This window comes from Thamnophis sirtalis, unplaced genomic scaffold, assembly GCF_051295495.1.
Source record: "Thamnophis sirtalis isolate CommonGarterSnake01/CBP01778 unplaced genomic scaffold, rThaSir2_p1.2 scaffold_2, whole genome shotgun sequence".
NCBI classification, from domain to species: domain Eukaryota; kingdom Metazoa; phylum Chordata; class Lepidosauria; order Squamata; family Natricidae; genus Thamnophis; species Thamnophis sirtalis.
The window spans coordinates 70304287-70580669 of record NW_028261382.1 but is presented as its reverse complement, the minus strand read 5'-3'; the positions used below and the strand labels follow the sequence as shown (position 1 = coordinate 70580669).

Here is a 276383-nt window from a genome sequence, read left to right as displayed (position 1 = left end):
CATCTCCCCTCATGATGTAGTTGCAATCTGAGAAGAGATTTCTTCTATGCCTTTCCGAGAAGAAACCACCACCTCTCTGATTCTCTGACTTCTCAACGGGGTTTTGTGGGGAGCTTGGAGGAGGAAATAGCAAGCTATGAATGTCAACTCCATGAAGACACCATAAGCTCTGGACTTCATTTCGGGATCAGCCTCAGCCCCGGCTGCTGCAAGTGAGAAAGCCCAACCCCTCTCAAAGTCCAGGAGAAGGAAAGAGGACCATTCGGGGTGCAGTTTCAAGGTCAAACCTGCAACTTTCTGATGTTCCCGAGAGCCAAATGATTTCCTATGAGGTCAAGGGTCCTCCTCTGGAGCTAGGAAAGGCCCCTGCAGCTGCTTCCCCTGCCTTGTGGCTACCTGTGAGGACAAGTCCCAAGGGGGCTTTTCATGCAGACTCATTTGCCTTTCCAAATCGGGGTTTGGGACTTTCCTCCCCAGTCACCAAGCTGGGCACCTGGGTGGGATGAGAAGGGAGCCCAGCATCCCTTCCCCTTCTCAAAGTGACCCATTGGCACCACCAGGTCCCCTGTTCTGAAATGGACATTAGATGTTCATCCCTTGGCTTGTTCAATCACAAGAATGAAATAAATTGCTTAAAATTGCCAATCAACTCGCACCTTTAAGAAACTGAACCTCCTGCCAATTGTCTTATCCCCTCTATCATTCACTGCTTTTAACATAAGAATGAAGAATGGAAGACTTCCATAAATTCTCCTGGAAAAGAAGGAAGTGCAAAAGGCAACATCCTTGTCAGGGCTGCCTCTGTTCCATCCCAGGGAGAGAAAAGTCCTGGGTTTAGAGAAAAAGTACTTTGACTAGGAAAGAATTGAATGCAGCAGAAGTCAGGCAAGATCTCAAGCAAAGACCCTCGAAGCATCACATTGAAGTAAACCCTAGAACCCCACCCCCACCCCATAGCTAGGCAACCAGAGGTCAAACATCGGCCAGGAAATCTTTTGGGAAACTCTGTGATTCAGCTTCTCCCTTCCGCAGACCAAAGCCGAAAGAGAGAAGCAAAGTCCAGGGGAGCAGTTGCAAAGCTTCACGAAAAATCTCCAGTCTCCTCCTGCATGCTTCCCCCTCCCCCCAGTGTCCATCGCAAAAGATACCGGTAGATAAAACAAAGCAGCACCTCTCCAAAGAAAACAGTGATTTCTTCAGGGTTTGTCAGAGGATTTTCTGTGAAAAGTTTGGAGGAGTTTAGGTGCCTGGACCTGTTTAGCATCCAACCATTCGGATTGCAAAGGGGGAAAGTGTTTCCATGCAATGTGGTATTGGGCACACTCTACATTTCCTCGAATCTTGGATTTCTTTAATTTCTAAATGCTGCTCTCCTTCCATTAAAATGGGCACTGGTAATAATGAATATGATAAGAGATGTAGTTAATGATATATATATACTGTTTAACATAAGGAATTTGGATATAAATTGCAAACAGTGATTTGGGAAAAAAGGTTTAGAAATTTTGTTAATTCTTATTTTGAATATGTTATCAAGGTGTAATGTTATTGGATATATGGAAGTTGATAACAAAAAATTAACTAAGTTTTATCATTAGTAAGTAGTAATTTAGTAACTTTTAGATTGTTATTTTAAATCGATTATCGATAAAGGCAATAAGGTACACATATGTGTTGGATTGATGAGAAGAAAATGGATATAAACAGTAAAGGATCTTCTGTTAACCAATATTAATTATAACAACTAATAATGGAATGATAAGGATAAGGGATACAGTTAATGATATATATATATATATATATATATGTACTACCATAACAAAAGGAATCTGGACACAAATTGTAAACAGTGACTTGGGGGGAAAAAGGCTTAGAAATTTTGTCAACTAATCTTTATTTAGAATATGTTATAAAGGCTTAAGGCTATTGGATGATTTTGTAATAATTAATGAAATGCCATCAGGTGGTTGTGTTTTTAACTATGGATTATTTTAGGCAAAAGGACACTAAAACAATTTCAGTCAAATGAGAACTATGCTATGTTGATAGTAAGACCCATTAAGAATCTTTGACATTTGATATGAATATAAGTAATGACTGTGGAAGAGATGCACGAAAGCTAATCGTAACCAATTGACTTTCCACAAGATGTAATATAAGATGATGATTTTTTTGTGCTGTTTGTTTAATAAAAATAATTTTTTCTTGCAAAAAAAAAGGACACCGATGGGCTGTCAGGTGCAGGGTGAAGAGGGGACACAGTTTTGGGTTTCAATAAGCTGTAATGAAAGAGAGGGTGGATACGTCTAAGATCTTTAGGCAACTCCAATTGTAGAGTGACTGGCTTAATTACTTTAGCAATGGGGAATGTACCCACGTCAGGAGTGACATCCAGCAGGTTCTGACAGGTTCTGGAGAACCGGTAGTGGAAATGTTGAGTAGTTTGGAGAACTGGCAAATGCCACCTCTGGCTGGCCCCAGGAGTGGGGAGGGAATGGGGATTTTACAGTATCCTTCCCCTGCCACGCTCACTACAGAATCGGTAGTAAAAAAAATTGAATTTCACCACTGGCCCATGTATTTAGGACCTGGCTTCTTTGGCTGTTGAGTGGACTGTAAATATTTTGTGGAGAGTAAACTCCCATCACCTGCTTTAAATCTTTTGGCCTCATGCGCTTTTGTTGACTTCTTTCTTATGTGCCCGATGCGCCTCCTCCAGTGCCTCACGGGCTACCGGCCAAGTGCTCTGGAGTTGTGCTAAGAAGGGCATTTGAGGGATCTCGTGAGGCAGCTCTGGCATACCTACAAAATCCTGACTGGAGACCACCTTAAATGGGCTCAACCCTGCTCTATAATGCACAGAATCGTTCTAGGCAACCTGTTCAGCAAGCTGCTTGACAGCCCCGTTTACTTATTTATTTATTCAGCCTCACCCGCTGCTCATTTCAGGACTGAACAGCCCAGCTTGCCAAATTTTAAAATTGTTTGTAGTAGTTTATTATCATCTTAATGTTTTATATTTAGGACTGTGCTATAAAACTATTATTATTATACAATTGTATCACAGCAGCCAGTTGTTTTGCCAGATTTGGCATTGGTTACTAGTTGGTCCCCACCCAGGGGCCTAGGACGTCGTAACGTATTTTCGTAATATGTGTGCGGATCCAAGCAGTGTGGCTTTTTGCATTTGACTGATGGTGATTTAGTCAATTTTTACTGTTTTAAATGTAATTCCAGGGCTTTTGGAATAGCACCCAGTGTGCCGATTACAACTGGAATTACCACTGCTGGTTTGTGCCATAATCATTGAATTACAATTTTTAAGTCCTGGTATTTCGCGATTTCTTCATGTTCCTTCTCGGCGACCCTGCTATCACCTGGTATTGTGATGTCTATGATTGCAACCTTTTTTTTCTCAACCAGTGTGATGTCTGGTGTATTATGCGCCAGTATTTTGTCCGTTTGTATACGGAAATCCCACAAGATCTTGACCATCTGATTTTCGGTGACTTTTTCAGGCTGATGTTCCCACCAGTTTGTTGCTGTTTTAATATTATAATTTTTGCACAAATTCCAATGGATCATTTGGGCTACTGAATTGTGCTGAATAATAATAATAATAATAATAATAATAATAATAATAATAATAATAATAATAATAACAACAACAACAACAACAACAACAACAACAACAACAACTCCGCCGTTGCCGGTCCCAAGCCCGGATGAGAAAGGAGGAGGGTTGGGGTCAGGTTGGCATCTGGTCCCGTAAAAAAAACCCTCCAACCCATACAATATGGTGAAAAAAACAAATAAGAATTCCATACCGCATCGGTCGTCGCGCGGGTTAACAAGGGCCGCGGCGGATGTTGGGGTCCCTGGACATCCGTCGACAAGTGGGCTACAAGTGGACCAGCCAACAAAACGACAAAAATATAGTGCAGATGAAAACCGTGCCATAATGGCCTGTTACTACAACTCAGAGCCAGAAAAAAGAGGCTATTTAAAGCGAATGTATGAATTATGGAAACAACAATATCCAGATTCAAATGTTAGTGAACAACAACTAGCAGATCAAAGGCGATTTATTATACGGAATAAAGTGTTTAGTAAAGTTGAACATGAAGAAATTCAGGCAAATTGCAAAACCCAAAAAACAATATCACAAGCGGAAATAACTGATATTCAAGACACAACTAAAGACATTATAGTAGAACTCCCAGAAGAAGCTCTCGGGGAGGAAATAACACCACCACCACTAGAACCAGTTATCACTGAACCAACTGATGAACTAACTCACAAACAAAAAGAATTGAAGGATAAGATCATGGAGCATTTTCTGCTTAATTAGGAAAGGCAACGTTTACCATCACTAAAAACTGTGCCTAAGAAAATTTTGGCCCCTATCATGAAAATGGTTAATGCAGTGTTTTCAACAATTGAACCGGGATCCATCTTGGAAACAAACCAGTTAATGTACAGCGCAGCTGTAATAGTCACTAATGAACTAGGCATTAAAATTAAAATACCTAGTCACACAACAGAAAAAGCGTCAAAGCCAAAGTGGAAAATCCGTTTAGAACAAAAAATCAAAAAATTAAGGGCAGATGCTAGTAACTTAAAGAACATGCATGAGCAACTGCTTAAAAAACTGCTTAAAAACAACAAAAGTCACACAACAGAAAAAGCGTCAAAGCCAAAGTGGAAAATCCGTTTAGAACAAAAAATCAAAAAATTAAGGGCAGATGCTAGTAACTTAAAGAACATGCATGAGCAACTGCTTAAAAACAACAAAATCATAGATCGGCTAATCAGAAGATATAGATTGGATACAAGAAACATCAATGAAGCTGTAGAGATTGTAAAACAGCAGATAACAGCAACAGCTAGAAAAATTGAAAGATATGAGGCACGAATCATCCAATATAAACAAAATCAGCAATTTCGATCAGACCAACGGCGTTTTTATCAAAGTCTTAATGTGAATGGTGACACCAAAAGTGAAAAACCAGAAAAACAGGCCACAGTTGAATTCTGGAAAGAATTGTGGGAAAATGCAAAGGACTACAACAAGGAAGCAAAGTGGATACATGATTTTGAGAAAAGCATTGGCAACAAACAAATGCAAGTATTAGAAATAACAACTGAGATGGTCAAAAATCAAGTTAAAAAGGTAAAGAATTGGACATCACCTGGAAAGGACCAATTACATGGTTTCTGGCTCAAATATCTGACCAGTTTACATACAATATTGGCCAGGCAACTGAATGAAATTTTACAAAAGGGCCAAATTGATGAATGGTTGACAACTGGAAAAACATACTTGATTCAGAAAGATGCAACTAAGGGAACAACACCTGAAAACTACAGACCAATAACATGCTTGCCAACAACCTTCAAATTACTCACAGGCATTATTGCAGATAACATGATGGATTATTTGGAAACAAACAACATCTTGCCAGTAGAGCAAAAAGGCAACAAAAGAAGGAGCAGGGGCACAAAAGATCAGCTTCTAATTGATAAAATGATATTAGAAAATTGTAAGAACAGAAAAACGAACTTGAATATGGTCTGGATTGATTACAAAAAGGCATTTGACTCACTGCCACATAGTTGGATCATAAAATGCTTAGAAACAACTGGCATCAGCAAAAATATTACATCCTTTACTGAAAAGGCGAGGAAACAATGGAAAACTGAGTTGGCAGTAGGGAATGAGATCTACGGAATGGTTAATATCAAGCGAGGAATTTTCCAGGGTGATTCACTTTCACCTCTTCTCTTCATCATCGCAATGATCCCACTATCAGTAATCTTAAAAAAAATGAAATTAGGCTACCAAACAGCCAAAGAAGCTGAAAAAATTTCGCATTTACTATATATGGATGATTTGAAACTCTATGGAAAGTCAGAAATAGAAATCCAATCATTGACAAACACAGTCCGAGTATTCAGCACCGATATTTCAATGCAGTTTGGCATGGAAAAATGCGCCACTGTATCCATAAAAAGGGGCAAAATCACTGCATGTGAGGGAATTGAAATGCCCAATGGCCAATTAACTAAATGCAAAGAAAATGAAGCCTACAAATACTTAGGCATTCTGCAGTTGGATAACATCAAGCATGGAGAAGTAAAAACTATTGTCAGGCGAGAGTACACCAACAGAGTTAGGAAAATTTTGAAATCTAAATTGAATGGTGGAAATACAATCAAGGCCATAAATACCTGGGCAATACCAGTTATAAGATACATAGCTGGTATAGTTAACTGGACACAAGCTGATTTGGACCTTTTGGACCGAAAAACCAGGAAACTAATGACAATGCACTACAGTTTACATCCACGTGGTGATACTGATAGACTATATCTGCCCTGAAAATCAGGTGGCAGAGGATTATTACAAGTGAAGCAAACAGTTGAAGAAGAAAAACATGCACTGGCTGATTATTTAAAAGAAAGTCAAGAACATCTATTAATCGAAGTAAAGAAAAAAAATCTACTGAAGGCCCAACAGACGAAACAAGAATACAGAAAAGATGTGATAAAATCAAGAATGGAGAGTTGGCAGAACAAAGCACTGCATGGCCAATTTCTGGAAAATATAAAAGATAAAGTGGACAGTGAACAAACTTGGTTATGGTTAACAACAAGTACATTAAAGAAAGAAACAGAGTCACTAATCCCGGCTGCGCAAGAACAAGCTATCCGCACAAATGCCATTAAGGCCAAAATCGAAAAATCCTCTGATGATGCCAAATGCAGACTTTGCAAAGAAGCTGATGAAACTGTTGATCACATACTCAGCTGCTGTAAAAAAATCGCGCAGACTGATTATAAATTGCGGCACAATTCAGTAGCACAAATGATCCATTGGAATTTGTGCAAAAATTATAATATTAAAACAGCAACAAACTGGTGGGAACATCAGCCTGAAAAAGTCACCGAAAATCAGATGGTCAAGATCTTGTGGGATTTCCGTATACAAACGGACAAAATACTGGCGCATAATACACCAGACATCACACTGGTTGAGAAAAATAAGGTCACAATCATAGACATCGCAATACCAGGTGATAGCAGGGTTGCCAAGAAGGAACATGAAAAAATCGCAAGATACCAGGACTTAAAAATCGAAATTCAACGACTATGGCACAAACCAGCAGTGGTAATTCCAGTGGTAATTGGCACATTGGGTGCTATACCAAAAGCACTGGAATTACATTTAAAACAGTTAAAAATTGACAAAATCACCATCAGTCAAATGCAAAAAGCCGCACTGCTTGGATCTGCACGCATATTACGAAAATACGTTACGACGTCGTAGGCCCCTGGGTGGGGCCCGACTAGTAACCAATGCCAAATCCAGCTAAACAACTGGCCGCTGTGATACAATTGTATAATAATAATAATAATAATATATAATAATTATTAAATAATAATTATTATTTTATGGGGTCATGTGTAGCCCAAGCTATCCAAGGGAAGCACCACTAAAATCAATGAGGAATTGTAATTATAACCACTGCTACTTCTAATAGATACTACGGGCCTTTACCAAAGCATGAAATAGATTTAAAGAAAAACACAATAATTACAAAATACTATCCAATATTTCATAACAAAGTAAACAACCAGAGAACCAATCAGTAGAAAGAAAACAAATGGAAGATAACTGTCAATCCTGTCCCAGCTAGGTCCCTAGGAAAGAAAAACCCTTGACTCCATTTGGCTGAACTGAAATGATAGGTATTCCCCTTAAAGCACCTTGAGTCCAGTATCTCCTTGCTCTCCTCATGTTTCTCCATCCCCACCAGCACGGAAGGCGGAGGCTTCCCTTCAACTGGCCTTAACTTAGAGCCTCAGAAGGCTTTCAATAAGCTACAGTGGAGCACTAGGTGCGCTCAACTAAACACCTTCAGTAAGTGTCCGCTGGCAATCACTTCAGGGATGTGCAGCTGGTTTTGGTAGGGTCTTTTCTAAGGAGTTTGGTCTTCTCGTTTGATGGCAAAGCATTTGAACTGCAGCTTCAGTCTCTGTCCTTCCGAAGGAGGGTCAGGGTTGGTTTCCTTGAGGATGGACTGACTGGGTCACCCTTCAGTCCAAGGTACACTCCTTCCAACAGTTCGAAAACATCTGTTCTTCAGCACTCAGCTTTCCTTATGGTCCAACTCTCACAGCTGAACATTACCACTGGGAGAACCATACCTTTGACTAAAATAAGAGCACATTTTCTCTTTATGGTGAATTAGTTTTTTTGCAATAATTCTATTAAGAATTATATTAAACATAAAACTAACAACCCTAATAGAAGAATTATTTCACACACCTCAACATTATAACTTCCTAGATTCGTGGGAAGAATGTGATGAGTAACAAGGCCAACTCCCCCCCACCCCACTAAATAACTGGCAATTATGACTTCAGGTTTTTGTGAACAAATCTTCATCATCCCCGTCATCATCGTCCTCCTCCCCTCCAAAGGAACCTTGTGACGGGGGAGGACCCTGAGTGCTCACTGATGTCTCCCTCCCTCCATTCTCACATCCCCCTTTGGAAGTCTCCAACTGCTCTCCACAATGAGCCTCCCTCTCTGCCAATTGGCAGAGCTTGGCATCTGGGCTCTGGCATCCAGCTGGTGCCAGGAGACAGTTGCAAATTTATCCAGGTCATATTTGGGTTGCGTGTAATCTCATTGTAGCATAATAGAGATAGTCACTGCTCAAAAATGGCAGCCTGCATTAATTATACACTACTAGACCTAAACACCAGATTTGTTTACTGATATTAAATTCAGCAGATTTTTTCCATCTTGTTAAAACTTAAATCAAAAGCAATCCAAATATGCCCAAATAGATTATAATCAATTAATTTCAACTGAAAGCAAAACTATCAGCCAAGAGGAGAAAAAAATGCAAAACTTGAGGTGTGTTTGGAAGCAGCTGGAAAGGATTAGTCCTAAGAAATTACTCAGGAAAAAGTCAAAAAAAGCGCAAAATTGTGCATGCACTGAATCGGCAGTAATGCCAACAACGACCCACCTCTGCTTCCAGGTCTCTTTTCATTCTGGTATTTTTCCCCCTCCTGGATAGGCTCTAGTTTGCCAATGCATTTTCTGAAATGTGAAGCCCAAAACTGAATGCATTACTATTGGCAGCTCCTTACAAGGGTGGGGAGGGAGAGGAGGTTGCATGCATCAAATTCAACAAGAGGGCTAACAGATCATCAGAATGCAAGGCTCACTCTTTTAAGGGGGGCGGGGAGAATCCTTTAATCATTCTGCTTATTGTGACACATGCACAGGCAATCCACCAAGAATAGGTGTGGTTTGTGAAAAATAAAGGAGAACTCTGACTTCTGGAGAATTTGGCCTTTCTCTTTCCTTCCAGCCCCACATCCATCCCTTCCATTCAGCTGGTTCACAAAAGTGATAAGACTTTCCTACCTTTCCTGTTATTTATAGGAGAATTTTTAAGGAGTATATTGGGGGAGGAATTGTGCTACAAATTCCTTGTGTGTCCAAACACACTTGGCCAATAAAGAATACGCTATTCTAATATAATATGTCATTTTAAATGAGCTATTCCAATCACTTTGCCCATGTTTTAAAATTCTAAGCCAGCAACTTGATTTACTGAGTCTATAAAATTAATTCCAAGAGGCCTTTTCCCACTCATTCCAATAAACTTAATCCCCTTTGCGTAAAATTGTGCAAGGAATGCAGAAGATGCCATTAGATAAGTGTTGATTTCAGCTGCTTACAACTTGCAGGATGTCAAAGTGATGGGTTATTTGTTTCAGCTCTCAGAAGCTAATCCGGATTCATACTCTCATAATATTTCATCCCTTGAATGTGAAGTGGAGAGAGAATACAGGGAGACACAGAACACAGCCGCCTGAGACAACTACACCAAGCCCTGGCCAGAATTGCGGCTGCAATCCAGGGCTCTTCCCAGCCCAAGGCTGCAGAGGAAGGCTTTGCCAAGGCATCCACGCCAAGAAGTCCTCTAGCATGGATGAGTCACTTGCAAAGCCCAACAGTAAACAAAGTGCTTTGAAAGAAGCATGGTATCCCAGCAACCAGATTTCTCATTTAATCCTTCCTTTGAGATGCAATTCCTTCAGCATCAACCAATTCTGCCTTTTTCTCCAAGGCACAAGAAGGGCCTCTCTCTCTCTCATTTTCTTTGCCCTTGTTGGTAAGACTGATCTTCTTAGGTAAGGTGACCAGATTTTCAGATTGGTAAAGAGGGACACCATTGACCGGGGGGGGGGGGGGCTGTCTTGATTAAAAATTTTATATTTTGTCAAAAGGTCACCCCAGGACACTGAAACCAGCATAAATACGAATCTGTTGCCAAACAAAATTGTGATCACGTGACCATGAGGATGCTGCAACGGTCACTAAGTGTGAAAAATGGTCGCAACCACTGACTTATAAATAGACTAATGTTCTGAAAACCTGACCTAAATTACTATATATTTTAAATAGCTGTAAAGCGATGCTGAAAAAGTTGTTCTCATGGTATTGTGATAAATTCAATAAAAAGAAGGGAATTCTTCATGAACTTAAGGAGAAATGAAAGTATTGGATAGTAAATGGGCAAATAAAATTACCAATCAAAGAGAATATTTGCACCTCAGGGTTGAAATGAGATGTTCTCTCCTACTCTTTCCTCTTCCTCTCTTCTCTCTCTGTCTCTCTCATCCTCTTTCTCTTTGTCTCTCTTCTCTTTCTCCTTCTTTTCCATTCTTCCTTCACTTATTCTTTCTTTCTCCCTTCTCTCTCCTTTTTGTCTTTTTCTGTCTCTCATCCTCTTTCTCTTTGTCTCTCTTCTCTTTCTCTCTCCTTCTTTTCCATTCTTCTGTCAGTTTCTCTCTCCTTCTCCCTTCTCTCTCCTTTGTCTCTTTCTCTCTCTCACCCTTTCTCTTTGTCTCTCCTCACTTTCTCCTCCTTTTCCATTCTTCTATCACTTTCTCTCTCCTTCTCCCTTCTCTCTCCTCTTTGTCTCTCTCTCTCTCTTACCCTCTTTCTCTTTTTCTTTCTTTCTCTCTCCTTCTTTCCCACTCTTCTGTCACTTTCTCTCTCCTTCTCTGTCTCTTTCTGTCTCTCTCCCCTCTTTTTTCTTCCTCTCTCCCACTCTTTTATCACTTTCTCTCTACCACCCAACCTGTCCCCATACTTATCTTCGACTGATCATGTTTGCAATAATTTACCTTTTCTAAATAGGCGCAGTTCCCTTACCGGATCCCTCGCTCAATCAAACACACACACACACAACCATTTTTCTCCAAACTTTGGTCACAGCATGGTTCTGACTTCGGCTGGTGGGAACAGCTTTCTCCTTTCCCCGTCCAGTTTGGCAGCGAGTCTAGCGGAGAGCTGTCCCCATCCACGGTGACTGGGGCGGAGCGAGGGTAGCGAGAAGGCAGGCCCGGCTCTTCTTGGCTTCTGACTCTCCTTGCAGCATACAAGAAACGGCTCGTGGTCACAAATAAAAAGAGGAGATCGCGACGGAGAAAGAGCATCCTCCATTAGCGCTGCGCTCCCTCCCTTCCCTACTTCTGCGCCCGGACTAGTTTCCCCTCCCGCCTCAGTGGCGCCCCGCTCACCATCTGCTGGTGGGCGTCTCCGGCGACAGCGGAAAAAAAGCCCAACACCACGCGGAGGGCGGAGAAGAGCAGCGCCTTCCTTCGCGCCCTGCGGAGTTTCTCGCACACAGGATGGGTGCAATCTGGCAGACACAGGGAAAACTCCGCAGGGCGCAAAGGAACCAGCGTGGCAGTGGCGGAGCTGGGAAGGTGCTGCCCCCGGAGCCCAAGGATGAGCGGGCTGGCACGGGCTGGTGAGCGGGCGCCTTTCTCACACACAGGACGGGCGCAACCTGGGAGACAAAGGCGCCCGCTCGCCAGTCCGCCCGCCCACCCTTGGGCTCCGGGGGCAGCACCTCCCCAGCACCTTCCTTCGCACCCTGCGGAGTTTCTCGCACACAGGACGGGTGCGACCTGGGAGACACAGGGAAAACTCCGCAGGGTGCGAAGGAAGCAGCGCGGCAGCGGCGGAGTTGGGAAGGTGCTGCCCCTGGAGCCCAAGGGTGAGCGGGCTGGCGCGGGCTGGCGAGTGGGCGCCTTTCTCGCACACAGGGAAAGGGAGGAGGGCGGCGGCGGCTGTTTCACTAACCCTGTGCAGGTTACTAAAGGTCCTCAGCAGCGGCAGCAGCAGCCACCGACGACAACGACGACCTCGTGTGACGGTCCTTGGGGGCGCTGCGGAAGCCCTGCCAAAGCGCCCCTTTCCTAGCTCAGAGTGGGATGAGCAGCGAGCGGAGCCTCGTTTAAAACAATGGCCGTGGCCGCTCGTTCGCTCCGCCGCTCTTGCGTGGAGGTTTGAGGAGGCAGAGGGGTGGGAGGGGCGCGAAGGAACCAGCGCGGCGGCACTTGGCAAGCGGGCGCCTTTCTCGCACAAAGGGGGGGGAGGAGGGTGGCGGCAGCTGTTTCACTAACCCCGCGTAGGTTACTAATTCCTGGTTTACTCACCAGTGAAGCAGCAAAACAAAGCAAACGGCTGCGAAGGCGAAATGAAATGGAGACTCCTGCGACTCATGCGGCGTGCTAAGCGGACTCCAGCCAATCAGTGAGCTGGCTGGGATGAAAAACTTTAAGCACGCTGCGTTTTCCATCCCAGCCAGCTCACTGATTGGCTGGGGGAACTAATGAGCGAGCCAGCGGCAGCTGATGGGCGGGAGAGCCAGCGAGCCCCAAAATAAAGCGGGGTTTTTTGAGAACCGGGCAGGACGGTGGAAAAATAATGAAAAGTCATGCCTGTCCCGCCATATGCGGGACATCTGGTCACCCTATTCTTAGGGCACAGCCAGACAGCCACAGGAAATGCAGCCCGCCAGCCTCATTCCTTAGCCTGCCCTTCCTTCCTTCCTTTCCTTCCATCCTTCCTTCCCCTTTTCCCTATCCCCAAAGACAGAATACTCAGAAATGTAGGGTTTTCCATCAGCATTCTTTGCATTTTAACTTTTTAAAAATCAATTTGTCCTTTGAGATCTCAAGTATTTATTTCTACTCCTAATCATTTGATTCTACCAATACCTATCTTCTACTAATCTGGCATATTTTGACCTCTTCTCTTGAAGGCAATTAATCAATCATTCAATCAACAAAAAGGAGTGCAAGCAATTCACATAAATGGCAGAATGGTGAGATAATTCCAAAAACATCCAACATGGGGATAGGATCGGGATTCAGACAACTGAATGGTGCTGAATTTGAAGTGTGGCCCCTCAGAAGGGACATATTGGTCTGTTGTGTGGATGCTTAGGTGGTTTAGGGGCAAGGAATTTTGGTGTGGGGGGTTATTTGAGGATTGTCATGTGTGTTGGGCCTGGTCTCTGGGGGTTATGTGAATTTCATTGAATCGGTATACTGTGCATATACGTACAATTACAATAAATTTTAAAAAAATTAAAAAATATTTATGAGCATTTGGTGAATACGGTACATCCATTTTTGAGTATGAGAAATGCTGAAAGGAAACAGTTTCTAGAAAATGCACTAGCTTGACATTTAAGAGGGGATTCTGTTTAAAGCAATTTTAATGCTAAATAACTTCCCAGAATATTCTGAAACTTCTGAGAACACTAAAAATGAGGAATGCAACAAATCTGCAATTTCTGAGAAATCCGTTAGATGATTTTAATATCTGCCAATACGCCAAGAAACTGTCGGGAGGGGGGGAGGGCCAGCCTTGGAGTCCCAACGGAGGAAGGAAGATGACCTCAGGAGCAGATGCACTCAAGTGCACAGACAGAAAAAGATGAGAAGCAGACCAGGCACATTCCAGATGAAATAACTCACCAAGAGACAACAAAGATGAGGCATGAGATATTTTTGGAACTGTATTGACTCTGAAAAGCATTATGAAGGGATCCATTTGGAGTTTGGTGCAACCGTTAGCTTAATCAAAGAAAGAGACAGATTTGCTGAATTGGTCATGGATTGTAACCCCTCTGCCTTTATTAGTCGATGGAAGGAAGGACAAAGACTTTCCTGAAGGCAGAGGAAGTCAAGACTCCATTGCGGAGGGAGAGAAAGAACAATTAAAGCCATGTTTTGTTTGGATGCCTGTTTTATGTCAGTGAAAGAAAAGTTAAAGGAGAGCATTGTTCAACCACAGATGGAGATGGCTTGCACTCGAGGGAAGAAACTCAAAAGTGGCCCCTTTTACATAATCTTGGAAGTCTTCCAGTCCCAACCCCACCCAAGGCAGGATTTCCAAAGCATCCCAAACAAATGACTGTCCAGTCTTTGCTTGAAGCCCCCAGTTCTGTCCCAAGGTCAGGAAATAATTGCTCCTTAGGATGAACGTGGATCCCTAAAACGTTTGTTCCTGCCCTGCCCTCAGGCAGCATGGAGGATAAAGCCCCACCTCCTTATTTGAGATGACTCTACCCAAAACATGATCATGCCTGGCCTGAGCTTGTTCTTCTTTAGGCTAAACAGAACTACTTCCTCTAATAATTTTAATAGGATGGTGGAAACCCTCCCACTGTCCTTGTTGCTCTCCCCAGCACACTTCCTTCTTCCTTCACATTGTTTCACATGGTGGCAACCAGAACTGGACCTTGCATTCCAGGTGCAGCTTCACCAGTGCAGCCTTCAGGAGATCTTCCTGCAATCTGACCAGATCATACCTCTGTCAAAGCAATTTTTTGGACACTCTTGCTGTCTACTAGTTCATGTTTAATCTGTGGTCTCACAGAATACAGAGATCTTTCTTACAGGGGCTACTATAGGGCCAAGTGTCATGGCCCCCTCAGAGCCCAGGGAGGAGGGGAGAGGAGGAATTGAGACTATCAACTTTCTCTGTAGGAGCTGTGTTTGGGAGATGGAGGGTGCAAGTAAGCAAGGCATTTGACAAAGTAGTCCACAACCAACATCTTGGTAATATAGGATAGACAATATCACTACCAGATGGATTTGCAATTGACCTACCAACTGCCCTTAGCGTATAGTTCCCCAATGGAACTACGTTAGATGATTGGCGAACTGGGCTGCTTGGATCCAAGTACTGTGCAGTCTCCCTATGGATTCCTGGCTCCCCCTGGGTGCCCCATGCCGGGTTCTCTTCCCCAGCCTGCTCAGGCGTCTGGTTTTCTATTTATGATGCCTTTTCAGACATGTGGTTTGGATTAACAAATGGAATTCTGATAGCGATCTAAGAGACTTTTCCCTTTACCATTTTGTACACTGGCAGTTCTCTGGGCTTGCATGAAAAGAAATGCATCTGTTTTAATTTTTCAATTCTTGGGAATCGAAGGCTGTCATTTTTTTCTCCTAGCCCACAGGGATGCAAGTGTGACAGAAGTCACGGCATCAGCTGCAGCTTACCTGAAACGTGGGACCTGCTGCACATACTGGAGACAGCCACACATGTCCACTGCTAACACAAAGTAGATCCAAGGCTGAGACAGCAGAAACTAATAATTAGGTGAAACGTAGGTCTCAAAGGGGCCTAACCAGTGAACTGCACAGCTGTGGAGGTTTGGGGTATTTCTAATACCCACTGAGGACTCCAGAGTCACCTTTGGTGAGCTCAGGGGTGGGGGTGGGGCTAAATCGGATGAATAAACCAATCCCACTTCCACCCTTAGGGCTGCGGTCACCTTCCAGTAAAGGGCCCCAGTGGCAAAGCAGTTTGGACCGGACCTTTCTTGCCATTTCTACGGCTGGGAGTTTCTTTTCCTGTTCTGACCAGGGAGGCCTTCTCAGCCTTTGGCAAGAGGAGCAGGTCCCAGGAATGGCTGCTTAAGCCCACCAAACAGGTCGAGGGGGCAAACCAGGCTCCTCCCAGCATGTCAGCCTTGCCCCTTGCCCACTATGTGCCAGCACAACTTCACTGCAATCAAGAGAGAGCCGGTCAGAGCCTGCCCTTCAGGCTTCTGTCCCGTCTCCTCTCCTTGGTTGGATTTCCTAGCCTGGAGAAGGCTAGATTTCAAAAGGCGAAGATGAACAGAGGCCAGAGAGATTCAAAGAGCTCCTCTATTGGGATAGGAGACTCCCTCAGCTCACCTCCCCCCCACCCCTGAGCTGTCCCCACTCAGCTCCACCAGAGCCCTCTGCCCCCGCCCCCCCCCCCACAAAGGATGCCACCTGCGGCTGGAGCCTTCACTCTGCCCGGAGGGCCAGGGAACACCACAGGACACCTGGTTGCTTTCTCAAGAAGCGTTTATTGAGATATCTCTTGGGGTCCAATCCTTCAGTGGCCAAAGCAGGGGTGAAATCTAGCAGGTTCTGACAGGTTCTGGAGAACCGATAGCGGAAATTTTGAGTAGTTCGGAGAACTGGCAAATACCACCTCTGGCTGGCCATGCCCCCATCTATTCTCTGCCTCCCAAGTCCCAGCTGATCTGGAGGGAATGGGGATTTTGCAGTATCCTTCCCCTGCCACGCACACCAAGCCACGGCCACAGATCTGGTAGTAAAAAATGTTGAATTTTACCTCTGGGCCGCAGGGTTGCTCAGGGCTCGCTGCTCTAGTTAAGCTTTAGAAAACTAAACTTTATCATATTCATAGTTTCTCTTTTGTTCCTATTTTTAGACATTTTTGGAAAAACAGCAACATGAAAGGAAGCAGGAGAAAACAACAATAGATACATGGGGTGGGATCTTGGCTGTCCTCTCCGAGGTGGCAGGACAGTTGTCCCAAAGGACACTACACCAGGGTAATCTTTCAACAGAGATGGGGATCATTTAACCGGAGATTAAAAACCTAGAAAAGAGGATGGAGAGATGGAGAATCAGAAGAATCAGGGGAGCAAGAAACTCCACTGGACCTGTGGACCACCGTATGCCTTGTTCCATGAGGCCCAGCTCTGCACCCACTCCAGCCAGCCAGTCCCAGCCTTTCAAGGCTTCGGCCTATGGGAGGCTACTACCAGCTTTAGAAACATCTCATCCACTTCCCATTTTCCTAAGATGAAGTTCAGGCACTTCTGAGAATCCTCTGAGCCGAATGGAAACCAGGCCTGTTTTAGAACTTTTTCAAGCAGCCCAAATGATCTGGGTGGTGACCTGGGGGTGGGGAATAGCTGCCCCTTTGCCCTGTGGAGTAAAAGCAAAGCCTCTCCACAAGGCCTCCAGCTCCACTGAATTGTCCAGATGAACATCTTGGATCCCTTTTAAACACTGGTGGTAAACTGGTGGAACTCCAGCCTGTGTTTGGGATCCTTGGGAAGGCCTGCATTCCCAGTCCAGATGCCTTTACTCAGGGCCTCATCCTGGCAATTCCTACACAATGAAGACAGCCTTGCAGAAGCCCCCACAAGAGCTGAGGGGTCTCCTTGGCAGCAGCTCTGCAGAAGGAGGGAGAGTCCTGGATGGCCTGCAGGGGGAGGGGGGTTTGCACGGCCCTCTCCATCCCATCTCACGGCAAGTCTTGTTCCAGGCTCCTCCTACATGGCCATGTTCACAAGGAAGACGAGGAGGGCAGAGATGGTTCCCGTGAAGGAAAGTTGGTTGCCTGATCCTTTGGAGTCCATTAAAGTCCTCTGCTGCTCCGGCATGAGAGCTGTGGTCAGGGACTTCTGCAAGATAAAAGAAAACGAGCTTCAACCCCAGGACCAGCTTCCTTCCAGCCATGGAGGCTGTGCCCTTCAGAGGATGGATTGGCATTTGTGCTTTTTCTGCAATCCTGGCATGGGAGGGAGGGGGAAACGATCCTAAACCATGAATTCACAGAGCATCCTCTGCTCTGCCATTTTCCTATCTTTTAGGAAAGACCATTTATTTATTTATGTATTATTGCCGTTATTATTTGTTTAAATAACTCAAGGTGTACAAATACATCTAATTGCAGAAGGAATGGCAGAACTGAGGGTGGAGTAACAAGGGGGAATCAGCCGAGAATCCCTACATAGCCACAAGCAAACTAGGCCCAACTCCCCTTGAATGCCCTGGACCCTTATCGGACTCTGACCATGGGCTGACTGTTGAGAAGATTCCTGTGCAGGGGCTTTTAGCAATAAATCAGTTGAATTGACCCTTCCAGTTTAAACTCTGTCTTTCGCATCTGATACTAAGGCTCTTTCCTTCTCCTACTTTCCCCACAACAACAACTCCGTGAGGTTCAAGATACTCAAGATACATGCAGAGGCTTTCTTGTACCTGGAGCCAGGTTCAATTTCTGCCAGGGTCACCTGCTAAAAGAACCAGTTTCTACTAGTCAGAATCTAGCAATCAGAAGACCCTGGATGGAGGGTGTTGAAGGAAGTTAGCACCCACCCTTCTCCTAGAAAAAAATGAAATATCCTGAGAAATATTGAAAAGGCAGAACATTATATTTCCCTGGATCAAAAATGGAGAAACATGTTTTTAGGCAGGCTCACTCTTAATAGCCCCCACCTTTGTCAATGGGTCATTAAAAGCCCTGAGCCAGTCTATTCTACATAACAAATATCTCCCCCATTCAGCTCCAGAGTCATGGGATTAAGGCATGATAGTATTAGCCCTTTACCTATCTCACCACAGGGCACCTGGGAAGAGGAAATGCTCAACCAAACTTGGACTCAAAGCACAGCCTACAGAGTTGCCCTTGTATGGCCCCATGGGAGTCTGACAACCAATCAAAATACAAGATCAAGATCAAAGCCCAGAGAGGGCATAAAACCAGGGACTTTCAGCATCTCGCTCTCTTTTTTCTTCTTCACCCAACATCTGGAAGCATCTGATCCCCCTTTTCTGTTCAGGAGCTCAAGCCACGTGGTCCATCATTAAACCATCTTTCCAAGCAGCCTCTGTGTTTCCAGGGTCTTTCCCCCCCCCCACGTGGAGCTGAACCCAGAAGGACATTTCTTCCAACAGTGTCTAAGGCTGCGTCCATGCAACCAGCAGAAGGACATAACTGTGGTATCTGGCATGCTTGTGATGCGGCCACCTCTGATCGTCATCAGGCAAGATCCACTTTCAATTGTGCCTCTCTTTTCCACAGCATTTGGGAGTCCTCCCCTCAAGGATGCTAGTCAAGGTCTTCTAGGGATCTGGCATCAGTTTCCATGGATGTCTCCACTTACCTTTGAGAAGCAAAGGTCCTGCTCTTTGGACTGGTTAACCCTTGCGCCAGTCTCCTATGGAGACAGGTTTGAGGTTTATTCGATTTATATGCCACCCTTCTCCCAAGGACTCAGGGAGGCGTACAACATTAAAAGAAACACATACTACAAAAGTCAAAAAGAAATTAAATAGGATAGCCCCAAACCCAATTAAAATTAACAATGACACATTTTTAAAAAATAATTCAAATTCAAATTAACAATAATCAATACTTTGATTTGTTTTGTTCAGGCCAGGCTGGCTTGCTGGAAAAGCCAACTTTGTAGGGAGCGTCGTAAGGACCGAAGGTCGGGGATTATACGAAGCTCCGGGGGCAGCTCATTCCAGAGGGAAGGAGCTCCCACAGAGAAGGCTCTCCCCCTGGGGGTCCCCAGTCGACACTGTCTGGCCGACGGCACCCTGAGGAGGCAACTCTGTGGGATTGCACTGGACGGTGGGAGGCTACCGGTGGCAGTAGGTGGTCTTGCTGGTATGCTGGGCCTAAGCCATGGAGCGCTTTAAAGGTCATAATTAGTACCTTGAATCGCACCCGGAAGACAACCAGCAACCAGTGCAGGCCGTCTAAAAGGGGTGTAACATGGGAGCACCTGGGTGCCCCCATGATAACCTGCGTAGCCGCATTCTGGACCAGTTGAAGCTTCCGGGTGCTCTTAGTTGTAGTAGTTGTAGTTTTTTCAATTTGTATGCCGCCCTATTCCCGAGAGACTCAGGGCGGCTAACAACTAAGGAGGAAAGGGGCAGCCCCATGTAGAGAGCATTACAGTAGTCCAGGCGAGAAAGGACGAGGGCATGGGTGACTGTGCACAGAGCATCCTGATCCAGAAAGGGGCGCAACTGACGTACCAGGCGAACCTGGTAAAAGGCCCCCCTGGTCACGGCCATCAGGTGTTGTTCTAAACTAAGCCGCGTATCCAGGAGGACACCCAGATTGCGGGCCCTCTCTGAGGGGGCTAAAATTTCTCCCCCTATCATCAAAGATGGAACAAGATGCACAAATTGGGATGACAGAAACCACAGCCACTCAGTCTTGGAGGGATTGAGCTTGAGCCTGTTCCTCCCCATCCAGATCCGCACAGCCTCCAGGCATCGGGACATCACGTCGAGGGCATCGTTTGGGTGGTTTGGGGTAGAGATGAAAAGTTGGGTATCATCAGCATATTGATGATACCATACCCCAAAACCACGGATGATCTCACCCAGTGGTTTCATATATATGTTGAACAGGAGGGGTGAGAGAACCGACCCCTGGGGCACCCCACAAGTGATGCGCCTCGGGGACGATCCCTGCCCTCCAGTCAACACAAACTGCGACCGATCCGACAGGTAGGAGGAGAACCACCGTAAAACGGTGCCCCCCACTCCCAACCCCTTGAGTCGTCGCAATAGGATACCATGGTCGATGGTATCGAAAGCCGCTGAGAGGTCTAATAGGACCAGGACAGAGGAACAGTCCCTATCCCGGGCCCGCGAGATCATCGACCAATGCGACCAATGCCATTTCCGTGCTGTATCTGGGCCTGAAACCCGACTGAAACGGATCCAGGTAGACAGCTTCATCCAGGGACTGGGGAAGCTGACGTGCTACTGCATTCTCAACAACCTTCGCTACAAAGCGAAGGTTGGAGACCGGACGATAGTTGGCTAAAGAAGCTGGGTCGAGGGAAGGCTTCTTAAGGAGGGGCCTCACCACCGCCTCCTTCAAGGTGGTGGGAAAGAACCCCTCTCTCAAAGAAGTGTTGGTAATCGCCTGGAGCCAGCCTCGAGTCACCTCCCGGGAAGCCGAGACTAACCAAGAGAGACACGGGTCCAGCACACAAGTGGCAGCACTGAGTCTCCCCATAATCCTGTCCATGCCCTCGAGGTCACAGGATCAAACTCATCCCAGATGGTCTCCACAAGATTCATCCCCGTCGACTCGCATGAATCTACCCAGTCAGAGTCCAGGCCCGTCCAGATCTGAGCGATTTTATCCTGCAGATACTGAACAAATTCTTCAGCCCTACCCTGCAAGGGGTCTTTCCCAGCTCCTCGGCTAAGTAAGGAGCGGGTCACTCTAAACAGGGCAGCTGGACAGTTATCTGCGGATGCGATAAGAGCGGAATAATGTTGCCGTTTTGCCGCTTTTATCACCACTAAGTAGAATTTAATATGAATCCTTACTAGTGTTCGATCAGATTTGGACTGGCTGGCCCTGCAACTACTCTCTAGGCGCCTTTTCCGGCATTTCATCTCCCGGAGCTCCTCGGTAAACCAGGGAGATACCCGCGCTCGACACCGGCTCAGAGGCCGCAAAGGGACAACACGATCCAAAGCCCCAGTGGCCGCCCTATCCCAGGCTTCCACTAGGGCTTCGGTTGAGTTGTGAGCAAGGGATTCAGGAAAAGTCCCAAGCTCCATCAGGAACCTTTCAGGGTCCATCAGGCACCTGGGGCGGAAGCATCTAGTCGGTTCCGCTCCCTGCGGTGAGGGGTAGCAGTATGGAAGTCAAGCCTGATGAGGAAATGATCCGACCATGACAAGGGTTGGATAGAAATATCCCCTAAATATAGATCATTCATCCACTGCCCAGAGACAAAAATCAGGTCAAGCGTGCGTCCCGCATTATTGGTGGGGTCTTGAATTAACGGAGTTAGGTCCATAGCCGTCATGGAAGCCATGAACTCTCAAGCTGACTCAGATGTCTCGCCAATGGAAGGCAGATTGAAATCCCCCAGGATCATAAGCCTGGGGAAATCAACCGCCAATCCAGCTAACACATCCAGCAGCTCCGGAAGGGCCAATGAAACGTAGCAGGGAGACAGGTACGTAACAAAAATGCCCACCTGAACTCCAAGGCTCCATTTCACACCCACATATCTGAGGCACAGTGACCTCCTGAGGTCTGAGACTTTCCCTAATAACCACCGCCACCCTCCCACCTGTGCGCTGGGCTCTCGGCTGGTGAAATGCCCAGAAGCCTGGTGGGCATAATTCACTAAGGGGAACACCTCCCTCATGGCCCAACCAGGTCTCCGTAATGCACGCCAGGTCCGCTCCACCCTCTTGTATGAGGTCGTAAATGTGGGGAGCCTTATGTACCAAGGACCTGGTGTTAAGCGACACCAGCCGGAGACCAGGGTCCTCCGAGCAACCAGGGGTGTGAGAAGGGTGATGAGGGTCGGAACGCGCGATCGCTCTTAAACAGTGGACCCGCGTCCCCCGAACATAATTTGGCCCTCGGCCCCCACCATATCTGCCTCTTCCACAAAAGAAGAAGACCTACATTTACTTGTTTGTTTAAATAGTAACAGAGTCAGTGAAGGAGACCTCACTCATCCTCCTCCTTCTGCTCCTATGGCATCATGTGTGTCTGTAGGCATGCGTTATTCTCCTTCCGGCTCACACAAAAGGAACAAAGCCTCCCATTCTTCCTCTGCTTCTGAGCAAGATCTTCACCATGAATTCATCGTGGATACCCGGAATGAGGCTTATGTCCAGGCCATGGAAATTGGCCTTACAAACCCAGATTGTTCTGCGTAAAAATCCCCCTGCCTCCCATGGATGATTGCCTATCCAACATCAGGGGGAAATCCCAGCGCCTTACCTCGGTGGAGATGCAGGTGATGCTCAAGCTTGTGTTATCAACAGGGCTGCTGTCATTGACACTGTATGGCAAAGACGAAGTCCTTCCTACGGAGGGAGGCATGGTGAGGAGCGGCTGCGGAAGGGCCTTGGAGGAGGAGGTCAGGTCAGTGCCATTGCCAAAGGCCTGGATTGCATTTCCTGAGCAGGAGAAGGAGGAGGAAGAGGAGGAGGAGGAGGAGGAGGAGGAGGAGGAGGAGGAGGAGGAGGAGGAGGAGGAGGAGGAGGAGGAGGAGGAGGGAAAAGAGTTAGGAAATAACCCTTCTTAGAGGCACCCTCCCCCATCCTTCGGCAAACCGGACCCAGCCTTGTTTCTCCCACCGCTAGCATCGCTTGCCAATGCACTCAAGCCCACCCCTGGCCCAGGCACACGATCCTCTGATCATGCCCTTCTGCCCTGCAGTGGGCACTGGGGAATGGAGTTGTGTGTCTTCCTCAGGCATGAAGAGCAGTTTTGCCAGGTCAACAGATCTGCCAAGTCCCTCAAAGAAGAGAAGCCCAGGGGTGGCTGGCAATATGCAGGGCACCCACAACCCCAGGAACTGGTGCCAGCCTCGGAACCATAATGTGCCCAGGGTCTTCTGGCTTGTCAGCTCATTTTTATACAAACAGAAGCAGCTCCCCCAGCCTTCTCTTGCAAAGCCCTGGGAACACTGGCCGCCTGCAAGGGGAGAGAATCAGGCTGCCCCCCTCACTCCGGCAGGGTCACACTGAGCTCCCCAGGGCTCCTAATGCAGCCAAGCACCTGCCTGCTTTGAGGGGACAGGAATGCTCACTAAGGATCACGGCCGCCGGCAAAGGCTGCATTAATGGCTCCGAGACCCCCTCTCCCCCCTTCCTCTCATGGCAAGGCGATCCCAGCTCTGCCCCCCTCTTCTCTGCTTCTTGCAACAGAAAAGCTCCTTCATGCCATTGATTTCATTAGGGCACAGAGAAACGTGTGTGTGTGTGTGTGTGTGTGTGTGTGTGTGTGTGTGTGTGTGTGTTAATCAGCTGTGCAAACCCAGGCAATTTACTCTGAGAATTTTGGCCCTCCTGGACCTGGCTCTGCTTAGCGCAACCTCTGGTTTTCTCCACGTCTGATTCTCAGGGCCTGCCTGGACAAGCCTAGTGGACAACCAGAGGCCCAACCAGGAGGAACTGGGTTAAGAACTAAGAGTAGAACGGTTGGCCTCCCAGAGTTGTGGGTGCTCCATCACTGGAGGTCCTCCAGAAAAGATGGGATAGCCATTTGTCTGAAATGGTCTAGGGTCTTCTGCTTGAGGAGGGGGGTTGGACTAGAAGACCTCCAAGGTCCCTTCCAATTCTGTAATTCTGTGATGATTATGAGTGCAGTTTCCTGGGCAAGGTTTTCTCCAGGGCTTTGCCGTTGCCTCCTTCCCAGGACTGAGAGGAAGTGACTGGCCCAGGATCCCCCAGCTGGCTTCTGCCCAAGGCGGGATTAGAACTCACCATCTCTAGCCCGTTGCCTTCACCAGGCAGCACCAAAGTGGCTCTCTGTGTTCTAGGTTTGCAGAGTGTTTTTATAGTAAAAAAGCGAAAGAGCTTTGATGAAGACCAAGCCTGGAAAGGGCAACCGGTTGAGATAAAACTGGCTCCCCTCGTGAAAGCCTCGGGAGGGGGCTTAAAACTGGGATCAAGGCAGAAGAACAGGCTGGACTCCTCCTCTCTCTGCTCCGCCACCCCCGCATGCAATCCCCACACAGGGGGAGGGGAGGGAATATTCCTCCGAAAGCCAAGGAAACTTGGCTGACCCACAGGAAGACCAGGAATGGCTCAAAGGACGGAGGCCCCCTCCCCTTTCCCACCAGAGAAGGGCCCGGAGGAAGCCCTGCTTCGGGTGGGCCCCGAAATCCCCAGGAGGCTTACGGAGACAAGCGTTTTCAGTGAAGTCCTTCAGGAATTTCTCACATTCCTCCTCCATGTTGCCACTCCCTTGGCAGGAGCACCACAAGGAGAGCACTGGGTTGCTAAAGCTTTCATCCACGTAGTTGGGGGTCAGGTCCAAACCTGTCGCAAAGGAGGAATGAGGGTCTCCAGGGCACCCAAGAGGATCCCCTGCACAGGGAGGCGCTCTGCACCCAACTCATCCCCTCCCCCCAAGTCTCTGCCCCCCCTCCTTTCGCCATTTCGCCTCCTCTCTTCATTGCCACTCAGGTGAACCCCAAGCTTTGGAATCTGTACTGAAAATTCCGAAATAACCTGTGGTTGCTAAATTCACTTTTAGTTAAAATATTTAATGAAAGATAAGCAATAAGCAGTTTTATCATTCCTATTCTTCTCCTGCTCCTTCTTACTTTAAATAATAAGTGGCTAAAGGCTGCACCCACACATTTATATTACTAACATCTTTATTTTTAGTGTGGAACAAAAATCTTATTTTGCCGAGGTAGGCGGCATTATAGCAGACATTATATATGATTCCAATGTTCACATAATTTATTTTAATGCCTAGCTCTTAATTCATACGCCAGTATTGCTGGTTCTTCGTTCTCTGTTTATATCTTTTTGTGCTGGTGAAAGACTGCAGTGAAGAGAAAAAGGAGAAGGAAGGGAAAATAAAAGGGACTCAGGCAGGACATTTAAGCTGGACATGTTCATCACGGAAGTGAATCAGGAAATATCTGCAGAAAGTTAAGAGCGGCTGAGCCCCACTCAGACCTTTTGCACCTGAGAGGCCTTGGATGACTCGGCCAGCAAGAGAAGACAAAAAAGTGGGGGGCTCTGAGAGACGCTGGCCAGCGATGGGGAGAAGAAAGAGTCCCTTGCTTTGTTCCAGACTCCTCCATGACAGAGACCGGACCCCCAATGGAAGTAGGGGGAGGAGAACCACTGCAAACAGCGCTCCCACTCCCAGTCCTCCACAATGGCCCAAGGATCCCAGAAGGGATGGCTCTGAAGGCCTCCAAGAGACCGGAGGGCCAGGATGGACTCTCTGATAAGCGAAACCAGAGGTGCTTCAGAATTGTGTCTCAGTCGGACTCCGGCTGCTCCAGGCCCCCCTGAAGCTGGAGGCTGACTGTTTTCTCAGAAACCTTCCCTTCAAGGGGGAGATTGGTGATGGGATGCCAGTGGTCCAGACTGGCTGGATCCAAGGATGGGCACAGGAGTAACGTCCTTACTTGACCCTCTCCTGGTCTGTGTGACTCACCTATCAGGCCAGTGTAGGAGTCCAGGCACGCCCGGTAGCTGTCCCTGGAGCAGCTGGAGAGGAAGGCTTGGCAATTGGTGTGGAAATCTGCCAGTCTTGACCTGTTTACAGAAGAAGAGCCCGTGAGAATGGCCCAAAAGGGGGCAGTGACAGCATCCGCCTGTTTGGGAAGAAGTTGGGGTCTTGGAAAATCCCTACCTGCTTCATTACACTTAAAACCTGATTTCCTTCTTTCCACCTGGAAGGGGGAACTGAGATCTCAAGGGCTCCTTCCTTTTTTCTGAGGAGCTCCAGGAAATGAAACATCAGAAAAGACACTTGAAACATTCTGTTATCTGGGGAGAATGTCTGACCTTATAACTCCTAGGAAAGTGGACCGGATCCCTGGAACTATTAATCTGTCTACCTGCCTTTAGATTTACATCCTTCCCAGGTAGTTAAGACCTCCCAGCTGAGGGTTGAGCCCAAATGGTGTTGAATTCATTTTTTGAGTGACCAGATGGTTTTGCCTGCCTCAAAGGAACTAATGTGTGGCCCCACTCAAGAAGCCCCTCCTTCCATCGTTTTTGTCATCTCCAAGCTTCCCTTTTTGGAAAAAGCGGCTCAACTGACAGTTTCAGAGTGGAAGCGGATGACCAAGTCATCCCAAGATACAAGCGACTGTCCTCCTGGACCTCTCAGGGGCTTTTGCTCTGTCGTCCAGCCTTCTGCCCTAACTGCAGGGAGCTTTGCAATGGTCAAGGTTAGATTGAGCCCAAGACTCCACCAGAGCTCGACTTGGGAGTCCTTTTTCTGCCCATTTCTCTTTCCTTGTTCCTCATGTCTTTTTTATTTAAAAAAACCAATCTACTTTTTGAAAGTGAAAAGTAAAAAAGAAATGAAAAATACAGAGAAAGAAATAGAGAATAGAAATGTTTTTTCGCATATAAAAATCTTGCAGCCAGTGGTTAAGAAGAGGCCGGACTTCTTGGCTGGACTGTTGGCAGCCCAGGTTCAAGACCCAGGCTCCATGCGACAGAGGGAGCTCTCGTTCTCACCCCAGCAGCTCCTGCCAACCTAGCAGTTTGAAAGCGTGCAAACTCCTTGCTCAACCCCAACTCTGCAGGGTAATTGAACCGCAGAGTCCTTTCCGTAATTGAATGCATCTTCTTAGGATGCTTAAAGGCAGCTTTTGGCAACCAAGGCAAGGAGTCTCTAGAGATGGAGAGAGCTTGGAGGGTGGCCACCTCCATTCAGCTGATGCTCTGGGAAACAAACTTCTCCTCCGCTTCAAGTAACTATCTGCCTTCGTTCAAATGCAGCTCAAAACTGACCTAATTTTCCTTCCAACAATTTCCAAAGTTTAAAAAAAACAACTCTGGAATTTGCCACCGCAGCGGCCACCCACCTGGAAGAGTGAAAGTGACATTCAGCAAATTTATCAGAATATGGACCCAGTAACCAGCCGTCCTACGGGCTGGGCCTTCCCTATTCCACTGGAGGAATAGCTCCTGGCAGGGGAGAAGAAGGAGGGCTGGGGCGTTTTGCCAAAGAAAGAGCCAAAGCGGCTGGTTTGCAAGTCTCTAAGCTGAGATGCAAAAGACTTTGAGAACCTGGGTTGGTTTTAGGCCAAGGTGGATAGAATGTTTATTAGCTTGATTGATGTGGAATTTAAGTTCTAGTCATTATTTTTATATAAGCTGAATGTAAGCATCGGTGCATGTGTGTTTCATACAGATACATATAAATCTAGTCTTTGTGGGGGCAAACCTGGGGAGAAAAGCCCCATGGAGCCAAGCGAGGAAGGGGCACCTGGCTGCCACACATTTAAAGCCCCAGCTGGGACCTGGGAGGCAGTGCGAGGCCCACAAATGCCACCTCTACCCCACTGCATAGACCAGCTCACCAGGAGGCTCCACAAATGCACAATATATGAAAACAGACAACGGAGGTTGCCCACTCACTGCCTGGCAATCTTTGCGCCTCCCTTGGAGGCGTCCAAAGGAATTGATCTTCCACCAAAATTGGTGGTGGGAATGCGAATGAAATCCCCTTCTTGAATGCCACCAAGGCTACCTCCAAGTGGCGTTGGGAGCCCCCAGAAGGCATTTTTGGGGTTACAAGGGAGTCTGGTTTGTGTGAGGTAGCAGCACAGGAAATTCAACATCACCCACCCAAAAAAACCTGGATTATTACAAAAAAGTGGGTCAAGTTCTGACTTTGGACAACTCTAGATAAATCCCACTTAGAATTATCTGCCCTCATGCCTGAGTTCCAAAACAGGGTATTTTGCCAAGTTTCCAACAGGAAGATGGATTAAATTATAAATGATTATTTGCTTAAAACCACAGGCCATCACAAACTGAAGGATGTATGGAATAAATCAATGAGATTCCAGATGGAGCGAGGAATCCTCTGCTACCAATCATAGAATCCAATGCAGGAGACCTATCCATTCAATTCATCTGACAGGCAGGTGGTTAAATACCAGCAGTCTCTGCTTCCCCACCTCCACAGCAGTGATTGGGGGGGGGGGAGTCTCAAGGACCTGCCAGCTGCAATGACCCTCCAAGGCTGGCGCTCTTCTTGTCATCCTATCCAAGCCACGTGTTGCTTTTCCACTGGGCCCCACAAAGGCAAACCTTTGGCTGCCAGGCACATCACCCTCTGCAGCTCTCTGGGAGTTGTGGAGGGGGCAGAGCAAATGGGGGGAGCGAGGCATTTAAAGGGGGCTGCCAAGCGCTCCAGAAGACGGGATGGAGGCCAGCAAGGCTGAAGGGGAGAGGGGAAGTTAGGGTTAGTTGTGAAGGGGAACTTGGACTGCATTCATTTCATGCACATGAATAGAAACAGATGCAGGGAACCCCCTCATGAAGGGCACCATTTCAGAAACAAATGGGCACGTTTTCCTCTTTGATGAAATACTCTTGTCCTTTGAAGACTTCAACCCCCTGGTTTGCCTCAGACTCTCAGCCATTCTGTTCCGCATGTGAAGAGCATAAGTCTGCAAAGCTTCATCTGCAGGAACACACACACACAAACACACACACACACACACTCAAATCACCCCACATCTGGCTAAGATGGGGATGCAACGTTGCCTGGGTTGCAGAATCTAAGCAGAACACGGAGGGAGAGGCCATCAGCTCTTGCAACCAAGGATGGAAAAGCCCAGAAGGGCGACTGAAAGCCTGAGAAAATAAGTCACAGGGTGTATGTTAGAATTTAATGCAGGTTAAGTGTTGTTCAATGCCTGCTCTGGGATTAAAAATGGACAAACACTATATTACTATGTGATTTGTTTTGCTAGCTATTAGTATATTAGTCTATCTATTTGCCTCACTTCTTTTAAGTTTCAGTGGTCATTGACTGAATAAATCTTATTTTATTCTTGATGGGTGTGTGATTCAAGAGGATAAGGAAGCTGAGTCCTGCTTGAAGCATGGCTGGTTCCTGACCTCCCCAAATTTGAAAATTCCTGCCTGATCGGCACTGCTACAATTTGTTGCTTTTTTATCATTGTTGGGGGGAAAAAGATACACTGAGGCATCCTGACGATTGCTTTGATATATCTAATTTGGAAGGAATAATTCAATCATTATTGCTAAATCTGGTCGTTGATTTAATTAGGTAGTATATCTGGACTGTATGGAATTAGCAGCCAGCAAATTACTCAAACTGGACTCCATCCAGCCCCCCCCCCTGCTGCCCTACCCAGGCTCTCCGCAGAGAGAATCCATGTTTTGATTGATTTAGAGGGGGCCCCACCCAGAGTTTCAGAAAGCAAGAAACAGCAACAGCAGGTGAGCCCTACCCAAGAAAGGAAGCCTCCTTGGGGGGTGCACAGGCATTGTCCCTCCCCCACGAGGCAGACCTTCAGAGGCTTTCCAGAGGGCATCTCCCTGGGGGAGCCAGTTCCCGGGATTGGCCCGCTGCTTCCCAAGTCCCAAGAGCGGCTCCTGCTCAACTGAAGACCAAGGGAGGAGATCTGGATTTCCCTCAAGAGTGGCAGCTGGAGGAGGACCTGGCCATCTCCTGGCTGAGCCCCCAGGAGGGACATGTCCTTCTACGTCAGGAGCAGTGAAGGCAAAACCCAAGCAGAACCTCGGAAGCTGACCCTTAAACCCCTCAGCCATATGACAAACCCTAAATGACGCACCCAAACTTCCTGATGCCACATAGCAACCTTACAGAGTGAGAAAGACCCACATTCCTCAGGCCTGCGAGCAGCTGCTTTCAGATTTAAGCATGACCTGAGCCTCCAGTCTCATCAAGCCTTGTTTAAGGGACCCAGTCCAAAATCTGCCCCTCTCTGCCCCATGTGGGATTAATCGCTTTTGGGTCCCCCCAGATGGAGAGTCACGGAATGTGGAATTTCCTAAAGCGTGAAATCAGTGGAACAAATGCTCGGCCCTCTTCTGATTGATTTGATTGATTGATTGATTCGGTTTGTATGCCGCCCTATTCCCGAGAGACTCAGGGCGGCTAACAATCAAAAAGGGAAGGGGAATACAAAAGAAAAAAGAAAAAGAAAAACACATAGTAAAAAACAACAACAGTCATACCCTTAAGTGGGGCTAAGAGATTCAGAGGCCCCAGGCCTGCCGGAACAGCCAGGTCTTAATGGCTTTGCGGAAAGCCGGAAGGGTGGTGAGGGTCTGGATCTCAACAGGGAGATCGTTCCAGAGGGCCGGAGCAACCACAGAGAAGGCCCTCCCCCGGGGAGTTGCCAGCCGACACTGGCCGGCAGATGGAATTCGGAGGAGGCCTAATCTGTGGGATCTAATAGGTCTTAGGGAGGTAATTCTGTACCAACCAGTGGTGGATGAAGGCTCCCTGGTGCCCTGAGCACTGACAAATCTTGGTGCCCCCTTCCTTTGTACATCCTGTACAAACCTTCATTGGGTTTTTTTTCTTTCTCAACTTTGTGGTGCCCCCTTTGGGCCTGGTGCCCTCAGCACGGGCTTAGTCTGTTTAAGGGTTCATACACCACTGGGACCAACCCATTTCCCAGGCAGGATTCATCCCTCTATCGGGCTCTGAGTATAATGCTGAGAAGGGGAATTTGACAAACGCAAGGAAGCAACGCAACCTGTGGGGCAATTAAGCCACTTCCTGTGACACATACAGGGTTTTCTAGCTTAGAGTGAAGCAGTGGGATCACAGGTGGTAAGGAAAGTAGGCAGATTCAGGCTGACACAAGGAACATTTTGACACAAGGCAAAGTTAGTCATCAAGCCAGCCATGTCTAAAGGAAGACAAGGCCGCTCTGGGGAGGACTGGGCTGAGGCAACCCCAGTCTTGATGGGGGTTCAAGCTCCTGCCTCAGAGGCAGCTGCCAGAATAGCCACCTTTAGGGGGCAGCTGGAGACCTTCCAAAACTTCCTACAATCTTCAGTCGCTCTGGGTGCCAAGCTAGGGGGCCACTGGCCCAATCTCCCTTCAGGAAGATACCCATAAAGGGCAGGGGGTTTGTGGCCTGATCGGAGCAGTATAAAAGTGCTAATTTAAGGCCATTTGGAAACTAAACTTTTAAAATGCAACCTAAAATTACATTTGTTTATTTCACAGCCATGCTGAATGCAAGATGAGGAGTTGGCATTAGGCTTTCATTTTTTAACAGGAAAGCTGCAGAGATCCTGAATAATTAATAAGTAATTAATAAATCACCATAAACAGATCAGAGCAGTCGCGCCCCACCCCACCCTATTCCTAGCAGGCGGCCAAATAAATCCCTCCTGGACAACCAATGGTTTAGCTCAGGACCTGTTGTGGCCCTTTCAAAGCCAAGAGACAACCCTCAACCAGAGCATCCTCTACCTGGGTGGGCTGAGAGGTCAGTTTCTCATGTTCAGGGAGGGGGCGTAAGGGGAGGGTCCCTCACAGCAAATGCCTCAACCTGCCATAGCCCCCTACAAGAGTGCCCCGCCTGCATCCCCCCCCTTCCCAGAAGCCAGCAGGCCTTACCGACAGAACGTGTCCGCTCGGCACTGGCTCCGTAGAGCCAGGCAATTGGGCTTCTCCCTCTCCTGGTAGGAGCAGTGGGGGACGATGGTTTGCCGGCGGCGCTCCGCACAGGCCTGGTTCTTGCAGGGGCAGAAGAGCAGCTGGTAGCTGTATGTGCTGGGCACCCGGTCAAAGAAATGGCGCAGGGCTTTGCGGCACTTCCGCCGGCTGCAGAGCTCAGTGGCCGACACCTCTTTGTTGCAGGTGGAGATGTAGGCCGAGCGCAGCTTCCTGCAGTTGTTGTTCAGGTTGCAGGCTTTGGCCGCATCCAGGCAGGGGTTGCTCCTGGAGGTGGCCGCGGAGTCTGTCCCTGCTGGGGAAGGAGGAGAGTCACGGAGGGCAGAGGGGATGAACTGGGACAGGAGCCCGGACAGCCCTTCTCTAGCTAACAGGGGGCTTGGGGGGTAGGGAGGATGTTGACTCTGCCTAAATGAAGGTGATCCTGCCTGGATCAGGCCACCCAGAGACCGGACTTTATCGCTTCCTATACATTTCATAACAATGACAATGAATTATGGGGGGAAATTAAAAATATCTTGATATGTGAGCTTGTCTAGCAGCCCTGGTTCAAGACCCAAGTGCCTTGCAATAGGGTGAGCTCCGGTTCCTCACACCAGCTTCTGCCCATCTAGCAGTTCAAAAGCATGCAAATTTGAGTAGATAAATAGGTACCACTTCATTGGGAAGGTGACAGCGTTCTGTGCACTTTGGGGTTTACCCAGGCTGGGTACTTGACTGTGGGGAATGTCTTCGGACAACGCTTTCTCCCTTGGCCAAAAAACAGAGATGAGAACCACAAGCGTGTCCAGAGTCGGACACGACTGGCCAGAGGAAACTTTTACCTTTGACTGCAAGAGTATAAATGAATCCCATGCCCGAGATGAACTTTGCATGTCAAAGGGCACCAATTCCAATTTCAAACCAAACATTGCAGGATTGGCAAAAGCAGGCAACTAATTCATGTGGAATGGGGCGGGGGGAATGAGAGGAAGCTTTAAAATGTTGTGAGATTTTTTAAAAAATCAATCTTGCATTTTCTAAACTCTAGTTGCTTGATAATTCTGCTTGCCTTGGATAAGAGAATAGATAAAATCCCCAAACAACAGAATATAAATCATAAAAGGAGTCAGTTTAGTCACTGGACATCATAGGTATTTTTGGTATAAAGTAGCAAAAGAAAAAATAATTTGAAAGGATACATTATTAGACAAACCTGGATTAAAATGTGGAATCTTTTAGAAACAAGGCTGTCCAGAAATTTCTGCATTAGCTTTGACATCAAATGACTTTTACTCTAAGGACAACTATAATAAGAATGTTTAATCACGTATGCCAGTGCATCCAGACTTTAAAAAAGACTAAATATTCAGCAAGAACTGCTCAGCTAACACGGTGAATGTCTTGCTATAAGAATAAGAAGTGATCTCAAGAAAAAAGGAGGAACTTTGAGAACAGAATTTGTAACATTTATACAGAACCGAGACAGACAGATAGGTAATTAGATCTCACATTAAAATATGACACAGAAATAGTATAAATGAAAAAATGAGTAACAATAAAGTGCATGCAGAATTTCAAGGAAATCATCACAATAGAATTTACTACAAGTTACAGTTGTAGTATAAGATTGATATTAAATGTTTAACAGATGGGATATAACTCTGTCAATAACTACCAAATCATATAGCAATAAGTTTTGGAAATGCCATAACAAAGAAGGAAAGCTATTTATACATTGTGGTTGTTTTTAAAAAACCCTCAAATGATTTGGAAAGAAATACATCAAAATATTCAAAAATGTCTAAAAATAAAATTTGAACAGTAAGAAATTCTTATTAGTTATAATTATTAGTTGTGAAATTATATTACTTATTATTATTCCAGAAAACATAAATGAAAAATATCACAATTTATTAAGATATATGCCGTGAGCTGTCAGAACAAACTGCTTAGCTCATTATTTGCATCTGCCTTCGCGCAAAAGGAAAAATAGTCCAACCGATCCAAAAGCGGATTGTAGGAGACAGAATACAATAATACAATACAATAGCAGAATTGGAAGGGACCTTGGAGGTCTTCTAGTCCACCCCCCGGCCTAGGCAGGAAACCCTATACCGTTTCAGACATTTCAGACTATTTCAGAATAGTCAAGTCAAAATAAGCAACAATACGATAACACCTGTCCACTTTAGCGCTAGGACCACCTGGGTTATATACCATAGCCCAGAGTTCTGAAGGAGCTAGTAGACCCGATCTCTTTCAAAGCTCTTGAAGCACGGAGGGGCAGGGGGATACCAGAAAAGATCTGATGTAGATCCCATCTTCAAAAAACAGCAGGGGGAGGGGACTGGATTTAGGAAACTACAGATCTTTTAAACCTGACATCAGTACCTGAGAAAACCCCGAAAAAGATGGAAAGATGATCAAGTGGCAAATCTGCAAATACCTAGAAATGAACAAAGCTATCACTAGAAGCCCACTTGGGTTCGTTAAAAACAGATAATGTCAGACAACTCTATTGCCTTTTCTGACAAAGTGACTAAATGCTGTGGACATACATTGGTCTGATTGGACTTCAGGGTGGCATTTGACTAAACATACCACAACCTACTTCTAGGCAAGATAGAAAAATGTGAGACGGAGAGCATCACCACCAGATGGATTTACACCTGCCTGACCTAGTAACAAAAGTAGTGTCTTTAAAAAAGAAAGAGATATTGAGGATGTATTGAATAGAAGTTAATAAATGTAGCTGGAAGAAAAGACATTTGGTGTGGTGGAATGCAATCTGGATTCCCAGGAGGGAGGGCTGCTTACTGGAGGGCAAAGCAGTGGAGCATGGAACGTCTGGCAGGCAGAAAGAGGATTAAAAATGGGGCTCCTCGCTAGCATTTCACAGCGAATGTCCATAGTTATGCAAATAATTCCTTTAATTTAGCTAGATTCTGATAGGTGAAGAACAGTAAAGAAAATTACTTATAATTAAATCCATGTTTTGTTCTTGGGACCTGACATTTCACAATGATTTTAAACTAGTTTAGTTTCCAAATATTGACTATAATTAGCCCCAATCTGGGATGTGGTGGCTCAGTGGCTAAGACGCTGAGGTTGTCGATCAGAGAGATCAGCAGTTCAGTGGTTCAAATTTTTAGCACCATGTAATGGAGTGAGCTCCCGTTACTTGTTCCAGCTTCTGCCAACCTAGATGTTCGAAAGCTCATAAAAATGCAAGTAGAAAAATAGGGACCACCTTTGGTGGGAAGGGAACAGCGTTCCATTCACCTTCGCCGTTGAGTCATGCTGGGCACATGACCATGGAGACTTCTTTGGACAGCTCCGTTCTTCAGCTTTGAAACGGAGATGAGCACTGCCCCTTAGAGTCAGGAACGACTAGCACATATGTGTGAGGGGAACCTTTGCCTTTATCTCTAGCCCCAATCTGTTCAATATTGATTCAATCCAGTCTCAAATGCTGAAGTGACTTCTGGGCACCTCCAGGATTCAGAGAACTGCAAAGGGCCACAAGAAGAATCCAAAGATTAGAGCCAAAGTGGTCCAGTCACCAAAAGAGAAGACCTTAACTCAAGGAGCAGAGACTGTGCTGGGCTGCACGAAACAGAATATGAAAATAGAATATGGCGAATGAAGGCAAATAGACAGACTTCAGTTCGATAAAGGTCATTTCCCATTGAATGTTTCTTTGTTTTTAAATATTTCCCTTCATTAAAGTTCAATGGTTTAGCTCAGGACCTGACAGCCTTCAAAAATTGGATGGAGTGGTTGCAGAAGAACTTGTAAGACCTGTCATTGGGATTTCAGAAGACAAAAACCAGGTTCAAAATTATTTGGATGTTGAGAAGAGGACTGAATAACAAAATGAAAAACAAGAGAAGTAAAATGTAACAGGTTAAAAGAAATGCAAAAATTTTCACTTTAGGAAAAACAAATTAGATACACAATGGATTCAGTCATAATATTTGTGAACAAGAATATAGAGCAAAATTAATTGTGAGTCAGCAGTGAGATCATGTTACTAAAAATACTATCATGCCCTCCACCAACAGAAATATAATTTCCAAATGATAGGAATTATGAAATCATTCCACTTTTTTCTGCATTGTTCAAACCCCACTGAGCACTGTATTCATTTCTAAGCAAAACACTTCCAAAGGGATTTAGATGAGCTGGAACAAATTCAGAAAAGGAAGAAGGATGACTAGAATTGAAGGCCTATGAGGAGAGAGCAAAGAAATTGGAAATGTTCTTCAAATACCCCAAAAGGGGAGACATAGAAGTCCAAGGCCTGAACAAGAATCCTCTTCTTCAGAGAATAGGGCATGGAATAAGCTACAGGAAGGAAGGAAGGCACCTCCCAGCCGAACTACTTCCCAACAGTAAGATCAGAGGAATGGTAGAGTTGATGGTCTCCAAGAGATTGTAGGCTTCCCTTCACTGCGTGTCCTGATACAGAAGTTGGGCAACAACCCATTGAGGATGATCTAATTTGGATTCCCTGCACTGAAACCTTCTTGGCCTCAATGGCTCCTGGGATCATCCTAGTATTAACTTCTCCTGAATCTTTCTGCAGTGGTCTTTGTTGATGTTTGGACCATACAAACGTCTAGCATCCTTTGGTAGAGTCGGTTGTAATTTTGTGCAATTCCAGCCTCTTTGGAATCCCAGGACTCTCCCACGACTTCTCAGGATGAATATCATCTAATCTGTACCCAGTTAGCATTAAAATAAAAAACATAAAGGAAAATTCCAGGTATGTTCCCATGAAAAAGGAAACCTATCAGATTAGCAAATGTAAAGAAGCTAAAAAAAAAAGAGCAAGAAACCGCCATCCCCAAAACTTCCAAGAACTGATGTGCCATGTCCCTCTTCCCATCCAGCCCTAGAATCTCCTGCTTCCCCTTGATGGATGAGTCATCCTGATGCCACACAAAGAGGTCACTCCTTTCTTTGCCATCTGCCTCACCAGGGCTGAGACCAATGCATGCTTTCCAGCAATCAGCAAAGGGTCTCTTAGATTCTCTTTCAAATATTGGGAGAAAACCAAGCAGTATCTCTAACCTGCCCTGGAGTCAGACTTAGCACTCGGACAACTGCTGGAGCAGGGGAGGGGGAATTTTTGAGATGTAAATAACTCGCTTTCCACATCTCCTCTGCATCCAACCTGGCTAATCTATTACATCCCAATGAAGCTGGAAAAGTGACACTCCCCGTTAGCATTTAGTATTGTTTCCTCCCAGAGGAAACCCCCACATTCTCAGCCCCCCATTCCTGAAAACATGTTACTGTTAAGCCCAGAATCCAAGAGCTAAAGGCTTCTCAGTATGGCACCCGTCCTATTTTCCACCAGCTAAATAGCTTAAGGATGGTGATTTAATTCAAAGTGGAAAAAGAAATCTATTGTCAACTGGAATCTAAGCCTAGCATTTCTTGGACCAGACTTCTGCAAATCAGTCTTCTAACCTCAAGCCAGATGTCCTCCTGTCCATAGAATTGCCACCCAGGGACTCCCATCGATGCCCCCAGGATGACCAGCAGCACTTCCAACCTGAAGCACCATCCAGTGTTTCAAAATCAGAGAATAATTGTACGATTTATTTCCAATTAAAAATATTTATCTCCCACTGTTGAACTAAGACTTGTATAATGTACTTTTAAAACAATGAAGCAATTTGATACAATAAAGTGCAGAGTCGCCTTCTAGGTGAGAGCATATAAATTTCATAAATTAAAAAATTAAAAACAAAACAAATTATACCAAGGGTTACATAAATAAATAAAAAGTCTCATGCCAATGAACCATAAAAGTGCCCCCAAAGATGGAAAAGTGCCTATTAAACTTTCAACTACCTAAAGCCTTTCCAAAATAAAAGCTTTACACCCGAGTAACAGCAGTTTGAAAACTCTCCCTGCAATGGGCCCCGGTTATGCCAGGGCTGAGCAGACCCAGACCCAGCCTCCCCACCCCATCTATTCTGCTTTGGGATCAGATGGAGCCACGCTGTAGCCAGCCTTCACCTCGGGTGCCATTTCCGCTCAGAATAATCTCCCAATCAAATCAACACCAACTGTAATCCGCCCTCCACCACCCCCACGAGAAAGGATAGGCCATAAAATGGTGCCCCCAACCCATGGAGCTGGCTCAGAAGGATGCTGTGCTTGATGGCATTGAAACAGTGGTGGGATTCAATTTTTTTTATTACTGGTTCTGTGGGCGTGGCTTGGTGGGCATGGCAGGGGAAAGTTCCTGCAAAATCCCCATTTCCTTCCAATCAGCTGGGACTCGGGAGGCAGAGAATCGATGGGGCAGGGCCAGCCAGAGGGGGCATCTGCCGGTTCTCCGAACTACTCAAAATTTCTGCTACCGATTCTCCAGAACCTTCTGGATTTCACCCCTGCACTGAAAGTGTCCAAGAGATTAAGAAGCCCAGAATGAAGGCTCCCCCACAGGCCCTTGTCAAGCCCAACTAAAGCTGTCTCAATACTGAATCCCAAGCTGAGGCGCAAATGGATCCAGTTAATCCATTTTCTCCCGGGTCCTCATCAACTGCAGACTGAATGCCCTCTGAACAACCTTTCCTGAAGTGGGAAGGTTGGAAACTGCTGAATGGTTATTGAAAATGGGCCTTGAGGAGGGGACTCCCCACTATCTCTTCCAAACTGGGGACCCCCTCCACCAAAGCAGCTCCCTTCCTTGGCTGCTTTCCCTACCCAGATGGGCTCCAGGCAGCCATGTTGACAGCATGATGGTTTCCTCAGCAGTCACAAACTCAAACTCATGCCAGATCCCTCCACCTGGTTGTAACCCAGGTACATCAGCTGCTCTGTCCAGTCAAGAATAAATCCAAGCAACTTTATCCACCGGATCGCCTGATTAATCTTCCCTATCTAACAGTGACCAGATCACCTCAAGAGGTGGGATTCAGCTAGTTCTGATCAGTTCTGGAGAACTATTAGCAAAAATTTTGAGTAGTTTGGAGAACTGGTAAATACCACCTCTGCCTCCTGAGTCCCAGGTGATCAGGAGGAAATGGGGATTTTTCAGTATCCTTCCCCTGCCATGCCCACCAAGCCACACCCACAGAACTGGTAGTAAAAAAATTTGAATCCCACCACTGGACAGGACTGCTGGACAGCCGTCAGCAGATGCAATAAAATCAGAAGCAAATGGGGGGGGGGTGTCACAAGTTTCCCCTTGAATGAGGTCTCCTATCACTGAATGAAGCGTTCAGAGGACACAGGGGGCACCTAGTTTTTTAGGGTTCTGCGGTGGTGTGAATTGGAGGGGGGAGAAACCGGTGGGTGAGGAAGCACCTGCTCCCATTCTTTTTCTGAAGTACCTGAGACAATGGAAGCAAGTCTAGAGGCATCCGAGAGAGGAGAGTGGATGGGCTCGTAAGGCGAAACTTCGTAAAATTCTTCTCCTGGAGGCAGAGAAGGGAAAAATTAACACCTGGAGTAAAGGCAGGAGGCCAGTGGGCAGGTAGGGATGGGCTCCTCTGAAGTGGGGAGCTGAGGCAGCCTGGGGTGCCCTGTTCCTTCAGCTGCACTGCCCACTGAGGCCAGGGCTGTGGGACTGGGCCTGTAGCCCCAGGAGCTTTAGGAGCCATGGGTGGGGCCTTGCCTGGATGGAGCCTCAAAACCCGCATTTCCCTACCAGAAAGAAGCCCCCACCTAGGTGCTCCCCCCTCTTCAGACCTTTGAGAGTACAGACCCCATCATCCCCAACAACCCTTGTCAATGGAAAGCTTACGGCTGCCCTTGGGGACTGAGTAGCAGAAAATCAAGCTGGGTGAGGCCAGCACACTTTTTGCCCAGGGCTACTGGCTGCTCCTGCCAGGTGTTTTTCCTACCCCAAAAGGGGTGGGGAGTTTCCATCCTGCATTTTGACATTTTGACATTTTATTAAGATTTATAGGCCGCCCTTTTCCCTGAGGGGACTCAGGGCGGCTTACAATCACAGGGAAGGGGGTGCAATATCAAAGACAAACAATATGTGAACAAAAGAAAAGAAAAAGAATCCTGCAGTCCCTGTGGCTGGGCTTGTCATGGCCACAGCAGCAGAGGGAGGGGGGGCCAAAGACCTGGGCAAAGAGACAGGAGACGCTGTCTTGTAGGCTGCGTGGGGCGGGCAGGGGGAAGCTTGGACTTTGCTGGCCCTCAGAGGGAGGTCTGGCTCCATGAGGAAGGCTGGGGGGGGGGGAGCTTGAAGAGGAAGGCTGTCTGGGGGCACATGAGAAGGAAGAAGTAACCTGGGGGCCCACCCTTCCGCATTCCAAGGTGGGCTGACTTGTGGGACAGACCTTCCCCTTCATCATGCCCAGATCCAGCTTCCAAGGCAGCCCCACACCCCCACTTTGAAGCCAGTCTTCCAGGAGCAGCTGCTGTCCCAACAGGGCAGTGAGGGTTTTTTTGGGGGGGTCTTTCTCATGCAACTCTAGTGAAATCAGAACGAAAAGAGGAGCCTCTGCCAGTCAGGGCCAGGGCTTCCCAAGTGCCAAAGAGCATCCAGGACCAGCCACTCCATCTTCTCAGCAATGACTTTGCCGAGCCAACTGATCCTGGGGTGTGAGGTGTGGGGGGAAGAGGGGGACAGGAATGGAGCTTGACCTGCCTTGACTCCATCAAGCAGCAGGTAGGAAGGAGCCCCAGGTGCCACCTGGGCAGGAGGGTCCAGAGGCCATGGCTGGCAGGAGGGGAAGTGCTAAGAGGCTTGGATGGGCCTCCTCCCAGCTCAGCAGTGGCACCAGCCCCAGATCTGGCCTTGTCTTCGGGTCATGGCCATTCCACAACTGCAGGGCGCATCCTCCAGCTCAGAACTGGGGCAAAGGCCCCCGGCCCGCCGGTTTGGGGGTCTGCATAGCTCACATGTTGTCTTTCCCCCTCCCCCCCCTGCTGCCAGCCCCCAGGAGACCCCAGCTCTGGGCTCACCCCCAGCCAAGCCCAGGTGGAGGCTCCAGTAGATCTGCAAGCAGGAGAGCTCCTTCTTCATCCTACGCCTGCAGCGGCAGCCGTGCAGAGCACTTCCCTGCAGCACCTCCAGGGCCAGCCGGCACTCCTTGTTGCCCAGCAGGGTGTTGTGGTCTCGGCCAGCCAGGCATTGGCGCAAAGTGCGAAAACTTGAGCTGCAGCCGGGCTCAGCAGCACAAAGCTCGTTGGCGCGGATACAGTCCATGGGGCTCTGCCAACTGTGCCCATCCAGGGTGGCTGGAGGGGGCAGCTCAGCCCAGGTCTGGAGCACTCGGCCTGGAGACAGAGAATCAGCAGGTCAGGATCAGGGCAGTTGGGCCCATCCCCTCCCCTCCTCCCCCAGCATCCAACACGCTCCAGGACCCTCCCTCTGACCCTGGTCCACAGCCTGGCAGGAAGGAGCAGATCAGGACTCCTGCAGGCCCCTCCCCTCTTCCCCCAAGTTCACCTCAACCTCTTCCCTTTAGCTCAGGGGCTCCTGGAGCAACTAAGAGCCCCCCACCCCACCCAGAAAGCCCATCCTTATCCCAGGGAAAAAGCTTTCCTCTGCCTTCCTCCAGTCCTCTTTGGCCGCCTTCCCAGGCTGGGGCTGCCGCAGTCAGCCAGAAAATGGCTCCTTCTCGGCAGCCTTGAGAATGGCCTGCCCTGGCGTAAGCAGGCAACCCCAGCAGGTGGTTGGAGAGAGGGTTCCCGACTCAACCCTCCCAGCCAGGCTGCTCCGTGGGCATCAGGAAGTCTGGCAGCCGAGGGCACACTGCGATGGCCTCGAGAGGTGCAGTTTCCTCTACCGGTGGCATCCGAGGCAGATTGAATTCTCTGGCCAAGCCCCCAGTAATAATTGTGAAATTATTCATTTCAAAAATGCATGTGAGCACCTGTCCTCAGGAGCACAATGGTGGGTGGCTCCCAACAGCAGTGAAAGCCACAGGAGCCCAAACCAGCCCCTCGGCCGCTGCATCCCAAGCGGAAGCCACACAAGATCCGGTCTCCTTCAGAGTTCCAAAGCTGCCCACGGAGCCACTCTGGCTGGGATGTAGAGCCTGGAAGCGCCGCCCCGAAGGCCACATCCAAGGGCCAATCTGAGAGGGGGACCCCAAAGGGGCCAAAGTGGCAACCCAGTGTGTGTGGGGGGGGGCTCTGGAGGCCAGCCAGGGGGAGCAAGAGGCAACCAGGCAGCCAAGCCACAGGGGTCGCGGGATGCTTCCTGGGGACAGTGTCTTCCCAGCCCCACAAGTGGGAGGGCAGAAGCACCGTGAGCGCTTGATGGACCTTTGGCGGTGGCAGAAGAAGATCCCAGTGCCACTGAAAGCACAAAACCCCCTGAAAAGGTCCCCCAACTGCAGCATCATTACCCACAAGTACAGGATGGGTCGACTGTCCCAATCCTGGCCCAGAGCAGGAACCCAGGGCCCACAGTTGCTCTTTACCAGTTGCCCCCCAACGCCTCCTCCTCTTCCCCTTCCAATATTTGCCTGATGTCCAGCAGAGACCTCTTGCCCATATATTAAATCCTACATTTTCCCTCCTGGAGCAAATTTGAAAAATGTTCTCCCCTTCTAGAGGACCAGGTTTCCAGGTGCTTGAAGAGAGCTGCCGCAGCTTCTTTCTCCCAGAAGCTCCAATGTCTACCCCTCAGTTTCCTTTCCAAGCCTTTAGCATCCTGGTTTTCCTTCCTCAGGCGATCTCCAGCCTCCCAATGTCTCTTTTACAACACGGGGCTGGAGCTGGAGGCAGCAGCCCAGGGCAAAAGATAGAGGGAGAGCAACCTGCGGAGGGAGCCATACGGAGCAATCCCAAATCTTTCCTACCGTTCAGTGACTGGCGACCACAGCAGCTGAACGAAAGCCCTGCAGAGAGAATGGAGACCAGAAGACGCGGGACATGTCCTACCAGGAACGGCCTTTCTGCCCTCCTGCTGCAGCCGATGGGCGGAGAGGCGACTTGTAGCCGCCATGCAGCTCTGAGGTTCAAATGGCCGGAGCCATTTAGTGTCCTTAGAGCACTTGTGGGTTTCCTACACAAAAGGACCCCACAAAAGGGGAGGGGGGTCCAAGGCAGCTGCTCTCCCCTTTCCCAGCCCCTCCGAGGGCTTTGGGGGGCCAGCAGGATGCGGCAATATTTCCAGACAAATGACCTCCTGCTTCAGCACCAGGGTGGTTGAAAGACACTTTGGTGACTCTGTTGTCACTTGCACACCCAAAGCAGGGATAGAGCAAAGTCCCTCTGCAGGCCCTCTTAATGCCTCAGCATTCCCAGCTCAGGGGCTGCTCAGAGGCTCCAGCAGGCCTGGCCAAGTCTGCCTCCCACTTCTCCTCCAAGGGCAACACCTACCTCTCCAGCAGGAGCCTCTCCGGGCTGCCCCCTCTTGCCCCAAAGCCAAGGGCTGCTCTGACTTGGCTCCCAGCACAGAACCTGCCCAGCCTGGCCACTGCCAGGAAGCAAAGCTGCTGATGCGGGGTGGGGGATGGGGGAGCTAGTCGCCTAGTGCCCACCTGCTCCCCAAGGAGAGAAGCCCCTGGGGGGGATTAGACTGGAGCACAAACTTCCATATCTGAAACTGCACAGGCAGGTTCTGCCTTGGGCCCTCCACCACCACCTGCCAGTCAGAGAAAGGGGCCAGGCAGCTGGGCATCGGAGGTCTCCTCGGCCAGGGAGAGCTGAAGAGGGCCCCAAGAGCATCTCCCCCTTTCCCTGCTGAACTTGAGCGGGAAGCTGCATTCCCCTTACCTACCCTCCGCAACCCCCCACCCCCGCCATCCTCCAAGTTGCGGATCCTGCTCACCCCCAAAGACCTCGGAGGGGCTGGGAAAGGGGAGAGCATCTGCCTTAGACAGCGGAGCGGAGTTCCTTCGCCTCCCTCCGGGATTCAGCCTCGGATCCCCTGGCGGTCCAGCCTGCCGCCCTTGGCCGGGTCTCGTTCAGCGCTGAAAGCACCTCGGGACCCTTCCTGCAAGGCGGCCGATTTGAGCCCGGGGCTCTTCGGGGCTGCCGGCCGGGGCTTTTCCCTCCTCTCCTCCTTCCTTCCTTCCTTCCTTCCTTCCTTGCCTTCCCTTCGGGGGGGGGAGTGGGAGGCTGGTCCCGCGCCCCCGCCTCGCCCGCCCCCTGCCCGCCCTGCCAGAGGGAGCCGCCGCAGGACGAGCCTCCCTCGGGGGTCCTTGGCGCGATCCTCTTCCTCCCCGGCCCAAAGCCGCCAGCTGCTCCCCCCACCCAACTCCCAGGAAAGTTTCGGCTGGGCGCTCCAAGGTCCGGCCGGCCGCTCACCCAGGGCCAGGAGGAGGCGGAGGAGGCCGGCGCGGGCCATGGCGGAGGGTCTCTCGGCGGGGCGTCGGAGGAGCCTTGGTCTCGCTCAGCCGCTGCCAGGCGGAGGCGGCGCCCTCCAGGGCTGCCCGGGCAGCATCGCGGCGATGGGGGCGGACCGAAGGACGGGCGGCTCCGGCGAAGAGGCGCCTGACTGCCGTCCCGAAGAGCGGCGGCAAGGGCGGGACAGCCTGGCAGCCCCCGGGCGGCTCCTGCGGGGCTCCGGCTCGGCCCCTCGGCAGGGCGGGCGGGGCGGCCCTTTTGTGGCGGGGGGGGGGAGGCGGCCCTTCTCGAGGGAGGAGCGGGGCCGGAGGGGGGTGCGCGCCGTCCAAAGCCGCACGCTCCCTGCGCCCTCTGCCGCCCAGGCTCTCGCTCCCAGGGCGGCGGGCGGGGCCAGCGAGAGCCCCGCCCCCGCCCCTCAGCCGACGCCGCTGCCCCCCCCGCCCAGCCGCTCCGAGGTGGCGGGGGGACTGCCCTGAGCCTGGCTGAGCGGTCGTGGGGTCGCGCGAGTAGTGGAATCCCTGGGCGCCTCCGGAGAAAGGCAGGGCGCTCCGTTCCCCGCCCGCCTTCTCCTCCTCCCCGCGACTCAAGGCTGGCCAGGGGCAGCTCTCCCCGCCGCCCGGTGTGAGCTGCCGTCTAGGAGGCAGGAGTTGGGATCCTAGACTCCGAGGGCTAGAAGGGACTTCCAAGATCCTCTAGTCCAGCCCCCTGCTCAAGCAGGAGACCCCACCCAATTCCCCACAAATGGCTGCCTTCTCTCTTCTTGGAAACCTCCAGGGATGGAGACCCCGCAACTTCTGGAGGGAAGCTGGTGAATTGTTCTCCCTGTCAGGAAAGTCCTCCGTAGTTCTAGGCTGCTTCTTCCCTGGATTGGCTTCTCTCCATTGCTTCTTGTCCTGCTTTCGGGCGCTTTGGTTAGGTCCCTCTTCTTTGTGGCAGCCCCTCAAATTCGGGAGAGAGCTCTTGTGTCAATCAGGAAAGGAGAAGTATAAATTTCAACCTCCGTATAGTTAAAGAATAAATGTAAAGATTTTTTAAAAACCGTGTTTAAGCAATAAAGGAATGATAGCAAGGTTGTTTATATGTGTACAGGTACACTTAAGCTCCCAACTGCAACAAGGGAATATAGGTCTCTATCTACCACACTCTGCATAAGCAGCCCCAGGATAAAGTCAGCAAACATCAGGCTCCTGAAAGTCCTTCTCACTTCTAAACTAGCCAGCAACTAATCTGTCCTAACACTTTTGCATATACAGCTCAGAGTTTGACCGGATATTATTCCTTTGCAATATTTTACAAACAGAATATTTAAATGCTGCCCATGGCCTCAGCGACTTTGAGCAGCTCGCCAAAAAGTGATAGATGAAAGCAAAAAAATATAGAAAACAAACCTTAAAATAGCGAACGGCTCTAACATTAAAACAACCCACCATTTTAAAAGGCAATAAACATTAACTTATTTCATATTCTAAGATTCCGTTCTATGTGTCTTTATTAAATGTAAGGGCTGCCCAACTCCAGAGGATTCTGGGAGGTTCATATATTGACAGTAAGAACAATAAAATAAAAAGGAAGTCTTTCGGAGGAAAAATCACAACGCCACAAAAAAAATCTGCCAGGAGCCCAGCATCCGCCCTCCTCTCAGGCCTGAACACAGTCAAATTTCCAGAGACTTTCGGAACATCCTCAGAGTGGCAACTCTGCAGACCCCTGGGAGAAGGCTCCTCTGAGGAGAAGGCCTGGGTCCCAAGCGGCTGCATTGTGGAGCTGGCTGTAGTCCCCCCACCCTCACTGAACATGCGGGTGTCCAGTGGAGCTGGGTTAGCATCAGTTGTTCTCTACTAGCCATGCAGACAGAGGTCCAACCAGGAGCTTGCCAGAAATATAGATATATAGTTGAATATCAGTATATTGATGATAATTAGCTTCTAAAAGTAAAGGTCTTTCCAAACAACTTCTCACCCGAAAAAGTTGAAATATTATTGGAATTTAATTCAATCCATTTCAAATCAATGCTGCTAAACTGGCCAGGCTTTGTACAGTATGTGCTGCTGTTTGTGGGGATTGGCATGATTCCTTCCTTCCTTCCTTCCTTCCTTCCTTCCTTCCTTCCTTCCTTCCTTCCTTCCTTCCTTCCTTCCTTCCTTCCTAAAATCAGGGTGGGGAAGGGAAAGATGCTATTCCACAGGGCAGGCACAGCTGCAGAGATCCTATAGGATTTCAGGGCTTAGCAGCTGGAAGATGAAATGAACCAACTGAATTATTTCCCGTTCCTTGTCTGCAAGTAGAAGGGTAACAAGGGGTTGGGCTAGAAGACCTCCAAGGACCCTTCCAACCATACGAGTCTATCATTCAGGCTCAGTTTCACAGTTGACTGAAGAAGGCAAGTCCCATCCCTTGCCAGGCTGCGACTCTCCTCCAGACAGTCCCCTAGATGGGATCGGGCACATCCTCTCCACCACCACCCCCATCGTCAGCAGCTGAGAGCAAGGGAGAATGTGTGCAGACTTTTCAACCCATGTGCAAACACATGTTCCCAAGGGAATCCACAGCTTTGGCCACTGTCATTTTGTTAGTCGGGTGTTAATTGCTTTCTTAATCATACTCAGCTTAATCATACTTAGTTCTCACTAAGGAGGATTAATACTCATGGCTGGGTTTTTTTTAATTTGCATTCTTACATATGCTATATAAATACTAAAACATGCTATTAAGCCAAACGTTCACATAAAAAAAACATAAAATATGCAAAACACTAAAACATGAATATAAACAAAACATTAAAAAGGTTGCAGGAGAATAAAATGACCTGACATCATGCAATCCTCTTACAGTCCCTGACATGGCTGGAAAAACCACCTTTCCAGACAGCTAATGGGATGGGGCTAAAGGGAGCTCAGGTGTCATCAAGTTGTACCTGGAGATAGCAGAAGAGAAAGGAAAGAACTGGAGAAGATAACAAAATAGAAAGGCCCACAAATAGCAATAGAACCACTGTGGCAAAAGGTGGGGCCAATAGTCGCAGGGGCCTTGAGTAGAATCCCATCACTTGAGCACTGTTGGCATTGACAAAATCTCCAACAGTGATAGACCTCAGCTCCCCCTCATCTTCATCCAAAGGCTCTTGATTCGACCTCTGGCACTTCAATTCCTGGCCCTCCATTCATGACTATTCTTCCTCCACAGGTAAGAGAAGCTCATCTTATGGAAACCTTTGGAAAAAGAGGAGGTTTTTTTTAGTTGCCCTCCCCATGGCTGGCTAAGTCATTCTTTATATTCCGAAACAATCAACCCCTGGGTGGGCTGAGTGAGTCTGCAGAAGAACAGCTGGGAACAAGTTCCGTCTTAGGCCCAGGACTCTTCAATATCTTCATAAGTGACAGATGGGGGAATAGAAGGGGAACTTATCAAATTTGCAGATGATACTAAGCTGGCAGGAATCACCTATACCCCAGAAGATAGGCTGAAGATCCAGATGGATCTTGAGAGACTTGAACCCTGGGCCCTACCTAACAAAACGAAGTTTAATGTAGAGAAAAGTCTTACACCTAGGCAAGGAAAAACAAATGTACAGGTACAGGTGAAACCGGCTTAAGAGCAGTTTTGTGTAGCCAGGCCCTCCCCTTTAATTTTGCATCTCCTTCTTCAGGACTGGCATGCAGATTCTCATGCCAGGGATTCTTTGCTAGCATGGCTCTTAGTTTATTACAACTTTGATTGGTGGGTGTTGAAGATCAGTGTGTGTGTGTGTGTGTGTGTGTTGCTCAGTTTTATTGTTTCTTTTTTCAGCTCTGACCTGACTCAGGCAAATCTAAGGATCCGGCCCTGATAGGGAGCAATGAAGGCAAACAATCCTTTCTCTCCAGTGAAGGGAGTCCAGGGCTTCATGGGGCTGCAACACCCCGCAGGGATTGAGAGCAAAAGAGCAACGTGGCAGTTTGAAAGAAGGAGCTTCCTTTGAAAGGGCCAGTTAGAAAAGCATATAACTAAAAACGGCCACACATAAAACATGTTTCCTGACATTTGAGGAAAAGCAGTTGAAGGAAATTTCATTTGTTGTTCTACTAAATGTCAGTTTCATATGGAATCCAAACGTTAATTGGAGACATGAGGCTCCCATTAGCTAGGATAAAGCCATGTCTCCTGTTGCCTCTGATGCCACAACTGATAAAATTACTCTTTATGGCTCTCTAATTAATCAGAATATCACTCTGTCTGCTGGAATTTGTTCCCGGGTCCTTGTTGCTGCAAGATTTCCCACAGCAGCCACCACGGTTCCACCACAAAACCGCGGTAGACTAAAGCGCGCTCGACGAAAGCGCGTAACTGACGTCATCACAGCGCGACGAAAACATCACACTGTGAGCGGTAAAGTTAAAATTAACGCGAAAACCTTAACCTAACCCCCCCAAACCTAACCCTAAACCTAACCCTAAACCTAACCCTTAACCTAACGCTAAACCTAACGCTAACCCTTAACCTAACCCTAAACCTAACCCTAACGCTTAACGTAACCCTAAACCTAACCCTAACCCTTAACCTAACCCTAACCCTAACCCTAACCCTAACCCTAACCCTAACCCTAACCCTAACCCTAACCCTAACCCTAACCCTAACCCTAACCCTAACCCTAACCCTAACCCTAACCCTAACCCTAACCCTAACCCTAACCCTAACCCTAACCCTAACCCTAACCCTTACCTTTACGTGAATCGGCTTGCTGTAAAAGCGCTTTTTAAAGCACCCTTTTTTCTCCGCGGTCGTATTTGTCACGCTGCTGATGACGTCAGATACGTGCTTTAATCGGGTGCGCTTTAGTGGACCGCGCTTTTGTCATGCCACGGCCACCACAACCCAGTTCTGAGACCAGCACACCATGAAGCTCAAGAGCCTAAAGGGAGGACGGCATTGCAGGAAAGGCTCCTTATGAGCAAACCGGATTTCATTCCTCTTCTGTATCAAAGCATCCCTTTCCAGACGGGTAGCAGAGGATGGGCAGGCACCCTTTGAGGAGATAGTTGTGGGAATGAAAAGGACCTGATCTGCCACCTGATCCTCTCTTGGCCTTGGTCTCAAAACCTGGGTGGGCATATATCTAGAGAGGATGACATATCCTTGTCCACCCATGTCTCAGTAATGTGCGGTGACTCTGTCTGCTTGTCCACCACCAAATCATGCATGAACATGGTCTTTGGTCCTCCAACAATACCTCCTTCCTCCACTTAAAACTCTAACCCACTCTCTACTTGCTCCTTCTTTCATCAGCTGTTCTGGCTAGAGTGATGGGATGTAATTCTCCTTCAACTAAAACTCTAAGGCAGGAAGTCTGCAAGAGAATATTTAGTTGCATCTGCACAAATCCTGAAGAGGAACAGCACCATGGAGAAAGAGGATAGTACTGTGGTGTTTGCACTCCATGGAGGACTCAAATTTTACCTGCACCGAATGCAAACCGATTGGATTTCTGGAGGAGGAAGTAGAAAGTCTAGAAACCCAACCTTCTGGGTGCTAGGGATTGGTTCCATGGAGGGCAGTTTTCCCATGGCCCGGTGGGTGGCGGCATGGTTTTGCATGTTGTCTGGAACCTGCACATCCACAGATGGGCCTTTGCACACTTGTGTGGCCCAGGTCCTGGCAGGCCAAGGGCCAATGCCAGTCCGCAGCCCGGGGATTGGGGACTCCTGGTCTAGAGGCAGGTCTACCCACCCTGGGCCTCATCCATGAAAATGAGGAATTCCTCAGAAAGGAAAAAGTCCGTATTCATACCAAATGCAGGAAGGAAGAAACAACTGCAAGGAAAAATGAAGACTGGTGGTGGCATGTCACTCAAAGGAAAGAAATACCCAAAAGAGGATCTCTGCCACATTGGGACCTAAATGAGCCTGAAAAACATATCCAGGGACTAGTTAAGAAGATGCTGCTGAGGGTTTCCTCCGCGTCCTTCAGTTGCTTCTGGAGATTGAAAGAGGAGCTAAGAGATTCCCCAAAGATCTGATGGCATCCCTCCACTTTGGGCCCAAACAGGGCGACCCTGGGAGGTGAACTCTGGACTGGGGAAGATGACAGCAAAGTGGCCCCTCACTGGACAGACCCCAAAGCAGAGGGACCGAAGGCAGCCCTCCGTTTTCTGGCCGCAAGGGAAACGCTTCCTCTCCCTTCCTCCCTTGCTGCTCCTCTCGAGCAGACGGGATGCTACGTGGGGATGCAGGAAATACGTGGGGATGCAGGTGTGAGCATGGAAGGGAAGAGGGGCCGATCCCCAGGGGTTCAATCTGCAAGGATCCGCCCAGAGTTTCTCGCGCAAGAAGAAAAGGGCTCGGGGGGGGGGGGTGAAAGCGGGCAGGATTAGGTGCAAAGGGCCGGCGGTCGCCAGCTGTCGCTGCTCCGGAGCGCAAGGGAGCCGAGGGCCTTTGTCATGCAGGGCACGGCAGGTAGCTCTGGCCGGGAAAGGACGCATCAGTTCAATCCGCGGCACGCCGGACTCGAGCTGCCCATTCCGGCCCCCGCGCAGAGGCGGCGGTCAGCGGCGTCCTCGGGGAGGCAGCCAGCCGGGCCCGCGCGGAGCTCTCCAAGGTCCTTGCGCTTCTTGCCTCCGGCTGCGCTTGGATCTATTTTTAAAAAATAGTATATTTCATGGCAGTTTGGCATCAACACCGATCCTGTTTTGTAGCTCCCATAATCTGTGGATCAATGGAGAAAGGCTTCAAATCATTTATAAACCAAGTAGAAGCCCTTTAAATCCTCTGGAATGAAGAGTCACCTCCTGTTTCTTCAAAGTACAGATTATACCTGGTTTTTTCCCCAAGTAAAATTATTGAGCACATTGTCCCAAATGTGCTCTTTCAGGAGGCAACTGGACTTTCTTGTTTTTTATTTTGAAGACGTTTTGCTTCTCCTGCAATAAGCTTCTTCAGTTCTGACTAGCTGGTGGGGAATGGAAGGATTTATATTTCTTGCCGACAGCTCGTCATTTGCATCCTTCTAGAGGGTTATTGAAGGATGCAAATGACCAGCTGTCTGCAAGGAATCTAAATCTTTCCATTCCCCACATCCAGTCAGAACTGAAGAAGCTTCTTGGATGAGAAGCAAAATGTCTTCCAAAGAAAAAAACAAGAAAGTCCAATTGCCTCCTGAAAAAGCTCCTTTGAGGTAACCGTGACCTGAATGACTGAGAATCTCTATAGACTATTGACCACATTATATTATGCTATCTTTTTCCCATTGATATATGGAAGTATCCACACTATTTCCAAAGTTGAGCAATTCACAGTTTGGCAGGTCAGATTTAATGGATCTAAGTGGGTTTTCCCCCACTTTCACCTCACACAAATGATTTCTTATATGAATCTCAAATAACTAAATTATTGTTTAGAAATTCTGGGAACTTTAGGGAAGATATGGATTAAGGCTAAGACGATGGCAGACTGGGATGGTCAGCCCATCCTTTGGTTTGGACACTACAAACGCATGGCGGACTTTATGGGCAGCCCGTTCAGTGCCCCAGCTGTGAATTAGAACCCTCCGCCATGGGCAATTATACAAATAGGCTTCCCCTTGATTTCCGAATCAGAGGTGACGGTCCAAAGGCCTTCCCAAGGCTGGCTTTGTTGCAGGACCCCCGGCAGATGCCTATCCCACCCCTGAAGATCCTTGTTAAAGTTACCACTTGGTGTCAGCTCCTGCCATCCAAAGTATTCCCCCAACCTTTGTTATCCTTATCAACTCCGCCTTGAGAAATTGACAACTGCTATTAGCCCTCCATTTAATTATGCTTGCTGGGCTAAACATACTCAGGGCCTTTTAATTCTTCCTTGTAGGCTTTGGTCTCCAAACCCTTCAGCCTTTCAGTCGTCTCCCTCCTCTCCCACCTGTCCCAATCTGCTATGCTCCTTTGCAAAATGCAATGGCCAGAACTGTTATTAACAAATTAAGAGAGTTGGAAGGGACCTTGAAGGTCATCTAGTCCAGCCCCCCCCTGCCCAAGCAGGAGACCCCTACACCATTTCTAACCGATGGCAGCCCAGTCTCTTCTTGAAAGCCTCCAGGGATGAAGCTTCCACAACCTCCGAAGGCAACGTCTGTTCCATGGATTGATTGTTCTCACTGTCAGAAAATTCCTCCTTATTTCCAGGTTGAATCTCTCCTTGATTAGTTTCCATCCATGATTCCTTGACTGGACAGAGCCTGGGGTCACTGAGGATCCGGATCAGCTCCTCCGGTCTGGACTGTACATTAATGGCCCCAAGAGAGGGTTCCCCTTTTAACATCTGGCTCATGGTTAACTTGTGAGTGACAAATGCAGCCAGGTCCCTTCCACACATTCTGCTGCAGGTCAGATCTTAACTTCCTCCTGGACTTTCATTATTTATTATTATTATTGTTTTTTATTATTTATTGGTTTTGTATGCCGCCCACTCTCAGAAGATTTGACACAGAGAACTTTCCCCCCTTTCCCCTCTGATTCATTTCAGCTTTGCTGAAGCCTCTCTGGATTTTGGTGACCCCCCCCCCTCTCTCTCTCCCTCCCTCCCTCCCTTCTCCCTCCCTCTCCTCAAAATGTTCACTGCCCCTCCCAGCTTTGTGCTATTTGCAAGCTTAATAAGTGCCCTGTCAATTCCCTGATGCAAGGTTGACAAAAATGCTGTGCTTAGCTGTGTTGAAAGATTGTTTTGACCCACTCTGGTGGAAAGGATGGGGCTTGCAATTCTTCCTCACAGGAGTGCCAGTCAGATGCTGCAGCTGCTAAAGCTGGGAAGGAGGAGGTGGGAGGGGGACTCTGCCCTGGGGGTGGGGCTGCTCTGAAGGGTTCAAGTTCAAGGGGGGAGTGTTAAGTATATCTCCTTTTGGAGACTAGAGTTGAGTAGCAGAAGGTAGCAAGGAATGTGCCGCTGAATAATCACACTATCAATCACAGCCCTCACATCTCACTTGAGCATTTAAAGTGACAGATACGTTAGTTCAATCATGGCGCGCGCGCACACACACACACACACACAGACACACACATACAGACACACACACACACACATACAGACACACACACACACACACAGACACACACATACAGACACACACACACACACATATATATACATATACATATACATATACATATACATATACATATACATATACATATACATATACATATACATATACATATACATATACATATACATATACATATACATATACATATACATATACATATACATATACATATACATATACATATACATATACATATACATATACATATATATATATGGGAGAACATCTCTTCACGCACAGAGGTCCCAGCTTCTGAATTCCTGCTTTGAGGTGTTGCTGGCCTTGGGGCTGCCTTCTCACCAGGTACCCTCACAAGGCCCAACAGCGCTGCTGCTTGACAGATAGAATAACGAAGTTGGAAGGGGCCTTGGAGGTCTTCTAGTCCAACCCTGTGCTCAAGCAACAGAGGCTGTACTATTTCAGACAAATGGCTGTTCAGTCTCTTCCTAAAAGCCTCCAATGATGGAGCTTCTTTGGGATGGAAGTGGTGGCAAACTGAGGAACATGGAAATGGCAAGTCGTAGCCAGCAAGCAAGAAGTACCAAATTCCATCCAGCCAACCTGGCATCTTGCTGCAAGAACGTGTGTGCCTGCTCTGGCTAGAACGAGGAGGCTCCAAAGGGAGCTTCCTCCTCCCCTTGTTTGTGAAAGGAAGGAGCTCCAGGCAGTCTCTGGTCCAGGCATGGTTCTGATTGCTGAGAGTCCAAAGATGGGAGCGTAGCTGCACGGAGGCTCTGCTTTCCACCAGGGCTGAAAGATGGCTTCCGTTTGCTGCTGCATGGCAGAAGGGCGAAGGCTGCGGTCAGGCCTGGAATGAAGCTGTGGCTGGGGAAGAAACAACCTGGTTGTGCTGCAGTGACACACATTACTCATTCCCACTGCATCTGGATCAGATTGCTCTCAACGCCACACTGCACTGTGGAGGATCATTAGCACAAAGCATATGTTATGTGTGAAATTAATAATCATTTTCCTTCTCCCCAGCTGCTAGTAATTGACTTCCTTTGCACAAAGAAAACTGAGAGCAGCAGGGTGGAAAGCCAATCACACGTTGGCGAGTGGGATGCTCCGGTGCTCCTCCAGACTGAGGTGCAGATGCAGACCCACCATGATGGCAGCCCTCACGGAGCTACAATCCAGGTTGCGACGATTAGGAGGGAAAGTAAAATCTGTTGACCCAGACAAGCATCAGGGCTATTGGCTGCTGTCAGGTCCAGTACAAGGCTACTGCAGAAAGCAAGCAGCAGCCAGAAATCACACACACACCCCCCAAAATCTGGCCATCACACTTTTCTTGACTGGGCAGAGAGTTAATCCCCATGTGGGCTTCAACTGCCAAGTGATGAAACTGTCTGGATCAGGATTCCGTTGGTGGGCTCTTTCTGGCTGTGTCCTTCCAGCCTGGAAGAGGCACTCCCTGGTCTGGCCTCTTGTGACATTTGGGAACCTCCGATGATCATCCATCAGAAACCGGCTGAGGTTGCTACCAAACTCTTAGCACAGTAAATACATCCTGGAAGTCAGGAACATTTTTCTGGTTAAGTCTGATGTGCTATCTAGATACTATTAAATTCAATCAGGCCAGGAAAACGGGGGTGAGTGAGAAGCCCACTTTGCTCTACCGGTCAGGTTTTTATCAGCTTTACTTAATGGCTTTTGGAAGTCTGAATGTCCAAGCATCATTTTAAAAGCCTGCTAATGATCCCATCAATGTATTAAAAAGCTAGATAAAAATGGAAATCCATAGGCCATAGACTCGTAGAGCCATAATGTGTAAAGGTTGGAAGGGACCCTGACAAATGCAACTCTGGCGTGGGAGACTCTTAAGGAAATCTGTCCTATTCACAAACCTCTCATATCATTACAAATTAAATTCCTCATATTGCTTCTTGTTCTGCCTTCTGGATCAACTCTGCATGGATCTTAAGGTCCCCTTCAGATGCCTGAAAGTATATTCTCCTCTCCCTTGGCTGCAGACTGCAATATAAAGCATGTCCAGGCCTCCCAGGTTTTTCCTTGGGGGCTTCTTGGTTGCTGCCCTCTGGCCATACTCTAGTTAGTATCCAGAACTGGATGCAAAATTCTAGATGTCAGTGTGAAACTGGACAACTGGAATGGAAGCTCATGCTAAGCTATGAGGCAGGGAAGTAGGTAGCCTGGCCTTGCAGATCCAGAAAGAGCCTGCTGGCTCTTTTGCAGGAGAAGCCTTGTCACTTCCTGAAAGGTGGCAGAGGGTCAGCAAACACCCCCCACTCTCCACCAGAGAAATCAAGACAGGAGGCTCCCATTGGGGCTCCTGCGTCTTCCAAGGAGGTTGGGCCCTGAGAAGAAAGCCGGAATGGCCCTGGAAAGTGGCAGCCTCGGACTTCAGCCAGCTCCACTTCAGCTCCTAGGTGTTGTTCCCTGAGGACAGGTGGTGCAGTAGACAAGCACACATCAGATTTTAGGACAACCTGCATGGAGTGACCTACATGAGCAGGAGGCTGCGTGGATGATGCAAGCCACCTTGAAGCAACCGGCATTGCTGCTTATAGCTGTTTCATCCAGAAGTTCAAGGGCTTCCAAGCAAAAGCCAAAGATCCCCAGCATCGGCTTCGTCTCGGGTTGGAGCCTCTCACCAGCCCCACAATCAAGGAGGACCAGAGAGAAAATGGCTTGGGTGGAAAATGACCCCTCGACCCCAGGACCAGGCAGGCAGGGCTAGTGTTTGGCTGAGGAGTAGGCTTACATGCACGTCCAACCCAAGAGGCTCACTGGCTGAATTTGGAGTAATCCAACTGCACCCCGCCAAAGGGGACGTCTCTCAAGGGAAGAGCCCAGCTGCCCACCTGTGGAGCAAAGGGAGGGGACTTCTCCCGCCCACCCCCGCCCTCCTTGAGCTGGCCTCCTGGAGTGGGCATTTTCAGCTGCTCTTGGATTTCTCTCTCTGCTCCATTAAGGTCAGACTGATATCGTTAATGGCATTCCCATAACTGAGCAAGGAGCATGGCTGTGCAATATCTTGAGCGCTGAAATGCTCTCCAGGGCTCCATCAGCCTGGCTTTAATGCAGTTTATAGTTATTTTAGACTCCATCAAACATTCAGCAGCAGCTGGAGGAAAAAAAAGCCCCCAGGCTAACAGGCAGTGAAATTCAGGACCTCTTATCTGAAGGAAGCGCATTTGTGCTCAGCAAAAGGCAGTCCCAGCCACACTCCAAAAGGAGCCCAGGACCATTGGTTGCTTCCAAGGACCCCAACCTGTAAAACCCCAAATGGACCTGGTGCCAGTATTCCCAGTTCAAGGACAGGAGCCATTCCACACACACCCTCCTCTGTGCCCAGAACCTGCCAGTCAGGGTACTTCTGACACAGATCTCGCCCTCTCACAAATAGCACAGCTGGCAGATTGGAGGCACCTTGAGGCCTGCATCTCTGACGGGTGTCTAACCACTCCAGCCCCCCTCCTGCTCTCCCCCAACCCTGCTCCGCGTGCCCTTAAGGAGAGGGATCGGTCCAGGGGAAGCTTTCGCTTGCCCATGCTGTAAACTGGCAGGGTGGCACAGATGGCCAGCCTTGTGGCTATGGCACAATAGGGGGTAGTCCTGGTGCAGCCAGTCGCAAGGCAGCAGCCCAGGGGTTCCAGTGGCTGAAAGGCAGAGGCTGGGGCTGCGGCTGGGCCAAAAAGCCTGGACTTTTTTTTTTTATACACATAAGCACATTAACAGAAACAAACACATAACTTAAAAACAACATAGGAACAATAAGTTCCATCGTATATCATACCGCAGTTCCAAATCGATTTCTTTGCAGTTAGTATTTTCCCTACTATACATTTCTATCTTACGTTCATAATCTCCTTGTTCGTTATCCATTTTTATATACAATTCTTTATTTATTTATACTTAGCTACTTATGACCAAATATTATTTACCTATATTATGCTTTATATTTTTACTGTCATTTATTCTCTTACATACAATTATAGATATACATTCACATAGTTATTCTTTTTCTTTGCCATTCTTATATTATTATTATTATTCCATTTAAGAGGTTATAAGGTAGAGTTTGGAATGTTTTGTTTACCATCCTTCGCACCTGCTATGACACCACCTTGTTTTCTCTTTCTTTTCTTTTCTCCCTCCCTTCCTTGTCTACTTCCTTCCTTCCTCCTTTCCAAACCCTTCTTCCTTCCCTTACCTCTCCCCTACTCCTACCCTCTTTCTTCTCTTTCCTACCCTCTCTCCTTCTCTTTCTTTCTCTTCCACCCACCTCTCCTTACCTCTTTCTTCTTCCCTTACCTCTCCTCCATACTTCTTCTTCCTCTCCTACTGTCTCTCCTTCTCTTTCTCTCTCTTCCACCCTCCACTCCTTTCCATTCCTTCGTCTCGCCATTCTCTACTTCCTTCCTCCCCTCCTTTCCTTCCTTCTTCCCTTCCTTTCTTTTTCTATTGTTATAGGTGTCTCTTTCAAATCCCAGTTTATGTTTTCTTGAGGATGGTATTTCCACAAACCCATTTTTGTTTCATATTATTTCCTTTTTTCTCTAGCACTCTATACTCTATATGCCAGCTATTGTCCTGATTTGATTTCACCAATCATGACCCCCTTGTTTTACTCATAACTATTATTTTTGAGTGTTATTCTATTCTTTCATTGCTTTTTATTTCTTTGTTCCATCCATCTATACCAATTATCCCATATCTGGTAGAATTATGATTCTTTCTTTCCCTGTATTTATTTCGTTAATTTATCCATTTTGGCACAGTCCATAATTTTTCTTATTATTTCATCTTCATTTGGGGTTAGTTTGTTTTTCCACTTCTGGGTGAAAACAATCCTTGCTGCTGTAAGTATATGTAGTATTAGATATTGTATTTCTTTTTTGTGTTTCACCGACATAATTCCTAATAGAAAGAGTTCAAGTTTCCAATCTAATTTAACCCTTGTTATTTCTTCCAGCCAATTTTTGATCCTTTTCCAGAATTTTTTTGCCTCTTCACAGGTCCACCATAAATGATAATATGTGCCATGTACCGAATCACATTTCCAGCAATTTGGGGAGGTATTTGTTGAAATTTTGGCCAACCTTGATGGTGCCAGATGCCATCTATAAAGCATTTTGTACTGGTTTTCCTTGTATGGGACTGATAATGTTATTCTTAAATTTATTCCCCCAAATTTTTCCCATTTGTCTAGTTCAATGTTATAGCCAAAGTTCTGTGCCCATTTTATCATTTGTTCTTTCACAATTTCCTCTTCCATTTGGTACTTCAGGAGGAATTTGTATATTTTCCCTATCATCTTTCTGTCCAGACTTTGAATAATGTTATCTAATTCGTGTGATTCTGTTTCAATGCCATATATTTTAGTATCTTTATTGTATTTAGTTTTAATTTGGAGGTAAGTTAGCCAATCAACTTTCATATGCTGATCTGCCAATTCTTCACTTGTTTTTAAGTTTCCCTGTCTGTCAATTAAGTCTCTGTATCTTAGGATTTTGTTCCAATCTGTAAAATTTGGGTGCGTCATCCTTTCTGTTGGTGATAGCCAATTCGGGATTTTCACATAGTGGATTTTTTTGATTTTGAGCCATTGTTGCAGTAAGGTTCTTCTAATTAAATGATTTTGAAAGTATTTGTGCGTTTTATGTTTGTCATCCCATAAGAAAATATGCCAGCCTGCCTGCAGGTCATGGCTTTCTAAAATCAGAATTCTTTTATTCTTCAACTCTATCCAGTCCTTCACCATTGTCATTGTTACTGCAGTTGCATATAAATCCCAATTTGGTAGTGCTAAGCCTCCCCTCTCCTTGCTGTCTTACATTGACTTTAATTTAATCCTCAGTTTGTGTCCCTGCCAAATGAATCTAGTGATTAATTTCTTTAATTCTTGAAAGAATTTTTTTACCTGGATTAATAGGAGTGGTTTGCAACAGGAAAAGTATTCTTGGTAAGATATTCATTTTAATTGTTGCTATACGTCCCATAAGTGATAACTGAATGTTCTTCCAATTTTCTAAATCTTTCTTTATTTGTATCACTAATTTATTATAATTATCCACTTTGATTGTGGAACATTTTGCTGACAACCAGATCCCCAAATATTTTACTTTCTTAGTTAACTGCAATCCGGTTGCTGCTTCCAGTTCCTCTTCTTGCTTTTTTGTCATATTCTTAGTTATCATTTTTGTTTTGTCTTTATTGATCTTTACTCCTGCCACTTCGCCGTATTCTACTAATTTTTGGATTAATTTCAAACTAGATTCTAATGGATCCTCTAAAGCAAATACTAAGTCATCAGCATAGGCTTGGACCTTATATTCTTCATTTTTGAGTCGTAGACCTTTTATTCCCTGGTCATTCCGAATTTCATTTAGTAAAGTTTCCAAAGTCAGTATAAATAGCAGAGGAGAGAGGGGGCATCCCTGTCTGACTCCTTTTTTTATTTCAATCTTTTCTGTTAGATCTCCATTCATCAGAACTTTGGCTGTCTGAGTGTTATAAAATCTTTCTATCATTTTTATAAAATTTTCTCCGAATTTCATCTCATCCAATAGTATTGTTATAAATTTCCAAATTACGTTATCGAATGTTTTTTCTGCATCAAGGAAAACCAGTACCATTTGCTTGAAAAGCCTGGACTTCTATATTCCCAGCAGAGCAAGAGAGAAGGCAGCAATTGGTTCGTTTTGTTTGGTTTCCGCCAGATGAATAAAGCAGAACTATAAACATTCAACAATATGATTTAAAAGGTAAAAGGGAGAAAACGCCATTAGGTCTCAGTCTAGGAAAAGGTCTTTCCTTCCTAAGCTCCGGCTCCCTTTCAACTCGGCTGGAGGGCCGTTTCCTCTAACTGGTCTTTGGCTTCTTTTCTCGGTTTCTTAAACGGGGGATTGGCGCGGCGGGCAGGACGGGGGGGAGGGGGCTTGCGCTCTCGGGGACGGCGGCGCCTGGGGCCCAGGGAGCGCCCCGCAGCCCTGGGAAGGCCGCCGCCGGAGGGGGGCAGGCAGAAGGCGGCCAGCCAGGGCCGAGCTTTCGCGGCTGGCAAAGTCTCCGGGCGAGTCGGGCGCAGGCAGAGCGGCAGCGAGGGCCAAGCGGCGGGAGCGCGGCTGGCGGGCGGCCCGTCTGGCAGAGCCGTGCCCGGGGGCTCCGCCTGCATCAAGCGGCGTCGGGCGAGCAGGAGCAGCCGCGGGCGCAGCTGTTGAGGCCAGGGGCGTCGGGCGGCGTTGGGAGCCCCGTGATCGACCCTTCGTCTCCCTCACCCACCAGCGGCTCCTTTGGGGCAGGCAGACAAAGCGGGGCCGCCCGCCCTCTGCCGCCGGGAGCAGCCGCCCACGGAGCAGGGATGCTGGAGCTGAAGCAGCAGGTTGAACCCGGCAGCTCAAGTGCCGTCCCCGCCTCGCCCCCCCCCCTTGCGGGAACGGGGCTGCTGGGAACCGCATCCCCAGCCGCAGGACCTGTTGGTCTAGGCCAGTGTTTCTCAACCTTGGCAACTTGAAGACGTCTGGACTTCAACTCCCAGAATTCCCCAGCCAGCGAATGCTGGCTGGGGAATTCTGGGAGTTGCAGTCCAGACGTCTTCAAGTTGCCAAGGTTGAGAAACACTGGTCTAGGCGACCCCCCCCCCCCCGTTAGGCCAGGGAAACGGGTAGAGGTCCAGCCAAAGGCAGCCCCCCCATCAGTCCCCCCCGAACTCTAGCCCCGCCTGGGGAGGGGCTGCCTTGAGTCCCTCTGCTGCTGCCGGGCGAAGGGCGGGACGCCGCTCCCTCAGGCGCGAATGTGCTTGGCAGCTGCGCCCGTTGGCGCCTGAGATGCGCCGGCGGCCGCCGAGATGGTGTGGGAAAGGAGGGGAAGCGTAATCTGACATGACAGCAAGGGGGGGGGGGAGAGGGCTAGGTTCAGACGGGCGGAGACGGGTCTTCCTCCCCCCACCTCCTGCCTCGGTGCAGCATCTCCCGAGAGGTGCCCCCCTCCCCCCAGGAGCAGCCCTGGTTCCCTTTGGCCACAGAGGGGACTTTCACAGAGGAAGGTCCTGGGGCAGGCAGGGCCACCTCGGGCCAGCAGAAGGGTGGTGAGTGCCGGCATTGTGCCAAGAGCAAGTGTGCAAGGAGCTGCATCCAGTATGTCCAGTTGAAGGACAGGAGCCATTCCACCCTTCCTCCTCTGTGCCCAGGACCCACCAGTCGGGGTACTTCTGAACACAGAGCTTGCCCAGCCGAGATGGCGCAGTGGTTAAATGCAGCACTGCAGGCTACTTCAGCTGACTGCAGTTCTGCAGTTCGGCTGTTCAAATCTCACCGGCTCAGGGTTGACTCAGCCTTCCATCCTTCCGAGGTGGGTAAAATGAGGACCCGGATTGTTGTTGGGGGCAATATGCTGACTCTGTAAACCGCTTAGAGAGGGCTGTAAAAGCACTATGAAGCGGTATATAAGTCTAACTGCTATTGCCCACTTCTGAAACAGCACTAAGCTCATGCCCACAAACAGCGCAGCTATTGGAGGCACCATCAGGCCTGCATCTCTGACAGGCATCTAACCACTCCACCTTGTTTTCCTTCGCCCCCCTTCTGGAGCAAATGCTTCAGCTGCAAATTGTCCAGAGGGGCTGGGGCCCTCCTAGTCCCCCTCTCCTTTCCTGAGGCAGCTGCTGCTACCTTCTCCTGAGAAGCAGCCATGATTAGCCCCAAATACATTACTCAGCATAACCCAATCGAGGCAGCCCAAATCTCTAATCGGATTTCCTCCCTTTGCTGAGGGCAGCTGGTGCCTCTGTGGAGCCGTTTCACGGCCAGACTGGCGCGTATCCAGCAGCGGATGTCAAACAGCCGAAATTGGGAAAGAAGGTTGCATTGTGACAAGTCTGTGGGATTCTTTCTTCAGAGAAGAACTTCCATGTCCTCTGCAAAGGGAAGTGGAACGTAGGAGACTGGGATCCCTCCAGCCATGTGCCAGTTTCTATGGCATGGGAGGCCCTCACAGAAAACGGAAAACACCCCCCCTCCAATTAACAGCCCAGGCTGGTGGCTGCAAAAATCCTGGCAACTACACTTGGCATGAATTCAAAGCCCCAACCCACCTGACTGCCTGATTTTGGGACCTTGGCAATGCATTTATGGCTGTTTCCAGCTTCCCCTGGTCACACAACGGCAATTTAATGCAATGTTTTTTGCTAGAACATTTACTTCTGGGGGCTGGCAAAAAATTATCATTGCAGATAATGGGAATCATGGTGCTTCACTTAATGACCACCTGTCAGATCTGCCCCAATCTGATCCCTTAGGAAAGAAAGACCCTAGACTCCCTTTGGTGGAAGCAAAAGGTTCCTTTACTAAGAGGATGTTGGCTGCAGTAAAGTCAGAGTAGCTCTGGGCTTCCCACACTCAAAAGACACAGAAAGCTTTCCCCTTCTCCCCCTGTGACCAATCCATCTTCAGCCAATCGGAACTCACCAAAGTGTTTTGAGATCTTTTCTTTCTGAGGGTGGCTGTCCTTGGATGCCGGGTTCGGAGCTTCTCTGGTCTTCATCATCTGTCATTCCCCCCTCCCTATTTCCCATCATGTACACACACAGCTTTATTACCCATCTATCCTCCCCACTCCTCCAGCCTTGGATGGCAGGATGCCTCTCAGGCGCCAAGCCGAGCCTGGCAGACCTAACACCACCACACACACACAAAAGATTTCATAAAATCAGGTCTGTCCTGTGATGATCCACTTAACAATTGGCAAGATCTACAACCATAATTCTGCTCTCAGTTCTGGTTATAATTCAAGGACTACCTGTGTTAGCAACCAATTTTGCAAAGCGATCCTTTTCTGCCCTCTAGTGTTTATGTGGAGTTTTGCACCAAGGTAGTGTAGCCATGATGGGAGAAGACTCCAGATCAGGCAGGCTTCCACAGCACTGTAGGGTTTTGTGGGTCACCTAAGAAGATGAGTTGTTTTGAAAAAAGAAGACTGAGTGGGCCCATGTGGACTCCAGGCAGGGCCACGGATTGCACACATGTGTGAGTGGAGGGGCAAGTGAGAGTCTGCCAGGGAGACAGCAGGTATGTGAGGAAGGCACAGAGCATTTGGCTGTTTTTAGATTCTCATGTGTGAGCAAGCTTTTTCTTTCTTCACAAGCATCAGACGCAAAGGCAGAAATTGCTGTGATTGGGCTGGAGATGAAATCCATGTGTGCGTCGCTCAAATCCGTCTGGAATTGAGTACTTGTGCAACAAAAGACAAGCTTATGTGCTCCAGGGAAGCTGCAAGACTGCCCTGTATAAAATCCGTATACAGGACAGACTCAAATACTGGAATTCCTAATTTCCATTTTAAGAAAAGAACCTTTTTAGTTTAGGTATTAAATTAAATGCTATTTCATCACGGCATCTACCTATTCCATATCTGTTGGATATTTTTAATACAATGAATCAGGTTCTCGGAAGAAAGTTAAGACTGAAAGGTGATTAACCACTCCAAATTTCTGATTTCTTCCTAAAGATTTCCAAAGGGAGGCTGGCTGTCATCCATCAGAGATGCTATAGGGGCTTGTGCATTGAGCACGGGATTAAATTAGACTGTCTGTAAAGGCCCTTCCAGTGGGACGATTTTGTGCAGAAGATCATTTCAGATCCTGGGATATAATCCATATGGCCTTGGAGACTTGTATTAAATTGAAGCAGTTCATTTAGTCTCTCCTATGATGCAGTTCCCTCCGTCTTTCATTGAGAGTTACAGCCCAATTTTCCTTCTGAAATAAGGCAGACAAATCAGAATTAAAAGCTTCTGTCTCCTGTCAAGCCTTACGAGATGGGCAAACTCTGAAAGAAGAACTACTTTATTCTTTTAATGTAACCAAATCTTGAAAGCTTGCTAAAGCAATTTTTGCAGATTAACTTATACCTAGCATAATGAAGGTGGGATTGTTTAGCGGTTGCTTTGTATCAGAGTTTCCCCGAGACTGCTTGTATTCCTCTTTGGTGAAGAATTTCCTACACATGTAGACCTTTACATTCTGTCATTTAAAAACTTTCCCCCCAAATATATCAATTTTAGCATATCACAGAAGTATGGTTCTAATGATGGGTTAGTCTTATTGCATCTCGCAAAATAGTTTTGTGAAGTTGGAGTTGCATGGAATTTCAAAATGTGTATAAAGAGAAAGAAATGTACAATGCTTTGAGAAATTCAGAAATTCACCCCCCAGCTCTTCCTGCTCTTCTCTGACAGCTTCTTTTCTTTTCAGTTGTCTGTTTCAGTTTGCTTGCATCTCTTCTCAGCTTGCTGATTTCATTTTCCTGGCTGTTTTTTCTTCTTTGTTGGTTTTGCATCCCAGCTGTGCTGTGCATTGGTTGGTTGGTTTCTTGCAGTAAGCTGGTGCTTATATTTAATACTACAAGATTGACGTCGATTAATGTTGGATACATGGGAAAAGATATGGGTAAGAAATGTAAAATTTACACAAGCCCAGAATTTGAGAGAGAACTTTTATAAGATGTTTTATAGCGTAGCACGACAAAACCGCGCTACGCAAAATAGCGGAGATTAAATCGCGTCGCTAAAGCTGCGACGTCATCACCGCCGCGACAACAGCGCGGCGACAGAAGGGCATTCTACATGCTTCGTTTTTTGCTTCCAAAGGTAGCCCTCCTCCTCCAGCTGACAGCGGCAGTGGGCACGGGGCAAAGCAGGCTGCCCAGCAGCAGCAGCCCGCGGGAAGGGTCCAGCACAGCCGCGGGGGGCAGCAGGAAGCCTGCGGGGGGGCTGAGTGGGGCCGCCGACGCCGGTGGCGGAGGAGGATGCAGCAGCGGCGGCGGCTGAGGCTCTCTTCTTCCTCAACAACATCTCCTTGGACGGGTGGCAGCCGCTGCTGGGCAAGCCCGCTTCGCCAGCCCCGGGAGAGCCTCAGCCGCCGCCGCTGCTGCGTCCTCCTCCGCCACCGGCGTCGGCGGCCCCACTCAGCCCCCCCGCAGGCTTCCTGCTGCCCCCCGCGGCTGTGCTGGACCCTTCCCGCGGGCTGCTGCTGCTGGGCAGCCCGCTTTGCCCCGTGCCCACTGCCGCTGTCAGCTGGAGGAGGAGGGCTACCTTTGGAGGCAAAGAACGAAGCATGTAGAACGCCCTTCTGTCGCCGTGCTGTTGTTGCGGCGGTAGGGTCGTTTTTTTCGTAGCGCTTCAGACGCCGCGGATTTGCCTCCACGCTTATGTCGGCGCGGATAAGGGCATCGCGGTTTTGTGGTGGAACCGTTTTATAGATGGCACTTAGAGCCTAAAAAACTGGCCTGTATGTATCCGAATTTACAACCTAAATGCTGGAGATGTGATTGTCTCGATGCTACATATTACCATATATGGTGGACTTGTAAAAAGGTAAAAGCATTCTGGATAAAAATATGGTGGATTATGCAAAATGTTCTTAAAGAAAGGATAAAGTTTACCCCTTAGTTATTCTTGTTAGGTATAACTACTGATTGTACTGTTATAGAGACTAACTTGATTTTGTACTTAATAACGGCAGCAAGACTGTTGGTGGCACAATACTGGAAGAAGGAAGATTTGCCTACTATTCAAGAATGGACATTAAAAGTAACAAACCTAGCAGAGATGGCTAAAATATCAGCATATCTCAAAGACCACTCAAATGAGAAATATAAACTGGAGTGCAGAAGATGGATTGACTATATTCAAAATAAATATGGGACTAAGAAATTCCAGATAGTTTATGACTGAAGAAACAAGGAATGATATAATCTGTTTAGAGTTAGCCTAACAAAAGAGGAGTTAAAGCTCAAATGAAAGACGATACTAACTTTCTTTAAGTTTATTTTAGAACATCTTTGTTAAAGATTTATACTCTGTATTTGTTCTGGGAAGTCGGGGGGGGGAGGTTGGGGGGGAGGGCAGGGGGGAGGTAAACATTTGCAAAAGTTTTTTTTTCTAAAAATTTTCAATAAAAAAAAAGATTGATGTCTTTTAATAGCTGCGCTGTTTTTTGGAACAAGCTTCAATGCCGGCTACTTAATGCTGTTAGTTTTGTGTTGTTCTGTGATTCTTGTTTTCAATTCTTCTGCTTCTTTAGTTGGAAGGCTTTTTATCTCTCTGAGACAGGGGAGGTGGGTTCCGAATGAAGACAATCCTATAACTGTACTGGCTTCGTCTGCCAGATGGGCTGACGCATCATGGCCAACTGTACTGCGTCACTTTACAAGGAAAAAAGAAGGGCATCTCTATAACATATATCATAGACCGCCCAGCCAAGCAGAAGAAACAGATGGATGTTTCGCTAATCAATTAACAAATGTATGTAGGAAACACACCCCATACTAATGGGGGACTTCAATTATCCTGATAGCAACTGGGAGACAAACTCCACCAATACCTGCTCGAGTGCAAGATCTCCACTGTGCTGGGCGGTATGGAAAGTCACTGACATCAGGATGACAATAAAGCAAAATGGGCCATTAATAATTTAGAAGCACCTGGAAATGGTTTTTCAAAAATAGCTGAGCTTCTCAAAATGATGCCTCTCCACACGAATGAGGCTCTCCAGTAACAGGGCTTTGGCCCCGGCTCTCTGAAGTGGGCAGCTCTGGTGGGCCTGATCTCAGCCTTGCCTGAGAAGCAGCCTAAAAATAAGGAGAGATTTCCTGTCAAAGAGATCAATTAATCAGGGGGACGGCTTTCCCTGCAGAAGTTCTGGGTGCTCCATCACTGGAGGCTGGATAACCATTTATCTGGTGTAGGGTTTTCTGCCTAAGCAGGGGGTTGAAGACCTCCAAGGTCCCTTCAAACTGTATTCTGACTGATTGATTAAAATGGGTATAGCAAATATAAATTTAAGAAATAAGTATAAGAGTTTTGTAGGCAATCTTTACTTTGCCTGACCCTTTCAAGAGAGTACTATAGTCTGGGTAGAGTCTGGGTAACATGGCTGTAACATGCCTGTGGTTCCCAGTCCCAAACTGCTGACACATTAATTACATTATAATGTGATAATCACGTTATTTTTAATATGTAGAAGCGCAAACAACTTACTCCCTTACAATCCCTTCCTCTCCAATCCCTCCACTCTGCAGACGGGTGGGGAGGGCCAGGCAAAAAAGAGGTTACCTGTAGACATTGCTTGTTTTCTTCCCCTGATAACACCCGCCCCCCACAGAGCAGAGCAGACTGGAGAAGGGATTTCAAGAGAGCGAGCCCTTTGCATAAGGTGACCAGACGTCCCAATTTCAGTGGGACAGTCACGTTTTATAACAATTTGTCCCGTGTCCCGGGCATTTTTAAAAAGTCCCGATTTTCTGGCTTCATGTTGAAAGCCCAGTGGATTTGCTTAAGAACTCCTAACCGGGGCAAGACAAAAGACACCCTGTCTAACCTCTCTCTCTGTCTCAGTACTTTCATTGAAGATATTAAAATGTTAAAGCAACAAAACGGACCTCCCCCGCACCCCTTTTACCTCATTTTATAAGAAAAAATGACCAAGTACCATAGAGCTGCAGGAAATACTTGGCTAGAGAGGTTGCGAGTGTTACTTCCTGGATTTTCTGGAGGGGAGGGGCACGGAGGTTGGAGGTCGGCTCGTGTGATAAAAATGGTGGCAAAGTTTCTTTGAAAAATATTTCCCTGACTAATTTCACCATTTCAATTTGCTCAGTTCTTTGTATTAACATCTACATCATTCTGGGTTGACATGGAGTGCTCACTTGTGCCTGCTGGTAAGTGAACTGGGTTTTTTTTCTTTTATTTTTTAATATATTTAAAAAATATATATATTTTATTATTTGTGCATAGGATTTTTTTAAAGTTTTATTCTGTGTGGATTCTTTTTTTAAATTGTCTTAGAGTTAGACTATTTAAAAAAAGATTCTATCCAAAATACAAAATACCAGCTGCAGTTTTTCACTTAAGAACTGTGGCAAGAAAGGTGGTATAGTGACCAAAGTTACAATGGCATTGAAAAAAGTGACTGATGACCATTTTTTACACTTAGTGACCATTTTCACACCTAGTGACCGTTGCAGCATCCTCATGGTCACGTGATCAAAATGTTGATGTTTGGCAAGAGTTACAGTTTATATTTGTAAATTGTAGTTATGTTGAAATAAAAAAAAATTACAATACTATTTTTGCATTATATGAAAATTTTTGTTGCTCCGTATAAAATTTTTAATCAAGCCCCCCCCCCTGGTCAAAGGTGTCCCTCTTTACCAATCTGAAAATCTGATCACCTTACCTTTGCACTATGTGCTCGCACTGCTGTCAATGCAATGCAAGCAGGCACTTCCGAAGGGCAGAAGAGTGATCAGGAGACAACAAAAGCTGGAGATGTGAAAGTGATTAGTCATCATCTCTTTCCAGTTGGAAGCCATGGCCATAGTCAAAACGTTTCCCATTTAGCACAGCCGAGGCACCAGCTCCAGTAAGGGTCATGAAGCAAGTCAAGGAAGTGATCTACCCTGGGTGGGCAACCAACTGGCTCCTGGAGATTGTCAGGCTGAAACTGACCAGCTGCTACCCCCCTTTTGAGGGCGGGGGGCTTTGCATATGATAATATGGAGAGCCTAATAAGTGTAAGCCCTAGGCAGCCCTGCCTCTCCTACGCTCCCCTCTTAAGCCTGCCAAGAAGCTTCTTTTGAGAAGGAAGTTGTGGTGGTGGGGACAGCTAATAAAGAGCCATGGCTATGTCTGTGGGGGGAGGCTGGCAAAGAATAAGACGAGGAGCTGGAGCTCATCACCCCTCATCCTCAAAGGAGTCAAAGTAACAGGTTAACACATCTTCATGGGAAACCGTTGAGTTAATGACGATTTACAACTGCCCTTCTTGAAAGAGGAGGAGGAAGAGGAGGAGGAAAGGGTGCTGGGAGGAGCAAGTGCAGGAGGGCACAAAGTCACAGGGCCAGGAGAAAAAAGGGCTATAATGTTTTCTGTGACCATTAATGCAACGTGATAAGCAAGATCTTTGGAATGTATGTAATCATCAGACAGCATTAAAACCACCAGGCTCTAAAGTCTCTGGGGGAGGGCACAGGCAGTCCCAGGTTTGCAGCTGGGTAGCTCCAAGGGAGAGCATCCTTTGGCTCAGGGCCTCTTAAGGCAGCTGTGGTTAATGCTGGCCTCACTCTGGACTCAGGAGTGAACTTGAGAGCGGGATGGCCTGTCTCCCATCGCGTGGAAGGCATTTGTTTCCAATCAGCAAGTGGCGTCTTCTAATGAGAAGCCTGCTTCCAAATGTTTCTTGAAGCTCAAAAATGAAGACCCCACAGCAACACTAACAATGCTGGTCCCCCCACAAGGCGCTCTTAGATTCCGTTGAGCTAAATGGTGACCGTATGCTTATCAAAAGACCCCCCAACACCCTCCTTTCAAGGCTCTGCTACTGAATACAGCCCACCCTCCATCCCTAAGACAAAAACACAGCTGGGCTAATCCAGTATCTGACTCTTGGAGCCCAAGGCCAAGCTGAGACCTTGGCATTGCGAGTCCTTTTAGCCCACCCTCTCCACTCATGATGTGTCCTGGGTGGAAAATATCCCAGGGTCACAGGAAAAACAGCCACTGTCCCTGGCTTGTGATGGGAGGAAGCCTATGCTCCGTTATGAGAGTCTCCTTTTTTTCCTGTTGGAGGTCCAGAATCAAAAATAACAGAACAGAGGATAGCATATTAACATCAATTTATAATGCAAAATAAAGCATCCACAGAAGCAGAATTGGAAGAACTGCTAAGGTTTACCAAGAAATCAAAAGTTTTGCCAAACATAGCTCAGACTGTAAAGGCAAACCAGATGGAGTCCCCCATAGAGGAAGCAAGCAAAGCTATTGTGTCATTTTCATTTGATTCAAAATCAGGGGCCCTTGTGGGATTTGTTCTATCAATGGTTAGATTAAAAAACATGGAAATGAAAAAATTTGGAGACGTATTTCATATTGTAATAATAGAATGAGACAGGTGATACCATAAAGACATATTATTATTAAATAGGTTTATAATGATGCAATGGAATATTGGTATATATATGAATCGAATATTTAGAATATCTTGTTTAAAATGAAGGAATAACAATTGTAGTTGAACATATGATGCACAATGATAACAACATATCTATGTATACTTGATGGACAATCAGTGATTTTATATATAATTGAAAGCGATGATGCACAAATGCGTGTAACCAAACAGCATGCTATATGTATATGTAATTGATGATGGTTTTATGTTTCATGTTTTGTTTGTCTTTGTTTGTCTAAAAATAAAAAACTTTTAAAAAAATTAGGGGGGGGCTCTCTGCCTTTTCCTCAGAAAGAACAAAGCCTTCTAACTAGAAGAAGAAGAAAAGTAGAAACAAAGAAAAGAGCATCCAGAACATCATGAAAGAAAATAAGGTGGTCTGTACTGAAGCTTGTTCCAAAGAAATAGCACAAATATTTAAAAATGCCAATACTATAATATCAAATAAAAGCACTAGCTCACTGAAAGAAATGACCTAATTAATGTACAGGATATCTGCATTATAACTGAATACTTGGGATGCAAAATTAACAAATGAGGGGGTCATGCCAAAAATGCAGCAATCAAATTGAAGATTAGGCTGGAAAATAGGGTCAGAATGATAAGAGAACAACTATCCAACCCAGGAGAGTTTGAATTGATGAGGAAATTAGAATCATAGAATTATAAGGCTGGAAGAGATCTTGGAGGTCTTCTAGTCCAACCCCCTGCTGAAGCAGGAAACCCTATGCCATTCCAGACAAAGTACTTCCTTGAAAACCCCCAGTGGTGGGTCATCCAGAATTCTGGGAGGCAACTTCTGTTCTGCTGATTAATTGTTCTCTCTGTCAGGAAATACCTCCTTAGTTCCAGGTTGTATCTCCCTCTGAGGAGCTTCCATCTTCTTGTCCTCAGGGGCTTTGGAGAAAAAGTCAACATCCTCTTCCTTGTTGATGGCCTTTCAAGAATTGGAAGACTGCTATCATGACTCTCCCGAACTTAGGCTAAACATATTTTGTTCCCTTAGCCGTTCACCAGAAGGCAAGACAAAGAGTAACATATGGAAGATTATTAGAGAAAGAACCAACCTACTTGAGAGACCGCCTCCTGCCAATCACCTCCCTGCAACCAATTAGATCACACAGATTGGGCCTCCTCCGTATTCCATCGGCCAGCCAGTGTCGGCTGGCAACTACAAGGAGGAGGGCCTTCTCAGTAGTAGCCCCGACCCTTTGGAACGAACTCCCCGTGGAGATTCGTACCCTCACCACCGTCCAGGCCTTCCGCACAGCCCTCAAGAACTGGCTAGCCCGTCAGGCCTGGGGACAAGGATAGTTGCCCCTCCCGAATGATGAATGTATGTTGCTTATTATTTTTATTATATGTGTTTATGTCACTGTTTGTACTTCCCCTCCCCCCTGATTTTATGTGAGCCGCCCTGAGTCCCCTCAGGGAAAAGGGCGGCCTACAAATGTTAATAAAATCTAAATCTAAATCTAAAAGAAAGGAGAAATTTCCTGACAGTGAGAAAAATTAACCAGTGGGATGGCTTGCCTCCAGAAATTGTGGGTGCTCCATCGTTGGAGGTTTGAAAGAAAGGACTGAATAGTCCTTTGTCCAAAATGGTCTATTGGTCTAGGGCAAAAGTTTTCAAACTTGGCAACTTTAAGATTTGTGGACCTCAACTCCCGGAATTCTCCAGCCAGCTGGCTGGAGAATTCCAGGAGTTGAGGTCCACAAGTCTTAAAATTGCCAAGTTTGGGGGCCCCTGGCCTAGGATGTCCAGCTTAAGTAGGGGGCTTGGAGTGGAAAACCTATACAGTCCCTTGCAATTCTGTAATTGTGAATTGTATAGAAAATTGGAATGTAGGAAAGGGCACAAAATGTTAGATAGGACACCAAGGGGCACAGATTCTCTAAAAACATGTCTTGTTGAAAGATGTTTTTCAACATTTAGCCCAGTTTGTTTGTGACAAGAGAAGCCCTTGGCTCCGCTGAGCAGCCCTGGCAGCGATTCTGGATGGCGGAGTGTTCCTGCAACCTTCAGGGAGGAGTGGAGGGAACCACACAGCATCAGGGTAGGCTAGCAAAGCAAAGGGAAACCAGAAGTTGACCAGAGAGCAGGCATTGTGTCCAAGGGCCCAGAGAGACGGACCAACAGGGCATTGCCATAGAGGGTCCTTTGCCCCTGAGAAAAGTGTCACAACCTGATCCTAACCTTGCATTTCTTCTGATCCTGACCCCTGGCAGAATCACTCCACATAAAGATTTGGGTGTGTGTGAGAAACTCCTATTAAGGCCACCCATTCCAGAGTTCCAGTTCTGGCAACAGCTCTTCCTGCAGGCTCAGCCATTTCTGTTGCCCAACAGTGAGCAAAGGGCGCTATCTGGTGGCAGAGAGTGCCTGTGACTTCATTTCATTCATTTTCATTTTGCTTTATTTGTATGCCGCCCTTTTCCCTGAAAGGGACTCAGGGCGGCTCACAACTCAAGGGAGGGGAAAAACAGACAAGTTACAAAACATAAAGACCATACACAATTAAAAAGCACAATCATACCATTCGAAGTGGGGCTGCAAGTCTTTAGCCCCAGGCCTGTTGGAACAGCCAGGTTTTAAGGGCTATGCGGAAGGCCTGGAGGGTGGTGAGGGTATCTCCACGGGGAGTTCGTTCCAAAGGGTCGGAGCAGCCACAGAGAAGGCCCTCCTCCGGGTAGTCGCCAGTCGACACTGGCCAGCTGAAGGAATTCGGAGGAGGCCTAGTCTGTGGGATCTTATTGGTCTAGTGGAGGTAGACTTCCTGTCTATGGAGCTTCTCCATCCTCCAAGTCCTGGTTGTCCTGAAGGGGATTTTTCAAGAGGCAACTGGGCTGTTTTTAGAATAGAATAATAGAGTTGGAAGGGACCTTGGAGGTCTTTTAGTCCAACTCTCTGCCTAGACAGGAAACCCTACACCAATTCAGACAAATGACAATCCAACCTCTTCTTTAAAACTTCCAGTGTTGGAGCATTCACAACTTCTGGACGCAAGCTATTCTACTGATTAATTGTTCTGTTAGGAAATTTATCTTTAGTTCTAGGTTTCTTCTCTCCTTGATTAGTTTCCACCCATTGCTTCCTGTTCTACCCTCAGGTGCCTTGGAGAATAGCTTGACTCCCTCTTCTTTGGAGCAGCCCCTGAGATATTGGAAGACTGCTATCATGTCTTCCCTGATCCTTCTTTTCATTAAACTAGACATACCCAGTTCCTGCAACCGTTCTTCATATGTTTTAGCCTCCAGTCCCCTAATCCTCTTTGTTGCTCTTCTCTGCATGTTTTCTCTGAAGACGTTTCACTTCTCATCCAAGAAGCTTCTTCAGCTGAGTGAATATCCCACCATCCTGTCAGAGCTGAAGCAGCTTCTTGGATGAGAAGCGAAAGGTTTTCAGAAAAAAAGCAGACAGCCCAGTTTCCCTTGGGCACCTTTGGGACTGTGACTTCCTGGCTCTTCCGTACTCTGCTCCTTCTAAGAATCCAAATGAGAAGCTGCTGGACTGGGGGTGGCGGTCATGGGGGCCCCTACACGCAAGCAGCTTGCTCACTCATTTCTTCAGTACGCCCTTGACCCCAACAGAATCCAGGAGGCCTATCCTGTTTGCCCTGCTGACTGCCTGTTTATAAACCCCTCCTGAATTGTTCCCAATTTTACCAACTTCTGGCTTTGGGAAAGTCTTCAGTAATCCCAGGAGCAGAAAGTAAGAAGAGCTGCTTCCTCCTCTGGTGTGCAGGAGCTCCGAACATTGGAAATCTTCCAGGCTCAGGATTAGCAGCTACCTGATCAAGCCAGAGCCTCACAGGTGACATTAAGGTAGCTGAAGGGCAAAAAAGGAGATAAATTGCCATTTATAATCCCAAACTGGGCATCTATATGAAGGAGCTCTGGATTGTTAAGTAGTCCTTGATTTACAACAATTGGGAGTAGAATTTCCATTGCTGAGGTCATTAAGCATCACATGACTTCATCTGATTTTATGACTTTTGCCACAGTTGTTAATCAAACACTGTGGTCATTACATGACTTGCAAGTGAGCCTTGCAGATTGCTTCCATTGTTAAGTGAACTGGCCTGGTCATTCAGTGAAACAAGATGCGGTACTGGGGAACAGGGTTGAGGGAATAATCAGTATATGTCTAATTTTTATTACTGTACTCTAATGCAAAGGATTCCAGATTTTCTTGGTTTATGGCATTCTGGGAACTGATGTGAGTCCACATCAAAGAAACTATTCTGTTGATGTTATATAAATATACATTGTGCTGCTGTACTGTCATTTTTTAGTGTGCATGTTTTTCCTAGACCCTTAAGTTTTTGCAAGAGATAAATAAAACACCCACATCCAGAATGATCCCAAGGAATCTTTTTCTCTCGTTTTAGTATACAGAAATTATTTTCTAGAGTCAATGTGATGCCCAAACAGGACACAAACAGCATCTGCATGGACTTAGCCCATCCTTGAATTAAGCAAAACTTGTGAGTCATTCCGACAATATAGTGAGGACAGTGCCTAACTACAGCAAGAGGGCAGTGGCACATAATACTAGGGAATATAATGCACTGAGCCCAGTCAGAGACGCTCAGTTTGACAGGTTCAGAAACAGAAGTAATAACTTTGATTTCCATGGAGGAAATGAACAACAGGAAAATGAGCAAGTCCATAAGGAGGATGACTTGTGTTGTAATATAGTTCCTTGTGCAGGTGTGTGTCCTCCATGGCCTAGTCCATACTAGGGCCTGCAGAGTCACGCTGAATCACACAGGAGAAAACAAACTCCTAGAAAGCCATAACATCATGATAGTGAATAACATAACATTCCGATATGTGCCCTACCATTGACGTCCAGGATTTGACCATATATAGAAAGAACTTTCCTGAAGCAGTAAATTAGAAATTGTACTTTTACAGGCTGTTTTTAAGCACATGCTATTGCTCCTCCTGCCTTTGTCCTATCTCAATAAAAGGGGCTCTCAGACTCTCATCTGGGTCGTTCGTGACCTGTCTTTTCTCAACATTGGCCTCATGGTCGACCCACGGGAATTTCACAGACTTGTCTCAAAAGTTAAACAGCACAATTGTATTAAATTCTGTGGTTGCACTGCAGGCAATGGCGGCAGTCCTGGGTCAGCGCAAGGAGCAGAATCCATTAATGGCTGGAAGACTTCTCTGCGGGGATGGAGAAAGCTAACTATTTCTCCGCTTAAGCGGTAATCAATGTTGCTCTTTGAAGAACTGTACATTTTTAACATTATAAAATGTCTTTAATAACAATGCTTTAATAACATAGCAATGCTTAAGTATTATAGGCATATTGAAAAATAAAGATAAAAGTGCAAAAATCACATCTTACAAGAGGATCAATATAGTATATTGCTCTTTTGCAATATTGGATATGCTGGCTAGAGTCTTTGATAATGAAATGGGCAACATGTAAATTTAATAATAAATAATAGGAGCAGTGTGGTGGCCTAGAGGTGAAGACGCTCGCCTCCCAGTCTGAAGATTGAGAGTTCAATCCTAGACCACGACAGATGTTTATCAGGGTGCAAAGAGAAAATATTTGCTGCAAACTCCACGTAGGTGTCAGGAAGGGCATCTGGCCAGTAAATGCTGAACTCCATTCAGTTGCCCCGACCACAGCAAGGAATTACAGGATTGTAAAAATACTAAATAAATAAATAAATAGATGGTTGATGGCTAAGAATTATCTGGGTTTCCTGTTCCTGTGGGTGAATATTTCTTCTTCTTCATATATTTCAAAATATTTTAAAATATCATCTATATCTTGACTTACTTTTCCAAATGTTGCACATTTATGATGCCATAAATGACAAAATGTCCTGATTTATTTCATGCAAATCTTTGTCATGGTCAAATCCTTCAAAATTATTCACAAGAGCAGCACATTTTTCAAAACAGTTTTTCAGAATTTCTTGCCTGAATTTTGCAGCAACATTCTATCATGCTGCTGCAACATTATTGATAAAATGAGGATCTTGCAGCCTTCCAAAAGCCACACAATGTTAGTGCTTCATTCTTCATTGCAGTTGCAGCTTCAGCAAATGTAGCAATAGCTTCCTGGATCATAAGTTGAAAGAGAGGGGCAAAGTTGAAAATCAGGAATTTATAGAATAGAGAACGCATACTGCTGCACCCGCATTTTATCCTCAGGTTGGGTCTCTGCCTTCTGCATGATCCGGAGGGAGGGAGGAAGCCTTATTCAAGCTGCTTAATTTTTTTCTGGAATCAGCTATTTGAAAAAAGTTAAAATACAATAAAAATAAATTTTCCTAGATTGACAACAGCCACTAAGACTATATAGCAAGCTAAAATAGCCATCCTGTTTAAATAGTATCATCCAGGCCAGGATTTAATAAGCTACATCTACTTAATTCGACCATATGCCTTGTAATTTCCTGTATTTGGTTATCCTGTTCATAATGGAAAACGCATAAAAAGCAGGTAAGAATGCCCTGAAGGCTCCTAACATGATTTTGCCCCATCACTTTTCATCTTTTAAAGAGAATCCAAACTTCTTCTCTATTGGAAAACAGGCACCTCCTTCATTCTGCCCACAAGGGAGATCCTAGCTGGGGGGATCCAAGGGGGCCTTTTCAGGAGGCATCTTTCGGACTCCCATGTTTTTTCTCTGAAGAGGTTTCGCTTCTCCTCCCAGGAGCTTCTTCGGCTCTGACTGGAGGGTGGAAGTCCTTCCATTCTCCCCCCTCCTCCCCCTCCAGTCAGAGCCGAGGAAGCTCCTGGGAGGAGAAGCGAAACCTCTTCAGAGAAAAAAACATGGGAGTCCGAAAGAAAAAGTTCCTTCGGGGTAACCAGGACCCGGAGGGCCGAGGGGCTCCAGAGAGGGATCTCCGGGGAAACGGGCGTCGGTGGCTCCCAGGCGACTCGGAGCTCTCGGGGCCCCCAGGGCCGAACCCCGCTCAGAGCTCCGGGGGTCGGTCTCGCTCTGGAGCCGCTGCTTGCAGTGACCTGCTCTTGCAGCCTTTGGAGCCCCAGAGACCGGAGGCGGCAGGAGGGAAGCCGCGGACTCCGGGAGACGCTCCTCTGTCCCGGCGGCTGTCCCCTTTCCTGGCACCGCCGCATGCCGCTCGCGGGGCTCCTCTCGTCCGGCGGTCCGCCCAGAAGGCCCGGCGGAGGGCGGCGGTGCGGCCGAGGCCTCCTTCCCGCCAGGCACCGGAGGCGTCCCCGACGCTCCGCTCCGGAGGGCCGGGTGAGCCGAGGCGGCGGCACCCCGCTTCGGTTCCCTCAGAAGCCGCCAACGACCTTCCTCCGCCCGCTTCTCAGTCTGGGCCGCGCAGGCGCGTTCGGGGGGCCCAACCGTCGCGCGGGCCCTTTAAGAAGCAGGTAAACACACAGCGGCTCCTCCCCCTCCCCTCCCCCTGTGCGTCACTCGACGTCGCTGCCGCGCGACCGGCCCTCTTACGCCGCTGCACTCCAGCCGCGTTATTCTCCAAACGCACGCGCCGCACCGCGGCCGCTGGGGTTGGGGGATCCCTTACGCCGAATGCGTGGGGAGGCCGCCGGACGCGCGCAGGCGCAGGAACCTTGCCTGGGTCGCCTGCGGGAGGGGGAGGCGGCGGCGGCAGCGGCGGCGGCGGCGGAGCAGAACATGAATGGAGCAAAATGGCGGATCATGTGCAGGTGAGGCGGAGGGGCCGGCGGCGCTCCCCCCCCCGCCTTCCCTCCGCAGCCCCGGGGCCTCAGCGGCCGGATGGAAGGCCGGCGCGGCGCCCGCTGTAGGGCCGCGGCGGCGATGCCGTCCCTTCCGAAACCGGGCGGGCGCCGGTCCCCCGCGGGAGGCAGGCACGGGCACCGGGGGCGCGCGCGGAGCAGGCCCGGGGCGGCTGTAGCGGGCGCGGGGGCCGATGTCTGGGCCGGGATCCGCCGGGGAGGAGCGGAGGCAGCGCTGGCCGCCTTCCTTTGCCGAGCCCGCCGCCTCCTCCGGAAAGTGGTCCCGGCCTCTCCGAGTCCCGAGCCCGCCTCGCTCCGTCCCATCGCTGCCAGTCGGGAGATCCCGCCCGGGGTCGGTCTCGCCGGCAGCCCCGGCCTCGGCCTCCCGGCTTCGGACGAGGGCATGTGGGCCTGGCCGGTGCCCGGGCTCCCCTGACAGACCGTCGGCCTCCCTGCCTCCCCCCACGTGGCCCCGGCTGGCCAGGCGAAGGCAGGGAGCGGAAGGCGGCGGGGTCCCCCCCCTCCTGGCTGCCCTTCCGGAGTAAACGTTGCATGGGGAGCGCTGGGGAGGCACCCAGAGGGCATCTGTCCGTCTCTTGCCCTGTCAAGGCTGAAGAGGCAGCTGGTGGCCCTGAAAGCTCCTGCCCTTGTCCGTAGGAGGGCCGAGTCTTGAATGAAGCCTTGGGGAAGCCAGGTTTGTTTAACAACCGCACTAGCAAGAGAGGTCATAAAATGAGGCAAAATTCACTTAACAAATGCCTTGCTTAGCAGCCGAGCCTTTGGGGTCCATTGTAGCCGTAAGTCAAGGACCTCCTGTACTGGAGCCCACTGCCTCCCCAAGGGGCCCTTTCAAACCCTCTGGCTCTCCTGTTGGCCGCCTGTCCTTGGGCTGGAAAGGTGGAGGGTCTCCCAGGCCAGGAAACTCCTCCGCCTGCGATAGTGTCCCTGGGGCCCAGAGGCCCTGGGTGAAAATGCCATCCCCATCCCCCCTCTGGGTCTTTGTGCCGGCGGCTCAAGCGACTTGCTGGGCTCAGCAACAGCCGTGTTGTTCTCTGGGGAAGAGGATTTATTGGAAGGCTTCAGACTTTGGAAGCTCTGAAAACTCTCTTATGTCCAGTTTCTTCCTTAAAAATGTCCCTGGAGATTCTCTGTCCTCCAGGTTCCGGTTGTCCCAAAGGTGCTTTTTCAGGAGGCAACTGGACTTTCTTGTTTTTTTCATTGAAAATGTTTCGCTTCTTATCCAAGAAGCAGCTAAGTTTACTGGGTTAGAAAGCTATGCTAGCAGACATCACATTTATTTTCTGTGTAAAACTATTTTCTCAGTCATTTTCTCTTAATTTCATTATATTGAAGCAAGTAGCGTCTACTCCAGTTTAGGAAGGAAGACTTTGCAGGACATCTGTCAGTGAAAATTGCTTGACGCATTGCTGGATCCTGAATGAAACCGTTCTGACTAAGCCATGGAACTGAAACACTACTTGTCATAGTTTGCGATGACTTCTAGCAGGAGCATCGTTATCCCGTCTCTTCTTGATGGAGCATCCACAGTTTCTGAAGGCAAGCTCTTCCCTTGATTAATTGTTCTCACACTGAGGACATTTCTCCTTAGTTCTAGGTTGGATCCTTTCTTGATAAGTTTCTATTTGTTACTTCTTGGTCTGCCTTCAGTTGCTTTGGAGACTGCTATCATGTCACCCTAAGTCCTTCTCTTTGTTGCACTAGACATACCCAATTCCTGCACCTGTTCATCATATGTTTTATCCTCCAGCCCCCTAATTATCTTTCTTGCTCTTCTCTGCACTCTTTCGTGAGTCTCAACATCTTTTTTTGTATTGTGGTGACCAAAACTGGATGCAAGATTCCAAGTGTGGTCTTACCAAACTATAGAACAGAATGGAATAGGAATAGGATACTTTATCTGTCCAAGTGTGATTAGACACACAAGGAATTTGTTTCTGCTGCAGAAACTTTCAGTGTACGTGCAAAGTGACATTTTTATCATTTTTATCATAATGCCAATAAAGGGGGGAAAGTAACGAAGATAAACAGGATAAATGATAATACTGCAGCTATACTATATGAGGAAATATACATAGACATTAGATAGCACTGTGAGAGTTAGGTGTTCAGCAGATTGATGGCAGGAGGGAAGAAAACTCACTGTGTCTAGTTGTTTTGCCATGCAGTGCCCTGTAGCGCCATCCCAAGGGGAGGAATTGAAACAGTTTATATCCAGGATGAGGGGGGTCCTGTAGATATGAGTCACCTTATAGGGGAGATGGGTGCATTAAACTGTAATAAATGAATAAACTAAGCGTGGTATCACTTCACGTGATCTTGAAGCTAACTTTGTTGATGCAGCTTAGAACTGCATTGGCTATTTTGGCAGCTGCAGCCCCACTGCTGGCTCATTCTAAACTGGTGGTTATTAGGATACCTAGATCCTTCTCACAGTTACTACAGTTGAGCCAGGTACCACCTAGTCTATATCTCTGCATTTGTTTTTTCTTGCCTAATTGTAAAACCTTATTTTTGTCATATTATTTTGTTGGATAGGGCCAAGTATTCAAGTCTCCCGAAATCCTTCTGTATCTTCTGAAGTGTTCCCCACTCCCCCATTTTCTGTTGTTGGTAAATTTGATGAGTGCCCCTTCTGTTCCCTCAGCTAAATCATTTATAAAGATGTTGAAGGCAAGCCTAAGGCAGAATCTTAAGGTAGCCCAGTGCATGCTTCACTCCACTTAGATGTAGTTCCATTGAGTTCAACAGGTTGAGGGTAGTTGTTCAGCCAGTTTCAAATCCATCTGATGGTGATGCTGTCTATCCCACATTTTTCAATTTTTCCAAGAGGTAGGTTGTGGTCTACTTTGTCAAATGCTTTACTGAATTCTAAATAAATAATATCCACAGCATTTCGCTGGTCCATTAATTTTGTCACTTTGTCAAAGAAGGCAATAAGATTTGTCTGGCATGATCTATTTTTGACAAACCCCTGTTGACTTCTGGTTATGACTTTGTTTGCCTCTAGGTGTTCACAGATTCATTGCTTGATTGTCTTTTCCAGAATCTTTACAGGTATTGATGTATGGCTGATAGGTCTAGAGTTTTCTGGATCCATTTTTTCCCCTTGTTTAAAGATGGGAATTATAATAGCCATTTTCCAGTCCTCTGGTAGTCCCCCCTCCCCCGATGCTCCAAGCTCTTTGAAAGACATGGTTCAGTGGTTCGAAGGTTAGACTTGCCAGCTCCTTCAGAATTCTGAGATGCCTTCCCTCTGGTCGCTTAGAGAGGGCTATAAAGCACTGTGAAGCACTATATAAGTCTAAGTTCTATGCTATGGTCCTGGCGATTAAAACTCATCTAGGGTGGGCAAGTGTTTTCATGCCATATTCTTGGCTATTTTGATTTGTATTCCTAATCTGTCTCCTGTACGGTGCTGTTTTTGATAAATTGTATTATATTTTCTTTTGCATAAAGCCAGAATTAAATACTTCTGCTTTCTCCCTGCTAGACGTCACCTCCTTGCCATCTTCGCCCATTAGTGGATTGATTGTTTATACACTTTTTTCTTGTTTCTTACATGCTGAAAAAAATTATTATTATTTATTTATTTATTTATTTATTTATTTATTTATTTATTTATTTATTTAACTAACTAACTAACTTGTATGCTGCCCACTCTCGGAAGACTCAGGGCGGCTTACAAATAAGAAGGGAAAGGGGGATATAAAAATAAAAAAACAACAGTTAAAAATTCAACAATATTCATAACATAAGATGGGGCTGGATAATTCAACAGCCCCAGGCCTGCCGGAACAGCCAGGTCTTGGTCGCTTTGCGGAAGGCCGGAAGGGTAGTGAGGGTCCGGATTTCAACGGGGAGATCGTTCCATAGGGCCGGAGCAGCAACAGAAAAGGCCCTCCCCTGGGGGATCGCCAGCCGACATTGGCCGGCAGATGGAATCCGGAGGAGGCCTAGTCTGTGCAATCTAATAGGTCTCTGGGAGGTAACTGGCAGGAGGCGGTCTCTCAGGTAGCCAGGTCCGATACCATGTAGGGCTTTAAAAGTAATGACTAGCACCTTGAAGCACGTCCGGAGACCAATAGGAAGCCAGTGCAGCTCGTGGAGGATAGGTGTAACCTGGGTGTACCTAGGTGCACCCACAATCGCTCGCGCGGCTGCATTCTGAACTAGCTGAAGTCTTCGAACATTCTTTAGGGGCAGCCCCATGTAGAGCGCATTACAGTAATCCAGTCTTGAGGTGACGAGAGCATGAGAGACTATCCGAAGGGCCTCCCGATCCAGATAGGGTCGCAATTGGTGCACCAGGCGAACCTGGGCAAAGGCCCCCCTGGTCATAGCCGACAGATGATGTTCTAGTGTCAGCTGCGGATCCAGGAGGACTCCCAAATTGCAAACCCTCTCTGAGGGGCGTATAATTTCACCCCCCAGGCTAAGAATGAAATAGCTGGACCATCCTTGGGAGGGAGCATCAATAGCCACTCAGTCTTGTCGGGATTGAGTGCAAGCTTGTTCGCTCCCATCCAGACCCTGACAGCCTCCAGGCACTGGCACATCACTTCTACCGCTTCACTGAGTTGGCATGGGGCGGACAGATACAATTGTGTATCGTCTGCATATTGATGATATTTAATCCCGTGCCAGCGTATGATCTCACCCAGCGGCTTCATGTAGATGTTAAATAGGGGGGGGGACAGGACCGAACCCTGCGGCACCCCATAATTGAGGGGACTAGGGGTCGATCTCTGCCCTCCGACCAACACCGACTGCGACCTGTCCAAGAGGTAGGAGGAGAACCACCGAAGAACGGTTCCTCCCACTTCCACCTCCTGCAACTGTTGCAGCAGGATACCATGGTCGATGGTATCGAAGGCTGCTGAGAGGTCAAGAAGCACTAGGATAGAGGAGTGACCCCTATCCCTGGCTCGCCAGAGTTCATCGATCAGCGCGACCAAAGCAGTTTCTGTGCTGTAACCAGGCCTGAAACCGGACTGAAAGGAATCCAGATAATCGGTTTCATCCAAGGACCGCCGGAGTTGAAATGCCACCACTTTCTCAACAACCTTCCCTACAAAGGGGAGGTTGGAGACCGGACGATAGTTACTCAAAATGGCTGGATCCAGAGAAGTCTTCTTCAGGAGGGGTCTCACCACCGCATCCTTTAGGAGGTTTGGGAAGGATCCCTCCCGGAGAGAGGTGTTAACTATCGTCTGGATCCAGTCGCGTGTCACCCCCCTGCTGGTCGAGACCAGCCAGGAGGGGCACGGGTCCAGTATACAGGTGGAGGCACTCACCGCTCCCATGGCCTTGTCCACTTCCTCAGGAGCGACAAGTTGAAACTCGCTCCAAGAAATCCACTCAAGATCTTACCCCGGTACCTCGGCTGGTACCGTGCAATTGGAGTACAGATCTGTCCGAATCCGAGCGACTTTATCCGTTAGAAACTGAACAAATTCCTCAGCTCTACCCTGTAAAGGGTCGTCCGCGTCCCTCCCTTTCAAGAGGGAGCGGGCTATTCTAAACAAGGCGGCTGGGCGCGATTCAGCAGATGCAATAAGAGCGGCAAAATGCGCACATTTCGCCACCCGTATTGCCACGAGATAGGTTCTGATAAAGGCTCTCATCAGTGCTCGGTGTGATTCAGAGTTACTGGCCCTCCAGCGGCGCTCTAGGCGTCTCTTTTGGCACTTCATCTCCCGGAGTTCCTCGGAGAACCAAGGAGCCCTTCTGGATCCACTACCTTGGAGAGGCCGTAAAGGCGCAAGGTCTGCCCCCTCGTCTAATATTAGGTCCCGGACGAGGGGAGCCTTGTGAACCACAGACCTGGCATTTAGCAACATTTGGCATTTGTTGCAAGTCTTAGTTTATTCTGAACCTTCCCTTTCCTGAATTTGTTCTTGCAGATTTGGGCTATTTGCTGATCTTCTGTTTTCGTTAGGTGTCTCCGTTTTTTTAATACTTGTCCTTTTTCTCTCTCAGTTTATTAGAGAATTCTTTATTCTCTTATTCAAAACCATGCTAGTTTTGTTTCAGGTATTTTATTCTTCTTTCTTAGTGGTATTGTGTTAGACTGTGCTTTAATAATCTCATTTTTCAGAATTTCCAAGGATCTTGAGCTGCTTCCCCTTTAGAATTTCATCCATGGAATCCTTCCTAAGACTCTAGTTTGATTTTGTTCTACTGCTTGAGCTTCCATTATGTTGACTTCCAATATAACATGGTCTCTCACTCCCCAAGTTCCCCCACTTCAACCCCTTCTATCATTTCATCTCTGTTAGTGATAATTATGTCCAATATAGCTGACCTTCTAGTTCCCTCCTCTACCTTTTGGGAGACAAAGTTCTCTGCTAGGTTCATCAGGAACCTGTTTGATCTCCCACTAGGTGCAGAGTTTGTCTCCCAATTGATATCAGGGTAGTTAAAGTTCTCGATTACTCCTGTGTGTGGCATGCTCCCTGCACACCCCAACTAACTGATTAGCAAACAGAGCATCTATTTCCTACACTTGGTTGGGTAGTGCGTAATATATGCCTATGGCAATGTCATTCTTTTTCCTTTTCTATTAACCCAAATGCGTTCCGAGTCTCGGTATAAACTCTTGGTGCCTGCCTGGAGCCTGCAGTTTTCTTGGCAAGAATTCAGAAGTGCCAGCTCCCTAGGACTGAGGAAGAATGACTGGTCCAAAGTAGCACAGCTGGGTTTTTTCCCTCAGAATCATTGAATCATAAGGCTAAAGGGGACCTTTAAGGTTTCCTAAGTCCATCTCCCTGCCCAAGGCAGGAGTCCTTATACTATACTAGACAAATGGTGGTCCAATCTTTTCTTGAAAATCTCCAGCAATGATTTGCCAACTTATGTAGTATGTGAGATTGCAGTATTTTTAGTACTTCTACAGTGCTAGAACTCACAGTCTCCTAGTTTCTTGCCCGATGCCTTTGCCTACAGGTAGCCTTCACAGAACCACAATTGAGACCTGGGACTCCGTTGCTAAACAGCCGGATTATTAAGTGATTGCGACTTGTGATTTTATTCCCAGCATCTCTATTGACTCTGCTTATCAATGGGAAGTTGGCTGTGGCAGTCACATGACCACAGGACCCAGCGATGGCCCCTAGTTATAAAATTCCTGATCTTGGTTGTGTGTATGCAGGGGCACTAAAATTGTTATAAGTAGGAGGCTTGTCATACTTTTTCAGCACTGTGATAACTTTGAATTGTCACCAAACAGGATAGTTATTAAGTGAGGACTACCTGTACAAAAAGTTGGGTCTTATGTTTACCATAATTGTATATAAATTCACACTATGAGGGCATTTCTTAAAATGGACAGAACACCTCAGGGCAAGTATTACAATTACATTAGACTGTGCCAATTTAAGAGCATAAAGCAAGCAACCTGCCCACCAGGTTCCTTATCCCATTAACTCAGTTGTTTTAAAAATGGTGCCCACTGAAACAAGATACAGAAAAACAGATAAAGTATGTATTTATTTATACTTCTTTTCAATCTGGTAGCCTTCTGAGCTACTACCTTCCCATCAAAATAGTTTGGCGGAACAATTTGATTTTTCTTTTCCTAACTCCTGCTGTAACAAATCTGACTCCATTTTATTCCACGCTCACGGACTAACATATAATTTCTTTCTACCATTTTTTTTTGCATTGTAAAGTGCCAACATTCCATTAGTGAGACAAAGCTCAGTTCCAGAGACTTAAGGTATATTCTGTACTAGATTATCCTTACTCATTTTTCAACTAATTGCTCTTTATATGGCAATGATTTCCACAACCCTGGTCACTGAATCAGTGTTGATCTAGCTTTGTGCTAAATTGCTGCTGTTTTCTGTTCATGCTTGGGAAATCAGCAAACACTATTTAGCTGAAAGATGGACGCATCCACGTACTTCCAAAAATTGGAAACTCTTTGCCAGTAATTTGCCAAAGGTATCTGTCCATGATCAGGTAGATGATGTAAAAGCAGAGAAAACACAATGGCTCGTCGTCCTAATGATTGATCATCAAGGAAAAATCCACTCGAAGCACACAATATTTGAGAGGATCTGATTCAGCCATGCCACGGACGACAGCTAGGCATAATGGAACTCATGGTTTGAACAACCCAAGCAGCTACTATACACTTGGACTTCACCAAATGGAAACATTGAAACCAAATTGACTACATATTATTCCCAAAGAAGCGGAAGAGTTCCATCCTTGCCATGAAAATGTTTCCTGGAGCAGATTGTGGATCAGATCATCAACTGCTAGCTGTCAAGGTAAAGTTCCAATGGGTCAGTTTTCAAACAGCCACCCATGATTCAGAAATTTGACGTCGAGAAGATTCCCCAGGCATATGCAGTTGAAGTTAAGGATAGATTTCAACCCTGGCTGAAGTAGCCCAAGAACCTATTGAGCAAAAGCCATTGAGGACAGGGAAGAAAGGCGAAGACTCAACGGAAGGTTCCAGAGAGGCAAGAAAAGGCAAAGCAAAGTCCTGGCTGAGCAACGTAAGAAACTGGAGGAAGCAGCCAGGAGAGTCATACAGGAGACTTGCGTCGCTTGATAAGGAGAAGGCCAGAAGGAAAGGCAGACTGTGGTCAGAGGACATGATGGGCAGGAACTGCATGACCAACAAGCCATCAGAGAATCTCAGACCAAAGTTATTTGTATTTGTATTTGTATTTGGTTTATTTGTATGCCGCCCTTCTCCAGGAGGGACTCAGGGCGGCGAACAACTCAAAGGGGAAAGGGAACATAAACAACAGTACACATAATTAAAATACACGAAAATCACACAGTCATACCAGTCGAGAGGGGAGGGGAACTCATCAACCCCAGGCCTGCCAGCACAGCCAGGTTTTGACGGCTTTCCGGAAGGCCTGGAGAGAGGTGAGGGTCCGGATCTCCGCGGGAAGTTCATTCCAAAGTTGCCACGTTCAGCCTTTGGAGATGCTTTTGACCTGGATGTTTGAATTTTCCTTTACGCAGAGCAGTTAGAGAAAGATGGCAGGAATATGCAGAAGAGCTTTGCACGAACAAGGACAAGCCATAAGAGGAGAAGCTGACCTACCAGAAATGGAACCAGATATTCTGGAGGAGGAGGAAGAGGCAGTGGGCACTCAACTGGTTGCCTAACCCCAAAGTCCCAGCCATTCCTGCAGAGTTGCTGAGGCCAGTGCCGACAAAAGCACTGGACACGCTTGGCCAAAGTGTATGGAGGGCTGGTCAGTGGGCAAAAGGGCAGAGAAGGTTGGTATTTGTCCCAATACCAAAGAAAGATGATACAAAGACCACGATACGTGGTCTTCCAAGGCATTTTAAAGTGGCATCAACACTTCATGTGATCTTGATTCTAGCACTCTCTTCCTGCAGCCTACATTGGGGTTTGGGGGCTGCTTCTGCCCACGGCTGGTTCATCCTTAAGTGATGGTGCACTAGGACTCCAAAATCCCCCTCGCAGTTACTGCTGTTGAGCCAGGAATCTTTTTTTTAGCAGGGCATCTGTCTGTCTTCCTGCATCCTGATGTATTTATTATTTACAGCGTGTTTGAAGATGTTATTAAAGTTTAAGTGATTTGGACTGTGTGTCATTAGTTGAGAAATCAGTATTTCCAATAGAAGCAACTCACAGGATGCTCAAGGTGTAATTCATGCTTTACTCAACAATTCAGTTGGAGGTTAAAATAAAATGCCTCTGGATATGCCCTTATTTGATATTGGTATTAAGCCTTACATTTCAGTACTCTTGGTAGCATCTGCCCTGCTTAAAGGGTTTATGCTTGATATCAGAAGGATACATTTGACATCTTTGCGCCAGGCAGAAGAGAAGGGCCTGCCTTCCTTCGTCTGTTCCTGTGAGGTCCGGTGTGGGAGGTGTGTCCCCTGTGGGGCAGAGGCAGGTGGAGGTCTTGGACCTAGAGATCAAAGCCACTCGGGTCCCCACTTAGCGCTGTAGTTCACTGCTTGCTGTGTCCCTAGGAGGTTGGTTGTGAAGTTAAAAGGGGGGGGGGGGTGGATGAAAGTTGCAGCTCCAGAGAGCAGAGTGAGCATTGGGGGACTCACTCTACCTCAAAACTGTTTTTGTTTTAAGAACTATCTCCCCCCCCACCCCAGTTGCTGAAGGTGGCCTCTTCTGCTGTTGTGAGGTGGGAGATGCACAAAAGGCATAAAACAGACTTCAAAGTAACGGTTCTTAGAACCCATTTCGGAAAAATCCCAGCCCATAGCCATCATCCAAAAGCTGCCTGCCTGCAATTGTTTGTCATTTTTTAACGTATACATGTTTTTTAAAAATAATAAAATCCTGAACAAAGAGAGACGGTACTTGGTACATTTTGCAGAGATGTTCCATTCAGTGCATTCCGGCTGTTTCATGCCTGCGCCCTTATCTCTCCTGTACAGGACTTCTTTGCCCAGTCCTACCATTATCATGGCTCCAGGAACGGCTCTTGTCCAACTACATTGAAGGATAATTCCAAGTCCAATCCCTTGTCTTCATTGGTTGACAATTGGGAAATAATAAGCGTACAAACTAATTGGGTGTTTGCTCAAAATTATCTGCATCGCTCTGGCCAAGAGGAAGATGCAGAGGCACAAAAAAGTTGAATATTCATATTTGGCTATCTCTCAAAGCCATCTTAAAAACATATTTGAATTGTGAAAGTTAAAAAAAATGTTGGAAGTCAATCTCTTTGCATATCCATATATTGAATCTAGCTCACACATGGTCTAATAGACTTCACATTAATATATTCCTAAAAACATATCAACATATTTTGCTGTTTACCTCTATTTGTTTGATCAGCTTACATTTCCCCCTTTCCTTCAGGACTTGGAGATTAAATGCTTGACACTCTCTCCTCCGTGCAGGCTTAAATAGTGTCCATATTTGTTTGCTCCTGGGCTTTTGGGATGCGGCTTCCCTGAACTTTTCCAATGTGGAATAGCTCTGTTACATTGTCAAAGAGCTTGTCAGTTGCACGTAAAAATTGCAGTTTGTTAAACTTGGCAGTGCAGGCAGTCCTTGGATTAGAAACGACCAACTTAAAGACAATCTGATGTAAGATAGGAACAGACTGCCTACTGCTGAAAATGGCCGAGTCTGGAAGCTGCTCATTTTTAGTGTACAGCCTCTTTTCAGGGGTTCCTGAAACGGTGCAGCTTCATCGGCTGACGGAAGGACAATGCTCCCCACCACTTCTAGTAATGGGCAGTCCGTTTGTAAGCCCATGTTTTGACTAAAACACCAATTTGGGTTAAAGACAGAGTTGGGGAATGGAACTACATTTTAATTCAGGGGTAAAAGTCTCTATTAGAGGTTACCAGAATTACATTTTAGTAGGATTTCAGTAGTGATAACACAAAAGCAGAGACTATAATAGGCTGTTTTGAAGTGACTGTTTCTGTCATGATGTTGTATTCCAGAATGGCAGAGCCACCAAACCTGAACTTGATCCTCTTTGGTTTCTTCCAGAGTCTAGCCCAGCTAGAGAATCTGTGCAAGCAACTCTATGAGACGACGGACACCACTACACGGCTCCAGGCAGAGAAAGCCCTGGTGGAATTTACTAATAGCCCGGATTGCTTGAACAAGTGCCAGCTTCTCCTTGAAAGAGGGAGTGTACGTAGACGAGGTCGCTTTTGAAGTGGCTGGATCCTCTTTTACAAGTTTAGGGATACATCTTGATGCACCTGATGTAGGAAAGCATTGGCAACTGGCAGGTGGCAGTTCTTCAAAATGTGGCTATGCTAAATACGTCTGTGGAGATTCCTGTATTGGGTCACCTGATCTAGGATTTAAAATATTCCATGAAAGATACTTTTATTATTTTATTTATTTATTACATTTATATGCCACCAATCTTCGGGTTCAAGATTAAATATTGGTACCCTGCCATCTTGCCAATATAAGAGCCTTCATTCAGCAGAATCACAGAATTTATCCATCCATATGAATGATTTGTTTTCTTTATGTTTGTTTTGCAGTCGTCGTATTCCCAATTATTGGCAGCTACATGCCTTACAAAACTGGTGTCACGCACAAGCAACCCTTTGCCCTTGGAACAACGCATCGACATACGTAAGTACCGCAGAGCTGGATGGCTCAGCCCCAAAGTCCCACTTGCCTAGGATCATATTGGCTGTTTGAGAAGTTTAAGAACATTTGCTGGGATACAAAGTGAACATTCATAGCATTTTCTCTTTTCAGTTACCTACAGTGTGAGAAAAGGTATGGATTTGCCTTGCGTGTCTTTCTTGTACCTGCGTGCTTTCCTGTTCCTTGGCAACACGTTAAAATTACAATTTGATAAGCTGAGAACTTTTTGTCATCTACTATACCATAAAGTGCCCTTTAAAACATCTCCAAAGTATGAAACACCTGTTTTGGCTGTTCTTGGAACATTGTGAGGGCATGTCAAGAGCTGAAGGAAATGCTTAGGCATCCCCCTCTCAAAAACCCCTTCCTCCCAGACCTGCCTCCAAGGCAGCTTCACTCTAGGTGGGCAAGAGCAGTCAACTTTTCAGAGGTCTCCCCAGGGACTTCTGCTGACCAGTAGCAGCGGCTCTGGGGTAGGAAATACAGCTGTTCTTCTGTGCGCTGCTTGGGGAATCCAAGCATGGGTTAACTTTGTCATTAGCCTAGAGACTGAGTATGTAAATGTTGACCACGCCTCCTCTGACTGGATGGGTCAGTTTTTTTACTCAGTCCAACCTAAAGAGACGTATCTCAATTTTCTCTAGACTAATCGACAAAATTCTCATCTTCTTGGATTCAACGATCGCTAATAAGGTTACAGATTGACTCCTTGTTAACAGAAGGTAGAGGCGGCAGTTCGCTGTCAGCCCAAACCCTTTTCAGAGTTGGATTTATCAACTGGGATCGGAGGCTGTGAAGTCCACAGGCTCGTTGCACCTGGAAGCAGCAGCAGCACTCCCAAGAGTGGAGTCGGGTTGCCGTCCCCTTCATTTAATGGTTGCGCACGTCCTGGGCTGGTTCGCCGCCCTGCGCTGTCTCACGCCGGGAGTGACCCGCCTATGCAGCGCGGTCTATTCCCAGGCTTTCCTTACCACCGCTGTTATCTATCTTTGGACGGAGCTGCAGCCGGTCTCGCCACGGTGCTTGCGAGCTTGCACGACTCCTGGGCGTTTAATCAGTGGCTTGGCGATTTGAATTTTGCGCCTTCTGAAGTGGTCGCCATTTTGGATCGAGGCTCTGCCCGTGCACCAGAAACGGCTGGAGGAGGCGTGGCGTGTAATTTCCCGCCCAGGCAGCGGCACTGTTCCAAGGGCCCTCCTCTTTCCCTCACTTGCGGCTTGCTGGCTTAGTGAGGAGGTCGTCTCAACACAGCTACTGTCTCACGTGGTGCCTTGTGCAGTGGTGCGAATTCGTGGCGCTTGCAATATTAAGTGAGGTTGAGCCCTTTCAAATCTTCCCTATTTTGCAATGGCTGATCAGTCCGTCTGCGAAGGTACTGTAGAGCCCGTGTGTGAGCCCCGTTCCCCCCGGTGAGGGAGGAACTAGCCCAAGGCCCAGCAGGGCTGTTACCAGGGCTTCCAGCAATAGGCCTCGGGCCTCATCCGCCGTTTGGGATGAGTCCCAAAACGCAAGGATAAGACCAAGGCAGCATCTAAAGCCTCTGAGGCACCTAGCAGCTCACCCCCGGTCCTGATTCCGCAACGAGCTTCCCCAGTACGCCCTACAGAACAGAGTTGGTCTCCTGATATACAATTGCCCCGGGCATCCATTTCTACGGAGAGGGTATTGGGCCCCCAATCTCCCCCAGTCCTATCGGAAGCTAGTGTGGCTTTGGCCTGCTCGCCCCTGCGTGCAGGGCCCTCTGCTACATTCACTCCTACTGCTGCAGGCCTCAGGCCGATGGAAAACCAGAATTTGGGCCTTCCTCCTGATCTTTACCAGATGATATCTGCGGCTATTTCTAGGGGTGTGGATGCGGAACTGCATCATAGAGCCCGGGTTCCTAGGGCCACTGGGGCCCAGACTGGTCCTGATCCCCAGGCAGTGCAGGGGGATTCATCTATTCCTCAGACAGACCCACCTTCGCCTCTGCCCTCAGTTTATAGTGAGGATTCAGCCTTAGTGGAGGAAGGTGAGGTTATAGACAGGGATTTTTCTGATGATGAAGGCTTGGCTCTGGATCAGCCTAATTCTTCTGGGTTATTTTGCCACACTTTATTTAAGTCCTTATTGTATAAGGCTAAGACCACCACCCACATGGGGGAGGCAGCCTCTAAGGATAGCATAGCAGTGGGCCTGGATGCAACTGAACACCTCTTTGCTGAGCAGGTGGTTTTGCAGGAGGTTATTCCCTCGCCCAAACTATTTCTAGATCTGATTCAAAAGCAGTGGGATCAACCGACTGCGGTTACCCCACCCAGCAATGGGGATAGGAAATTGTACACTTCCACTCCAGAATTGGAAGGTATTCTACAGTTTCCAACTGTAGATACTCCTATTGCTGCCCTCGCTTCCCCAGCTTTAATTCCATCAGAGATCTCTGAGGGCTTGAAGGCATAGGACCGAAAGGCCAAGACAGTCATTCATAAGACCCATCAGGCTGCGGCCTGGGCCCTACGCGCAGCTACTGCGGCATCCTTTAATAGGACCTCCTTGGTCTGGCTTAGAGAGTTGCAGGGTAGGCTTGCCCCCGAGGACATGCGCCTTCACCAAGACATCACCAAATTGATGGCAGCATTGGAATTTTCTGCGGATGCCACTCTTAATGCAGCGAAATTTGCCTCTCGAGCCTTAGTTTCTAATGTGGCATCCCAGCGTTTGCTGTGGCTTCACCATTGGCAAGCTGACGTCAAGTCCAAGTGGCGCCTTGCGTCCACACCTTTCAAGGGTGGGGCCTTGTTCGGATCTGTCCTAGATCCCATCCTCATTGAGACCAGGGATAAGCATAAGGTTCTCCCTTCCACCAGTGGTCGCACCAACAGGAGACAGCAGCCTTACAATAGGCGCCAGTCCTTTCGGGCCGGGGATTCAGGGTTCGCTGCCGCCCCCTATGTTCCCCACTATAACAGGCCCTTTACCCAGTCGCAGGACCACGGCCAGGATCGCACAGGAGCCAGGGATAGGGGTCGCCAGCCATCCCAGGTGCAATCCCAGGCTAGAAGGCCATTTCGTGGAGCTGGCAACTGGTCCTTTCGGAGATACCGGTGACTCACGGGGGGAGGAACCCATTGGAGAGTGGCTCCTGGCCTTCGCTCATCAGTGGGTGGAGACCACGTCCAACGCCTGGGTCCTTCAGGTCGTGAGGCTGGGCCTCACTCTAGAATTTCTCTCCATTCCCCCAAGGCGGTTCATCAAGTACCCCGTACCCAGGTGCCCGACGAAAAGGTGTATCATAGACACCGAAATACAACACCTTATCACCATCAGGGCTATAGAGCAAGTGCCAATGGGTCAAGAGGGGCTAGGATTTTACTCCATCTTGTTCCTTGTGCCCAAGAGCTCGGGGGGGATGGTGGGCCATCCTAGACTTGAAAAGGCTCAATCGGTACATCAAGTACCAAAAATTCAAAATGCAATCTCTCAAAAGCATATTGGCTTCCATCCGCCAAGGCAACATGATGACATCAGTCGACATCAAGGAGGCGTACCTCCACGTGCCCATTCATCCGGCACATCGGAGGTTTCTACGCTTCCAGTTCAATGGCCACCACTTTCAGTACCGGGCCTTACCTTTCGGCCTGTCATCGGCCCCTCGAACATTTACCAAACTCCTGGCAGTCGTAGCGGCATCACTTCGCTTGGTTCCAATACGAGTGAATTGTTATTTGGACGACATCTTGGTTCTGTCTCCATCTCGGGACCAGGCCCTACGGGATCTGCAGGCAACAATGGACTCACTGCAATGTCACGGGTTCGTCCTCAACCTCCCCAAGAGTCACCTGCAGCCGACCACATCACTGCTCCACCTGGGGACCATCATCAATTCAGTAACATGCGAAGTTTCCCTGTCTCCAGAGAGGCGACAGAGCATCCAGCACCTGGCGAATCAGGTTCTATCTCAGAGACTCTTGCCACTGGCAACGCTGTCCAAATTACTGGGGGAAATGATTTCCTGTATCAATGTTGTTCCCTGGGCCAGGTTCCATGTGCGCCCACTTCAATGGTTCCTGCTCCCCTTCCAGAGGGCACACACCCAAATCAAGGTTCGGCTCCCACCCAAACCTCTCAGATCTCTCCGGTGGTGGACGTCCTCCAAACTCCTCAAGGGATGTGCCTTCAAGGAACTGGACCGCATCCAAATTACAACGGATGCCAGCCTGTTTGGGTGGGGGGCCCATGCCCTGGACCGCGTCGCACAGGGCCGATGGTCGGGTCAGGAGCTGAGAAACAGCATCAATTGGCTGGAGCTCCGTGCCATCCGCCTAGCCCTCCAAGAGTTTCGGGACATAGTATCACACAACCACGTGTTGGTCTTGACCGACAACGTAGCCTCCAAGGCCCATGTCAACCGCCAAGGGGGCACCCACTCCAAGACCCTGATGCTGGAGGCGGAGAAGCTACATCACTGGGCGGAGAACAGACTGTTATCAATTCAGGCGGAGCACATCTCGGGCATTTCCAACACACAAGCGGACTGGCTGAGCAGAGCCACCGTGGATCAAGCGGAGTGGCAACTTCACCCCAACATCTTCCAGGAACTCTCTCGCCGGTTCAGCCATCCTGAGGTGGATCTGTTTGCGCAGCCTCACAACACACAATTACCGCGATTTTACACCAGGTACCAGACTCCAGGGGCGGAGAGGGTGGATGCTCTACGCAGCCCGTGGCTGGCCGGCCTCCTTTACGCCTTCCCTCCCCTTCCAATCCTCCCGTCGGTCATTCAAAAGATCCTGACGGAACAGGCGGAGGTGCTGTTGGTTGCCCCAATGTGGTCCAGATGACCCTGGTACGCAGACCTTGTATATCTGTCAGTCTCACGTCCGTGAAGGATTCCGGACGACCAGATCCAGCTCAACCAGGGGGCTCTCATCCATCCGAACCCCCAGCTACTGCAGTTAGCCGTGTGGCACGTGAGCGGGCTATTATTATTATTATTATTATTCAATTGTATCACAGCAGCCAGTTGTTTTGCCGGATTTGGCATTGGTTACTAGTCGGGCCCCACCCAGGGGCCTAGGACGTCGTATTATTATTATTATTATTATTATTAATAATAATAATAATAATAATAATAATAATTTTATTTTATACACATAAGCACATCAACAGAACACATAAACACATTAACAAAAATAACCACATGACTTAAAAACAACATAGGAACAATAAGTTCCATCGTATATCATACAGTAGTTCCGAATCGGTTTCTTTGCAGTTAGTGTTTTCCTTTCTATACATTTCTATCTTGCATTTGTAATCTCGTTACTCATTATCCATTTTTATATACATTTCTTTATTTATTTATACTTAGCTACTTATGATCAAGTATTATTTACCTATATTGTACTTTATATTTTTACTGTCATCTATTCTCTTACATGCAGTTATAGGTATACATTCACATAGTTATTCTTTTTCTTTGCCATTCTTATATTATTATTATTCCATTTAAAAGGGTATAAGGTATAATTTGGAATGTATTATTTACCATCCTTCACACCTGTTATGACACCACCTTATTTTCTCTCTTTTCTTTTCTCCCTCCCTTCCTTCTCTACTTCCTCCCTTCCTCCTCTCCTTCCCCTTCTTCTTTCCCTTACTTCTCCCCTACTTCTCCCCTCTTTCTTCTCCTTCCTACCCTCTCTCCTACTCTTTTTCTCTCTTCCTCCCTTCTCTCCTTCTCTTTCTCTCCCTTCCACCCACCTCTCCATACTTCTTTCTTCTTCCCCTACCTCTCCTCCACATTTCTTCTTCCTCTCCTACTGTCTCTCCTTCTCTCTCTCTCTCTCTCCCACCCTCCACTTCTTTCCCTTCCTTCGTCCCTCCATTCTCTACTTCCTTCCTCCCCTCCTTTCCTTCCTTCTTCCCTTCCTTTCTTTTTCTATTGTTATAGGTGTGTCTTTCAAATCCAGTTTATGTTTTCTTGAGGGTGTTATTTCTACAAGTCCATTTTTTTTCCATATCATTTCCTTTTTTCTCTATCATTCTACAGTCTATATGCCAGCTATCATCCTGATTTGATTTCACCAATCATGACCCCCTTGTTTTACTCATAATTATTATTTTTGGGAGTTGTTCTATTCTTTCAATGCTTTTTATTTCTTTGTTCCATTTATCGGGCTATTCTGACCGGCCTTCACTACTCAAGTAAGGTTATTGACACTATTCAGGCGGCCCGACGACCATCTACTACATGTATATATGAGGCCACCTGGCAGGCCTTCTGCAGGTGGTGCCGCCGCACCGGAGCTGACCCCATCAAGACTTCGGTGCCCCAAGTCTTGGACTTTTTGCATACGGGACTTGACAAGGGCTTAGCGCCCAACACACTTCGCCAGCAGGTCACAGCATTATCCATGGTGATTGAGGGCGGTCAGGGCCACCCATTGTCTCAGCTCTCACGGGTCAAGTATTTCCTAAAGGGTGCAGCTAATCTGTGGCCCCAGACGGTGCACCGTTACCCTACCTGGGACTTGACCTTGGTTCTCAGGACGCTCACATCTGCCCCATTCGAGCCCATTCAATCCATCAGGATCCGGTTACTGACACTTAAAACTGTGTTCCTGGTGGCCATTACATCGGCCAGGAGGGTGTCGGAGTTGGCTGCGCTCTCTGTTCATGCGGACCTCTGCATATTTCATCCCAATAGAGTCGTCCTCTGTTTGGACCCGGCCTTCCTTCCGAAGGTCAACACGCTGTTGCACAGGGCTCAGGAACTCATCCTCCCGGACTTCTGCCCGCGCCCTTCCCATCCACAGAAATGCCAGTTGCATCATTTGGATGTTCGCAGGACTCCTCGACGTTATGTGAAACGCATGGCGTCGTTCAGGAGGTTGGAGGCCCTGTTTGTTTCATTCCAGCCGTCGTCCATGGGACAGAAGGTGTCTTCCCATACCATCGGCCGATGGTTAAAGGCGTGCATCACTCTGGCGTACGACAGCCATTCCCGACCGGTTCCTAGGCGCATTACTCCTCATTCTACCAGGAGTGCGGCCACCACGGCGGCCTGGGCTACGCAAGCCTCAGTGGAAGAGATTTGCAGGGCAGCTACCTGGTCGTCGCCTTCACCATTTATTAGACATTACAAGGTTGACGTGTATGCCTCGGCGGAGGCCTCCTTTGGGCGGAGAGTGCTGCAAAGGGTTCTGTCTTCTCCGGAGGATCCTGACCAGCCTAGCTCCCGCCCTGGAACTTAATTGCTTTGGCATGTTCCATGCTTGGATTCCCCAAGCAGCACACAGGAGAACGACTGTTGACTTACCTGAACGGTCCTTCTCTATGCGCTGCGAGGGGAATCCAAACCCGCCCGCGGTTTCGGCTGGCCAGGGCTATTCCTTGACTCTGACTCAATGACTGACCTTGCTCTGTTTCCTGACTGGACTACTCTGGACGTGACTCTTATTACCTGTTTTGGCTACGGCCATAAGTGACATTGCCATACATCTTTCAACGGCTGCCTTCGTACAAAACTGACCCATCCAGTCAGAGGAGGCATGGTCAACATTTACATACTCAGTCTCTAGGCTAATGGATAAAGTTAACCCATGCTTGGATTCCCCTCGCAGCGCACAAAGAAGGACCGTTCAGGTAAGTCAACGGTTGTTTCCCAGAAGCTCCGTGGAACCTTGCTTGAGCTGTGCTGTTGTCTGTCATGTTGTCAGGCAATCTGGATAGGGCCCAATGGAAGCACCTTTGCCAGATCTTGCCTGATGAGGCTGGATGCCCAGTGCTCACAACGGAGCCACCCCTCTGCCTCCCCCCCTCCTTGTTTTCTTCCTCCCCACGCAGGGCAGGAGGTGGGTCTTCCATGCAATAAGTCGCAGGTGCTGTTTGCAGCTTAGTCCCAGTTGTGCATGTGTTCACTTCAGGGATGGTGAACTTTTCCCAACTCAACCTTTCCTAAACACTTGTCTTCATTTGATGCTTTGTTTGTTTCAGGGAATTATGTGCTTAATTACCTTGCTACCAGACCTAAGCTGGCCACGTTTGTTACACAAGCACTAATTCAGCTGTATGCCAGGATCACAAAGCTGGGATGGTTTGACTGTCAGAAGGATGAATATGTTTTCAGAAATGTCATCACTGATGTCACAAGATTTTTGCAGGTCAGTGTGCTACCTCCACTAGTTTTCACAGAAGGACTTTGGCTGGTGATTTCTACTCTTTTTTCCTTGATGGTAGGCTTGTTTCTCACAACCAGTGTTCAAGGGTACTACAGGTCAACAAAAAGAAAACTGCAGAGCCAAATGCTGAAATTCTTATCTGCCCCAATCACTAGATCAAAGGTCTCCGCCATCTAGCTTCCTGGTTGTCAGAGTGCTCAACCAAAAGCTTCCAGGAAGAGGAACTAGAAGTTGCTAAAGTTTAGGTGAGGACCAGTAGCTGTTGCTTGACTTCAAAGCCACCTAATTCAATATCCAGCACCATCAACCCCCAGGCTTCCTAAAATAGCCTCCTTCTGTGACTGGAATGTTTTTTCTGATGCTTAGCTAAAATTTGTCCTCCTGACTTGGCGTTCCTTTGGGCTGCCTGTTGGAGTGACAGTATTGAAGAGCACAGATTAAGAGGAAGGGGCATGGCGGAATCCTATTCTGCCTTGAATTGTATAACAAGCTTTTAGCATATTTCACATGTATAAGGAAAATAAAAATAAAAAAGACAGCACAGCATCTGCTGGGCACATAGCTGGATTTTGTTCTAGACCTACTTACTATCAAACAGTTACAGGAAAGTCAGTCCTACAAGGGGCACATAATTAGCGATAATTGCAAGTGAACCTCAGTTGCCTGCAAAATGTGGTTGGTGGCCTTCCTGAAGCCCACCAAAGAAAATACTAGTGGTATCCCATTTTGGAGAAGGGACACACTTGGGACTTGTGGAGGAGGATTGTCAGGCAGCATTATATAACTAATAAATGTAAGCAATAAACTACAACAATAGAGAACGCTCTGCCAGAGGGACCTTTTCTGCTTTTTCCTTCTCTAGGACAGTGTTGAGCACTGCATCATAGGAGTGACAATCTTGTCTCAGCTAACAAATGAAATTAATCAAGTAAGTGCTTCAGCCTTCCTCAGTGAAGTAAGTGTCAACTTTATTCATTCATTTTGCCTCGTGCTGCTTTGTGCCTGTGTGCTGCTTAGTTTGTACAGATGTGCTGCTCTAGTCAGAAACTGACACTCCACCGGAGTTTGAAGTTCACCCTCTCTGGCACAATCCCTGAGAAATATAGAAGTAGAGGTTTGGAGGAAGCAGCGATCTCTTCTGTTCAACAATGAGCTTTCCATTTTTGTAGCTCCTCCTTTGGAGAAGTCTTTCCTAACAGCTACTTGCTTCTGTCCTGCATGGTAACCATCAGAGTTCTGGTGAAGCTCAAAGGCTGGCATGTTCCCCGTGCCACAGGGTGTGGCCTTATCTTCTTCTAAAGGACAGATGGCAACCCCTGTTCTCCAAATTTTGATAGGTCCTTCAGCAGTCCTAGCCTTCCACTGTGCTATCTCTACAGAGAAGCTTGAAGGATCTTGACTGAGAAGTCCCTCCAGAGGGACCAGGGAGATTGATTTGGATTCTCCGCTTCATCTGAAACTGCAGCTCTCTAGTTATGCCCAGGAACACAGAGAACCTCTCCTTTGGTTGGAAGTCCGCTTTTCCAGTGTATTGCGGGAAAGTACAGTAGAGTAAAGAGAGTCTTCAATTCTCCCCCCCCCCCTTAATGGGACAAGAATGTGGCTTTGCCGTAAACCTGGCTGTATCTTTTTTTCCTAATCCCAAGGCAGGCTGGCTGACTTCTACTAATAAGCATGCAGGTATTTGAAAAGCCTGGCCTGAAAGTGGTAAAACTGAACGGAGCTCCAGGGGGAGACCTTGGATGGTCTCTGTTGTTGGTTGAAACTGAGAGGAGGCTGAGGGCCTAGGGCTTGGGAGCATTTCTGTTTTCACCTGGTAGCAGGCAGTCCAGTGTGATAGAATCAGGTCAAAGGTCCCCAGGGCTCCCTCTGAGCTAGGGGGTGGAGGTCAGAAGGGAGTTCCATTTCCTCATCATATGGAATATCAGCTAAGTGCCTTAGTGGCCTTTGGAGAGGTTGGCATAAATGAGGAGTGAGTAAGAGAGGCAGAATTTCCTTCTTCTAATAAGCAAGTTCTAAAAAATGTGTTTTGGAGCAAATGAGTGGCAAAGGTAAGGTTTTCTTTATGCTCCCCAAAGAGAGAGCGAGACCAAACCAAGAGATCATTTTCAACACAGAGCAGTCATTTTTGCCATGGCCAGAAACCCCATTATACCCAGAAGATAATAAATGGTGATGTTCCTGAGTAATTGGACTCTTTTTCTACATGTTTGACTTGTCAGTAAGTCTTACATAGTTCAGATTTCTAGTGCGCAGGGGGCGGGGGACTTAAGAGTCCATTTTTGCAGTAGAAGGTGGCATAATTTAGTCAGCAGAGGGAATAATTGACTGCAGATATATTTAGTCATCCATAATGGCTGTGCAGAATTTCCAGATAAAATATACCGTTTTCATTGATTTGTCATGGAATGGCCCAGGTGTAATTATGTATGCTCACCTACAGTTCAGACCATAAATGCGTTTTAAAAGGTTTCTTTTTAAAAAAGCACTTCTGTTTTCACCTGCAGCAGGTGGTCCAGTGTGATAGAATCAGGTCAAAGGTCTCCAGGGCTCCCTCTGAGCTAGGGGGTGGGCAGGTGGAAGTCAGAAGGGAGGGAAAGGGATGCCTGGCAAAGGGCTGGCCCATCTCCTCTTTCTAGGGAAGGTGCCTGTTGCTCCTCCGCTGCTGATTCTCCACAGTCATCGTAGCTGGAGCTGACATGGGCAGCAGGGCTGAAAAGGGTGATGGACGGCTGTAGTCCAGGAAGATGACAGACCCCCAACTGGTGTAGCGAGGAGATAAAATTCAGGCACCGATCCTGGTGTAACCCGTTGATTGGATGGGTTGATTTGACAGGTTTTGTGTGCCCCCCCAATTCCCAGTTACTACTATGGGTGGCTCATAAGTAAAAACACCTTTAAAAATACAGTGAAAAAATAAAAGAAGAAGTTGGCCAACATGGCAAGAATCAGAGGGAAATGCCAAGGGAGGAAGAAACCCACACAATCCTTTGCTCCCTCTCACCAAAGGCCTGGGAGAAGAGCTGGAATTTGAACCCCTTTCAGAAGCACCTGGATCTTGGGGGGAGCCTCATTCCAGTGAACAGGCCCTGCTGCCCAGAAGGTGCATTTCTGGGATTCTGGTGGATGGCATCGTGCACCAACCCAGCCAGATTGATTGGGTCCAGCAGAGGCCAAAGTCTGCTGCTTAAACCAGTGTTTCTCAACCTTGGCAACTTGATGTCTGGACTTCAAGTTCCAGAATTCCCCAGCCAGCATTCGCTGGCTGGGGAATTCTGGGACTTGAAGTCCAGACATCTTCAAGTTGCCAAGGTTGAGAAACACTGGCTTAAACAACAATATATTCTTTACTTTCTATTTAACATAGTTCAATCTTGAGTGATCTTTGCTGTGTCTGTGTAGACTGATATACCATGATTATATACACTACAGTGCTAAGCAATTCTTTGGTGTTACTGGGCATTTTAGATTCTGTACAGATAAAATCGGTCATATCGTTTATCCTTTTCTTCAAAAGAAAAATGGAAGCAAATGCTGAAAGCTGAATGGGGAAACGGGATGTTTTCAGGCAGTAGAGAATATACTCTATAATCAGCCCATGGCGGTTCTACCTTTCTGAGATCTCCATTTTCATCAGTATGATTGTCTTAAAATTATAAGGATTCTCTCTTGGACAATCAGGAGAAAGGCACCTATGGGATGCTCTTACTATCACAGTCTTGCTAGCTTCCAAACTCCCAGAGAAGAGGAGGGAAGGATTAAAAAGTGCATAGGGGAAAAAAGACAGGTATAATAAAAAGACAGATTTAATAACTTTTCACCCCCTAAAAGATTACAAACATATCTTTTTTCATAACCCATCCCTTTATCTATATGCAGATTCTTAAATCATCCAGCTTTCAACCCTGGTATTGGTAAAGGAATATCAGAAATTTATAGAAACATATTTCTGCTTCTGATATTTCTTCAGTAGGCAAAATTTGTTGCACATCTGCCATCCCTTCATTAACATTTTTTGGAAATATTTTATCCATAGAAGCGGACATCACTACTGACAGCATTGATCTTATAACTACCGGCACTAATTTTTGGTCTCATTCTTAGAAAATTTCTGAGGGTATTTCAAATTGCAAATGTTATGTTGTTTTGTAAATCTCCACACTAAAAAAACCAAAAAACACAAAGATACTGCCTAGAGTCTTTAGTCCTCTCAGGGTCCAATTTTGGATACCATAAAGTCTCAAATTTCTATCATTATTAAAGCGAGACAAAACAATTTGCTTCTCTTGAAAAGCTGTTTATTTATATAATTCTTTCCCAAATCTTTTAGTAAAACTCTCAAAATTCTAAATTTGTCTGGTCCCTTAATTTGTTTATATCTTTCTTAGATCAAACGCTTATTTAGCTTTTTACCATTTATTTACAATTCTTTCCATTCTTAAACCTAAGTTTAATTTTTTTTTTACTTGAATGAAAGTAAACTCACCAGATGGCTCTTCAAACTTGTTCCAAAAGTCTCTAATGGCCTTAAGGTAGTCAAATAGGCAATTTCCAAAAGTGAGGTTAGCCAAAGGCCCACCACAGTTGTGAGCATGAAGGCTGTTGATGAGAACATCTTCTTAGGAGGAAGAGCCATCTGGAGCACATCTAGAAAGTGTCAGGGCCATCATGCCTCCACCAGAAATCCTTGGTCTTGTTTTCTATATAAGCATTTAAAGTCTAATGGTAACTTGCTTTCTTTTACTTCCTTTTTCAATCTCCAGGCAGACACTACACATCCTTTGACCAAGCACAGGAAAATTGCTTCTTCATTCCGAGACTCATCATTATTTGATATTTTCACACTCTCCTGCAATTTATTGAAACAGGTAAGAAAACTTGAAACCTTGGTGCTCAGTCTCAACAACTGAGTAAAACGATTAAGGTAAAATGATTAAGCTTTCCCTCAGAGGTTGTGGGTTCTTCATCACTGGAGGTTTTTAAGAAGAGACTGGACAATCACTTGTCTGAAATGCTATAGGGTCTCCTGCTTGAGCAGGGAGGGGGTTGGACTAGAAGACCTCCAAGGTCCCATCCAGCTCTAAACTGATTGATTGAAAATGTTCAGGCTGTGGATTTAGAGCTCTGAAAATCTCTAACTTGAGTCTAGTATGGCAGCTTCTGTGTATGATAAGTAGGATTGTTAGGCTTTGCTGGCAAGAAGCTGGGCTAATGTCTTAAAAATTGTGCCCATTTTGCTTTTTTTTTTTTTAGGCTTCAGGAAAAAACCTGAATTTGAATGACGAAAGTCAGCATGGTCTTCTTATGCAGCTTCTCAAGCTCACACACAATTGTTTGAACTTTGACTTCATTGGTACATCAACAGATGAGTCCTCTGACGACCTCTGCACAGTGCAGATCCCCACCAGCTGGAGATCAGGTAGAGGGCCAAGTTGCTCTGGTTTTTTAAGTTGCATTAAAGGGATTGCCATCGTGTGCCTCTCTTGATCATTACAGACATAGCTTGAGTCACATTGTGCAGGCCTTCACCAGTCTTGGGCCTTGGGAGGCCTTTGCCTTTGGGTTGGCAAGCCTATGGAAGGTCTTCTTAGAAACCTACTCCAATTTGGCCAGTTTTGTAAACTGCCTAAGTGGGTCCACAGAAATAATCATCACAATACCTGCAAGACAGAGAAAATATGTACCCGTATATTAGAGAATTGCTGTGATCAGTACAGAGAGAAAATAATGTCCTTCAACTACTGAGAAGCATTTCTCAGTAGCCAGATTAGACTCTTTAGATAACTGCTCGTCCCAGTGAGGCGAGAGGTCCTGGATCTGGCCTGATCAGCTTTTGGGAGAAAAAGAAAACCTGATCCTGCATATTACTTTCATTTGGCCATTAGTCACTAAATATTATAAGATTCCCGTCCTGTTTTTATTATACTTAACACTTTGTTTCCTGTGCCAATAGACAATTGGGGGGAAAAAACAGCAGTATTATGCATGCTTACTCTTAGTTCCATTTCCTCATCATATGGAATGGAATATCAGCTAAGTGCCTTAGTGACCTTTGGAGAGGTTGGCATAAATGGGGAGTGAGTAAGAGAGGCAGAATTTCCTTCTTCTAATAAGCAAGTTCTAAAAAATGCATTTTGGAGCAAATGAGTGGCAAAGGTAAGGTTTTCTTTATGCTCCCCAAAGAGAGATCGAGACCAAACAAAGAGATCAATTTCAACACAGAGCAGTCATTTTTGCCATGGCCAGAAACCCCATTATACCCAGAAGATAATAAATGGTGATGTTCTTGAATAATTGGACTCTTTTTCTAATGTTTGACTTGTCAGTAAGTCTTACATATTTCAGCGGGGGGGGGGGACACTTAAGAGTCCATTTTTGCAGTAGAAGGTGGTATAATTCAGTCAGCAGAGAGAATAATTGGCTGCAGATATATTTAGTCATCCATAATGGCTGTGCAGAATTTCCAGATAAAATATACCATTTTCATTGATTTGTCATGGAATGGTCCAGGTGTAATTATGTATGCTCACCTACAGTTCAAACCATAAATGTGTTTTAAAAGGTTTCTGCTGATTGAAAATGCAATAATATTTTCAAGCATACTCCTCCACATCTGTATGCAGTTAATGGATGTAGGAGCCTTTTCTGAAACACCTCTTGAAAAGGACTTCTCGGCATCTCATTTCCCCACCACTTTTCAGCATAATTGCCTTGTGATTTAAACTCAGCCAAAAGCCTTCTGCCACTGGATAAGGGCCAAACTCATTGCAATGGCCATCCCAAAGATGGCAGTTGTAGTGGGGGGAAAGGGCCGTAGCATAAAAGAAGTTCCAAACAATACACAGAACCCCTGGTTTTAAAAGCCATCTGGGGAGGACAGGGGATAGGCAGTGAGGTAGTCGAGAGAAGCATGGAACAATGCAGGCAGACAGGATGAGGATAAGCCCGGACAGAGTATGCTTGGATTTCAGTAAGGCTTTTGACAAAGTAGACCACAACCTTCTTCTTGGAAGCTAGAAATATGTGCTATAGACAGCATCACCCCTCGACGGATGTGTAATTGGATGACAAAGTCCACACATGTAATCCTTAATGTAGCCTGGCTGGGGAATTCTGGGAGTTGAAGTCCACAAGTCTTAAAGTTGCCAAGTTTGGACACCCCTGTCTTAATGGAACTACATCTATATGGAGGGAAGGAAGCAGTGAGGTGCCCCAAAGTTCTGCTTTAGGCTCAGTACTCTTTAACATCTTCCTAAACAATTTAGAAGAGGGAATAGAAAGGGAACTCGTGAAATTTACAGACGACACTAAACTGGCAGGAATAGCCAAGACCCCGGAAGATCCAGGGGCATCTCGGCATTGGCCTGGAGGACGTTTGCAATATGCGGTCTCAAGCCTGCCCTGAAATGATGACCCTCCCTCTTTCTTTCAGCCTTTCTAGATTCCTCCACCCTACAGTTGTTTTTCGATCTGTACCATTCCATTCCTCCCACTTTTTCACCCCTGGTAAGTATGTCCCTGTCTCATAGAGTTCCCCTGGAAAATGATCAGGGGGTGGGTGGGACCCCATCTGGGCCTAGCTACATCCAAAGTCAGGAAAAAAGTGCTTTGCTCTTTCTCCTTCCACCAGAGGAGGACTGTTGATGCTTCTCTGTTCAGGGCCTTCAGGTGTCTTTTGTGCAGAGTTTTTGCTCGGGGATTCTCTCATTCAAACAACTCATGTTTTTATTTTACCCCCTTGGCTTAGGTCTTGTCGTGTCTAGTGCAAATTGCTTCTGTCCGGCGGTCCCTATTTAATAATGCCGAAAGAGCCAAGTTCCTGTCACACCTGGTGGATGGGGTCAAGCGCATACTGGAGAATCCCCAAGTAAGTCAGAATGTGAACGTATGAATTCATTTTGTGCAAACATTGCCTTAGATTGTCCTTTGAAGCTTCAAATGGGTGTCTGGAAGCTCATCCCAGGGGCTCTCTGTCCAACAAAGCCCAGGGAATAAGGAGGAGCCATTCAGAGGACAAGCGAGCAGAATCCTTAAGCTGGGCTCTTGGCATAATAGCCTCTGGTACTATTATGTGGAGGCAGTGGGGAGAGTGCAAAATTGACTTTGAATTGGCCTAGATGGCCACCGTACTCACTGACTCCAGTAGATGATGACCCTTTACTGCACTGCTGCCCTCCAGGGGCTGTGGCATCCTACCTCTACTCAGATGGCTGGGTGGCTTCTGCAAACAGAGGCAGCTGTGATTTGTGACAGACTGCTCTGGGTAAGTCAGGCGTTTGGGTGGCCAAAAGGGTATTTCATCCATATAGATCACACAGTGGCTTCTTGCAGTGCCAAGATCTGGTGGAACTGCAGCCATCTTAGAATCCCATGACTGGAAGGGACCTCAGAGGTCTTCTAGTCAAACCCCCTAGGCAGGAGTCCTTACACCATCCCAGTCAAATGGTTCTGTTCTTGAAAACCTCCAGTGATGGAGCACCACTCCAGGAGGCAAGCTGTTCCACTGCCTTCATAGTTCTCACGTTGGGGGAAATCTCTCTCTCACACACACTAGCTTCCACCCATTGCTTTCTTGCCCTGCCCTCAGTTGCTATGCAGAATAGATTGACCCTCTCTTCCCCCCGACAGCCCTTCAAGAGCTGGAAGAAAGTGGTCCGGCCTCCCCTAACCCTCTCTTGGATAGGCCACTTCTCTCTGCCTTTCCTCGTGCATTGTAGCCCCCAGACCCCCTAAACATTTTTGCTGCTCCTCTCTGCATTCCTTTTAGGGCTCCAGCTTCTTCTGGGCATTGTGGTCCAGAACTGGGCCAGGCCGTCCCAGGATAGCCAAATGCTGGATGCTTTGAGTTTGGTGTAAGGGGATGGTCTCTGTCAATTTCAAGGTGCCTGAAAGGCTTCATGGAACAGCTCCAGCGTTCTCGTTGAGGGAGATGCCCAACTGGTGATTCTCATTCTTCTCTTTTTCTTTCCCAGAGCTTGTCAGACCCAAACAACTACCATGAATTTTGCCGGCTTTTAGCTCGCCTGAAAAGCAATTATCAGCTGGGGGAGCTGGTAAAGGTGGAAAACTACCCTGAGGTCATCCGACTCATCGCCAACTTCACGGTTACCAGCTTGCAGGTGGGACCCCCTGTGGCTTCTTGTGGCTGGAGCGAATCTGCGGATGGGAGGGGGGGGCCCAGACGCAGCACCCGTCCCTTTATGTCTTCCAGCCACTGTTTCCTCACCATGGGAGGCATTTGGAAGTCACATGGACCGGGAAGGGCATGGCTTCTCTTAAGACACTAGCCTTTAGAACAGGGCTCTCCAACCTTGGCAACTTTAAGATTTGTGGACTTCAACTTCCAGAATTCCTCATCCAGCAATTCTGGGAGTTGAAGTCCACAAGTCGTCAAGTTGCCAAGTTTGAAGACCTCTGATCTAAGTGGGGAGATTGCAGAGGAAGGGATTACAAGAGAGTAAATTATGTTGGCTGGGGAATTCTGGGAGTTGAAGTCCACAAGTCTTCAAGTTGCCAAGGTTGGAGAGGAGGAGCCAATGTTGCAACGATATGGACGTATGGTCTCGATGCTCCAAGACCGCAGCTGATACTTTTGCCGCTGAGTAGTCCAATCGGATCTAAACCATCCCGCAGAGACGGTGAACAGGAAGAATGTGTTTTGCTGATCTCAGGGACATTGCAAAGTCCCTGATGGATCCAAGAGAAGTTCTTCTTAATGTCTTTTCTTAAGTATACAACTATACCATTTTTCTTTTCCGTAGCAGAGGTCACAAAATATTGACCAAGTTCGGGGTTGAACAAATATTTTTGATCAGTTGATTTAATATAAATTTCTTGCAGGCAAATTATATCGTTCTTAAACTGTTTGAGATAGTGAAATATTTTCTTTCTCTTCTGTAAAGAGTTTGGACCACAACTCCTTGGTCAATGGCTGGTGGTTATTGATGTTGTTGCAATGTACCTTGTTCTCCCATTCGTCTGGTAGTCATACGGCTAGATATTTGTTCCCTGACCCCTTGCCCTTCCGGAAGGAGGAAATGGTGCTTTTTGTCTGGTAGTTGTGTGATTTGCTGTTTATCTTGTCCTTCTCGTGGTCTTTCTCCAGATCCAGATGATTCAGGGTGTCCCACCTTCAGGATCTTGTGATAGAAATCTCGGGCTTCCCATACAGAGTTGAGACAATATTTTTGCTTAACAAATGTAATTATAATACCGAATGGCACATCCCATCTATACTGTATCTGACGGTTTCTTAGTTCTTCCACTAGAAAAGCATAATCTCTCCTGGCTCTTAGCATTTGGGGTGGTATTTCTTTCAAGACAATCAAGTCCTGTCCACCAATTTGAAGCCTGGTATTATAAGACTCTTGTAGTATCATGTTTCTGAACTCTCTTGTAGCGAAGTATATAATTACATCTCGGGGAAGTTGCTTCTGTTTTGCCACCCAGGAGTTAGCGCGATAAATTTTTTCAATCTGCCAGTCAAAGTTGGACCCCGGTCTTTCCACCAGACGGTCAAAAGCCTCTGAGAAAATCTGCTTCAAGTTCTCCTGTTTATCCTCACACAGCCCCCTGACTCTTAATGCAAGCTCCATCTGTGTGTACTGCATCATAACAATTTGTTTTTCAGCGTTTTCAACTCTTTGTTGCACCACTTCAGTTTTGGAAGTCAAGTTAGTGTTGGCTTCTTCAAGAACCTCTAGCTTATCTTCCATTCCAGAAACATATTCTGTCAGTACAGTTACAAGTCCCAGCATATCATCATTTGTTTTGGCAATCTTAGTATCAAGCTTATCATGTAAATCTGCTTTAAGTTTCTTTATCTCCTCTCTGAATTCTCTGAAAGCTTTTGAATTCTGCTCTCTAAATTCTCTAAGAGTTTCAAAAAAAAGTTCTTTTGTTAGCAAATCTCCAGTAGGGGGCGTAGAGGGTGGAAGCTGCGACTTTGTGCCAAGTGTGTGAGATGTACTCTTAAGAAAAGGTCTCCGAATTTAATTTGGATGCCATTATATCTTTTCTTCAAACAATTATTCAACCTCTACTGGCCCACTGTGTAGCTTATGAGGAAAGAAAGTATTAAGTCCCCCCTTTATTTGTTCTTAGAGTTTTTTCAAAAAGTTTCAGAAAAGAGCATTGTAACAAAGCAGGTTTCAAAAGATTAGCATTGTAACGAAACAGTTCAGCATATTCATCTCTGTTTGGAATGTCTTTATATTAACAAGGAGTCTTTTAAAACTTTTAAAAGTTGATAAGAAAAAAGAAAGTCTTGTAAGCTCTTCAGAGAAATGAAGCTAATTAAGAGACTGCAGGCTGGCTGTTCCTTTGATCTTTTTTATCACTGCTCATTGCCGGATAGTTAGGAATGTGGGACAATTGCCATTTTAGGAGCTTATTTCTTAAGAAAAAAAAAAACCCATGTACGAAGGAAGCTCTTGTAAAAAGAAGCTAGGATTTTTTTATTTTTTTTTAAAGACAGATAAGGTTCTCAGGTACGGACTCTGCTTGTATTAATCTCAAATAAATATATCAAAAGTTGTGCTAAGTGGGGGGATCCTTACTTTGCGCCGTAATAAATACAGCCGTGGTTCTGGCACGGAGATGTGATTCAGCTTTAGGTCGGCCCCCCCTTCCATTCGCAGCAAAAAAAAAAGCTGCAAACTTCAAAGAAAAGCTCTTACCAGCTGGATCTCTCTCTCACTCTTCTTTGCCTGAAGAATGAGGTATCTACCAGGTATTTAGGCAGATAACGCCACCAGAAACCTGGGGGCAGCTCGTTAAGCTGCTGCCATCAGCAAGGTCCCGCCCCGGAACGGATCCAAGAGAAGTTCTTCAAGCCGGCGACAAAAAATCCAGCCATTAGGCTGATGAAGTCGGGGCGGCTCCAAAACGGAAGGATACGGAAAGAGAAAGTGTTTCCAGCTGGTGAGGAATTTTTGCTGTTTTAAAAGAGATTGCCTATAAAAAACTTAAAGTTAATTTAAATTTGAGAACAGAAGAAATAAGCGGCAGAATTAAGCTTTGAATGGTTTTGGACAGTGGGTTATCTTGCTTTTTAAATGCTATGTTCATGGATGGAATTTATGCAAGCCTTTTAAAAGGAGTGGATTAAGTTTTCTTCTATTTTGTTTTCTTTTATTATTATTCTTTGTAACCTATGGACTAAAATTCTACTTCGTCACTACTGTGGGTGTTTTCCCCCTTTTCTTCTCTTAACTCATTCAAGAATTTGACTTTTATTTAACTTGGAATATAAAAAAGATACAAAAGGAAACCAAGAAAATTGTTACAACAAAGGGAAAGAAAAACGCTGTTGTTTGGAGGCTGGAGGTTTGTGTATTGGAAACAAAACACTCTTACTTTCCTGATTATTCTGGCTTGGCACTTCAAGGTCTCACTGTTTGTTTATAGAGAGTGATAAGAAGAAAAGCATACAGATGTTCCTTTGAAGTATATCTTTAACCAGAGAAAAGTGAAAATAAGACCTTATTGTGAATTTATGCTTAACCTTGTAAAAACCTTCCAAGCCAGAGCAGCAATGTTTGTCAGCTGGAGATAATGGCACAACTTCAACAGCAGAAAGAAATTTTAAGCCTACAAAAGATATTGTTAGAAATTCAGAAATTATCAAATACATTTGAGAGAATGGAGAAGTTGGAAAACCTAGAGCATCTAACAGTAAAATATGATGAAGAAGTTGGAGATGTTTATCAAGTGGAAAAAGTGAAGGTTAGAGTCCTAAAAACCAAAGAGGAAAGTGACCGTAAAGAAATTAAATCTGCTGATATCTATGGTGATTGGTTTGTGTCTGGAAATGGAAAGAATGGAACACTGAAAGAGGAATTAAATGGAGGGGAACTCTATCCCAGATGGCAAGATACAGAAGAAGAAAAAACAAAAGAATTTATGGATTTAAAGAGAGAAATTTGATTAGCAACATCATTGATAACATTACTGACAATTAAAGATAAGCTGATTAAAGATACAGAAGAAGGGCAGCGAAATTACATGAGAGACTTAATAAGCAATGAGTTGCTAAGAGGGGTCCATACAAATTTGATTAAGAAGATGATTAGAGGACTGATACCACAAATGGCAGAAGATATGAGACTGTTTTGCTACTGGAAAGATGCAGGTTGATAGATGGAAGTGCATAATTTAAAACTAGTTAAACTTAGTGAAATTTAGTGACAATAGATATAGTCAAATAAATAATTGATAATGATAATATATACATATGTATTGTTATGATAAGTAATAATTGGATATGAATATTTGAATGGTACCCATGAAAGGAAGATTAGAAATCTTTTTGGTTATATATAAAGGCTAATAAAAAAGAACTGTTACTTTAGTTAAATTTTGATTATTAGGAAAGAAAATGTTATGATACAGGATACAGTTAAATAAAGGAAAGATAATGATACAAAGGAAAATATATATGTATGGGTACAACATAAGGAAACTGGATATAAATTGTAAACAGTGATTTGGTAAGGAGGATTAGAAATTTTTGTTACTAGATATTATGGATGTTTAGCTAGAATAGGCCATAAGGATTCAGTGTTATTGGAGGATTTTAGAAATAGCAAATGAAATGCCAGTATGTGGTTATGTTTTAAATCTTGATATATTTTATGATGAAGGACGTTTAAACAATTGTAGTCAAATGAAAATGGAGGTATGATGATGGTAATATGTATAAATATCTGAGTTAAAATACTTGAGTTAATATGAATTATGATTGATGACTGTGGAAGAGATGCATGAAAGTACACTTTCTACAGTATGCAAAAAAGGAGGATTCTTTGTGCTGTGTTTGTTTTGATATGTATGTATGTATGTATGTATGTATGTATGTATGTATGTATGTATGTATATATATGTATGTATGTATTGTGTCACAACCCCCGGTATGCCCAAATATAGGAAGAAGCATACTGCTTCCTTTCTCTGTCTATTGGCTCATCACAAGAGACCATCACGACAGAAAGCCATTATTTTTACTGTTGTCTTTGTTACATTTGTGTTGCATTTGTGCTGATAAATAATTATTTATTTATCAGCACAAATGCAACATATATATATATATAAAGGCAACAGTAAAAATGTATGTATGTATGTATGTATATATGTATGTATGTGTATATATGTATATGTATATGTATATATGTATGTGTGTGTGTGTATGTATGTATGTATGTATGTATGTATGTATGTATGTATGTATGTATGTATGTGGGTCTCTTCCCCTCTGCAGAAAGAGCTGGCAGGCAGGCTGGCTAATTGCATTCACCGTCTTCCTTCCTTTCGGCAGCACTGGGAGTTTGCGCCAAACAGCGTGCACTATCTCCTCAGTCTGTGGCAGCGGCTGGCCGCCTCTGTCCCCTACGTAAAAGCCACTGAGCCGCACATGCTGGAGACATACACACCAGAGGTTACCAAAGCATACATCACCTCCAGGCTGGAGTCCGTCCACATCATATTGAGGTAAGATGCTGTGGGGGCGGCTGGTCCTCCCAATCTTTGCCAGGGAACGTCTGAAACTTATACGGCCGCAGGAGAAGGACCCTTCCCCTCACACCGACTGCAGCTGGGAGGGAAGCGAACCCGTCTGCCTTCACGTTTCTCACCGTAAATCCGCAGGCCTCCTCAGCGGATCCCCCAGGGCCCTCCTGTGCTTAGAGAGGAGCGTCTGGCGGAGGCGTCTTCCCAATTGGTCACTTTGTCTGCCCACAGAGATGGCCTAGAAGACCCGCTGGATGACACAGGTTTGGTGCAGCAGCAGCTCGACCAGCTCTCCACGATTGGGCGCTGCGAATACGAGAAGACCTGTGCCCTCCTGGTGCAGCTCTTTGACCAATCCGCCCAGTCCTACCAGGAACTACTGCAGAGCGCCACGGCCATCCCCATGGATGTGGCCGTCCAAGAAGGTGAGCGAGCAGGAGACTCCTGGCTTGGCTTTGCTGGCTTCATAGGGCAGGGGTCTCAAACTCAGGACCCAGGGACCGAATCCAGCCCTTGGGGTGCTCAAATCTGGCCTGCAGGGCCGGCCTGGAAATGGCAAAGGAGTGGCCCGCGATGCCTCTGGCAGCCAAAACTGTTGGGGAACTGCTCTCCATTTTCAGTCTGGACAGCCTCCTGCGGCATCCTGCTGGCCAAAATGGGGTGCTGTTTCTGCTGGCAGGATGCTACAGGAGACATCCGTCTTCTCTCCCCCCTGGCTGGCTATGGAGCAGAACTCCAATGCCTCGAATGGTCCTCAAAAGAATCCAGTTTGACACCCCTGTCTTAGGGGAAAGCTTGGGATGCCGGAGCTCCTTTGCGAAGGGGATTTCCCTTGCAGCATTTCCCTCGCACAGCTGTGCCTGGTTGGGGATTGTGATTCTTGGAAACAATACAGGACTGACTGCAGGTGTTTTAATGCAGAGATGAAGTTAAGTAACAGTTGAGAGTCAGCCTTAGTTCCTGCCTGATGAAAAGGAGGTCTCTCATATCTTCCTTTGGAACTCTGCTTGCTTCTAAGCACCAGAGGGCCTTTGCACATGCGCGCCCGCGCACACACACACACACACAGACACACACACGGAAAGCTAAAAATGTTTAAACATTCCTGCCTAGGATTTTGGGTGAGAATAAAAATAAATGTATTGTTCAAGATAAACTTATTTCAAGTGGGACCAATCAAGTGGTCCCAGAGAAACAACTCAGCAAAGAACAATTCATAGATTTATGTGATTTTTTTTTGGGGGGGGGGGGAGTGGACAAGACTAGGGATTCAAGATCTAAGACATTTAAGAGAGGTGGACCAGTTTTCCAGTTTTACCTGCTGGCTGCCCAGGGTGGCATGGTAAGAGGGGCAGCCTTCTCCGTCTAACTAAAAAGAAGGTGTGTGGGGAAAAGACAGGTTTGCGCATTCGCTCTGTTCCTTTTTCCGGCTTCAGGACGCCTCACCTGGCTTGTCTACATCATTGGGGCCGTGATTGGCGGGCGAGTATCCTTTGCTAGTACAGACGAGCAAGATGCCATGGATGGTGAACTGGTCTGTCGGTAAGAGCCCAGCACTAATAAGAACAACCATGGCCCCATACCTCTAACCCTATCCAAGAGAATACCCAAACATTTCCCTGCTATTCTGTGATCAGCCTCTGCCCACCTCGGGGCCTTGAGAAGCACTCAACAGGTGGATTAAAATGCCAGATCCAGTCTGAGCATCTGGCTGACTGCTATTGCTATAATAATAATAATAGTAGCAGTAGTAATAACTGAGCGTTCGTGGGGAGATGCCGCTTTTCACCTTGACATCATTCACAAGCTGAATGCAAGTTTGATGGGTCAGCTGGGTGTGACCTTCATTGCAACCTCCGCAGAACAAACTCTGCAGAACACAGAACTAAATATTGAAAATTGGCGGATTGCTGGGCTTTGAAATGGAAAAGTGGGTCTTTCAACGTTTGTTGTCAAAGTACAGCAGATTTCTTCCCAAGGGGAAAGGCTAAAAGAGGGAAAGGAAATGCAAGGTGGCCATTAATTGAGTTTGCTGTTTTTTTCTTTTAACCTTCTCCAAAATGCAATCTTCTTGTCAAGTAATTCTAAGATTAAAACAGATTGAAAGGATCCTTTTTCTGATCGTTCTTATGCAAACAGTTTTTCATCGGTCAGATATTCCTGAGTCTTTAAGGTCTCCCTGACAACCCTGCATGAAATTCTGGGTGGAGGGAAATGAGCAGAGTGGTTTTCAATGTACCAGAAGCGCCCCTCCCCCCATACACACACTTTGGGCCCCAGCCATGTGACAGTGGTTATCTCTGGAGGTGCACCTGACTTCCCAAGCAGCTCACAGGTGCTTTCAGAGGAGCCCCTGGGGTTGGTCTTCTGTGGACCCTCTTTACAAGGGCGACAGATTGAAACAGATGTGGGAAGTCAGCAGCCCCCCCCCCCAAATTTCTGAATAAAATTTCACCCTCTTGAATAAATGGCTGGAGGAGCCATTTGGAGTGGGGCCTTCTTCATCCCTTCCCTTCCTGCCTTTCCAGGGTTCTTCAGCTCATGAACTTGACGGATTCCCGTCTTGCTCAGGCAGGCAATGAGAAGCTGGAGCTGGCCATGCTGAGCTTCTTTGAGCAGTTCCGAAAGATTTACATAGGAGACCAGGTGCAGAAATCCTCTAAGGTAAAAAACGCTTGTGGTGGCTCTCTTCTCATTACAGAACTTTTCATAATGTTTTCACGACCGGCTTTATCTAAACTCTCCACCTGCAGATGATTCTTGGTCAGTGTGGGGCTTCAGGGTTTAGTGACCATGGTCTGCAGAACAGACTTCCTAACGTTTTGCCGGCCGCTCTGACTGCCCCCTTCAGAAGCAAAGTGGCACTGGGATCCTTATAGAAACCTAGCTCAGGGCTGAAAGTGAACTCACAAGAGCCACCTGAGCTGAAATCGGTTTTCCACTCCTAGCTGTATCGCCGGCTCTCAGAAGTCTTGGGGCTGAACGATGAGACCATGGTGCTGAGCGTCTTCATAGGAAAAATGTAAGTCCTCCTGCTGTCCCCGGAGCATTGGCCGCAGCCTGCAGCCTGGGTCTGTGTGGAAGGTTTCTGCCTGGGATGGTTTGCTCTGCGGGAAGACCCCGCTGTGGGCTGGCAGTCTGCTCTGGCTGCAAGTAGTTGGTCCTAGAGGCAGCTCCCCCTCCAAACCCTGGACCCCGCAGCTTCAGGACAGCAGAGATGAGTGGTTCCACCCCAGCCTCTCTTTCTGCTGACGGGGACTCTGGGAGGACGAAAGGCCTGAGGAGGAGGAAGCAGCAGCCACTGGATGGTGTGCATTTCCTCTCCCTGCAGAATCACTAACTTGAAGTACTGGGGACGGTGTGAACCCATCACCTCTAAGACGTTGCAGCTTCTCAATGATCTCTCCATTGGATATCCTTTTCTGCCGGCCTCCCTGGTCTCGGACGGGCGCTCCAGGCACCCTGGGTTCTCCCCCTGGTGAGGCCAGAACTGGGCGGAAGCCGATCGCTCCCCTCAAAAGCTCTTCTGCTGCCCCATCACTCCTGTTTCTCATAGGGCTATTCCGTTCCTTTACCAAATTATTAACTGGTCCTCTCCAGTAGTCTCAGCAGTGATGACCACAATTAGGGAACCCTATATGATAGTCAGTAGTCCTCATTCAGCGACCACTGGCAGGCACCGCAATGACCTAGGAGACAGCAGGAAGAACCCAGCCGGGTCAGAGAAAAGGCTTCAGCTCTTCCTAGTTTCATGGGCTGTAAAGGTGACAGGGCAGAAATCAGACCAGCAAGAATCTGTTCCTGGAACCTCCCAGTAAAGTGGAATTCCTTGGTCTGGGCCAGCTTCCTGCTGGACCATCTCGCAAGGTGGATGGTAACGATGGTGCTGCAGGAGGGGACTTAAGATGGTTCTTGTGGTTGTGGCCATTGCTGTGTCCAGTTACCATTGTTAAGGGAAGGCTACCTGTCCAAGCAGATAGTTGCAGACAAACATTTGCAGCATTAGCCATCTCTGGTCAAACTATGTTTCAGTAGATTCCTTAGTAAACAGAAACTGCAAGTTAAAAGTGAGCTCCACCTGCCAATTTGCATGCCTGTGTATTGTTTATGTACCAAGTGTTTACAGATTCAGAATTAAGAAAAGAGTAGTGGATGCAATTCCACCAGGGATGCCTAAACTTTTTCATACACCTACACCTGGAGGAAGGGAGAGATCAGGCGATATCCTTCTGATATTTTGGTTCCCCACTACACCGTTTGGCTGATCCAGTGGCAGTCTGTTGGAGGGCTTGTTGACCTAACATCTGTACCCACCGCTGCATGATAGGTTTCTTAGCTGTCGTGGGAGGGGAAATATGATTTAGTGTGAGAACTACCTTCGTGTTATGCCTATGACATTTTCTAACCAGGCCAATGTCTTGTTGTTTCCTTAACCTCACTTTTACCTACAGCAGTGTTAGGAAACTGGTGAAACTGAGCGCTGTGCAGTTCATGCTGAACAATCACACGGTTAGTTGTCAAAGTCTTTTTGTCAATCCTTATCGGCGGTGTGCCTTCCAAATACTATCAGCAGAGGGTCTCCTGTGAAGGATTCCTCTTTTCAGACTATGACTCAGAAGTAGCCAAAGAAATAACATCCACACTAATTGGCATCGCATAAACAGGTATTTAAAGGCCAGTGCTCTGACAGACGAGCACAATTCAAAGTGCACTGACGAGATCTCCTCGAATGGTGACGAAATGTTTGCAGCCAAGTTCCCAAGCTTGGAGCTCAGACCAAGAGCCCGATTCCTCTTTTCTTAAAGAGGAGACAAGGACTGAAGCTCCAGCTACATTGGGAAGCAGATTGAAATGGAATGAGCTACCCCCAGAGATCCGGACCCTACCCACTCTCATGGCCTTCCGTAAAGCTATTAAAACCTGGCTTTTCCGGCAGGCCTGGGGCTGTTGACCTCTTGATTGAGGTCCAGCCCTGCTTAGACTGGATGTATGTTGTGTTGTTTCTTAATCTTGTTGTGTCTTATTGTTTTAACCCCTTTTCTATATTTCTCATTTCTGTAAGCCGCCCGGAGTCCTATGGGATTGGGCGGCCTATAAATTCAATAAATGAAATGAAATGAAACGCAGATTTTGCTATGCAAATTATCCCAGAGAATAGTCCTACCAATCCTGCCCTTCTTGGACAAAACAAAGCCTTGTGTCTTCTAGCAAGGCTTTCCCGCAGCGGTCTGGCCACGGAGCAGAAGGCTCTGACAAGTTGAAAGTTTTCTTGATGGACCTTAGCAAGAAGGACACATGATGCTACCCTGTTGACATTCTGCCCATTCCATTGTAGTTGACCGTGTGCCATTCATACTCTAGTTGTTAAAGCTTTCCAGCATGGAAAGGTCATTTGACCAACTCCCTGCTTGAGAAGGAGACTCTGTATCATCTCAGGCAAATGATCTGCCGGTCTCTTTGAAAGCCTCCAGTGACAGAGCACTCACAGCCACTGAAGGCCACTTCTGTTCCATGGGTTGACTGCCCTAACTCCTTAGTTCCAGATTGCTTCCTTCCTTGGTTAGTTTCCATCCATTGTGAAACATGAAAGAACTTAGTTGTTTCAGAGCAGATTCAGTGACCTGCATTGGATTGGATTCTACCCAGAGGAGGGAAAACGCCCCAGTTTGCAATGATGGTAGTTTCTTGGCAAATACAAGGGCAAGGAAGGAAGGCCCTTGCGACCGGCCTTTCCATGGTGCCCATATGCCAAGGATGCATCTTGTTTCTGTGCCTGAACAATTAGACCTCATTAATAATATGATTTTTGTTCTTCAACAGAGTGAGCACTTTTCCTTCCTGGGTATTAACAATCAATCCAACCTGAGTGATATGAGATGTCGGACTACTTTCTATACGGCACTTGGGCGCCTCCTCATGGTGGACCTCGGTACTGCAACCCATTCCTGTGCTCCCGAACGCATCTCCCCACCCCTGAGTTCTTTGTCATTCTAATCCTAATTAACTAGACTGGAACAGTTTAATCCACCCACTCTCTATAAAGCGTAATTATTCAGAAAGAAAACTGTTCACCTGGTTACCTTGCTCCAAATATTGTCCATTGCAAGTGTAGCTCTGGATCTCCTGGAGGATCAAAGCATCCAAAGGTTTACCATATGGATCTAAAAATAATCTAGGTGTTTAGTCTGGATCCCAAAGCAGAGGATTGTTGAAAGTGACTGTTTTTCCGTCTTTCTTCCAGGGGAGGATGAAGATCAGTATGAGCAATTCATGTTACCCCTCACTGCTGCCTTTGAAACGGTGGCCCAGATGTTCAGCACCAACACCTTCAATGAGCCGGAGGCAAAGGTAGGGCAGAAAGCTTCCCTTTTGGATCAACCTCTTTGTGGGTCAGATGAAGGCCACCTGGAACCTTCCAGACTCAAAAGAGGACAGTTCCCCTCTTCTGTTAGGCTTGAAGTCCAAAATGTTTGGGCCAGGGTCTCCCTAAACGCCCACAGGGCAGGAGCGGTCTGGATATCTGGTTCTTCCTCCCAGTCCATATGGCAGTCCAGAAGGCCACCCCCATGATCCCCGAGGAAGCCATTCTTTGAAATAAGTGGGATGGGGAGGGTTCTCCTTGGATCAGCCAACAGTGTGGGCTTGGAGGGAGATTGTGACGCAGAGGAGATGAAGCAGGGCCTCTTTACCCTCCTCCAGAGGACGCTGGTGGGCCTTGTGAGGGACCTGAGGGGCATTGCCTTTGCCTTCAATGCCAAGACTAGTTTCATGATGCTCTTCGAGTGGATGTATCCTTGACTCTTGTGCCTGTCGGCTTCCTGGAATGGGGATAAGGCTGAGGACCGGATTCTGGAATAGCTCCGTTCTCTCGGAGGACCAAGGGACGACAGTACCTCGCCTGCCAATGCTATGCTGGGATTTCCCAGGGCTGGTCAAAAAGGCAGCCTGTCCAACATAGCTGGCACCTGATCCGTAGAATTCTGCTTCTAGCATTTATGAGCAGGTGGCAGAAATAATGTAGATTTGGCAGGAGGAGGCTTAGCACATATTGACGCTTATCTGAAGTGACCCAGTAGATCATTTGTCTTTTCTTCAAGTCCTTTATCTGCCAACTGAGTCCGTGGTGGTCAGCTTTGCAGTGATCAGGCAATCTTGGCTATTCTGCCCTGAAGAATGAATGTCTGAGTTGATTCTGGAAGTAGTCAGGTGGTCCTTAGCTTCAGCCTTACAGCTACCCGGCCTACATGCCAATCTTGCAGCGGGCCGTTGAGCTCTGGTACCATGACCCGGCCTGCACCACCCCTGTGCTCAAACTGATGGCTGAGCTGGTGCACAACAGGTAAGTGGACTCCAAGCGGCCTCCTTGGGCGCCTGAAGGAAAGCTGCCCTACAGGGAGGGCCAGGAGAGGAGAGAGGTGGGATGAGGAGCAAAAGCTGTAATTATTCACTCTAGAAAACATAAATATTGATCTTACTTGAAAGGGCTGGGATGCATTTCCAGCACCTTTAGACAGTTTCTAAAGAACTACTAGGCTTCTACCAGGTAGTAAAACTACTTTGGAGCCCATAAAGACAGGAGTGCAGACAGGAGCAGCCCAAACGGGGGCAAGGCTGGGGCCTACGAGGCCTGGGCCTCAGGCAGGTTCCATGGCAGAGTCTACAAAGGCAGTGACCTTTCCTGAACCCTTCCTCCGTGGTGAGGGGAAGGCAGCCGGAGACCTTCCTTTGTTTACAGCATTCAGTAAGGGAGGTGGGAACAGCCACTAAAGGCGATGGAAGGCTGTTCAAAAGAATGCTAAAAGTCCGCCGAGGCCTGAAGCTTCTCCACAAGGAGCCCTTGTTCAGAATTCGGGGCTCGGGCTGCCTGCTCAGAGGGTGCATCTCAGCCAAGGCCCCCCTCTCCCTCCCTTGCTTTCAGGTCCCAGAGGCTGCAGTTTGATGTCTCCTCCCCCAACGGCATCCTGCTCTTCCGGGAAACAAGTAAAATGATAACTACCTACGGTGGGTATCTTTCCCTTCAGGGCCGTTGGGCTGGGTCAGATTGGAAGGAAGCTTCGCCCAGGCCCGCTTGCTGCCAGGGCTCTGGATGGGCAGGGGGGCAGTCTGCGCAATTCTCTTCCCAAAGCGCACCTGTTTTGGAAAGGTCTCCAACAGCAAAGGGGAAAGGCAGCTAAGCCTTTCCTAGTTTAGTAGAACTGGGCCTTTGCTTTGCTGAGGTGCTACAAGGCTTAGAAGGCAGCATTGACTCTGCCCACCGCCAGGAGTTCAATCCTGACGGGCTCAAGGTTGGCTCAGCCTTCCATCCTTCCAAGGTCAGTCAAATGACGACTCAGATTGTTGCGGGGAACATGCTGGCATTTGTAAACTACTGAGTTGTAAAGTCTAAGCACTATTGCTATTTGCCCCTGTGCCTCGGCGACGTGGCTTTGATGACACTCGACCAAATGCAGCTATTTTGTGGCTCCAGCCACGTTCCCTGAAGACCGGCCCTTGGCTTTTCAACCTCCATTTTTTCCAGGAGCCGCACAAGGAAGCTCTCTGTGGAGAGAGGAATGTTTTTGAGGTACCTGCGCTTGTTTTTTTGCAGGAAACCGTATCCTGACTTTGGGGGAAGTTCCGAAAGATCAGGTCTATGCCTTGAAGCTCAAAGGGGTTTCCATCTGCTTCTCCATGCTAAAAGCCGCCCTGAGTGGCAGCTACGTCAATTTCGGTGTCTTCCGCCTCTATGGGGATGATGCCCTCGACAATGCCTTGCAGACTTTCATCAAGCTGCTGCTCTCCATCCCACACAGCGACTTGCTGGTAAGACTGCAGAGCGGCTCCTGTCCCCACCCAAACCCTCCTCCTCTTCCACCTTTGACCTTTCTGGGATTGTTCAGCTCTGAGGCTGCTCCAAGTGGCCTTCACAGCTGAGAACGTGTACATGCGTGTGTGTATTGAACTCCGAACTCTTACCTGATTATGGCATCATAATTTGGCCTCACTCATAATGGGATGACAGCTGGGCCACACAGGGATCTTTACCTATTCTGGCATGAGGTTGCTGTTCGTGAAAGTAGCTGCTTGCCTGGCTGAGGGATGGAGCCTGATTCCATCCCATTCGCCCTTTGCCCTGATGATGGACCACTCGGGGTATAAGATCAAAGGCAAGGCAGAGGGTTGGTTTCTCATCCTCCCTTCTTCCAAAAAATGGTTTGCAAGAAAGAGCCATGGTGGCACAGGGATTAGAGTGCAATATTGCAGGATACTTCTGCTGACTGCCGTTTGGCAGTTTAAGTCTCACCAGGCTCCAGGTTGACTCAGCCTCCCAGCCTTCCGAGGTCAGTAAAAAGAACCAAGACTGACCGAGCCTGAGTGACTGAGCGCAGGAATTCATGGTCCAGGAAAGGGCACAACTGGCATACAACACGAAATTGCACAAAGGCTCCCCTAGCCACAACTGCTACTTTAGCTGTCCAAACTATTGTCAAAACCTTTAATAATGAGATTGACAGAGTTCTGCATTGAACAGTCACGTGATATAAAGCCACAGGAATATGCAGTATATAAAATAGCACTGAGTAGTCAGATGAGGGTCTGGCACCATAACAGCTCTGCCTCTCTGGTCTAGGCATTCATCTAAAGAATGGTTACACTATCTACAGATAATTGGCCAATAAATTGGAAGCTGTATCTTCACTGGTCATAAAAGTAAAAAAGTTTTGAAAATCACTGCTTCCGAAACAGAGATTGCTTGGAGGTGGGGGGGTGGGGTAATATGTCTGAATGGTCTCCAAACCTAAGTCACACATTCTGGGCCCACAAAACTCCTTTGAAAGCTCCCCTGATTTCTTTGTTTAATTTATCTTTTTTCAGGATTACCCTAAACTCAGCCAGTCCTACTATTCGTTACTGGAAGTTCTTACTCAAGATCACATGAATTTTATAGCTAGCCTGGAGCCACATGTAATCATGTATATTCTGTCTTCCATTTCAGAAGGTCTCACAGCACTAGGTGAGTGCAGCAACTGTTATGGGGAAGTTTGAGGGCTGCTCTTGAGAGCTGAGGAAGGGCTGCGAAAATCTCTCAGCGTTCCCTGTGGTTTTGTTGTTTTCCAGCAGCATCAAAGCGATGTAGATGCCAACTCTACCCGGCTTAGATACAATACCTAGTAGAACATCTAAATCTTTCCTTAATTCCCTCGTAGTTCCTGCTTTGGTGCCTCATTTTGGCATAAAGATCGGCCTTCGGGAAAGACAGCCATTTCTTTAATCTCTCGTGAGCAAAGTGGGTGACTGAGCGATCCCAAGCGATTGGATCTTTAGTATAATCTTTATTATCATTGTACAAAATAAATACAATGAAATTGGCTCCCTACATTCGCTTTCTCAGGAGGATTTAGCAGCCTCAAATGGCTGATCATCAGCCCTTCAGGAGTAGGGCTTTACCCTGATCATCTGGGTGGGTTTTCAGCTGGTAGAGCCATCCCTGATTCTGCATGATGGCCTTGCCAGATTTGATCATAGAAACGTTTTAATGAGAATTCCACAACAACCGAGACCAATTCACTTCTGGGTTGCTCTCAAAGAGTCATATATATCTATATCTATCTATCTATCTATCTATCTATCTATCTATCTATCTATCTATCTATCTATCTATCATCTATCTATCTATCTATCTATCTATATCTAGATAGAGATAGATAGATAGATAGATAGATAGATAGATAGATAGATAGATAGATAGATAGATAGATAGATATAGATAGATATAGATAGATATAGATAGATATATAGATAGATAGATAGATAGATAGATATAGATATATATCTCTTGACAAATGTATCTGTGTGTACGATGAAATTCAAGACAAGGAATGCTTTGCCTTAAGTTATGAGCAAAGCATCCGATCCATCCCACGACTGGAAGGCTTTGAGAAATTCTGCCAAGAGAAGAAGATGGTCACAGCTTGCGTGGTCGGCCTGAGGCTGCTTTTGCTGGCCAAGGAGATAATGCAGCTCATTGAACAGGAAGTTTTGACCTGATCTAACTCTGGCTTCATTCCTCTTTGCCCCTTCTTTTTTCCTGGCAGATACCATGGTTTGCACTGGATGCTGCTCCTGCTTAGACCACATTGTCACTTATCTCTTCAAGCAGCTGTCGCGCAGCACCAAAAAAAGGCCTGCCCCATTGACCCAGGAAAGCGACCGGTTCCTCCACATCATGCAGCAGCACCCTGAGATGATTCAACAGGTCAGGACAAGGAGGGCAGGACTAAGGGGGTGTTTCTGAAGTCGGCTCCAGGGTCCTAGCCCTTTAGTTGAGTAAGCCTAAAACCCTTGGCCGGAATATTTACACACACGGGTCACAAGAAGCGATTCTTCTGCCCCAGGAAACGACTGCAGAACTCTTCATCTCCTCATTTTCAATATTGTTTGAGAAAAGGCTGAGTTGCCTTTGACTCTTCCGGCCCAGAGGCCAACAGGTCGCCTGTCACTAACTGCTTGCAAGCACATGTCCCTGGTCTCAATGACAGTGCCCAGCAATCAGTGTCTCCTTTCAGGATGACCTTCATTGGAGGCGCCAACCTCCGCGTTCCAAGGGTTTTTAATGTTTCCAGTGGGTTGTGTGGCTTTATTCCAACTATTTGTTCTTCTGGCAGTTCAAGACACTCCCCTTTCTTCAGTTCAAAGGGCTCAATTCTTCTCTGTTCATCCTATCAGTAGCCCAACTTCCACAACCATCTGTTGTGATCGGGAGATTCCTCGCACCTTGCAACATTCCTCAGAATATTTCTTCCAACAATCTTAATTTCATTTTTTTTTCCTTTCAATCTAGCTTTTCTCAAAATACATTTCACATATCTGTGGAATAGGTAGCAGAATGCACTCTTTTCCTGTGCGCTGCTTGGGGAATCCAAGCATGGGTTAACTTTGTCCATTAGCCTTGAGACTGAGTTATGCAAATTGCTGGCCACACCTCCTCTGACTGCACTGGTTCACTTTTTTAACTCAGTCCAGCCTAAAGAGATGCAAAATTATTCTCTCTGGGTTACTAGACAACTTCATCATTATTATTATTCAGCTTGGATTCTCTTCACCAGCTTGAGCTCCTTTCGCGGAGCGGTAAATATCTCTACAAATAGGTTCGTTTTCTCTTCATTTGAAGTGGCATTTTAGCATTCCCGGAGCCTTTGGGGCCAGGGAACCTCTTTATTGGAGGCGACGGCGTGCCGTTGTTCTTTGTGGGAAGGTCGGTTCGCCGCCTTCGTTTTGTCTTGCCGCGGTTGGGGATCAGTTCGCTGCCCCCGCGCCGCCCGCTCTAGCCGCTGTCCATCTCCCCGCGAGGTTGCCTGGTGACACGCGGAGCCCCATCACCATATGGCTGGGTTCTCTGTATTACCTCAACCTCGAGAGCCTCTGGAAGCTGCAGCTGCGGTCGCTGGCAAGATACGAAGCAGACGTTCTCCATTCTGGTGGCAGTCTTTGTACCTCACCGATCTGAATCTCCTTCCCTCCACTGTTGGTCAGTGAACGTGAGCTTGAGCCCTTTCAACCTAGTTTACATGGCGGATCATTCTATTACTGGGGGCAGAGCTAGGGCTTCCACCTCTCCTCAGTTGTCCTCTGATGCCACTGGGGCCTCATCTAGAGTGGGTAGGACGAGATCCCATGCCACCTCAGTGGCTCCTGCCAGGGCCGCTAAGCGCACCAGTAAGACCAAGAATGGGTCTAGGGGTCCCTCAGCCCCCAGGCCACCTCCCATCCTGCTGCCTGAAGGGCCTTCTACCTTCAGCCTAACTGGAATTCAAGATCGGTCCCGAGACCTCCCTCTCCCTCAGAATCTCACAACTGCAGGACCTGACTCAGGCCTTCAAGGCTCGCCTGATCTTCTGAGCCCAGCCCAGGCCCGGCCTCCTCCTGTTCAGGGGCCTCAGCCACCTTTACTCCCACGGCTGCTGGCAGCAGACCAGAGGATACTTCAGAATTTGACCTCTCCCCTTGGCTCAGGACATATTGCCACTGCCATATCTAGGGGAGTGGATGCAGAATTACAGCTTAGGAGTCAACACTCTAGGAATTTGATTTCTGCCAGAGATTTATCCACCTCTGAGGCTGATCCCCCTTCTCCCTTGCCTTCCAGCTACAGCGAGGGGTCTGTTTTAGGGGAGGAAGGTGAGATTTTGGATTTGGAATTATCGGGTGATGAAGATCTGGTTCAGGATAAAGTTCCTTCTCAGGCCTTTTCAAACAAGCCCTATTCAAATCTCTTCTTTACAAAGCCAAGGCCACCTCCAATTTGCGGGGAGAAACCACCCAGGCCAGTATTGAGGTGGGCCTTGATCCCACGAAGCACTTGTTCACTGAACAAATACAAGCACAAGAGGCTATTCCATCACCCAAATTGTTTCTGGACGTAATCCAAAAACAATGGTCCCAGCCCACTGCAGTCTCGCCCACTAGCAATGGTGATAGGAAGCTTTATGCTTCCACTCCGGAATTGGACACCATTTTGCAGTTTCCCACTGTTTCCCACCCGCTGATAGCGGCCTTGGCTTCCCCGGCCCTCATTCCATCTGAGATTTCGGAGGGATTGAAGGCTGAGGACTGCAAGCCGGAGCTCGTTATTTGCAAAATGCTCCAGGCGGCTCCCTGGGCATTGGGTGCCGCTACGGTGGCCTCGTTCTTCAATAGAACTTCCTTAGTTTGGTTAAGACAACTACAGGAAAGGTTTGGTCCAGAGTACTTGCGCCTTTATCAGGATGTGGTCAAACTGGTGGCGACCTTAGAATTCTCTTCGGATGCCACGCTCAATGCGGCCAAGTTTGCGTCCTGAGCTGTGGCATCCAACATAGCTTCTCGTCGCCTGTTATGGCTATGCTATTGGCAGGCGGACATACGATCCAAATGGCGCCTTGTCTCCACCCCCTTCAAGGACGGTTCCCTATTCGGAGGAGCGCTGGATCCTATACTGATTGAAATGAGGGACAAGCGAAAGGTACTTCCTTCGACCGCTAGGCGCACGGATCGGAGGCAACACAGGCAGCCCTTTCGTATTGGGGAGTCAGGGTACTCCTCCCGCCCCTACACCCCTCTATCTAATAGATTCTTTTCTCAGTCCCAGGACAGGTTTCAGGACAGAGCCAATACTAGGGACAGAAGTAGGAACCAGCAACAGGCCCAGACTCGGCGGCCCTTTCATGGCGCCAAAAACTGGTCCTTTTGTAGGTACCAGTGACTCGCTCGAGGTTGGCCCTATTGGCGGGCGCTTAACCACCTTCATCCGCCAATGGAAAACCACAACCTCAGACCCCTGGGCTCTTCAGACTGTGAGGCTGGGCCTCACTCTGGAGTTCCTGGCCATTCCCATGAGACGTTTCATCAAATGCCCAGTGCCCAGGTGCCAAGTAAAGCGGCGCCTGATGGACATGGAAATCCAGCATCTCATTTCCATCAGAGCAATAGAACAGGTGCCAAGGGGGCAGGAGGGTCTAGGTTTCTACTCAATATTCTTCCTAGTTCCCAAGGCCTCGGGAGGATGGCGGGCTCAATTTCTACCTCAAGTACCAAAAATTCAAAATGCAATCAAGAGTATTCTAGTGAGCATTCACCAAGGCAATCTCCTCACCTCCATCGACATCAAGGAGGCATACTTACATGTGCCAATACATCCGGCCCATCGAAGATTTCTGCGCTTCCACTTCACGGGGCGTCATTTCCAGTACCGTGCCTTACCATTCGGCCTATCATCGGCCCCGTGGATCTTCACCAAACTGCTAGCAGTGATCGCAGCCTCCCTGAGGTCAGTTCCCGTAAGAGTCAATTGTTATCTAGAATTGTTATCTAGACAACATCTTAGTCTTATCGTCTTCCCGGGCCCAGGCTTGTCGCGATCTACAGCTGACGATCGACACCCTGCAGGATCACGGATTTGTACTGAACTTTCCAAACAGCCACCTGCACCCGACCACGTCTCTTCTGCATCTCGGGGCGGTCATCACTTCGGAGACTTGGATGGTGTCTCTCTCAAGAGAGAGACAGCAGAGCCTGTGGTCCCTGGTGAGTCAAGTGCTCAATCAGAGGTCACCTTCCCTCGTGACATTGTCCCAACTTCTAGGGAAGATATCTTGCATAGATGTTGTTCCTTGGGCAAGGTTTCATGCACGACCACTGCAGTGGTATCTCCTCCCATTCCAAAGGGCTCACACCGGTCACTCTCAGGCCAGGGGTCGCTTACCGACCAAGGTGTCTCTGTCGCTCCGTTGGTGGATGTCGTCCCGCACCCTCAAGGGATGCCTCTTCAAGGAACTGGAGCAGATTGTTGTTACAACAGATGTGAGCCAATTCGGGTTGGGGGGCCATGCCCTGAACTGATTGATGCAGGGTCGTTGGACTGTCCAGGAGCTGAGCAACAGCATCAATTGGCTGGAGCTATGGGCTATCTGCCTAGCCCTCCGAGAGTTTCGAGACCTGGTCACATCCAACCATGTGTTGATACTCACCAACAACGTGGCCTCCAAGGTGCATGTCAACTGCCAAGGGGGCATGAGGTCCAAATTCCTGATGATAGAAGCAGAACATCTGCACTACTGGGCGGAGAACCATCTGTTGTCAGTCTGAGCGGAACACTTATCGGGCACTGCGAACGTCCAAGCAGACTGGTTGAGCAGGGCCACGGTGGATCAGGCGAAGTGGCGCTTGCACCCAGCCTGTTCCGAGAACTGTCCCACTGTTTCGGTCACCCGCAGGTGGACCTGTTCACTCAACCCGACAACACACACCTGCTGTGATTTTACTCCAGGTACCAGGGGCGGAAGACACCGACGCCCTCCGCAACCCTTGGCTGGAGAGCCTTCTTTATGCCTTCCCGCCTCTGCCAATTGTGCAGCTGGTCATCCAGAAGATTCTGGCAGAATGGGTGGAGGTGCTGCTGGTCGCACTGATGTGGCCACAGCGCCCCTGGTATGCGGGCGTCTGTCCATCTCACGCCCATGGAGAATTTCAGACTCCCAAGAAGCTCTCGTCCACCTGAATCTTCAGTTGTTACAGTTAGCCATCTAGCACGTGAGCGGGCAATCCTGAGTCAGCAGCATTTTTCTGATAAGGTCATCTCCATGATCCAGGCGGCTCACCACCCATCAACAACCCACATCTACAAGACTACCTGCCATGCCTTCTGCAGATGGTATTGAGCAACAGGTGCGGACCCAACAGGGGCAACCATACCACAGGTATTGGACTTCCTACAGATGGGCATGGACAAAGGGCTAACACCTAACACGCTCCCCCGTCAAATTGGAGCTGTCTACCGTAAGTGGCAGTGGGCGGGGCCACCCGCTATCTCAATACCCGAGGGTGCGGGCCTTCCTGAAGGAGCAGCGAACCTTAGTCAGCCTATCGTTCATCCCTACCCCACCTGGGACCGCTCCCTAGTACTCAATGCCCTTACAGCGGTTCCATTCGAGCCTATTTGGACCATCTCCCTCAGGTTACTGACTCTTAAGATTATCTTTTTAGTAGCCATCACATGGGCCAGGTGTGTGTCCGAGTTAGCAGCACACTCCGTCCAGGATGACCTCTGCATTTTCCATCCGAGCAGGGTTGTACTACGTTTGGACCCAACCTTTCTTCCAAAAGTCAACTCGTAGTTCCACAGGTCACAAGAGATCACTCTCCCAGATTTCTGTCTATGGCCATCTCACCCCCGAGAACGGCGTTGGCATCATCTTGATGTTCGTCGTTCACTTCGCCACTATGTGTGACACACAGCGTCGTTCAGAAGGACGGAGGCCCTGTTCGTGTCTTTCTAACCTGCCACCATGGGCCAAAAGGCATCATCGCATACCATTGGCCGCTGGTTGAAGGCGTGTATTGCCCTCGCCTACGACTGTCAGTCCCGGCTGGTTCTCAGTCACATCACTCCCCATTGTACCAGGAGTGCTGCCACGACGGCGGCCTGGATCTGCAGGGCAGCGACCTGGTCATCGCTGTCACCCTTTATCAGCCACTACAAGGTGGACATTTATGCCTCGGCTGAGGCATCCTTCGGACGGCGCGTGCTGCAAAGGGTAGATTCTTCGGCTACGGCACCAGACCAGCCTCGCTCCCTCCCATGAAATCTATTGCTTTGGCATGTCCCATGCTTGGATTCCCCAAGCAGCGCACAGGGGAACAACCGTTGACTTACCTGAACGGTCCTTCTATGTGCGCTGGGAGGGGACTCCAAACCCGCCCTTGGTTTCAGCTGTTCTCGGCCTGGACTTCCATGTTTTCCTATGACATCCTGACACCTTGACTTCTAGACTTCCTTTTGCTTCTCTCGAATCAGCTGATCCTTCCTACAAAACTGAACCAGTCCAGTCAGAGGAGGCGTGGCCATCAATTTGCATAACTCAGTCTCTAGGCTAATGGACAAAGTTAACCCATGCTTGGATTACCCTCGCAGCGCAACGATCGTTCTTCGTTTGAAGCAGTTACTCTATAGTCTGTTGTAGCCATTGCTTCCTGGTCAGCATACAAATTCTCTAGTTTGCAAATGAGGTGATCCAGTGCACCCATCATTTTAAGACCTGTAGCCCATGTGGTCTACATAGAGTGAAAAGTCATAGAATAATCACAATCAGTGGAACTCTTGCTATTTACTTACTAAGTACTTACTAATATTGACTCAGCCTTCCATTCTTCCAAGGTCAGTAAAACGAGGAGCCAGACTGTTGGGGGCCATAGGCTGACCATGTAAACAGCTTAGAGAGGGGTGTAGAGTGGTATATAAGTGCTCTTGCTATTTTCTTATCCGTTGGACCTGTGGAGAAAGTGACCTTGGTGCGTCTTTCTCTGGAAACCACTCAGATATTGGAAGACTGCTCCCATGTTGCCCCTAGCCCTTCTCTTAGTTAGATGAGGCATTCTCAGTCCCTGCTCCCAATTTCTCACACTTATTTGTAGGGATTAAATGCTTCTTTGAATATTTTGAATTGCTTCCCCACAAACCTCTTCCCACCTGACCCAACTGTTGTTCATTAGATTAGCTGTCCTGTGTCTCGCCCACTTTTCCTTCCCCGTTTCCCCATAATCCCCAGCAGTGCCTCAGCTCGGTAGACCTGTGCAGTTGACTGGATTGTGCTTGTTCCTTCTAGATGCTCTCCACAGTGTTGAATATCATCATATTTGAAGACTGCAGGAACCAGTGGTCCATGTCCCGGCCTCTGCTTGGCTTGATACTTCTCAATGAAAAGGTAAGGCGTAGTAGATTGGGGCGTAGTGTTACTTGTGGGCTGGCACATTATCCTGGGTAGCTTACAGTGTGAACTTTTCCTTTGCAGTATTTTTCAGATTTAAGGAATAGCATAGTAAACAGCCAGCCCCCCGAGAAGCAACAGGCTATGCACCTCTGCTTTGAAAATCTCATGGAAGGCATTGAGCGCAATTTGCTGACAAAGAATCGTGATAGGTCAGTATCTTCACAAAATGCAGCCAGCAGACCAGCCGAAGCCCAACGTTCTTATTAGTTTCATTCTGAAGACATACCACCGTGGGATCGCTTAGCACCCAAACTCCAGGAGAGAGAGGGGGGTTGCCCAGTAGGACCAGGACCAGGCGCAGCCTGTCAGGGTGGCTCCACCATCTCTTCTGACCCACTGCGAGAAATACTGTGCCGAGGGTGCAGATCCTCTCTCAAAAGGATAAAAGGCCGCCACCCAAATATGGTTCTCTGGCTCAGAGGATCATCCTCTCCTTTGAGTAGCCCACCCAGCCTGGTGCAGCCATTCCCCATAACTTTTCCCACTCAGAAGAAGACAAGAAATGTCACTGCCCCCCAGTTGAATCCTGCAGGAGAGTTATCCTTTCAGAAGCCTTCGCTCTCTGGGGCGAAGAAAACCATTTGGTTTCTTTCCAAAGTTATAAAAGTAGCTTACCACGTTGCTTGTGTTCAAAACCCATTTCCAAGAAAACAGAAAAATGGGGAGCAGCTGAAGGAATATCAGGTTTGCCCCTCATTTGCAGCCATGTTTTCAAAGCTGTAATTCAGAGCCTGAGAAAACTCAGCTTTTGCCCAAAGTTGGATTGGGCCGATTCTCATGCGATTCCCCCCGAGAATGAGCACAGCTCCGTCCGATGCCATCCAGCTGTTGGGCCAAAAGGCCAGTCTGTCTGCCCCCATCCTAACACCGGTTTCTTTTGCCAGGTTTACACAGAATCTTTCTGCGTTTCGTCGAGAAGTGAACGATTCCATGAAAAATTCCACCTATGGGGTAAACAGCAACGACATGATGAGCTGACGTCTCGCCAGGAGCTGCTCTCTGGGCCGAGGAGGTTAACTTTTCCGATGGAAAGACACAAGGGTGTTTCCGATCCCTGCTAGTCCTCCTTGGGGCTTAGGCTGCAGGAAGGGAGGGGGGCGTAAAAGGTTCATTCGGCGAGGGTTTTTTTCCTCGGGGAAGCCCAACTGGCACCTCCCTACGTGAATGTCAGAGGAACCCTGTGTCCTGCCACAGCCTGCCTTGTATAAACATGTACATTTTTTCATAACATTTTGAACAAGGTTTATATTGACTCAAGTTTAAAAAAAAGTGTGACTGAAATTTTTACATAGTGCACCAATGCTAGAGCAAGGGTGGGGTGCGAGTGAAGAGTCTCCCAGCTACCTGCCACATGACTGGGCAAGCGGGGTGGGGGTGGGGGAGGGTTGAGAGTACAGAGTTATATTTCGTAACTAGTGTAGAGGCACAAGTGTAAAATTCCAAATGTATATTTTTCTTATCTACCCCTTCAACTTAGGCCGTCCCTCCTCACCTTCCCTCATTAGGAGCTCAAAGCCATGCCCCATTCCTGCCCTTCCTACACACACACACTATCTTGGGAGATGGGAGGACTTGGCTCTCTGGCGGGAGCAGCAGCAGCCTCATTGCGCTCCTGTTCACAGAGCCTCTTCTAGCTCTGGGAACGGTGGGCAGCTCCTCTCCCACAAAGTGCCCCCTCCAGACAAATTTCTCTCCCACTAAAGTGGTGGGGACCTTTGTTCGATATTAAATTGAGGGGAAAGAAGAGGGGAGGGGGATTTCCCTTGTCCCCCACCCGGCCCTTTTGCTGCTAGTTTTGTGTCCCCCAAGCCCAGGTCAAATTGTAACCCTGGTTTCTCTTCCCAAACAGCATCCCTTGGTTGGGGGGAGGGGAGAATCATTTCCTCTGGCGATTGTGTGCTGGGTCCTTTTTCTGTGACCAGGTTGCTGAATGATTTGTACCGATGTTTGCTGCATACAGTGTAAGCATTGTGGCTGCAAATAAATTAAAGTGGTTTCTACTGAACTGTGTGCACTGTGCACTGAGGCCGGAGCGTCTTCAGGGGGGCAAGAGGCAGGGGCCCCAACGGAGGAGGAGCCCTGCGGGACACAAATGAGGCTCCCTCTTTCCAAAGAAAAACAAAGGGACACCGAGGTTCATCTGGAAGGCTTCATCTTCTTCACTAGCCAAGAGGGAGCCCCCCCTGCCACAGGCAGCCATACAAAGGCAAAGGCAAACTGGAGGAAGGGGGAGGGGGTCACAGGCTTCTCAGCCCTCCCAGCGCCCCTCGGGGGAGAGACGCTGCGCAGGGGCAGCTCCCCAAAGCAGGCCCCTCCTCTCCCCCAACGCATGGCGCCCAGCCTCCCCCCCCCCAAGTTCTAGGCCACCCACGGAGGGGGGACTCCGGATGCCCCACCCCACTTCGCTCGCTTCCCGTCCGGTAGGGCGAGGCTCTCAGCGGGGTCCGGCCAGGTCAGGCTCGGCTTCTGGAGCGCCCGCTCGGCGGTAGACGGCGCCGTTGCAGCCCTCGCGGTTGCGCGCGATCTCGATGGCCAGGAACTGGATGCGCGGCGCTGCGGGGAGGAGGAGGAGAGGCAGGTGACGAGGGGGCGTCACGGAAACCCCCCCTCCGCCGAGTCCCCGCCCACCCTTCCCGCCCGGCGCTCACCCAGCACGGAGTTCTCCTCCGAGTAGCCGCGGCGGCAGTCGAGACGCAGGAGGGTCCCCAGGTTAAAGTCCTCCACCGCCCCCTCGAACTGCAGGCAGAAGGGGCGCCACTTCTGCGGGGGGGGGGAGAAGAGGGGGAGGACCGGTGAGACCCCCAGCCACGGCCGGACCCTCCCCGGCGACCCCCCTCCCCTCTGAGGCCCCCCCACCTCTTTGGCCGGCTCCGACTTGAGCGCCTCCACGTCCAGCAGGTCGACGCGCAGGTCGGGGAAGCTCCGCCGGAAGGCCGCGTAGATCCGGTCGTCGGCCCGGGTGAGCCTGAGGCCCGCGGGGTCAGCGGCCGACAGCAGCTGCGAGGCAGCCGGGAGGGTCAGCGGAGGCGCCGGAACCCCAACACCCGCTGCCCGGGACCCCCCTCCCTCCGCTCTGCCCCTCCCCCGCCGGGACTCACGTGGAAGTAGACGTGGGCGTGTTGGAAGGCTCGCTCGGCCCAGGCCGCCTCCAGCCGCGGCTTCCGGTGGGAGAGAAAGAGACGGAAGGAGAGCCGTCAGCGCCCAGACCCAGCTGCCGCCCCCCGCCCGCCCCTTCGCCCGCCCGGCACTCACGTCGTTCCCGAAGGCCTCGGCCGGCAGCGAGAGCGCGTGGGCCGCTTCGGCCGCTTCCCGGGCGCCCTGTGCGGGGAGAGGACAGAGAGGCGGTCAGGCGCCCCCGACCGACCGCAGCCCCCCCCCGACCACCCGCAGCCCCCAGGCCCCGACCGCCCCGCTCACCAGCGCCCCCGCACTCCCCGCCATCGCCATGCCGGCTTGGCAGCTCTCGGGAGGAGGAGGCGGCGCCGGAAGGGGAGCGGCCGCCCGCCCCGCCGAGGCCCCGCCTGCCTGAAACCCCCGGCCCTCCTGAGGCCAAAGCGCCGCACCGGCCTCCCGTGGCGGGAGGAAACGAGGCATCCAGGTTGAAGCTCCTCTCGGCGGCCAAGAATAGAGTCTGATGTAAATACTTCCTGGAAGCGGAGCCTCCGGTGGTCCCTGCGGGGCTTGATGATGGGGAGGCAGAAAGAAGCAGAAGAGGCACCCGGGAGAGGGACTCCCCGGGGTCTCCCTTCCTTCCCCCTCCAATAGTTCTTCGGTCTCTTCTTGGAAAACTTCAGCCACGGAGAACCCTCAACTTCCAGGGCTGACCTGCCCAACTGACTCATTGTTCTGCCTGTTGGAACATTTGTCTGTCCTTCTAGGTCTGCTCTCTCTTTAACAAAGTTCACCTCTTGCCCTCAGGTGCCTTGGAGACTGATTTAATCCCCTCTTCTCTGTGTGAGAGAGAAAGAAGAGCAACTAAGATGATTAAAGGCCTGGAGACTAAAACCTATGAAGAACAGTTACAGGTTTTGGGTTTGGCCAGAGAAAAGAAGGTCTAGTGGGGACATGGTAGCAGCATTCCAGTATTTGAGTGGTTGCCACAAAGAAGAGGGGGTGAACCTATTTTCCAAAGCACCAGAGGGCAGGACAAGAAGCAATGGATGGAAATTAATCAAGGAAAGAAGCAACCTGGAATTAAGGAGAAACTTCCTAACGCTGAGGACAAATAACCAGTGGAACTGCTTGCGTTCAGAAATCGTGGGCACTCCAGTACTGGATGTTTTTAAGAAGAGTCTAGGCAGTCACATGTCTGAAATGGCATAGGTTTTCCTACTTGAGCAGTGGGCTGGACTAGAAGAGCTCCAAGGTCCCTTCCAGCTCTATTCTGATTATAGCTCTTCATATGTTTTAGCCTTTCCAGCTCCTAATCATCTAATGCACTGACTTGACCTTCTAGAGCCACTTGAGGTCTGTCAGAAATAGCAGTAGTAGCAGTAGACTTATATACCGCTTCATAGGCCTTTCAGGCCTCTCTAAGCGGTTTACAGAGAGTCAGCATATTGCCCCCAACAATCTGGGTCCTCAGAACAAGGCATCTTCAGTAACCTTTTAGAAAACGAAATGAAAAAACCTCTGGGGTGAAGAAATGCAGTGGACATAGTCCTACCACAGTCCTGCTATAGAGGATGGCAGAAGATGGACCAGGCTGGGTGATATCAGATGACTACAGAACTGACTGACCCATCCTGCCCAAATAGCATCAACAACTCTGTCAAGCTGGATCACTACTCCATATATAGTGTTAAATAATTTGTTTAAAAATAAAAATGAACAAAGTTTCAATGTAAATATGAGGAAAATAGCAAATACCTTAGAGAAGGTAAGGTCATGATTTAGAAGGATATTAACAAGCTGGAGCAATGGGCAGAATTTCAACCAGAACATAGATAAACCCTCCATTTGAGAAGGATAAACCGAAGGTGTGACTTTACATGCAGAGAATGATCACCCAGGATATGCCTGGACTCATCCCAGCAGTTTCCTTGCCAAGATTTCAGAAGTGGGCTGCCACTGCCTCCTTCCTAGGGCTGAGAGAAGGTGAGTTGCCAAAGTCACCCAGGGGGTTTTGTGCTTAAGGAGGGCAATAGCAGATTATGATCACAGACTCAGAATGAATCAGCTGCAAAAGAAAAAATAAAAGTGCATTGACAATAAAGGCATGATCAAAGGAAATTATTGTTCTCCCTGTGCATGTCCCTCCACATATAGAATATGTGTCCAGCACTGGACACTACATATTGAAGGGACACGGACCAACTGGAATGAAAAATGATTGGGGAACTTGGATATATTTATCCTTAAGAGGATCACAAGACAGCTATCTTCAAGAATCTGAAGGGTTGCCATATGGAAGATGGGGCAGAATTATTGTACCAGAAGCCAGGGCAAGAAATAACTTTATTACAGTATAGTATATTTTGTTACATTATCCTTCAGGAAAAGTGTCTTAACATTAAGAGTTGTTCACCAATGCAACAACATTAAGAGTTGTTCACCAATGAAAAGTGTCTTAACATTAAGAGTTGTTCACCAATGCAACAACATTAGTTGTTCACCAATGAAAAGTGTCTTAACATTAAGAGTTGTTCACCAATGGGGGTGTGTGTGTCTCTCTGTTGTAAGATAGAGTAGTTGCATTACCACCTGTCAAAGATGCCTTCATTGTCGTCTCCTTGAATACATTTGGGTTAATGTATATGGAAGAAAGAATGACATTGTCATAAGTATGTACTACAAGCAAACTGAAATGAGCAGAAGGAATAGAGGAACATTTTGCTAAATCAGTGAACTGAAGTGTGCAGGAAACACCACTGAAGTAATGGAGAACTTTAAGTACCCTGACCTCAACAGGGAGATAAACTCTGCATCTAGTGGAAGATCAAACAGGTTCCTTATGAGCCTAGCTGACAACTTTGTCATCCAAAAGGTAGAGGGAACAATTCTTACTAATAAGAGATGAAATAAAGGAAGGGGTTAAAATTGCAGGAACTTTGGGCAAGTGTGATCACATCATATTGGAATTTACTATAATGCAAATGCAAGCAATAGAACACAATCAAACTACAGTGTCTTAAACTTTAAAAGAGCTGATTTTAACAAACTCAAAGGGAGCCTAGGAAAGATTCCAGATTAAAATCCTAAAGGAGAAAACAACTCAAAAAGCATGGGAAACTCCGAAAAATATCACAGAAGCCCAGTCCAGCACAATACCATTGAAAAATAAATACAACAAATGCAAGAAGAAACCAGCATGATTGCACAAAAATCTTTCTGATAAATTGAAAGATAAAAAGGACAAGTATAAAAAAATGGAAAGAGGTGGAATACCAGCATATAACTTCAACCTGCAAAAATGATCAGGAAAACTAAGGCTCAGAATGGGATAAGACTTCAAAAATAATTTTAAAATGTTTCTTTCAACATTAAAAAATAAAAAAGTCAAGGAAACTATCAATCCACTAATGAAAGATGGCAAGGAGAAGATGGACAGCAGGGAGAAAGAAAAACTGTTCAATTCATTCTTTGCCTTTATTCAAAAGGGTGGAAAACAGTCCAATCTTCATCTTTGCTGCAGGTTTGGGCTACATACTGATATTCGGCCATAACTTTTATACTTCTCTTTTTTATCTTTCAGGTTATTAGAAAGCTCTTCATGCAACGATGCTGGTATCTTCCTGCATCTCTTATTTTTCTTTTTCAGTGTTACTGTTCTTTATAATCTCATTTCTCTTTCCCAAGCTTTTGAGGGGTTTTTTCCCCTTTAAGGTCCACGGAATCCTACCCAAGCACTATAAATGTATTGAAATCAGCTCTCTTAAAGTCTAAGACATTGTTTTGATTTTGTTCTATTGCCCGCGGCTGTATTATGTTCAATTCCAGGATGACATGGTCCCTCTCCCCCAAAGTTCAATAACTTCAACTCCTCCTATGGCTTCTTCTCTGTTAGTAAGAATTGGGTCCAGTATATCTGATCCTCTAGTTCCCTTCTCCAACCTTTGGATCACAAAGCTGTCAGCTGGGCTCGCCTGGATCTCCAACTAGAAGCAAACTTTGCCTAACAGGTGATATCAGGGCAGTTCAAGTCCCCCCTCACTATCTGATTTGAGAACCGAGTAAGAGAGTTGCGTGGGAGCTGGGGGTTTTCTGGTCCAGCCCTCCGCACAAGCAGGAGCCCCCGGGCCCTCCTGGCCAAAGGGCTGCCTTATCTCTTCTTGAGAGCCTCCAGGGATAGAGAAAGGCCCATTTCGGGAGAGAAGCCCTTCCAGCCTTCAGGGTTCCCACCGCAGGAAAGTCCTCCTGAGTTCTTGGCTGCTTCTCTCCGGGCTTTGCTTCCCGTCCTGCTTTCGGGCGCTTTGCCTGGATGCCGCTCCGATCTTGCGCCAGCCGTTTCCTGTCTTCGACGTCCCTGGTGGAGGGGACCTTCTGAAGGCGCGAGTTTGGCGGGGAAGCCCCAGGGAGCTCGGACAAGCCAGGCCACCCTAGCGCAGCCTCCGCTCTCCGGCCCTTCGCTCCCTGCGTCGACGGCGGGGGAGCCAGAAGCGCGGCGGCTGCGGCGGGCGCGGGAGGAAAAGGGCCATCCGCGGCAGGGGCGACCGCCCGGCCGCTGCGCGTTCCCGTCTCCGCCGCCCTCGCGCCCCGAAAAGCGGCCAACGCCCAGACCTCGCCAGGCTCCCGGGCCGGGGGAGCCTCCCTGGGCAGAGCGCCGGATGCCCGCAGGGACCGCTAGCCGCGCCGCAGGCAGGTGGGCCGAGGCGGGCGCGAGAGCGGCGGAGCTTTTCTGGGCGGCGGCCGGCCGGGAGCGGCGCGGAGGGGGGAGGCGCGCGTCCATTGGGGGCCCTGAGCGCCCCCGCCCGCTTCTCAGCCCGCCGCCAATGAGAGGCCGCCGAGGAAGAGGAGGCGGGGGGGGCGCTCCGGCACAGGTTGCCGTGGGAGACGGAGGGGCGGAGGCGGCATCTCCTCAGCCGCGGAGGTGACGGGCGCAGCGGCGGCGGCGGCAGGGAAGGGATGCTGGCGGCGGGGCGGAAGGGTTTTCCCGGCCGAGGCCCGCGGCTCCTGGGAAGGTAGGCCCGGAGGCGAGGGGGCGGCGGGCACCGGGGGGGGGGCTTGGAGCGCGGACAGCTCCCTCCGAGGGTCTGCGGACACCGGCGCCACTTCGCTGGAGGTCCGGGGCAGCCGGGGCGCTGGGCCCGCGGGGGAGGGAGGGGAGGGAAGGGGAGGTGGGCAGGGGGCAAGGGGCTGCGGTAGGGCAGCGGGGCTGGCCCGGCAGGAGGGCTTGGAAGGTGCGGGGAGGTTCCGGGGGCTTCTGCGGGGCTCTGCGGCCGATGGGCGGGCGGCCCTTCGGGATGCTGGGCGGGGGCGCAGGGGCTGCGGCCGGAGAGAGCCCGCTGCCCGGCCCTCTGCCTCGCCCGGCGCGCCCAGCGCTGCTTCGTCACGGCGCAGCTCGTCTCCCCTCCGCCCAGCCAGGCAGCCCAGGCGCGGAGCCGCAGGGGGCGGGTAGAGGGAGCGGCTCGGCGGGGCGCGCCTTTCGCCCGCTGCCCGCCGCCTCCGTCCCCGCTGTGCTCGGCGCGCTCCAGCGCCCGCCGGTAAGTCGGCCATGGGCAGGATGGGGGGCGGGCGGGCGGCTCTGGAGGGAGGGAAGCGACGCCGCTGCACCTGCCGGCCTGGCCTCTCCCGGGGGAGCAGCCGGGGCTAATGGCGGGTCCGGACAGCCGCGCTCGGGGCCGGCTTTCCCGACGGGCTCCCTGCGGAAACTGCGCAGAGGCAGCTCGGGGGCTTCTCCCTGGGCGGAGGAGGCCGAGTGCCGGGGAAGGTGGGGCGAGGGGCGCTGGGGGAGCCCGGGCCGCCCCTCCTCCTTCTGCTGAAAAGCCTCGGCCGGAGCCGCAACCGGCGCGGGGGAGCAGCGGGCTCGGCCCGGCCCTCGGGCGCGCTTCATGCCGAAGGTGAAGTGGCGGCGGCCGAAGCGGGCATGGGCCTGTGTCTTGCAGCGGGGAGCCGCCTGCCCCGCTGCCCGCTCGGCTCCGGCTCCCGACGCTCCCGGGCTCCGGCTGCTGGGCTCCGGGTCCCTGGGGCTCCTGTCGGCCCTGCCGCGGGGAGCGCTCCCCGGCTCTGAGTGCGGACATTCCGCGGTGATGCTTCGGCTCGGCTGCCCGTTACCAGGCCCCCACCAGGGCCTTTGAGGCGAGGCGGCCTTCGAGGAGGGCCGGCTCTCCCCTCCCTCCCACTTGCCTGCTGCCCTCTTTGGGCGACTCGCAGCAGGCAGGAGGGGCGCCGCCTTCCAGGATTCTGCCCCGGCGTCTCTCTCTCTCTCTGGTGGGGGAATGAGGGAATGGGGCCCAGCTTGCCGGTCACCCCATCAGTTCTGTGGCCGAATCCAATAGTTTCCCTCTTGCCTTCTGCTTTTCTCTTGGATGGACTGAAAATCTGTAAGGGGGGAAATAAATAGGTAATCACATGTGTGGCCTGGAAGTGGAAATAGATTGTGGTTGTAGACGTTTCAAGCAAAGCATTTAATGACACAACCTGGGCTCAGCGACTGAATTCTAAGCTGCTGGACATTAAGAGTTCTGCCCCAAAATGCTGATCAATGAAACTGGACGGGGGTGTCAGTCCTGGGGCTCCTGCATTTATATTAAGGACGGATGGAGAGACAGAAGAGATATACATTAGATTTTTTTAGAGGAAACAAAAATAGGTCAGATAATTTGAAAACAGCTAGACAGAAATAAATGGAAAACCATCTTGATGGGAAATGAAAACGTGTTGGGTTAAATGAAAATCCAATACGGGATGAAGACTATCTGCCTTGGTGACAGCTTCTTAAATGGTGGATTGCACATGTGAGAGTTACCTGTGTAGCTCTCTTCAAAACTCTTAAAGAAATGCCGAACTCACTTTGCCTTGTGCTAGACCTGAATGAAAGACGCAGAATAAGTACATTTATGTTACAGAATGAAAGGCTGCAGTGGAATGTCAGGGGAAAATGCCTCCAGGAGAAAACAAAGCCAGTTGCAGCAAAATCTACAGACTGAACTGCTACAGAGCCTTCGGAAATGGGTGTTTCTCTGGTGAAGTTTCTGCCAAAATGACTTGTCACCACTGCACACTTTGTGGCTTATCTGGAAGCAGCTACATGGTGTGCTGAGTCCTGGAGCCAAGCCCAGAGCCCCCCAATGGGGATCCTTCCCTGCAGCCCCTTGTCTGGATCAAGAAAGAAAGATTCCTGCTGAAGGAGGACAGTCCTTATCACCTCTGCCACTTTTGCCATTTATCAGCTCTGGAAGTTTAGGGGGAATAAGTAGTTCCACCGAGAGGGAAGATTTGGGAGACAACAGAAGAAAAGAAACTGTCATCGTCCATCAATGCCAAATGATTAGAGCATACAAGCTTCTAGACTTCCGATTCTCGGTAACCGTACAATCTAGAAGCCACCAGGATGGCAGGCCTAGAGAAGAGCAGGCCTATCCCTATCATCTCTTGGACCCAAGCAAAAATCTTCCAATTGTAACAGAAGCCTGGATGGAATTGCTGCCATTAGAACATCCTTTAAGTCAGGAGGAACAAAGTCTCACCTCCTAAACACCAATTGGAGAGAGATTTTTTCCCCATTCCCTGGGCAAGTAAGTGCCACATCTAAACTCTAAAACCGTTTAGAATGAACTGGTAATAAATCACCAGATGTCTGCTTACCCAGACAAAATATGCTGATGGTAGAGAAAAGGTGAAAGGCTTGGAGTTTTCATTTATCTAGAAAGCTTCAGATAATTCCAGGGGAGATGGAAGCTCCAAGAGCCACAAAGGTTGTGTGGAGTCAAGTAAAGAGAGATTCCCATGAATTGCAGGATGTGGGGCCTCCCCAAATCCCCCCCCCCCCCGTGCTTCTGGGGCCTCACATCTGAAGAAAATATTCCACACCATAGTCATCCGCCCTCTTCAGATTGCACACAGACCCAACCGGGGGGGCGGGGGGGGGGCTGGCTGTGCACGGAAGACCACCAAGGAAAAGAAAGCTGCTTCCTTCCCACTCCCATTGTCTCAGGGATGCAGGAGCCCCAGAGTCTTGCCTGCTCCGTTTCTCTACCATCTAATCCTGGTGCCCAGAAGGCCACTCGTGCCTCTCCACCTTCCCCCTTTGGCAGTGGCTGGACGGTGGGCTGCTCTGTTGCCCAGCAGCAACGGCTCCCTGGAGTCACAGAGCCCCAGGCGCTGCTGCTTCCAGATTCAGCCACAGACATGATATTCTTCAGTGATGACAAGGGAGCCAGCAAAGGAGACACCGCTTCTCCCTGGACCCCTACATTTATGCCACGCTCGGAGAGAGCCATCCCAGGACTACGAGCGGTTGTGCCATCTGCGGTGGACCATGGAACCTTATATCACTGGAAACAGATCCCTGGTTTCTTCTCGGAGGCCTGGAATGGCCTCTTCTGGACATTATCCCTATGTTTAAAGTTGTGCAACTTAATGCCAATCTAAGGAATGCAGCTTGAGGCACAACTAGAGAGAAGAAAAGCACTGTAGTAACCAAGGTGGAATTAAAATGAAGTCCAGAACTGGCCAGTGAATTTCTTCTTGGGTTTGGGCTTCACAAAGGTCTTCTCAGCAAGGATGAACCATCTGAAATGAAAATGTCTGACACCTACAGCCCAGTGAGGAGACGGCTGACTGGGCTATTTATGCCTGTCTCGTTGGGGGAATGTTTTGGCCTCACTTGCCCTCTGTCTCCAAAGGGCGACAGACAGGTGATAGCTTCCTTCCCAATTGTGGCTGCTCTTCCTTGTCTGCCTGCATGGCAGCTTCCAGGAGGAACTGCAGAGGCTCCCACAGACTCTGGTGGCTGAAGAAAAGGAGAGGAGGCAACGGCTGCTGGGCCATTAAGGAATCCACCTTGTGGACTTAAGCTGCAATCAGTGCACAAAGGCAGCCTTTTCAAACAGAATGCATTGGTACAATCTTTTCACCAGGATGATGGCTCTGGATTGTGGACGTTGGTCATCCTGAATTCATTCTACATATGACCAATGTCCATTTGGCTTGTGTCTTTCCTCGCCTGGAAGCCCTCACTTTCAAAGCTGCCTTTGGAAGAGCTCTTTGGCCCGGCCTTGGCCAGTGGCTAGAGGCAAGGGGGCTGGGCTGGCTGGATCTTCTCCTCCCCCTCCTGAATGGTGAGCAGGTGCTCTAGAACCCCCTTTCTCTGATGCAATCAGAAATCCATGCCCCTTATTTTTACATAGATGGTTTCTCTATTTGTAATTGAAGTGAGAAATTCCTGTCCACGTCATAGTTGTTTTGTCCCAGCAATAGCTGCACCACTACAGATGTTGGTATAAATCTTTAACAAGGGAAGAGGGATGGACACTTCAACTGTGTCCAGTCTTTGGTCTTCCCAACTGGAGGGCTGGACAATCTTCCCACAGGAAGGCGCAGACAAGACTGGAGGAAGCAGCTGGTTCCCAGCCCAAGCAAAGCCTCTGCAGTCGGTCTCTGGTTGGGATTCCTTGTTGCTTTGTGCTGCCTCTTGTGAACGTTTCCCGGAGGGGGGAGAGAGAGAGACACATGGCTGGGCCAGGAAGAGAGGATGTTTCCACTGGGGCAAAAGAGGAGGGGAAGGGGAAGGAGGGGGGTTGGTTTATGGACAGAGGCTTGCTCTGATCTTCCATGCAGCTTTGGGGTGCTGGGCGCAAATTTTGGGGCTTTCTGGGACGGCTGTGGAAGTGGCAGGCTGGGTAACCCCCATCCTGGTACAGAAAAATCATCATGCTTAGAATAAAAATAGGAGCAGCCTGTTTTCAAGATAAGGTTGGGACGCGAAGGAAGGAAGGAAGGAAGGAAGGAAGGAAGGAAGGAAGGAAGGAAGGAAGGAAGGAAGGAAGGAAGGAAGGAAGGAAGGAAGGGAGCCCGGGAAAGGCGGCGTCCAGCGCCTTTTTTCCTCTGCTGGCTTCGTCTCCCCCTCCGTAACCCCACCTGGGCAGGGAGAGGCAGCCGGGCCACGCATGACTGCCACTTCCCGCCCCACGCAGCTTCGTCCGGCGGCTGGTGGGAGGCGGCCCCGCTTCTTCCGCGCCCAGCGAGCGACCGGGCTCCGGGACTGCGCGATTCGGCCGCCGGGAAACCCGAGCACGCTTCTCTCTCCCCGTCCCGTCGGGGCTCTTGGGAGGCCGGCCCTGCGAGCACCGGGGCTCCCTTATCTGCGCTCTCCAGGCGGGCCGGCCGGAGGGGCCGCTGCCGACTCCTAATACGGGCGTGGCCCCGCTGCGCGCTGCCGATAACCGCCCGGGGAAGGAGCGGGCGCAGCGCTTCCCCCCGGGCTGCCGGTTCGGCCCCCGGGGAGCTTTTTCCGCGGAGAAGTCGCTGGAAGCGGGCAAGGCTGGTCCGCCGCGCGCCGGGCCGAGAGCTCGAGGGGGCTCTTGGGTGGGCTCTCCAGTGGCCTCCGGAGCTTCCTCGGGGAGTTGCTGCTGTCGCCTTCGGGGTCTCTTACCAGCCCCGCGTCAGTCTTGGCCAATGTCCATGTGAGAGGGGGGAAGGGCATAGCCACATTGGATTTTTGTACAAGCCTCCGGGACTCTGCAGGACGTTGGCAGCAGAGACATTCAATCCACTGCAGCCCATTGACAAAGCCACAGAAATAAGCACTGGGCATCAACCTGAAAAGATGGCCCTGGTTTTAAGGTTCTTGGATTATGAGTCCAAAGGGGGCTTGATCTGCTAAGCCTTGAGCTAAGCCCAGTAGGGCAAGAAGAAAGTGCCCTCCCCCCACCCCATTCCAGAATTGGTCTCTCTCCAAGGGCCCCTTCAAGCGAGGGGAGACCTCCTGGGAATCGGGTGCCTGAGAGGTTGGGCTCAGGCAGCCCCTACTTCACCCAACCATAAAACATTGGAAGCCAGGCAAAGCCTGATGGTCTTTGGGTTGCAAATGCAGGGTGAATAGTGAGACAAGGGCCTACCCTCCTGGCAGAATGCCAAGCCCTCCTCTCCTCCAGCCACTGGCACACCCATGGGGTGCTTCCAGGGGACTCTGAGATGACCTAGGTTCCCCTGCGTTGGCTCCCCTGGAGCCCCGGGCAGCCTGCTTGGAAGACTGTTGGGCTTCAGCATTGCCTCCTTGTTTCTTTTCCCTCCAGACACTCCTACGTTCAAGATTAAGGGCCTTCCCTTGCAAAAGGAGGCACCAACACAGGAAGGACACTCAAACATGGTTTGCTTAGACTTTTTGTTTCAGCTTCAGGTAGAGTCTTAACTCCAGGGGCCAAAATTAGTGTCCCCACCCCAGCCTGCCATTTTCCGGCAGAAGCAGCTCTCTTGGCTTGATGCACCCTTAAAAAAAACACCTCCTGCAGCCATGAGGATGTGTGTGGTCTGCCCCGCCTGATTAATCCCACAAAACCTAATTTATGTGGATCACTGCCTTCTACAAAAGGGCAAACACATTCCTAGCTTTAAAGTATTGTATTTATGTAATTAAACATATTTCTAAAGCTTCCTGTCTCCAGATGACCTTGGGTGGCTCATAAAAATAAGACCACCAAAGGAAACAAGCCAATCCACTAAAGATTGTTAACTTGGTTAACTCAATCTCCCCAAGAGGGGGGGGGGTTTCACACTGACTCAGCAAAGAGAATTTTGTAGCTGCAACATCTGCTGGTCCAGGGGCTGCAGTGTGGAAGAAGGGAAGTCTAGATGGCCACCTGTTGCCCCTGGGAAGGACCTCGCTGGGGCTGCCTCTCCAGAGCTTCCCTATGAAGCAGCAGCGGCCGCCCAAGCCCCTTTGGAGGACAAAGGGGGCTCCTCTCCGCAGGCCAGCAGCCCGCCCCCATCTGCGCTGTGGAAAATGTGAGCTCAGGGCTGCCGAGTGCCCAGCCAGAGAATGCAGCCTTATCTGGCGCTCTTAGTGTTCCCTGCTGCACATAGAGCAGGCTTTGATGGGGGTAGGGAGGAGCCGTGTCCCCATCTGTTCTGGCTGGGCTTTGGCTGCACCCCAAAAGTCAGACCCATATTCTTACCCCAACCCCAGCGTCCGGGTCTCTTGGTCCTCCTCCTGCCTTTGCTCCTACAAGTGCTCAGCCATAGGCTGCCTCTGAGGGCCTTTCCATTCCCAGCAGTTTTCTTTGCTTCCCACGAGGCTTTGGAGAGGGGGAGGAAGGGGGGGCTTTCTTCCCAGTTTAATTATTCAGCCTTGGGAAGTACGGAGAGGGGCCCAATCCTGATGCACGAGATGAAATCCAGAAAATGGGCAGGTTATTCAGCCCACAAATGTCTACTTTGGATGCTGAATTCTTATGAGAGGGGACAGGCGAAAGAAGGCTGCTTGCTGTCACAGATCAAAACCACCTGAGTTTCTGCCTAGGGTGAAATTGGGGAGGGTTGGAAGAAGGCTTGGGGGCTACTTTAAAGAGCCAGGACCCCTGGATGCTCCCTCTGGTCCCTCTGGACTGTGTTTTGGGGGGGGCTTAGCAAGGCTGCCTGCCTGAAATTTGGGCTCCACTGGAGCTTGTCTCCTTCCGGAGTGGCACCTGCTTGTGGATGCAAAACAGATTCCAGAGTGAGAAATGGAGCGAGCGAAGGAGCAGCAGCAGCAGTTTTACAGTTTTTTCCTGCTCAACGCCCATCCCAACCCCAGGGCTCTGCTCCAGTCAACAAACCGGCATCAGGCAGGTGCACCCAGGGAGGAGGAGGAAGAGGAGGGCTTCCACTTGGGGGGAAAGCAACCAGATTTGGAGACCAAGAGCTGCTAAGGCAAAGCCAGAAGTCCTGAGCAGGGCAGCTTCCATTCCTCGCTCCCCCTTGGAGTGGCAGGAGGGAAAGTCGGGAGCTTCCTCCTCCTCCTCCTCCTCCTCCTCCTTCTCCTGGGGGCTGCCGCAGTGCCATCCCTTTGCAGGAGCCGCAGCTGCTCCGTTGCCAGGGCTGCCTCTGGAGCCTCCCTGGCAGGCGCCATTTCCCGCAAAGGTCCCTTAACCCTTTGGAGCCAAGCAGCCCAGTCCATCAAAGGACAGGGCTAGCGAGGCGCCTGCTGGGGGATGGGTGGGGATGGGGCGAGAGCAGAAGGCAGCCCCTCAGAACTGGGCTTCCTGCCCATGTGCCAAGTTGTCAACACAGCCATGGGAAACATCCCAGGGTGACTTAATTTGTCCCTCCCCTTTTCTCCCCCCCAAAAAAAGGAATCTCTGCCCTTCAAGATAGGCAACAGGCTCTCCTGGCTCCCCACCCCACCCCCAGCAGTTCTCTTTCCTTGTTAAAACTGGGAAGCCCCCCCCCTGCCCCTCTTGCCCCCCTCCACAGCCATCAATCAGCTCCCTCATACACAAGTCTCCAGGAGGGGTTGCAGGTCTCCCTGCTGGGCCTGGCTGAAGGGTTGCCCTCAGGGGAGGGTCAGTGGGAATTGGGCCCTGAGCAGAGCCCAGGCACCTCTGGGGATGCCTTTCCCCTTGGTGTGCATTCACACAGCCTCCAGAATTCAGGCTCATGCTGTATGCCAGAATATTTCACTGGCTGAAGACGGATGTCCCGGGGGTCCTCCTGGGTCACATTGGGAGAGAATTACCAGCAACTGAGGGAGTGTGTGCAGAGGGGAACCCTGCTGGACCCTTCAAGCGTCCTGGGCAAAACTTCCTTCCATCTTGCTTCCTTCCTTGTTGTGATCTGGCTCTGCAAGGAAAGGATCAAAGGCAGAGAGCTTGTAGCTTGAGATTCCAAGCAAGGGAGTGGAACCAGAGAGGAGGTGGGGGGCTCTGGTTCTGAATCTGGAGTGGGTTTTTTCCCCTCCCCACATGGGGGCTTCTTGTGAAGGTGCTGCTCTTCCATCACACGAGTGGGAAAACACTTTCCCCTCCCTGGGATTTCAGCCCCAGCCCTGCCCAGGTTGAAGGTCCTTTCCGGGGGCTGCAATCTGCCAGCATATCTGTAAACACGCACGCACAGACACACACACACACACAGAGCCCTCTGCTAACCGCCTGTCTCCTCTCTTCCCTCTCAGGACTTGCTGAGTGAGCCAGCCGAGGCTGCCTACAGTGGAGGCTGGATGGAAAAGTTGCAGAAGGTAACTTCTGGGGTGGGGGCTTGTTTGGAAAGCAGAGGCCAGGATTCCTTCCTGAAGGTCCTTTCGGGCTCTCTGAGCTTGGTGGTTTTTTTGCAAATGTTTCATGTCAAAGGAGGCAACATCCTTCGTGCTGTTAGGGGCGTTGGTGAGCAAACCCCCCTCCCTTTTCCCACTGATGGTGGGTCCTTGGTGGGTCATGAGACGTCTGAGAGGAAAGCGGCTCACAGAGCTCCAAGGAGCCTTGATTTCAACCCTCAGCTGCAGACCTTCCCCTTGAAGGCTGCTCCTGCCTGCACATAAGTTACTCCTAGCAAAGGGGCCCAACAGGAAGCAGCAGCAAGCGGCTGTTGCAAGATTGCCTTCTTCCCCACACCTCAGACTCCAAAGGAAAGAAAGGGAGGCTGGAGGTCAATCAGTGGCTGGCAGCAGCAGAAGGAGGAGGGGTCCCTGCAAAAAAGACCCTGTTGTGGCTGCTGTGGGGACTCCCGGCCACCGTTGCCAAAGAGCCCCCAAGGGGGGAAGCAGGAGGGCACTGGGTCCTTCCTGTTGTTGGGGGAGCACAGAGAAGGGGAAGGGGAGCCACGTGGCTGCTTCCTCCGCCCCAACAGCTCTCTCCAGGTGCCCCTGGCCCCCCTCGGTCATTCCAGATGAGCAGAAGAGGCACCTTTCCCGTTTATAAAACAAAAGTTGGAGCAGCAGAGCCTGCGTGGCCGCATCTTAACGTTTCTCCTGCAAAGTCCTGCCCCAGCCTCAGCATTCTCACGGCAGGGAGGTTCTCTGGGGGCCCAGTGGTTGGGAGGCCATATTGCCTGCTAACTCTGCCAACTGACAGGAGTTCAATTCTGACACACTCCAGGGTCATTCAGCCTCCTGTCCCCCTGAGGTCGGTCAAAGGAGGAGCCGGATTGTTGGGGGCAACAAGTGGCCATGGCAAGCTGACCGCTCTGAGGCCTGGGAGCGCTTGGAGAGGCTGCCTGCCCCACGAAGAGCCAAAGCAGCCAGAGGCCTCTTTCAGGCTCCCTGATTAGCCACCTGTTTTTCCCTTGCAGCCGCTGAAGTCCCCGAGGAGCATCGTCCTCTCGGCTCGGGGATCAGGGGCCCCCGGATCTACCTCCAGCATCACGGTGAGAGCCTGCGGACCCCTGGCCTCCACTTGCCCGGCTCTCAGCAAATCACGGCTGGCTGAAAAGCAGGAGGAAGAGGGCCAAAGGAAAGTGCCCCGTGGGGGAGCAGAGAAAACGAGGGAGGGGAGCTGCTCTTGGAGGCAAAAGTTCCTTGGCCCTGGGCCAGGAAGAGGAGGGGGCAATCCAGGCTGGTGCAGAAGAGGGGGTGACCCTGTCTGCCTCTCAGCCTCAGGGGCTCTGAGGGAAGGGCAGGAGAGCCTGGGGGAGCCAGCAGGGACCTTTGGAGAAAGGAAACCAGAGCCCCCATATTTGAGGTGGGGCTCTTCAGCACTAGGATCGGGGTGTGTGGAGTTGACGCCTAGGAACCCAGTGAGGCTGAGGTGCTTCAGCATCTCACAGACACAGCTGCCTCTCAAGGAGGAAATGTGGGGGTCGTTGTGAAGGGTGGGGCCCCCTTGAGAGAGGGCAAGCACAAACCCCCTTGCAGGGCTGGCTTTGTGCCTGCGGTAGGTCTCGACCGCAGCTTTCCCTGCTCCACCTTAAGCACTTGACCAAACCGGCTCTCGTTGTATCACAGCCTCATATGGGTACAAAACTGGGCTGGGTGGAGCCCACATTAGGGAGGTGCTGCACAACCTTGGCACTGGCTTGTGCTCCCTGTCCCAAGAGAAGGTGGGCAGCTCCCCTGGGAGAGGAGCCCAGTCTAGGCTTGGAAGCCCAGGGGGGCCATGTGGAGGCATCTGGCTCTTCCCCCTCTCTGCCCCCTTCATCGATCAAAGACCCCCCTCCTCTCCTCTCACCAGGCCAAGATGGATGATGAGGTCCTGGGCTATAAGGACTTGGCAGCCATCCCCAGGGACAAGGCCATCCTGGACATTGAGCGCCCTGACCTGATGATCTACGAGCCCCACTTCACCTACTCCCTCCTTGACCACGTGGAACGGCCAAGCAGCCGAGAGGTGAGACCGGCACGGCAAAGGGAAGCCTCCTTCAAGGCAGGCCAGACGTCGGATGCCCTCAGGGATGCCCCCCCCCGGAGGTTTTGGGGCTGAGGTCCTCGCCCACCAGGCCCCTGTCAGATGTAGCTGTCCATCCTATTGGGGGAATGGAGGACGGCCGAGCTATCACACCGCTTCCTAGCTTACAAGGGCATTTCCCTCAATGGTCAGAGCAGTGCAATCCTGAGGGCTGTTAGGCGGAGTAACAGTAGGTCGAGTAACATCCCCCTCTCCCGGCTGTTCTTCTTGCAGCCTTCACTCTCGCCCACGTCTCTCTCTCCTCCCCCATCGCCAGAAGTAAGTGCTCCTCCGATGGGCGGTTGAACGGGCAGGGAATCGATGGCCCTTTTGGAGGTGGGGGCTGAGACTAGATCTGCTCAGGGGGTGGACTGGCTGTCCCTTGGCCAGGAAGCCGCGAAGGAAGGAGCCGCCCTCGGGAGGAGGGGCTAGGAAGCCCTGGGGAGAGGGCCGAGGAGGCAGTGGGGCCTTCTCCTTGGTGCCCCTCCATCCATGCGCTCTCTGCTTGCAGGTCAGCCACGAGTGGGCAGAGGCCAAATCTCCAGGGAGCGTTGGCAAGGCCTCTGGGCGCCGGGCCGGCAGCAGAAACCACTCTGGACTCCTCCAGCACTTCCATCATCCTGGTATGGGCTTCCTCGAGGCCAGTGAGAACCCCTCTCTTCCCGACTGCCAGGGCATCTTTCTGAGCCTTTCCTCCCCTGGAGCTGCAGAGGGGCTCAGGGATTCCTTTCCATAAACATTGGTGCACAAGGGCCCTGCTGAGCCCAAGCCCAGCCTTTGGGTTCTCCACCTCTGGGGTTTGCAGGGCCCTATCATGCATCGGAGGCTGCTGGTTGTATTCCAGCCTCGGGTCAACAGGATGCAGTTCCCCCCCCAAAGAAAGTGGGATTACTCTGCAAAGGGAGGGAGGGAGGGGGAGGCCCAGGGAAGAGGGAAGGGGTGGACCTGGGCATCCCTTTGCGTGGAGGTAATTATCCATTTCTCTTCCTTCCCCAGACACCAACACGGCAGAGATGAACATCTACAAGAAGCCGCCCATCTACAAGCAGAGGGGTAGGAGCTGCTCCTGCGACGGGATGGGGGTGGGGGGCAGGGTAGCATTATCTGGGACTCATGATCCTTGATCTCTTCCAGAGGCTGCGCTGGCTCCGACTCCCGAGACCAAAAGGCTGATTGAGGGCCTGATCATTGAATCCTCCAAATTCCCCGCTGCTCAGCCGCCCGATCCCAGCCAGCCTGCCAAGATTGAGACGGACTACTGGCCCTGCCCGCCCTCCCTGGCGGTTGTCGGTAGGTGCCCTTTCCCAGGCAGTCCTGACTGCAGATCTGCTGCTCTGAGCAACCGGCAGCAGCTCGGGCTCCAGGGAAGGTTTCCCTCCACTCTCTTCCCTCGGGGCCATTCCCGTAGGAGAGAGTCACTTGTCAGTGTTGGTGCATAGGAAAAGAGGAAGCTCCATTGTTAGCTTTCTTTGGCTGAGGCAGAGGAAGAGCAGGGGGATCCAAGAGGCAGAGGAGCAGAGGAGGCTGTCTGGTGGGGGCCCAGGTCCTCTGGGGACCCAGAGCTTCCTCTCTCAGGGAGCCCCTCCCCTGGGTTCAGGGACCACTCTGCCTCTCCTGCACAGGACAGGAGGTCCGATCCCCCCTGCCCAAGCGGGAGGATCCATGCCTTCCCCACGGCTGAGTCTGATGGGCCGCCTCAAACCCTGAAGGGGTGCTGGAGCCCCCCAGGGCTGCTCAAGGAAGCACAAAGGCTCCAGTTCCAGACCCCTTTGAAATGTGGAGAACTTTAAGACCCCTCTTGCAGGATCTGCTCATTTGGTAACATTCAAGTATTGCAAGACCAAAGCGTTTGCTTTCCAGGCCTTCTGTAGGCAGACACACACACACACACATACACACCACAGTTGATGACTCCTGCTTGCACCCTCCCAGAGACTGAGTGGCGGAGGCAAAAGGCGTCCAAGAGAGGGGAGGAGGTGGATGAGGACACAGAAGAAATGCAAAATCTCCGGGAGCTGCAGGAACAAGAGCTGAGCAAGGTAGTGGGAAGCACCATGGAGGGGGGTGAGTGGAGGGGGCGAGAGGGGGCAGTTGGGGGCTCCCTCCAGCCCTCTTCCTTCTCATCACTGTAGGTGGCCTCCAATCTGGGCAGACTCATCCTGAAGGAGGAGATGGAGAAATCTCTGCCAATCCGCAGGAAGACCCGCTCTCTTCCAGACCGAACTCCCTTCCACGCCTGTGAGTGATGCCCTCCCCCCTTGCTGCTAAGAAGCATGGGGAGGGGGCACTGTGTGCATAGAACCCGGGCATGCAATGTAAGGGACTTTGGAGGGATCTGATCCACCCCGAGAGAGCAGGAATCTGCACCAACAGATGAGACGCCTCTCCAAGATCTGTTTAAAGAAGGATTGCCCTGGGCTCCCTCAATGGGGACATTCATCCTGATGGCCAGGCCAATTGGCTTCCTGGCCATTAAAGGCCAGTCTTTCTGGTCCTGCCTTGGAGTCCCTACAGAACAATCCCATCCCAGCATAAGGTGGCCTGGGGGTACTAGGTGGCCCTTGGTCTGGCTGCTCTCTTCAGGAAATGCTCATCCTCCTCAACTGCAGGGTGACCAGTGCAGCACAAGGGCTTCTGATTGCGGAGTGCTCCTTCCATTAGGATGGTCTCGGCTGGCTTTTCCTTTTCCTGCAGCTGCAGGACACGGCCTTGCAATGACCCCCTGAGCGCAAAGGTGGTCTCTTCCTTGGACCAAAGATGGCCAGGGGGCAGCTGTTCCAGAGGGAGAGGCTGCCTTTGGCATTAACGTTGGCAGATCCCCATTAAGGGCACCCCAGGTTTTAGAGGGCAGTGGCTGCCACTGCCCCAACCACCTGTGGGCATCCCTCGTTCTTCGCCCTGAGAGAAGGAACTGGCCTTCAGGGCCGGACAATGGGAAAATGGCTAGAACTGTGATTCCTTCCATTCCCAAAAGAGGCTGGGAATGCTGGGCAATTTGGGCTTCTCAGAACCTTTCATCCCAATCCAGGCCTTCCTTCCGTGGTTGAGAAATGAGCCCCAGAAGCCTTTGGGCCTTTCCTTTTCCTTCAGTAAACCAAGCAGCGGCTTGTGAGGCTTGGAAGCCTCCATGGCCCCAGCTAGTGGATGGGGGGGCAGGGTCCATCGGCTGCTTGTCTCCCCCCTATTGGCTGGATCTCCTCGGCTGCTCTTGCTCCACCCACTGAGCAGTCCGTCCTCCGGAGTATGGACCAATCCTGACCGCTGCTTCTCTTCCAGCTTCGCACGGAGGAAGCTCAAAATCAGCAGCCCCTCATGCCTCTGGGAGACACACGCTTGCCAGGGTAAGGGGAGACCGCTGGGCACTTGGAAGGCAAGCCAGCAAGGAAGAAGGGCAGGAAGTGAAATGGGGAGGCAAGGGGTAGGTGGGTAAGGAATCCAGAAGAGAAGAGGATGTGTTCTGGGCAGGGGCTCCCACCCCTTTCCCACTTCCCTGCCCCACCTCTCTTCAGCCCTCCATCCGGCCCCAATTCCTTCAGCCAACTTTGCGCTGAGTGTGCCCATGGGGTGCCCGTCCTGCCATGTCTGCCCTGGGTGGTGGGCTCCAGCTCTGCATGGAGAGCAGCATGCTCCTGCCTGGCCTTGTCCATAGTCAGTCTGGCAGGAGGGGAGAGAAGCCTCCTTGACCGGTGGATGATGTGCTCCACTCCTCTCTTTCCCCAGTTGCAGTCGACCGAGTTTGGAACCGGCAGCAGTGAAAAAGTTGGTCCAGGTAAGAGAAGCTCCTGCCCCTTGCAGACACCCCTCACCCCCCGAGCCTTTCTGCCTCCGTCCCGTCCCTGGCCATGCTCATTCTCCCTTCTCTCTTGCAGGTCTGCAGGTGAGCAGCGCAGAGGCAGGCCGCACAGATGCCTGTCCCCACCCCAGCAGCCCCAGACCTGGGAGGGGCAGGCCTGAAGAAGAGGCAGGGGCCGCAGCCTTCGATCCCGTGGGAGGGATGGGAAGCCCTACCTTCAGCTCTGTGCCTCCTCTTCCCCTGCAGAATGGCCAGAAAAGCCGTATGGACAGAGGCAGCTCCCTCCCCAGCATGCTGGAGCAAAAGGTGAGAGAGAGGGGGGCCCCTTGGGGAGGGGGCTGCAGGGAGGCCGCAAAGCCAGGCCTTCCTTTCTCCACAGGCCTGATAACCAGCTGGCCATTTGCTTCTCCCTCGCCAAAGATTTATCCGTATGAGATGCTGCTGGTGACCAACCGAGGGCGAGTCAAACTGCCCCCAGGAGTGGACCGGACGCGGCTTGAGGTATGGTGCCCTCCCCCTCCTGCGACTCTCTGCCCAGGCGGGCAGAGCTGGCTTAGCCATGGGCTGGGTGCAGCAGAGTCCCTCAAAGCAGCCTCCTCCTTCCCCCCCTCCCCAGCGGCACCTGTCGCCCGAGGACTTCCAAAGGGTCTTTGAAATGCCCCCGGAGGAGTTCTCCCGCCTGGCCCTGTGGAAGCGGAACGAGCTGAAGAGGAAGGCCTGTCTCTTCTGAGCCCCTCGCAGCCGCCTGCCCAACGTGAGCAAGTGCCGCGTGTGTCCTGCATCACAGAGGCTTTAGGGCGCCTCTTCAGCAGGTGCCAAGGAACACTCCCCTCCCCCCATCCCAGCTATGAGGAAGCCGGTCGGCCCCAGGCGGGCAGGGGAGAAGGAGCCGCCCGGGAGTGTGGAGCCGCCCCCCGCCCCTCTCTGAGCATGAGCCAGAACTGGAGCAGTTGGGTGGGGAAGGGGGGGACGCTCCTTTGCTTCCCTGGCACCCGAGAGGCCCCTCCTCAGCCGCCATCCAGCAGGAGTGATGGCGTTGGGGCCTTGGTTGTCCCCATGGCCAAATGGCCTTGCCGCCTCTTCAGCAAGCTTTGTGGAGCAGGCACCTCAAAACAGAGGCACCTCGAAAGGGCCAGTCCCTCCCCCCAGCTGCCTTCGTTCTCCCCCCTGGCAGTTGGGACCTTTGATTGCCCAGGCTTGCCCCCCTGGACCGTTAGGCCTTCTTTGTGCACGTTTAGTCATTCCAGAGCGACTGGTCTGCGGCTGAACCTTCCCTCACAGCTGAGCCGAGAGTGTGCAGAGACCCCGTTGCCTCCATCGCCCGCAAGCAGGCATTCAGTTGAGTAGAGATGGACACGGACGGAACGGCTGCTCTGAGCAGCAAGAGCCTGGTGGCAGGGGCACCTGGAGGAGAACCGCCCCGATTGCTGCTGGCTGCAGGGAGAGCAGTGATGGGGGATCAGGAGGCGCCTCTTTGTTCCAATTATGCTGACAGACACAAGGCCGAAGTCGTCCTCCACACTGCAGGCCTTGGGGTGGGTGTGGAATCTCCAGCTCACCCGTGAAAAGGAAAACCCCATAGAAAAATCAGGCAAGAGAAGCGACCTGCCCAAAGTTCACTTGCAAATAGGAGTTCTGAGGGACTGAGACTGGCGGGGGCATCTCCACCCATCCTGGCAAGCGCCCTCCACAGGATGCCATGCTCAGCAGAAGGGAGGCCGCCGCCTGGTGGCCTCTTGAGGGACCTGGCACTTTAGGACGGGCGTGAAGGAAGCGGCAGCTTCTCTCGCATTTCAACTCCCCCGAAATGGTGAATCCCAAGGGTCCCATCTGAAATCTGGCTGCCTGGGAACAAAGCAGCTGTGCCATGGGTTGCTGGGAACTGCCTGCAGAGACTGGAACTCAGCTCACCCACTCCCCCCACCCCGGCCCGTCACTCCACTCCGTGCAAATGTAGAGCGCTACTGATGTGAATGTTCTTCAATATGGGCCTCTGACTGTAGTTCAGTCCCACCCACCTACTTTTGCTGATGTTAAACTCTGTGACCGTTTCCCCCTTTTTAATTAAACGTGAAGCAGCTTCATTCAAAAAGCTTTGTTTCGGGCTGGTGTTTCCTTGGAAGCCAGGTTGGTAGGTGGCTCCATTCACTTGGGGGATAGGATTCTAAAAGATGGGTCCCCAATCCCCGGCCCATCTCTGGGCCTCGGGCTGTTCAGAAGCAGGTTTTGGAAGGGGTGGCCAAGGCTGCGCCCCTCCACCGGTCGCAAAGCCGAAACAGTTGGAGAACTCTCTTCTCATGCCTTCCAGCTAATTCGGCTGTTTCTGAGATTGCATTTCCCGCAAGTCAATGCAGGAACCCTTCCCACCGTCAGCAGCTCTGCTCTGGCGCTCCCTCTTGAGCCGACCTGGCAGAGTGGAGACTCCTGTCTGCCAGAGAGGAAGGCCTTGTGTCCTGGACAAGCAGGCAGGTGACCCTGGGAAAGGGAATCTGGGTCTGCAGGGCCTTCTGAGGGAAATGAACCCCCCCCCCCCCGAGGGGGAGCGGGGGTGGGGCTAAGAACAAAAGACACGGACAAAAGCTATATTGGGGAACTTCATGTTTTCAGCTATAGGAAGCTCCAGATGCTATTTTATTCACTGTGCTATTTTGCCACAGTTTCCTTCTTTGCCTTAGTGCAGGGATGTTCAAACTTGGGAACTTGAAGACTTGTGGAATCCACAAGTCTTCAAGTTCCCAAGTTTGGACATTGCTGCCTTAGTGGGATTCTGCTCAGAAGAATCTTGATTGAACGCTTTCCTTTTTGTTGGCTTCTTCTCCCACCTGAAGACCTGCCACCTTTGGTAAAGACGTCACCTATTTACAGCTGGCGGCTTAACATCGTCCTTCTGTGGCCAACTTTGTTCTTCCAGACAAATGGGCTATTTGAGCCAGATCCACTTGTCTCCCACATCCGCATTGTAACCAGAGGCAAACATGCGTCCAGGAAGCTACAATGAAAGGGAAGCAGGGAAGATGCATCAGCATGAAGGAAACATTCCCGTCTTCTTGATTGGATGAACTTTCTCCTCAGGAAGTCCTGGGAACTGGCCCTTGGCGGGAATTCTCTGCTTTCTCCCAAGTGGCTGTTTCCAGGGCTTTGTGAGAAGAACAACTGGTCCAGCATCAGTTGTTTTGAAATTTAAAATAATAATAATAATAATAATAATAATAATAATAATAATAATATCATCATCATCATTGACAAACACAGGCCGAGTATTCAGCACCGATATTTCAATGCAGTTTGGCATGGCAAAATGCGCCACTGTATCCATAAAAAGGAGCAAAATCACTGCATGTGAGGGAATTGAAATGCCTAATGGCCAACTAATTAAATGCAATGAAAATGAAGCCTACAAATTTGTGCAAAAATTATAATATTAAAACAGCAACAAACTGGTGGGAACATCAGCCTGAAAAGTCACCGAAAATCAGATGGTCAAGATCTTGTGGGATTTTCACATACAGACAGACAAAATACTGGCGCATAATACAACAGACATCACATTGGTTGAGAAAAATAAGGTCACAATCATAGACATCGCAATACCAGGTGATAGCAGGGTCGCTGAGAAGGAACATGGAAAAATCGCAAAATACCAGAACTTAAAAATCGAAATTCAACGACTATGGCACAAACCAGCAGTGGTAATTCCAGTGATAATTGGCACACTGGGTACTATTCCAAAAGCACTGGAATTACATTTAAAACAGTTAAAAATTGACAAAATCACCATCAGTCAAATGCAAAAAGCCGCACTACTTGGATCTGCACGCATATTACGAAAATACGTTACAACGTCCTAGGCCCCTGGGTGGGGCCCGACTAGTAACCAATGCCAAATACAGCGAAACAACTGGCTGCTGTGATACAATTGTATAATAATAAATAAAAATAATGAATCATTAATAAAATGTATTTCCATTCTAACTATCAGTCTAACAAATCAGTGACCTCCAAACAGGAACGGCAGCAGATTGACCCCAAGACAAATGAACCACTGAAAAGGCACCGATGGCCGGCCGGTCTCTCCAGAGCCAGCCAGACGAATGTCTTCTACTACCCCCCCCCCCCCCGCCCGCTCTTGATTCAGTGTTCACCCCGAATGGCCACACACAGAATCTCCTCTTACCGCCCTGTAACTGTGGTAGATGGAGTCGGCATCAAGGCCTCCTATGGTGACTTCAGGAATGTAGTCGGGAACCGTCACAGTACTCATTATTTTTGACCTGTCTTCAACACTGAAAGGAAAAGGAAGAAGCTCGTCACGGTGACGGAGCCAAAGAAACTACAAAGTGACCAGGAGAAACGGACATAGTGTGAAGGTTGCCAAGCATGAATTGCAGACTTCTTCACTCTATCACGGCTCAGCAAAGTCAGGCAGTGGGTATAGAAGCAGGAACTTCTTATGAGGTAACCAAAGGGACAGCAGCACCTTCTCCATGACATCTCCACCACCCCACAGAAAAGAAGCAACCGCCTAGCTGGGCCATCACTCTCAGCCTGGAAGAGTCGGCAGGTGTATAGTTTGCACAAGGGTAGAAAGAAATCACAAAACAAGTTGAAACAAGTAACAGGCAATTCTCTCTGATGAGAAGAGGAAACCTGCCCCTGGGCAGAAGCAGACTTAAGTCCTGAGGACTAGGTACTGGGGACAAATTATGGCTGCCTTTGCTGGACATAACTTGAAAAAGCCCAAGATAAACTTTTGCTGGTGTGAGCCAGCACGGGGATTCTTCACAGAAAGCATGGGAGGAGGACACAGCTTGCCCCTTTCCTGCGCAGAGGCTGCCTGGCATTTCCATCAGGGAAAGGAAGTTTTCCCATTTCCCTGCTGGGAAAGAAGTGGCACAGCGGATCTCACACACTCACCCCCCCCCTCATCAAGCGCTCCAGAGCAGACAAGTGCTGCAGGGTCACCTAATTCTGACCTCCAGCACTTTTGACAAAGGGGGCCATTTAGATTGGGCCTCTTCAAGCTTTACAATAAATCCTGGCTCTGCATATTTTCTTACTGGGGAGCGAGCAAAAAGCTTTCACCAAACCTGCCACACTGGACTTTCTCTATGTGGCAGGATACAGGAAGGGGGGAGATGGGTAAATAATGTCTGTCTGTGTGTGTGTGTGTCTGAAAGAAAGGAAAACAAACATCCACTTTTCTATATCATACAGCTTCTTGCATTTACAAAATGATCCACATAAACCAAGAACCCAGGAAATTGTTTTAGCCGTTCTGACAGCCATAATTTCCAAATTTTGTGCTGGGGCTGGAAAGGTGTGGGCACTGTATTTAAATGAAATGTGTAACTAGGTTTCGAAGCCCAAAGTAAGGTGCTAATGGAAATCCCTGAGCCTCTTGTAGGATTCACCTCCTACCTCAGCTTCACAAGGAAAATTCCTCAGCATCCTCTCTGGATGCAGCTTTGATATAGAAATACCTCTCTGGAGTCACAGCTCTGGATTCCACCAGTCAGACCACACACCACCACAGCTTTTTGGGAAGAAGGCCACTTTCTTGTGGACTGCTTCCTGTTTTCAATTCCAAAAATCATCCTATCCCTCCCCTGTGAAGACTGAACTTACCAACACCTCAAGTAATGCAAGGTAATATCATCTTGTTCAAGCCAAGGTCCTTTATTAAATTTCAGCATTTCAATGTCTTCAATAATCTGTAAGTTAAAAGATGAGAATTAATTCCTATCACCCTACAAACTGAAATCTTTTAATTGGTGAGGGAAGGGTTTAACCCAATGCCTTCGTGGTATAAAGCTCCCACCTGTGCAATTTTCTCAACATAAAAAGTGGAAAAAATCGGCTTTGTCTTTTGCAAACTTAATCTGATTTCAAAGAAACAAAAAAATATCTTGTGCTGTTGCTTCTCACATTAATGTAAAATGGTTGCACAGCTTTTTACCTTTGCAAAACACCCGATCTTTTTTGTTTGTTTAAATGCTGGTTCCTTCCACTTTATTTATTTTTAATCCCTTTAATCTCTTAGCATACTTCTTTTGTCCTGTTTCAGTCGGATTTCTTTGTGGCATAAAGCCAACCAGAGAGGCCTACTATATTACTACAAAGCCATATACATAAGGGAGGGGTATTGGCCCCAACCACTTACTCTCTCCAGACCGTCAGCTTCACTGGCTGTATATTGCAAGACCTCAGAGGTTTCACTAGAAAGAAAAAAAAGAGTAGCAATATATTATTTGATTTAGAAAATACAAAAACACTAAATCTTCTAAAACCAGAGGAAGAGTTAATTATTGCTCCAGGAATGGAAGAAGACACTGAACATTTGGCAGAGAACAACTACAATGTTATTTTTATTTCATTATTTGAATTTCATCCTGCATTTTGGCACTGCAGTTTGGCATTGGGCAAATAACAAAGAGATCCGTCTACAACCAGCTTGAAGACGAAAATGTAATCATCAGATCTCAGCATGAATTTATCTAAAACAGATCTTGCCAGACTAACCTTGTATCATTTGGTAGTCTTTTGTTGGAATGCTATACACACACACAGAGACACACAGAAAACTGCAAACACCCATCTCTACAAGTGACTGAGCTGTGCACAACAAATGTGAAACAATAAAACAGTCATTATTAAAAAGTTTAAAAAGCATAACTCGGTTAAAAAGTGCAGAGAGTATTCCACAGAATTGTGATTATTTAAAATAGGTATGTCCCACATTCCACTCACCTGATCTGTGGCAGGAAAGATTTCTTATAGACATCCTCAATGCTTTGAAGATAGGCTGCTGAGACTTTCTTTTCATAGGGCTTAAAACAAAATACAATTCATGAGAATAATTCGGTTACCCAACTTGACTGGATGATATTTGTATGACTTTATGCTTTAGCCCTTGAATTTAAATTACTTATGGAAAAACCAAGGATCTTTGAGCAAATTCCCTCCCTCCCTGAACCCACCATCTCAATCCTGGTGGATTCTAGGAGGTTCATCACCAGCTGACCATACACTTCACGCAAGATCAGCTGGATCTGAAAGGGATCTTTTTACTACATGCAGGGAGCTTCTTCCACAGAGAAAGTAACAACCACAGAGCTGCTATGTTAAAAACAAGGAGCAACAGACATTGGAAGCCTTAGGCTATATTTAAAATTAATTTGTTCCTGCCAAAAAGCTGAAGTTGTTCCTGTTCAACTTCAGCTTTAAGCAACAGAGAAACAACCAAAATCCTCAAGGCAACAAACTGTATGGCCTGGAGCAAAATCCTGGTCACAAATAGAGACACAAATGCAGCCTTACCTCTCCTACCTCCTCAATCCTTTTCTTAACTTCTGAGACAGGAATATCAATATAAAAGACCAGGTGTGGAGGCAAAATCTCACAAATACTAAGGTGCTTCATCCTATAGTAGTGTTTCACACCTACAAAAAAAGTAGCACACATATGCAAATGATTTATTCACCGAAGGATGCAACATATTTCAAGGAAAGCAATCAGAAGCAGACATTCTAGCGTTAGGCTTCCTTTCTTAGAATAATCGGCTTGAAAGGGACCTTCAAGATCTTCTACCGTTTCCCCAAAAATAAGACAGGGTCTTATTTTTTTTGACCCACAAAATATGGCCTTGGGCTTATTATATGGGAGGGCTTATTATTTTCTGGGGCAGGCAAGAAGCGAGGCGCGCCTTTTACCTTTCCAGCTCCATTGCGTTCCTCGCCATTGTGTCCAGGGAAGCTGCTGGTTAAAAAAAAACAAAAACCCTTCTCGCAAGTTCTATCAAACTTTCTTGAAGTCGCGAGAAGGGTTTCTTTTTTTTTTTCCCCAGGGGCTTTCCTGGACACTATGGCGAAGAACACGACCGACCTGGAAAGGTAAGAGGCGCACCTCATGGCCCAACACCGCCCACCTCACCCCAATAATAAAGGCAGCCTGCCTGCTTCCCTTCTCCACCACCCCTTTAGCGAGGGGTGGCAGGTGGGGGAGAGAAGCGAGGCGCGCATCCTAGCGCTACCAGACTGACAGCTCCGCTGCGTTCTTTTGTCCAGTGAAACCCCTTGTAAAAAAACCTCGCAAGTTGAACTCACAAGGTTTTTTTACAAGGACGAAAAGGCAAGGAACGCAGCGGAGCTGTTAGTCTCCCATAGCACTAGGACATGCATCTCGCATCTTCCCCCACTGCTACCCCTCACTAAAGGGACGTTGGGGAAGGGAAGCAGCCGGGCAGCTGTTCTCATTGGGACTTGGTGGGAGGTGTTCTTTCTGTGTGAGAGGGAATGGGGTGCGAGGTGCCTTGCTGGCTGGCCACCTCCCACCCTACCCCCAATGTAACAGCTGCCTGGCTTCTTCCCTTCCTCCTAGCATGGAATGAGACTGCTCTCCTGCCCTTCACCTGCCTATTTCGCCCCCAAGGTTCCTCCCCCAGTCATCCACCTCTTATCACTTCGCCTCTGCTGTGAGGCACCTGGCTGTTCGTCCTTCTCTTCCGTCCCCAGCCCTTCCTCTTGGGCCTTTGGGAGAAATACTCTTCACCCTGGCCTTTTGGGCTCAAGTTAGCTGCCAGCCAATAGGAGGAAGGGAAGGGAGAAAGAGGGAGGCACGGAGGGAGAAAGTGTTCTGTGTCGAATTTCCAGTTGCCTCGGGTCTGAGCTAGAAAATCTAATAAATCCTTTGCATTCCCCCCACCCCAAAATGCTGGGGAATAGCTAATAAATCCTTTGCAACCCCCCACCCCCACCCCAAAATGCTGGGGAAGATTTCTTTCTCCTGAGAGGGCCTATTTCCTCTCTTTTATCTTTGCACAGGCTTAAATGCGTATTATTAAGAGTTCACCATGGTTCTGTGGTAAGATTCCCTAACACATGTCAACCATAGGTATACTTAACATTTTGAAAATACATTCAGGCTTCCTCAAATTGGTATCCTAATTATTCTAAATTACTCTAGTCATGTAATCTAACTACATTGTAAAAATCAGGCATATATCCTAACTTAGATTTACATCCTTCCTGGCAGGGTTTATGTTTTATTTTGTTATCTTTTCCCTTCTCTGTTTGCTTAATTGCCCATTTGGTCCCCTTATTAGCAGCACAAAAGGTGTGAGGATTGCTCTGGCATTTGACATAGAGCATAGCTACGTGCCGATTCCTGGGGGAGATAGGGGTGGCATATAAAGGATTTCGCAGGAAGAATGCAAGTGATTGTTAACATATGTTTTTACAGATGCTTAACAATTAAATTATTACTTTTCATTTATTATTATTCCCTTCAAATGCTATATCTATTGATGGAATAATTTTCTTAGTTTAGCTTTGTTTGGAAGGGAAAAGGGTTTATCTCTGTTGAAAAGAAATGAACTTGGGAAATCTGACTTGTTCCTGTGCCTAATAATTGCTTTAACAAGATGGTAATTATTCAGTATTTTGTTACTCTTTCTGATTAGCCCTCTGGGACTATCAGTTCTTGAAATGAATCAGACAAGGCTACTGTTTTAGGATTTATTAGCTATTACCCAGCATTTTGGGTCCTAGTGCTATGGGAGACTGACAGCTCCACTGCATTCCTTGCCTTTTCGTCCTTGTAAAAAAAAAACTCCTGAATTCAACTTTTTTGAACTTTTTTGAACCTCTTTTTGCATGGGAGGGAACGGGGCCTGAAGCACTTTGCTTGGCCTGGAGCTCTTTTTGCCTTGGAAGCTGTACGGATAGGAAGAGTCCAACTCCATTTCTACTCAAAATTAATCTTCCGGGTCGGACATGACTGAATGACGAAGACGACGATGCTTAGGTACACGACACACTTTCTTTTCTAAGGTTCACCGTCTTCTCTTTTCTTCCTCGTCTTGGAGGTTTGTTATATTTTTTGTTGTTTGATTTGCAGGGGGTTGTGTTATTTGTATTGTTCCAAGTGTCATTTTCATTGCAGCCAGCACACAAAAATGTTTCATAAGTAAGGCAACACTTATGAAATAGGAATGATGGTTTTCTAACTAAAGAATCCTGTTTTAAATGTTTTGTGTTATTTCCACATATCCATCAGGGTTAAGTCAGCTTTGTGCTAAATGTAAATTGTACCAAGAATCAAAACTCACCAGTTCTTCTTGCACTGAGGAGCCAATTGCATCACCCCAATCTAACGTCCAGGACAAAAACTACCACACAATTTTGTCACTGACCATAAAATAAATCCCAGTGGAAATTTCAGTGGGAACAGAAATAGAGCTCTGAGAATTGATTGGGGAATTTGAATGTAGAATTATAAAAATTTGGAGGAACAGAAGGTTAAGAATACATCATCAATCGTCACTTCTGGTCAAAGGGAGCCTTACTTACACCTTGGGTGAATGTAGCCTTGCTTTGACATCGCCTCCAGGAAAACAAAGTCACTGTAGGGGGAGCGTTCCAGCACGACTCCTTGTCCTGAAATGGAGCATCACAGCCATAAAACTTTATGGAGGGCAATTCAGATGGGATCACAGTTTCACCTTTTAAACATTTTGCACTCCCTGGTTTGCTGAGATGACTCATTTACCCCACACCCCATCCCCGCTGTGCATTTCTTTCATTTCCCAGTTTCTTTTTAAGAAAAGCAGGTTTTCTAGGGGTTGTATAATCAATTTATATGGCTGCCCATCTCAACAAGTGGCTCTGGCTGGCAAACAATATTAAAAATAAAATAACAAAAGTTCAAACACATAGCCCATGAGAGAAACACAATAATCATTCATCACTAAGCAGAGCCTGAGACTTGGGCTCAGAATCAAATCTTTGGGTCTCTAAGAAAGGTCGGTCCATGGAGTTAACCTCATCTGCCCAATAAGCAATTGCATCTAGAGGCTACTGAAGGTGCAGTGTGGCCATTTATCTACACCTGCCCTAAAAGGAAAAGAATGAAAATAAGCCTCTCTTAGTATCAAGGAGTAGGTTCTAAAAGTGGCTTTGCCCTGCCTTGGTTCTTCGCTCCTTATTATCCGCCTGCAGAGCTCTCGTTACCTGTTCATCTGCTTCATCTCCCTCTGCTCTTCTGTAAACCTGGGGGGGGGGGGGGACTCCACGGCTGCAGAGGCTGCTCAGGTGCAATCCAATTCAAAATCACAAGTAGCCACCAGAGTTTTGTCAGACAGGGCAGCATCACCTCAACTATGGCCGTGTCCAGACCAACTGGGAGCTTCCTCTGAAACCCATGGAGTCGGGAAGTGGACCGATCGAACTGGCCCAACCTCCCTACGGGAGGGGTTGATGCCAGAGACTCACAAACTTACTAGGCAGTGATCTGACCACGATAGGGGAGAAATACTATCTCCCTTAAATCCATGAGGGCTGGAAGATCAGCCTCTGGATGAACTGGGACAGTCCTATTATGGCTGTGGTGGTGACCATGAGCTCCAGAGCCACCTCTGACCCCGTTCCTAAAGAAGGTGGGTTAAAGTCCCCTGAGACCATCACCAACCTGACCACAAATTGAGCAGCTCAGGCAATGACACTGCTACACGGCACTTGTTTGCATGGATGGAATTCTTCCGGATTACCTGTCCTCAGGAGATGGCTGAGAGCTTCTGCGTACTGTAGGAAGCGGGAACTGTACATCCAAGCTTGGAGACGGTAAGAGTTCCCATTGGGATGCTTAGGCTCATTGTAGAAGGTCTCCAGAGAGCAACTGCCGTTATATTTTAAATCCAGTTTTCTCCCATCTCCCGTCAGTTGGTCTAACAAATGGATGTCGGCTTCTGGGAAATATCGCAGACCTGCAGAGAACATTAAAAAGGGCAAATATTTTCTGATGCAAAAAACTTAAAATTCTTCCCAGATTCAGGTGAAATTACCTTCTTTGAAGAGACAGCCCCCTTCTTGTGCAGAGGAAGAAAAAGAACACAGGGAGTCCTTGACTTACTGCAGTTCATTTAGTTAATGTCCAAAGTTACATCATCACTGAAAAAAGTGGCTCATGACCGTTTTCCGACTGTTGCAGCTTCCCCATAGTCGCCTGATCAAAATTCTGAGGCTTGGCAACCGGTTCGTATTTATGATGGTTGCAGTGTCCTGGGGTCACGTGATCACCTTTTGCGATGGTTGTTAAATGAATCTGGGTTCTCCATTGACTTTGCTTGTCAGGTCCCAAAGTGACTCCTGAACTCTGCAACCGTCAGGGATGAGTCCTTGTCAAGCATCTGGGTATAAGTCACATGACCATTGGGAGGCTGCAATGGCCATCGGTCTGAAAAGGGTCATAAAGTCACTATTTTCAGTGCCGCTGTCACTAAATGAACTGTTGAAGTCACGGCTACCTGTATTCTATTACAAAAGCCATAGCTGCCTGTGTATACCTGGAAACTTTAGGCAATTACTCTTATCTTACTCACCTGAGGAAAGGCCTTTGCCAACCAGGACGGAGCCCCGGAGAGACACACATACGGATCTGGGCTCTGTTCTCATGGGCAAAGGAGGCTTTTTGCAAAGACGACTGGAGTCTATTGGGATACAATCACTCGTCTCTGCAGGCCTCAGCAAGCCTTTGCTTGAGGCAAAACCGCGGCAGGGAGGCTGGAGAGGAGACAGCTCCATTGATCATCAAGGTCTACGTAGGGTAAGTGACCCCGTCAGGCAGGATGAGCTCTCTCAGTGGGTTGGGGGAGGCAGTCTTGAGAGGCCCAGAAGCACTAGCCCTTCCCCCCTCCCTCGGTCTTCCCCACCCTGAGATTCCTCATGCACTGAAAGACGTGTGCATTCGATTAGAGAGAGGAGGGTGCGATCCCGTTCAAGTTACGTGATTCACCCCTACGAATACTCCGGTTGCAGATGTAATTGACAGGCTCCATTACATTCATAACTTGAGGACTGCCTGTATACAGCACAGTTTAGCAATATCCAACAGCCCATTACATACCCAATGTTTCTGCCACTTGTTGGGCGAGTTTCGCTGTGCCAGAATGCAGATTACCATCCACTGTGAAGACTTTGCTGTATGGATTGAATTTTGCACTAGCTCTGTCTCCCAATAAATAGGCAGTCCAGCCATACTGGAGGTTCCTGTGTGAAGTGACAGGAATCTTTCCCTGGGGAGGAAAAAGTCTGTCAAACACACATCTAGGTTCTATTAAATTATTTACAATATTACACACACACATTTTGGAGAGTGGGGAGTACAGGCAGTCCCCCACTTACAACCACACAGTTGAGCACAAAATGCGTGTTATTAAGTAAAACATTTGTTAACTCAATTTGTCCTATTTTATGATTTTTTTTGCCAATGTTTGTTAAATGAATCACTGCAACTTTCATAAATATGAGTCAACAGTCAAGCTTTTGAATGTAAATCACGTGGCCATTGGGATGCTGCAATGGTCATAAGTGTGAAAAATGGTCATAAGCCACTATTTTCAGTGCCAATGGTCACTAAATGAACTGTTGTAAATCAAGGACTACCTGTAATCTACCGTTTTCCCCCAAATAAGACCTCCATGGATAATAAGCCCAATCGGGCTTTTGAGCGCATGCAGTAAAATAAGCCCTCCCCCCCAAATATAGCAACACCGCAGCAGCCATGAGGTGACCACACTCGCCGCCTCCTGGACCTCAAAAATAATAAGTCCTCCTGAAAATAAGGCCAAACGCGTATTTCGGGGGTCAAAAGAAAATAAGACCCTGCCTTATTTTCGGGAAAACACAGTATCAAGGAGAGGTTTGGATATCATGGTTTAATCAAAAACAAAAACAAAAGAAACATAACAATCCATAAAAGGTGAGACACCCTGAATAATAAAAGGGAGTCACCAGACCCCTGTCTTCAAAGACAAAAGTTTCAAAAGAGGCCCATTGTAAGCATTTAAAATCAATGGCCTGATCCATTTAAACTGCCACAGATCAGAAGCTGACAGCATAATTCTCACCAACACTCTGAAATGACATGACACCAAGTTTTTAAACAGAAATTAGAAGTGTGTTTCTAAACAGTTGTATTGCCGCTACTAACATGCCTCTTTAGTATCAAGTGCCAATGACTGCATGGCTGGAAATCCTTTTGCAACAACCTGACTGACCAAAGGATCAATAGGGTCAATTCAGAAAGAGGGTAGCCCAGCTCTAAGAAAGCTCCTTAGTGTAGAGTGAGGGGCGGAGGTGTTGGGGTTGAGGGGCTACAGGCTCTTTTCAGCCAAGAGTCAGTATTTCTCCTCTCCCCTGGGAGGAAGTACAATGAGAATTACCCCCCTCCCGAAATAAGAGGAATCCATGAATAAATCATCTCTGTGGCTGGGCTGCTTGGAACATGCCAACCACCTTATGATTTAAGATTTAAGACTTAGTTTATTTGTATGCCGCCCTTCTCCGGGACGGACTCAGGGCGGCGAACAACTCAAAAGGGGAAAAGGGGATACAAACACAATACATATAATTAAAATACACAAGAGTCATACAGCCATACAAGTCGAGAGGGGAGGGGAACTCATCAACCCCAGGCCTGCCGGCACAGCCAGGTTTTGACGGCTTTCCGGAAGGCCTGGAGAGAGGTGAGGGTCCGAATCTCTGCGGGGAGTTCATTCCAAAGGGCCGGAGCTGCTACAGAGAAGGCCCTCCCCGGGTGGTAGCCAGATGGCATTGGCTGGTAGACGGAACCCGGAGGAGGCCGACCCTGTACGATCTAACGGGTCTACGGGAGGTAATTGGCAGCAGGCGGTCTCTCAAGTACCCAGGTCCAATACCATGAAGGGCTTTATAAGTTACGACTAGCACTTTGAAGCGTATCCGGAGACCGATTGGTAGCCAGTGCAGCTCGCGGAGGATAGGTGTAACGTGGGTTTACCGAGGTGCACCCACAATCGCTCGCGTGGCTGCATTCTGGACGAGTTGTAGTCTCCGAATACTCTTCAAAGGCTGCCCCATGTAGAGCGCATTGCAGTAGTCCAGTCTTGAGGTCACGAGGGCGTGAGTGACTGTCGCGAGTGCCTCCCGGTTCAGGTAGGGGCGCAACTGGTGCACCAGGCGAACCTGGGCAAATGCCCCCCTGGTCACAGCCGACAGGTGATGTTCTAAGGTCAGCTGTGGGTCCAGGAGGGGAGGGAATGACTTGACTTCAGTTTTTAGCATCTCAGCAGTGCCTGAATCTTCCCTTCCATACAGGAAGGCCCTCCTGGTGCCCCTCAAGGGCAAGCGATCCCATCCCTCTGACAGGGCAGGAGGAGCGTTACCCTCCATGGCTGCCAGGGCTATGGGTGTGGGAGGGGTGGGGGCTGCTGGACTTGGGAGGAGGGAGACATGGCCTGGGGGCTCTGGGGACAGGAGACTGGGCAGAGCTGAAGTCCGGCAACTCAATGCTTTCTCACACCACATGGGATTGGGGGAAGGCTCTATGGAGTGGGGGTCAAAGGCGACCCCCCCCCGAGTGTCCTGCCTTGAGGGCGGGGGCTGTGCGGCCTCCCCTCCGGGGCTTCGACCCACCCAGACCCCCTGGGGCTCCGCGTGTCCTGGTGTGAGACACGGGCGGGAGGGGATGAAGCCCCCGGGGAGCAGCTCTCGAAACCGGTACAGGTGGGGCGGGCGGGCAGGGACCGCCAGGCCTCCGTCTCCCACCTGAGCGGGGCGCCGGGACAGAGGCTGCCTCCCCAATCTCTGCGCAGCCGCTGCTCCGGATGCCTCGGGCGGAACAAGGTCGACACCCCGCGCCCCGCTCCCCTTGAGAAGAACCGCCAAGCCCCTCGGGAGGCCTCTCTGCCCGCGCTTCCCCTGCCCGTCTTCACCGGTTCCAAGCCGCCCAGGGCCGCCGGGAGTAAACAGGGAACGAAGGGGAGCCAGCCGGCAGAGGCCGCCGAGCTGGGAGGCGACCTTGGCTGCGGCCGGGCGCTGCGGGGGCCGCTTTGCCTTGCCCCTCCCCCTCCACCGCCAGCGCCCCCCGCGCCCCCTCCTCACCAGCCTGCGGGCCAGGGGGTGGGCCCGAGCGCGGCCCCCGCGGAGCAGCAGCGCAACCAAGGACATGGCAGCAGCCAGGCCCCGCCCTCCCTTCCGTCGCGCGCTGATGACATGAGTGGGGGCGCGGGTGGATGACGCGGGAGCGCCATGGCGCTGCTGGGCCGGCTGGGAGCGTTGCTGCAGAGGGCGGTGGAAGCGGTGGGTGTTCGGGGGGAGGGGAGGGGGTTGCTGGGGGGGGGAAGAGGGCTGGGGGGGCGAGAGGGCCGGGGAGGATCGCCTGACGGGCCTTCTCTCCCGCTGCAGGAAGAGCCGCGCCTCGACCTCCCGGCCGCCTTTACGGAGCACTGGAAGGGCCTGACCCACTACTACCTGGAGGCCTCCGGTAGGCAGGGGTCCCGCTCCGCCTCCTGTCACAGGCCGGCCCGAGGGAGGGGGGTCGGCGGTGGCGGGTAGAGCTGGTCGGTGCGAAGCCTCGGGAGGCGGCGGCTGTAAGGAGGGCCAGAGCCGCCGATGCTGCCCTTCTCTCGCCCCCAGACGAGGAGAAGCCGGCCAAGCAGACGGAGATTCCCTGGCGCCTGAAGCAGATGCTGGACATCCTGGTCTACGAGGAGAAGCAGCAACGGGAAGGCGAGACAGGGCCCTGCCTGGAGTACCTGCTGCAGCACCGGATCTTGGAGACGCTCAGCGCTCTGGGGAAAGCCCAGGTGGCTCCTCCGGCAGCTCCTTCCTTTGGCACGATGGGGGGGGGGGGTGTTCCTTCCCCCAAGACTTTTCTAGTCTTAACTCAGACCTTCATTTACCAACTGGAAATGCCCCTCTGGCCTCCTTGGCATCATTTCCAAATCCGTTTCTCTAAAGAGATTCTACATCCAAATAGAGGTCGTTCCTCTTCCAACCAATCATGAAGATAAACCCTTTACTGTGGCTTTGTTTGGACTTTTCTCTGTTTGGTTAAAAAAGTCGTATGGGTACTAATTTCATTTATCAGAGTAAGGTAATGTCAGGTCTGCCATCTTCAGCCTCTTCGTTTCTCTGGCATCCTGCCATAAAAGTCAGGGTAGGTTTGACAATTAACATTTGTACAAGATGGCCCCCAAATCATACATTGAGAAGCAGACAAGAAAAGAAATTACTGATAACAATTATTCTGCAGGAGACTGTGTAGATTGTACTTGACCTGTACCTACATACTGAGGCTTGTTTTCAGTTTATTGTTCATCAGACTATCCCTGTGTTCCATTAGCATTCAAGGCAGCCAAGTAAAAGGTCTTTGATGGACATTTTTGATGGAATGTGAGCCTTGTTTCTCATTTTCCTAATGTGAGCCTTGTTTCTCTGCTTCCCACAGTATCCTCCAGGAATGAGGTCACAGGTGCTTCTCTTTTTCACTCGCCTGCTGGGGCAGATGCAGAGTCCTCTCATGCATTACTTCAATGTTTACCGGCCTGTTCAGGTGAGGGCCTTTTTGGGAAGTCAGCAATTTGTGTGTTCATTTTGAAGATTGACCATTCTGCCAAAGGAGCTACTTCTTAGTGACTAGAAAACGTGTCCAGCTTTAACAGCTCTGAGGTTTTTCCAAAGGATCTCTGATGGTTAATGATTTTGCCACACCTTTTTATCCTTTTTGCAGAAACTTATTCAGCTTCAGGGTGATGCATTGGGCCCCGAGCCAGAGAAGGAAGTGTTGCAGTTTATTGCTGTTCTGTGTACCAAAATCAGGCAAGAACCTGCTCTCCTGCCACATGTCCTAGAGGTAAGGGATTGCTGGGTGCACTGATCCTTTCTACACTGTGTATCAGCCCTGCTAGGCTACGTCAGGACAGAAAACAAACATCACAAGAAATAACTAGACTTCTATCTTATTCAAACAACTGAATTTTGAATGCCTGACAGCATTTCCTCTTCCCTCCCTCTTATACCAAAGGCAAAGCATTTGCCTCTTTCTCATTCTGGCCTGTTTTTCTAATTGCCTGTTTTGCTCATGGTCTCCAGGTACCGTCTCCACAGTCATTTCTGTGCTCCTCTACAGGGACGGACGATGCAGGTGGTGCCATGATTGGGCTACAGGCTGCCTAAGGCTGCCGCTCCTGTAGCAGCAGTCTTAGGCAGCTCCAAATTATGCACTTCAGAGGGCACCTCTGCAACAGTGTGGGATCAGAAAGGCTTCTTTGTTGTCACTGCCTGCTTCTTTCCAATCTGAAAGGGCTTTTACTGGATTTTTCTGTCCCTTCTGACTCTTCTGTGACGGAAAGACGAGATGTTTTCTCAGCATCTGCATTCTGGCTCCAATTGCCTGGATTTCTTTTTTCTTTTGGTTGTAGGGATTGGGGATTGCTGGGTGGTTTGTCTTGGGAACTAGAACTGCTGGTCCATTTTGTTTGGAGGGTTTCAGTGATGGTTATGTCCAATCATTCTTGCAAGACCAGAGTATTGTACCTTGTTAAACCTGTTCGTATTCATTCATTTATGAAATGTACATGACACCCCATCTCACTGTTAAGGCGACTCTTGGTGGGTTACTAATGATAAAAAATTATATATAAAAACAATTGCAAGAGTTATATAAAATTAGAACCAAATGCTTGTGTTGTCAATAGAGCTTGACCTGACCTGCATCCCTTTCCTCCCCTTTTCTTTCAAGGGCCAGAATATTGGTTTGCTGGGATTGGCAGCTAAGCCAAGCATGAACTCTGGCCAGAGCCTGCCTTCTTCTGAAGAACAGGGTGGAGGGCTGTGTCCAGAGAAACCCCTCGGAGGGGACCCCACTGCTTCCCGGCTGAATTTGGTGACTTCTCTGATTGGCTTGTGCAAGAGCAAGGTATGAAGCCATCAGTCTGGTAGCCCTGGGGCAGGTGAAGGTCAGACTTCCTGCAGAGCAGATAGGATGAGCTTCTCTCTCTCTCTGACTGCCCTTCCACATGCTGAGTGGAGGAGGACTGGAGGCTGCAAGAATTGTGTTATTTTTCCTCCTTGCAGAACAAGAAGGTTGCACTAAAAGCCCAAGAAAATCTACTGCTTCTTACCAGTGTGGATCATCCAACCGCTGCCCAGGCCTTGGCCCAAGACAGCCTGCTGTGCCTTCTACTAGCCAACTATCTCTGCTCCCTCTACAATGCCATCCCTGGTACCACCAACCCTGCTGATATTGCCACGCTTCCACCAGTCCAGTGGAGGTACAAAGCTGTTAAAATGTTGAGCTCACAATCTCTGCCCCTGAGACTCTTGCACCTGGGCTGCTCCCTCAACCCTCCCAACCTCTCACTGTGCCTTTTGTGCACCCCTCAGAGCCTCTCTGACACACACCCTCCCTGCGCATTCGCCAACCCATATTCCACTCTCGCGCCTTCTGACTCACATCGCTTTGCCATCCTCATAACTCTTGCCTGTTCACCTGTGTGACACCCACTTTGCCTCCTTGCACACCCTTCCCAATCCATGCTATATCCTACCATAGCCCTGTGCATCCTCTGTGACCCATGTTGCACCTGTTGCACATCCACTCTGCCTCCTCCAACCTTTGGCCCATCTTCCATGTACTCCCTGACCTTCTCCTGCACCCTCCCTCACCCTTGCTGCGCAGTGACTTACTTTCCTTGACCCTTGCTGTGTCTCTTGCACACTTATATACCCTCTCTCCCTCACAGTGTGTCCCCTTCACCCTCACACCTGTCCTTGCTCTGTCTCTAAGCCAGCAACAACCAATTACCTTTGAGCCTGCCTTGGACTTGCAACTTCCTGCCAGTTTCCCCACTGACTGAATTAAGGACAGCCACCAGGACTGCAGGGGTTGGTGCTAAGTGATGCTAAGTTGCACTTTACAACCATTTCAATTAGCAACAGAAATTTCTGTCATAAGTTGAGAACTACTTATATGTAGCCTAAATGTGTCCATTTTCTTTAAGGCTTCCTGAGCTCTTATTAAATAATAACTGAGAAGATTGCCTTCTGTTTTTTCGTGTTCAGGAGGCAGAGTAAGAACTAGATTCAAACTGCTTATCTGGGGAATTACATCCGGAGACAAATTATATTGTCACCTATTCAAGGTGTTCTCACCTTTCTGGTTTGCATCTTGTCCTTCAGCAGCTTATCTGTGTTGCAAGTCCACGTGGAAGGACAAATTGCGTAATATGGTCGTTTTGAGACCAGACAAGGAGAGCAAAGATATCTTAGTAGAATGGCTGAGGGCCAGCCGCACAAATGCACTTATAGGGAGGAATATATTGCCAAGCATGGCAAATGGGGGTATGACACCCCACCCCCCCAGTTTCTCCAAGTTTGGTTCCTCTTTTCTGCCCCTCGCAGCAAAAGGATGCCAGCAGGATGAGGTGCCCTTGGGTTGAGTCTCCTCTGTTTTGAACTTGCAGGCTTCAGCATGACACCTCAGACAAGGGAAGCTCCTTCCCAGGGAAACACAGCCTCCAGGCTTTCTTTGGCTGGATGGATTTTTGTGACTGCCTCGTGAAAGAGGCTCATCCCGTAAGAAACCTTCTCCCCTGTTCTCTCTGTGCATCCTTCCTTTTCTTCCTTGGCCCAGCCTCAAGGCTAGGAGTGCCCACTGGGGGTGTGGTGGGCTGGAAGGGCTGACTAATTGTGATTGTGCACCCCATCAGGTTATTGGAGATGCTCTGAGCACGACTGTGGGTCGGAGGTTCTTCCTGGAAACCTTGCAGCCTCAACTCTTGCAGATGTGAGTTTGGGCTGAGTGGACACTCGGCTGCACGAGTCACGTGGCCAGGGAACTCTGGAGGGGAGCCCAGCCACGCAACCTTTATGCTCAGTGGGTCCTTTCTTGGCAGGTCAGACTCTGGGATTCTCTTTTCACTAGCCCTCCTGAAGGGGCTGGTTAGGCAGATACATGCTCCTGCCCTCCTTCAGCAGCTGGTTGGGCTTCTGCTGGGAGCGGAAATAGATCCCGTCGGACCCAGCAATTCAGCCTGCCGGCAAGAGAGGACCAACCTCTGCTCACAGCTGATTGAGTACTGCAGCCATCCGTCCGATGAGGTGAGCCTCGCGCCAGTCCATGTCCTTTCTGCCCAAGCTGCAGTGGTGGCCGTGCAGTATAAGCTGTGGATATTTTGAGTACCTGGAATTAGCTCTGCCTCAGGTACCTGTGGGCACCTGCAAAACAGCCTTTCCTCCCCGCTAAGGATTTGAAACGAGAGCCGAGTTTTCCACTTGAGCAGCTTCGCAATTCCCAGGGTCAGCAAGGAAATGGAAGCCCCTTTGGAGCAGGGGGGGGGGGATCTTAACCATAGTCTGCTGTGTCTTTGGCCTGAGAATTGGGAAGTCTGGGGAGTTGTGGCCCAGCTCTAGTTTCCCCCAGGACCCCGAATCTTGCTCCCGACTTAACCTGTAGCAGAGCATGAGGAGAAAGCCAGAATGAAAGCTGGGTTTCCTCTGCGGTGTCCGTGGCCTGAGTGTCCTGGCTCGGCTGTTGGAACCCATCAGGACACTTTCCCCAGAGACAGCTGCTGACCCTCCCCTCCTTGCTGCAGGTCAGTGTGGCCACCCTGCGGCTGTTTGAGGAGCTGGTTTGGCTTCCTGACCAACGCATCTTGCAGAGCCTGGTGCTGGGCCATCTGGAGGAGCGCAGCTACGTCTTGGGAACTCTGCTTGGTCAGGAAGACCTGGCCGTCCCTGAGCAAGAGTCTGGGGAAGAGGGGCTGTAAGTGATGGGGGGGTGGTGGTGGAATAGGGGCACGTTTGCCATTGATGAGGAAAAGTCCCCCCCGGCTGGTCCTTTTGATTCCTAAGAGGCACTTTTGATGCATTGAAATCATTTTTTTTTTTGCAGTCCTGTTACAGAGTAGGCTTTTGTTGACACTTCCCCGCCCTCCAGCCTATGGTCCAAGGCAGGGGGGCAGGGGAGAAAGGGGAGAGGAGGGAGGGAGGACCTCCTCTGGTCCTCTTGCATTGGGCTGAGCTCAGCGTCTCTGTGCTCAAGCAGCAGCTGATGAGCCTGGATGCCCAGGACTGATCCCTGGACAGCTCATGCTGCCTGCCTATCCCCCTTTCCTGAGGCAGCAATACTGAAGTTGGTCTTTGTCATGAAATATGGTGTTTTTGCTCATTAGAGTCTAACTTTGAAAATGTGGTCAAGGCCGGCCTCTTTCTCTCCCTGCAGAGACCTCGAGGAAGACCCTTACTTTGCAGATGGACTCCCAGCCACCATGCTCCAGAGGCAAAACCAAGCAGCTCCTTGGGCTCCAGAGGAAGGCCCTGGCCGGCCAGAGGGGCCTAGGGATGTGAAGGAGGCAGTTAGCAGGTGCGGCTTCTGTGGAGTTGCTTGCATCCCTCTTAGGAAGAGGAAGATGCAAGGCCTCTTGCAAAAGGGTTGAGATGTACTGCCTGCCTTACTGAGTTTGTGGCTCTGCATCTAAGAACATCAGACGGGTGTTGTGTAAGAGTGTATTTTGCAGGAGCTCGTGAAAGAGCCACTTTGGTCTACAGGCAGTCTTGGGGGTTTGCAAGCAACTCTGAGGACAGCAGTGGCAAATTGTCTGGCAGCCCAAAGTACTGAAGGGTGGGCAGGCATCAAACCCAGCATCTTCTGGGGAGCCGACTTTTGGGGATGCCTGGGGACAAAGCACCTGTGGCACAGGGGTCAAACGGATTGGTTGTCATTCAGCCTGGAGATTTTATTCCGAAAGGAAATGAACAGGAGGTGCGGGATCAGCCAAGAGGGAGCCCAAAGCAAGCCACCTTCGGGGAATGCTGGGAACATAGCCGGGGTCAAAGTGGGCTTCTCTACTTGGGCAGAAAGGATGAAGGGCAATCAGGCAGGAAGTGCAGTTCTGCAGAGCTCCAACTGCCATCTTCTTTGTGGTGATTTTTTTATCCAGCTTCCTTTGCCTCGTACCAAGTGAAGTGAAGACCTCACCGTACCTGGAGGAGGCAGGATATGACACTTACGTCCATGATGCTAAAGAACTGGTGAGTCCTTTGATACTCTCCCCCTGCTGCACCCCTAAAGAAGCAATTGGTTTTTCTGAAGTGGCCCAGGATTCATTGTAAGGATTGGTCTCCTTTCCAATGACAACCGAAATGCCATGTTGCAGTCAGTGAGCTGGTTGTCCATTAGCTTCTGGTCTGTTTGGAAGTGTTGGCTCTTGAGTCTCTACAGGCCTCTTGCCTGAAGATGTGGGCTCCCACCCCAGATGAAGGGCTTGGGGCTCAGCAGCAGGAAGGGTTCTCTGGCAGCCTTCTGCATTTTGTGGGTCACTTTACATTTTGTCAATCTTTTCAAGTCACAGAAATGGGCAAAGTATAAAACTTGGTTTAAAAAGTATAAACATCCAGACCATCCAAAATCCAATCCGTTCTCTTCTTGCAGTTTGAAGAATGCTGTGCGAATGTTGCGCCCTGGATGTGGCCCCAGGTTCAACCACCCCAGAAGACCAGCCTTGCGGGACCCCCATTTTATGAGGGCCGTTTCCTGCAGGTGCTCTTCGACCGGCTGGCCCAGATCTTACACCAGGTAGGAGGCTGAGGGAAGCCACCCGGGAGAGCATCTTCAGTCTCCAATACGCAGGCTGCTCCGGTGACAGCAAGGCAAGCAGCTTCGAGGAAGAGGGGTGGAGAACCTGGCAGCTCTGGTCGTGGGGGAGGCGGGGGGGGGGGGTAGGCAGCCACTTCGTCCTGCTCCCTTTCCTGGTGAGTGGCGGATGCAACCTGCTGCGGGTGGCTGGTTGTTGTGAATGCATGGCTGCCTCCATGAACGCCGTCTCTCTCTCCATGCAGCCCTACGCAGTGAACCTGCAGGTGACATCGCTGCTGTCCCGCTTGGCCCTCTTCCCCCACCCTCACCTCCACGAGTACCTCCTGGACCCCTACCTCCCTCTGGCACCTGGCTGCAGGACCCTCTTCTCTGTGCTGATTAGGGTAACGTTTGGCCTGGTGTGTCAAGCAGACCAGGATAGGAGTCTGGGAGGCCATGAGCTTCTGCAAGGGATCCAAGAGGCGCCCAGTTGTGTCCTCTCTGGTTGCTGCAGCTGAGAACCTTCTCAGCTCCTCCCTCCACCTACCTCTTTCTCCTTTCTCTCCTGCCAGGTGATTGGCAGCCTGATGCACACGGCTCATCGGATCACAGACTTTCCGGCCAATTTGCTGCTGGTGCGGAGGAAGCTCATGGGGCAGGTGTCAGAGGAGCACCCGTAAGTGGGCCAGAGAGGACGGGGTGCTTCTTTCTTTGGTTTGTTTCAGAGCTCAGCTTTTGCTCGGTCAGGCTTGAGGGCATGCCCAAGACAAAGCGGTCCCACCCCTGTGGTGGGCAGAGACTGTGGCCCAGAGAAGGTTACCTTAATGGCAGCTGTTGTGTCCAAAGGGCAGTGAGCTGCCTTGGGGAAAGGGTGCTCTGCCTGGTGCCAACCGAAGAGTAGTCCTGGTACCCTTAAGCTGCTCTTCCCACCCAGAGGCCTTGGGCAGCCGTGAGAGGGAAGGGCAGCCGATTACGGAGAGGAAAACGGCCTTTTATGCCTTGCCTGTGGTCTCTTCATAGGATCAGTCACCAGATGCTCTTGGAGGGGGTGATTGTGCTGGAGGAATTCTGCAAAGAGCTGGCTGCCATCGTCTTTGTCAAGTCTGCCCTCAAGGGCCCGCCTGGGCAGAGCCAGCCATGCCCACCTTCACCCAACTGAGAACTCTGGGTCTCCTTGGCTGAGAGCAACCCACACAGACTTCCTGGGGCAGCTGCCACCCGCTTGTCCTTGGCATAAAAGGGGCTCCAAACAAGGAGGGACGGTTGAGATGAGCAGCTCGTCAGCAGCCCTGGCTCAGCTCTCCCAAGAAAAATCCTCTCTGGTCTTCCTTGACCAGGCTGGAACTTTGTTGGCTGCCTTCTTGTGCCTGACCCGGATTTTGCCACTCCTTTTCGTACCCTGGAGGTCTTCTTGGCAGCTTCCTCAAGAACAGACAGCTCCAGATGAAGCATCTGCATTTTATCTTCTAACAAACAGTAGCAAGACAAGGGCTGTTTTCAGCTTAGTTTAGCCACCGGGATTAAATCATGGAGGTCCTTGTAAAAGGAGAGTTTTCTGTGGTGCCTGGATTTGGGGATCTCTTGCCATAGCTTTGCCTCCTTTTACGTTTGCTCCTCTGGTCACATGGAGGATGCTCTCTGAAGGCAGCAAAGAGCCCAGGCGAAAGGCTGGCTCCTGTCCAGAGCCTGTGGGAGTCCTTTGGGTGGGGCTGTCCAGCTAAGGGACCCTCTTCTCACCCACTTTTCTTGGCATAAGTACTCGGCTGAAGGTTTTCCGCCAGGACTTATTTTTGGCAATATCTTGTATAGATTAATCCTGCTATGCCACCTGACCCCTGGCTTACCTTTGAACCCAGAGCCTGCTGTGGTGAGAGAGCGGAAGCCTCCCCCACCATCTCATTCCTGGGACTATCCCGAAGTTCTCCCAGTCCGTGGAGATGTCTGAGGTGGGGATGGATGGTTCCATCGGTGCCAGAAGTTGACTTCTGGCCTGAAATGAAGAGGGAAAGTGGCTGGGCAGAGCCAGTGGCCACCCCCCCCCCTTGAGCCCCTGGAGGAAAGAGGGGCTAGACATCTAATGAACAGATGCCAGGGGACCCGTTCCAGCCATCCTCCTGCAAGAAACACACAAGAGCCACCAGGAAATAGATGCGTTTATTAACTGCCCATCCGTGGCTCTTGAGGGTCCGAAGGCTGCTGGGACTGCCTTGCTTTCAGCAGGGAGGGGTGAGGGGTTGTAGAGTGGCATCATGGTTAGGAAATGAGGCATCCCCCAGCCACGTCTGGTGACCACTCAGGGCATTTCTATCCCAGCTGAAACTTGGGGTAAGCTCTGATTTCTGGCACTGAGAGACCCTAACTGTAAATGGGGAGGAAGGAAGCAGAATGGAGCCTTCGGAGCACCTCGCCCTTCAGAGCCGAGTCCTCCACTGCCCACCAGTTTAAAGCCGGTTCCTGCAATGCGGGCGGTGCCAGGTCCTGCTGCTGGGAGCTTTCGCTGCTACCGACTGTGGCCACCACGTTGAAGCAGATGCCATCACTTTGCCCGGGATCCTTGCCGAGGTGCTGCAGGCTGAGCAGGCCCTGGAGGTGGACGGCCATCCCAGGTGGGGCCAAGCACCTCTGGAGCAGCTGCGGAAGGGCGGCCACCAGCCTCTTGCCTGGCTTGGAGGCGGAGGGGCAGTTTACTGCCAGGGGGAGGTGGGGGACCCCTGTGGTGTCCAGGAGCACCCAGAGGGAGTTGTTGGCATCCACAAAGGTCAGCAGGAACCGCTGGCAGATGGAGGCGCAGGGCAGCTCCACAGGCAGAACAGGAGGGTGGCGGGGGCTCGTGCGGTACTGCAGTGCCAGGTCCATGAGGGGCAGGATGTCCCGCGAGCGGAGTGGCAGAGTGGGCGTCTCCCGGTCCCACCACAGCGCCTGCAGGGACTCCGCATCCGCCTGCTCCAGGCTCTTCAGGGCCCCGCCTGGAGGGAGGGAGGGAGAAGACAGCTAGGAAGGCAGTTGGGTGCAGAGGCTTCCAAGGTCCGGCCAGGAAACCAAGGGAGACGCTGGGCAGGGCAGGGAATGACGGGGCAAAGCCCAAATGGGGCTGTGGCCTTGGAGGGCAGCAAGAGCCGCAGCGGGAGGAAGTTGCCCAGGGGAAACTCCCCAAAGGAAGGAAGTCCTGGAGCCTTGGGATGGGGGGATGAACTGGGGGGGGGGAGTCTGAGGCCCTGGAGGGGGAGGGGTTCCAGTACTTCCACCTGGCTAATCGGAGGGGAAGGGGCTCGTCCCTCCGCTCCAGCCTCCGCCCCCCCCTCGGAGCGAGCCCCCTGCCCTCCCACCTCCTCCCCGTGCCGGGGGTGGGGCGCACCGGTGGGCCTGGCGAGGAAGACGAAGCGGATCCAGCTGGGTCCCCGCTCCTCCACGGCCAGCAGCGTCAGCGGATGGCACTGCAGCCCGGACTCCTCCTGCACCTCCCGCCGCACCGCCTCCAGCGCCGTCTCGCGGGGCTCCATGCGGCCGGCCGGCAGGTACCAGCTCCCGTAGCACTCCGCCTTGGCCTCCTGCACCACCAGCACCTGGCCCTGCGGGGGGGGGAGAAGGGGTCGTCAACGGGCCGCCCGGGGGCGCAGAGGGTGGGCAGACGGAGGGGGCCCTCCGCGGACCTTCTCGTTGAGCAGCACCGCCAGCACCACGTAGCAGACGTTGCCCCGCAGCCGCGCCGGCTCGGAGGCGCCCGGGTCACAGCCGCCCGCGGAGGACACCGGCCAGCCCTGCCCGCCGAGCAGCGCCTCCAGCTCCTCCGCAGCCATGCTGCCCGCGCCCCGAGGCCGTTACCGCGCCTGCGCAGCGCCCCCCCTCCTCCCAAGAGAGGATTTGATTTGACAGGCAGGAATCGGATTCCCCCCCCCCCCCGGAGGAAAAGTGGAGAGATAGATCGAGTGACACTTGCAATGAAGGAAAGGAAGACACGGAATCCTTTTTCACTTGAGACTCAACAAAGGCTGCCTAAGACAGACAGAAGTTAGAAGAAAAGGACCAACGGCAGATTCCTTACAATGGATAAGCTATTATCACCATCGTCATTATTATATTATAGAACTAAGATCAGTGTAATGAATATTGCTGTAAACACTTTATTTCCTAAAATTATCTGCACCCAGACAACACAGTTTAACTAAAACTGGAATGTTTATGTTATAAAATAAAATAAAAAGGCAGGAGGCAGGGCAGGAGGAAAAAACACCTTTATTGGAAGACTAAAAGAGGGGCAGCAGGGGCAGCCCCAAAGGAAGAGGAGCGGCCGTTGTAGGGCAGGGACAGAGAGGGGCTCCAGCCAAAGAAGCCGTGACTGCAAAGGTCCTGGGCCAACGGTTAAGGCAGCAGTCGGGCACCCTGTCCATCCTTAGGCTGGGCAAGCCCTTCCAACAGGCAGCCCTCCCCCGCCCCCCAGGGGAGGAGAGGCACTGGGAGTGGCAGGTCCAGGGCTCCCTAGGCAGCCACAAGGGGTGCAATATGTTCTTCCTCATCTCTCACTCAACCTGTTGGGGTGCTCGGGCACTGGGGAAAGAGCAGCTGGCGAGTCCCCGAAACCTCAACCCAGCGGTGTGACATATCTGGGAGCCTTGCCAACTATGCGCCTAGGGGGAGCCTAGCGGTCTTGGTCCAGCATCTGCTTCCGGGAACGACTTCGGACCCCTCGGGAAGAACTCTGCAGAAAGGAAAAAGCTAGCAGTTAGAGAGGAAGCGGCCAGGTCTCCCCCCCCCCTTCCTGGCTGGAGCAGGTCACTCGGCTTGTCATCAATGTTCCCTCTAATTTTTTTTCAGTGTGAGCAGAAAAGTATAGTGTTTGAGCGGCACATTTTCATCCCTGAGCACTTGAATTTTTTTCACAGATGTTCCACCGAGGAGTATGAAGGAGAGAATAAAGGTGAAAGAACGGGGAGACCGTGATTTTTTTAATGCACTCTTCAAAGCAGTGGTGATGACCTTTAAACAGATAAAGCAATAGCTATGGGAGTAGACCAAATCCAAAGGTCATTATGGGCCAGTGTTTTTATCTGAGCCAGCCACAGTGACATACATGGATATACAACCACTCGCATTCTCCGGAATTTGTCAGTATGTTTTTTTTAGTATCTTCTTTCCTTGATGAAGAATTCTGAAGAACTCGAAAGCTTGAACGTAGCTGTGGTGGAATTTTGTTTCCTCCTGAGAGATGGGGAGTGGCGTACGGTAACCCACCCATCCCTGCATGATTAAAAAATATTTGAAAAACAAAAACCCAAGTGTGTTGTGGCACCTTGAAAAATAATGGATTGATGATCATTCCACCATCATCAGGAGCACCACGTTACCCCTGCCCCCTCCTCCTCCACCATGCTTTTGAGGAGCCATCGGGGCTTTTTTTCCTGCTCCCGCCCTTCCGCTGCCTTCCTACTGGCTTCCGTAGCCTCAAGGCTCCTCAAAGCCGCAACGTCGGGCAGCAAATCCGGCGGTGCTGTTAGAGGAGGAGGCAGCAGCAGTTAGTCCGGTGGTGGCGGGGGCTTTGGGGCTTCACAATTACCATCAGTCGCCCCGTGCTCATCAAAACAAGTCCAGGGCTAGTTGGCCAGCGCCTGCAAAGGACCTCCTCCCCAGCTTCCGGAGCCTGTGGCAGTAGAAATCACTGCGCGGGAGTTGAAAAGTCCTGCCCGGTGTTTTCTTGCCATGTGCGCGGCCGCACAGCCGCGTACCTTAGAGGGAACAGTGCTTGTCATGCCTGCAAGCCATCTTTTCTTTTTGGACTCCAGACATGCCACACTTTCTACTGTGCGAAAAGGGGGTTATATGGAGTTGGGTGATATGTAGCCATAACAACATTCTTCTTAGAAAGCCAAGGTCATCCTTTGTCTCTGCACCTGGCCAGAACTGGATGGGTGGAATCTGTCCTGTCAGCCAAAGATTGCACCATGTGATGGGCTTGTGGGCAGGATCTTGAACTTTCAACTGGGTGGAAAAACCTGGAAGTTTTCAGATTCGGGTTTTCGCAGATGTGCCAACATGGCTCTCTTCATAAATTGCAACTTTGAGGAACTTCTTGCCTTGGAGTGTTATTTGTTTGAGGATGCTATTTATAACCCTGACAGGGTTTTCACTGGGGTCCCCACCAGAGCCTCCTTACCTCTTTAGCTGGCAGCTTCTTCTTCCCCTGCCGAAGGCTTTGGCTCCTGGCTAAGAGCTTAGGGAGAGCGGGGTCCTTGCGGCAGCCTCTGGAGGGGGCAGACAGCTCAGAGTCTGACCAGAAGTCCTCCTCCTCCTCCTCATTGCTATCCGAGCCCAGCTGCCGCACTGCTGGCCTATGCCCTGGACAAATGCAGACCGAAGGAAGGCTCAGAAAGCAGCAACCTGTCATCCTCCAGACGCCTGTCCAGAGCAAAGCATTGCATGGCCCTTAGAGGCCACCAATCTGGCTTGACCAAGTGATTTGTTTTATACCCCCACGTTTATTATTTTTTGTAAATAATTCAAGGGGGGGGTAACATGCCTAATGCTTATCCCCCACCCAACCACCCTGTGAGGTAAAGTGTGACTTGCCCAGTGTTTTTCATGGCTAAGCCGGGACTAGAACTCAGATTCCTAGTTCCAAGCTTGGTGTCTTAACCACTAGACCCGTGATGGTGAACCTGCAGGTGGCGTAACCATATTTGCTAGCATGCCAGCCGTCTGCTCCAGTGTTCATGTGTGCACCTGCCAGCTGATTTTTCACCCTTCCGGAGGAGGCTGTTTTTTCCCTCCCCAGGCTTCAGGAAAGCCTCCATAGCCTGGGGAGGGGCCATGCGCATATGCACGTGTGTGTGTGTGTGTCACGGGTGCATGCACAGGTGGGAAGGGTGGATTGAATTGGTGTGGAAACACATGCACACAATTTTGGCACGCCGTCACTGCATTGCACCAAACTCGCTTCCATAGGATGGGTTCACCCAAAAGGGATTGTTGCCTCACAGTAAAACTGATGGCACAACCTCTGATACCTGAACAAACACCCACAGGACAGTTTAATCTGGCCTAGAGAAGAAGAGAGCTGCATGCAATGGAATTTCATTTTAAGGTATGCAATTAGTGTGCATTCAAAGGGACAGTCAAGTTATCAGGACTTGGAGAATTCTGAAAAGACTGGCTGCTTTTGTACCTTGCTCCACAAAGAAGGTTTCCTTACCAATTGGTTGCCGACACAGTTCCTGTTCCTCCAGGTAGAGGGGGTCAGAATAATGCACCATGGCTGTCTCTGGCATGGCCCGCAAATCCTGCATGCTGAAGCTGCGTAAGCGACCTGCCAGAGCTCCCTGGCCCTAACGGGGAGGACAAGAGGGGGAAAGGGATTTACTTGGGAATCAAGGAAGGGATTGCTTCCAGAGTGGGAAATCACAGCATTTCAGAGGAGGAAGATCCATCGGTCAAGCACAGAGTTCCTAATACTTAACCCAAAGGACCCATACAAGAAGCCTGCATGAGCTGGAGAGGAAAGGTAGTGGCGAAGGCGAGGTAGCAAATTAGTTACCCACGTAGTACAAGCTGAGAACAGAGCACAAAGTCATGGGGGGAAGCAGCCCAATGCCGCCTAGTTACCAAAGAGATTTGGGGGTGAGAAACCTGCTCCCACAGGAAGGAAGATACCAATGGCAGCACCTCCCTTCCTCAAGGCCCAAGCTTGCCTCCAGACCAGTGCCGCCAAGAGATCAGAGCAAAGGAAAGATCAGGTTACTTTTGCAGCCACCTGGATAGCTGCTGTGGCTGCCACATTGATGCTCTTCTTCCCAAAGCTCACAAGGCTCTCGTAGCCACGTTCTTTGGCTTGGCAGATGAAATGGTCGATCTCCTGCAGGAATTCACAGACAATCGATAGGATCAGAGGAAGGCCACCCAAGACACCGTTCCCTCCAGGTTTCCCCCAGGCATCTCTTGCCACAGGATAAGGAAGTGCTCCTGTCATTCACCTGCCAGGAAAGGGGGTGGGGGCTGACACCCAAAAAGCCACTTATCTTTCTCTCCCTCCCGTTTCTTGCCATGTGTAACAAGGAGACAGCTGTTTCTGTGCCAACGGTGTGATCACTAGAGATCCCGATCTGCTGCTGCCTGGTCCTGGTTTCCCCAAAGGCCACTTCCCACACTGACTCCCAGATCTGCCTTGGTGAAAGGCAGGCAGCCCGTTCTAAGTTGGCATAACTGCATGCAGGCTCAGCGCCCACAGCCCTTTAAAGGTGCAGTCAGAAATGCCTGTTTTTTTCATGGGGAGGAAGAGGAAGAACAGGGCAATGGGCACCTGCCGACAACAATGTCCTGACCACAGGAAGACGCTTACCTTTTCTTTGCTGGACAGTGTGGGATGCACAAATTTGCGGTACAGCAGGCTGGCCCCCTTTGTGTAAGGAGAGAGGAGCCATATCACAAAGGCCATTTTGATCTCATAGTAGAAGGGAAACCTGCAACCAAAAAGACACCCATGGAGCCAGCAGTACCCAGCAAGTTGCTTCAGCTGACTTCAGCAATGGCTGTCCGGCCAAGGGGGCTGTTTTCAGAGTGAAAGCGGGTAAGGAGGAGGCCTTTCCTGAAAACCCAGAGATGATCAGGGAAGGAAACCAATCCCAGCTCTCCTTTGCTAACCCAGGGAGCAGCTTTGCTGTCTGCCAACAGTCATTTGAGTAACTGTAGACAGTTCTCTGCTTGCAACCATTTGTTCAATGACCAGTTTACGTCAGCATTGAATGAATTGTGGTTACAACCAGCCTTAGGAGTTCTGGTCACCCCAGCAATCTCCCCCACCCCTTTCCCCGTGATTGTCACTTGGCAACTGGTTCACACTTGTGACTGATTGCAGCACCCACAATGTGACCGCCTTTAGCCCAGCTAGCAATAAATCTGTTCTGACCCTGGTCCAATCAAGTGATCTCTCCCAAACAAGAAAAGCCAGAGCAAGATAATAAACCACAACCTCCCTCTGATGGGCTTGCTCTGAAGGCCCTGCCCCAACCGCCTCTTCCTAGCATATAGGGAGGCACATATTATACATGCTCAGAACCAGTTGAGATGGTTTCAGCTCTGCCCAGCAAATCCACTGGCTGCATTACATCACATTAAGCAACGATATGTTGGCTCAGGATTTAAGAGGGTGGTAACCAAATTAACTGGCTTGTTTAAACTAAGCTGACCTTCCCCCCCCCCCCCTCTCAGCCTCATTTACTTGAAAAGGTCACTTCAGATATAAATTGGAAAACCTTGAAAGGGGAACCCAAACATAATGACTTTTTTTGAAGGATATACTTAGAACTGTCACAATTCCTGTGAAAGAAAACCTGGCAGACACAGCAGGTGCAGCTAACTGGTTCTGTCAGGCAAAACAGGAAGAACAGAAGCTCCCAACCCCTTGGAGCCACAGGTGGGGAAAGGAGGGGGGAGCCACAGGAGGGGGGGGGGAAGAGAAGGCGGTGGTAGGCAAAGCCCCCACTCCCCCCCCCCAAATGCAGGGGGTCCATGGACAAGGAGGGGGGGTCACTTGGGGGGGGCTTTAAGCAAAGCTCCTTTGCCTTGCAGAATTCAAACTGCAGCACAGCAGGGGTGTGTGTGATGGGGGGGGGGCAGCAGCGACCCACCAGGAGATGAAGGTGTCTGTGATGGTCTCAGTGGCCATGAAGAGAGCAAAGACGATCCAGTACATCATCCAGCGCACCTGCGGGGGAGCCACGGGAAGAGAGGCGGTGAGTCGGAGCTGCTGCCGGGCAAGAGGGGGGGAAAGCCCCCCGAGGAAGAGGGGTGCCCAGACCCCCCGAGGCCCCCCAGACTCACGTACTCCCGGACGTCCTTGTTCCTGACGGCCTTGTAGGAGGCGTAGGCCGGGTAGAGCGTCCCCAGCAGGAGCCTGTAACGGAAGGAGGGCGTCAGGCAGGCCGGCCAGCCTCGGTAGGCGCCCGCCAGCAGAGCCAGCCAAGTCCGCCGCCCCGAGCGCAGCGCCGCCGCCTTCAGGGAGCCCAGCAGCGCCATGGACGCCCGGGAGGGAGGGAGCCGCGGAGGACGGCCGGTCCTCCCGGGGTCCGCCGCTCCTGCCCCGACCCGTCCGGTGCCCGACTCGCCAGCCAATGCCGCCCGCCTGCCCCGGCCCGGGACTCACTGCACGGCGCGGCTGAGCGCCCAGACCACCATCGCCGCTCCAACCGCCCGCGCGCGCTGCCATTGGCCGCCTTTAACCCCGCCCCCGCCGCGGGCGTCCAATCGGGGGCGTGGCCGCTGTCCGGGCCGGTTTCTCTCGTTCGGATCTGGTCGGCGGTTGGATGGGCGGAGCTTCTCCCGCGGCTGCCACGCCCCCTCCTCTTTCCCGTCACGTGACCGACTCAGACGTGATCTGCGCTTCCGGCTCCCACTTGGAGGAGTCTCGCGGGAGCGCCGAGCAGCATCGATGGCGGTGGGGGGAGGGGTCGACATTTCTGGGGCGGCTGCAGCTCCTCCTCCGCTGCGAAGGTCAAGGGCGGCGAGGGTGGATGCGCGCCCCCCTGTCGTTTCTGAGGGGGGTCCAGATAATAAACTCCTCCGCACCCACCCCAAAAGGGAAGGGGAGGGGGGCTGCAAGGGGAGGGTCCCGGAGGGAGGGGGGTCCGAGGCCTCCTCCAATGCGCCCCCCTACAGCCCCCCCCTGCACTGAAGGTTGAGGGACTGGACCCTCCGGGAGCTTTCGCCAGCGGGGGGGTAGGGGCTCGGAGGAAATAAAGGGGGGGAGGGCTGAGGGTCCCCCTGCAAAGGCTCCGAGTCTCCCGGCGTCTCTGAAGGAGCCGTTCCGTCCATGGATCCCGGGAGTCACGAGCTGCCAGCCACTGAATCCATCGGGCGTCGCAGGCATTCCTCTGCAGGATCCCGGAGACGCTTCTTCAGCAATTCCCTTCCAAACCCTTAGAAGGCCACGAATCGGTCTTTAAACTCAGCCGATGGCCAGTTGCATCTAACTCAGCAACTTTTAGGAGGCCAAGGAGCTGAGTGCTGCCCTGAGCTGCTCCTGCCTGCCAGCCATTCGCTTAGCCACGCAGGTGATGCCGGCTCTGAACAGGTGGGAGCCTGGCTGCGGTGGCCCCACTCACACGGTCTCCACTCGGGGCCCTCCCTCCCACTTTCCCACCAGCGGCATCAATGGGGACCTGCAGGAAAAGGTCACCAGTCACTCTGGTAAATCTTCCTGCACTCCGGCCCCATGGAGCCCCCTCCCATCCTTTGACCTCTCTGCACTTCAGCATAGCCGGTTCTGGGCCAGCCCTGCCTCGGCCTCCCCCAACTCAGCCTGCAGCTGCATCGGAGCTCCCAAGACCTCCCTGATTCCTGGTGGCAACCCAACTCCCTCCCCCCCACTCCTTAGCTGGGACAACTTCCCCTTTACCAACCCACAAGTCGTGGGGTTATGAGAGCCCCTTAGGCTGCAGGGAGTGTCACAGGTAAGCGAAGCAGTCACTTAAGGGCAATCTAGGTCCCAACTGCCGCCATAGCCCAAAGGCCACCTGTGTTACTGTTCAGTTAAACACAATTACACAGATGTAACCAAGTGTTTAAAAACTAAGCCTTTGGGTCACAATTCCCCCCCCCCATTTTCTCTCATATTGTGTGCATCTGGAGTATCCCTATGCATAAAGTCTGTGCTTTTCTTTTTCCTTCACGTGACCTGCTTAATTCCCTGTATTTCCCAAACGAAAAATCTGGAAGGTAAAGAAGAGAGTTAGGTGTAAGAGGAGGAGAAAGGCCTCTCTTCCTCTAGTGCCTCCACTTCTCTCAAGGAGGACCCTCTCCTTGCTCCCCGCCCACAGACGGATAAAGGGGCCTATTCAGAAGGTGTTTGCTCAGTTGCATAAGCCCATTTCAAGGGGGCTTCACTTAAGAGGGGGCTTAGCCCATTTCAAGAGTGGCCTCACTGCTTAATGAAGAGGGAGGCCAGGCCCCACACGCCCACCTAACTGAAAAGCAATCAGTCCTGCCACAAAAAGCTGTCTTAAGGGGAGGGGGACAGATTCTCCTCAGCCCCCAGTGGGATCTTGGCACTCTCGCCCACAAAATGGAGTTCCAGCCACTCCACCTCTTGGCCAGGAGGTGCCTTCGGAGCCCCTCACTGCCTTAGCAAAGCTGCAGGGTTTGGGGAAATTATCTTTTCTGCATTTTAGTGAATACAGTATTAAAATTGCATTTAACAACATGGCATTAATAAATAATATTGATTACATGTAAATAGAGTAATGGTGGCAATTTTCAATCAATGTTTTCAGTTCTGCAGGAAGGCCAAGAGGGGGGTCTCCTTCCGAGGGGTCCCAGCTGAGCCGTGGCACCTGCACTAAGAGGCCGGTTCTGTGTGTGACCTGCCAGGAGGCTTCAACACGTGGCAGAGACAAGGGCGACGCGCTCCAGGACATGCCTGGGCTCAGCTGTGGGAGAGTCAGCTCAGCACCTGCCAGCTCTCCTCATCCCTGAAGATGTTGGGGCAAACATGCTGTGTTTCAGGCAAGCCATTGCTGAAAGGGAGCACCAGGTGACGGCACATCTGAAGCGCCCGTCCCAAGTTGCAAACGCCACGTCCTCTGAAGACGCCTCATCTGGAGGACCTGGAAACCACCTTCCCGGGAGAGTCGCACAGGGCTGAGAATGAGTTGGGAGGTGCCGAGGAGGGGATGCACCTCCATCAGCCTCTCCATTGGCTGCTTCTGCTCACTCAGAATAGAATAAAAAGGGCCCCATCCCAGCCCTGGGATGCATGTCAGACAACTCACCATGTGGTCCCTGATCCTGCTCAGCCTGCTCTCTGGAGGCCTGGGTAAGCAAGGGGGGCAGGGAGGCATTGAGTGAAAGAAGGCCCCTGGCTTGCCACCATTCGGGCAGGCTGCTTAGTAAGAGACCCCAAAATGGAGGAAAAGGCTCTTGGCCCTTAGTTAAAAGCTGCTGCCTGGATGACATTTGGGCCGTCCCTCCCTCTCCACCCAACCTCTTTACCAGGAAGGGGGGGCTGTTGGGGAGGAGAAAATAGGAGGAGGAAGGGGGATTGGGTATCCGCCGCGTCTTGATTTACTTATAAAGCAGTAAAGATGGAGAGGTGGTGGGGCGAGTGACATTTGTTTTATATTGCCCCCAACATTTTCTGATCCAACCCCTCAGAAGACTTAATTCAGGAATGCTAAGAGGTGATTTTCTGATTTCTGAACCCAGATGGGGGAAGGGCAAAGCCCCCCCCCCCCAGAGCCCATCACAGTTTGGCCCATTTTTGGTCAAAGATCAGCTGGGGATGCTTCCTGCCTCTTCTCTACATCCAGCACCAGGTTTTGCCTTTACAATTTTACCCAGCCGCCATCAGGTTTTGTTGGTCAATAGAATTCATCCTTGATTCCGTCTCTCTCAGTGTCTTCATCATGGGTGTTTATATTTGCAAAGAAAAACAAAACAGATGGCAAACTCCTCCTTTTTACACGAGTGACAAAATGCTCTACTTGTAAAATGCGCTTGGTCTATTTCAGTTACACTCCTGGGGTAAGATTGTTAGGCTTTTTATTTCAGACTAGCTAAAGGCTCAATGGCCTTATAAAATAGATTTATTTGACAATGTATTTGCTCAGTGACCATTTGAAGTCACAGCATATTCTTTGACTAGCCTCCCTGAACTTGTTCCGCACTTTTTGGGCCTGCCAGGAACTCTCAGGTTCTCCCCCCCCTGTGCAGCACCTCTACACCTCTTACCTGGGACCACCTTCACTTCCCATTTAATGCCTCCCCCTCCCCTTCTGAAGTTCCAATGGCTGCTGGGATTGCTATTGCCAACCAACGTTGCACTTCATGGCTATAATGCTTAGCAATGGAAAGTCTGTTGCTAACTGCAGTCATAAGTTGAGGAATACCTGCGCTATTATTTTGGCAAGCAGAATAATGTCAGCAAATACCATAAGATTATACGACCTGAGACTTCTCAGGCAACAACAACTGAATGAAAAACTGGTGACCTTCTATCGCTGCATCAGAGAGAGTATTTTAACTTACTGCACCTGTGTCTGCTTTGCCAGTTGCACAGGGACAGATGGGACAGTGCTCCAGAGGGTCAAGGTCATTGCTCAAAGGGTCATTGGTTGTCCTCTCCCCTCTTTGGAAGAGCTTCATAGCTCCTGCTGCCTTAAGAAAATTCAACATCCTTAAAAATCCATCTCATCCTAGGCACCCTTTTTTGAACTATTACCATCTGGAAGATGGTACAGGACAATAAAAACAAGGGCAAATAGGGTGAAAAACAGCTTCTACCCCAGGGCAATAACTATATTGAATTCTACTGTATAGTGCAATACTAATGCCATATTGTGTTTTCAATTCAATTGTATAGAATGTGAAGGATGTGTGTTTGTGTTTTATTTTTATAGTTATAGTGTACATTGAAGATGGCATTTAATTCCGTTGTACAAGGTGCAGTGACAATAAAGTAAACTTAAGTCATTAGTGGGAGATGACTCAAGGTTCAACATCTTAGTGTCCCATGAAATGAATTGTTAAGATGTTGAGCCAATCAACATCTTAACCTATTTTAGAGAATTTTTATGGAGATAATATATATTCACCCTGAACAGAAGGTCAGACTAAAATAGTTTTTAATGCATTCTGTTTCTTCTATCCTCACTGCGTACAATCAGTAACAAGTTGACCTTCTCCTTCCCTTCCCAGTCCTAACCAGCAAGATCCAGAATGAATGTGCCAAGGGAGCAGCGTACTGGTGCAGCAACTTAATGACTGCTATCAAGTGTGATGCTTTGGATTACTGTGTCCAGACTGGGTGGAATCAAGCCAGCGATGTGAGTGTCTGGAACAGAATCAGCAATGTAGGTATTGTGACATTGTTGTTAGCCATAAAGGTCAGCAGATCCATTAGCCCAGTGGGCCTTGCCCAAAGAACACCCCAGCCAGAGATGTAGATTAATAATACCTTTGTTATGTAAACAAGTAAGGGGGGGCACCTAACCCAAAAGAGGAAAAAGGACTCTTAGAAAGATGGAGAATCACTTTATATTCAGTTCAAACCCATTGGGTTTGTAATGAGTTCTTTCATTGGCTGACATCATTTGACGCATCGGTGAACAGTCAATAGTGTTAGTAGGTAGCATGCTATGACATTTCATAGCATCCCTTAATATTCTTAATATCATCTTGTTAAGCCTCATCCTCATATTCAGGAGGTGCGTTTCCCACATTAATGTTGCAAATTTCTAAAGTTTAAGTCTATGTACAATAATAAAGGAGAATCCTTGTTCTCGGCAACTTGAACCAGTTCTTATCAGACTCTACATTCCTTGTGGAGAGCTTGTCTGTTATTTGAAAGACATCCTAATCTACTGGTAACATGAATCAAATAAATTTCTACTTACTGAAAACATTAATCAAAGAATCTCTCCTGCCTTCTGCTGTTGCCATCAGTATATAGGCATGGCCATGAAAGATGCCAGGCATTTCTGCCCAGAGGTGGGGGGGGGGAGCACGAGAGACATTCTGATGGGACCCTCCCTAGTTTCCCAGAGACTAAAAAGAGAAGAGAAATAGTCTTGAAAGATTCTGTGAATGGAATCTTACCATAACTAGAACTCTATGGTTGGTGTTTCTTAACTGGACTACTTCAAAGGGCTAACGGTGTCCACTGGTCTCCTTGGCTGCCAGGGCTCAGAAGTCAACATCTTGAAGCCCAGGGAAGAGGAGACCCTTCGGGACGGGGGAACAAAGGCCTTGGGGAAGAGGTTCTCAGAGGGGAAATCCCTTTTTCTTCCAGGAGGACATGTGTGCAGATTGCAAACAACTTGTCTCCATTCTGGTGCGCATGGCCAAGGAATCGGCCTTTAAGGTGACAAAGCAATCCATTAATGTACCAGCGAGAACGCTATTGGAGCACCTGCTAATCTTCTTATGCTTTTCCAAACTCAGCTGCGCAGTTGATTTTTTCTTCTTGTCTCCAGAAGTTATGGGTGCTGAACAGCCATTTGTCTAGAATGGTCTAGTGTTTCCTGCTTGAGCAGGAGGACTAGAAGACTTCCTTCCAACTCTATTGTTGTTCTGCGATTCTTCTATTGCCTCAAATGTTTTTCTGACTTTGAAGCTGTGGACAGAGCCAACTGGTCTCAGCGGCTTCCAGCTGAAGTGGGGGGGGGGGGAAATATGACCCTTGGTCCAACCCTTCTTGCTCAATCCTCTTCACATAATTCATCTCTCAACAGAAAGCCTTCCAGAAGTATTTGGAGCAGGAATGTACCAATTTGCCACTTCAGACACTTATCCCTCAGTGCCAGGCCCTGGTAAAGGACTACTATGCCCGTTTAATTGCCAGCCTGGAAAAACAACTTGTAAGTAGTTACTCCTTGTGAACAAGCAGATGCCTTGATCCCAAGCTCTTCTTCCAATCTCAGAGTCTCTGGGTTGGGGAGGATGGAGGGCTTATCTCAAGATACGCATGGATGAGGTTGGGAGTTCCCAGAATGGCCAGGCAGCATCCAACAGCCCCTTTAGCTCTCCTGAGAAGGCTTTCTGTGTAAGACTCTTGTACCACACCACCTTGGAGATCATGCAAGAGATCTTCCCACTCAGGGTCCAGCTGCCTCTGCTGGCCACTCTATAGGCTGTGCCCTTTCTCCCCATTAGGGTCCCAGCATCATATGCACCCAGCTGGGGGCCTGTCCAGCTGACCTTCCAGGAAGCCAGGATGGCTTCATGCAGCTGCTCAGAGGGCTGGAGCAGCTCCTTCCACAGCTGCAAGGCCAGAGACCCATTCTGCCCACTGGCCACACTCAGGTAAATTGGGTTTCCAAGTGCCCACAGCCCCATACCAAGGGCTTGTGGGACTCCTCCTTTCTCAGCAGGGGAGAGAAGGGGAGGCTTGGAAAAATGGGAAGACCAGGTGCTCTTCTACATAAGCCTCTTCATTCTTCCAAACTTCAAGCTTTCTCTTTTAAGCCCTTTACAAAGGCCGAGAGGGAGGGGAGTGAAGAAAGAGCAGGAGGGGAGGATCCCAGTTCCACTATGGGGTCCATGTGGGGAGAAACTGGGGAGGGAGGGTTTTTGCTGCTGCTGTTTCTGGAAGACACCTGGGCAGCTGTCAAGATCAGGCTCTGCGTGGCGTGAGAGTGACCAGCTCTTCTTTTGCTAGGAGTCCCCGCAGGAGCTTCTGCCCATTCCCCTGCCTCTCTGCTGGTTGTGCAAGACGTTTATTGGCAAGGCTGAGTCGGTCATCCCCAAGGTAGGGCATCATCGGGCTGCCATGCCAGCAGCTGTGCCCTTGAGCGATCGGCCACACCCACCTGGCCACTGTGAGGGGTCCCATTGTGCTGCAGGCGGCTGGGAAAGCCTTCCTGGAAAGGGACTAATGGAAGCCAGCGTTGGGCGAGTTGACCTCCCTGCTGACATATCCGCTCTTTCCCCAGGCCACTATTGGCAAAGCCATGTCCAAACTCTGCTACATTCTGCCAGGGGTTGTGGCTGGCATGTGCCAGTGTCTGATGGAGAAATACACGGTGATCATCGTGGACACAATTGTGAGCAAGCTGGGCCCACGCCTGATCTGTGGGATGATGCTGATGTGTGCCTCGGAGGAAAACTGCAGTCCAGGTACAAAGGAGCTCAGTAGGCTGCCCCTTTCTCTCTCTTCCCAGGCCAGGGAATGACTAACCAGACAACCCAGCAAGCAATGGGCCTGCGGGGAGTGGAATAAGCCAAGCCCAGCGCAGAGGAGGCTGTGGCCAAACAGGGGCGGGAGCAGAGTGGGGCAGACGCTGGGCCTCCAGCAAGGCAAGGCTGTTCAAAAGGGAGATATCTGCCAATACCTGAATGGCATGAAAAAGGTTTGCTGACCTCCAGGAGAGCCAGTCCTCCATATCCAGATGAAAACATGCTTGGAGGCCATGACTCCATCACCCAGATATTCTTTGGGATCCATTCCCATGAAATCTGTTTTTGGAAGACAGCAGCTTCTCTCAGCATTTCCAAAAAGAAACAGCACTTGCCTTCCATGCCTGGGGGAAAACTCTCATGTGGGGGAGAGGTTTGGGAAAAAGGGACTTACTGCTGCAGTTGATGCCCCTCCAGGGAAGCAGAGACTGGAAAGGGCTTCCTTGGGGGCACACCCCCTCCCTCCCCCCATCTAATCCCAGCATCACTTTGTGCTTCTCCGCAGAGCCCCCTTTGCCAGCCACAGCTGAGGGATGCCAGATGTGCCTCATGATCAGCGGCCAAGTGAAGGCATCTATGGGGGCAAATGGCACCCGGAAGGCAGTGGAGGCAGCCTTGTCCACAGCCTGTAGCCCTTCCTTTCCTTCCTGGCCTCAGGTGAGGCTGCCCCCTGAAGCTTAGCATGCCATCTTTCCCGGGAGTGCAGGATGAACCTTTCTTTTGAAAGTGTGACACAGGCAGACAGGATGGGACACTGAATAGCACATGGGGCTTAGCTCATGCCAAGGTAATGTGTCCCCAAAGCACTAATATTCTGGGGCCAGTCTAGCTCTGCCTAAAAACCATTAAAGACTCTCCGTCTTTCATGAAAGCTGCATCTCTTTCAAAGAATATTTTCAGAACCCCCCCCCCCCCCGCTCTCCCTGGGCTCCATTTCCTTTGGCCGAGGGCTAGCAAAAGAAACGCAAAGCAAAAGGAGAAACGTTTTGCCCTTTGCATTTGAGCATCCAGGAAGGGACAGGAAAGGAGAAAGGAAGAGGAAAGACAAAGAAAAAGAAGGGAAGATGGAAAGAGAGCAGAGAGGAAAAAGAAAGGAGGGAAGAGGGAAGGAAAAGGAAAAAAGCAGGCGAAGTCCTGCCTTAGCACTTGGCCACCAGCAGACGGCCAGGCTCCTCTGGTGAAGGCTTTGGCCCTCTCCCTGACCTCACCTTCCTCCACTGAGGTAATGGATCCCCCCAGCCCCACCTGGGCCTCCACAGGTGCCCCCGACACGAGTGATGTCAAGCTGGCCACACTCAACCCCTCCCCCAGCTCTTGAGATCAAACACAACCCTGATGTGGCCCCCAATGAAATGGAGTTTGACACCCCTGAACTGGACCCTCTGTGGCCATTTCAGAACTTTCTTTCACAGCCCTCAACACCTCCAGCCATGGCAGCTTCCAGGGCTTCGGAAAAGTTCTTAAACATTCAGGGAGATCATCCAGATCATCCGGAGAGGTTCCCCCCCCCCTTTCACCTGCGCTCCCTCTGTTCAGGCGGTGGGTTGGGGGATGTGAGGCCAATGGCCCAGAAGACGCATTTCCCTCTCCACCTGACTCTTCTTTTGCAGTGCCACCACTTCCTCTACCAGCACCAGCAGAAGCTCTCCGCACTGTTAATGAAGCCCTGGGACTCACAGATTACCTGCCAGGTAGGAAGGGGGGGCATTCTAACTAATCCTAAGAGGCAAAGCAGTTGGAGCCAACACACAGGCCATGTGCCCTGGGAAGACACCTGGACAGGTGTTTATAATCCAAGCCGTATATTCTGGGCTGGGGGAGCAAAGATAGAGAAAAAAGGCGCAGATGCATAGGACCCCCATTTGGGAAGATCTCTTTGGGATTCAAGCCGAGCATGGAAAGGGATGAAGCCTCCTCTGTTCTGGTCCAAGGGGATCCCGAGAGCCCTGCTCTGATGGGGACCTCTTCTTCCCGGTTCCAAAAGGAGCAGGCACTGAGTGCGAGGGTGGCAGCTGCTGCTGCTCTCTTCTGCTTCTCCAGATTAAGGAATCAGAGCCGACCCATTGCAGAGAGCTGCTGCCTGCAAATGGTTCACTCCAAGGAGAAAGGGGGAGCGTGGGCAGAGAGCTTGAAGGCACCTGGGGAACAGAGACCGGCAAATACCAGACGGGGTGGCCAGTGAAGTCAAACTATTCCCCTCTTCCTCTTGTGATGGGGGAGGAAGAGGTGGGCCTCCATTTCCTCTTGTCCCTCCGCAGGAACTGGGTGCCTGCACAGCTGAGCAACTTTTGCAGAGTGCCACTTCTTGTGCCCAGGGACCCACTTACTGGTGCTCCAGCTTGAGTGCAGCCAAGCAGTGCAAGGTGAGGATTGGGCTTTCCCCTTTGGCCTCCCCCAAAGCCGGCCACTTTATGCAGCCAGCAGCTACCAGCTCACCTTCAGGGCTACTTCAGTCCCAGCAATTCCATGAGGACCCAGTTGGGAACCAGCCTGAGCCCAAAGGGACGGATTTCAAATGAATTCAGGTGCTAGAAGCCTCTTCTCAGAATGTTGGAGGGGCTCACAAGGATCTGATTTCTCTCTCCCCCATCCTCCTCTAGGCTACAAAGCACTGCCAGGATCATGTATGGTTGTAACCAAGCGAGGAGGCCAGCTGAAGGCAAGACAGCCCTGCTCCTCTCCCCTTGATTGCAGAGGCAGAAAAGAATCTCAACTATTAAAATTAACCTCCAGATCACACTGATGAAGCCTTGTCCTTGTGCAAGCTACGTGCCTATATGAGATGACATGAGAATTCTTGAGGCGGTTTTTTACCCTAATGACACACAACTGAGAATCCCACCAAGCTGCCATTAGAAATATAGAAATGTTTTGGGGAGGGAAGTGGAGGATCTGGCCATGCAGGGGCCTGGGATCAATCTGAGCCAAGCACCCCCTGACTCCTTAAAGGAGCCGCGCCCTTTTCTAGGGTTGCAGCTCAATTGCAACCCTAGAAAAGACAAGCTCTGTCTTCATACTTCAGGACTGTTGAGCCCTGGACACTCACGCAGACAAACAAGGAACTGAGGCTCCCTCGGTCAGAGGTTCAAGGAAAAGGGATTACGGAACCTTGGAACTAAGCAAGAACAGCAGAGCCCTCATTTATTAGTAATAAAAATACGAATTTCTCCCTCAGAGATGCGCCAATGTCAGGCTGGAACTGTGCCTCTGCTCATCTGCCACCCAGGAGAGAGCTTAAACGCCATTGATTTGATTTATAGCCCCCTCCTTCTCCCAAGGGCTGGTCAACGTTAGGATCCCCCCCCTCAAATGACCCCGTGCTCAGGCCTCCTCCAGTTACAGAGTCCTTCAGCTGATCATTCAGGAGAGGAAACATTAACACAATCCCCCTAAATTGTGCCCAGAGAATAACAAGCAACCCGTGGGGGTCTTCCAGTCGAAGTGTATTGTTTTCCAAGGGATCGTGTTTCACAATTGGAGCACACACACACCCCCAGGCCTCCTTCCCTGGTGAAGCAGCTCTTTAGACAGTTAACTACTCCATTATGTTACCTTCAAAGTATTTGTTCCCATTGAGTGCTTCTTCCCATCTAGCCAAAAGCAGCATCTAAACAATACTAACACAAGTCTAACACAAACCCTCTGTGGATGGGATGCCTTGTTTGAATCACACCTCCCTGGGGGCAGGAAGAGAAGAAGAGCAGGAAAACAGCAGGGTTGGGGGGGGGAAACCAGCATGCCTCTTTAATGCACAGAGAGGAGCCGAAGCGCCCATCCCCCTGCAAGACCTCCAAATGGAAGGTGAAACAGGGCTGTCCTGGTACCCAGATGAGCCGCTTGCTGGGGCTGCATCAGGACCAAAGTGCCAGCAAGGGCCTCTCCAGGTGCAGAAAGAAAATTCTGAACGGCCCAGGCAACCACCAGTCTTTGCAGCAATGTCCCAGCCTCTAACCAGGCCTGTTGCGCGCCAGGCTCCTCCTTCACGTTCCTTGTTGGTGGCTCGCTTCTTGGCTGTCTCTCCTTTTCCAGATCTATTGAAATGAAGTCAGCTCGTGTGAGGGAGGGAGCGGCCACTCTGAGCTCTGTGGCTTTGGGTGGGCAGCAGAAGGCCAAGCACTCACCTGGATGTAAGCCTCAGACAGCGTGATCATCTGGGGGAGAATATCCGTCACCTGCAGGTCCTGCAGCTCATACCACTTGCCTGTGCCCTGCAAGAGCCCCGTCCAGGTCAGAGGTTATGGCCCAAGACCAAGAGGGAGGCCCCAAGGGGAATCAGGGCCCAGGGCTGAAGGCTGGCAGGGGAACCCTTGGGGGGAGCAAAAAACTCACGTGATGCAACACGTGGATCCGGTAGGCCCCTTCCGTAGGCTTCCCATCATGCACGATGTTTGCAACGAGGTCATAGATGGTGTTCTTGTGCACGGCCTGCACTTCCTCCGAGAGGTATTCCCGCAGATCCACGTTCCTAAGCAGAGAAGTCGCCCTTAAGGCTCTGAGGGCGGATCTCTCACAGAGAAAGGATCTCCTACCCTTGTGGCCCTCCAGAGAAGGGGAAGGGGCTTCAGGGGCCAGAAGGCTTCGGACATGTCTCTGACTTCCACTAAGCCCTCCATCATCTTTGGTCTTTGTGATTTCTCACCGCTACAACAAAACGCAGGCCAAAAACGCAAGGGGGGGGGGGGAAGACCCGTTTCCCCTCTGAACTCCCTAGAGGCAGACTGGGGCCAATGTAGCCACACTCCCTGGCCTCCTTTCCCTACAAAGTCCCTAGAAAGAGCCTAGAGCCTCTGCTGGCGCTTATCCTGCCCCTTTCAACCATCTGATCGACCAGGAACGCCGACGCTTCCCCTGATGGGCTCAGAGTCTCCCACCCATCTGGCCTTCCCAATCCCAACCCTGGCCTCTGGCATTTGCCAAGGCAGCACAGATTCCCTGGAGAAGGGCCCTCCATACATACGTGATGGGGAAGTTGACAATGGTGGGATTCTTTTCCACAAAGAAGTTGTTCTTGGTGAACCTCTTGATGCAGAAAATCAGGTACGGAGGCAGCTTGGTGAGCTGGAAGCGCTTCAGGAAGTTCTCTTTGTAGGTCTTGTATTCCTGAAGGGCAAAAAGATTTTTTTTCACTTTCCCAGGGAAGCCAAGACATCTTTGCTTCAACACGACTGTTTTGCCCTAGTTTCTTTATACCCAGCAAGCATCGGGGCTCCATGCCAACAATAAGCAACAGCTCCAATCTCTCCAGCTCATGATCCTTTTCAACACAGCCCCTTATTGTCTTGTATCCCGGGGGATGCATGACCTCAGCTGGGGACAGGAGAGGGGCACAGGCCAGGGTGTCTTTAGGGCTGCCTTCACCAGTGTCCAGAAGCCCCTTCCGTCAATCCATCTACTGCCTAGGACAGGTCTTGATGGGAGCCACAGGCAGTGCCCAGGAGAGGGAGCAGCAAGAGGACCAGGCCCCCTGCTCATCTACTCTTTCCCTCCCAGGAGGAGAGATTCCTTGACCCAGCAAAGGGACTTCAGCCCTTTGGGGAAAGAATCCTGGCTCTCCCTGCTTGCATGGATGAGGCCCTTCCCTTCCCCTGCAATCAAGGAAACAGGTGGCATTCTCTCCACGGAAGGTTTGCGCTTATAGAACGAAGGCAGCCGAGACCGCTGGGGCTGGCGGCCAAAACGGGGGCTCGGTCGCAGTTGGGGCTTTAGGAGCCCAGGAATTACCTTTTCCATGATTCCATTAAACTTGGCCAATATATTGAAAAGTGGGACTTGTGGGATGATGAGCTGCTCCTTCTCATCCTTGTAGAGAGGGGCGGTGGGGAGATCCAGGGTCAGGTACATGAAAGTGGACTCCACCATTTTCTCTTGATACTCGTTATTCTGGAGCAGCTGCTCCTTTTCTTCTGCAGGCTGAAAGAGCAACGCCATGAGCCGAATAAGCCGGGCCGCCCCAGAGACCCCTGAAGCCATGGGGTGAGGTGCTGGACCGGCCAAAGGGCCTTTTAGTGGTCAAGTGCCCAGGTGTAGGAGTCAACGTCCAGCATGCCTATGAAGAACTGAGGTTCTCATTTAACTATCCTAGCAAAGATAAGCTTTCCTCTTGTTCACTTCAGCTGTTCTTCCCCTCTGCTCTCTTCTTTTTCGGGCAAAAAATGCAACTCAGCCCGCCTGCAACTCACCAGATCAGGGTGTGGTAATTTCTTGGTGAATATCCGCATGGAGCCTTGGAAGACATCGGTTACAATGGCTGCAGACCAGAGGGGAGAGAACAGAAGAGAATACAACTTTTTCAGCCCTCTATTTCATGTTTTTAATCAACAGATTTCCAACATTTTTTACATTGGCTAGAGATATTTTGTTTTAAGTGCAAAGGCATCTATTTGTAACTCAATGTGAACAAAGAGAGAAATAGATTCCGACTGCCAAAACCTCCCCAATGGCAGTTTTGCCCACTGGGTCCTAGCCGAGGCTCAGGCAGGGTCACTTAGAAAGAGGCAATTCTCACAGTAACCCCGTCCAGGGCATGAAAAGATTCGAAGGGCCAGAGGCTGACTTTTCAAATGACACTATAATTAACATAGGACCAATACAAAGGGAGAGATGAGTCCACGCGCAGAGAAAGTCTGCCTAGGGAGGTCAGCAGGAGGAAAAGGGAAGAACGACAGGAAAGCCTGTGGGGTCCTGAGGGATTTGGTGACATGGGGAGAAGCAGGATGGGCCGGCTGAGGCTTCTGGCCAGCAAGGGCTGCTAATGGACCATGTTCTGGTCCATCTGCCTCAAGAAGCATCAGCTGAGAGCTCTTCCCCCTCAGCCTTGGAGGGATAGCCAAGGCAGCACCCCTGCAATGCTCCAATGCACTAGGGAAGTCATGCGGTAGGATTCCTTGGTCATCCCTGCCTCTGGGGTAACTCTGAGAGGATCTCCTTATTTGGTTAAGAGGACCAGAATTACTTCAGGAGGGCTTTGAGGAGGGCTTCCTTCAAAACCCTGAAGCTTTACATAGTCTTACAAAAGGCGACATAACTTATCAGAGGCAGCAACACCTTTCACTTACTCTTCTTCTTCTTCTTGGTGCCCCCAAGAGCAGAGTGCAAGGCATTCAGGAACCAGGAGAGAAAGTCAACTCCATCCCCTGCCAAGGAGAGAAGGGCAAGGCCATGAAAGGAAGGGATCATCCGAGCATCCCCATAACCTCGCTCTGGGCCCCCTGACTAAAGCAGAATCTCCCCGCCCCCCAGATCAGGTTTAAAGCTTTACAAAAGGGGGTCATACGTGGAGGAACGCTGTTCCCCTCCCCCTTACTGAGGGCCTCAGTAGCCCTTTGCTGCCCTTCGTGCATCTAAATATCCAAATGGGGAATACTCCCAATTCAGATGCAAAGGGGTCATGTGCTCCCTATGACCAGGTGGCCGAATTGATAGTTCCACTGAGAAACCACCCCGGATGTTTCCAGGTATTCTTCTCAGCCTTTGAACTCCGGCAGCCTCTCACCCTGCTTGGTGATCTGGAAGTTCTTCTTACTGCACAGAACCACAGCCTGCAGCATCTCATGGGGAGAGACATGAGCCTTGAAGTTCCGGGGGTTCCACAGCTTCCTCATGAGCTCCCCGAACCTCTGGACCAGCAGGAACATGATATCCCCTGGAGGACGCTTGATGTCCTTGTAATTCTCTTCCTCCAGGAAGTAATTCCGCAGGGGTGGCACGTTTGACAAGGCCTACATGACACACACAAATACAAAGCAATCACGAAGTCACGAAGCCTGGGCCCTCAAGGGGGAGAGTTCCAAGCTTGGGGGGGAGGGAGAGAGATTGCTGACTTGATGGTGGCCCCCACCTCCACCCACCCCCAGCTCTGCTCTCCACCCGCCCACCTTTTGTAATCATAGTGAGGCATGTGTGTTGTGTTCCTCTACTATTGTTTATTTTATGGTTGTATTATTTCACTTTTGTTCTCTTTACACTTCTTTGGCTTTCCTTTTCATTCTCGTAAGCTGTCTAGAGTAGCCCCAGAGAGAGACGGGCAGCAAATAAATTTAACAAATAAATAAGTACAATCAGTGACAAAACACACGATGATGTTTTTAAGGAGAGACTGGACAGTCTGAAATGGCATTAGGTCTCCCGCTTGAGCTGGCGGTTGGACTACAAGACCTCCAAGGTGCCTTCCAACCTTTTATTTGGTTAAGCAAAGTGGTTTCTAAGCGAAACCACAACTGTGTTTATGATCTTCCTTCAGCTTTCCTTTGTTTGTCAGACCTGTCAAGGTCATAAATGTGAGGACTGGTCAAAAAGTTATTTTTCATCACCACCTTGTGAATGGTCACTAAACAAGGCAGTCCCTAAACAAGGCCTATCTGTATTGTATTGCATTGTGCTGAATTGTATTACACTGAGGAAGGGGGGTGGGGCTGCAGTGGCTTTTCCTTCAAAGACGGCACAGTACCTGGAGAACCGCATTGGCATAGTCGTTGGCTTTGATGTTATTCAATCCCACAATGCCCGGCAGGTACGTGGTGCCATCATAGGCACGGGAGAGTTTGGCCTGCCTGTCCAAATTGGTGATGTGCTGCTTGGCGAAGGTTGGCTTCAGTACATACTGGAAAACAGGAGAGAAGAAGCAAGGGAGGAGATGGCCTGCTGGAAGCCTTAGCCCAGGCCACACCGAGAGACTCATCAGCTCACCCCAGTTTGGCTCTCCTCAGAGAGCAAACAAGGCTTACAGTTTGCAATGTAGAAATGCAGCATTATAACCTTGGATATGAACTCTAGTTTTGGAGGGTGGTTAAGAACCTCCCCTCTAATGCACTTCTGCACAATAGATGGTGGGTGAATGTCTGAGTAGGGACATTTTAAATATTATGAGTTGAGCCGAGCTGGGCATTCCCACCTTTCCCCTCCACTCTTCACCAGAAAGCCACCTACAGTGATATCCTCAAGAGAAGAGTCAATGATCTCATAGTTGTCCGGTAGACAATAAAACTTCAAGGTGTGAAGGTTGAGGAACACATGATGACTGAACTGGACACTGTGAATGTAAGCATGGGACTTCAAGCCACGACCTGTGGAGAAAACAGGAGGCAGAGCAATCCCATGAGCAAGAACTGGCTACTATGTGCACCACAAGCAGGAAGGGAGGGAGGGAGTCATGTCTTGGAGTGGTGGTGGGGGAATCAATTGTTAGTGTCAAGGCTGCTGATAATCCCACAACATTTTGATCTGTCATCCCTTATGAAAAAGGATGGGAGAGGCTGCATTTCAAGTGCTGACCTCTCATTCATGACTATTATGTCAATGATCAGCTGTGATACCTGCTTGAGATTAAGCTCATCAAGATGAGACAAGAGACACCTACCCCAGGTATTATGCACCAAGTTTTTCTACTAGGCTGATCAAAAATGTGTGTTCCTAGGCCAACTATCAAAAAGGAGAAGGGACTGAAATAGGCTTACCCTGGAAATATTTCCCACACACCAAACAAGCATAGACGTTGATATGTGAGAGTGAGATCGAACACAGCTTCTCAAAGTCAAAATCCAGGACGCTCCTGCAGTGGCACAAGATGGGATTCTTAACAACACACAGCTCTCAACACCATACCAGTGAATTTAAGATATGCAAATAATGCATTACAGGGAAACTTTAGGACTTGATAAGTCGATGTAGAGGAACAAAATACCATCCCTATCACCACCTCATGGTGGCAGGTCCACTATTTTTAAATTAGGGATGACCTTTCCTGTCTCATCTTAGTATTTCATGTAGTAAAACATTTTTTTTCTGATAAAGACCTCGCAGGAAAGATTTAAAGCTGTGAGACGAGAACTAGAGATTTTCCTCCCAAGGACTTCTTTTCTTAAAATAAAAACTGAAAATAATATTAAGTAGTGGGTTCTATATATAATCCTGGTATTTTATAAACTTGTGTTACTCTCAAGGACTCTTGCCTACTTCAGATTCTTTCATTTGTTTCTGCACAAGAAAGGGACCTTTGTTCACAGGAAACATATTCTTAAGAAAGAGAAAAATTATTTCCATTTACACAAACATTTGATTCCCTGAAATCTGGGAAGGTGGAAATAAAACGCTCAGCCTCCGATGTCAACCCAGAAGCAGAGACGTTCCTGGATGAAGGCTGAGCCCCCTGAGTGGGTGTCCCACTCAGAGGGCTCAGAAGTTCTTAGGCTCCACTCTCTAGCAGAGAGAGCCCTTTCCCCAATTCTGGAGTGACAGGCCAGGGAGGAGGGAGAACCACAGGCAACTGTCTGCAGATATTGGGCGGACCAAAGAGGTTTCCCTCATTTTCTGGGAAATCTCTGCCCCAGACAAGGGACAGTCAGGCATGGGCTGGAGCATTCAGGGGAGGGGGGCACCTAGGGGTGTTTTTGTTGATCTTGCATCAGGGGCTTACAGGTCCTTCACGGGAACCGTTTGCCAGGGATCCTTTTGCCAAAGGAGGCTTCAAACAATACACCAACTGGCCGTCCTACAGTTTCCTGATGTGTTTGTTCAGTCTCTGCGTTGACACATTTTTTTGTAGTTATTCATTCACTGATCCCCCCAAATACAATTTTATTTTGACACTGACTTGTTGATGGTGTCCAAGTAGGGACAATGGCGGCTCCGGCGATCTTCTGGATCAAATCGACCATATTTGACTGAAAAGGGAAAACAGAATCGTTTAGTGTGAAGACGGAAAGAAACAGGCAAGATAGGAAGTGGCTGGGATCCAAGGTCCTTTTAGGGGAACGAATTGTTTATTTTCATTGACTAAATGTTTATGCCGCCATCTCCCTCACAGGACCAGCCTCTTCCTGGCAGGAAAGCACCTCCGGGGATCCCCTGCTTGCCACCAGGCCGGGACCGGCCCTCTTCAAAGGCCCCACCAGAGAGAGGGGAGGGGGGTGGAGGGGAGGGGTCCTGGGGGCCACCTGTGGGCTCCTCCGCGCCGTCCTCATCCTCTTCCTCCTCCGGCTCGACAGGCTCCTGCTTGATGGCGACCTCCTCGGCGGACTCCCGCTTCACCCGCGCCCAGCCCACCGTCGGGCAACCCAGCCACGGCTGGGGGCTGCGAGGCTCCCGCTTGACGCGCGCCGCCATCTCTGCGGGCGCCAAGACGACGCTCGGCGCGCCCTGATGGCGTCACCAGAGGAGCGCGCGCTTTGCTGGCCGCTTGGGGCGTTGTAGCCCCGCCCGGGCTCCTTCCGCCTCTTCCCCCCCCCATACGCACGTGGGCCGCTGTGGGGGCGGGTGAGCGGGTGGCGCGCGGGGGCCCCCTGGCGGCAGGTGGGGCGAGGCGCCGGGCCTGGCCGGAGCGGGCGCCGATGGACGCTGGGCGCTGCCATCCGGGCGGGCGGCTGGACATGAGCCACGGCTTCGTGCGGCACATCCGGCGCAACCAGATCGCCAGGTGGGGCGGGGGTGGAGTGGGGAGAGGGGCCCCGGGGGTGGGGGGGGGGCGCTGAGCTCCCGGGGAGTAGGGGCTGCTCCCACCGGCTCTTCCCTTCCGCGCAGGGACGACTACGACCGGCAAGTCAAGCAGGCCAAGGAGCAGCTGCGGCGGAGACTGACCCCCGCGCCCCCCCGGCCCCGCAGGCCCGACCAGCAGGTCTATCGCGCCGGCCGCAGAGGTGAGTCCAGCGGTGGAGGAAGGGGAGGGAGGGGGTCCCCGAGCCCCCCTGGCGCTTCCCTCCCTTGCAGGCGCGGTCGGAACAGCCCCGGGAGGAGGCGGCGGCGAGGGCGAGTCGGAGGCGTCGAGCGAGAGCAGTTCCAGCAGCCGCGAGCGGCGCCCCCGCGGCCCGGCCCTCTTCTGCCTGGAGTACGAGGCCGACGGCGGCCAGGTCACCTCGGTGGTGGTCTACCAGGTAGGCGGCCGGGCGAGGAGGAGCAGCGGCTCTCCAGCTGCCTCCCCTCCCCCGCTCTTCTGGGGGTGCTGCCGAATCGCCCCCCTTCTTCTGGGCTGGATGGGAAAATGTTTCGTTGGGAGGGGGCTTGTGCTGCTCTCTGGCTGAGGAGGAGCGTCCAGATATCCTCTGGTCAGCCCCACTCCAAGTCCTGGGTTTTGACCCTTTTATTGCCTCCTCCTCCTTGCTTCTGCGAATTATGCTAAATAACCCAATGGCTTGAATGCTGGGAAAGGCTGCTATTCTCTGGGCAAAATTCAGGGAACTCAATACCAGAAGACAAGGTTGAAATTTTATTTTCATGGCCGCTTTGTGTTTTCAACGCTGCATTGGCTGGAACAGTCCTACCCTCCATGGCGGCCTGGGCATCCTATTCCAGCAGGCTTTGCGAAAATGGGTAATAAATATTAAACAATTCAATAGTTAAATATAATGAATTTTCGTCTAGTGAATGGTAAAAGACAATATTTGTAGCTCATGGCTGAGCCCCCCCCCCCCAAACAGACTATTACAACCACATGGCATCAGCGTAGTAGACAGGCCAAATAAAGCCCTCCAGAATCTTCTTAGTAAAGTCAAAGGCCCAGAGCCAACTTGGGGCCTGTCACAACCAGCACCGACCCACCACCAGCAGTGAGGCCTCCGTTGACCTTTCTGCTGGAGGTGAAGGACGCAGCTTTTGAGACTCACGGATTTTAGGCTGGATTACGGTGATACTGTTGTGGGGCAGCCCTTGAACACAGCAGTGTGATAATGTGGACCTCCCAGGATTCCGCATGCCCAGGTAATTTCACAGGTTGTAGATTGTCTTCCAAACTAAATTCAGGACTTCATGATGGTGAAAAACAGTTGCACTCTCAAACCCCTTTTATAGCGTTATACTCCCAGTTCTCAGACGGGCTCCTTCTATGGGCCACTCCTCCATACATTCGGCATGGAAGGACTGGCCAATGGGGGAGTCAGCAAGCCCTTTTCTCACTACAATTTAAGAGGAGCATCAAAATACGACTTTCCCTTTTAAAGGCCAGTGCTGTGTATTTTTTAATTTTTAAAGGGAGCTAACTTTGCTGTGTTGTTTCAGTCATCAAGAGAATGGCACAACCATTTTCTAAATTAATATTTTGGAACCAGCTTTCTTTGCATCTGGTTTGAGTACATTGCTGAACATCTGTCCACCTCTTGGGAGTAGCCATATTAGAAATGGGAGCTTTCAGGCTCTTAGCCAAGAGCCTGTTTAAGGAAACATTTTGACAAAACTGATTCACATAGCTCTGCTGCTACTATATGTATATTATATTTCCTGACAGTAAATGATTTTTTAAACTTTCCATCAAGCTTTTATTATTCTGCTGCTGTATTTGGTTTTTTGCTTTATAAATTAGTCTTGCTTTTAAAAGCAGCAAGCTGGCAGTAAAGCAAGCGAGCTTTATCCGCCTTTTGGTGACCAACACAACTTGAAGTTTACGCCAGTGAGGTTTGATAGCAAAATCATCCATTTTCATGGTTTACTTCTAAAAAGACTGAAAAGTATTTATTAAACTCCCGGAAGCTTTATGAAAGTGTGTTTTATAATTCCAAACGAGATGCTTGGGAACACTTACGCCTGGCCATCTGAGCAGGGTGCTTCCTAATGGACTCTTATGCTTCTTGGCGCAGGACAATGACCCCGAAGAAGTGGTGGAGAAGGTCAGTGCCCAGAACCAGCTGGAGCCAGCTTTGCACGAGGCCCTTCGGCAACGAGTACAAGATGAATTGGAGAAGCGGCGAGTGAAGCGCTGAGAGCCATTGCAGGGATTGAGAAATGATTTAGGGGAAATGGCGCTGGGCCTGCTTACCAGCACAGGACCGTGCTTGGGGGATCAAGGGTTATGCTGCTCAAGGGTGCCATCGGGAGCAGTGGCAGAAGGAAGCAAATCCCTGCAGTCCATCCTTTGACAGATGTGCCCCAAAAGAAAGCCAGCCAAATGGTTGCAGCCCGGACTTGCTGGCTGGCTCTGTATCATAGTGGTCTGCCTCCCTCTTCCCCTCTTGTGAGCATCCAAGTCAAGACCCAGGCAGTGGGAGCAGAGTGGGAGCAGCTGCCTTGCCCAATTTCTCAGGGTCTTGGATTATGCTGAGGGTAGAGGCGGCTGCTGTGAATTAGTTATTGAAGGGGGCTGCTCCCTTGTTTAGATTTGCAGCTTTTTGGTAGATCAGCCTTGTGCAGAAAGTAGACTGCTGGGCTGATCTAAGGGCCGGGGTGGGGAGGGTGAGAAGAAGCAGGGCTCAGTTTAGCTCTCTTGGAGGCCGTTGCCTCGCCCTCTTCCTGCCAACAAAGGTTCTCAGAAATGGAGCACAGGGTTGTAAATAAAGACTTAGAACCTGCTCTTCCATAATAGTTCTTGGTTACAGGAATTTGTTTTGAATGCTTGTGTAATTCTGTGAAAACCTACCCGACCCCTTTGTTGACTAAACATAGTTGGTGCTTAAAAAGTTGTCCCTGTTCTTCCTGCCCCAGCAATGCAGAGATCCAGAATTGAAGTCTGCTTCTTTGAAAAGGACTTGCAGTTATGTTCTTCTGTAGTTCTGGGAAAGAATTCTATTCAGCAACACACCACACATTGGGTTACAACAAAGCAAATTTAGGTCTTGACCTGTGAAAGATACCAAGACATCACTAATGGCATCTAAAACCCTGAGACTTTTTTCAAAACAGCAGGGTTCCACTCCCATCATCTAGGCATCACACAAATGATTTTTCATTCCAAAATGTGAATGAGAATAGATATAAATATTCAGTTTCCTCCCAGACCATCTAAAGCTCAAAAGAAAAGAAAAGTTACAAGGCTGGACTCCCAAGGGGCGAACAGAACACTGCTAACACACACACACACACACACACTCCCCCCAGAGAGCATCCCTGTCTCCATGCACACCTGCCGTTTGGGGACATGGGCACTGAAAAGGAGCTATAGCGGTATACCCATAACTTGAGTGTCAAGGATCGTGTCCTGTAGCCGCCCCAAGTGGGTCTCAACAGCTCTATCCACAACCTGTTGCATTGCCTCATCTTATTCAGTAATCTCACTACCAAGCTGCCTCCCTCAAAGAAGAAACATTTGGGCTAGACTCCTTCCCAGTCACTGATACATTGGAATTTGTCTCTGTATCAAGGTTACAAAAAATTCTAAGGAGCTTAGAGGATCTCCAGAAGGGCAGAATTTGGGCAAAGCCTTCGCACTTCAAATCAGTCCAGGAAGTCGGATTATTGAGTTCCAGGAATGCCAGTGCCCTGACTGGGAGGTTTCTGGGTCAGGACTTGTTTCCTCCCTTAGTGTCAGCCAGGCCAGGGGGAACCTGGAGCAAAACAGAGTTAAGCAATTTTTTTAAAAGCTCATCCGAGGGGATTGTTTTATTTCATGTTTGTTTATTTACAGAAAGGCCTAAACTCTCGCCTTTTAATAAAAGATGTTGGAAAAAATGCTACCACATTCCTTTTTGGGTTTTTTGTTAAAAGCCTCTTCCTGGGCTTTTATTTCTGGGCATCCGAAACAATATAAGGCCCATATTAGGAATCAATTTGGGTACTGTTGACATCTTTTTCTTTTTTGCTCATTTCTGAAATTTTGGAAAAGTCCCAATAACTTTTGCTTGTTTTTTTCCCTTTAGTTTCTATCCATCCATTCACATCACTTAATAGAATTTGTTCCTCTGAATCCAGCCACTTAGAATGTGGCACGATTTCCCCCAAATCTTTTATTTGGTTTTGTTTTTCATTATCACCGTTCACTAAAGTGCACCCACAACCGCCTACAATGCATGATTTTGCTCTTTCTTCTAGCCTTTTTGTTCACAATTAAACATACGCCTTCACTTCCATGCAGGTTTTCCTCGCTTTCACTCCACAAGATCCTTCAGATCTGGTGCATCCTTTAATGTCAGTTTCCAGAGATACAATATGTTCATTGCCTTCCTTTGTCACTTCATGCTGTTTGTCACCTAATTTTACATACAAAGATGCAACCTGTCTTATGCCACGAAACATAACAGGCCCACAAGTATTTTAAAGTTCCGGGTATATCATTTCCCACAAATTGTAGAGAAACAACTTTGGATTGTAATGGCTGCCTGAGGGCCCATCTTTTCCCAAGAGTTTCTACCCACCCAATCTCTCTGGTCCAACAGATTGGCCAGGCTGCAGATCCCATCGGCTGAGTGGGGGAAAGCAGAGCAAAGGGGCTTTTTCTACTGTGGACCCTGCCTGATGGAATATGCCCCCCATTAGAACAGCTAAGGGGCCCTGCTGGCCCTTCGGGAGACTTCAGAGACCCTGGAGCTCAGAAGGTGAGAAGGCCCAGTTCTTTCTCTGCACTATTCAGGGATGAGACGTCAGGGCTACGCTGTGGGAAGTTATCATCCAGCCCTCTCCCAGGAAATATCCTAGGAAATATTGAAAAGTCAGAATATTTCTCTGGATGTGAAAAGAAAGAAACATGTTTTAAAAGACAGAATAGCTGCCTGTAGTTTCCTGCTTTGTCAATGGGCCATTAAGAAGGCCAAGCTAGTCCCTTTTACATAATAAAGACTTCTCCACTGCAGCCCAAGGGGGGATGGGAGTAAAGGCATGATAATATTGGCCCTTTACTCAACTGACCACATGGCATCTGAGAACTCAACTAAACCTGGATTCAAAACACAGCCCAGAGAGTTGCCCCTGCATGGCCCTATGGGAGTCTGACAACCAATCAGAATACATTTTTTACCCAAGAACAGGAAACAGGTGGGACTGAACAGGTTATAAAAAGCTTAGCAAGCCCCTTCCTCAGCCTTTCTCTTCTTCACCAACAATGAAGCATGGATTCACCTTTTACGTTCAGGGCTCAATCCATGTGGTCCTGTCCACCATTAAAACTATCAAAGCAGCCTCCATGTCTCCAGTGTCTTTTTCCCCACTTGGAGCCGAACCCAGGACATTTCTTTCATCAGCGCTTTAGGCTTATTTTATGGATCTTTTTTATTTTTTTAATGTATTTTACCTTGTTTTATAGTTTTACAACTGGAAGCCCCCCAAAGTCCCACGATTGAGTTGGGGGGGGGGGCAGAAACAAACCATCTTTTAGCACATTTTGACCCGGTGCAGTTGGAAAGCGCCCCCCCCCCCGCCTCCCAACGAGCAGCGGCGCCCCTGACTGGGCGATAGGACCCGGGGGGGAACAGCTTGGGACCTCCCCCTCCTCCAACCTACCTTATTCGGGGGGGGGAGTGACTCCGAGCCCCCCTACAAGGAGACCTTGGTTCTGCTGGGCCGGTCCGTGGGGGAGGCTCCTTCCCGGACATCCTCGGGGCTGCCGCGGCCCATCCTCCCCTTGCTCGAAGCCGAAAGTGCCCTAAGTCCATCCAAGAGGCTGAGAGCTCCCTGTCCCCCTCCGGGTAAAGTCCGAGGGAGCGGCCGGCGGAAGGCGAAGGGCTGAACAGCCATTTATTGAACAAACCCCGCAGCCCCTCACGACGCCCCGGCGGCAGAGCGCAGGCGCAATCCCCCACCGAGGCCATTGTCCCCAGCCCAGCGGGCCGGCAGCTCCGCCGGCGCCTCCACGGTCCGTCAGCCGAGGCCGCTTCACTATGCTCGAGCGCGGCGCTTCCCGAAAGCCGCCGCCTGGCGAAGAAGGGCGGCCCGAGCGCCGCCGGCTTCGGCCCCGAGGCTGCCGCCCGAGCTCGGGCTCCGTGCCAACCAAGAGCCCCTCCGGAGCCCCCCGACGGCCCACGCTCGGCACCCAAGCGGCGGCCGGGAGAACGGCGACGGCTCCTCCCAGCTCGCCCCGCGCGCGCCCCCTCCCCGCCGGCTGCAGCCCGGGCCCCGCCTGGTCAGCTGGGTGGCCGGCCGGGAGAGCGGCCTCCAACGCTCCGTCCGGCAGGGGCGGCGGCGGCGGCGGCGAGCGGTAAGGGAAGCGAGCCCGGGACGGCATCCCTGCCTGCCTCCTCCGAGAGCCGCCTTGCGGGACGGGCAGCCTCCCCCGTCGCCGCCGCGCCCTTGCCTCCCGCCCATGCGGAGCTTCTGCCGGCGGGGCGCCTCCGGCGTCGGGGCCGACAGAATTGGTGGGGCCTGGCGCCGGGGCGGCAGCGGGGATCCTGCCGAAGGGGCCTGGGGGACGCGGGCCGAGCGACGGGGCCGTTCGGGAGGGCTCGGGCTAGGCGAGGCCGGCTCCTCCTTCCCTTTTTCGGGGCCGGCAGGGTGGAGCGCCGAGATTGGCAGGGGCGCGGGAAGAGGCAGCCGTTCCGGTCCTCTCTTTCGGCCTCGGTCGTTTCAGAAGGCCGCCTCGCCTCTCCGGCTCCTCTGGGAAGCCGCCTTCAGCTGGGGGACTCCTGCGCCTTCTCCCTCCCTGCCTGGCTATTTCTCTGCCTTTTGCCCATTTTTCCTCCGGGATGGGCCTCCTCACTGCCTCCTGTCCGTCGTTCTCGGGCCCTCCGTGCACCAAATCCAATCCCTTAATGATCCATGGCCTCCATTGGTTTTCTCTGAAGACGTTTTGCTTCTCCTCCAAGAAGCTTCTTCCGCTCAGACTGGATGGTGGGGAAGCTGAAGAAACCTCTGGGAGGAGAAGCGAAAGGTCTTCAGAGAAAAAGCAGAAAGCCCACTTGCCTCTTGAAAAAGCCCCTTTGGAAAGACCAGGGCCTGGAGGATGGAGGAGCTCCTCCTCCCTAGACCTTGGCCTGAGGGGATGGGGGAGGCGCTTGGGGAGGCTTCTTGAAGGGAGGCCGGTAGAATCCCTGGCAGGGCTGATCTGACCCCCTTTTTCTCCCGCTTCTCTTCCAGGAGGTACTTTGGATGGTTCCCGCTGGAGGCTTTGGGCTATAGCTGGGTCTCCCTCCTCCCACCCCCCTCCCACCCCTTCTCCTCTCTCCCCCCCCTCTTAAGGGCCGCCCTTCTGCACCCACTAATGACTGCGTGGATCATCCTCCCTATCAGCCTCTCTACCTTCTCCATCACTGGAATATGGATTGTGTAAGAGCTGTTGTGAATTGTGGCTGGGTCACACAGGAGGGATGGAGTCTCCAGCGTGCTTTGTTTCCTCCTGCAGAGAAGCATCGGGCTCCTCTGCTATTCCCTGAGCTGCAGGGCTGCATCAGCAGTTCCCTTGCACACCTGCTGGCCGGATTCTTTCCCAAGAGGTGACTTAGCAAAAGTGTTGCCAAATCATGACCTGCAGTCATGAAGGAACATGGTGGTTCTGTGGTTTTCTGCCTTTTGAACGAGTTGGTACTGAATGTGCTGGAGACCATAAAGAGACCAAAGCCAGATTAGCGTAGCTCATGTCCGTGTCTCCTCTGTGTAGGGAGTAGCCACTCTGTTTGTGGCTACTTCCTCTTCCTGCCCCAGCAGCCTCAAGGCCTGGCTTAGCCAGAACTTCCCTTGGATGGTCCCACACTTTCTGTGGGCCAGGTTGCCTAATATCCCTCACCTGTCCACATTAAGGCTACATTTATTCTGATGCTCTTGAGGGTAGGTGAGTACAATGGTTTTTTGGGCTGGCCCAGCCCTGCAAGAGGGTTAAAGCCCTTTTAAGTATTGTTACTGATTTTTTAGTGAAGAAATATTTTTAAAAAGATAAAAAGATATGTGAAATTTGAACTCATAAAAGATTTTCTGGAGCATTAAGTTCTTGTTGTGGCTCTTTGTAAATTAATTGCAAACATATCTGAAATAAACTTGAAGTTTTACACTAATTCATCTGTGGGGGGAAACATTGTAAATGCATCCTTGTCTCTTTTTGTTTTAAGTCACTACTAAACATTTACACTGGATGTCAGGAACCCTAATCCTGAGGCTCTTATTACATCAGTTGCCAAAATACAAATGGCAAGAAATAACTTATATTTCAAAAAATGAGGCTCAACTTTGGGGGTCTAAAGTTGCAATCCACCCAGTAAATGGTTTGTGTTTCTGTCTTGCACATCCCGTCTAGCCATCGGCTTGAAAGGGCTCCCTAGCACTAACTGCCTAGTTTTCTACAGTAGGTCAGCCAAGATCAGCAAGGTGAGACAGATAACTCCCATTTCAATTTATTTGGCATCGGTTATTTCAAAGCTGGTCAAAAATGTTTGCATTGATGTAATTGATGTGGACAGCATGGGCTAGGAAAAACAAAACAGTGCATAGGTTTGGTGTTCGTTGCCATCCAGAAGACCTTCATGGCTCTGGGGTGCTCCACAACTCTACATTTGGGAGGCAAAATGCAGAATTGATGAAACCAAATGATGCAAGCCCAATAGAGAACTTTGTGGTGATTACAGCAACAGGTTTTTTTAAAGACATTTTTATTTTTAGACGAAGAGACAAAACATAAAACGTAAAACCATCTTACAGTTGCATAGTGTTTTGTGCAACCTCTCCATAATCCTCACTTACAATTTATATTTATATATTTATATAAATATATACAATTTATATTTACAATTTATAAGAGCCAAGGTGGCGCAGTGGTTAAATGCAGCACTGCAGGCTACTGCTAGATCAGCAGTTCAGCGGTTCAAATCTCACCGGCTCAGGGTTGACTCAGCCTTCCATCCTTCCGAGGTGGGTAAAATGAGGACCCAGATTGTTGGGGGCAATATGCTGACTCTCTGTAAACCGCTTAGAGAGGCCTGAAAGGCCTATGAAGCGGTATATAAGTCTACTGCTATTGCTATATAAAATCTCATATTATCAATGTATTATAATGTAGTATATATGTATAAGTTATTATCATTGTTAATCATTTATTTGACTATAACTATTATTACTTCATTTTATGTGAGATATTCTAAATTTTGAATTAATTTATATTATGGCATTTCATTACATCATCCAGCAACAGGTTTTTTAAAGCATTTCCTCTGGACCCAAGTTTCAAGTGGACCAAGCCCAAAATCTTTAGAGGGACATCTTGGGCAGAACCTGAATGTGGAACTTTTTATTGTTAACCTGCATGTTCAAAGGATTAACCTGGCAAACTTAAGCAACCAAAGTTGGCTGTGGGGTGTCAGGCAAAGGCCATGTTGGTATCTGGTGTCCTGGAGGCGGCTTGGAAAGCATGTGGTGATGGCTTCAGTGTTCATTCCAGTTGGACCGGTTTTCTGAGCAAGTGGCCCAACTCAGTTGAGCTGAAATTCCTTTAAGGTCTTGTGGGTTTCCTGGAAGTTCCCTGTAGCTCATTTTTCAGGGATAGAGGCAGTGGTGGGATTCAGCCGGTCCGCACCACTTCTTGAGAACCGGTTGTTAACTTTCTGAGCAGTTTGGTGAAGTGGCTGTTAGAAGAAATCATTAGGGCAGAGAAGTGGTTGTTAAATTATTTGAATCCCACCACTGAATAGAGGTTTCCAGTCGCTAGATAATGCGCTCTACTGGATCTTGCCTATTTAACCTTAGTGGGCCAGGGATTGAAAGGCCTACAGGGAAAGACTGGTGAACAGTGCCTAGATGGGCAGTTGCAGGTGAACGAGAGTCGTGCCCTAATCGTGGCCATTTTTTGTACCCTTCAGTCTGGCTAAACTGGCTCTTGGGAAGCTAAAGTGATTTCTTCTAAACACGTTGTGGGCCTGGTGATGTGAACCACTTGTGATTTCCTTCCCCCAAGGAGGCCTCTGCTGGGAACCTGGATTCTCTGCTTTTCAGTGGGATTTAAAGATATACAGATTTCCATAAACATTAGGAAACTGCAGTGTTTATCTTCAGGCTTACCCAATTATTGCTGCCTTACCATCTATTTTGTTCCATTTTGCTGCTTTTCTAGCTATGCCATGGCAGTCATGAACCACCATGTGTGTCCTGTTGAGAACTGGTGAGTTGTGCTGGAAAGAGGGAGAGCAGTGGGGAAAAGGAGGGCACGGGCTCCCCCTTTCCTGGAACATCTCAGAATGCCGCTTAATCTATCCAAATGGCTGCAGGTCATACAACGAGTCTTGTTCTGCTGATTCTACCAAGCACGGTTACCCCAAAAGTTGCTGCACTTTGGAAGATGTCCCTTTGATCAGGTGAGATGGAAAGAAGCTAGTGGAGGATGAGCAGATGGCTGTATCTGCTGCTCTAGATGCGGCCTTGTGAAATGGTGCCAGGCAGTTCCCCAATTGGGCAGTTTCAAAGCAAGTGTGCAGGACGAGGTGCTGGTTTTCCATCTTGTGCTAATGCTCTTTTCTTTCCCTACAGTAAATGTGGCACTTACCCTCCTGAAAGTTGTCTCTTCAGCCTTATTGGGAACATTGGAGCTTTCTTGGGTAAGCATTCATTTCCCTCTTTCCCCAGTTTCATTAGTGAGGGAAGAAGCCGGTGGCAGGATGGCCACTGCCCACTTGCCACTCAGTGAGCAATTGCTGATGCCAGGCAGCAAGACTTTCCAGGATAAAAATTATGCCCTTAATTCAGTCATCTTGGCATACTGGCGGCTTCCTGAAGGTCAGCAAGGTCAGGGCTGTGCAGGAAGCAGATGAGGGAACATCAAGTATCTCCTCTTCATCAGGTAAGCTTTCCAAGTACCTCCTCCTCTGCGGCTGTCCTGTCCCCCCCAGGAACGGTTTCCTCAAAGTCTTTGCCAAAAGGCAGTGCCCAGAATTGGACACAACACTCTGGATTTGCATTACAATAACTTCTCTTAAGCGTGACATTGTGTCTATTGATGCAGCCTACATTGGCCTTTGCTCTTTTTGCCCTGTGTCACACTGCTGGCTCATGTCCAAGTTTTGATTGATCAAGATACTCAGATTCTTTTGACACGTACTGCGAAAAAACGTTGAGGCTCTAGAAAGAGTGCAGAGAAGAGCAGAGAAGATGATTAGTGGCTCGGAGGCTAAAACATACAATGAACAGTTGCAGGAATTGGCTAGTCTAATGAAGAGAAGATCCAGGGGAGACAGGATGGCAGTCTTCCAGTGTTTGAGGGGTTGCCACAGAGAGGAGGGGGTCACACTATGTTCCAAAGCACCTGAAGGCCAGACAAGGAATAATGGATGGAAATTGACCAAGGAGAGATTCAGCCTAGAAATAAGGATAAGTGAGAACAATCAACCAATGAAACTGAAATTGCCTTCAGAAGTAGTGGGTGCTTCAACATTGAAAACTTTCAAGAAGACACTGGACTGCCATCTGTCAGAAATGGTGAATGTTCTCCTGCTTGGGTGGGGGGGTTGGACTAGATGACCTATAAGGTTCCTTCCAACTTATATTCTGTTAAATATGCTGTTTTAAAGGCAGAGACATTGGTTTGATTTGGTCTATTGCTTGTGCCTGCATGATGTTGAATTCCAGGATGACATGGCCTCTCTCCCCCAACGTTCCTGGAACTTCAGCCCCTTCTATCACTTCATCTGTTAGTAGGAATACGGTCTAGTATAGCTACCCTCTAGTTTCGCTCCTCTACCTTTTGGATGGGAGGCTTTATGCACTGAAGTGATGGTTACCTAGTTAGCTAAACTGATCTGTCAGAGAAGACTGAGTTGACTTGGCATGGCTTACAAACCAGTTCTGAATTTTGCCAAATAATCAGCATCAAGCAGCATGGCCCACAGTTGCCAAGGGCCGCTGTCCCACCCACCCCCGCACCCCCGTCCTTTGCAAAGGTCTGTTCCAGTCTTCTCTGGAATCTGAAATGATGCCCACAAGACTTGTGAAGACTCTTGTCCGTCCTGCCTGATCATCTCTTAGGTCTGTTTGAACCCACCAGTCCCCTTTGGAGAGAAGACCAGGGGAAAGTAGAAATTGAGGCACTCTGCTCGGTTCCTGCTACTTGCTGATTGAACCTGTTCTCCAAGCTCAAGTCTGTGACTTTTGTAACCGACACGGCCCCCAAATCCCCTTTGTTTTGTTTTTAAAGTCTCTCTAACAGCTCAGGTTCTCCTCGTTCTTTAGTCTGTCTGCAGGTCTCCAAATGACATGATTTGCTAGCATTGTTCCTCGATTATACCCACCTTCTATTTCCTAGACATGTTGCTGGCAACCTATAGTTCAAATGCCCCCTTTGTGCACCCACATCCTTCCCGAAGTCCCTCACCCCATTTATCTTTTCACTGGAATGTTGAGCTCATTGGAATTCAGGATCATAAAACCTGCAGTGTTGTTTTTTGCATGGCCTAGTTTTGACAACATGCCAAGTTTCAGTTTGTCCTGATAGGTCAGCCAGCTAGCTTCATGTAACGCATTCAGACTTAAGATGGCGGGCTTGGTTTTGGCTGCCATGTTGTGCATGTCCCTGTGGACTTTTGTCCTTGGGAAGGCCACTCCCCAGAGAGCCCAGCACTGTTGCTCTGCTTTGCCTGCTGGGTTTGATGCACCTCTCTCTCTCCCTCTCCCCCCTCCCAGTGGCCATCATCTGCTTCCTGCGCTACGGGCAACTCCTGGAGCAAAGACAGGCCTCTGGGGTGAACACAGCAGCCCTCGTCACCGGTTGCACCAATGCGGCTGGCCTGGTGGTGGTTGGAAATTTCCAGGTTGGTTGAGAGCTCTATCTGCAAGGTCAGGGTGGCTATGGGCTGCCTTTGCTTCCTGGCCCTGGGGAGCCTTTCTGGTGGCTCTTGGGCCTTTGTGGAGCAGAGAGAAGCACAGGGCAGATAAGTTCCCATTCTTCAACAAAAGCTTGAGCAGGGACCTCCTTCGGCTTGAAGATGGCAATTGTTGCCAATGTAATAAGAGCCAGAGCCGGTCTGGTTCATCCCACAAGGGAAGCTTTTGCAAACGCAGAGCTGCCAGAAAGTTGCCTAGCCTGAACTCCTCTTTAGCCAGGCCATTCTGCGTTGCCAGGGCAGAGTGGAGGTGCCAGTTGGGTTAGCCCTTCGACCTAGTGCTGTGTTAGTCGTGTTGATGTTGCAAGAGGTTTTTCTTCCCTGAGAGGCAACAGCTGCTTTTTGCCTCAGTGGCTTCATTGGAGCCAGACTCTTCCTGGACATGAAGCTGCCACTTCAGCCCTTGTCGGAGTGGCCCAATGGGCTGCTGAGGCAAAGCTGGCTCCTAGAGACCCAAGAGGAACCATCCTATTTGGGCTTCCCGCTGCCTCCAGGTGGATTATGCCAAATCTCTTCACTACATTGGAGCTGGCGTTGCCTTCCCAGCCGGCCTGCTTTTCGTCTGCCTCCAGTGCTTCCTCTCCTATTACACGGCCGTTTCTGCCCTGGACTTCTGGATGGCCCATCTACGTGTTTTCCTCTCCACCATGGCCTTCATCTCTCTTGTCCTCAGTATCCTTTTCTAGGTCATCCTGCTGGTTAGGAGAGGCCGAGAGCTCCCTTGTCCCGTTTCTCCTCCGAGTGAGTCCCTGCCCAACCCTTCCGCTCCCCTGCTCTCTCAGAAGCGGCCCCTCCCCCATGCAGAAGAGCTCTGTCCTGCCCAGTCCCTGGGATCGGCACCACCCTCGGCTTCCTTGCTTGGGCACCTGGCATCCCCCGGGCAAGGCCATCTTCTCCCCTGACCTTCCCTTGACTCCACTCCAGGTGGCATCTTCTTCATCTACCAGAGCTTCCTCCTGCAGCACCTGGCTGCCATCTGCGAGTGGGTCTTTGTTATTGACATTCTCGTTTTCTACGGAACCTTCAGCTACGAGTTTGGTGCCATCTCCAACGAGACCCTGGTGGCCGTCCTGCAGCACTCTGGTGGCCGAGGCTGCAAGTCGCCCGGCAGCAGCAGCACCTCCACCCACCTGAACTGCCACCCGGAGAGCATTCCCATGATCTGAGAGTGGTAGGAGAGAGGGCAGGCGCACCCCACCTCCTCCGCTGCTCTGGCAGGCGGCCTTAAGTCTTCAGGCCATTTTTATACCAGGATTGTTTTTTTAAAGAGCCTGTTGCTGCCCAGCCTTTCTGCGAAATGTTCATTTTCCAAGTCTCCAGAGAAGTTCCCAGGGCCTCTTTGCCCAGCCTCTGTGCAAGGACACCTTGAAGCCTTTCTCTGCTGAATCTCTCGCCGCCCTTCAGGGAGTGCCTCCAAGCCAAGTGTGCTCTTGTGTGTGTTGGGGTACCCAAGAACCTGGGTTCCTCTGGCAAAAGTTGTGCCTCACTGCCACCTCCTCTTTTTTCCCAGGCAAGTGTTACTTAAGCTGTAGAAGCAAATTATGTGGGGATGCCCCCTGTGCTGGTGGGGATACTTACCCCTCCTCTTGTGAAGAAAAGTATGCGAAAGAGAGTACCTCCATCCTTTTCACATACACACACACACCATCATACAGAGTTCATTTCTTCAGCCCCGGATAAAGTGGTTTGATATTTTGTAGAACTTTTTTGTATATTTACATATATAAAAGAGCCATCAGAGGAAGACTGCTGTGTGGTGTATAAGGGTGTTTCTGTGGTTTGGGGGGGGGGGGGAAGGACTTCCCTTGCTACAAACCCCCAGAGCAGCAGAAAGTCACGTGACGTTTGCCTCCAGGACTCTTCTTGTAGACTTTGCCCACTTCAAAAGTTGGCTCAATATCTGGGCAGGGCACACATACTTTTGCCCAGAAAAACATCCTGTCTTGGTGCCCTAAATTAATGGTGAAATTCCTCCTGCTGCTCGTATTGGATTCTGAGTTGGGCAGCAGAATCATTCCTTGTTCTGCAAAGTTAGAAGGGTTGTAAGAGAGAGAAAAGTGCTGCTGATATAAGATGGTCCATAAGGTTGGTAAAAGTGCTACAACCTGCTCCTCTCTGGACCACGATGGTCTTGGGCATCTCCAGATCAGCTGACCAGGCCAAGAGAAACTCCTCTGGAGGGACCCTGAAGAACCCCATCCATTGCCCTCAATTAAGCCAGATGTCAGGTTAATTAAGAGGTAGCCAAATCAACATCTCTGCAATGCAGTTTAATTTAACAGGCAGGTCTTGGGGAAAGGAGGCTTCCCGATCCTGGGAATTGCTAAGGTGTATACTCTATACTAGAGTACTCTATACTCTATTTTGTAGAGTATGATGTATTTTAACATTTTGTTTTTATGTTTATTATATTTTCTAGATAGATGGCCCTTCACAAGGTTTTTCTCCTTGGCAGCTTGCCTTCTCCCCTCCACCTCCCCAAATGACAGCTCAGCTGGTACAGCTTTTAGGGAGAAGCTGCAGCTGAATTTCTAGCCTGCAGCCAGTTGGGAGAATTCATAGGGCTGGGGGGGAGGTAAGGAGAGGAAGTGGGAAAGAGGAGGAGAAACCCACTGAATGCTCTTGTTTTTTGCCCCCAGCCCACTTGGGGAGGGGTATTCCCCTCCTCTCTGTCCCAACAAGGCCAAAAGGACCCCAGCCTTGGAAATAAAGCCTTGGGCTATTTTTATTTGTCAAAAATCCCTCTGAGCTCTGCTGAGTTGAGTTCTTGCTTAGAAAAAGCACTGAGAAGGGGTGGGGCTTTTGTGCCGGCCCCCCCCTTGCAACGGGGACCGTCCGTGCCGCGGGCCGGGCGGGGCTCACGTGTACATGGCGCCATGCAGATACTCCAGCCGGTACACTTGCTGCTCCTTGCGGACCTTCGGGAGGGAAAGGGAGGCATTCGGCCTACTGAGCCCCAATTGCAGCGCAGCCCCCATCCCGGGACTCGCGGCAGAAAGAAGCGAGCAGCCGCGGCCGCCTCCCAGCTTCCTGCTGAGCCAAAAGGGGAAGACCCGCAGAGGGAGGGGCGAGGGAGGCGGAAAGTCCTCCCCTCTCCAAGCTCAGTGCCCTTCCCCGCCCCGAAAGCCTCTCCTCAGCCGCCCCCCCCCGCCCCGAAAGCCTCTCCCCAGCCGCTCCCCCCCCCCCGCCCCTCCTGGCAGGCCCAAAAGAGCTGCCCCCCCTCACTTTCTCCTGCTTGTACTCCTCGTACTCCGGGTCCTCGGTGGGCAGCTCGTGGCGGCAGAGCGGGCAGGAGTTGGTCTGGGCGGGAGAGAGGGCTCAGTGCCTACCCGGGAGTCTGCCTCCCACCCTCCCTCCCGGCCTGCTCGCCTCTCACCTTTCCAAGCCAAGGGAGGAGGCAGCCGGCGTGGAAGAGGTGCTGGCAGGGCATCTGCCTGGCCGTCTCCTCCGCCTCGAATTCCAGCAGGCACACCGGGCACCGGAGCCCCTTCGCTGAGCGCCGGCCGGGCAGGAGCGAGAAACAAGAGCGCGTCACACCGGCTGCATCGCCTCCCCCCTCCTCCCGGAAGCCCGCAGGGAAAGGCCAGGAGCCGCCCCGGAGAGGAGCCGCCGACTTCGGACCCGGCCTCCGCCGCTGCTCTCTGGAAGCCTCGCCGGCAGGAACCACCCCCGCCACTCTCCCCCCCGCGAGAGCCCCCGGCCCACCTGCCTGCGCGGCGCCGACCCGCACCTCGGGCAGCCCCTCCACGGCGCTGCGAGCGGCTGGCGGCGGGAGCCGGTGATCCCAGTCTCCACTCTGCAGGGCGCCCACGTCGATCTCCAGCCCGTGGAAGAGGGACCTGCAGGCGGGGAAGGGGACAGTCAGCCCGGGGAAACCTCGGCCAAGTGGCGCCCACCGCCCCTCCTGACCTCCCTCCTGACCTGGCCAGCTCCAGCAGGGCGTGGCGTGGCGGCAGCGGGTCCCCCGTCGGGGCTCCGGGCTCGCAGTCGTGCTCCTCGAAGTAGGACGCCATGGCCGGGACGGAGGCAGGCCCCGCCCCGCGCCCTCATTGGACGGCGCCCCGGCAGACGGGCACGGTGGGCGGCCCTCCGGCATCTCTCCCGCCCCGTCCAGCCTCCCATTTGTAACTGATCTGATGGCGGGATGCCGGCCAGCGCCGCCACCTAAGCCGGACGGACGTTTCCCCTCCGCGGAGGACGGGCTCCCGAGGCCCTCCGAAGGCGCCCGTTGCAACCGAGGGACCAGTCCGCCGGCAACGAGGCGGGGGGGGGGGGCTCCTGCTTGCTGAAGCTCCGTCCGGCGGAGAGCTAAGCCGGATCGCCCACGTCTAGCAGGCAGGGGGGCTTCCCCAGTCAAAGAAGCGGAGCAGCTGGGGCGTTTGAGGCGGCAATGCAGCTCCCAGACACTCAGACTGCCCCCCCCAGGAGACACCCCCCCTCCAATTACTCTAATGCTGAAACTCCTTTAAGGCAGTTCTGGAGTGTGGGCAGATCAGTCACCCCCAGCCCTGATCTGTGCTGGAGCCTCCTGGTTCCCAGATCCAGAGAGAGTGAAGTAGAGGATGGCTGAGACGATGAGCAGGATAACCCCCACAACCACTGCCACCAGGATGATCTTGAACTTCACGTTCTCCCAGCGTTTCTTCTGGGCCAGAGTCTTAGTTGTCCTGGTGAAAGTACAACTCTAAAAAAAACCAATTGGAGACTATTGCAATCTCATTCTGGTGAATTCAGAGAGTCCTCAATTTATAGCAGTTTGTTTGAAATTACAACAGTACTGGAAAAAGTGACTTTTCAACACTTAATCCTGCTGCAAAATCCCCATGAACACATAATCATCCAAACTAGAATTCAGGAAGCAAATGTTGAAGTGAGAACAATTAATCAATAAACTCTGCCTCCAGACGTTGTGGGTGCTCTTAGGCTAGAGGTTTTAAGGATTGAAGTGAGTGGGTGCCTTCCTGCCTGCTCAAGCCACGGGTTGGACTAGAAGACTTCAGGGGCCCCTTCCAATCTTGTTCTAGGTTCCTTGGGCCTGACCCCACTGAAATTCCAACTGGCAAGTAGGCCCAGGTGGTTGTCCAGCTGCCCTTGCAAGGCTCTGAATGAAGAACTTGCTGGTCATCCTGTCTGCCCCACCCAGTCCCCACATCACCTTCCATACCTGTTTAAGAAGCTCATCAGCCCTGTCATCCAGCTCGCTAAGCTTGCCCTCACGGTCCAGTACCCTGGTGTAGTTCTGTAGCATGATTTCTGTCACCTCCTCAGCCACCTGCTGGCATTGCTGCAGCTGGTTCTCACTCTGCAGAAGGAGACAGGTTGGTAATAGGTGGGACTGGGGCTCATTTCCCCAGCTTGGTACAAGAAGAAATTCCTTGCAACACAAGGAGGAAGGGCCAGTTGCCCAGTGCCAGGGAGGCTCAGGTGAATTAGGTGGAAAGCCCCTTTTCACACCAGTGAGATGTCCCTTGACTGTCTTCTCTGATGCCAATGAGACTCACCAGAGAGCAGCCAGGTGTGCTCAGGATGCCTGTGAGGCACTTCGGCATCCCCAGGTGAGCATTCCAGGCATGCTCCAGAATGCACCTTTCTCTGCAAAGAAAAACTGCTGGAGGACCAGCCATGTGCCTCTTCCTTAAGTAGAAGATGAGCAAGGGCAAACATCCTAGCCACATTTCTTATTGATTTATTGTATTTACCTTTCCCTTAGAGCGCTCCAGGTATCGCACATTTAACATTTGGGAGCCAGTTTGATCTAGTGGTTAGTGCACCAGGCTAGAAAGCATGAGACTGTGAGTTCAAGTTCCTCATGAGCCATGAAAGCCGGCTGGGTGACTGACTCAGCCTGCCCCACCTCACAGGGTTGTTGTGGGGAAAATAGGAGGAAGGTGTGTCGGATAAATTCTCCGCCTTGAGTTGTTTGTAAAAATAACAAAGGTGTGATATAAATGAATGAATGAATAAATAAATTAAACATTTCTTTCCTCACTATCTATTTGTCCTTACAATAAATTTAAAAGAACGGTTTACGATGGTCCAGAGTATTCCAGTAAAACACATGGCTTACTGGAAATCAGAATGCCAAACTTTCTTCCTTCCTGGTGGCAGGAGAAGGGGCCCCCACTCTCCGATCCCTGGCAATGCAGATGAACTTCCCCCTAATGGTCCCGGAGCCACAGCCGGCCATTGCTCTTCCCTTCACTCTGTCCTGGCGCTCCCTCTGAAAACCCTCTTTATCCACACAGCCGCCTGTCTTGTTGCAAACACCCATCAAGATTTACTGGTTGCCTGTGACGGACACTCTGCCTGGACTCTGGGCGGAAAGAAGACCACAGCCTTCTCTAGCATTGGTCACTTGACACCCTGCCTTTCCTAAGTCTTCCTCGGCAGCAGGTGGACAGGAGCCAGGAAGAGAGGGGCTGTCAAGCCAAGGCTGAAGTGCAGCAGGAGCAGCAGGAGAGACGATGACGCAGGACAGTCTGGGAGGCCTGGGAGCTGGCCTGGGGCCTGGGGCTTTCCAAGGAAAAGAACTTTGGCTGGCAGCATGCCTCCCCCCCTCCATTTATCCAAGTTGATTTGAGCAAGATTTAACATTGTTTTGTGATCTCCTTTTGTGCTGCCTAGCAGAGAATGCGATTTCCAAGTCTCTTGAAGTGCAGGAATCCTTGACAGAAGCACTTCAAATATTCCTCCTGGGAACCAGCGTCCTTGTTCCGAAGGAAAGGCCAACTCCTCGGGCCTTTGGCTAACCGGAGGCAAAGAAAGCCCTGGGGAGAGCCTGCCAGGAAGCAGCTTCCTGAGGGCAGGGGAGATTAACTGGAAGGCAGTCAGATGCCTCCTTAGAGGACTTGGAGGGAGGAAGCTACTGGGCAGCAGAGAAGCAGCAGCCTTGAGAGTTTCACTTCTGAAAACAGCAGGGGGGCGGGGGGAGGGAGGCTCATGGCAGGGAAGCCGCTCTCTTTTCCTGCCTTCCCTCCTTGGCTGGACAGGCTTCCTTCCCTAGAAATGGGCCAGAGGCTGGTTCCACGGGGCACCATCCCTGAGTGGTGGACAAGCAGGCGGTGGACAAGCAGTGCCGACTGGTATCGCAATTGTCCAGACTGGGAGAATGGAAGGAATATGACCACTCATTTAATTCAACCTGAAGTTGCAGCTGGGAGGGCTCTTTCCTGGAGCAGTGCCTCTGGGTTGTCTGCAGGGCTGGGGGGGGGGGGGGGCTCTAGAGCCAATCCAGAGCAAGGAGAGCCAAAGATCCCAGGACTCGATCATCAATAAAGTCCTGGGAGAGACCTGGACCAGGTCATGGCTTTGCCCTTCAGCACTAACCCATCCAGACAACCTGCATCCTCTCTCCCTCTCTCCCCAACTGAGCTCTCACTGCAGTGGAGTCAATAGTGATGCCCGCCTGAGATCCACAGCTGCCTTGGATGGTTTTGGAGCAGGGCCTGGGTCCCCGTTGTTTTCCTGCACATGATTGGGGTGGCAGGCAGGAAGGGTAGGCAGCCTGCACCCACCAGGTGTCCAACAACTTCATTAGGAGACCACCAATGGGGCTGATTCAAGAGCACCAAGTGGCCTCTTGAGCGATGTGTTTTGACTTCAAATTGCAAGGGAAGGGGGGGGGCAGTAGCAAAAACAGGGGGGGTAGAACCAATAGATGATACAAAAGTCATTTAAAGTAATGATAGTGGACATACATTGAAACATTTAATTCGAGCAGGCAGATTTGCTGGGAGTGGAGTTTGGGGCTTCAGAATGAGCTCCGGAAAGGGGGCTGAGCTCCGCATTTGGGCATCGCCTCTTTTCTTGCCCCACATCTTCCTTCCCACGGCGGCCGGGAGGGGGGCAGAGTCTCTCGGGGGTTGCGGGTCTGTTTGCGGCGGAGGAAGCGAAAGGCCGCCCTACCTCCCCCAGGCAGCAGCTTCTCGGAAAGGCGCTTACTCGCCCGGGCTTTCCGCCCTCCGAAGGCGTCGGGGAATTTCCCCAGCAGCGGCTTGGGAAGGAGCCACTTCTGCGCCTTGGGCAGCTCTAAGCCCGGACCGAGCGGCCTGCAGGGCTCCAACGGCAAGGCCAGCCGGACCGCCCCGTCTAGGAAGGCCGCCGCTGCCGGAGCATCGCAAGCGCCACGCCCCGAACTTCCAGAGGCGGAGGCGGCCTTTGCACCGCTCTCTGGACCGGCTGACGGCCACCCTTCCCCTGCGGCCGGCCTGGAGCGGGCAGGCAGAGGCACTGAGAAGCTCCAAGGGCGGCAACAGGTTCTCCGCCCGACGGCCTCTGCACATCCCCGGACCGCCCCTTCGGCCGGGGAGCCGGAACGCCCCAAGGACGCCGGAAAGTCCCGTGGAGCCCGCGCCAGTCACCGGTCCTGAGCTGCCTCCAGGAAGCCGGGCGCGGAGGGACGAGGTTGCACTTCGCCCCCGGCCCAGGAGCCCGCCCGGCTCATAAGAGGTAGCGGTCGAAGCACTTACCATGGCCGGCGCTGGGAGCTGCAGCGGCGGCGCCTCCACCCGGGCCGGGTCCTCCGGGAGCAGTCCGAGCAGCGTCCTCTGGCCGGCCGGGGGCGAGCGTAGGCGGGCCCCGCTGCTGCTCGGTAGCTCGCCGCCCTCGCACCGCCCTCCAGGGCCCTCGGGGGCGGTGCTGGCCTGCAGGCGGATCGAGGGCCGCCCTCCTCCGCTTCGCGAAAGCCTGCCGGAGCCCCGACCCCGCGGACGGTGGGAGTCTCACCGCTTAGGAGTCTCGAGTTGCAGGGGCCACTGAGCGGGCAGAGACGCTGCGGGCGCCCTTCCAGCAGGCAGTGGGGCTTCCCCAGTCAAAGAAGCGGAGCAGCTAGGGTGTTTGAGGGGGCAGCGCAGCTCCCAGGCGCTCAGACCGCCCCCCCCCCAAGGAGAAGCACCCCCCTCCAATTCCTCTAATGCTGAAGCTCCTTTGAGGCAGTTCTGGAGTGTGGGCGAGCCAAGTAAGCGGTGGGCACTTTGGGATCTCAGAGGACAAGGGGTCTCAAACCTCCGGTCCCAAGGAGAGCACATTTGGGCCCCAGGCTGCTTACGGCTCCCCAGGGCCACTTTCCCACCAAGTCAAGGCCAAAAGAGCAAAACGAACCCTAAGAGGCTTCGTCCCGTTTCAGAACCCCTTTTCCTGCACCAGCATGTGTGCAAGGGAACTATCCACTGTCTTCTCCAGGAGATTGGGGCGAAGCCTCTCCAGGTGACAGGTTGCAAATGTCAGTTGTGGCGGGATACACCTGCCTAGGGGCAGAAGAGTGAGTGCCCCCCCCTCACCAAGCACAGCTGGGGCAGGCAGCAGTGGTATCAGAGGGGTGCAAAGTTCTCCCCTGGGAGCAGAGCTTTCCTTAACCCAACGGCCGAGGGCAGGAGATGCAAGGCCTGGACTTCGGCCCCAGTTTAGTTGCTGAAGCCCAAGACTGAACATCAGTGCACAATGCCTTGCTATGGCAATAACACGCCTCTCTCTCCTCTGGGACAATGGAGCAGGAAGTATACAAACAGAGAGGCAGCGCTCTCCTTTTTCCTTCCTTCTTCCCTTCCTTCCTGCCTACAGAGAGTCCTTATTGGCATTGAGGTGGCATCAAGGGGGCTGTGCCTTTGGTTTCCTTTCTCCATTGGCTTGCTTGCCCTGATGAGAAACAAAGGAGTCAAGGCTGCTGCCAGGTCCTAACTAAGCCCTGACGCCCGGCACCCCTGAAAGCTTCGTGTTGGGAAGACAATTCCAGGGTGACCTGGATCAGCATGTCAGTCACCCCCAGCGCTGGCCCGTGCTGGAGCCTCCTGGTTCCCAGATCCAGAGAGAGTGAAGTAGAGGATTGTGCCTAACAAATTTACACAACACTTGGGTAAACCAGAAGTGAAATTTATAAGTTTTTGCAAAAATTGGTGGCGCTTCAGCTTCAGCAACAGAAGTTCACACCCAGTTTTAGATCTCAGCATCTTTTATACATCCTTTTCACCAGCCGCAGATCCCTCCTAGCCAGGCCCAGCTGATAGGTCTGGTTGTTAAGCCCCCTCCAGTTCTCATCTTCTTGGTTTTCCCCTTTCATGTATATCATTGTCTGTCAGGGTTCAGATATTGGGTAAATAGGGCTGTACCTTTGGTTATACTTTAAAAATGCTAACTCTAGGCAAATGAACAAGAATATAACATACAACAAGCTATGTGCTAGTCTACATTATGGAAATTAACAACCTCTTGTATTTATTATCTTGTTGGGTCAAACTTAGTTAACTCTTTATGCTTCTATTTTGATCATAATAACTTGAAACCACCCCCTACAGTATGGTGGCTGTGACGATGACCACAACAACTATCACAGACGGGGATCAACAGGATGAACATGCCTCTCACATTCTTTCAGGGTTTCTTCTTGGCCAGTCGCTTTGTTGTCTTGGTGAAAATAGAACTCTTTAAAAAAAACAATTTGAGACAGCTGCAATCTCATTCTGGTAAATTCAGATAGTCCTCAACTTATAGCCGTTAGTTTAGTGACTGTTCGGAGTTACAAAGGTCTTGGGAAAAGAATTTTCCACACTTAAGCTTGCTGCAAAATCCCCTTGGTAACATGATCAAAATTCAGGCACCTGGAAACTGCCATGTATTTATGACCATTCCAGTGTCTTGGCTCATGTGATCACCGCTGGCGACCTTCCCAGTTGCTCCCATTAAGCAAAATCAATAGGAAGCCACATTATTATTATTAATTTTTTTGCAAAATATTTTTATTTCCGTTACATTCTATACAATCACATGTTTACTGTGCATAACCAGGGCATATAACATTGAGTAATAACCACAACCCTCACTTATATAGAAAGTGTCCCCTACAATACAAACCGAATATACCACCTTGACCCACCATACACCCTCTTTCAACCCCCTCCAACTTTCATTCTTCCTTCTCACATACCCCTCTACACCTACTTCCCCTCCCCCTCTATCTAACCCTGACCCTATCACTCCCTCTCTTAATCCATTCCCTCCCTTCCTTCTCCTCCTCCTCCCTCTCACTCTCTCCACCCTCCTTCTTCTTTCACTCAGCTCCTCCCTTCGGTATACTTCTATTACCTTCCAATATATTCAGTTTGTTTTGTTTTAACATTAACATTAAAAAGCCACAGTATACAAGTGCAATCATGTACCTTAAAGTTTAACACATATTATGTTTCCCCCCTCCCCCCCTCCCCCTAGATCCCCACCTCCCTTCCCTCCCCCCCCCCCGACTTCCCAGAGACCATACATGGTATAACTTTTTGACAATCACCGTCTAGAATGTCTCTACATTGATCTCAGCTTCTTACTGTTACCCAAATTTTAAACAGTTTGAGTTCTTACTGATGCTAAGCATAAGCTATCTGGAGTTTCTTAATCCCATGTTTACTTTGTATATAATCAATCCATTTTTTCCAGTCTCGTTTATATCTCTCGTTTGAATGTTCTTTGAGATATGCCGAAATTTTTGCCATTTCGGCTAAGTTTATAACTTTTAAAGTCCATTCTTGAATTGTAGGCAAATCTTTCTTCTTCCAATATTGCGCCACCAAGAGTCTTGCTGCCGTTATTAAATACAGAACCAAATTAATCTCTGCTGCCGTAAAGTCAATACATATACCTAGTAAAAACAGCTGGGGGGTGAATTTTATCCTTCTTTTGAAGATATTTTGCAGAATCCACCATATTTTTATCCAAAATGCCTTAACATTACGACATGTCCACCATATATGAAAATATGTAGCATCAAGAGAACCACATCTCCAACATTTAGGTTGAACATTCAGATACATAGAAGCGAGCTTTTTGGAATCTAAATGCCATCTATAAAACATCTTATAAAATTTTTCTCTCAGATTTTGTGCTTGTGTAAATTTCACATTTCTTACCCAAATTCTTTCCCATGTGTCCAGCATTATTGGTTCATCAATATTCTGAGCCCATTTTATCATACAATCCTTAATCAGTTCCGTTTCAGAATCCATCTGTATTAATACATTGTATATCCTCTTTATATGCATTGAGCTTTGATCTCTTATTTGTTTAAACAAATTATCCTCAACTTTTACAAAGCCAATTTTTTGATCTGTTTTCCATCTGGCCTGTAGTTGACCATACTGAAACCACGTTTGAACTACCTTCTCTTCTTTAAGTACCTCTAAAGATTTTAATTGTAATACCCCTCTTTCTAAAATAAGAAGTTGTCTATAGGTGGTTCTATCGTGTTTTTGTTCTGTATTCATATTTTCAATTGCATGTCTAGGAATTGCCCACATGGGCAATTTATCATTTAGTTTGTGTTGGTATTTTTTCCAGACCCGCAATAAAGCATTTCTTAAAATATGATTTTTAAAATTCTTATCCAATTTTTTGTTAAATAACAAGTAAGCATGCCAACCATATACCAAGTCATGTCCCTCGATATTCAATATTCTATCATTGGTTAAATGAGTCCAGTCACTAATTGCAGATAATGCCACTGCATCATAGTATAATTTTAAATTAGGTAATTTCAATCCTCCTCTTTCACGTGTATCTTGCATTATTTTCATCTTTACCCTCGGCTTCTTTCCTGCCTATACAAATTTGTTGATACCCTTCTGCCATTCTAAAAGATTCACATCTCTTTTAAGTATTGGTAACATTTGAAAAAGAAATAAAATTTTTGGTAAAATGTTCATTTTCACTGCCGCTATCCTACCCAGCAAAGACAAATGCAGTTTCTCCCACCTTTTCAACTCCAACTGTATACTATGCCAAAGTGGTTCATAATTATGCTTATATAATTTCCCATTTGAGGTTAAAATATTAACTCCAAGATATTTGACTTTTTTAACTACCTCACATCTTAACATCGCTCCCAGTTCTTCCTTCTGCTTGATATTCATATTTATAGCTAATATTTTGGTTTTTCCTAAATTTATTTTGAATCCCTAAACTTGACCATATTGATTAATCGTATTCATTAAGACCCTACTGGATTCCTGCGGTTGTTCCAATATTATAACCAGGTCGTTCGCAAATGCGCGGACTCTGTATTCTTGCTGTCTAATCTTAATCCCTTTTAGACCGCTCAAGCCCCGTATCTTATTCAACAATACTTCCAAGGTTATAATTAACAATAATGGAGACAGAGGGCAGCCCTGTCTTGTACCTTTTTCAATTTGAAAGGAGTCTGTTAGACTTCCATTGACTATAATCTGGGCTGTTTGCTGCTGATATATTGCACCAATTGACCGTAAAAAGCCATCTCCTATCTGCATTTTTTGCAGTATCTTCAGCAGGAATTGCCAATTAACACGATCAAAGGCTTTCTCAGCATCCAAAAATATCAATGCGGCCGGGATTTGACTGTTCTTCCCCAGGTATTCTAAAGCGTTAATGATTAATCTAACATTGCTCTTCATCTGTCTACCCTGTATAAAACCAGTTTGATCGCTATGTATCAATTGTTGAATAACCACCATTAGCCTATTTGCTAATATTTTAGTGAAAATTTTATAATCTACATTGAATAATGAAATTGGTCTATAATTTTTGGGCTGAGTAAGATCTTGGTCTTCTTTGGGTATCAACGATATAAACGCTGTCTTCCACGAAGGGGGCACTTTCCCTCCCGATTGAATTTTATTGAATAATTCTCTGAGAGGTTCTACCATTTCTAACTGTAGATTTTTATAGTAAACAGCTGTTAAACCATCTGTACCTGGTGCTTTCCCTAACTTTAATTGTTTAATTGCCTGCAGGATTTCCCCAGAGGTTATTGGTTGATTCAGCTTGTGACTATGTTCTTCTCTAACTAGGGGGATTTTCTCTTTATCTAAGTATTTATCTATGTCTACGTCCCTAATTTTATCCCCTTTGTACAACTCTGTAAAAAATTCTTGAAATGCCTTTTGGATCTCTTCCTGTTGAAAAACTTCCTTCCCTTTATAACACAATTTGGATACATTTCGAGCTTTCCTTTTTTTCCTAATCTGGTAAGCCAACCACCTACCGGGTTTATTTGCGTTGCAAAAAGTATTATGTTTGGCATATAATAAACTGGTGGCTACCTGGTCAGAGACCAGCATATCAAACTGGGATTTTAATATAGAGATTAATATAGAGATATAAGAAAAATAAGAGACCTCTGCCTAAATCAGTATGCTTGCATAAATAACTCGCTAATAAACTGAAAGACAAAAAGAATAGGTGTAAAAAATGGAAAGAGGGACTCCCAACTAATCCGAATACCAGCATATAGACCGAATCTGCACAGATGAAGTAAGGAAAACTAAGGCTCAGAATATACTAAGGCTTGCCACAAATATCCACAATAATAATAATAAAAAACTTACAACATGACAAAAAAGTAAGAAGAAGTCAAGGAAACAATTGATGTACTAATGGGAGAAGATGGCAAGGAGGTGACAGGCAGCAGGGGATGGGGGTGTCACCCTATTCTCCAAAGCACCTGAAGACAGGACAAGAGGACAGGAGTGGAAAATTAGTAAAAAGAGATCCAAACTAGAATTCAGGGGGGGGAAATTGACAGTGAGAACAATTAATCAATGAACAGAAGCTCAGGAAACTATTATTCTTCTTGTTTTCCCTCCTCCTCCTCTCCACACTAAAAGGAAGCCCATGAAGAGGGTACTGACAGTGTCTAATGGAAGGAACATATCAAAGTTGTGGTAGGGAGTACCTGGATAGATCAGGAGTGAACAGAATGAGACAATCAAGAAAATGTAAGCTAACTAGCTGGCTGGCTGGCTTACTGACTTAATATGCTGCCATATTATCATTGTCAAATGACTTCTGGCAGTTTACAAATTGATATTATTGGTTATGCTGACCCCTGTTTATATTAGAAAGTAGGCAACCTGAGCCTATTGAGTCATTTCAGAGATATCTCTTTACCTAAACAGAGAAATAGAATGATCAAAGGTGGGCAAAAAAGCAGTGGGAATGGGCTACCTGCCGGCTTCCCTGCTGAGTTTTTTAGCAATAGAAATCTTCCTTCCTGGTAGTAGGAGAAGGGGGCTCCCACTCCCTGATCCCTTGCAATGCAGATGAACTGAACTCCCACTGAAAACCCTCTTTACCACAGAGCTGCCTGCCTTGCTGCAAACACCCATCACTATTTCCTGGTTGCCTGTGATGGACCCTCTGCCTGGACTCGGGGAAGGAGACCACAGCCTTCTCTAGCATTGGTCACCTGACACCCTGCCTTTCCTAAGGCTTCGTCGGCAGCAGGCGGCCAAGAGCCAGAGGCCGCCAAGCCAAGGCTGAAGTGCAGCAGCAGCAGGAGAGAAGAGGAGGCAGGACAGTCGGGGAAGCCTGGGAGTCGCCTGGGGCTTTCCAAGGAAAAGAACTTTGGCTAGCGGTGAAAAACAGTGGAGGCAAAACCAACAGATGGTACTTAAAATTCACTTCAATTAATGATAGTCGACACACATTGAAACGTTCTTGAATGCGAAGAGGCCCTTTTGCTGGGAGTGGGACTCACTCGGGGCTTCAGGTTGAGCTTCCACAGGAGGGAGGGGGCGGAAAGGGGCGGAGCTCCGCATTTGGGCGCCGCCTCTTTTCTTGGCCCACAACTTCCGTCCCCCGGGGGTGGCGGGCCTGTTTGCAGCGCAGGAAGCCAAAGGCAGCCCTGCCTCCGCCAGGCCAGCAGCTGCGGCCACCTTTGCCTTCTGCCCCGACGGCAGCTCTGTCTCCAGCGCAGAGGGGCTCAAGGCCGGACGCCCCACCAGGACGGCCTCTCCAGCTGGGCCTCGCCCTTCCATGAACCGCATCGCTTCCCACGGTTGCCCCGTTGCCATGGAGACCGAGCGGGCGAACTCCAAAGCCGCCTTGCCGCGGGCCCGGAAGAACGAGAAAGTCGCTTGCTCGGCCGGGGCTTTCCACCCTCCTAAGGCGTCGGGGAATTTCCCCAGCAGCGGCCTCGGAAGGAGCCGTTTCTGCGCCTTGGGCAGCTCTAAGCCCGGACCGAGCGGCCTGCAGGGCTCCCACGGCAAGGCCAGCTGGACCGCCCTGTCTAGGAAAGCCGCAGCTACCGGAGCATCGCAAGCGCCACGCCCCGAACTTCCAGAGGCGGAGGAGGCCTTTGCACCGCTCCCTGGACCGGCTGACGGCCGGACGGGCTGCCGAGGGCCCCTTGAGCAGGGCGGGAACCGACCGTGGGCAGCCGGAGCCCCGCCGCGACTGATAAGCTGCAGCAGAGCGGCGGCGCCTCTACCCAAGCGGCGTCCTCTGGTCGCCCGGAGCTAGGGGAGGCGGGATCGCTGCTGCCCTGCAGCACTCCGTCCCCGCGCCGCCCTCCAGGGCCTTTCGGGGTCGGGAGGCGGCTCGAGGTCTCCGCTCAAATTCCCAAAGGCTCCTCCAAGCAGCCCCTAAGGGAGGGCAGCCGGCAGCCGGGCCTCCATTTGAGCGTAGTCTCCCCGCCCCCCGCATTTGATGAGAACCGATCAGCATGAAGAGTCAGCTAGATTTCCTCTTTGGGCTGAAATCTCCTTCTGCCTTAAACCTCCCACCAGCAGGCTGGTGTCCTTCAGCACCATTCTGGTCTTTCTCAGACTCTGCTGGTGGGACCCTCCGGTGCACTGATTGCCGGACAAGTATTGGGTCAATTCTGTGACCATCCAGGAAGATTTCTGGCCCAGTCAAGATGCCGGCCTTTCTGGTCCCCTAATTTCTTGGCCATTCTTGCGGTTCCCAGTCCTCTTTCCAAATGCTACATTTAGGAAGGAGATGGATAACTGGGAGGGCAGGCAGGCCGGCAGGATGAGGAGATTTTCCTTCATGGCTCTGCCAGCCCTCTCTCCCTTGGAGCTCTGCTGCTCCTCAGCTGAGAGCCAGTGCCTGGGAGAGGCAGCTTCTGCTAGGAGCAAAGGGAAGCCAGGGCAAGGCCAGCGTCCCTTGTAGGTCTTGGGCAGAGGGGAGGGGAGGGGACTTTCTACAGAGGACCTCTAGGCGTTTGGGGAGAATCAAAGCCCACTAAGGACAACTTTGAAACCAGCAATTGTTTACCATGCATTGCCCTTCTGTAGCAAAAGTTGCCCTCGCTGGAGCTCTGGAAATAATCAAGTGATGTTTCTCCAGCAATGCACAGAAGGGGCCTAGAACTGGGTCGCCTACTCAGTGGGCCCAGGGCCCAAAGGTCTTCGAAATAAGGGGCTGCTGCACACTTCAAAGTACAAAAACCAAGGCACAAAATCTGCTGTTGGGCTGGTTGATGCTCGACCTGCTTCTCAAGAAAGATACGGAGAATCTTCTTTCAAGATAGCCAAATGGAAGCTAAACTAGATATTGCAACCTTCACTAGGATACAACTCATCTTGCAAGGATGGCATCTTAGTTCAATCAGAATAGAGCTGGAAGGGACCTTGGAGGTCTTCTAGTCCAGCCTCCTGCTCAAGCAGGAGACCCGATATCATTTCAGACAAGTGACCGTCCCATCTCTTCTTAAATTCCCACCCCAGGGATTAACCACCCACAACCTCCAGAGGCAAGCTGTTCCACTGGTTAATTATCCTCACCGTCAGGAAATTTCTCCTTAATTTCAGGTTGTTTTTCTTCCTGATTAGTTTCCGTCCATTGTTTCTTGTACTGCCCTCTGGTGGTTTGGGAAACAAATAATTTTTTGAAGATGGGAACCACATCAGCTCTTTTTTTAAAGATGTTGCACAATGGTTTTAAGATAACATCTGCCAGTTCCTTCAGAATTCTGGGATGTACTCCATCAGGTCCGGGTGAATTATCTTCAAGATCAGATAGGTGTTCTCTAACTATTTTCTTGCTTATTTTAATTTTCTTTCTAGCCTGTCTTTTACAATCAGGTGGTAGGTCTACAGTTTCTTTTTGCGTGAAGACTGATGCAAAGAATGAGTTAAGCAGTTCTACTTTCTCTCTGCTGTCTACGTAGTTTAGTTTACTTTATTGTCATTGCACATGATACAACAAAATTAAATGCTGTCTTTAATGTACATTGTAACTATAAAATAAAAACACAAACATACATCCTTTACTTTCTATATAATTGAAATTGAAAACCCAATATTGCACTACACCATCGAATTCAATATGGTTACTATCCTGGGATAGAAGCTGTTTACTTCCTTGCCATCTTCTGTGAAGTGGATCTACTGCTTCCTTGACTTTTTTTCTTGTTATTCATATGTTGAAAGAAACAGTTTTAAAATCATCTTTGCCATTTGTTCAGTCTTGGCTCATTCTGAACCTTCATCTTTGCAGATTTCGGCTATCTGCTGATGCTCTGCCTTAGGTGTGTCCCTCTTTCCGTTTTTTGTACTTGTCCTTTTTGTCTTTCAATTTGTCAGAAACCACAAGACCATTTCAGCAGCCCTGGAGGGCAAGAATAAGGCCTAGGCAAACTGTCAGGACTATCCATCCATCCTCGGTCGCAAGGAAAGTTTAAGCACCTGTAATCCACAGTACAGATGGATTCCAACGGAGATGGCACCCAGCAGCGTTCTGGGCGCAGGAGTGCATCTGTCTCCCTCTTGTGGCTGCTTGGTGGCCGTCTTCTGCCCTAAGGAATTCCTTCCCTTCCTTGTGTGGCGCTTCTTTCCTTCTTTAGCGCTCAGTGAGGGAAACAGTGCAAGTGGCTCTCTCAGTTCTCCTGGGTGAGTTTGTGTGTGGGTGTGTTACCTCCACCCACCCGTGATCAACTCTGCCTGTAATTTGGCTGTTGGGGATTTAATGAGGTAACTGTCTGGGGAGCTGCACCTTGGCCTAGGCTACCCCCCACATCACCCCCAAAGGAAACATCTGGCCTGGAAAGTCCTTTGTTCTGGGGACACAACTGGGGCAGGGAGAGGTGCACTCACTCTCTGTGGTGTCCCAGATACCAAAAGCCAGAACACCCTCCCACAAGCCAGCAGCCAAATACCTGACATTCCTGGGAGCCCAGTCACACCTGAGGTGGGCGGGGAGGAAAGGGCTGCCTTTGCCAGGCTTGCCTTTCTGCCCACAGAGCCAGAGAGGACTTGAATGAAGAAGCAATTCCTTTCGTCGGGGGGGGGGGGGGGGGAGAGCAGAGAGAGCAGAGCTCAGGATGCCTAGCATACATGATGGTTATGATTCAATTCCATTGTCTGCTTCATTCGGTGACCAAGGTTAGCACGTTGTCTTCACTCAATCCCAGGTGTGAGGTGAGGGCCAGGCAATGTCATTTATACTTTTATGCACTTAAGGGTGATCTAGACTAGGGGACTCCAACCTCCAACCTTTGCTGGTGAGGAATTCTGAGAGTTGGAAGTTGCTAAGGTTGGAGACCCCTGCTCTAGACTGAATTGTCCAGCCTTAAGGAGACCCTGGTATAGCAGGTGACTTGGGCCCTCTTGAAATGCATGAATGGAGCATTAGTGAAAAGACATTGTCCTACTTGATAGAAGAAGACACAAAACAGGAACCAATCTAGCAGAAACCAACAAGGGATTTAGCACAGGAGGAATGGAGGGAAATGTTTTCTTCTTCTTCTAGTCCTCAATCGGCAATTCAGAGACCAGTTGCTGGACTCTCAGCCATTTTCTTGGCCGGACTGTCTGTAGGTGGCTGGGGAAACAGACAGGCACCCAGGAGTTGGAGTCCCGGTAGCAGTTTCTCAGCCAACCCAGGGAGCGGGAGATTCTGAGAGTTGAGGTCCACCCATCTTAAAGTCACTGAAGTTGAGAAGCATCACCTGCGTGACGTTTTCAAAAATCCAAGTGTTTTCTTCAAGTTGAAGAACTCCCAGGTTGCATTCCCACGACATTTACATATTGCTGACCCCCCCCTCATTTCTGAATCCAGAGCTTGAGGCCAGGGTGGAGGGGAGTTGCACAGCAAAAGAACAACAACTTTTGGGACCCAAAACATCCCTAAGACAAAACATCACACTTGAGAACTGAAACAGTGACCCAAAGAAGACGGGTCTTCACTTTTGGAGTGATTAATTTGAGTAATTTGCTAATTAAGCAAAGCCATCGTTGAAACTATATCAAGCCAGGGCTGTAATCCTATTTTAACCAGTCTCAGAATACCTATTGGTTTAGGAAGCCTATCCCCAATCAGAAAGCAGATTTTTCTGTTTTTTAAGGTTTGCTGTTGTTTGCAATAAATTTGATCTCTAGGCAGAGGAAATGCATGGAGACGAGAGGCAGGGAGGGCTGGTGCCTTTCGGGCTTCTTAGCTGTATTAGTCATGGCCTTGGTGGTGTAATATGGGAATCGCACAGAAACAAAGGACTAGGTTTTGTCAAAACTCATAAGGAGATTTTGGTGAGTGTTTCTGAATCACAGCATTTTCTGCCACTCAGTTCACCCAAAGCCCCTGAGGCACCTTTCCTTTTTCAATGATTTTAAGGGACAACAAGCCATGTTTGGTTTTGTTTATGCTGCAAATTAAACCACTTTCAATCCAAAGTGATGAGTCCATTGTTGGAAGACCTGAAAGGCAGATCCTCCATGGCTGAACTGAGGTGGTATCAGAAAGGGCGAATGAGATACGCAACAAGGCTGATGGTGTCCTGCAGAAAAAATATCAGACCAAATTACCAAAGTTTTCTTTGATTCAATGGGCCATTTTGGGCTTATGGACATGCAGAGATAGAAAAATGGCAACTCAGGAGGTTGGGGCCACTTTTCTGAAAGCCACAGGTCCTTTTTCACAAGCAGACAGGGGCAGGGGGGGGGAGGTTTTCAAAGAACCGGTTTCTAATATCATCTAAAAACATTACCCCTTTATAGCATGTTCTAAGTAAAAATTAATTATGTTTGATAACAAGGTTTCTAATCCTCCTTTTCAAATAGCTGTTTACAAATTATATCCCAATTCCTTTTATTAAACCAGGACATAAAAATTGATTCGCTAATTATATCAAATTTCCTCTCATCAAAGCAACACATGTATGTACCTTATTATCCTTATCAATTATTTATTTAACATCGCACTCTAGAAATTACTAAATTACTAATCACTAATTACTAAAATTAATTAATTTTTAATTATTAACTTTCATATATCAGTCTGTATCCTTCCAGTGATAATACAGTCTTATTTCTTCATCATTTGTGGAATTGATCTATTTATTTCCTTAATAATTTTTTTGTGGACTTCTCCCCACAGCTTGTTGCTTGTAGCATCACTTAAGACTTAAGTAATCTTGATGCCCTCCATCTGCTATTTTAATCATCTTTTCTTTAGTTGTCAATCTTGCTTCTGAGAAGTTCTCTCTCCTTAAATCCATTGTTTTTCCTCTTTTCTTCTTCCATGCCTTGAAATCTGGGGTATAGTTCCTGTTGATCTAATTCCCTTTTCCATACTCCCCCTTTTCCACTTTCAACCATGTTCACTCCACCTGTAAGATTGTCTTATCTTTATAATCATTTCCCCCTTCAATTTTAGATATTGGAAATAATTAATGAAATGCTACAATGTGTTTTTTAATTTTGGACTATTTCATGCAAAAGGATGTTAAAACAACCACAGTCAAATGAAAAGTGTGATATGTTGATAGTAAGATATATAAAGATTTTTGATTTAAAATACATAATGTGATTTGAATTATAAGCAATGACTGTGGAAGAGATGCATGAAAGTTATTTGTAACCAATCAACACATTTCTACAATATGATTAGTGATTAGTAATTTAGTAATCTTTAGAGTAATATGTGAAATAAATAATTGATAATGATAACAAGGTACACACATGTGTTGGTTTGTAGAAAGGAAACCTGATATAATTAGCGAATGAATTTCTATTAATAAATAACAATTATAATAATGAAATGACAAGGGGTATACTTAATAATATATATGTGTACTGGCTCGATAAAAGGTATTGAGATACAAATAGTAAACAGTGTCTTGGAAAAGAGGATTAGAAATTTTATTATCAATCAGAATTAATTCTTAGAACATGTTATAAAGGTGTAATGTTATTGGATGATGTTAGAAATAATTAATGAAATGTCATTATGTGGTTGTGTTTTCAATTTTGGATTATTTTATGCAAAAGGACGTTAAAACAATTATAGTCAAATGAGAATTGTTGGATGTTGATAGTAAGATATATAAAGATTTTTGATTTAAAATATACAATGTGATATGAATTATAAGTAATGACTGTGGAAGAGGTGCACAAAAGTTATTTGTAACCAATCGACACACTTCTACAATATGTAACGAAAGATTATTTTATTTTATTTTTGTGTTGGGTTTGTCTGTTTAACCAAAAATTTTAAAAAATCCTTTTAAAACAAAAAACAAAAACGAAGAACCGGTTTCTCAAAGAGAGACGTTGCTAAGGCTGTCTTTGGCTCCTAATGGATCTGGTCTACAAAAGGAAATCCCGGACTTTTAGATCCAGACTTCATGAAATCAAACCCTAGAGAGAAGCGATAGTGGAAGGCCCTAAAAGGAAAAGGCATGGAAAACAGTTTAGATCACAGGTCTCCAAGCTTGGCAACTTTAAGACTCATGGATTTCAACTCCCAGAATTCTCCAGCCAGCATAGCTGGGAGTTGGAAGTCCACGAGTCTTAAAGCTGCCTAGTTTGGAGACCCTGGGTATAAATAAAGGTGCTGATTTTGGGATGCAAAGGAAGCTTTTATCAGAAATGTCACACAACAGAATAGTGGGAATGAAGAAGAGGGAGAGAGAAAACAGGAGATCAAGGGAAAGGAAGGAGAATGAAAGGCCTTCCAGAAAGTCTCTCAACAAATTGAGGATCTACAAGGGCAGTAACTATAAGAGGGATGATGTCCATTCAATTAATGCTAACCGTGAGAGAAAATAAAACGGAACTATTTTTTTTTTAAAAAGTGCCTTCCCGACAGGAGACTCGCGCAAGCGCGTCCAGACGTGCGTGTCCTATTTGCGTGTCAGCCGCGGCTGGGAGGGGCGCCGCCTGCCGGTCCCCGCCGCTCCTACAGCCCTCCGGCCTCCCTGGGCGCGGCAGCCAATCAGGCGGAGGGGGCGGGGCGCCAAGGGGCGGGGCGGAGCGCGGCGCACACCTGCGAGCCGCCGATCTGCCGGGCAGAGCGGAGCCTCCGCAGCCGCAGGTGGCAGCCTCCCTCTCGGCATGCTGGGCGCCGCCTCCGCCGGACACGGGCTGCGAAGGTGAGCCGCTCCCCACCCGCCACACCACGCCGCCCGCACCATGGCCAGCGCTGCGGCCGCCGAGCTCGCCCTGCTCGCCTTGGGTAAGTGCGCCCGGCGCCAGAGGGAAACCCTGCCCGCTCGGGGCTGCGGGTCTCCGCCTCGGGACGGGCGGCTTTCGAAGCCTCCCCTGCCCTGCCTGCCCGCCCGGGAGCCTGGGAGGGAAGAGGTGGCTGGGTGGGAGGGTCGGCGCGGCTGAAGCGGCCAGGCTGGGGCGAGGAGAGCCGGGAAGCGCAGCTAAGAATCTCCCTCCTCAATGAGGACTATCTGCTTTTCTTTAAAGAAAGGGAAAACTGTGCTCAAAGTTTTCCAGCCTTTTGCTATTGGGGATCCTCCGTAGCTAGTTGGAATTCTGGGATTTATAGGCACCAAGTTGACTTCAGGGGAAATTGTAACTATTTGCCTCTCAGCTTGTTAGGTTTAGGTGTGTGTGTGTGTGTGTGTGTGAGAGAGAGAGAGAGAGAGAGAGACCTATATGATGTGTGACACGACTTTTGATAATGTTTGGCAATTGAACCATTTGATATTGAAAAGAGTTTTGGTAACTTTCTGGCTATCACTAGTAATTTATTCCCCTTTAACGCCTTCTAAGGTAACTCTGCAAAGGGAGGGTTTCTTTCTCAATTGCCCCTCATTGCTCATTACACAAACTAAAGTACAGACCCTCCTCCCACTCCCAAGTATCCCAGCCTCTCTGGCACTTTGGAGTCAGAGGATCAAGACCTGTCCCTCCAATGTTCTGGCACATTTGCCATGTGCCATCAAAGCTTTAGCTGGCATTATTTTCCAGTCAGCCACCTTCTGGGCCACTCGTATCTCCCTCTGATTGGGGAACCGTGACTGCATTGGGAAGGAAGAAACCCTGGGCAATGTTCTACCTCCAGGGACTCTGGGTGGCTGGGGATCCCCATGCCCCACTTGTGCCGCTGGAAGTTCTGGACCTTACGATGGCAACCCATGCAGAGAGCCCATGCTGGAAAAGTCTCCTGAAGGACGGGTTGGGCTGCCGCAGAGTTTCTGAATGGTGGATGGTCCTGATCTGTTTCAGGGTTTGGCCGGTTTTTGTTTTTGTTTTGCTATATTTTTGTATCTAGAAACTTCCTTATAATTTGGAAATTTCTCCCCTAACGAGCTTTCAACAAAAATAGATTTGCCCTGAGTCACTCAAGTGATGCCATTCTTGCCCAGGACGTAGGAGAGCAATGCAATTGAGAAATTCCTGGCCCTGGCCTCCAGGCACCCTCATTAAGCATCCTTCACACAGACCTATCTTACTTCCTAAGTGCCTTGAATTAAGTGGGAACTACTCTGAGTAAACACATTTCAGGTCTAGCTGCAAAATTACAGGCTGGGGAATGCTGCTTGAGCGAGGCTGCCGATGCGGGGCTGTCAGGCAAGACTTGGGGAGAGAAGTCAAAGTCAAGAGCGAGCCCATCTGGAAAGGGGCTAACGTCCCCCCAGCAGGCTGCTTGTGCGTGTCTTGAGGGAAGCCGGTTGTCTTCCAGAGGATATTGATGTGGAACAATGCTAAGGATATTGATGTGGAACGATGCTAAGGATATTGATGTGGAATATGCTAATCATGGTTAAAATAAAGCTGCTCTAGCTCTGGAATTCAAAAATCTTTTTGGAGGTATAACAGTTTTCAGAGGCACACACAAGTTGACCCATCATTAGATGATAGCCATCTGAGATGAGGTTTATTTGAAAACTATTTGTCAGCAAATGGGCTGTTCACCCAGGCCTGATAATCATCTGATGAATCTCCCTTAAGGAGCAGATGATAGAAACCAGCTTCCTCTTCCTCCGACTCTAGACATGGTGGCTGTGCTTACTGGGATTTGGGGATCTCGGGCGCAACACTGAAGGCTCTCGTGTTAATACCCCAAGGAGTGTTGGCATATTCTGTTGGAAGCACTGCCAAGTATCAGGAACACCATCACCTCCTGAGCATCCCCACAGCAGCAAATTAAATCAGATTCCTTTGCAACCTGCAAGATGGTTTCTTCATTGTTTGGGTGTAATTCTTAGAAGGTTCAGATATCAAGTCCATGTTTTTATAGAGGTAGGATTGCTCAATAGTTATATAAAGAGGCTGCACCTTCTTTAGAGGGAGTTATGCATTCATCTAACATTATAAGGCCCATTCTGGGAAGAGGCTTCCTGCTCGTCTCCTGATAATGTCTGGGTGAGCAAGAAGCCGGACAGTGGGCAAAGAAGAGCTCACTTTCCAACAGGTGCGCCGTGGTGACTCTTCAGATATCCCTAGAGTGCCATCATTTTCCTTCCTCCTCTTAAAGGCCAAGCAGAGAGATCTGCATTGGAAGCAGTTACCCTCGCTGTGTCTATCAATCACAGAATCCTGAGAGTTGAAATCCATGCATCTGCTCTGTTGGACACAGATCCACTGAGAGAATGAACCGAGCTGATGATCTCCTTGTATTGGTTTCCAAACTTTTGGGGTTCCTGTCACCTATCCCTCTGGTTCTCGTCAGGGCCTCAGTCTGATCTCTGCAAAGGCTTCATTGTGTGCAGGAGCAGGAATGTGGCACCTGCCTGCAAAAGCATCTTAAAGCAACCATACCTTTCTGGTGTGGCCCATCTTCCACAGCGGGCAGGGAATCCATCCTAGGGAAAGTCATGGCTCCTTTAAGGAGCTGCAGATTGGTGAGCAGGTACTTTCTAGAGATGCAAGAGCTGCCCAGCCCTAATTACCAATGCTGGTTGGTTTCTGTAGCTTTTTAACCAAGTGAGATTATTGCACAGGTAAAGGCCCTGCCAGAGTCCAGCAATGTGTTTACAGGTGCTGCTGAAATAATCTGCACCACTCACTGTGCAATCCTCTGTCCGAGAGATCACCAAACTCCTTAAAGCTCCTGAGTCTCAGAGTTCTGGTGCCTGGACTTGCAAAGGAGCTACTCTCTTCTGCTGGCAGACACTTCTGGGCCACAGACTCTGCTTTCCAGCAGCCAGCTGGAGTTCTCCCCAAATTGTTGCCCCAGTTTTGACCAACAAATTCAGATGAGGCAGTAATTAAGAAATTGAGGAGACCTATATAGAGAGCCTCTGGATATGGGAGTCCAAAGAAAGGTTAAAGGGCAGAGCATAGATGCCAAATTGTTCGTTTGAGAAGGACTATCTGGAATTGACTAGTAGTTCCTCTTAATCTCATTCAGTTGAGCAGGCATTAGAGTAATTCCACTACTGTTCAAGTCTGAATAATTTCATATTTACAGCTATATACTAAGCAATTAAAGGCAACACCTCTGTCTTCTCACTGCCAAAGTCACAGTAAGGCTGTGAGGAAAATCTGAAGGCCTCTGGCTAGGCAGGAGCACCCTCTGCCTCTGCCCCTCTGCAGGGAAGACACCCCCCCACCCCAGTGCTCAAGGAGGAAGCTCCAGTTGTGTTTCCAAGGGCCAAGCTGCTTTCAACTGTGCTGTGGTGGGGAAAACTGCTTTTGTGTAGCATGAACGGTTGGGATGGGAGAACACTGCGGGGAGGGGGGGTCCAACAGGGTCAGCTTCAGAGAGCATCAGAAAGAGCAAGAGGAAACTGGGACAGCCTGTAATAATCAGCTTTGGCTTATTTTTAATTTTCTTTAAGGAACTTCTTCCATCTGTGTTAGGAAATATCTTGACAAATGGGAGGAGTAAATTTTCTCCACTGCTTCTCAAGTTTGCAAGGAGTTTGAATGCCGCTTGTTGCTTTTCAACAGAGAAGCCATTCCTGATTTTGGCTATGAGGAAGCGTAGCTGAAAAACCTGTTGTGGGAATCCTACCTTTTTCTCTGGCTCACCTTTTTCTGGTCCCGAGAGACCTGGAATGAACCACTCCACCCTTGGCTGGCAGATTCCTCCTTGCCACCGAAACTGCCTGGTTTCTCTCAAGAGAGCTGCCTGGGGCTGGGACTCTGAGGGCCCCTGGATCCCTCTTTCTACCATGCTTGCCAGTGGGAGGGCAGGAGCAATTAGGGGAGGGGGTGACAGGGTCTCAGTCTGCCTGGTCCTAAGAAGGCTTTCCTTGATATCTTGCAGAGGAGTGTTTCTCGATCTCAGTGCCTTTAAGGTGGGTGGACTCCAATCCCCAGAATTCCCCAACCAACATGGGTAACTAGGCAGTTCTGGGAGTTGGAGTCCACCCCTCTTAAAGATTGCTGAAGAGGCCTCTCTGGCTTGCCCGGTTGGTGGGGGAACCTTTCAGGATTCCCCAAGCAAATGAGGGCCTTTTGTCATGGGGTGGAAGGTCCAGGGTCCCTTCTCATCTTGGCTCTGGCCCCTGCCACAGATGGAGCTCCAATGGGAAGCCAAGATGGTAGCCAGCCCCCCTTTGGTGCCAACCACTTCAGGGCAGGGGGAGGACTTCAGGTGGGCCCACATCTTGGCTTCCAAAAAATGTCTTTGGCCTGGGAGGACTCTGAGGGGAGGCCTGTGTTGCTGATCCATGTCACCTCAGAACGGAGGGACCAACATCCTTTTTCTGGTTTTTTTTTTTTTTTTTTTTTTGGCTGTTTTCCAGCTCCTGTTTTATTTCTGACACCAGGTTGGAGAGCTACTTTCCTCCAAATTGCAACTGCACTGGACTGTGGTCCCTCCACATAGACATATGCCTTGAGGAAGGCCCCAGAAGGTGGCCTAAGAGGAAGCAGCCCTCCTGCATTAACTGCCTTCCCATCCTATTTGCCCCAGTGCAGTGCCAGGTCCCTCTGGGTTTGGGGCGTTTCCTGATCTTGTCTTTTGAAGTGATGGCTGGGATTTTACGGCAGAGAGTTTTAAGTGGGGGGGGGAGAGAAAGAGACCCTAGAAAGGAGGCAGAGAAGAGCAACAAAGATGGCAAAGGGCCTGGAGGCCAAAGCAGAGAAGGAACACTTAAGAGAACTAGGTCTACTCTAACCAAGAGAAGGATCTGGGGGAGGGGGGGGGAGATAACGTGAGCGCTCTCCTCCAATACTTCAGGGGCTGCCACAAGTAAGATGGAAGTGGGCCTATTCTCCAAAGCTCCTGTGTGCAGGACAAGAAGTAATGGGTGGAAGATCATTAAAGAGAGATTAAACCTAGAACTAAGGATAAATTTCCTGATAATTGTGAGAACAACTAACCAGTGGAATGACTTGCCTCCAGATAAGCCATTTGACCATGATTCTATGATATAGAAACATAGGGCTGGAAGGGAAGGTATAAGGTCGTCTGCTTGAGCAGCAGGCTGGACTAGAAGACCTCCAGGATTCCTTCCAGCTCTATGATTCTATATTCTGTGTTGTCTTTTCTAAATAACCCAGTTCCTTTGTCAAAGTTGCCACCTGATCAAAAAAAATAAGGGGGCGGGGAGGGAGCCTAAAGTTTCAGGCCAGGAACAAAGCACCCCTTTGTAGGACAGGAATGTAAGGGAAATATTTTTTCAGTTGTTTTACTGTTGTGGGGGCTGTTGTGATGTGTAGAGAGATGCCACTAAGACCATTATTGCTAAGCTCTTCCGTCCTGCTTAATCTGGCATGCTGCATTGCAGCTCCCATGGGTGCTTGCCATATGGTGGAGGGTGCCCTACCCGGAGATCTTCTCTATACAACACCTCCAAACAGTGAGCTCACCATGACCACCTGAAGTACAACAACATTTGGTATCTTTAGTTGCAACCATATCAGATATGACCATAAGTTCCTCTCCCGGTCAGAAAAGTGTAGTTCCTTCCATAGTTTTCCTGGAAAAAGAGGAACATGATGTTTTGTCCCTTTCTTACGCAATTGTTGTAAGGCATAAAAAGAACAAAACTCGAATGTCCAGGACAAGGGTTAGTAGCACACCCTTTTCCTAAGAATTCTAGAAATGTGCAGTCATCGTTTTCCATCTCTGAGCATCTCCTGACACTGATATCAAGAGGAGAGCTTACGTCTTGGTTTATGTATCAGTGTTCATCGTATGTGCTGCTTATACCCGTTAGAAAGTCTGAAAATAGTGTGGTGTGTGAGATCAGTCAACGGTGCTCAATAATTTCACCCAGGAAAGGTGAAGCCTCTCTGCTCCAGCAATCCCTGGATGGCCTCCTTGTAAAACAGGCCACGTTCTGTGACCCCCTCATCAAAACGCCCTTGCCCTTGGGGAGAGCGGTGGGGGGCAGACGAGGGCCTTCTGGGGAAATAAAGAAAGAGAAATAAAGCAATTGTATAATGATCTCTCATCAAAGAGACACTTGTTCAGAGGGATTGTATAGTGGACATAGGGTGGAGGAGTTTCCATCTCTTCCCCGGGGACTAATCTTGCTGCGGAAGTGTTAGAAATTGAGAGGTGCCAGTGTGACCCCCTCCCCTGGGAGGCTCCCTTCTCTGCCCTTGATCTGGCTGCCCTCTTCGATCTTGGCCTGGAAAGGAAGCTCCTTTCATGACTGAAGAAGGAAAGGCAGTCTTTAAACCTGGAAAACCTAGCAGAGGTTGGGGGTTGGGTGTAGGATTAAGAAGCCATCAGAAATGTGGCTTGTTTTTAAAAATTGAAATGAACTTTGCTTTTTATAACTTGTTTTATCAGGAGCCAAATTATTGGAAAGCTCCGTTACCAGAATGAGAGGTAGCTGTCTACCTCCATGGGGGTAGGGGTGGGGGGTTGCAAAAGCCAGGTTAGAAAGTGGCATTTCAGCCCTTCTGCTGAATGGGGAAGGGGCTCCTGGGGCCTCCCAACACAGACCCTCAGCAGCCTCCAAGCAGGGAAACCCAGCCAGGGAGTCCCTCTGCTGACTCATGAGGCTTCTGCTGAGTCAGAGGGAGTCCCCGTAGGTCGGTCCCTCCCCAGGAGTGCCTGTGCTGCCCACATTTTATCCAGTGGAGGCTTTCAAAGAAAAATCAGGCAGCCACTTACCTGGGGGGGGGGGTGGACTAGAGGACTTCCAAGTCCCTTCCTACCCAAGTACCTATAGCTGAGCCGAGCGCATCACATAACTGGCAGGTGGAGCCCTCTAGACTCTGCTCTTCCCAGATATGCACCTTATGCAAAGTGCCCCCCTGCCCCCCTCCCCCCCCCCGAGAAAGTAGGTGCAAACTGGAGTATTTGCTTTCTGCTGGTGATTTCTCTACCTGGGTTTCTTCTTTCAGTGGCTGGAGATGCAGGTGGGCTCCCCTTGGCTTCCCTTTCTGCCCCCTTGGAGTAGCCAGTGCCTCCCCCCCCCCCCCGATCAGACTGTGGAACAAGGGAGGATGGCCTTTTTCGGGAGGTGTTTCTTCTGCCTTAGGGTCACCCCATGCCTCTTTTCACGCTGCTCTGCTTCTCCCATGGTTGAGCTTTGCTGGCCTCATTTGGACTCCTGTCCTCTGGTGGGTGGGTGGTTTGATGGAGGCGCTTCCTCCCTCCCTCCCTCCCTCCCAGGGGTGCCAAGGTGCTGCTGCTGCCGTCGATTGAAAGCACTCTGGGGTGGATGAATCTTTGCGCAGGCTGCACATCGCTTCTCCCTGCGTCTTTCCAGAAGCGCACAAACGTGATTGTGCACGTCACAGTTTCAGCCGTGTGTGTGTGTGTGTGTGTGTGTGTGTTGGTTCCTTCCCTGCAGGTGACTCATTGGCATAGAATTTAAGGGAGGGGAGGAGGGGGTCAAAGTACAGCGTTCTCTACCAGGGCAGCGTAGCCAGAGCCGAACTCTGCAGCCTTGGCTAAGTTCCTTCAGCCTGTGGCAGAGCGCCCTGCCCACTCCCTCGTGGCCACGGAGGCTCTCCTCTCCAGGCGGAAACCAGAATATGCTGGCTTGGATGATGGATGTGTTGCACCTCTTCCTTCTCCTCCGCTATGGAGCCACATCGGTTTCTGTTTTGCGGTCCCTTCAGAGGGGACTCTGTGTAAGGAACACCAGGCTGGCCCTGAGGTCACCTGCAGGCCCAGGCCTTCCGTAAAGAAAAAAGCCCCTTTATCAGACGGCAGAAGCCGAGGCCGGTTCCATTCAGTAATTGACAGGATCTCTTCAAATGTTTGGATTTTTGAGGACTGGAGTTTGGCTGAGTAGAGAAGGCATCAAGGCATGAATTGGGCAAGCTTAGGAGGTTGCATTGCACCCATTGATTTCAGGGAGGGCATTGTGGGAAAGTTCCTCATTTTTTAACTGGTTTGCCACTTTGAGGACTTGCCCTGACTGGGGGATCCTTTCTGTTCCCTCTGCAAGGTGAGGGGGGATGGCACGAGAGGTTTTTCAGCGGTTGCATTAAGGGCCACCTGTGGCAACTGCATGATGCGCAGGCGGCCCAGGGAAGGGAAGGAGAAGTTTTTGCTTCAGTTGTCTCAAATTGGGCCACACTTTTTGTGTTCTGTTGAAGACCCAGTTCTGGGTGTCCAGTCAGAGCACTTGTAAATGGGGGAAGGGAAAGGGAAACACGCATAGCCCTGACATGGAAAATTCCTCCAGGGACAGGGCCGTGCTTGAGAAAATCAGATAAATAAATGATGTTCCTCCAGAGAACCTTACCTGGAATTGCTCTTGGGGCTTGGATGTCAACATTCTGGATTTCCCCTGACCGCTCTATTTAGAGGCTTCGGAGGACCAGAAAACAAATATTGTGATAGGATTTTTAAAGAAGAAAGCCCTCAGTGTGTGGCTGGAAAGGGGAGACTCTTTTAAGACGATGGGCCTCTGCGATTCTTTCCAGCGGCATTTCTCAACTTTTTAAGATGTCTACTCTTCAACTAGATCCTCAGAGCAAAGTATAAATATTGATAAATATCTAACCCCCAAATTGCGAGAGAACAGCACTCTACTAAAAGCTGCCTGCTGGCTGTGAATGCTGGGAGTTGAAGCTTAAAGTTGCAAGGCTGAAAAGCTCTGCTTTAAAAGCTCCTGGGTCTGTGGAAAGTGGGTTGCCTCAGTAGCCAGGGGTCAGCTGGTGCATAAGGACTGTATGTCTGTTCTATAGCAAGTAGTCACGGAGTGTGTCTTGCAGCTACCGATAGCAGCTCTTGACACACGTTCTCTCCCTCCATCCCTCCGCTCAAGTCCAGCTCCTTCCCCAGCTAAAATTACAAGCCTGTTTCCTTATTGCAATGGGACCAGAAAAAGGTTGGAATGTATGCATAATACCTACATAACTACACTGGTTTTGCAAATATGAGGCTACTTTGGAAAGTGGGTCACAGCAAGAGCTGCCGTTTGGATTTCCAGAAGATTTGCTCACGTGCTGAATGTCGATATAACTTCCCACTCTCCAGTATTTCAGAGGAAGAGAATGCGTAGCTGCCGTGGAATTGCCCTGTGCTACATGTGGATGTGGAAATAGGCATTCTGTCTGGGTGTGCTCACAGCCACCAACTGGCTCTAGAACAGGGATTTCAAACTTGACAATTTCAAGATGTGTGGACTTCAACTCCCACAATTCTACCTGTGTCTGACAGACCCAAATAACAGCTCTTAAAATATGTTGCCACAATGTGGTCAACTTGTATTTCCAATTAGCTGCTTGATTGTTTTTAACCTGGATGTTTTCTTCTTGTAGGTGTTTTGTTGGCGGTGTGCCATGCCTTAGAGAACACAACATCAGCCTTGAGAGGTGAGTTTATTGCATCGCAAGATATAAGGTCTTAAAACTTCACCTGCGACTCCTCTTCTCTTCGGGTGGGGCTGAAGGCTAAGCATCAGCCCCTCTGGGGCTTGAATACATGGAGCATATGGGTCCTCTCTAGCCAGAGGCCTGCCAGCTGGATTGGGCTTGTGGCCCCTTGCAACTGGGGAAAGACATAACCCCACGTGCTTGGAGGCCCTAGCTGATTTCCTCTGACTGGTTTGCCTATCCTAGATTGCAGTGAGGTGGGGTTGTTTGTGAATCAGCCTCTTTGGGGGGAACTCAGCTTTTATCTCAGCAGGCTGTCTGGACCAGACCATCGCCGTCCACTCCCAAGGTCTGGATTGTTGGTCCATTCAACAGCAACAGCTCTGACAGGGATCCAGGTGTCCTGGTGGATCCCCACTTCAGGAGGAGCCAGCCGTGTGCTGCAGCTGCCAGAAAAGCCAATGCAATCCTAGCTGCATCAACAGACAGACAGCATCAAAATCACCTGACTTGATTGTACCGCTTGGTAATGCCTTGCTGAGGCCACACTTGAAATGCTGCACCCAGTTCTGGTCACCATAATACAAAACAGATCCTGAGACCTTGAAAACTGTGCAGAGAAGAGAAACAAAGAAATGATTAGGGGTCTGGGTGCTAAACTGTACAATGAATGGTTAGGGGAATTAGGTGTGCCTGGTATAGGAAAGAGAAGGACCAGGGGTGACATGATAGCAGCCTTCCAGGACTCCAGCGAGAGGCCGTCACAGAGAAAAGGTCGGCCTATTTTCCAAAGCAGGACAAGGAAGTAATGGATGGAAGCTTATTAAGGAGAAATCCAACCTAGAAATAATTGTGCGAACAGTTGATCAGTGGGACCGGAATTGACTCCCGAAATTGTGCTCCGTCATGGACAATCCATCACGGGGGGGGGGGGGGGGAGGGGGGGGCATTTGACCCTGAGGGTGTAAAGACTCCTGCCCTGGGCAGGGTTGGGCTAGTATATGTTGCCATAAGCCGAGGACTACTGTATAGGTAGTCTTTGACAATTGAGCTCAACACTCGTATGGCTGAGCAAGTCCCTGGTTAACTGAGTTTTGCCCTATTTTGCAACGTTTTCCCCAGAGTTAAATGAATCACTGCAGTCATTAAGTGCCTCTGGCTTCCCCAGTTGACTTGTCAGCAGCCTTCTGGAAAGGCGACAAATGGTGACCACTGCAACTCTCATAAACACATACCGATGGCCAAGGCCCCGAATTGTGAACACGTAACTGTGGGGATTGTGCTGCAGTGGAAAGTATGAAAAATAGTCGTCACTTTTTTCAGGCCGGTTGTAACTTTGAGTGGCCACTAACTGCATGATTCTAAATCGAGAACTCCTTGTGCTCTTTCGTTCCTGCCTTGGCTCATTTCTTAGCAGGCGTGTGGGGTTCTTCCTGAGTTCTTCTTGCTGTCTCGAGAGGAATTTCTCTTTTTGAGGAGCTGGTCTTTCTGAAAATAACATCTCTTTTTCCAGAAATATCTGGGGCTCGGAAGTTACGCCGAACTCCCTGGCTCTTTGCCTTATTAGAGAATTTCATCCCAAGTTTAAAAGTTGCTCTATTAACAATGAAAGGGTGGGAGGAGGCATTTTAAACACCTGCTGAGCTTCCAGAAAGCTGCTGGACACACGTGCTTAAACCCCCCTCCCACAATTTCAGCATTGGATTGCAGCTTCCCAGGACGTTTGTCCGGACGTTGTCAGAGAACTCCTGGACATGTGTCAGAGTGCCCTGTGTCCTTGTGTCTCAAAGGCTGAAGTGCCAGAACTGGGTCCCCGAGAACTTCGCTTGGGATTGTGCAGCCAGCACCCCAGGATAAAGCCCCTCTAAAGCAGGTGTGGAGGAGGCTGCCACTTTGGGGGGGGGTCAGTGGGCAGGCAAAACAAGCAATCCGGGTGTTGCCTTCACAACCTGCCTGGTGCTCAGATGAAGCTTTCCTGTGTTTCTTGTGGGGAAAGGGCTTCTGCATCCTCACTCACCCCCAGACTTTTGCGCAATGTGCTCTCTTAATCTCCCTGATCCCGGCTGAGCAAACTCCAGCAGTTTCTCCAAGATACTTTTGGAGGACACCGCTTACTAATTGCTAAAATATGCAGGTGCGGTTCCAGACATCGCTGTGGTTGGTTTTTCTCACAGCAGCTTTCAGTGGCATCTTGTTTGGCAGATTCCGGTTGATGCTGCTGAGAGAAGCATTTGGTGCCGGTGTTGCCTCCATCACCGTTTCTCTGGAAGCGTTTTGCTCACAAAGCAGTGTCTGGGGGGCCCCTTTGTGGAAGGAGGACCCTCTTCTTTGCTTGCCCTCCTTTGCCAGGCACAATGACCGTCGGTTATGTGGTGGCCAAGAACAAGGGGCATTCCTCTCTTTCAGCTTGGCTTTAATTGTACGTTTGGCCCCGTTGTGGCACGCCCTTCGCACACTTGGTAACACGTTTCTGCTGCTGATGGTTTTGCTTTTGGTTCACTGAGGCTGTTATTCTTTCACTCTAATAATTGACCAGCTCCTTCTGGGCCCACATTTTAAGGAGTGTTGAGAGAAACTGGTGCCAGTTGCAAAGAAGGGGAGTGAAAATGGTCAGAGGGAAGGGATGGAGCAGGAGACCTTGAAAGATCTGGGAAAGTTTAGCCTGGTGAGAAAGAGGATTGCCGAAGGATCCTGGAAGGAGTGAGCAGGGCAGAGAATGGTGGATCTAAGGCAGGGGAAGAAGATTCCAACTCCTTCGGACAAATAAGAGCGGTGGGGGCCAGTAGCCAAGGAAGGGGAACAGGCACCTCTTTATTGGAGGCATTCAAGCAAAGCCAGGGAATTGTTTTCTGGGAAGGATGTAATTGGGGTTCCTACGGGAGAGGACAGGACTTGTGGTCCTTCGTGACCCCTTTCAAGTTGGCCATTCTATGAAGCCATGAAGTGGCCTCTCCAGTCGATCCCTGCCGATTCCAAGAAGCAATGCTGTCCCTTCTCTGGCTGGCTGTGAAAGTTGTCTTTAGGGCGTAGCGGATGAGAGGCAAGATAGAGGCAGCTTCCTGTCTCCCATCAGGGTCTTTGGATCTTTCCTGCTATCCCCATGTTGGGCCTCAACATCTGGAATCCTTAGGATTAAAAAAAAACCATTTGGAAGTAGCCATCAACTTTCATAAAGTTCCTCACAGAACATTAAGCTAATATCGTATTGGTGCATGTAGCAACCATATGCTGAGCACCCCTCTCCCCTCCCTCTCTTTTTCTCTTTCTTCTTTGGCAGGAGCTTCTCTGGGCTCCCGTGGCTAGATTGCAGTCACTGGAAAATCTGGCAGCACAAATTGTCCTGTTAAGCCCAACTTAACAATCAGCAAAGTAGGAAACACAGTTGTGCAGTGGGAGGTAATAGTGCCTTAAACTACAGCACCCATAATCCCTTTCCAGTGACCGGACTGCCGGGTGTGAGGGGAATTGAAGGCACCAGGTCATCTGGTTCTGCAGTTTGAAGTGTTGCAAATGGGAGAGGGTGAGGGATCCTTCGTAAGTCTAAGAAATATTGGGGCAGGGTCTTTCTGAGGCCCACCCTGACCTCCTCACCTTCCTCTCTTAAAGAGGAAAATCAGACTCTGTAGTTGAACTGCAGGATTTGCCCAAATGGTGCCTTGAGGGCATCTCCCAAGTTTTGGGGTGGCAGCACCCACACCTTCTGCCTGCCCCATAATCCTCTCAGACACCCTTTGCCCCAGCTCTGAGCCCATAGATTCAGCCCTGCCTTCTTTGACTTGGACACTCCAGGGTCCTGCAACTCAGGGAGAGGGTCTCTTCCTCCCTCCCTCCCTCCCTCTCTCTGTCCCTCCCCCCCCCCTCTCTCTCTCTCTCTCTCTCACACACACACACACACACACACACACACACACACACACACACACGACACCACCTAGATGGGAGAGGCTTGATTGGCTCTTGATCCTGCAAGCCAAGCTCAACCTCTTGAAGCCGAATTGCCCAGCCTTTGTTGGGGCTGCTTGGTACTGTTGTTGGGCAGGGTTAGGATGAGTGCCAGGAGCCAGTAGATCAAAGGGGAGTTGCTAATTTCAGCTGAAGCAGCGCACTCTGTTATTCATCAAGTAGCAGTCTGGGGATGCTTTGCAGCCTTGGGAAGGGAAGGCTGAGCGGCAGCTGCCGAGCCAGGAGGGGCACTTCAAGGAGTAGTAAGGAAGTGCAACTGTTATTTCATTCTTCCCTTGACTTCCACACTCTTGTGCGAGATGTGGGATGCTGCTGCTTTGTAGCTCCCCCAGCCCACCACCATCACCACCAGCATAAGGAGAAGCAGAGCAAAACCCAGCAAGGCAGGAGGGAAGGCCGGCCATCTGACGGCTGAAAGACCAGCAAACGAAGATCCCAAATAAGGAGCATTCTGAGCATTCCGTGCATTAGTCAGTGTACAATGAAAGGTAACAGCACCTATCCAGGTGGGGAAACAGAGCCTCTGCTTCACAGCTAACAAGGCTTGCAAGAGGGAATGTGTTGCTCTGGCCGAAAGCCAGGAACCCGGGCCATTAGAGATGCCATTTAAATCCCCCCCCCCGTCTGTCTGTCTGTCTCTCTGTCTCTCTCTCTCTCTCTCTCTCTCTCACACACACACACACACACAACCTATAAGAAACGGACAATTGGAGAGCAAGCCGGGGCCAAAATGGAGCCTTTGTGCGCCCTCCCACCATGTCTACAAGTGTAGGAAGGAAGTCCTTGGATTTGCAGCTACACTGGGATATTATAAGGACTTCTATAGGCATTGGAGAGGTTGAGCAATAGGAAAATATTGCCAGAAATTTCAGAGATGACCTTATTGTGAGATACTCTCAGATACACCAATATACTCAAGTCCTTCAACTACCTTAAAATAGGAAGAAAAAGGGGGAAAATAAGCTTGTGCAGAGACCCTTGCGGTGATGTTCATTCCAGAGGCTTCCTCTGTCTCGCATGGCTCTAGATCCCACACACTTATTCTTTGGCAACCGTTTTGACTGACTCGTACACAAGTGTGAAGTTATTCCGCTGCCTGAGCTCCCTCTGAGGTTTGGAGGATTTTATGAAAGGATAGGATTGAAGGGCCGTTGAGGGAGAGGGAGGGAGGCCATAAACCTCTCAGCTTTTCACTTTTCTGGCCAGGGCTACAGAAATATTGGCCACTTGGTGCGGTGATGCTGCACAACAAAACCCCAGCAATGTCTTGTTGTGCATAGAGGGTGGATGGGGTGGGTGGGTGGGCGTGTTCATGCTTTGCCCAGGTTCAAAGAGAAGGAGGCTTGGAGACTTGCAAGGGGTCAATTCATGCACCTCGGTTATTTATGCAGCCTGTGTCTGTTGGGCACTTCCTTCCTGGCAGTCGAATAAAAACCCTTTTCTAGCAGCAAAGCTTGACTTTGGAAGCGAAGGGGAAAATATAGGAGGCTCTGCCACCTCCACATCAAAGGGGCTGTTTGTCTCCGTTTTCCATGCTAATTCTTCAAGGTGGAAACCGCCATCGGCAAACGAAAGGGGTGCATTTTCCTCCTGAGAGCATTTGCCGTCCACTTTGGCTATCTGACAGGCATCCATCCGTTGCTTCCCTGGCAAAATGAGGGCTGCCAAGGGGAAACTTGCTCACCTGTGGGCAGGACAAGCTGACAGGCTGGAAAGGGGATTCTGGAGTCAACCAGGTGGTTTTGTGGGTGTGGCCAGGTGCAGGTTGTTTTTTTCAAGACTGTATTTATTCCTGCTGTCCAACAACCCTGAGATGCTCTCTTCTCTTCCGTTCTTTTATCTTCCCTTTGTTTCAGTTCTCCTAAAAGTTTCTTCTAAGGGCTACTTTTTCTCACTTCTGTTAGTTAGGCCATGGAAATAACCTGCATGGATGTATTCTGCAGAACTCTTCTAATGGCTATTCCTTTACCGTGTTCACAGAGCATATATATTTATTGTTTATTAGCTTTTTAGCCTGCTTTTATTACTATTATAGGGGCCATGCCTATAAACCTAATAACTGTTCTTATTTTCCCACCACCACCACCACAACAACCCTATGAGGTGGGCTGAGCTGAGAGAGAGGGGGGGAGTGCAAGAGCATCAGGGGGCCTAAGCTTCGTCTGCAGATTGACGGGGGTCTCTGTCTTTTAACCCTTTTCTTCCTTTTGACCCCAAATGGCTAGGAGGCTCTTCTTTAAGGGCTCCTACAAGCGATTCCTTTTAATGCAGCTCCATATCATTGAACCACATTTGTCCCATCAGGTCAGCCCATCCCAGGTGGGTCAGGCAGGGAAGGCATGTTGCAGACCCTATCAGTCAACTCCAACTGGGGGAGCCTTCTCTGCCATTAGCCCTGCCTTATGGAATATTCTCCCCCCCCCCCCCCGCCTTCTTGTCTTCCACAAAAGAGTTGAGCCGTGGCTCCGTGGCCTCCTGTGCGGATCTCAGGGGAGCAGGCAGCTGTGGGGCCCTGAGACGCCTCCCTTCACCTTTTAACACTTTAAGCATCCTGGCCTCCTCCTAAATTCTGAAGTGTTAATCTCATACTATTTTTATATTTTAATGTTTTATTGTATACCCCCCTGCCCCAAAACACCCTCTCTGAAGGAGACAGAGGATTCAAAAATGTGAAAAATAAATAAAAACAAATAAATATTAACCCGACTCCATCCTTGGGCTAATCTTCCACCTTCCCATTAGATTTCTGGAGTGGAAAAATGCCTCTTCCCTCCCTCCCTCCCTCCACCTTTGATGGTCCCATGTTGCTCTGTTGCCTGGGCTTTTCGGCGCCTTTGGGTTCTGGGCCAGAGTTGGAGCAAGAAGGCCCTTTGACTTCCCAATGGGCCCCTTTCAAAGTCCTTTAATCTCTTCCAGGTCCAGGAAATGGCTTCCATTAATTCTGCTGCCTGGTCTGTTCTCCCTTAATGGGAACAGGAACTTGAGGAGGCTTTGAAATGGAAGGGAGATTTTCAGAGGGGCAGGATACAGTCTGTAAGCTCTCTGGGGAGGGTCAGGGGAACATTTGGGGCTGGGGGCAGGCATAAGGGAGCCTCTTGCGAATGGAAATTAAGTAGTAGGAATCCAACACACACACACTCACACACACACACAGTCCCAATTCCCAAGGAAGGGGAGGCTAATCCTCACCCTTTGCAGTATAAAGTGGGAGCAGCCAAGATATGGCTGCCGGTGAGGGTGGGGGTGGAGGGGCTGTTATTCCTTGCATCCCTGGAGAAAAAACGCCGTAGGGCAGACCAGAGGTTCTCAACCTGTGGGATCTGCAATGCCGTCACATGGGGGGGGGGTGTTTCCGGCGAAGGCTTGAAGAAATGTTATGATTGAAATCTTGAGTGAAGCCTTGGGGGGTCCCGTGCCCACAAAAGATACTTCAAGGCGGTCTGCAGTGGAAGCGAAGGGAGGCTACTCAGTGGCTATAAACTCCTGGGTGAATGAATGTCAGTGGAAAGGGCTGTGACCAAGGTCTCCTGCTTTGGGCTTTGGTAGCAGGACAGACCGGACAGCGGCATGGCTGGGGGGATTCCAGGGCTCCTCAACCATGCAGAGTGACACTGACCAAAGGGACCGGATGGGCATTTCTCCTACAGCTCTCACGGGGGATGGGGTCAAAATCCAGGCGCCTGGCAGCTTCTGATAAGCAAGATCAATGGAGGAAGCAGGATTCACTTCATGAACGTGTGATTCACTTAACAACTGTAGTGATTTGCTTAACAGCTGGGGCAAAACAGTCATAAAATGGGGGGAAACTCACTTAACAACTGACTTGCTTGGCAACAGAAATGTTGGGCTCCAACACTGAGGTCATGTTGAGGACTTTCTCTATATATGTAATTAGCCGGTGTGCCTTAGTTTCTCGAACAGAAAGAATGCTTGAAGCCGTTGGGTTTCCCGCCCCTCGCTTGCAAGAGCCAAAAACGGGAGAGAAAGGAGAATTCAGGATTTCAGAGACTTTGCTGCTTTAAGTGGGTCTCACAACCACACCACACACCCCCGTCTGATGAAAGAGGCTATAAAAGCTGGTGCAGTGGGAGTCCTTTGGAGTGGGACAACCGCAATCAATCAAATAAAATGACAGATGGGATCACTTTTCAAGGGCCCCAGCGAAGCCTTTGTTGTTCCGCACAGAAAAGATTTAATGCCGCTCCCCCTCAGAATCCGGAAGTCAAGAATTTAGGCTTCAGAAATTATCGCCACTGAGCACTGAGTGACTTCCGACTGCAAGTGTCTGATCTGAAACTTGGAGCACTTGGGAATCGGGCTCTGGCGGCTGCACATGTGCGGGCGAAAGGCTGCTCGGCTGAGGTTTGCCTCTCTCACTCATCACGGACAATAAAAGGGGAGGCAGAGCCACCCACCCACTCAGGTCCTCCAGTTCTCAGAATCCACTTAGGGCAGTTTTCTTCCGGTGAAATATGAAACTTGCTACAACTTTGGGCTGATTGCGTAACCCACCTGGTTGCACCTGCTGGAGTCTTTCATGAGGAGTGAAGGCATGCTGGCCAAGGGAACGTCGTGTGTGACTCAGGGCAGCTCCTGATAGGGCTGCTGGGGGATCCAGCGTGGGGAGCAGTGCTGGGGATGGAAGTGATTCAGAAGGCAGTTTCAAGACAGATGGTTCCCAAGGCTGGGACTGATGTCACGCTCCATTAGCCTCTTCCTGCAAATAGATGTGGTTTGATGGCAGTGCATTCCTTCCCAGCCCACCGGCCTGAGAAAAACATGGCCAAGTTCCTTCCGGGACTCAGCAGCTGCTCCTGCTCCTGGGATGCTGAGGTTGAGCCTCACAGCAGCATCTCGTGGCCGGATCTCCAGGCAGACAAGAGAAAAAGGGAGCTTTGGACGGTGGGGCCTGCTGGGCCTCTCCCTTCTTCCTCTGGACTCTTAATTTTCACGATGCCTTCCGAGAGGTGGAATATAAGGTCGTTTTCCATGTACAGGTAGTCCTCGCCTAACAACTACAACTTGGACCAGAATTTCCATTGTTGTGTTAATTGGTTGTTAAGCGAGATGCCACATGACTGCCCACATGGCTGCTTCACTCAAAGGCTGCAGTCCTGGCTTGTGGTCGTTAAGGATGATATGTGTCGTTCAGGAGTCCACGGGGAGGGTGCGTGATGCCCTGGAAGCTGAAAATCCTGCCTGCTGAAATCCAAGTGGGACCTTCAGCCCCGGAGGGAAAGAGGCCCATCTGTGGCCACAGCCGTCTCCCCAAGGCCCCTGAGACGCCCATGCGGGGCTCCCTTCCTTACCGGGCAGCCTGGCTGCTCAGAAGCCAAAAATCCTCCCGTCAAAATCCATGAAGGCTTTTCAGCCCCATAGTGAAGAGAGGTCATGGCTGGCCTGAGGCTCCTTCCCTCCTGCCAGAGCCTCCACTGGGGAGCTCGGGCTCTGCTTGTTCCTCTGAAAGTGCTCCCTCCAAAGGACGTCAGCTGCCCTCCTTCCGTGGGATGCAGGGACGGGGTTCAGGCTCTGCTCCCTCGGCAGGCGACTTTTTCAGCCCGTTGCCAGAGGCGAGAGGAGTCCACTCGGCAGGCAACAACCACCTGCAATTCCCCACTGGCTTCCCCATGATTGTCAGGAGCCTGGCAACTGGCTGTAAGTGTGAGCAGGTTGCCAAGTGCCCAAAATGCAGCCTTGTGATGATGATGATTGGATTCCTGGCTTACATTTAAGTCTTCATTTTGTATTATGCTGACACTGACCATATGAATACATTATAAGCAGCAGACTCTTTATTCCTAGCCATAGAAATTGGAGTGAGAATAGCAGCAGCAGCAGCAGCAGCAACAACAACACCGGTGTTTTAAGACTTGGGGGGATCTTCTTGGCCTAGAGGACTTCCATCTAGTGCTTGGGTTGAAGTGCCCCTTTGTGATCATTCGATCACAGTTTGGCCTTGCTGGGGTCACACAAGGTCTTATTTTCCTGCCTGTGAAATGGGCGTAATAAGAAACCTCACAGTTTGTCATAGAGTGCACTTGAATAAAACATTTTGAGAATATTCTAAAGGAACTGGGCCAGGAAAGCCAGGGTGGAAGGGCCTTTGGAAGATATTCTGAAGGGCCTCAGCACAGATGTGAAAGCTAATCGATCCTCTTGGGCTTCTAGGTCCCCCGGTGGCAGCTGCAGTGAGATCCCACTTTAACAACTGTCCAGATGCCCACAGTTCCTTTTGCTTCCATGGGACGTGCAGATTCCTGGTGCAAGAAGAAGAACCAACGTGCGTGTAAGTCTTTGCGTTGCCTTCTGAGATGCCTGCAGGGGAGCTTCCCAGTTGAAGGGAAAGAGCCCAACCAGAGGCAGCCCTGGGAGCTCAGGAAGCCTCCCTGCTGGCCGAGGCCCTGCAGGAGGGAGGGTCTCCTGAGAACCTCTGCTTACCTGCAGCTCTTGTACTCTAAAGGGGGACTTTCCCTGAACTTGGTGCTCCAGAGCAGAAACGGCCCAACAGCGCTGGGGATTTTGGAGTAATGCAGCAAGTTAATATACCCACATGCAGCTGCTAAGGCTGAGAGACCCCACCTAGGCAATATACCTTCGACATCTGGATTATTGCATCCCATACAACCATTTGTCCAAGATGATATCAGGTCTCCTGCCATGGGTTGGGGGTTGGACTAGTTGACCTCCAAAGTCCCTTGCAGCCCTGGGATTCTGTGTTCTAAGATTTAAAAAGACCGAGCAGAGGAGATGAGCCACACAGAAATGGAGTCTCATAAAAAGGGGTTGAGGCTGAGGGCAGATCCTGGCGCTTGAATCTGGTGTTGGGCACTGGGCAGCAGTGGGCCGGTTCCCCTCCAAAATCTCTCGCACTGGGGCGGCTGGAGTCCAGACCGTCTGTCTGCCTGCCTGCTGGGTCAATCCCCCTTCAGTGGGCAGGAGCTGAGCCGGTGCTTCCCTCCCTCCCCTCCTAAGAGATGCTTTGGCTTCTGTTTTCCTTGCCAGGTGCCACTCTGGGTACATAGGAGCCCGCTGTGAGCACGCCGATCTCCTGGCGGTGGTTTCTGCTGCCCAGAAGAAGCAAACCATAACCGCTTTGGTGGTGGTTTCCATCGTCGCCTCCATTGTGCTGGTCGTGGTCTGCGTCCTGATACAGTAAGTATAATTCTATGTGAGGCTGGTTTGAACCCACCTCTGCTGAAGCCTCTTTGCAAGAACTGCAGGCCAGGAGGCTCCTCGGGCGCAGGGCAGACACCCACCCACCCCCGGTGTCGACATGGAAGGAAGGCAGCAGCTGGCAGATTACTGCCCCATTGCCTTCCCGAGCATTGCCTACATTGAATCCGGTAGATTCCCTGAATTGAGACTAAAATCTGCCTGGGGGAGCGGGGGCAGGGAGGGTACATGCAGCTAAATTCAGCTGCTTGGGGGGCAAAACAGCCGCAGACACAGTTTGGAAGCTCTGAAAAGTGAAGCAGCCCCTTTTGAGCTCAGGACCCCCCGAAATGCTCCAAGCAGCCCAACTGGCTCTCAGGGAAGCCTGGGTCACCATTGCAGAGGAGTGTTTGGAACTCACAATATGCCCTCTGACTATCATTGAGAGCTGTACCTTATGATTCTTGACAAATGAATCTTGTTTTTTTATGCGCCCTGAGAGCATCTGCACCAAAGACAAATTCCTTGTGTGTCCAACCACACTTGGCCAATAAAGAATTCTGTTCTATTTTATGCACATGATTGCGTGAAATGAACGCTTGGTTACCCTGGCTGTGGTTCAGTTCTCCTTGAAGTCACAAACTCCTAGTAGTTGGAAATCTGACTTCGTACTCAAGAGGTTCCAATTCTGTGAGTGAGTGTGGCTGGGTGAGATGCTGCAATGCTTGTTAGTGCTAAACCATGGCTGTGCTTGTCAGTAAGGTTTAGGAAGCTCCAAAGGGCACAAAACAGGGCAGTCCTCTTTTCACTTACTGCTTCTCCTAAACTGTTTAGCAAAGGATCCTTGACAGAGGGATCAAGTGCTACTATTGCTATTTAGATATTTAAATTAGAAGAGATTTTGAGTTGGCAGGAAAACGTTTGAGAAGGCAATTTAATCCTGTTAAAAAGGGGTTGATGAAGGCGGAGGGAGGACTCAGCAGCCCCCCAGCTGGCTGCTCCCTTGGGCTCGCCATGCAAGGCCAAAGAGCCACCTCTCAACTCCTTTGCAGAAGGCCAGAGAGGGGGGAAGGGATATTCCATAAGGTGGAGGTCATGGCAGAGAATGTCCTCTTCCTAGACCCAGAATCCTTTGACTGATGGGGTCTGCAGCATGCCTTCCCTGCCTGACCGGGTGGGACAGGCCAATGTGATGGGGAGAACCTGGTTCCATAGGTAACCTCACCCCAGCCATGTAGGGCTTTATAGGACCCAGCCAACACCTTGAACTGGACACAGAAGCAAACTGGCACTGAGTGCAGCCCACATAGCTGAGTGTTACATGCACCCTTCTTTGGGCCCCTAAAATTGCCTGCGGGGCCACATTGCATTCCTGTTGAAGCTTCTGGATACTCTTCAAGGGTAGCCCCATATAGAGCCCATTGCAATGGTCCAAATGGGATGACAAAGGCATGAGTGATGGAGCCTTCCTCACCAGGAAAGGGCATAACTGGCACACAAGGCAGAGTTGGGCAAAGGCCCTCCTGGCCACCTGCCCTGCCTTTCAGCCTAATTCTTGATAGGGGTTTTGGGGTCAGTACACCATATTTGGCTGTCAGTATTGGGTTAGCCAAAAAGCTGCTGACAAGACTTGGCTTCCAGTCTTGGGTCAAAGGGCTTCCATGCTATTGACAGACTGAGGGACTGTGGCCCATTTCTGGTGTGAATCCAAGCTGCTATGGGGTCCTGTGGACAAGTCTTGGTTCAGACAGGCTGAAGCCACGTGCCCCAGACCACACCCCCTCCCGAGGCTGCCTCCCAACAAGTCCCCCATTGTTTCTGCTCCGGAAAGTGATTCTCTGCTCCTTCCTTTCCCTCCTCGCCTGCCAGCCATTCCCATTCTTGGCCCAAACTTTGTTCGATTAACCCACCATTGTGTGTGTTTGTGCAGTTGCTGCAGGATACGAAAGCACTGCGAGTGGTGCAGAGCAATGGTTTGCCGGCATGAGAAACCCACCGGGCTGCTGAAGGGGGCCACGTCTTGCTGCCACTCAGAGACAGGTAAATGAACATTATCTGTGCCAATCCAGCATTTGCAATTTCAGGCAATAAAACCCTGGTTTTTTTTCTTTGGCCTGAGACAAGGAAGGAGGTGGGCACTTGAGCCTTCTGGCTTTGCAAGCAGAAGGGAAGATGCATGGAAAGGAGAGCCCTGAGGATCCAGGCCAGGGTCCCAGGTGAGAGCGCAAAGTTTGCTGGGCCTGTTTGTGGGGTTTTTTTTGGGGGGGGGCTCTCTCCAGCCTCTCTGCGAAGGGGACTCCTGCCTTCAATTGAATGATGGGAAGTCCTCGAGGACTCCTGAACATCTTGGCTGAGCTTAAAGGCTAAGCAGGGCCAAGTCTACCCACTCACGGCTGAGAGACTGCAAGGCCAGATGGGAAGTCAGGAAGATCCTCCCAGGGAAGCCTCCTCCCATAACTCTGCTGGGAAAGTATTCCCAGGAGTCAGGCTTGGCTCAAGAGGAAGCCGACCCAGAGGGATGAATGAGAGACCAAGACAGAAGCCTGGATTGTAACAGTATGAAAAATACCAGTCCCCAATCCATGTCCTCAAAACACACTGTATTAGCCCTTCCCAGGGAGGAGAGGAATGAAATGGCCCCATCTCCTCCTCCTCCTGCTCCCCCTGACGTCCTTCAGGGTTAGATCCCTTTGGAAGGTCAGTGGTCTCGGCTGAAGACCTGCTTGCCCCAGTCTCTGTCTAGTCTCCTGCTTGAGCAAGGGGGCCGAATGAGAAGACTCCAGAGTCCTTTTCCCAATTCTGTCATCCTGTGAAAGAATCCCTTTTGAGTCCGGATGGTCAGTATTGTGTTGCTGCGCCAGAACAAAGAGGTTTCTGTTGCTCTGGACTGACCTCTTTGCTTGTTTTGCAGTTGTCTGACAAAAACCATGGAAGGGAACAGCACAGAATTCGACCTGAGAGGCCTACAGTCTTCTGAAAAAAAATTTCATGTGGACAAGACAGTTTCCAGGGATTTAACCAGGAAGCCAACGCAGTGCAACTTTTGAGGCCGCCTCCGGATCTTCCCCCGTAACACTGGGCATCCAGAACTTTGCTGAAAGAGCTGCGTGGCCGGTGCCGCTTCTGACTAAACCTGTCTGTGGTCTGTGACCACCAGCAAATCTCCAAGACTTCTTTTTAGTCGAAATAGAGAAGAGTGACAATCGGCAGCTTTACATTTACTGTAAGCACCAGCTTGTTCTGGTTTGCCTTGGAAAAGGTTTATTTCATGGAGACTGGATCCAGCGTTATCTGATGGGCTGCCTTGGCTTTGCCTACCTGTTGCATCTTTGGACTCCTCTCCAGTGGAAGGATGCTCCCCGTTAGGCCTCTGGGAGTAGTCCCACTCTCCAGTGGGCACTCAGCCCCAAGTAGAAAAATGCCAGGTAGCCTTGCCCATGTTTGTAGTGTCCTATTTGGGGAAGGGAGAGGGGGAAACATTGTGGGGGAGGGTAGACTGGAGCCAGGTGAGAGCAGAAGTTCCTTCCCCTTCCTTCCTTCCTTCCTTCCTTCCTTCCTTCCTTCCTTCCTTCCTTCCTCCCTCCCTCCCTCCCTCCCTCCCTCCCTCCCTCCCTTCTGAATCATTGCTCCTCGACTGGGGTCTCTGGGTAACTTGGTGGCACCTCTGCTACCTTTTTCCAAGAAGAAAACAGACCACAGAAGCCTTAGTTGTTATTACATGACGGGTAGGCATGGGCTGTTGAAAGAGGTGCATCTGGCTTTGTTTTTAATACTGACTTAAATGCCTTTGAGCTAGATGAGGTTTACTAAAAATCAATTTTTAGCAGGGGTATTTTTAAAATGCTGCACCGTTTCTTGGTTTACTACTTGTATGGAATTTCTAACTATTTCAACGTCTTGGGAGAGAGAAGATTCCTCCAAGTCACAAACATTCCATAGGACTAGGAACAACATTCCACAATTGTGTGGGCGCTTGAATGTTTTGACACTCCCCACACCCCGGCACGACAAAAGGGTTTGGTTCCAAGAATGAGGTAGTTCTGGGAAAGCCTGGGCAAGTGTGAGCTAGGGTGGCCTTCCAGGAAGACCTTGGAAGCCAAATTCTTCTCAAGAAGCTTGAGAAACTCCTGAGGTGGAGGAAAGTTCTGCTCCAGAATCGGCCCTTTGGCAGCTGCATGGAGGTTTAAAGGACTGGTCCCGTGAGGACCAAAGGTAGAAGGAAGCGAGAGAGATGGCAATAGACCTGAGTGATGGCTCAAGAGCCATTCTGAATTGGCCAGCTATGAATTCTGATTGGCATGCAAGCCAAAGCACCTTCAGTTTCACCTTCTTTCCTTCGCTGATGGAAAGAAGATCTATTTGCCGACACTCCTGATTTCTCAGGTTCCATTTCCCCAGACGGATGGCTTGACATGTCGACGGGAGCTTCGTGCCAAAACTTTGTGGCCATGTGACAAATTGGTTTTGTTCCTCAAGTGGTCTGGCTGACAAAGGCTTCCGTTGTTTTTAGTGGGCCGATTCTCTTCCTGCCCTGATCGTAATGGGATTCCCTCTGACTTTCCTCAAAGGGGAAATAATGGGGTTCTTAAACCCGCCCCCTTTTTCCCTAGCTTTGCTTCTCAACAACCAGTCTATAGATTGGGAGTTTCTCAAATAAGTAAAAAAGGAAGAAAGGAATTCCAAAAAGCACGGCCTTTTGCACAATCCCTCAAGGCACATAAATTAGAGCCATAGAGCTACAGAAAACGTACCTTTGCTCAGTTGAGAATTGCCCCAAAGGAGAGCTTGGATCTTATCAGACTTGGTTCAGGAGCTGCAGCATCCAAGGACTTTGGTTGCCTTTCTCCTAAATTAGGCTTTTGATACATCGTCGAATGGGAAACCAGTTTGTCCAGGACAGGATGCTCTCCCCTGTCCAGGGGAGAAAAGAGCCTTCTCTGAAGGCAGCCTTCTGCTCTTCTCTGGGTTTCTGTTTTGTGGGTTGCTGTTTAGAAATAAGATGTACCCTGTCAGCTGGCAATTGTTTAATCTGACGTGACCCAGACTTATGGAATTGATTGACACTAGAAGTATCAAGGCTTTGGGGGAGAAAAACGGTTTAAAATTCTCAAATGAAATATTTCTGCTAAAGCAAAAGAGGCCTTTTTTCATCTTAAATGCATTTGAATTATGCTGAATTATCAGCCACTAAATGCCTCTTCCCCATTCTGTGTGTTGACGCTGTTAACGTTTTGTCCTTTTTCACAATTTAAGTTTAGTTTGGTCCACAGCCAAACTGAAGTTTTATTTTTAGCCAAGGTTACACTTTTTTTCTTCTGTATATATTGCACTGAAGGTTACTATTTAATATTTTAATTTATTGTGTAGATAAATTAATTTGATTCATGTAAGATGTTTATGTGATTGGTTATTATTTCTTCCTTAATACGCTGAGTTAATAGATATTTAAATGAGTGAAATACACTTTTCATAATACCTTGTTGTATTTTTTTTAAGGAAGGCTATAAATTACATAAGGAACTCTTTATGCAAATGTTAGTGCTCTCTGTGTCTCATTGCAATCCTACTTCTTCCCTTGGAGCGGGCCTTGAATTGCAAAGGTTCAGGCTGGAGCGGAAGCAACTGTTTGTGTATCCGAGGAGATCACTCTTCCCGGGTGGCTGTGCGTGTAAGGAGGTGGGCCCAAAGCCAGGTGTTGTGTTTCATACCAGCTCCCTTCTTCCTCCAGGGTGAGTGTGTGAATTGTGGTTGGATGAAGACTTGGACCACAGTTCATAACCTATAATGGCTACATTCATACTATAGTTGGATGACACATCACTGTAAACCACAGCCAAAACAACCAGTCACATTACTCTTACATGCAAAACAAGTGGCATGTTTCAGTGATCTGACCAGGCTCTCTTTATGAGATAAATTTGTTGTTCTGCAAATTTGAATGCTTACTTATCATTTACCGTATGTGTGTTGCTTACATATTTAAAATAGGAAAGTGCATGTAAGTGCAGTGTGACTAGAAAAGGATTCCTATTGCCTCCAAGGATGATTGACTGACTGGAGAAGGCAATTCCATAAGGCAGGGGTGTCCAATTAGGAACTATAAGTCTTGTAGAATTCTGGGAGTTGAAGTCCACAAGTTCCAAGTTTGGACTCCCCTGCCATAAGGGAACCCTGATCCTTCTGATTTTCCAGGTTGTAATGTTTCCGACTACTGTTGCCAACCATTAGTGTTCTCCGAGTGCTTGAAAAAACGAATGTCATTCTCTCCTGCGAAAGAGCGGAGAGCTTGAAATGTTTCCTGGCTGCCAGCTAGCAATTTCAACTGTAAGAAACCTAATTAAGACATGGAGGTCCATGGAAAAGCTGAGGTCATGGCTGGGGAAATGCTGGCTGGGGAATTCTGGGAGCTGAAGTTCACCCATGCTAAAGTTGCTGAAGTGGAGAAGCACCAATCTCTAATGTGCAAGAGAAAACCAGGGTAAGCCTGAAATATTTTGGAATAAAGTGCTTTGGATTGATGAGAAAAGAAGCGAACTGTTCAGCCACAACTACTCAGGACACATTTGGAGGAGGTGGGGGAGGGAAGTGAGAGTTGAAGAAAAGAGCACTTTGTCAATTGTTGAGCCTGGGGGTTGCTGTATCCTACTTTGGGATTATGTAGCAGCCAGTCACACAGGAAATATTGTGTGGGTGGAAGGAAGCAGGGAGGCAACTAAATATCAAAGTACCCCAGAAGCCTCAGTCAGGAAGAAATGGAAGTTGAGAAGAGGTTGGGTATTTCAGCAAAGCAACACAGTTGAAACCCAGAGCAGCTTTAAAAAGACGCAAATTTGCTTGAATGGCAGAAGGGTATTAACAAATTTGTATGGGCGGGGAAAAAGCCGAGAATAAAACTTAAAATAATGCAAGATGTACGTGAGAGAGGAGGCTTGAAAATGCCAAATTTAAAACTATACTACGACGCAGTAGTTTTATCAATAATCAGTGACTGGATCAATTCAACAGAGGATAGAATACTTAATATCGAAGGGCATGATTTGGTATACGGTTGGCATGCTTATCTGATATATGACAAGAAGGTGGATAAGAATTTTAAAAGTCATATTTTAAGGAATGCTCTATTGCGTGTCTGGAAAAAATATCAACACAAACTAAACGATAAGATACCTATGTGGGCAATTCCCAGACATGCAATAGAGAACATAAGTATAGCACAAAAACAGGATGTAACCACATATAGACAACTTCTTACTATAGAAAGAAGTGTATTACAGTTAAAACCCTTGAATGTATTAAAAGAGGAAAAGGCAATTCAAACATGGTTTCAGTATGGACACTTACAGGCCAGATGGAAAAAAGATCAGAAAATTGGTGTTATGCAAAATGAGGACAATCTACTAAAACAAATTAGGAATCAAAGCCAAATGCATATAAAAAGATTATATAATGTATTAATAGAAATGGATTCTGAAACAGAATTAGTTAAAGACTGTATGATAAAGTGGGTACAAAATTTTGAAGAACCAATAATGTTGGATACATGGGAAAAGATATGGGTAAGAAATGTAAAATTCACGCAAGCCTAAAATCTGAGAGAGAATTTTTATAAGATGTTTTATAGATGGCATTTAGATCCTAAAACAATTGGCTTGCATGTATCCAAATTTACAACCTAAATGCTGGAGATGTGATTGTGTTAATGCTACATATTACCATATATGGTGGACTTGTAAAAAGGTTAAAGTATTCTGGATTAAAATATGGTGAATTATGCAAAATATTTTTAAAAAGAGGATAAAGTTTACCCCTCAGTTATTCTTGTTAGGTATAACTACTGATTGTACTGTTATAGAGACTAACTTGATTTTGTACTTAACGGCAGCAAGACTGTTGGTGGCGCGATACTGGAAGAAGGAAAATTTGCCTACTATTCAAGAATGGACATTAAAAGTAACAAACTTAGCAGAGATGGCTAAAATATCAGCATATCTTAAGGACCACTCAGACGAGAAATATAAAATGGACTGGAGAAGATGGATTGACTATATTCAAAATAAATACGGAACTAAGAAATTCCAGATAGTTTATGACTAAAAAAGCGAGGAATGAGATAATGTGTTTAGAGTTAGCGTAACAAAAGAGGAGTTAAAGCACAAATGAAAGATGATACTAACTTTCTTTTAATTTATCGTAGAATATGCTTGTTAAAGATTTATACCCTGTATTTGCTCTGGGAAGCCCGGGGGGGGGGGAAGGTTGGGGGCAGGGGGTTTGGGCGGGGGGGGGAGAGGGGAGGTAAATATTTGTAAAAACTTTTTAAAAATTTTCAAATTCAGATGGGAGATTTGAAGCATGAGCTGCATCTGAGAATATTTCCGAACCTCGGAAGGTCTGCAAGGAAAAACCACCAAAACAATTGAGGGCCGTGAAACGCTTCCAAGGGGCTCAGAGGAAAACTTCCTCTGGTCCTGAATAAGACAGGTGATGAAGTCTACTGGGAATTTATTAAACCTATTTAGTTACCGACGTAACTAAACGGAACACTGATTTTTGGCATTTTGCTTTGACGTTTTGGGGCGCAGGCTGAGAGGGACTTCACAGAAGGGTTAGTAGCTCCATGGGAGAAATGGATCCAGTAAAACTACAGACCCATCAGCCTGAGCTGGGAAGAAGCCTGGAAAGGATAAGTAGTGGTTTGTTCTGGAAACCCTCTTTCCCAGGCACTGGAGGTGAAGGTCTTTGGCTGGCTCAGCTGAGCAGCTGACAGAGGCCTCCTCTCTCAGAGTCCCAGGCTCGCTTGCTCCTGACCATTTCTTGGCCATTAGAAGACCCAGCAGATGACTGCAACCCTCATCATCCCTTTCCATTGGCGAAGGAATGCTGGTGCCAAATTGCTCAGGACCGGTTAGGAGGCAGAATGTCAAGCCAGCCTCCTCAGCAGCCAAGAAAGAAACCACTTAACTCCATTTTGCAGAATTAAGAGTATTTTTACTGGACAGCCAAAAGCAAGTAGCGAAGCAGAGGCTGACGGAGCATCTCAAGCGCAGTGTCAGGTGCAGCTGCAATAAACAGCAATTATTTCCTTAAAGCCTCCAAGGGAACCATCCACCTGTCCAGGTCACAATATGGGTGTGTGTCCCAAAGGAGATCCTGTGGATTCCGGTGGCCAGAATGAGGCCCCACTTGAGGAAGCAGCGTCAGTTCCCAAGCTGGACACTCCTCCGTACTCCAGGCTGTTTTTAAGACCAGTCAGCAAGGTGTGAGTGTGCACAACAGACCGAAGGCAAAAGAACGAACAGGTTTTTCTCCACCTGCTATTGTACTAGAATTGGAGGCCACCCAAGGAAACTGACTAGAAGATTAAATCTAATAAGGGGAAGCATTTCTCCACCCAGCGTCTAATCCGCCAGCTGAAAACCCTGCCACGGGATCTGGGCTTGGCTGCTGATTCAGTGGGCTTCCAAACAGAGGTGGGATCAGCAGGTTCTGACCAGTGCTGGAGAACCGGTAGTGGAAATTCTGAGTAGTTCGGATAACTGGTAAATACTACCTCTGGCTGGCCCCACCCCCATCTATTCTCTGCCTCCCGGGTCCTAGCTTATCAGGAGGAAATGGAGATTTGGAAGTATCCTTCCCCTGCCATGCCCACCAAATCGGTAGTAAAAATTTTGAATCCCACCTCTGCTTCCAGAGGAGATCAGACCAGCTCCTTGGGGACAGGCCCCTCAGTGGCCACAAAGCTTGAGGACTGAGCCTGCCCAAGGTAGAGGCAGCCCACCTCCACATGCCATGTGATGGAGTAAACCTGTTGCAGCTAACGCACAATTCCTGGCACTTGGTGGGAAAGCTTTTCCTCTTTGCCACTCTGGCTGGCAAAACTATGAGAAACACAAAGCTGCCCCCGGTTGCACTTGGATCTCCGCGTTCAACCGGTGCATATTTTAATTTCTATTTTTGAGATGTTTACTCTGTTTTTAATTTTGGGTTTGTACTCTCCAAACCTGTTTTTTTTTAATTTTAGCTTTGCTACATCACACAGCTTTGTTAATGGTAATAATTTAAATTTTAATGACCTTTGTAAAAATTACTCTGCTGTGTTTTGTTCAGGATTGGTTGCAGCAAAAAAATATATCTCATGTTGATGCACAGTTGCTGGAACAACTTCAGGAAAAATTTGGGGGCCACAATGTGCATCTCACCACACATTTCTTTTTAGTCAATTCCCATGTAGTCAGAGACTTTTATTTATTTAGTCAGTGTCTACTTGAGGTTATAGTTCTCACCTGACCCTCCACATGAATGTATGCAATTCATCAGCCTCCTTGAAAGCAATTCCTTTTAGGCAAATGGATGAGATGGATGATACATAAATCTAATAAATAAATAAGAAAATAAATATATGCAAAACAAACAAGCAAAACAGACAGGTCACAAGATAGCTACAAACATTTCCATCCCACATAATTTTCCATTGGGCAAAAAAGGGTAGGAATCAGAATGAAGCCATCAGGATACCTCACTACATTCTCAGACACTGTGAGAGAACTTAATGGCACTTTATGAGACCCAAGGGAATGCTAGGTTTCACTTGGGAGAAACTCAAAACTATTTTTTGACTCCCATTTCTCCCCCACCAGGAATTTTTGGAAGTCCAAAATATATCTGTTAATCAAAATTGTTTGCATCCTTTGCGGTGGGCACAGATTGCTTGGCCAAGGGAACCAGGTGAGTTGGGCAGTCTTTATGGAAGGAGATGATCTACAGTGTTCCACCAGGTAAGTAGAAGTCAATCAAAACCAACTGAGGTAGAGATACCTAGAATGGTATCGTGGCACTTTTGGAAAACTCCAACCAGTGCCCAGATCTCCTCCTCTGGTTCACTGCTAGATGACTTCGTTGTAAGTTGTGACGTCGTGTCCGACCCATTGCGACCTCATGGACAACACTGTCCATGGGGTTTTCATGGCAAAAATACTGGAGTGGGTTGCGTTCCCTTCTCCAGTGGATGGCATTTTGTCAGAGCTCTCTGCTATGATCTGTCTGCCTTGGGTGGGCCCTGCATGGCACGGCTCATAGCTTCATTGAGCTACGCAAGCCCCTTCACCACAAGGGCTGCTACATGACTACATTTGGTATTTTCCAGAAGATTTTAAGAACAGTAGGAGCCGTAGCTGCTCAGGACAAATAACAACTCTTACTGGAGCAGTGCCTTTATTAGACTAAGTGAAGATGCTTTTCAGAGCATGGAATCCTCACAGGGTGAGTTGTTAACAGAATAACAGAAGTGGGAAGGACCTGGCTGCCCACAGCTCCTTCTTTTTCAGATCATTCATAAATGTATTTTTATGGATATGTTGGTGGGTGGTCAAACTCACCCTGAATCCCTTTTTTCAGATAGGAAAGCCTTGGGGATGATATTAAGGTCTGCTGGTCACATAGGGGTAGCCAGGTGAAATCTTGTGTGTGCATGCCAGAACTCCAAAGCTGATCCCAGAAGAGGCTCCACAACAGTTTCCTGCCTGGGATACAATCCAGCCACTGATCTGACTGGCCTCCTGTTGATTTCTCCTACGGAAGAACTGGTCCAGACTGGTTTCTCAAGGTACACTGAGCCACCAGTAAGGCAACCACATTTTAGGCCAACAGGTTGTGCAAAATTACCTCACTGATTCTGATTAGAGTGTCATGAGAATTCAGAGAAGTGGGTTAGTTGAGGAAGCTATCATTAAATTTGGTAAGCAGATGGCGCAAACAAAAGTATCTCTAGAGAAATTTTGCTTCTCATCCTGAACGTTGCATCAGGAAGTCCAGGCTGACACAGCTGTTTGCAAGTGTGGCCAAGAAAGCCAGGATGGGGACTATGATAGCAGGATGGCAGCCTTGCTTGATGCTCATTCCAGCTTACCACTGAGGAAGTCCTTGACTTACCACCAAAATTGAGCCCAGAACCTGGTCCAAGCGAAAATCAGGGCCTACCAGTGGCCATGCCCAAAGCATGTGTTCCAATGCTCCTTCAAATGTATGGCATCTCCAGCATGGAAAATGTCCACCATGATCTTCTAAGTATCTATTCAGAAGCAATACCCGGCGCAATTCCACCTGTATCCTAAGACTCACCATAACATTCTAGTTTTTAAAATGTTAACTACTTTTATTCAATTTCTATGGCCTTTAATTTGGCCATTAGGGAAGTGTGTTCTGCTTAGTGTCCAAGGATGGCAAGCATATCATATACCTTGATAATGTTTGTGTGCAATGAACATGAGCGTCAGGCAAGGCTGTCATCCTGCTATCATGGTCCCCATCCTGGCTTTCTTGGCCACACTTGCAAACAACCTTGTCAGCCTGGACTTCCTGATGGGTAAGTCCTGAAAGCTTGCCCTCCATCGGAGCCCTTCTGAAGCAGATTTCCTGACATGCTATTCCAAAACGGAGCAAGAGGGCTATAATTTCATCAGGGTTGAGAGTGGAGAACATGTTTCCAGCAGACACACAACCTGAGGGATGCAGGAAAAGGCCTGCTTAGGATTTAGTTCACACATGGCAGAACCAGTTTGCTCAACAGCCACCTGATAAGTGCTTCCACTGACTGGTTTGTGCAGCATCCAAAGGAAAGAAGTAGACTCCTGGGCCCTCTGGGAAACCATGTTCACACAATGTGCTAAGCGGAGGTTTGCTGAATAAACACAGTAGATGGGTTACATCCACTGTGCATCAAGCAATAAATGGTGGTTTTCAAGCTTCAGTGGCCGGCTTCCTACCACACACCAAGCTCCAGTACACAAACTACTTTTTGACTTAATCTGAGCCTAAATTACAGGTATCAGGGATTTTCTTCCGGTACTGTCTCTACCGGACAGGTAACTTATAGGAGCAGAACGTGCTGGGTGAGTCAGTGTGGGCCACCAATTGTCCAGACCCAGCTCGTTCCTGTTCTTCCTCCTCCTCCTCCTCCTCCTCCTCCTCCTCCTCCTCCTCCTCCTCCTCCTCCTCCTCCTCCTCCTCCTCCTCCTCCTCCTCCTCCTCCTCCTCCTCCTCCTTGGCTCATCCCAAATGCTGGTGTGCAAGGGGCTCTATTCTTCTGGGGGGACGGACTTGATTCCTCCCACCAGGCCCCCGCTTGACAGAAATGTATCTTTGTGAAGCGCTCTGTACCTGAGGGCTTCCCTGAGCCTCCCT

The 276383-nt window shown here is 49.3% G+C and overlaps 15 protein-coding genes and 1 pseudogene across 35 annotated transcripts; 8 read left to right on the top strand and 8 right to left on the bottom strand.

Annotated features, from left to right (window-relative positions):
• Nucleotides 1-16234: 16234 nt before the first annotated feature.
• Nucleotides 16235-44460, bottom strand: GFRA2 (GDNF family receptor alpha 2). Its single transcript, XM_087706012.1, has 9 exons — nt 44126-44460; nt 40826-41140; nt 39235-39318; nt 31841-32192; nt 25895-25995; nt 24613-24753; nt 22706-22884; nt 19083-19136; nt 16235-17597 (listed from the first exon to the last, which is right to left on the bottom strand). Exons 1-9 carry the CDS (start codon nt 44163-44165, stop codon nt 17466-17468), a joined length of 1398 nt encoding a protein of 465 aa, XP_087562138.1. The 5' UTR covers nt 44166-44460; the 3' UTR covers nt 16235-17465.
• Nucleotides 44461-77703: 33243 nt separating this feature from the next.
• XPO7 (exportin 7) lies at nt 77704-132959 on the top strand. Of its 4 annotated transcripts, none has more exons than XM_087706008.1 (29): nt 77724-77855; nt 79258-79442; nt 89380-89526; nt 89892-89985; nt 97981-98147; nt 99028-99120; nt 102929-103033; nt 103419-103584; nt 105598-105671; nt 105913-106032; nt 107138-107284; nt 112480-112652; nt 112902-113095; nt 114107-114212; nt 115199-115334; nt 115619-115692; nt 116002-116148; nt 117122-117179; nt 118491-118599; nt 118912-119018; nt 119370-119458; nt 119902-120009; nt 120589-120671; nt 121258-121472; nt 122526-122664; nt 123746-123906; nt 130790-130888; nt 130976-131103; nt 131839-132959. In XM_087706008.1, exons 2-29 carry the CDS (start codon nt 79419-79421, stop codon nt 131930-131932), a joined length of 3357 nt encoding a protein of 1118 aa, XP_087562134.1. In that variant the 5' UTR covers nt 77724-77855; nt 79258-79418; the 3' UTR covers nt 131933-132959. The 4 variants fall into 4 exon arrangements, with proteins under 4 accessions (XP_087562135.1, XP_087562134.1, XP_087562133.1 ...); XM_087706007.1 differs by having other exon boundaries at nt 79239-79442; XM_087706010.1 differs by having other exon boundaries at nt 77725-77855; nt 79239-79442; nt 99028-99093.
• Nucleotides 91669-93155, top strand: LOC148048916 (lamina-associated polypeptide 2-like; annotated as a pseudogene).
• A 130-nt stretch (nt 132960-133089) lies between the features above and the next one.
• PBDC1 (polysaccharide biosynthesis domain containing 1) lies at nt 133090-134481 on the bottom strand. Its single transcript, XM_014058427.2, has 6 exons — nt 134372-134481; nt 134207-134272; nt 134053-134112; nt 133811-133951; nt 133603-133714; nt 133090-133507 (listed from the first exon to the last, which is right to left on the bottom strand). Exons 1-6 carry the CDS (start codon nt 134399-134401, stop codon nt 133389-133391), a joined length of 528 nt encoding a protein of 175 aa, XP_013913902.2. The 5' UTR covers nt 134402-134481; the 3' UTR covers nt 133090-133388.
• A 3974-nt stretch (nt 134482-138455) lies between these two features.
• On the top strand, nt 138456-156071 carry DMTN (dematin actin binding protein). 7 transcript variants are annotated; one of them, XR_015695551.1, is made up of 16 exons: nt 138944-139074; nt 147984-148046; nt 149096-149170; nt 149974-150129; nt 150421-150465; nt 150698-150809; nt 151183-151239; nt 151321-151476; nt 152119-152225; nt 152319-152424; nt 153463-153527; nt 153907-153955; nt 154056-154285; nt 154400-154480; nt 154596-154791; nt 155218-156071. XR_015695551.1 is itself a non-coding variant. In XM_087706005.1 (16 exons), exons 2-15 carry the CDS (start codon nt 148029-148031, stop codon nt 154707-154709), a joined length of 1371 nt encoding a protein of 456 aa, XP_087562131.1. In that variant the 5' UTR covers nt 138944-139074; nt 147984-148028; the 3' UTR covers nt 154710-154733; nt 155218-156071. The 7 variants fall into 7 exon arrangements, 6 of the variants coding, with proteins under 6 accessions (XP_087562130.1, XP_087562131.1, XP_087562128.1 ...); XM_087706005.1 differs by having other exon boundaries at nt 154596-154733; XM_087706004.1 differs by lacking the exon at nt 138944-139074 and adding an exon at nt 138456-138755 and having other exon boundaries at nt 154596-156071.
• A 489-nt stretch (nt 156072-156560) lies between these two features.
• Nucleotides 156561-169993, bottom strand: NDUFA10 (NADH:ubiquinone oxidoreductase subunit A10). The gene is made up of 10 exons (XM_014058417.2): nt 169894-169993; nt 166877-167045; nt 165522-165737; nt 164326-164412; nt 161297-161418; nt 160727-160806; nt 160140-160194; nt 159605-159690; nt 158154-158262; nt 156561-156968 (listed from the first exon to the last, which is right to left on the bottom strand). The coding sequence occupies exons 1-10, from the start codon at nt 169957-169959 to the stop codon at nt 156900-156902; spliced, it is 1059 nt and encodes a 352-aa protein (XP_013913892.2). The 5' UTR covers nt 169960-169993; the 3' UTR covers nt 156561-156899.
• A 19-nt stretch (nt 169994-170012) lies between these two features.
• Nucleotides 170013-178915, top strand: FHIP2B (FHF complex subunit HOOK interacting protein 2B). The gene is made up of 17 exons (XM_014058415.2): nt 170013-170091; nt 170197-170275; nt 170428-170597; nt 171242-171346; nt 171524-171646; nt 172535-172711; nt 172870-173066; nt 174258-174369; nt 174504-174580; nt 174690-174894; nt 175389-175558; nt 176018-176158; nt 176736-176826; nt 177227-177370; nt 177634-177774; nt 177943-178046; nt 178391-178915. The coding sequence occupies exons 1-17, from the start codon at nt 170041-170043 to the stop codon at nt 178527-178529; spliced, it is 2226 nt and encodes a 741-aa protein (XP_013913890.2). The 5' UTR covers nt 170013-170040; the 3' UTR covers nt 178530-178915.
• Nucleotides 178916-179505: 590 nt separating this feature from the next.
• NUDT18 (nudix hydrolase 18) lies at nt 179506-181185 on the bottom strand. The gene is made up of 3 exons (XM_087705991.1): nt 181021-181185; nt 180726-180939; nt 179506-180336 (listed from the first exon to the last, which is right to left on the bottom strand). The coding sequence occupies exons 1-3, from the start codon at nt 181165-181167 to the stop codon at nt 179726-179728; spliced, it is 972 nt and encodes a 323-aa protein (XP_087562117.1). The 5' UTR covers nt 181168-181185; the 3' UTR covers nt 179506-179725.
• Nucleotides 181186-181585: 400 nt separating this feature from the next.
• LOC106542628 (receptor expression-enhancing protein 4) lies at nt 181586-187681 on the bottom strand. Of its 2 annotated transcripts, none has more exons than XM_087705990.1 (8): nt 187500-187681; nt 187182-187250; nt 186985-187061; nt 185697-185817; nt 185112-185213; nt 184554-184686; nt 183519-183700; nt 181586-182066 (listed from the first exon to the last, which is right to left on the bottom strand). In XM_087705990.1, exons 1-8 carry the CDS (start codon nt 187560-187562, stop codon nt 182007-182009), a joined length of 807 nt encoding a protein of 268 aa, XP_087562116.1. In that variant the 5' UTR covers nt 187563-187681; the 3' UTR covers nt 181586-182006. The 2 variants fall into 2 exon arrangements, with proteins under 2 accessions (XP_087562116.1, XP_087562115.1); XM_087705989.1 differs by having other exon boundaries at nt 187178-187250; nt 187500-187583.
• Nucleotides 187682-189857: 2176 nt separating this feature from the next.
• SFTPB (surfactant protein B) lies at nt 189858-197764 on the top strand. 2 transcript variants are annotated; one of them, XM_014058411.2, is made up of 11 exons: nt 189858-190166; nt 192047-192174; nt 193140-193211; nt 193582-193707; nt 194003-194152; nt 194508-194597; nt 194782-194965; nt 195531-195682; nt 196636-196716; nt 197284-197388; nt 197626-197764. In XM_014058411.2, the coding sequence occupies exons 1-11, from the start codon at nt 190103-190105 to the stop codon at nt 197659-197661; spliced, it is 1188 nt and encodes a 395-aa protein (XP_013913886.1). In that variant the 5' UTR covers nt 189858-190102; the 3' UTR covers nt 197662-197764. The 2 variants fall into 2 exon arrangements, with proteins under 2 accessions (XP_013913886.1, XP_013913885.1); XM_014058410.2 differs by having other exon boundaries at nt 189864-190166; nt 192047-192201.
• Nucleotides 197765-198451: 687 nt separating this feature from the next.
• On the bottom strand, nt 198452-206155 carry USP39 (ubiquitin specific peptidase 39). Its single transcript, XM_014058409.2, has 13 exons — nt 205957-206155; nt 205614-205683; nt 204478-204572; nt 203951-204087; nt 203472-203624; nt 202518-202743; nt 202081-202158; nt 201205-201272; nt 200747-200935; nt 199983-200125; nt 199355-199490; nt 199147-199233; nt 198452-199056 (listed from the first exon to the last, which is right to left on the bottom strand). Exons 1-13 carry the CDS (start codon nt 206123-206125, stop codon nt 199006-199008), a joined length of 1602 nt encoding a protein of 533 aa, XP_013913884.1. The 5' UTR covers nt 206126-206155; the 3' UTR covers nt 198452-199005.
• Nucleotides 206156-206273: 118 nt separating this feature from the next.
• On the top strand, nt 206274-210393 carry CUNH2orf68 (chromosome unknown C2orf68 homolog). Of its 3 annotated transcripts, XM_087706000.1 has the most exons (5): nt 206275-206435; nt 206540-206655; nt 206726-206889; nt 207271-207325; nt 208585-210393. In XM_087706000.1, the coding sequence occupies exons 1-5, from the start codon at nt 206350-206352 to the stop codon at nt 208590-208592; spliced, it is 429 nt and encodes a 142-aa protein (XP_087562126.1). In that variant the 5' UTR covers nt 206275-206349; the 3' UTR covers nt 208593-210393. The 3 variants fall into 3 exon arrangements, with proteins under 3 accessions (XP_087562125.1, XP_087562126.1, XP_087562124.1); XM_087705999.1 differs by lacking the exon at nt 208585-210393 and having other exon boundaries at nt 206274-206435; nt 207271-208558; XM_087705998.1 differs by lacking the exon at nt 207271-207325 and having other exon boundaries at nt 206276-206435.
• Nucleotides 210394-213781: 3388 nt separating this feature from the next.
• On the top strand, nt 213782-221179 carry TMEM150A (transmembrane protein 150A). 5 transcript variants are annotated; one of them, XM_087705994.1, is made up of 8 exons: nt 213832-213910; nt 213987-214077; nt 216678-216725; nt 216832-216918; nt 217091-217158; nt 219236-219363; nt 219930-220107; nt 220360-221179. In XM_087705994.1, exons 3-8 carry the CDS (start codon nt 216685-216687, stop codon nt 220599-220601), a joined length of 744 nt encoding a protein of 247 aa, XP_087562120.1. In that variant the 5' UTR covers nt 213832-213910; nt 213987-214077; nt 216678-216684; the 3' UTR covers nt 220602-221179. The 5 variants fall into 5 exon arrangements, with proteins under 5 accessions (XP_013913882.2, XP_013913881.2, XP_087562119.1 ...); XM_014058407.2 differs by lacking the exon at nt 213987-214077 and having other exon boundaries at nt 213782-213910; XM_087705993.1 differs by having other exon boundaries at nt 213827-213910; nt 216678-216918.
• On the bottom strand, nt 215630-223557 carry RNF181 (ring finger protein 181). Of its 4 annotated transcripts, none has more exons than XM_087705995.1 (5): nt 223357-223557; nt 223166-223274; nt 222812-222927; nt 222661-222735; nt 215630-216192 (listed from the first exon to the last, which is right to left on the bottom strand). In XM_087705995.1, the coding sequence occupies exons 1-5, from the start codon at nt 223555-223557 to the stop codon at nt 216097-216099; spliced, it is 597 nt and encodes a 198-aa protein (XP_087562121.1). In that variant the 3' UTR covers nt 215630-216096. The 4 variants fall into 4 exon arrangements, with proteins under 4 accessions (XP_087562121.1, XP_087562123.1, XP_087562122.1 ...); XM_087705997.1 differs by having other exon boundaries at nt 223141-223274; nt 223357-223493; XM_087705996.1 differs by lacking the exon at nt 215630-216192 and adding an exon at nt 221687-222353.
• A 370-nt stretch (nt 223558-223927) lies between these two features.
• VAMP5 (vesicle associated membrane protein 5) lies at nt 223928-228092 on the bottom strand. Its single transcript, XM_014058395.2, has 3 exons — nt 227904-228092; nt 224600-224737; nt 223928-224119 (listed from the first exon to the last, which is right to left on the bottom strand). The coding sequence occupies exons 1-3, from the start codon at nt 227904-227906 to the stop codon at nt 223928-223930; spliced, it is 333 nt and encodes a 110-aa protein (XP_013913870.2). The 5' UTR covers nt 227907-228092.
• Nucleotides 228093-242450: 14358 nt separating this feature from the next.
• Nucleotides 242451-268731, top strand: TGFA (transforming growth factor alpha). Its single transcript, XM_087705988.1, has 6 exons — nt 242451-242625; nt 252036-252089; nt 262221-262338; nt 263055-263204; nt 265135-265244; nt 266116-268731. The coding sequence occupies exons 1-6, from the start codon at nt 242583-242585 to the stop codon at nt 266121-266123; spliced, it is 483 nt and encodes a 160-aa protein (XP_087562114.1). The 5' UTR covers nt 242451-242582; the 3' UTR covers nt 266124-268731.
• Nucleotides 268732-276383: the final 7652 nt, after the last annotated feature.

What these genes read in the sequence shown, in the direction of transcription:
- VAMP5 (XM_014058395.2), bottom strand. An exon ending in CTGATGAGCTTCTTAAACAG is followed by an intron (nt 224,120 to 224,599) that starts GTATGGAAGGTG and finishes GGTTTTTTTTAG; the next exon opens with AGTTGTACTTTCACCAGGAC.
- USP39 (XM_014058409.2), bottom strand. Translation starts at nt 206,125, where the DNA reads ATGGCGGCGCGCGTCAAGCGGGAGCCTCGCAGCCCCCAGCCGTGGCTG. An exon ending in GTGTGGGAAATATTTCCAGG is followed by an intron (nt 204,088 to 204,477) that starts GTAAGCCTATTT and finishes TTTTCTCCACAG; the next exon opens with GTCGTGGCTTGAAGTCCCAT. An exon ending in ATTGTCAACTTCCCCATCAC is followed by an intron (nt 199,491 to 199,982) that starts GTATGTATGGAG and finishes TTCTCTGCTTAG; the next exon opens with GAACGTGGATCTGCGGGAAT.
- PBDC1 (XM_014058427.2), bottom strand. Translation starts at nt 134,401, where the DNA reads ATGGCGATGGCGGGGAGTGCGGGGGCGCTG. An exon ending in CCGAGGCCTTCGGGAACGAC is followed by an intron (nt 134,113 to 134,206) that starts GTGAGTGCCGGG and finishes TCCCACCGGAAG; the next exon opens with CCGCGGCTGGAGGCGGCCTG. An exon ending in ACGCCCACGTCTACTTCCAC is followed by an intron (nt 133,952 to 134,052) that starts GTGAGTCCCGGC and finishes GCTGCCTCGCAG; the next exon opens with CTGCTGTCGGCCGCTGACCC.
- FHIP2B (XM_014058415.2), top strand. Translation starts at nt 170,041, where the DNA reads ATGGCGCTGCTGGGCCGGCTGGGAGCGTTGCTGCAGAGGGCGGTGGAA. An exon ending in CTTCCACCAGTCCAGTGGAG is followed by an intron (nt 173,067 to 174,257) that starts GTACAAAGCTGT and finishes TTGAACTTGCAG; the next exon opens with GCTTCAGCATGACACCTCAG. An exon ending in GTGAAGGAGGCAGTTAGCAG is followed by an intron (nt 176,159 to 176,735) that starts GTGCGGCTTCTG and finishes TTTTTTATCCAG; the next exon opens with CTTCCTTTGCCTCGTACCAA.
- SFTPB (XM_014058410.2), top strand. Translation starts at nt 190,103, where the DNA reads ATGCATGTCAGACAACTCACCATGTGGTCCCTGATCCTGCTCAGCCTG. An exon ending in CCAAGGAATCGGCCTTTAAG is followed by an intron (nt 193,212 to 193,581) that starts GTGACAAAGCAA and finishes ATCTCTCAACAG; the next exon opens with AAAGCCTTCCAGAAGTATTT. An exon ending in GGAGGAAAACTGCAGTCCAG is followed by an intron (nt 194,966 to 195,530) that starts GTACAAAGGAGC and finishes GCTTCTCCGCAG; the next exon opens with AGCCCCCTTTGCCAGCCACA.
- NDUFA10 (XM_014058417.2), bottom strand. Translation starts at nt 169,959, where the DNA reads ATGTCCTTGGTTGCGCTGCTGCTCCGCGGGGGCCGCGCTCGGGCCCAC. An exon ending in ACAAGTGGCAGAAACATTGG is followed by an intron (nt 165,738 to 166,876) that starts GTATGTAATGGG and finishes TGTTCTCTGCAG; the next exon opens with GTCTGCGATATTTCCCAGAA. An exon ending in TTGCATTACTTGAGGTGTTG is followed by an intron (nt 158,263 to 159,604) that starts GTAAGTTCAGTC and finishes TTTTCCTTTCAG; the next exon opens with TGTTGAAGACAGGTCAAAAA.
- TMEM150A (XM_014058406.2), top strand. Translation starts at nt 216,704, where the DNA reads ATGTGTGTCCTGTTGAGAACTGGTGAGTTGTGCTGGAAAGAGGGAGAG. An exon ending in GAACATTGGAGCTTTCTTGG is followed by an intron (nt 217,159 to 219,235) that starts GTAAGCATTCAT and finishes CCCCCCTCCCAG; the next exon opens with TGGCCATCATCTGCTTCCTG. An exon ending in TGGTGGTTGGAAATTTCCAG is followed by an intron (nt 219,364 to 219,929) that starts GTTGGTTGAGAG and finishes CGCTGCCTCCAG; the next exon opens with GTGGATTATGCCAAATCTCT.
- LOC106542628 (XM_087705990.1), bottom strand. Translation starts at nt 187,562, where the DNA reads ATGGCAGCGCGCGCGGGCGGTTGGAGCGGCGATGGTGGTCTGGGCGCT. An exon ending in AGGAACAAGGACGTCCGGGA is followed by an intron (nt 187,062 to 187,181) that starts GTACGTGAGTCT and finishes GCTCCCCCGCAG; the next exon opens with GTGCGCTGGATGATGTACTG. An exon ending in CAGCCACAGCAGCTATCCAG is followed by an intron (nt 184,687 to 185,111) that starts GTGGCTGCAAAA and finishes CCTCCCCGTTAG; the next exon opens with GGCCAGGGAGCTCTGGCAGG.
- XPO7 (XM_087706008.1), top strand. Translation starts at nt 79,419, where the DNA reads ATGGAGCATCCACAGTTTCTGAAG. An exon ending in TCCGTCCACATCATATTGAG is followed by an intron (nt 112,653 to 112,901) that starts GTAAGATGCTGT and finishes GTCTGCCCACAG; the next exon opens with AGATGGCCTAGAAGACCCGC. An exon ending in CACCCTGGGTTCTCCCCCTG is followed by an intron (nt 116,149 to 117,121) that starts GTGAGGCCAGAA and finishes TTTTACCTACAG; the next exon opens with CAGTGTTAGGAAACTGGTGA.
- RNF181 (XM_087705995.1), bottom strand. Translation starts at nt 223,557, where the DNA reads ATGGGAGGCTGGACGGGGCGGGAGAGATGCCGGAGGGCCGCCCACCGT. An exon ending in GCCCTGCTGGAGCTGGCCAG is followed by an intron (nt 223,275 to 223,356) that starts GTCAGGAGGGAG and finishes CCCCGCCTGCAG; the next exon opens with GTCCCTCTTCCACGGGCTGG. An exon ending in TCCTCCCTTGGCTTGGAAAG is followed by an intron (nt 222,736 to 222,811) that starts GTGAGAGGCGAG and finishes TCTCCCGCCCAG; the next exon opens with ACCAACTCCTGCCCGCTCTG.
- TGFA (XM_087705988.1), top strand. Translation starts at nt 242,583, where the DNA reads ATGGCCAGCGCTGCGGCCGCCGAGCTCGCCCTGCTCGCCTTGG. An exon ending in GCTCGCCCTGCTCGCCTTGG is followed by an intron (nt 242,626 to 252,035) that starts GTAAGTGCGCCC and finishes TTCTTCTTGTAG; the next exon opens with GTGTTTTGTTGGCGGTGTGC. An exon ending in GTGGTCTGCGTCCTGATACA is followed by an intron (nt 263,205 to 265,134) that starts GTAAGTATAATT and finishes GTGTTTGTGCAG; the next exon opens with TTGCTGCAGGATACGAAAGC.
- NUDT18 (XM_087705991.1), bottom strand. Translation starts at nt 181,167, where the DNA reads ATGGCTGCGGAGGAGCTGGAGGCGCTGCTCGGCGGGCAGGGCTGGCCG. An exon ending in CGGTGCTGCTCAACGAGAAG is followed by an intron (nt 180,940 to 181,020) that starts GTCCGCGGAGGG and finishes CCCCCCCCGCAG; the next exon opens with GGCCAGGTGCTGGTGGTGCA. An exon ending in CTTCCTCGCCAGGCCCACCG is followed by an intron (nt 180,337 to 180,725) that starts GTGCGCCCCACC and finishes CCCTCCCTCCAG; the next exon opens with GCGGGGCCCTGAAGAGCCTG.
- GFRA2 (XM_087706012.1), bottom strand. Translation starts at nt 44,165, where the DNA reads ATGGCCCGCGCCGGCCTCCTCCGCCTCCTCCTGGCCCTGG. An exon ending in CCGCCTCCTCCTGGCCCTGG is followed by an intron (nt 41,141 to 44,125) that starts GTGAGCGGCCGG and finishes CTCTGTCTCCAG; the next exon opens with GCCGAGTGCTCCAGACCTGG. An exon ending in TCACCTGCATCTCCACCGAG is followed by an intron (nt 19,137 to 22,705) that starts GTAAGGCGCTGG and finishes CTGTCTCCATAG; the next exon opens with GAGACTGGCGCAAGGGTTAA.
- CUNH2orf68 (XM_087705998.1), top strand. Translation starts at nt 206,350, where the DNA reads ATGGACGCTGGGCGCTGCCATCCGGGCGGGCGGCTGGACATGAGCCAC. An exon ending in CGGCGCAACCAGATCGCCAG is followed by an intron (nt 206,436 to 206,539) that starts GTGGGGCGGGGG and finishes CCTTCCGCGCAG; the next exon opens with GGACGACTACGACCGGCAAG. An exon ending in CCTCGGTGGTGGTCTACCAG is followed by an intron (nt 206,890 to 208,584) that starts GTAGGCGGCCGG and finishes TTCTTGGCGCAG; the next exon opens with GACAATGACCCCGAAGAAGT.
- DMTN (XM_087706004.1), top strand. An exon ending in AACGGCCAAGCAGCCGAGAG is followed by an intron (nt 150,130 to 150,420) that starts GTGAGACCGGCA and finishes TTCTTCTTGCAG; the next exon opens with CCTTCACTCTCGCCCACGTC. An exon ending in CTCCTCCCCCATCGCCAGAA is followed by an intron (nt 150,466 to 150,697) that starts GTAAGTGCTCCT and finishes CTCTGCTTGCAG; the next exon opens with GTCAGCCACGAGTGGGCAGA.